At 46.4% G+C, this 245047-nt stretch overlaps 16 protein-coding genes, 1 long non-coding RNA gene and 3 other non-coding genes across 25 annotated transcripts; 11 read left to right on the top strand and 9 right to left on the bottom strand.

The window, feature by feature from the left end:
• Positions 1-23685: 23685 nt before the first annotated feature.
• Positions 23686-24695, top strand: LOC130143887 (C-C motif chemokine 3-like). Its single transcript, XM_056326842.1, has 3 exons — positions 23686-23782; positions 23974-24088; positions 24237-24695. The coding sequence occupies exons 1-3, from the start codon at positions 23713-23715 to the stop codon at positions 24340-24342; spliced, it is 291 nt and encodes a 96-aa protein (XP_056182817.1). The 5' UTR covers positions 23686-23712; the 3' UTR covers positions 24343-24695.
• Positions 24696-25633: 938 nt separating this feature from the next.
• LOC130143940 (C-C motif chemokine 7-like) lies at positions 25634-26851 on the top strand. The gene is made up of 3 exons (XM_056326921.1): positions 25634-25761; positions 26158-26275; positions 26670-26851. Exons 1-3 carry the CDS (start codon positions 25683-25685, stop codon positions 26764-26766), a joined length of 294 nt encoding a protein of 97 aa, XP_056182896.1. The 5' UTR covers positions 25634-25682; the 3' UTR covers positions 26767-26851.
• Positions 26852-28122: 1271 nt separating this feature from the next.
• LOC130153635 (C-C motif chemokine 3-like) lies at positions 28123-29131 on the bottom strand. The gene is made up of 3 exons (XM_056348736.1): positions 28961-29131; positions 28616-28724; positions 28123-28486 (listed from the first exon to the last, which is right to left on the bottom strand). Exons 1-3 carry the CDS (start codon positions 29031-29033, stop codon positions 28393-28395), a joined length of 276 nt encoding a protein of 91 aa, XP_056204711.1. The 5' UTR covers positions 29034-29131; the 3' UTR covers positions 28123-28392.
• Positions 29132-39893: 10762 nt separating this feature from the next.
• On the bottom strand, positions 39894-65103 carry LOC130143714 (merlin-like). 2 transcript variants are annotated; one of them, XM_056326568.1, is made up of 20 exons: positions 64670-65103; positions 63208-63317; positions 61299-61547; positions 59690-59807; positions 57787-57912; positions 57299-57421; positions 53575-53658; positions 52704-52772; positions 52430-52512; positions 51161-51236; positions 50575-50712; positions 48756-48830; positions 47871-47984; positions 47306-47428; positions 46524-46741; positions 45524-45626; positions 44734-44861; positions 43983-44133; positions 43105-43314; positions 39894-42074 (listed from the first exon to the last, which is right to left on the bottom strand). In XM_056326568.1, the coding sequence occupies exons 3-20, from the start codon at positions 61304-61306 to the stop codon at positions 42039-42041; spliced, it is 1983 nt and encodes a 660-aa protein (XP_056182543.1). In that variant the 5' UTR covers positions 61307-61547; positions 63208-63317; positions 64670-65103; the 3' UTR covers positions 39894-42038. The 2 variants fall into 2 exon arrangements, with proteins under 2 accessions (XP_056182543.1, XP_056182544.1); XM_056326569.1 differs by lacking the exon at positions 63208-63317.
• A 1114-nt stretch (positions 65104-66217) lies between these two features.
• MRPS17 (mitochondrial ribosomal protein S17) lies at positions 66218-70221 on the top strand. 3 transcript variants are annotated; one of them, XM_056336841.1, is made up of 3 exons: positions 66218-66266; positions 67645-67791; positions 69093-69815. In XM_056336841.1, the coding sequence occupies exons 2-3, from the start codon at positions 67669-67671 to the stop codon at positions 69381-69383; spliced, it is 414 nt and encodes a 137-aa protein (XP_056192816.1). In that variant the 5' UTR covers positions 66218-66266; positions 67645-67668; the 3' UTR covers positions 69384-69815. The 3 variants fall into 3 exon arrangements, with proteins under 3 accessions (XP_056192816.1, XP_056192811.1, XP_056192826.1); XM_056336836.1 differs by having other exon boundaries at positions 66219-66289; XM_056336851.1 differs by lacking the exon at positions 66218-66266 and adding an exon at positions 69852-70221 and having other exon boundaries at positions 69093-69230.
• Positions 70222-72011: 1790 nt separating this feature from the next.
• Positions 72012-86999, top strand: NIPSNAP2 (nipsnap homolog 2). The gene is made up of 10 exons (XM_056336812.1): positions 72012-72158; positions 76470-76609; positions 76688-76733; positions 79527-79621; positions 81576-81646; positions 82054-82194; positions 82624-82655; positions 83973-84067; positions 84919-85002; positions 85804-86999. The coding sequence occupies exons 1-10, from the start codon at positions 72073-72075 to the stop codon at positions 85866-85868; spliced, it is 855 nt and encodes a 284-aa protein (XP_056192787.1). The 5' UTR covers positions 72012-72072; the 3' UTR covers positions 85869-86999.
• Positions 74166-84912, bottom strand: LOC130148377 (uncharacterized). The gene is made up of 3 exons (XR_008821547.1): positions 84709-84912; positions 77044-77129; positions 74166-75620 (listed from the first exon to the last, which is right to left on the bottom strand). It is a non-coding gene; the product is annotated as an uncharacterized LOC130148377 (long non-coding RNA).
• A 4069-nt stretch (positions 87000-91068) lies between the features above and the next one.
• PSPH (phosphoserine phosphatase) lies at positions 91069-96357 on the bottom strand. Its single transcript, XM_056336824.1, has 5 exons — positions 96039-96357; positions 95232-95366; positions 93472-93617; positions 92547-92695; positions 91069-91255 (listed from the first exon to the last, which is right to left on the bottom strand). The coding sequence occupies exons 1-5, from the start codon at positions 96257-96259 to the stop codon at positions 91145-91147; spliced, it is 762 nt and encodes a 253-aa protein (XP_056192799.1). The 5' UTR covers positions 96260-96357; the 3' UTR covers positions 91069-91144.
• A 9873-nt stretch (positions 96358-106230) lies between these two features.
• LOC130148312 (T-complex protein 1 subunit zeta) lies at positions 106231-113957 on the top strand. Its single transcript, XM_056336761.1, has 14 exons — positions 106231-106421; positions 106678-106741; positions 108302-108436; positions 109042-109215; positions 109373-109476; positions 110177-110287; positions 110810-110969; positions 111224-111306; positions 111718-111814; positions 112219-112366; positions 112687-112820; positions 112932-113034; positions 113350-113422; positions 113597-113957. The coding sequence occupies exons 1-14, from the start codon at positions 106288-106290 to the stop codon at positions 113667-113669; spliced, it is 1593 nt and encodes a 530-aa protein (XP_056192736.1). The 5' UTR covers positions 106231-106287; the 3' UTR covers positions 113670-113957.
• On the top strand, positions 108787-108918 carry LOC130143979 (small nucleolar RNA SNORA22). The gene has a single exon (XR_008819964.1). It is a non-coding gene; the product is annotated as a small nucleolar RNA SNORA22 (small nucleolar RNA).
• Positions 109901-110034, top strand: LOC130143977 (small nucleolar RNA SNORA15). Its single transcript, XR_008819962.1, has one exon. It is a non-coding gene; the product is annotated as a small nucleolar RNA SNORA15 (small nucleolar RNA).
• A 938-nt stretch (positions 113958-114895) lies between the features above and the next one.
• On the top strand, positions 114896-120214 carry SUMF2 (sulfatase modifying factor 2). Of its 2 annotated transcripts, XM_056336787.1 has the most exons (9): positions 114898-115059; positions 115848-116004; positions 116726-116840; positions 117435-117479; positions 117688-117838; positions 118370-118425; positions 118844-118928; positions 119458-119623; positions 119998-120214. In XM_056336787.1, exons 1-9 carry the CDS (start codon positions 114975-114977, stop codon positions 120101-120103), a joined length of 966 nt encoding a protein of 321 aa, XP_056192762.1. In that variant the 5' UTR covers positions 114898-114974; the 3' UTR covers positions 120104-120214. The 2 variants fall into 2 exon arrangements, with proteins under 2 accessions (XP_056192768.1, XP_056192762.1); XM_056336793.1 differs by lacking the exon at positions 116726-116840 and having other exon boundaries at positions 114896-115059; positions 117377-117479.
• Positions 120215-120987: 773 nt separating this feature from the next.
• Positions 120988-128993, bottom strand: PHKG1 (phosphorylase kinase catalytic subunit gamma 1). The gene is made up of 10 exons (XM_056336773.1): positions 128828-128993; positions 126107-126240; positions 125650-125825; positions 125286-125340; positions 124602-124667; positions 124247-124410; positions 123569-123659; positions 122525-122678; positions 122314-122439; positions 120988-121302 (listed from the first exon to the last, which is right to left on the bottom strand). Exons 2-10 carry the CDS (start codon positions 126187-126189, stop codon positions 121051-121053), a joined length of 1167 nt encoding a protein of 388 aa, XP_056192748.1. The 5' UTR covers positions 126190-126240; positions 128828-128993; the 3' UTR covers positions 120988-121050.
• Positions 128994-130898: 1905 nt separating this feature from the next.
• CHCHD2 (coiled-coil-helix-coiled-coil-helix domain containing 2) lies at positions 130899-133467 on the bottom strand. The gene is made up of 4 exons (XM_056336802.1): positions 133287-133467; positions 132533-132779; positions 131755-131914; positions 130899-131221 (listed from the first exon to the last, which is right to left on the bottom strand). Exons 1-4 carry the CDS (start codon positions 133334-133336, stop codon positions 131211-131213), a joined length of 468 nt encoding a protein of 155 aa, XP_056192777.1. The 5' UTR covers positions 133337-133467; the 3' UTR covers positions 130899-131210.
• Positions 133468-137037: 3570 nt separating this feature from the next.
• On the top strand, positions 137038-154115 carry VKORC1L1 (vitamin K epoxide reductase complex subunit 1 like 1). The gene is made up of 3 exons (XM_056333044.1): positions 137038-137264; positions 149140-149249; positions 149952-154115. Exons 1-3 carry the CDS (start codon positions 137071-137073, stop codon positions 150176-150178), a joined length of 531 nt encoding a protein of 176 aa, XP_056189019.1. The 5' UTR covers positions 137038-137070; the 3' UTR covers positions 150179-154115.
• A 2276-nt stretch (positions 154116-156391) lies between these two features.
• GUSB (glucuronidase beta) lies at positions 156392-168205 on the bottom strand. The gene is made up of 12 exons (XM_056333035.1): positions 167968-168205; positions 166111-166299; positions 165479-165660; positions 164823-164965; positions 164121-164308; positions 163080-163232; positions 162218-162396; positions 161658-161804; positions 160405-160489; positions 158657-158833; positions 157888-158023; positions 156392-156618 (listed from the first exon to the last, which is right to left on the bottom strand). Exons 1-12 carry the CDS (start codon positions 168196-168198, stop codon positions 156461-156463), a joined length of 1968 nt encoding a protein of 655 aa, XP_056189010.1. The 5' UTR covers positions 168199-168205; the 3' UTR covers positions 156392-156460.
• Positions 168206-169976: 1771 nt separating this feature from the next.
• LOC130143678 (argininosuccinate lyase-like) lies at positions 169977-179315 on the bottom strand. Its single transcript, XM_056326516.1, has 17 exons — positions 179174-179315; positions 179000-179062; positions 176718-176912; positions 175663-175746; positions 175280-175336; positions 174924-175021; positions 174230-174307; positions 173744-173821; positions 173547-173599; positions 173116-173178; positions 172783-172897; positions 172018-172102; positions 171784-171843; positions 171422-171505; positions 171079-171159; positions 170725-170831; positions 169977-170217 (listed from the first exon to the last, which is right to left on the bottom strand). Exons 2-17 carry the CDS (start codon positions 179009-179011, stop codon positions 170067-170069), a joined length of 1401 nt encoding a protein of 466 aa, XP_056182491.1. The 5' UTR covers positions 179012-179062; positions 179174-179315; the 3' UTR covers positions 169977-170066.
• A 4265-nt stretch (positions 179316-183580) lies between these two features.
• LOC130143740 (argininosuccinate lyase) lies at positions 183581-191967 on the bottom strand. The gene is made up of 16 exons (XM_056326610.1): positions 191906-191967; positions 190388-190582; positions 189333-189416; positions 188950-189006; positions 188595-188692; positions 187901-187978; positions 187415-187492; positions 187218-187270; positions 186787-186849; positions 186454-186568; positions 185689-185773; positions 185455-185514; positions 185093-185176; positions 184810-184890; positions 184329-184435; positions 183581-183821 (listed from the first exon to the last, which is right to left on the bottom strand). The coding sequence occupies exons 1-16, from the start codon at positions 191915-191917 to the stop codon at positions 183671-183673; spliced, it is 1401 nt and encodes a 466-aa protein (XP_056182585.1). The 5' UTR covers positions 191918-191967; the 3' UTR covers positions 183581-183670.
• A 4562-nt stretch (positions 191968-196529) lies between these two features.
• TRNAG-GCC (transfer RNA glycine (anticodon GCC)) lies at positions 196530-196600 on the top strand. The gene has a single exon. It is a non-coding gene; the product is annotated as a tRNA-Gly (tRNA).
• Positions 196601-196637: 37 nt separating this feature from the next.
• On the top strand, positions 196638-230237 carry CRCP (CGRP receptor component). Of its 2 annotated transcripts, none has more exons than XM_056357996.1 (6): positions 196638-196788; positions 200299-200335; positions 203740-203838; positions 207029-207123; positions 220662-220719; positions 229077-230237. In XM_056357996.1, exons 1-6 carry the CDS (start codon positions 196781-196783, stop codon positions 229218-229220), a joined length of 441 nt encoding a protein of 146 aa, XP_056213971.1. In that variant the 5' UTR covers positions 196638-196780; the 3' UTR covers positions 229221-230237. The 2 variants fall into 2 exon arrangements, with proteins under 2 accessions (XP_056213971.1, XP_056213962.1); XM_056357987.1 differs by having other exon boundaries at positions 196647-196859.
• The last annotated feature ends 14810 nt before the right edge of the window (positions 230238-245047 follow it).

Here is a 245047-nt window from a genome sequence, read left to right as displayed (position 1 = left end):
CGTAACAAAAAAACACAACCCGAAAGAAGCGGGTGAATAATTAATCCCAAGCAGATGCAATTAATCAGCGGCAGGAGCGGCTCGGCGGCGGAGTCCCCGCATCCAAAGGCAAAGTTTGGGGGGGAGCGGGACCGGGGAGCGGGGACCCCGGTGAGTCCCTGCAGTCGGGGGGGGCCCGGGGCTCACCCGCTGCCCCCCTGCGGGGGCTGCAAGCAGGGGGACCCGGCCATGAGCATGCAAAGGAGGGGGGTCCCCGCCTCCTCTGCCCCCCTCCCCCGGATTAAAGAGGGGGGATGCACCCCCTCCCGCCCGCAGCTAAAATTAAAGAGGGGGTGCAGGAGCCTTGGGGAAAGAGGCAAGTTTGGGGGCTTCTGCCCCTTGCCCCCCTCCAGGCCCCCCCCCCCCGCCTGCAGCCGGGGCCGGCCGCGCCGTGCCCGCCGCCGGGGGGGCCCCGCCGCTGGCCGCTCCCGTGGCCGCTCGCCCGGCCGGAGCCGCATCGGGCTCCGGTGGGTGCCAGCGAGGGGAGGGCAGCAGGGGGAGGCGCCTTCCTCCTCCCCCTCCCTCTCCCCCTCCCCCTCCCCCTCCCTCTCCCCCCCCCTCCTCCCCCCTCTCCCCCACCTCCTCCCCGGGCGAGGCGGTGGATGCCGAGCGGAGCCCCGCTCCCCGCCGGTGCAGAGCGATGCGATTTGGTACCGGGGGATGCGATGCCGTGCAGCCCCCACCCCCCGCTTCCCGGCACCCCCAGACAGGTTCTCAGCCGACCCCAGCACCCTGGGGTGCGGTGCCGGAGGGGCTGCACGGCCGGCTTTGCCCTCCCCTGCGTGCCATGCACAGCCACCTCTGCAATGCCGGGGGGTACTAAAAAATGGGATTTGAGACCCCCCCTCAGGGCGGGGAGCAAAAAGGTGCGGAGCACACGTCATCACCCCAGGGATGGAGAGGGCCGGCTGGGTTTTGTCGCTTCTCACCACCCGGGGGGGGGGGTGGGGGGGGTTGGGTCCTTTCCCCATCCCTGCTGTGGCCTCAATGTCCCCTGCTTCCCCAGCCCCCCCCCCCCCCCCCTTGTGCCACCCAAGAGGGGCTCAGCCTTGTCACCTCGCTCCCTGTGCATGCAGGCAGGGCCTGGCTGGAGCCCCCACACGTGGCCGCAGGTGGCTGGGGACCCCCTGTGCCTCACAGCCTCACCCTGTCCCTTGTGGGTTGCCTGGTCTGCTCCACACCACGCACCCACGGACCCCCTCCCACAGGGCTCGGAGGTGCTTGCAGCATGGCTGGGGAGAGATTCCCCTTGTCCCAGTTTGCCATTACCAGTATGGAGCACGGGAGAGATGGGTTTTCAGGGAGCATCACTGATTCACACCCTGGGAATGCCATGCTCCCCTCAACCACACAGTGCCCAGTGGGGATGCAAGTGACTGGGGACCAAGTCCCCATTGCAGCCGTTCCCTCCATGGCTCATGCGTGTCACCCCCGCGAGCCTGTACCACCCACCCCAGCCCAAGGGTGGGTTTTCCTGCCGTGAACACCCCGGATGCCTTTGCCCTCCCTGCTCTGCTGCCGTATATTTCCCCACCTCTCCTCACCAGGAAATATTGGCCAGCACGTTCATCCTGGCAGCCTCATTTACAGTGGAAGTGCATAAGACATCTCCATTAATGCCAAAATAATTCACAGCAATTAATGGGATTGACCTTGAGCAGTGACAGAAGCTGAAGACGTCCCCAAGAAGCGGCAGCCTGGCACTGCCGAGGGGGGAGGGCAGACCCCGAGCTGAGCCCTCCTGCACCCCTGGCACCTTTAGGTGCTGCTTGGAGGTCTTCTCAAGTGATGCTGGGGGGTGGCAGAGGGACCGGAGCAAAGAAGAGGGGGGAGATGGGGTCTGCCTCCAAAACCCACCACCCAGAGCCCTGCAGGAAGGGCAGAGCATCATTTCTGGTGACCGAAAAAGGCCTGGCTGCTGCGGCGAGCGGCCCCACGCCACTGCCCAGGCGACTGCTGCTAGTTTTCATAAAAATCCTATGATTTATAAGCCAATCTCCCGATTGCTTTGGGGAGGGGAGGGCTGACTCACGGGCCTGAATCCCCAGGGACGGCGAAGCAGCAGACAGAGCGAAGCAGTGGCCGGGCCATGATTCATCCCTCCCCAGCCCGCCCGGACAGTGATGGGGCAGATCCTCAGTTTCCCCACTCCAAAATGGGCCTCTGGGTCAGGAAATTAGGGATGATGATGGGACCATGCCGCATCCTTCCCCATCGTGGGAGCCTTTTCCTGCTGATGGATGAGGGCTTTTAAAGCAGTGTGTTTGGGTGCCATCCCTCCCGTCTTCCTGCGGCGCCTCTGGCAGGTTCTTGGCACCACCGCTGGGATATTTTTCAACTGTTACAGAAATAAGTATTTTTACCCCAGTTGGATTTTATTTATGGCTCTGGCTTTGGCAGGCAGAGGGGCTGGGGTGGGCAAGAGCAGGCAGCTGTGATCTCTCTTTCCCAAGCAAGGACTGAAGCCAGGGTTGCCCCATGTACTGGGGTGATGCTGGAGATAAATCCTGTTATTTTAGCAGAGGCCAGGGCAGGGAAGGTCCAAATGTGACTCCAGTGCAGGTTCCCATGCATCTTCAAGGGGAACCACCTGAGCACCTCCTTCTTTTTCAGACACATGATGCACTGGATAAACCCAAGGAGTTACCCCAAAATACCTTGAGGGATGTCCAGCCAGGGCGGGGTCTGGCTTCCCACATCACTCCCACGCAGCTTGGGGATACTGGCTGGCACCGGTGACCTCCCACCATGTGTTCTGCCTAGCTCCAGTGTCATTAGCTTCACTCCCAATGGCATTGCATCTGCCCTGATCGCAACAGCCCCTTGAGCCCCTGCACAGGGAAGGGTTTTGGGGTGCAAACCTTGGAGCTACCTAGCTCCCTGTGGATAAATCCTGGCTATGGGAGCAAGAGCATTTGTGCTGGGTCGGGCAGAAAGGGTCCGTAGTGCCGGGACAGCCTGGCCTCTCCCTGGTAATCCCTGGCCTGCATTTCACCTGCCTGTAATCCCAGGGTAGCACTAATCACTGGGATAACGGTGCCCAGGAGTTGCTAATCACCAAATCCAGCCCTAATCCCTGTGGGAGTCTCTGTGGAGGTGTCACGGCAGAGCTGAGTCACTGAGGCAGGCAGGCAGTGGGCACAGGGGCCACTGCAAAGGGCCCCCAGGTGATAGGAAGGGGTCCAGGGGGGACCCCCCTTTCCCTTTGCCTGGGGAAGCTGAGGCACACACAGGGACAACGCCCACCAAGGCACATCGGAGCTTTCTCCAGCTCTGCTGCATGTCTCCAAGGGTAATGCAAGGAGCTTGCTGGGATGATAAGATGGAGGTGCGAAGTTCAGGGACATCTTGTGGGGTGCAACCCCCCCCCTCTGAGTGCATTGGCATGGGGAAACGCAGCACCGAACCCCACATTTTGGGGGGCTTTAAACAAAAAGCCAGGAGCCAGGGCTGGGGTTGTGCACCTGGGGGCACACCCTGGGCTGTTATTTTTCATGCCTTGACCCCAAGGACCCTCAGAGAAGGTCACCTATAATAAATCAGAAAGAATTAAAACAAAAAAGCCCTGGAAACACCCCAGGACGGTGAAGCCCGCAGCCTAAGCCTCCGTTTTTCCTATTATTTTCCAATAAAGATTAATGCAGGCAGGAAAGTTCCTCACCCGCAAGCAGCTTTCTCCAACAGTGGCTGCCTTGTTAGCGGCTGGAGTGCTTGCACCCCGGCCCGACAGCTAATTCTGCGTGGGAGTTGAATGGCTGATCCTGGAATGTGATTAAAAATATATATCAATTCCCTCCCCTTCAAAGCAGTGCCCGAAATACATTTATATCATCCGCCTTTCCTTATATAGTTCTGATAATGACATAAATATAGAAATCCCGTAATTGCCATAAATTAATTTTATATTATTATTTCTAAGGCAAGGGAAGAAAAAAAAAAGCCTTTTATTGTAATTAATTGTCCAGCTGGTTTCCTCACAGGGTTCATGGCTTGTTACGTGGGTCCATGGCTCTGTCCTGCTCTTCCCCCGCCTCTGCCCACTTGGGCACTGTCCCTGTCACCCGTCCCCAGGGCCACCCCATGGGTCTCCTGCCTCTCAGGGTGATGCTGGCAGAGGAAAATGGGTGGGAGAAGCAAGAAATGGGCTGAGGGTTCATCACCGAGATGCTGCGGGTCCTAAGCACACCCCATGGTACTGGCGGCCAGCAAATTGTTTTGACTTTCGGGTGCCCCAAACAGTGTAACGGCACATTAGGTATTGAATGCAATATTTATAATATTAAAATGAATATTTTAATAGCATATAAAAGTAACGGAAGGGTGAATCAAAGCAGTAGTGCCAAGCCCTTTCCTTCTTGTGAGATAAAAATGTTTCATTTCAATTTTACTGTTTGGATTCGTCTTTGCCTCGACTTTTACGTTCTATTAAAATATTAATTTCAGGCTATATCATAGGCCTTTAATATTTTATCTGATATAACAAGTCAACATTATAAAAGTTGTTTGGGCTCAGCACAGGGCAATGGGGGAATCAAATGGCCCCATGAGCCAGAAACCTTGTGGACTCAGCAGTTCAGAGGGGAACATCTCATAGACCAGCGGGGATCTTTTTCCCCTTTCCTTCCAAAAATTTTTACCCCATGGTGAATTTTCTCCATTTTTATTTTTTGCTGTATTTCCAAGGAAAAAAAAAAAAAAAAGAGGCAAACACCAAAACTTGGTCTTCCCTCACAGAGCAGGACCAACGGTGTAAATCCTTGTGGCTGGGTGCCGAGCTGTGCTTCGTGTCCATGTGAGAGCATCCGCTGCACACCGAAACACCCCGTATCAAAACAGAGCATCCCAGCATCCTCACAGAAAATTGATGAACACCACGTTTCTCCAGCACTGGGAATTCAAAGCACCTAATTACAGCAGCTTGTTAGGAGGGGGCGGTTATCTTGGCAGCCAGGGAGGCCAGCAATAGCATTTCTTTTCTTGCTTTGCTGTTTGCTTTTTTTTTTTTTTCTGCCCCAAAAATAATAAAAAAAAAAACGTGGAGATTCGGGGGAGGATTTAGCCACTTGGATGAGTTCAAAAGCAGCTCCTCTGAAACTGGCAGTGGGCTGATGGCAGCAGCACTGAGGCCACAAGCACCTGGTGCTGGGTGCTGTTAGATGCAGAGAGCAGGACAGTGAGGACCAGCCCATCATCTTGTTGTTATTTTGGAGGGGTCGAGGAGATTTGCAGCACCTAAATCAAATACCAAACACCCCTGGGGCCAGTGAGGCATTTGCAGATGCTGGGAAACCAAAGGCAACAGGTTCTGCATTAAGCAAAAGCACGTTTTGCATCCTGACCTTGGGATTTCAGTGACGGCCAGCTCCTGACCTGCCAGTTGCCAAAGCCCCCACGGTGCCTGGGGGTCCAGGAGAGCTGACAGGAAAATTCAGAGCACCAGTGGATTTGATGCCCAGGACACAGACCCTACAGCCCCTATGGATATACATCCCTGAGCCGAGGGTGAGCCTTGCCCTGGCCCTGCTCCCTCCCACAAAGCTCATCAGGGTTTGCAGCTGGGTTCTCCTCTGAGCCCGAAGGGAGGGTTGGGTTCTCCTGGGGGCAAGGAGAGATCTTCATCATCTCCAAACAGTTCTGAAGCTACAGCCATTTACTTCTAGACCTGGAGTGGGCTGGAGGGCAGCGAGGACGCGGGGAGGAGGAGGGTGGGTGTCTGCAAGCCCCTGCCTGCAAAGGGACCCCGCTCTTGGAGGAGTTATTGCCACCCTCCATCCAGGCTTCACCAACACCTATACATACGTAAAAACATAAAAAACCACAGAATCCCTTTTTTTCCAGCCTCGCTCCATGTACTGTGCTGTTTGGGACCTTGCAGGGGTGCAGGCGAGTGCGTGGTGACCATGTCCCCAGGATGGGTCCCCATCTCTCCCAGGGACACCCAACCACCCCGACTCACCTTGCCATCCCCATCTCTGCCCCCTTCCCTGCCTCTCCGGCCAAGACAGAAAGACAGACAGGGAAAAGCACTTAAGATGAGGAGAAAAGCCCATTTGCTCTGGTTTCCCAGTCGTCCCCTCGCTTGGCTCGGCTCAGGCAGTTTGATTTTCCGGAGGCTTTCAGGCCTCCCCAGTCCCTAATCAGATAAGGGGCGGTGGGTGGGGGGGAGGATCCTGGGCTGTGCAGCCCTTAATGGTGCTGCAGGATGAGCTCACTGCCGGGCACAGCGTTCCTGCAGCCCCGGCATGGCCCTGGTGTCTCCTCCATCACACCAAATCCCTCCTGGACAAGCCCCATCCAGTGCATGCTGCATGGGGCAGGGTCCGAGCCGCTTTCTCCCCCCACCTCCATCTCCCCAGCCGGGATGCTCTGGGCTTGAGCCAATCCTGGCCAGTTTGGGGGCAATAGGGGGGCTGGGCTGGAGCCAGGTTGATTTGCAGGGTGAAGGGTAAGGTACAAGAACATCCCAGGTGGTCCCAAATCAGGCAAGATGTGTTCAGTGGTGCATACTGACCTGCAGGTCCTGCTGTCCTCCAAGGGCAGAGGGACCTGCCTGCCGGGGGGTGGGGGGCTGTCCCCCGAGCATGGGCTTGGTAAGAGCCAGACTCACCGCTGGCACGAGGCTGAGAACTGGCAGTGGCCAAGCAGGGTGAGATCCCACCAGTTCTCTGAGGCTGGGGTGCTTACCAGGGGGGCATGAACATGGCCAGTTAGATGAGAGCAAAGGTGGATCTAACTGGATCTGGTCGCTGGGACGGTCAGTGGCTATCTGTCCAGCAGCCATCCCTCTGTGTATATGCTCTCCCTGTCCCTCCACCTATCTATCCATCCCTGCATCCATCCCTCTGTGACCTCTCTCTGTTCACCCATGCCTCTACACCCTCTCCCTGCCCATTCACCCCCATCCCTCCATTCCCCACGTATCCCTCTATCCCTCCAACCCTCATCCCTCCACCCCTTCTTCCCTCCCTCCACCCATCCCACACCCCTTCTCTCTGCCTCCTCCCCCACATGCTCCTCATCTCAGGTCCCCTCTCTCCCCATGGCCACTGTGACCTTTCCGGGTGAGGACCCCCACACTGGCAGCTCCGCATCCCCCGCAGCCGGACCCCTCCGCCACCTGCCCTGGCATGGCATGGCCACAGACAGGGACCGTTGCCAGCCAAGCGGCGAGAAGCCCCGGCAGTGAGCAGGGCTGCCCTTTCCCCTTGGCTGGACCTGTCACAACAACACTCATCGGGGACAGAGATGGCGGCGGGGGGAGGCGCTGGGAGAAGGGCTGAGAGCAGCTGAGCATCCCGCCGCCTGCCTTGTTTTCGGAGGCACCGCAGTGTGTTGGGCTGGGTTTGCTCCTGGGCATGGGGTGGTGGCACTCCAGGGTCCCACCAGCACAAGTATCTCCTACAGGATACCCATCACACCCCACTGCACCCCAGAAAGCAACCAAGCATCTCCAAAATGTCAGACCCCAGCAGCAAGAGGGGGGTTTCTCCCATGCCCCCTCCACGCCTCCTCTCCCAGGACGTGGTTCAACACCAGCACACACCTCCCGGGGGGATCTCCCTCCAGAGATGGCAACTGAGTGCTGGAGCAGCTAATTGCAAGGAAAGAGTCATCAGACACAGCCCTAATTGCCCCCGAGGCTCATGAGCAGCTGTCAGGGCCCCACTGCAGGCAGATGGGGCACCAGCCCACCCTGGCAAGCAGCAAGCTCCCCTGCCCACCACCCTCAGGAGGTGAAACCAGAGCCTGGCTTTTATCCTGGAGCTTGGAGCCCCATCCCCAGTGCCTACCCGGCTGGCATGTCCAGTGGGATAATGACGCAACAGCTGCTAATTCATCTGGGTCAGCCCCAGTGTTGCCTAACGGCCACCCCAGTAATGGCTGGGGTCTGCTGGGGGCACGGGATCCCATCTGGAGCAGGGCCCAGAGAAGCCCTTTCCTTCCTGCCATTAGTAGCTCCCAGCTGGGATTTGGGCTGCTCCCATCCCTCATGGAAGAGAAGAACCCCCTGGAAGACCATTTAGGACTATGAATTTTTCAGGAGCTTCTTAAGCAGGGAACATTTTCCCATCTGGTTTTGTGCAAAGTGCATTAACCCCTTCAGCAGCACCCAAGTGGGGCTGGAGGTGGCAGATCCCAGGTGAGAATGGGCTGCTGTGATTTGGGGGGGGGGGGAATGCAGGGGGAAGGCAAGAAGTAGGAGCAGGGGTTGGGTTCATCTCCTTGCTTTGTTCTCTGAGGCTGACAGCAACCTGCTGCCCGCACCAGAAGGACTGTCGTCGTGGCTAGCATGGGCTTGAGCTGGCAGGGAGTGGACAGCAGCATCCCTGGAAGCAGCAGAAATTGGGTCTCATTCAAAACACACCTAAAACCAGCAGGAAAACCCCTCATTTTGCACCTGGGCATTTGCAGGATGCAAAAACCTGGCAGGAAACCCACACAAAAGGCTTTGCCTGCATCCCCCATCACCTGCACTGAGCCTCTGGGGCCACAGGCAATACTGTATCCGATGGGAAGAAGCCACCAGCCAGGGCTGGGAGGCATCAGGGAAAACAACATTTGAACTACATGTATTGCTGGAGTCTGGAATAATTATAGTGCCAGGGTCAAAAGAGCCTCCTTCAACGTCATTTCTCTGTTCAATATGCAGCAGCTGTTTAAAATAAAATAAAGACCCTAGAAAGTCCAGATGGGGAAGGGGAAGGATGGGGAATGGTCAGGAGAGACAGAGGATTTTCCAGCAGGATAGCTGCTGGGCTGTCTTGGGGGCAGGCAGGGAAAGGATCACAATTTTGTGGTAAACGCCAGTGCTTAAGGCTTCTAGCAACAATTTCTATCAGAGTCCAGCAGTTTTTTGAACAAAACACTCTCGACCTTGATGGTATCTGGCCAAAGATGATTCAGTATTTGGCTACAGGTGGTCACATCTCAATTAAAGCCCCTGACGTCCTTGGTGATGTGCCTGATGCATCCTTTACATCAACCCTGCTAACAGGGGTGGATGTGGGGATGTTTTTTCTGACGTCTTCGGCCCTTTTTGGTCCTTCTTGGGGGGGGGAGAATCTGTCTGATGGATGATCGTGTCCTTTTTCAGCCTCACCTTCCTCTCCCAGAGCCGGGCATGGAGAGCAAGGGTCCCCCGTTCACATGGGGGCTGCCAGCATGAGGGCTGCATTTCCCCAACCTGGGATTATGCTTTGCAAAGTCAAACAGCCCTTGAGGGCTCTGCAAGAGGTGGCCAAAAGGGCTGAGTCCCTGTCACCGACTTGCAGGGTGTCCTTCATCACCTCCCTTCACCTTGCCCCCACTTGCCTCTGCACGCAGGTCAAAATGGTTTTGCATTTCAGGTCATTTCCAGAAGACCACAAAAGGGCAGCAAAGAGGGGGCTGAGCCCTGCCACCATGTCCCGGGGCTGGGGGGTCCCACCACAGCTCTCCACCAGTTCCCCTACCCCCTGGGGCTTTCCCTTCTCCCACCTCCCTGCTTGTTCCCCCCAGCCCTGCTCCCTGCCCTGCCTGAAGGTGAATTTTGGAGGAACAGCACTGGTTTAGGGTTTCTTGAGAGCCAGGACTCCACAAATCACTGGGATTTGTTACAAACCACCCTGATCAACATGTCCCCTCCAAGACACCCCCCCAGGCAACCAGGCTGTTTGATCCCATGGGAAAGCAATTCCCCAGCCTCTTGAAGGGCAGATGCCCAAGTCCCCCTCCATTGTGGGCCACAGGTGGTACGAGGGGCTGAACTCCATTTGCAGGCTTCTCTCTGCCCTTCCCCTGGCATCCTCCAGGGTTTCGGCCCCACTCCCAGCTCTGATTTAATTTTACTACCACAGCATCCTTTTAATGCAGATCTCAGCCCTGAGGAGAGCTGGGCTCATCCTCTGAAGGGTGCCCGTAGGCTGCAGCACAAGGGGACCCCATGCTGGCCCATGGGATGCCGTAGCACTGACGCTGCAGAAATTCCCATCAGGCATTGTCCTAGCACACACAAATCTCTCCCAAAAGAAGCAGGCAGCAAGAAAAATGACTATGCAAGGACTAGGCAAGGGAAGGCAGCGAGTTTCTGCTTGGCTGTGCAGGGAGGGGTCTGCGGTGCACAAACAGCGTCCGTTCCCGTCTCTCCATACCAGTGACATTGAAGAGAGTTGCAAAGTAAATCCATTTTCTTCACCCAGAATGGGCGGGGGGGAAGTAAAGAAGATATTTCCAGCCTTGAAAGATTTATGTTCCCCCTCCAGAAGCTGGCAAGACCAGGCGGGCTCCACGGAGGCGCCCAGTGCTGGCCCCAAGCAGCCCTCCCAGGGCAAGGCGAGGCAGGGATGCTCCCCAGCAGGGGGGTTTCCATGGGAAAAGCCATGTCGGTGGGCGTGTGAACACCTGCCCAACCCTGCCCCATCCATTAGTGATCTTAATTAATTACTCTCCCCTTGCACTACCTGCTCTTAGTCATATGCCTCTGAGACCCCTGCCCAGCAAGGGTTGCAGCTGAGCAGAGGGGCACCCAAACAAGCCCCCCCACCCAGTGCACAGCTGGGATTTGAGTGCTGGGTCCCTGCAGATGTGCTGGTCCTGAGTAAACCCAGAGGAAAATCCTTCCCACCCCCAAAGCGGAGCCCAACGAGGGCAGAAAGGACCCGATAGCCCTGCCAGCCCCCATCCTCCTTACAGACTGTAGCCCCCCAAGACGGGGACCAGCCCAGCCCAAGGTGGGCAAGCACCCCCTAAGGCCCCGTGTCTCTAATAACAATTAAAGGTGGACCCTGATGGATGCTGGCCCTGGGCCCGAGGTTTGCCTCCCTGCCCTGGTGAGCCCTGCTTCCCCCAGGACTGCAGGGCTTGCTGTCTCCCCATCTGCCTCCCCAGAGCTCTCTGGAAAACACGCCGGCGCCGGTGTTATCAGCCCGGCCGCAAGCCAGATCTGCCAGAGTGTTAGTGCCATCCCAGGAGCCCGCCGTCTATTTTTAATCCCACTAAAAAGCAGGCAATTTGTCACTTAAGTCTCCATCCCAGACTCCCACTTACCCAGGCGGGAAGTGAGCGGCAGGTCTGGCAGCATCCCCTGCATGAGCAGCCCCAAAACCTTGCTACAGGGAGGATGCTTTTCCGTTCAGGGTCTGCAGCAGCCCGGTGGTCCCGGTCCATAAGGCTGGGCTGGGAGCCTGGGGCCAGAAATGGACCCTGTCCTAGTCCTTATTCATTCCTTATTCCTTATGCCGTATGCCTTGTGCCTGATGCCTTACACTTTATTTCTTACTTCTTTACTCCTTATTCCCTATTCCTCATTCCTCATTCCTTATTCATTTCCTTATTCCTCCATGATTCCGTCTGACCATAATTTGGGGAGGGGGCAGAAGCAGTAGTTTCCAACCATCCCAAAGCGGATTTCTCCTGTCCCCTTTCTAAAACTGCCAGAAACTTGGGAAAAAATCCCATTTCCCATCACTCCTGCCATCAGCCCATCTCAGAGGGGCAGCGTGGGCCCCCCAAAAGCTGCTGCTTGAACCCTGATGCTCATACCAGGGCTCTGCACTTTATCTGTTGGCAGATAATTTCGTTATTAACAAAATCTCCATATTTAATGGGGGCGGGGGGGTGTTTGCTGGGGGAGTCCCAACTCACATCTCTGAGCCCCACAGCATCACCCAGGTCTCCCCGCCTGCGCCCCACCCCTGTGGGTCCTTTGCATCCCAGTGGGATCCAACAGCTCCAGCACACCAAGACCAAAATCCTGCAGTTTATAAATCAAACACCCCCCCAAACAGCAAACCCAATCTGATCACAGCACAGCCTGCCCAGATGGGCGATGGCAGATAACGGCCCGGTGCCGCAAAAAAGGGAAAGCTCTCCAGGAGGAATATTAAACCTCATGGCAGGGTGGACTAGAGGTTTATCAGCGGCTTTTGATGGTAATAGATTCTTGTAACAACCCAACTTTATTACTGGAAACAATGTGAGGATGCAAAGTGGCTTTAAGGCTTGTTAAAAGCATTTTCTGCCCACTTTAACTCCCTCCTCCCTTCACCAGCACTTCATCTGGGGATGCCAAAGGGTCTGAGTAGGGGATGGGGAGGTGAAGAAATCCTGGCCCAGCCCAGTAAAACCACTGCTTCAGCAGAGTGGGATGCACTGATGAAGGCACATGTCCCCAAGGAGCAGGCGTGCACCCGGGTGGCACAGGGACAGGATAGGTGCGTCCCACCAGGGCAGCCTGCAGACCCTGCCAGCCATGGGGAATACACTCTGACAAATAATTGAATTCCCTTTCCTCTTGACCGAATCTCGGGTTACGTGCTTGACAGGTGATATTTGTACCTCTTTTAGGGAGTAAACTGCAGTGTTAGCGTTAAATCAATGTCTCAGATCAGCCCTCCAGCCATCCCCGAGGGATGCTCCATCCCGAAGCATCCTCAGACTCTCCTCACCCTTGTGGTGGAGGGGGGAAGAGGAGGGTCAAGGGCAGCACTGCAGAGCGGGGCAATAGCCAAAATGCTGGAAAGTGGGGGTGGGGCTAGAAAAAGGGCCAGACAAACCAGGCAAGGGCCAAGCTGGGGCTATGAAAGCAGCGGGCGTGTGGCAGCAGGGTCGCTCCCCCAGCCACACACCTCTCCATGACGGTGCCTGGCTTCTGGCCCTGGGTTTGGGCAGAAACACGAAAGAAACCCCCCCTCTGGGACCGCGAGGTTGGATGCTTTGAACCACCCGCATGGGGTTCTTTTTCTGGTTTTTTGGCCAAAGCTGCTGGAGCTTGACCTTGAACCAGTGTCTCATTTCCCTTTGCCAGCCCAAAACCACCTTTTTTTTAGCAAAATAAAAATAGTAGCCAGATGAGTGCTGTTCTTCTCCAGCACTGGAACCAAAGGCAGCTTTAGTGGCACTCCAAACACCCTGAATCACCTCCACCACCCTGCCACCACCTCAGGCTGACAGCTGAGCTTGAGGGGGGACTTGCTGGTGCCATGTGGGGACACCCACCCCTTGCTGGGGACACCCAGGTGGGAGGGGAGCCTGGGGAGGAAAGCAAACCACCCAGACCCTTCCCATCACCACTGCCCTGCCAAATCCATGCCTTTAATGCTTCAGACACCCTGCTGGGAGCCTAATCATGGTGGGGGTAGCATCAAGGACCCCCTTTGGTGTGTCCCAAGTGGCTCCTTGAGCCACAGGGAGCCATGGTCCAAGTCTGGCTCTGACATAACAGCATCACATAAATAATATTGAATTATTTCCCCGCCATTTCTGGGAATTGCTAGTTCAGGCTCTTAGGCAGCTCGCACTCACAGCTCCTAATCTTATTCACCTGTCATTTACCCTGCAGAGCATGAAGCAGGCAGCCTCTCCAGGCACACAGACATGAGGGTCTCACATTGTTAATAAGAGAGAATAATTATTATTAATCAGGGGTGCTGCAAACTGCGTACCAGGACCCTGCAGATGTGCAGGGTTGGGGTGAAGCAAAGGGGAAAATGGGTCTTTCCACCCCAAAATAGCTCAAGGGAGGAAAAGGAAGGGGAAAAGCAGAAGCCAAACTTTGTTGGGCATGGGGATTAATCTGCTGCCCAGTTTATAAACATCATTCCCCAGATACCCATCTAAGCAACAAATACCTGCCTGGCACCTCGGAGCTGCCGTGTCTCCAGGAGGTAGCACCAGGGGTGAAATGTTCTCACGATCCCCAGGATTCCTGGGCCTGAAAGATAGATCTGGTGACACCAAAAACTTCTTCCAAACTTGATTGAACTTTGCCAAGTTGCTCATCCAAAGTAGATAAGAAGGGAGAAAATCTGAAGGTTGGGTTTTGCATTGGCAGAGAGAGATGCTCTGCCTTGCAATCACTTCTCTTTGAAGTGGCCTTCAGGGATGCTGGAAATATCCTGAAATCCAAGCAACCCCCACCAAAGTGTTTCCTTTCAGCCCCAAAAAAGTTATCATTTAATTAAATCCAAACCAAAATGCTTTGATTAGAGCCCAAAACAGAAGTGTCTTTTTTTTTTTTTTTTTTCCTTTTTAAACCTTCCTATTAACAAAAAATCCCAAAGGCCACGGCGGGGGGAGTTCCCACCAGGTTCTAGGCAGAACAGGGATGAAGCAGCATCAGGGATGGATGTGGTACCCAGCTGGCCATCATCCCCTGCAGGCAGATCAAGGCGAGGTCTGTAAGTGAAATCCTATTTGCCACGTTATACATTTCGCTAAATTTCCATTATTTTTTTGCTGAAAAGTTTCTAAAGAAAGACCCAGGTCTTATCACACCCATCCATCTCCCCCCAAGCAGGGTTGGTGACCCTCTGCGGGCAGAGCCCTGCTCACACTGCCGGCAAACCCGGGCTGCAGCTCCATTGAAAATAGCGCAGAGGGTGCTGACACCAATTTTGCAACTTCTTCTGACCTCAACTCCTGTTTTTTTCCTATTGATATGATTTTTTTCCTGGCTCATTTCAAGCCTGAGATCCCCAGATGCTCCCTGACATCTGCTAAAATCCCTGAAACCGGAGCCCAAAGGAGCTCGGAGGCTTCGAAACCACAAATGATGCTATTTTCAGGTCATGATGGGATCAGGAAGGGTTTTCCCTGCCCTGGGCTCGATGCCTCGAAGCAGTGTGTTTGCAGCAGCCCTGGGGGACCAGCAGCATCCTCCAGGTGAGTTTTCCACTGGCTTTTTTATATGGGGGCAGCACGGCCCCATCACGGGCTGTGGCTCATGGCTGTCAGGAGTCACTCCAAACCATGGTGCATGTACCCAACGAACACGGGCTTGCGTTTGCAGGTGGGAGAAAAGCTCCCAAAAAGAGGTTTGTAGGTGAAACCCAAATTGTCCCAAACAGCCGGGCTGGCCCATCCCAGAGAGGACTGGTGGCCGGGGTGCTCTGTGCCTCGTCAGCCAGAGATGCAGAGGCTGGGAGAAAGAGGAGGCACAGGCACCCAGCACGTCTTGCCATGCCCAGCCCACAGACCTGCCACCTCCTCTGCTTGCCTTCTCATCCTGCTAATTTCAATCACAGAAAACTCCATCTGGGTAAAACAGAAAAACAGCAATTCTTTTTTTTTTTCTTTTTCTTTTTCTTTTTCTTTTTCTTTTTCTTTTTCTTTTTTTTTTTTGTTGCATATTGAGTGTGTAGTGGATGTAAACTATGTTATCTGGATGGCTTGCTGGCTTAGCACAGCCTCCGTTTTACCGTACTAATGACTTTTTACACTCCAGGTAAAATCAGAACAAGACAAGAAGGTTTTAGAAAGCTCATTCTGACAAATTCCTCACTGTAATTACTGGAGCAGAAAGAACTCATCAGCAGTACATGCCGTTGCTCCGGGCGCTAAAAGTCTCGAGTGGTGAATGGCCCAGATATGGAAACTGCAGCCGCCGCATCGCCGCGCGGCACAGGGCTCGGCAGGTCCCCGCGCCGAGGCGGCCAGTGGAGCCCATCACGGCTTCCCCTGCCGACGGGCTCCTCACCAGACAAGGAGCAATTTTATACATGAGTGATCCAGCATAATCCCTGTACTCCTGGGGCCAGGGACCACCGTGGGGTGACAGCACTGCTGCGGGGGGTGCGGGGGTGTCAGGTCCCATGCTGGTTGGGCTTGGCTTTGTTGGTGATTAAAGACACCGGGTTTGGTTTTGGAAGGCTGGTTTTCTTCTCTGGGTACCCCTTGGGCTCTGCTTTGCTGGGGGAGATGGAGGGTGAGGATTCCCTGTGCCCACTCCCAGCCTGGCTGGCTCCCACTGTTCGCCCAGGCTCCAGCTCTGCCCTGGCTGGTGCAGTGGGGAGAAAAGGCATCAAGGGCTTTTGCTTCAAATACATCCAAAAAAAAAAGGGGGGGGAAATTAAGCCCCCTCCCCGGTTGGTGGGAAAGCATCTAGCAAAGCAGTTTGCTGGCTGCACGCTACCAGCAGGTGTGAAATACCCCCCAACCCCATTTTGCAGCCTCCACAGCTTCCCAGCATCCACAGCTCAGGAGATGCCAGAGGACCAGGCTGGCCACAAAACCCTGCTTAGGAGAGTAAAGCCACCAGGATGACCAGGGCTGCAAGAGGACATGGCACCATGGCTCTCCAGCCAGCCGGCATGGGCTGTAGGGACCAGAGCTGGCATGGGGAGGGGGGACGAGGCGATGAGGATCCCTCCCAGCCCCCAGCCCCGAATCCTCACCTCCAAGGCCTGGGCCAGACCAAATGCCCAGACCCAGATCCAGGCACAAGGAAGAGGCTGGGAAGAACTTCTGAGACATTTGGGGGCTGCAAACGTGCCTGTCCCACATTCCCCAGGTCCTGCCTGGATCGCAGCAGACAAGGAAAATCCATCACGCTTGGCTTTTACCGCCCTCTCCAGTCCCCCTCCAGCTAAGGCAGCTCCCAGAGAGGGAAGTAACCTCAAAGCGTGGGAGAGGGGGGCCAAAAGCCCAGGGCTGAGTTGTGATGGGACCCCCCAGCTCTCCCCCGTAGCCCCAGGGATAGTCACGGTCAGCTCTCCCCAGCCTCACCCTCTCCCAGCGCCCACCCCCGTGCCAGGGACCATGGATGAGCCTCCTGCGAGGGGTAGGAGCTGTGTGGTGGGGCTGGGGGCTGCTGAGGTGTGTCCCCCCCCCCCATGGGACAATGGCACACAGAGTGCCCCTCCTGCCTGCCACCCCCCAGCCATTGCAGTCACTTAAAAGGATTAGTCATTAGGGATTAATAGTGGATTAGACACTTGGGCGCATATGGCTTAGACACTGAGGGCGAAGCATTAGCACATAGCTGAGCAGCATTTGGGGGGGGGGGGGGGCTGGGGGGGCAAGCAGGCACCTTTCTGCCCCACTGGCTCCAGCCCAGAGGCTTTCACAGGCACCGGGGCAGGAGGGGGATTTCAAACCTAGAGGAGGGTGAGCATGGACTGAAAGTTGGATGGATCCAGGACAGGGGGAGGTCACCTCCGGTGCCCCCCGCCAGGGCCAGCTGCTGTGCTGAGGCCCCACAGACCACCTCAGGCTGAGCAGCCCCCAGCAGCACTGCGCTGCCCAAAAGCCCCCCCAGCTTGGCTCTGAGTGTCCTCTGGGAAAGCTTGGATGCTGACCCACTCCCTGAGGGAGCCCCCAGCTCCACTTGCTGCCCTTGGCAGCCAATTCACAAGAAGGGGGTGGGGGGGTGGGGGGGTGTGTGCATGGTGCTGGTGGGCAAGATGCTCTTCCTGGAGCATCCTGAATCTCTGAAAGGACCATTTTTCAGCTTCCGTTGGATGGCTGTTTCAGAAACACAGCGCCTGGGTCATGCACAAGTTATCCTTCCCCTTTCCCACCAAGCCCCACAGCGGGGGGCTAGGAAAGAAGATCCTTTCCTTTGTGGGGGGGTCCTTCCCTTTCTTTGGGGTCCCCGTGCCCTGATCTTGGCATGGAGTTTGGCTGCAGGCAGCGCTGTGCCCCCACCACCACTGCAAGCCCCCACGCACCCACAGAGCGGGGCTGGAGCAAATACAGAGGATGGATCCCTTTGCTCTTAATCTCTCTCTATCTGCTAATTAAATATTGATGGTAGTTAAATATTCATAGAACATTTTGGCTCAGAGTTTTTATCTGTCTTCAGGCATACGTGAGGTCTTTGATGTGTTATTTTTCTGGTCACCCAAGGTCCCAGAAGCCTCCAGACTCGCAAACACTCTTTTGAGGTTTTTTTCCTCCCCCCCACCCCCCTTTCCACGTGTGGCTGGTAGAGGCTTTTGATTCTTTCATTCCCAGCTTCTTTTCCCTCTGTATCTTCTTTCTTATATTTTTTTCCCAGCACGGAGCATCTCATCTCCCCCCGAGGGATGCCAGCCCCAGGAAAGCTGCTCCCCATCCCCTGCACACCAAAGAGGAGGGGGAGGATGGCCAGCAGCAGCGATGGGAGTGCTGTGAGATGTGGGGCTGGGGCTGGTCCCCCTCCACCTTCCTCTTCCAGGCTCCTAGATTTCACCCCAGATGATTCCCATGGGGCTGGGGGTGTCTGAGAGCCTCGTGGTGCCTCCAAAGGGGAAGGACCTGAGGCCATGGGGCTGGCTGAGACCTGCTGCTCTCTGTGCATCTCCATGGGACGGGAGAAGCCCCGGTGGGTGCGTGCCACGGGGGAGCCTCCTCCGTGCCCTGGGAGCCCCCCCCAGGCTGGGGACCCCAAGGTGATGGAGGAGCACCATGGCCCGGCCAGGCCATGCGGTGGGATGGCACCAGCGGCCGTTCCTTGAGCAGCACTGACATCTTGTGCCAAACGGAGGGAAAACAGCAGCCAAAGCTTGGAGGGGTGCAGACCCCCCTCCACTGCTGCGCCCCAGGCTGGCACCCCAAACCCTGCCCCCCCTCCCCGGGATGCCCAGCCCAGCAGAGCCAGGGCAGCCCTCCAGCAGCACCAAAGGGCTCCCACGGGCCAGCACCTCACCTGGCTAGTGGTCCAGCCACTGCCATGAGCCCCAAATGAGCCCCGGGGTCCCAAAAATGGCAAGGGCCAGCAGGACCCAGCCCTCACCCCAGCACCGCACAGCCGCTGCTCATCCCATCACCGGTGCCACATCCAGTGCGTCTCAATTTTAATTTTTCCCACAGCAAACTCAGCAGGAAGGGGGGAAGGAATGTCTTTCCCACAGCCGACCCAGGAAATACTTGCAAACGTATTTCACAGAAATTTCAAAAAGTGGCTGGTGCCAAGGGGAAAGGATGGCTGTGCTGGGGCTGCTGCGTGGCCGTGGTGGTCCCCGCTCCCCCAGCCTGAAGTGGTGCTGGGTGGGAAGGATGCGCAAGGTAGACACTCAAGGCAAGTGAATTAATCATCTGCTGGGTGTCTTTTCCTCCCTGGGCAGGTGGTTTCAGAAAATATGTGTGAAAACTGACAGTGACTAACACTGCGAAAGCAGATTGTAGCTGCTGATAGCTGCAGCCTGGGGAAAACCACCGTGTGGACCTGGGGCTGGGTAGCAGGGGGATTCAGGGTGGGGCAGCAGAGCCCCCCACGTCCCAGTGATGCTGATCCCTGTTGCCCATGGCCACCTCCCCTCATGCCACCAACAGTGCCCAGCCTTGGGTCTTGTGCCTGGAGAAAATCCAGAAAGCCCAGAACGTTCCTAGTGTGAAGTTTTTAATTATTTTTGACTCCAGCTCCTGGGTGCAGTGGATTTTATGAGCATCTTGCTCTTTTGGGGGGTTCTTCTCTTTTTTTTTTCACCATTAAATGCTGCTTCTTGCCTTTTGGGTTGCTGGGAAATCATGAGGCATGTGCAACATGCAGAAATTAAGGTGCAGATAAGGAGGCGAGGCAGACAGTGCTTTGGGTTTATTTTCATTATAAGCTCTGGGTTTTCAAAGGCCAGGGTTGGGGAGCCGGGGGAAGAGATCACTCAGCTCGAGCAGCCTAGCACTGATCATAATCAAGCAGAGAAGTCTCATGTGAAATCAGCTTTTCGGCCAGGGCTGGTCCTTGTGCAGAGGCAGCCGGGATGCTGGGGCCAAAGCACGGAAATGAGTCAGGCAGCACATGGGGGGATGCAGCATCAGGGGGAGAGTTCAGCCCAGGACAGCTGAGGGACGATCAAATGCCAGGGGACGAGCCGCCCGAACGCACAACACGGGTACCGCAAAGCCCCTTCCCTCGGGTCACATGCTTAGGGACCGTCATCCCGGGGGAAAGCTTTTCACCGTTGGGATCAGCTCTGCCACGAGTGCCGTGAGGCCCCCACCCACCGCTTTGGGCTGAAAACCTTTCCTTTTGGGGCTGCTTTCCCCATTATGGGGCTGGCAGGACATGGGTGACCCGCATCCCACAGCCTGGCAGCTGGGAAAGGGGGGATGCGCCGGCACAGCTGGAGCTGGGAGCAGAGCACAGACTCCAAAATCAAGACAGGGCTCCAAAACCCCGGAGATCCACAACAAAGCCACATGATGCCATTTGTTTTGCTGGGTTCCCAGTTCCAAAAGCTGGTAATCATCGCTGCCAGCCTTTCCCCATGCCCGGGCTGGGTGGCTGAAGGCAAGACAGACTGGTCCAAGCCTGGCAGCGTGTCTGTAGCTTCCTCCAGCAATACCCGCGGCATGCACACCATTGCATGGTTGATGTGTCTGATATCGGGGCTTAGCCATGACTTTCCCGGTGAAATCTCCCCTGGACAAAGATGGCAGCATCCGTTCCATCTTATTTCTGTACATTTGCATGTTCCAACAGCAGGAGATGGGCCCATCCCCACAGCCTCAGGGCAGCCTCAGAGGCTGCACTACCTGCTCCCACCCCAGTGAGCAGCTTTGGGGGTGAGATGCAGATCACTGCTGGGGTTTCCAGCCTTGGACAAAAAAAACCAAAAAAAACCCAACAACAACAACAAAAACCAACAACCTCCACTGCTTTTTGGGGAAGGTGATGGCATCTGGGCAGGAGCCAGCTGGGCCCTGCAGGGGTGTGGGTGGCGTGGGAGGGATGACTATGAGCCACCTCTTCCTGGGGACAGGCGAGGGTAGACCCATCTCACTATAACCCATCATCGCAAGCAGCTGGGGAAGTCCCGGGTAGCCAGCGCTGGGCAAGGACCTTAAAAAAGGAAACAGCACACGCTGGGTGTGCCTTTAGTGGTTGTCTCACCATCAGCCCTGACAAGGTAATGGAAAAGCTGATCCCACCGACGGAGAGATTTTAAAGGGAGAAGAATAAATCAAACAAATCCTTATAGAAAACAGACCTGACCTGGCAAAGCTGCTTTGATCATGTTCGTGGCTTTGGCTGCCCCAGCTGCAGCAGCCATCCTGTCCCGCAGGCGCTGCACTTAGATCTTCCTCCCCCGGGGTTATTGATCAGCTGAAATGAGAAGCACTGCAGCGTCAATAAAGCATCTGCAAACGTGGCTGGCAAAGCAACCCTTACCCAGGGACAAGTGGCATTGCCAGGGGGGCTGAGCACAGGGCATCCCGGTGTGCCTGGCAGCCGGCTCTGGCAGCACCAGCGATGTGGAGCTCTCAGACAGGGCTGGGGCTGAGCACGGAGTGTGATGGAGCAGACACACTCCCAGCAGCAGCAACAGCTTCCCCAGGAGCTGCTTGTGCTTTGCGATGAAGCTGTGGGGAGCAATGCTCACCTGGGGCAGCCATGAGGTGGCTGTGGGGTGGCCAGGGCTGCTGCAGCCACTGCTGTCCCCCAGGGCCGGTGGGATCGGGGCATCTCCACCCTCACCCGCCCAGTGGTGGGAGATTTGGAGCCCCTGCAAATTCTCTTGAGGGGACCATGAAAGTTCAGCCCCCCATGGGGTCCAAAACGCCTTTGCCAGCCCCAAGATTTGCCACCTTCCCCTGCACTTCTTGGCAGCAGGAGCAGGATCTGTCCTGTACGTTTTGCAGGTGCCAACACTTCCCACTCTCACCGTGGGGCTCAGCCTTTCTCCACCCCCACCCCCCCAGTGCTCCCACCACCCCTGGAAATGCTGCCTCATCTCTTCATCCCTCCATGCGTGGGAGGGATGGAGGGATGAGGCAGCATTTCCTGGGGTCCCCCACCTTTAACCCCCATATTTCCGAGAGGGACTTCCCCAGCCGAGGGATTTCCCCAGCCATGGGATCTCCTAGCGAGGAAAATGATAAATGCCAGTGCCAAGAGAGCTCACACCATGGCCTGGGAGAGGGGACAGGCAGAGATGGAGGCTGGTGGCATATCCCCCTTGCCATGTCCTGCAGCCAAGCCCAGAGCCGGAGCTGTGAGCACTGGCCAGAAACAGGGGAAGAAAGGGAGGAAAAAGGTGTTTTTCAGCCCAGCCCATGAGGCCACCCCAGAGCAGAAATTGGATCTGATCTCACAGCAGTGGGTCTGCCCGTGTCCAGTGCCCTTCTCTGTGTCAAACTGGAGGGGCAGATGAGCTGGAGGGGAGTGAAGACCAGTTTCTCCTAAATTCAAGAGCTGCTGGAGCACTTGGTTTTGCCCCTGGCCCCTGTAAGCCCCCATGGACAGCCTTGGTGCTGGTGCCAGGTCTGTGCAACCCAGGAAAGCCCCATCCTGGCTGGTGTGGGGAGGGGGACATTCCTCCTGAGACACAGGCAAGCCCCTAGGACCTGGGGGTGCTCAGGGGCTGCCAGCTCCAGGGTCCCAACCAGGACTAAAAATCCCCCATGTTCCAAAATCCCTTGCCCACAGGATCTGCTTGTCCTGTGGGGCAGATGCGGGGGCTCAGGACAGAGGGATGCTGCAGGTGCTGGGAACGTCATCCCTGGACTTCCACAGCCTGAAGCATCACGTTGCCTGGAAGTCTTTAAAAAGGGCCTTTCCCAGCCCAACAAATCCTCTTTTGTTTTCCTTGTGCTTCTGTTTCATTTTCTTATTGCAGGGAATATTTTCTACCCTTAGAGGACCACAGTTACCCCAGCTGAGCCAGGAACTCCTCAGTGCATGGGGGGTAACAAGGGGGATAAGAGGGAAAGGATGGATCCAGGAAGGGAAAGGCGAGCCAGGCAGCTGTGCTGGACCAGGACCAGAGCCATCTGCTTTCCCCTGCTCCCCAGGGTCTCCCCAAGGAGAGATTAAACGGGAGTTGGGGTGATGACGGAAAGGTGCTCTGCTCCACCAGCCAGGCATGGAAACACAAACCCCCCTGTCCACAGCCACCAGCCCTGGGGCATCACCCAGACCCACTTGCTGCACCCTGCAAATGGCTTTGGGGAACACATGGGGTGACATGCTTAGTCCCACGGTGGAGGTGGGCCCCATTCCCATCAGGGCAGGTCCCTGCCTGGACCAGCCCTCCCCTGTGGCCTCCCCACCCAGGTCCCCACGGCAGGGCTACACTGCAGCCCAGGTGGCCAAAAGGCTGGCAGGGTGCCACCAGTGTCCCCAGTCCCGCACTGGCGGGACGTGACCGCCTGTACATCCAGGCTGCTGGGGATGCGCATCTGCATCTCCCCGCTGCTTCCCACCACCCACCAGCTGCTGGCAGCTGGGATGTGCCCTGGGATTTGCTGGGGCTGGGGGGAGCGGGGGTTTTGGACAGCTGTGGCCAGGCAAAATCAACTTGGGGAAGGCCCAAAGTGCCCTCTGCCTTTCCCAGCTCAGCATGGCCAGGAACGTGAGCTGCAGTTTCAGCACGGGGGGAGGGAAGCAGTGTCATCTACATGGCCTCTCTCAGCCCTAATGGGCCCCGAACACCCCCAAAAATAACACAGAGCCTCACACGTGCCTGATGCAACCAAACAGAAGCTGTTTTTCTGTGGATTTTTTGAGGACGAGGGGCAGTATTTGGCCATTTGTCCCTTGGGATGGGATGCAAAGCGATAGGATGAAAACTGCAGTGCAGGGGGAGAACATGGACTGTCAGGAGTGTGCACTGGGGACCCTGCAGGGTGCTGAGCCTGGCCCTGGTCCCATCCAAGGGAGGTCCCCAGACCCTCTTACCTGCCCTGGGGCTCCTGCCATGGGGGGACAGGAGTGTGGAGCCAAACTTTGGGAGCAACCTGGCCACCAGCTGGTGGCAGGAATGCAGAAAATATTCCAAGCCCCTTCTCGCTTCCCAGGGCTGTGCTGGGAGGCAATGAGTATTGCTCACCCTCTGTGCTTTGGGACATGGCAGAGGACCAAGTTCTTCCCCTATCTACGCAACCACTGGCCCTGGGGGAAGCCAGCCCCTCCGCTCCCCCCCATAAAAGCAGCCTGGGGGCCCTGACCACAGCAGACGGCAGCTCTGCCCCAGTGCCACCGAGCAGCCCTCCAGCATGGTGAAGGTGGCCAGGGTGGTCTGTGCCCTCCTTCTCGCGGCACTGTGTTGCCAGAGCCTGGCTCAGAGTGAGCACTGCCACCCGCTCTGTCCCCGTGGGCTGGGGCATGGGGACGGCCCCCAGGGCCACCAAGATGGGTTTGCTTCATGCATGGTGTGCAGGGGGTCTCCCCTCATAGAGCCCCCGTGCCCACAGTGGGAGGGCTGAGATGGGAGGTGGGGATCTCCAGGCTAAGCGGAGTTTGCGCTGTCCCCCCAGGAGCCCCGGCTGTGCCAGAGAAATGCTGCTTCAACTTCCAGATGAGAAGGATCAAGAGGGACAACATCGTTGCCTGCTACCCCACCAGCCCCGAGTGCCCACACCAGGCTGTGATGTGAGTACCCTAAACCCAGCCCCTCTAGACCCTGTGCCTTGCTTTGGTGGGTCCAACCCTCATCCTCTGTGCCTCCGAGCCCCTCGGAAACTCAACGCTCGGGTACCCATGCCACTACCCTGATAACCCCATCTCTTCTCTACCCCAGCTTCAGGGTGAGGAACGGGAAGGAGATCTGTGCCCAGGCGAGCAGGCCTTGGGTGAAGAGGTACCAGCAGAGCCTCCAAGTCAGCTCCTTCTCCATCCCCAGTTAGCAGGGCTGCCAGAGGCAGCACAGAGAGTCCCCTCCACAGGAGGCAGGACACGGCAAAGGCAACTCCTTTGCAGAGGTGGCTGCAGGGACACCACCTTTGGATACAGCAGCTCATTGAGGACCTCCTCCCCATCACGCTGTCACCATCACCATCTCCCCAAAGGCAAAGGGCCTTTGCCATCCCTGGCATCCCACCAAGAGGGGATGTGCCAACCCTATGGGGTGCTGGGGTCCCGACCCGCTGCCAGCCCCCGCGCTCCCAGCCCAGCGTGCCGGCAGCTGCCCGTGCCCCTCGCAGGCAGCAGCAGCCTGGCGGGGAGGCTGCGCTCGCCGGCCCAGCGGCAGCAGAGGGGTTAAGGGGGAGCAGCGCCACGGGTTATGTTTTGTATAACGCACTGAACAGAATTAAACATGGTCTCACATGTGCAAATATGCGGCTGTGCAAGTGTCTGGGGAGCGGGCAGATGCTGCTGGCAGCTTTCCTGCCCATGTGTTAAACCACTTCTGTAAGGGCTGGGGTCAGTAAGGGGCTGGGAAGAGCCAAAGCCCCAAGGATGTCTCCATGAAGCAGTCCAGGGGAGTGTGGGGCCAAACCATGTCCATGCGGGATGTGGGGAAGCTACGAATGAGAGAGGCAAGAGGTGGGCACAGCCCACCGGGAGAGGGCTTCCCATCCGCCTCATCAGCCATGCTAATGAGCAAAGACCCCTTGGTGCAAAGTCTAGCAGAGCTTCCCCCGAGGGATGCCTGGTCAGGTCCTACTGTCAGCCCACGCTCCCGGGATGCCACAAGGAGATGTGACAGGCACTGCCACTCTGACAGGCACCGTGATGGGCACAGTCACTGCGATGGGCGGCAGCAATGGGTCTCAGGGTGGACTGGGGTGAGCCTGGCCGCCGCTGAGCCACTCGCTTTGGTGCAAAATTGCAAGAGAGGCATTGCAGCCCAGCTGACAACAGGTGGAGAAAATAAACTCAGCGGGGGCTTCTGCTGGCGCAAGCATCATCCTGTGTGGTTTGCTGGCAGCAACAACCAAACCCAATATAGACTGCTGGCCCCGACACATCACCAGTGGTGCAGAGCTGGTGGGTGCTCACCACACTTTCCAGCAGCCCTCAGGTACCACAGGGGCTGGAGGAGCCAGGAGAAGGAATTTCCATTCACTGGTTGCCCTTTATCAATATCTCTGGGCGGTTCTTTCCCCAGGGAGAGTCCAGTGCTGTCATGGAAAGCTTGGCTGGGGGGTATATCACACCGAGGTGCAGGCATAAGAGGCAGGTAGTTCTCAGTGGCCCTGACTCAGTGAGAGCTGCCCGGTGCTGCAGCTGACCAAACCAGGGGATGGACATGAAGGTCTTCTCCTTGGCTGTGCTCACCCTGCTGCTGGCGACGCTCTGGACTGGGAGCCAGGGCATCTCCTGTAAGTACCAGTGCCGAGCCTCTCCCTACAGCTGCCCACTTGGCGTCCCCAGCTCCCTCCCTGGCAGGGGTTTGGGGAGGGATGTGAGAGCTTCGGCTCCTGTTTCTGCCAGGGGTTTGGGGGGCTGAGGGGCAGCACAAGCTGCCCAAGCACAGGGCTGCCCTGTTCTTGTTAAAATAACCCAAAATAGGCTTGGGGATGGTTCATCACCCCAGCTGGGGAGCTCAGTAATAACTCCCCGCAGACAGGGGAACTGGGGGCTCCTGCCCTGGGGCAAAGCAGCACCACAGGGGATGACGGGGGGAGGGGGGGGGGGTTGTAGCAGAAGGGAGCAGGAGACTCCCCAGGGGAACACCTACCACCAAGGGAGAGCACCAACCCCTCTCACCTCCCCAGTCCGCAGCTCCTATGGCAAGTGCTGCTACAGGGACATGTTCGTCAAAAAGGAAATCCCTGCCGCCTTCATCAAAGACTACAAGAAGACACCTTCCCACTGCCCCCGCAGGGCTATGCGGTGAGTACCCCCAGCCCCAACCCAGCCTTCCTCCCTGGCACCCCTCTTTCCACCCTTGGCACTCACCCACCTTCCCTCCCAGTTGTCCTGCCTTTGGGGATCCCCCAAAACAAGCCACTCCCAACAAGCAGCACGGATAGGGGAGCCCTACTCTGGCTCATCACACGTACCTCTCTCCTCACTGCTTTATCCAAAATAGCTCCAAAGTCCCCCGTTTCAGCTGCCAGCCAGAAAAATGGGGAGGAAGGCAAGGTTTCTGAGATTGCTAAAAATCAGCACCTTCAGGGAATGCCGGAGGCTGGATGCAGCAGGCTTCCCCAGGCTACTGGGGGAACCCCAGGGCATGGCCGTATCCTGCACCCCCCAGCTAACGCAGCCCCTCTCTCTCCCTCAGTGTCGAGGTGGTGGAGCGGAGGAATGTCTGTGTGGACCCAGAAGAGACCTGGTTCCAGAACTTCCTGCAGCAGGAGTCATCAGGCAGTACCTCCTGAAGCTGCCTTCCCCACGAGCTGTGTTTATTCACATCCTGCAATTATCCCTGTATTCACATCTCATTAATTTATGGAGCTGGCTCCATCCTCTTCCCTGCCATCGCCCCCTCCACACTATCGCACGTACTGTACGCGACGGGTTTAATAAAACACCTTGTTCTGACCTGCCGCTGGAGTGAGATGATATAAATCCTGCGGGAGAAAACAGGGGTCCCAGCAGGGCTCAGCATCCCCCTGGGGACCCAGGAATTGTGCGGGAGCTCCTGGGAGGGCAGGGGAACCCAAAGGGCCAAGGCCAATGCCCCCCAGCTCCCCACCAGGATGAAGCAGCCCCTGCCCGGGTGTAGGGTTTAAGGATGCCCTGGGCAGCTGCCTGCCTGGTGGGATGAGGATTGAGGCGGGGATAAAGGCAGGCACAGGTGAGCAGTGGGAGATGGGTTGGGTTGGGGGGGGGGGGGGGGGGCGGTTTGGGGCCTTGGGTTGTTTTTTCCCCAGATGGATCAATAGGTTAAAGAGGGGTGGCTGCAGAAGGAGAGGTGCCAGGAGGTTTAGCACTGGCCTTCAGCCCCTGCCAGGCCCCCAGAGATGGGCACCCATGGGGATGACCCTGCTTGTGCCAGGGGGCTCCAGGTTTCCAGGAATCACCTTGTCCCACGGGGAAAATCTTCCCGCAGCCCCTAGAGCCTGTCCACTCACTGCAGTGGCAACGAAGATGGCAAACAAAGGAAACTGGACCACACCAGACTTGTCACTCGTGTCAATAATTCCCTTAAAGACAAGAAGTTGACACTGCAGATGCTTTCAGGGAGGCTTCCAGGAGCACAGGGGCTTCGCACTCCGGCTGGTCCCCACAGGGGCAGCCAAATGGAATCTGAAAGTTGCAGCCCCGTGGCCGGCGCTTCCCTTTTCTGCGGTTTCCTTGCCTTCTCCAGCTCAGCAAATCTGGGTGATCCAGACATAATTTCCCTGGTATGATGCGCTCATTTTCTTTCCTTGAGACCCTGCGCCCACCCAGCGGCCAGCGACAAAAGGAGGGCATGGCCAGAGGGGCCGAGCATCGTGCAGAGAAGAGCCCCGCAGCCCCCCAGCTCCAGCCCCACTTATTCCCAAATAAGAGCTGGCACTGGCAGCCCCAGGTGAGATGCTGGTGTCACTCCGTGGGGATGTGCTGGGTGGCACTGGAGCTTAACCTGGGCTGGGGGGGGTCAAAGCGCCATGGGAGCTGCCGTGGGGCCGAGGCCACCCCATCCAGAGGAGAGCAGTGAATCCAGGGTGTGGGGAGGGCAAGGGAGCCCCCATGGGTCCCTCCTCCCATGTCATGGCTCCAGCAGAGACTTCAGAGACACCCAAAGGGGCTGATAGCACAAATACTTTATTTCAGCATCAGAACTCCTGATTCTTCATTAACAGACATAAGGATATAGCTGAAATTATACACTTTTTAAAATTATTATATGGATATAATTTAAATTATTTTTGTATTTTCCCTTTTCTTAGCAAAAAATACTTAGTTTAACTTAAATAAGTTAAATAGAATAAATTTTCCTGTTGAAGAAGGGTGCAGTTCACACACTTTTGCGTGCCAGGGGCAGCATCAGGGGCACGGCAGGTGGCAGTCGGGAAGTGTCAGTTCTTCTGCGCCTGGAAGTGACTCAAGTGCGCCTGCACCCAGGGTGCCTGGGGGTCCACACACAGCTCCTTCTTCTTCTTGGTGACCAGGCTGTCAGGAGAAAACCTGTGTTGGGGTGTTTGCCCGGAGCAGCAGGGTGCTGGCATTGGGTCCTGCCAGCAGCAAGCTGGGTGTCTCCAACCACGTCCCGTCCCCCCCTCGGCAGCAGTGGGTACTCACATCACCCCCGGCTGGGTGCAGCTGCTGCTGGTGATGTAGGCAGAGGCGATGAGGCTCCGCGGGACCGGGCGATGCTGGTAGCTGAAGCAGCAGGCGGTGGGGACACCATCTGTGAGGGCAGAGGGACAGACGGACACCATGGTGAGACCCTGGGCTGCAGTACAGGCTCTGGCCCTGCCAGCACTTGGGGCTCCCCAAGGATTTGCCATCTCCCATCTCCCCCCTTGTGTCATATTCCCTGGCGGTGGCACCCCCGGAGACCCCTGGCCCCATGCCTGAGTCCCACGGGGGTCCCCGAGCAATGGCTGGCCCAGCCCCGGGGAGACGCGGCCACGCCGGACTCACCGAGATGCGCCTGGGACGGGGAGCAGGTGGCCACGAGGAGGAGGGCGACCAGGGCGGCTGCGGGGACCTTCATGGTGCTGCGGGGACTGAGGGAGCCACGAGCGGGGCTGGAGCTGGGGGGCTGCGAGGCTCTTCTCTGCACGATGCTCGGCCCCTCTGGCCATGCCCTCCTTTTATCCCTGGCCGCTGGGCAGGGGCAGGGTTTCAAGGAAAGAAAATGAGCGCATCATACCGGGGAAATTATGTCAGGATCGCCCAGATTTGCTGAGCTGGAGAAGGCAAGGAAACCGCAGAAAAGGGAAGCGCCAGCCACGGGGCTGCGACTTTCAGATTCCATTTGGCTGCCCCCGGGGACCAGCCGGAGTGCAAAGCCCCTCGACACCCACCCTGCTGCTGCTGCAAGGACCCCGCTGGCCACGAGCCAGGCTGGGGCACGGAGCCCCATGGCCAGAGCCCCGACAGCAGCCCCAAGCAGGCAGCCGTGGAGCATCGCCCGCCAGCTCCAGGCAGGGATTTGCTTTGCAATGGCCCCAGCAGCATCACCGCGCTGGGGGGCTGCAGGGCTGCTCTGCGGATGGACAGCCCAGCCCGGCTCAGATGCCAGGGCATGGCCACCCCCAGCCACCGCCGCTCTCGCTGGTACAAAACCGCTGCCAGGAGTCAAATCCCAACTGGTCCCTAGTTTTGCCGCAAATACCACTTCTCACCCTGCTCCACACCAGTCGCAGCTGTTAGCTCTGTAACGATGCATTGCACTGACATTCATCTCCACTGATAGCACTGCTTCTTGGTTGGACACATAGGAAAGATCATGTAGGAGCAAGGTTGTGTTGAGTTAGCATCCCTGTGGGTCTCACATCTGTCCCTTTTTGCTGGTAATATGGTCAAAACCACTATTCTCATGCCAGAAAGGTCACAGAGATGTGGAGGAGCAGATGGCCTGTAAGGACGGGACTCTGTCACCCTACTCCAGCGCTGGAGCAGTGGGGCTCAGGCTGCAGCCTAGCCTGTCACCCTCCCCATCCCCCCGATGAACAGGGATTCTACACCTTTCTAAGGAATTTAGTTTTGGCTGCAGTCTGCAGCCTCTTGGCAGTCAAGTTGTTGCAATTACTGCTTGCCCATTTCTTCTCAAGCAGGATAATTTCATCCAATTTAAGCTCTCTCTACTGGCTTAGCCCCAAAAAAGTAAATACACCCATGTCAGGAGACAGGGCACGATGAGTACGAGCTGGAGGGAGGAGAAGGTTCTGTGGGTGCCCACTGAGGTCAGCTCATTGCAGCCTTGCAGATGAAACCTCGAAGAGATCGTACCATGACTGAAAAGGGGAAGCATTTGCAATTCCAGAGGGTAATTCCCAAATGCCCCCACTGGTGCACACCCAGAAAGAAAGAGCTGCCAAACTTACCACTTCCCTCGTTTGTCTTTTTCTTTTTCCAGCCTTGCCCTGACGCTGCCCTGTGATGCTGCAAAAGTTTTGCTGCTCAGCTCCCAGTTACCATGCAACCCACCCCAGCCTCCCGCAGCCTGCCTCCTGACCTTTGCTCGGGCATGACTAATTCCTGCCAGCCTGGTAGAAGGGAAAATTCTTACTCACTGAGACCCTGAGCAATGGCTGTGCCCATCCTCACTGCACGGCAGGGGTGATGCTCCCCGTTCACGCACAGGCATAAACCTCATGGTGGCTTTTGCCCAGGAAACTTCCCCCTGCCAACAGGTCCCTGTCTGAAGGATGCATCTCCCTGAGCCAGCACTCGTTTGGAAGGAGGTGTAGGATTAGGAGAAAAGGTCATGATTGTTTCTTTTAGAAAAGATGGAGGTGAGAACAGGAGTAAATCATCTCACTGGAGACCTCCAGGAAGGGCTAGGCAGCCCTGATCCGGCCTCAGGGCAGTGGTATGAACAGAAACCATCTCGCCAGCTCTCCAGCTGCCTACTTTCAGCTTTTTCTGTTTAAGCTGTTCTGTGCCTGAGGCTACCAATGAATAAATCCTTTGTAATTAACGGTGACCAAGGTCTTTACCTGGGGCATTTGAGAAGGGCTTGGAGGAGAGGTAGTATGCTGTAAATGTTCCTGCTCCTCAAACATCACTGGATACACAAAAGCAGAAGGAAAAGGCTCAACTCCTCAGAGGACTGAAGATCTGCATGACTTTTTCTGTTCATGCCATGTCAGAGTCATTATGAGGTTTCTCTTAACCTCAAAGCATCCTCTGTGTGCAGAGAATCCCGAGCTCAGGGGTCAGCCCGCAGAAGCCTTTGGGGATTTTATGAACCCCTCTGCCTGTAAACCCTCATGTCTCCCATGAAGACCTGCCCCAGACCCTCACCCTCGAACCACCCCCTTCGGGCACCTTGTCTGCCCTCAGCACAGCCAGTTTTGCTTTGTTTAACCAAGAGGAGTGTGAGGGAGGACACCAGCATGCAACAGGCTGTTAGAAGGAAGGCAACCAGCAACTGCTCCCTGGGTCAACTGTAGAAACAAGATGCTGAGCTACCCAAACCCCAGGGTGGGATACTTCTGGGAAGAGTGGCCCCAAGCCAGGGTTGAACTAGGCTTGGGCAGGAAAACTGAGTCACAGGGCTCACAGCCAGGGATGAGCAATGGCAGTGGGCAACGCTGGCTTGGTGGGAGCCCCTTCGCCTGCCCAAGCAGAGAGAAAAGGAGTGGGATAGGCAAGAGAGTAGCAACGGCAACAACAAATACCAAGATGGTGATAAGGAATATCCCCCGCACAGCAAATATTAGGAACTGAGATCAGCGCATTGACCAGTAAAAGTGTGATGAACCGTAGGCATTGGCTTTAGCAGTACCAGAAGAAAGGTTGTCATCCGGTGGGAACCACAGAACATCTCGCAATTGCAAAGATTATTTCTGATGGAAACAGTGAAAATATTTCCTCTTTGCTGCAGAAATGGTTGGCCAAGCTCTCAGTTCTCCATTTAGATGAGAGCCGGATGGGACTTCTTACTGGACAGTGATGAAATACTTCCATTCTAACTGGAATCAAGGCTATTTCAATGAATTGCACAAAACTGCAGCTCAGCAAAAGTAGAAAGTTTGTGTTTAAACATGTTTAAGGAATTAAATACAAGGAACTGATGTAAAGGGAGAGTGAAGAAATTAAATATTGTTTCAGTTCTTCTACCATGGAAGGCCTCCATAAACAGATTACTTTCTAATCCAGCAGGAAACAAGAGAAATTTGGGTCTCAGGGGTGGACACAGACGGACAGGACACAGGATAGGGAGGAAACATAGGAGACCAGTAAATCCATCTTTACAAATACAAATTTGAAAAACAGAAGAAAATAAAAGCTCATTAGTTAAGAAGGGGACCAGGGGACCAAAGATGCCACCTCTTTTTGGCTTGTCTGCATAGACAAAACAAGAGGTTATGGTTAAGTACTCAACACAATCAAAATTTAGTGCACACAGGTGAGAGAAGGGAAAAGAGAACAAATAAGTAAGGAAGAGGTAGATAAGGCAGGTGTAGTCAAACAAAAAGGCCCCAAAGATCCCTCTAACTTCTGCCTGAACCGGGCTGTGGCCATCTCTGAAGCACTGGTGATTAGCAGGACAAACTCACATGGAGTAGAAAAAGCACCAGAAAGCCAGTGATGAGCAAACATGGCACTTGTCTTGCATAATCAGATGGTTTTGGCACTACCTTGCATGTGCTCTTTAGGAAAACAAAGGAATTAAAGTCTAAACCACACATTATCCCCAGGGGCTGCAAGCATGGTTAAAAGACCAGAGGGGCTATCATTAGTGGCCTGAGGGCAGGCAGCTGGCAGGGCAGGGGGGACAAGTCAAGGCATGGCAACACATGAAGAGCTGCACTGAGAGAGCAGCCAGAAGCAGCAGGAACAGCGTGCAGTCAAAGCAGACCCCCAGATTTGCTCAGTACTGGGGTGAGGACCTTGCCTCTTAGGGCTTCACATTTCAAGAAATAAGTGATAGGAGGAGAGCAAGAAAAGAGCAGCAATAAAGTCCTGTGCCCAGACAGGGCAGCCAGCCGATGTCATGGGATTCATTTAGACTAGGAGAAGAGGAAGGATGACCTCAGCCACTGTAACAGGACAATATTGTGTCTGGTCCCCAAGCCTGCAAAAGCTGGGACACAACTGCCTCAGCCTGCAGGTGCCTTTAGGAAAGCCTCCCCAGCTCCGCAGAGTTTACCCTGTGGATAAATCCCTGCTAGCTGACAGAAGCGGGCTGTATTTCTGACACCAAGTCAGGCCAGAGGGGTGGGCTCTGCATCTCTTTGAGGAGAGACTGCCAGACGTGTGGGTCCCTGCACTTCACAGCACTCAAAGGATCACAGCAGCCCTTCTGCCTTCACCACGCACCAGCTTAAGAGAGAAGGAAACCACAGGCAGAAAGTAATGAAAAACTGCCAACACCACGATTCCATGCAAGTGTAGAGAAAACCACATGGCATTATGCAACATCCGTCTGGAAGCGACACTCATCATTGATAAAAATTATGCAAAGGGCTCCCGTGACTAGAGGTTACAAGAAAAACACAGATCAGCCACCAGTCTCACCCTGCAGTGAGCTGTCACTGACCCTTGCATATTGAGAGTAATTCAGCATTCAAAGTGGAATTCCTAAACCAGTCCCCACTGCTAGCTTTTTAAGACAAATTCCTGAATGTCCTTTCCTCCTCAGAGGATCCCGTGCTATGCTATGCACAAAGACCACAGCTCAGGGCAGGGATTTTTCCATAGTCCTGCATCAAAGACAGACCTGTTCTCTCCCCAGCTTGAGTGACTTCTACAGGAGACCAGAAGAGTGGCAAGAGCAAAAATAACCTCTCCGCAGGCAGGACATTGCAGCACGCCTGTGTGCACACATGACAAAAATCCACAAAGGGATTAGTTAGGTCCAACAAAAGCAGGGTAACTTGACTCTGCAGGCACCTGTGTCTGACACCCCTCCAGCCACCCAGCACAGCACCGCCAAACCACAGGGACACCGGGAGCTGGTTACCCCCTCAGTTCCATGTCTGAGCTCAGAGACCACCCCAGGGGATGTATTTCACCCAGTGATGGCTGCAGCCTCAAGTTCTCTCACCTTCTCCCTGACTCCCCATATTGACTCCAAGTCCCCAGCCTCAAGCATCCCTTGGTCCTTAAGGCAAGCAGATAAGCTTCTTTAAACAAAACCAGGGAAAGGAAATGTTATGTGAGGGGAGCAAACATTTACATAAGAAAAAGTACCCTGCTTCACCTAAAAGTAAATACATCTCTCTACAAGTAGGAGGATTCAGAGCACAAAGCACAGCGAAACAGCCAGGTTAGAAGCTCACTTGCCAGCTCAGAAGCTCACTTGCCAGCTCACTGACACCTTCTCACCACACTGTGAGCCCAGATTTGCTCTGCCATAGTCTAGCCCCCTCAACACCTCCCCCAGCTCTCGCATTGTGCTTATCCCCCATCCTGCTGTTTGTCTCCTGTGCCTCATGACTTGCACCTGCAGCCCTGTTCTCACACCTGTGCTTAAGAGAACAGCCCTGGGGCTAATTCGCCAGGGCTGGGTTTGGTTTTGCAGGAGCACACGGGCTCTGGTCTCCCAGGTGTACTGACCTACGGCTCTTCTGTGCAAATTGGCAGAGCCACTGGCTCTTGGCCTCTGCAGAGATCTGTGCCTGCCCGCCGGAGCGCATCGTCGGGACTTTAAAAAGAAGTTGTCTGACTGCAAGAAGTGATTTCAGTTTTGAGCTTGCAGACAGCAACTACCATTGCATTGCCTCCTGCACCCAGACAGCAGATTGCACAAGTCCCATTTCCATGAAAACAAGCTAAAAATAAAAAATTATCTAAACTTACATAGCTGGGGTTATCTCATAGCAATTGCTTGTCTGTCTTCTCCACTTTTTGCCCTTGATGAGACCTTCTGGAAGACAGTTTCACATGTTATATGCCTTGTGTCAAAATATTTCTCTCTGGTGCAGAGTTTCTCTCTATAAATGGGTTTAACCACGTAACTGTCCTTTTCTTCTTCTGCATGAAAGGATAAATAATCAATATTGAATGTTTATTTTTAAGCTCCCTTCATCTATTTGCCCCACTCTTCAGTCTTTCATCTCCAAGTCACTAAATGCTTTCATCACCTGGCTCAAAGTCTTCTGTGTTGGCTCTATCCTTCTCCGAGTCAAAATGATCACAGCTGAACATGGCATTCAGAGATCATCCTGCTGGTTTCCACAACACCAGGGTATTTGGATAATTCATTTCTGTCCCATACTTCACACACACCAATATTCTACTTAATCCTTAGACTTGCAGCACCAAAGATCAACTCCAGAACATAAGGAAATGTTAAGTCTCATTTTCTAAAGAAAATGGTATCTAGGGGACGTGAATGTCATCAAAGAGGAATGGAACAGAGACTTCCAAGTTACACGGGCCAAATACTCAGGACCCAAATATCTTTAAAATCTGGCCATAAACTCAAAAACATTACCACAGCTCTTTCTCTTTCCCAAGTAGCTGTAGTTCATTTGACCTTAGACACAGAAGTTAGCATTTCAAATGACTCCTGAGCGAATGTCATCTGCTAGCATGTTGTTCCATCCACTAACTCTGTGACACCCGTCTTCTCCAGCCCTGATTAGTGGAAATAGTTTTGTATTTTGCAGACATATGCCTCCCACTGAACTCCCCTCTCCAGATCCTTGGGCATCACATAAGATATAACATATTTGCAATATATCATACAGTGTGGGTCCTGACGCACACCAACACTAACATAATAGCTTCCTTTTATAAGTTCACAGATCTTTGCGACAAAGGAAATGCAGTAGATCTCACTTGTCTGGGCTCCAGTAAGACATTTGAAATGGTGCCACACAGTAAATTATTAGCTAAGCTAGAGAAGATGTGACTGGCATATGAAATGTGAAGTGGGTAAGGAGTCACCTGAAAGGGGCACGGTAATTGCTTCAGCTGAAAGATGATGTGTTAGATTGAAGGGGGTTTACCAGTACAGTTCCTTGAGTTTCTGCCTCAAAAATTATTCTGCTTAACATTTACATTAATGATCTTGGCACAAAAAGCAGGAGAATGCAAAGAAAACCTGCTGATGAGGCAAAACGGGATGCTATCATCAATCTAGAAGAGCCCAGGATATCACACAGAAAGATTATAATGACCTTGAGGACTGGAGCAATGGAGAAGGGATTTGATTCAGCAGTGCAGACTGCACGATCATGCTGTTGGGGACAAGGGACAGCAGGAGCAGCCGCTCTGGTTTGGGAGGCTGTAAGACGGAAATGTCTGGGGCAGGGGAAGACCCATGCTACAAATCACAAGACCGTGACAAGACCCTGGTGTTACACATCATGAAGAGTCAAATGCAAAGAGCTTGGGTTGAAGGGTTAGGAAAATGAGGGACTGATCTGTGTGAATGCATCAAAGCCAACACCAGGGATAGAAAAGAGGTGCAGTGGACACTGCTGGTATAAGGACATATAGCTAGAAACCAGCTGGGAATACAAATAGATGGGAAATTAGATTTCCACATAAAAGTAGTACGTTTCTCATGCAGGTTTTTGACCAAAGCAGGGCAGATAAAAAAATCACCACCACTCCAATGGATATCAGTCCTACTGTGCAGCCAGCACGCTTGAGAAGCCAGCCAGATTAGAGGCATGCTCTTCCTTCTGATTTTGAACAAGTTTGGTTTACAGGGGCGGTTTAGAGCCCTATTTTAAAAGATGTCACTAACTACAACTTTGTTTTGGAATCAAATGTTCTACAAGGCTGTACAAATACTATCTGCCCAGGTGGATGGCAGCTGCCTGCTCTCATTCTCAGGACAAATGCTAGACTCCCCTGTTCCCCTCCAGGACTGGAGGGGTGGCAGCGGCTTTGGGGGTTTGATACGTGATTAACTGCTTCACTGTGAAACCCCTCTGGCCTGCTGAGCTCAACCACTCAGTCTGGAATCACTGAATAATAACAGCCTTTCCTACAAAATTCCTCCAGATTATCCTTTCTGGACATAACAGCTCCCCTTTCCTGCCCTGAAGGAGCAGGGCTGAGGCAGCCTCTCACAGTGTAGACACTCCTATCTCCTCAGCTCCTTGCTGCTTCTGTTCTCCAGGAGTGAATTTAGTTTTGCACTTGCAGCCTTTTACTCTTCACACGCCCTGTATTTACCCATCCCATCTCACTGTCCTTGCTGCCACATCCCAGGAACAGTTACCTTCACTGCAGCGCCAAAGCACATCAGATCTCCTTTAGGATCATCAGGGGTTTAGATTTCTCTCTTTTTGGTTTCCTCTGCATACCTGGCTCTGATCACTTTGTACAAGTCCCCTCAGAGTTTCCCCAGCTGCCTCTGCTGAGTTGAAAGAATTTTGTAACACTATTTTAAATATTCAGGCTTTTTCTATTTACTTCCTCTTTCTCTAGAATCTCCCTTCTGAATTTACTGGCACAAGACTATTTCTGGGCTCAGCTTGTATCCCTTTCCTCTTGCTCCTTTCAACAACCGGACACAGGACTGAGTCACACTGTAGGCAGGATTATTTAATGGTCCCTCCAGATCTCTCGCTTCTATCCCCCACCCGTCTGCAAAGCCCAGCACCCACAGCATCCCCCCAGCCACAAAACTGTCCCTGGACAGTATCTTCCACTTTTCAGCTGAAGGGGATTGATTTTTTTCCATCTGTAAATTCCCCAGTGAGAGCACAGAGGTTTATGGCCCAGCAGGTAACAAGCTGTCACATCTTGGCTTTCCTTTTAGGACCAAACCTGGAGTAATGGCAACCATTAGCCCTTTACTATCCTTGTAAGAGACAGCTCCTTCCCGCAGGCTCCCCACCCTAACCCTGCTGGGTGTAATTCAGCATGACAAAGCCTTCTCCTCCCAGGACTCCTGATTTAAAGTGCTCTTTGGTGTGAAAACTACTTTCTACCCCAGTCTAAATGCCTCAGTGCAGTCCCAGGGGTGGGCTTCCCCCTGTGCCTCCAAAAAGCTGACCCTATCCCCAAAAATACCTTGCAGGAAGACAGAGGAACCCAAAGTGCAGAGAACCAGAAATAACACCACACAGCCAAGTCTTGCATCTGGGCCTGTCTTTTGTCCATAGAACTGTGTGAAAACAGTTTGACCTGGGGGTTTTGCCACCAAGGACTGACCACAGCTGTCCCCATACCAGGACTGTGTCTCCACCATACTCCCCATCACCCAGAGCAGCAGGCTGGGAGCACAAGTGACAACAGCAGATGAAAGGTGCTAGCCTAGTGCCCCACACACACTCCTAAAGTTTGGGCACAAGTACCAGGGATGCTCTGGGAAGGCCACAAGAAGTTGGCAGCCACGTCCAGCAACAGAGAGCAAATACCTTGGGTACAAGAGAACAGGCTCAGAATGCGTGAGGCTCCAGAGAAGTGAGGTGACACCACAAAGAGATGCAGGGACGACAGCCTGCTTACCAGGAAGAAGAGGAAGAAGCTTGCTTGTGCATAGCTCTGCACCAGCAGTCTGTGAAGGCAGCATGCAAACTCATCTTGCTGCCGGTGACTGGACTCTTTAACAGCAGCAGCGCAGGGAGAAAAAGGTCAAGAGCAGATGACTCGGGGCTCAGCCACATGCCCTGTGGTGCCCACCTTCCAGGGCCAGGGGCAACCCGGATGCAGGCTAGGTGAGTACGAACCAGCTGGTCTCTAAGAGCCAGGTCCCTGGAGCAACATGCTGTCTCTAAAGGCCTAAACAGCATTTGCTGGCTCCCGCAGCTCAGATCAGGAGCACCCCGCTGAGCAAGAACCAAGCAAGCAGTTTCCCAATCTAAGGTTTTTATGAGGGCAGAGAAAGCCCCTTGGGATTAAAACAAGTGGTTTTTCAGAGAAACATGGAAAACAGGGCTGAGGCGAGTCATCAGCTTCCACACAGAAGATCAGCATTCACTGTGTCACTCCAGGAACAGACTGCTTTGCTCTCTAGGTGATCTATTAGCACTTCCTCACTGCTGCATTATTTTTTTCTTCCATTTTTTGCTGTAGTTTGAGACCAGAACATTGCATCTCCTCCAACAGGAAAACAAAGAATGAATTTGTTCTTTCCTCCTTGCAGTGACCCTTGAGACTGTTCTCAGGCCTCTCCCACCCTCTTTAGACTACCCACCACAATTCCTCCATTCTCTGCAAATTTAACAGGCCTATGCTTGTTTCAAATAGCATTAAGGAATATAACACATAGCACCACCAGACACGCAGGGTCCCACATGCTTCTGGCAGTCATGGATGAAATCCACTCAGGAGGCCTTTTGCACAGTCTGATGACAATGATGTGTCAGAACTATTATAGGATTTTCTTTTTGGTAATATGGGGAGTTAGCTCATACCCATGGGACAAAGTTGTTAATGCAATAATCCCTTCTCAGAGTATAGTGCTTGTATATTTTGAATCCCCATCAAAAATTATGTCAGGTTAAACCGCAGGAAGAGAACGGAAGCAAGTTCAGGCTAGTGTGGGAACATACAAATTGGCAGAGATTTTGCATGGAGCAATGCAGGGTTATCCAAGCCAGGTCTTTCTGAGCCAGTGCAGAGCAGAGCTGTGCAGCATCACAGCATCGCAGCACCATCTGCTGACTACTGCCTGCAGGTCCACAGGTCTTCACCATTATCAGCTGTATGTTGGGCTTCAAGTGTTCAAAAAACGGCAACAGCATCATTAGATAAATACCTCACTCTTTAGGGTGACAAATCTTGCCATTACGGATTAGGACAAGGTATCTATGTTCTCTTCCCTGCTTTGGGGGATACCAGGGCTCACACTTCTCATTCTTCAACTGAAAGACACATCCTCCTCACACATCTGTAGCTGCCTGTTTTAAGAAGTGGTCAATACTGCATGTGACTATGAGCACCAGAAGCACCAACACAGGAATTTTAATTGCTGCAAATATTTATTTAGGCTTTAAGTAAACTGATGCCCAGGTGGCACTTCTCTTCACAGTGCCCTCCCAGCAACAGCATCTGACTCCATCTGTGGTTGTGCAGATATTTCTCCAGCAGATCCCTGCTTCTCTTACCCCAGCTAATCTTTCAAACACCCATACAAGTATGCAGGAAGATAGCGTTGCGCATGAGCAATGCACAGCGAGAATACCTGTGAGCCAGCAGGCTGAGGACAGCTTGTGCAGATAGGCTTCATTTTTAAGCTGGCAGCAGTGTGACCCTGTCCTTTTGTTCACTGTGATACACAGGACCAAGCCCACAGAAATTAACCTGCATTTGGAGCAGTTCTCTTCCTCTATGTCCTAGACCATGATGCAGCTCAGACACAAAAGCAAAAGGAAGCCCCAGCACACGTGACAGAATGAGGGTACAAGCTTAGTTATCTGCAGCAAGATACACACCAAAAAGATGCAACAGGAAAAGAAGAACCAGTGAAATCCCAGCACTCCTCCCCACCCCCAAATCCAAGAATGCCGCATCCAGAATTGTTCTGCACTGTTTTCCTCTAGCACTATTTCCTGTCTCATCACTGTCTAAGTCCTGGTCAGTGCCACCTACCCAACCCCTTGGCACCTTGGCTACATCTGCCTTTTCAGTCTGATACCTCTGACAGCTTCTCCATCTCACACACAAGACTCTTCCCAGACAGATCAGAAACTATCCATGCAATTGCCAACAGCCTGCAAACATCTCATATCAGAGCTGTAAAGAGAATTAATGCACCCCACCCACCCACCTAAGGCAGTAATTTATCTCAAGGCTGAGAAAACAAGACAACCGAACACCACCGCAGATCGCCATTATGTGCATCTTCCTGTGTAAGTGTCATGACTGGTAAAAGTCTGAGAACAGAGCTGGCTACAGATGCTATCCCCCACCGTGCTCTCAGTCTGTCAGAGTTGTGGACAGAGGAGATTTGTGTGTTTGTTCTTAGAACTTGCCTTGTTATTGTTGTAATATTGACCCAACATTCAGTTCAAAGCTGTTACTAGCAAGTAGAAATTGAAGCTTTTTATTGAATGGTGGTTTTTTGAAGCTTGGCTTTTAGAACAACACATTTAACATTAATGTTAATTTTTACATCACATGTCACATGCTCAGCTGTGCTGCTACTGTCGCTACACCTGCATCTTATCTGCTTCCCCAGAAGTACTCAGAACAAAGATTTATGGTGAAACAGACATTTAAACACACACAAAACGCAAGTAGGTTTTACTAATGAGGCAGACATTTTGCTGCATGCACCCCTCCATCAGAAACAAGTCCAGCTTTAGCAGATACCGATAGCATCTTTTGTCTTTGTCTAATTTGTAAGCTGTGTTACACAGAACGGGAAACAAGTTAATGTATGCAAAGTTTGCTGGAACAGCAAAAGCAACAGAAAGTGCTTGGCCCTAGTCAGAAGCTGTAGAGAGAACAGAAGCTTTGCATTCCAAACAAAGGATTCCCCCAGGAATGAGAGGTATTTGAAGATGTCCACTCCTACATCTGGAATTAAAAGCTGACATTTCTCATAGAGAAATGCAGATCAATTAAGTGAACTAAGAAATGTTTGGGGAAGCCAAGGAAAAAAATATTTGGAAGGCAAACACTAAAATGTTGAGCAACTCTATGGGAGTCTTGTCCTACGGATCGGACCAAAAACATGATCAGTCTATTGTGTAGGTAAACACCAAGTTAATGTACAATATTTTTTTTCCCTCATCCCAAACATCTCCTGGAAACTTGCTGCCTAGCATCCTTTCTACAAGAGTACAGTACCATACTGCTAAGTCAGTAGGTAAAAACACCTGGGGGAAGAAGGTTTAGCGAAGTCTGAAGTGTTTCTTCAAAAGTGCATAAGTAGTAAACAACACTCCTCTGGGTTTGTATATTTACCATTGTACCCAAAGACACTAGCCCTTTTATACTGGCAGTTTTAGCTCTCCCAGCTTACATTATCTACTTGGAAGCTGAATGACACCGCTCTAACTACAGTAGCATGTCTCTTGTGCTGATGCCTGTCAGCAGAGCTGTGCAAGTGTCCTCATATAGGTGCATTTTGCAGCAGCCAAAAAGATGGCCACCAGGATTTACCAGTCTGGTAAGGAAACAAGAGGCTTCAAATGTAGATCACATCCGAGTCATGCTGCTGAACCTACAGGTAAATCAAATAGGAAAAATTAGTTCTGCCCTGAACTACTTAAAACCAAGTAGCTTGCTTTGGTCCGGTTCTTCCTTTACCTCCAGCTCTGGAGCCCTTTGCAAGATACCCTGCAATAGCTTTTTCTTTCTTCTTGAAACAAGCATATTTGCCTCATCTCTGCTGTTTGGATTAGTTTAGTTTTAAAAGTTGCTTCTGTTACTTGCATTAGAAAAAGCTGCTTCCTCATCTGTTGCTACATTCAGCTGTGTGCCTTCTAGTTCTAAGCACACAACCCTGAAGATTCAGGGCTTGAATGTTACACGAGAGTCTCTAACCAATCCTAAGCACCCTCAGCTTTGTTCATGTAAAACAGCAGCAAATATATCAAGCTTGCTTTATTCCAAATACCTTGCACAATTAGCATTGCCTAGAGAAAGCCGATTTTCTTCCCACTGTTCAAGACCGCATGCCCTTACAGTTCTTCTCAAATGCATACTAGACTCTCCATGGTAGTGAAATTTAAAAGCAGGTTGGTGGGCGTTTTTTCATAAGACCCAGCTCATTAGCTCTTCAGGACTCTTTGACAGGGAATACATCAGCAGAGCACCAAACTGTAGGAAGTCTAGGCATTTATTGGTATCTTACTCCCTGCCCCTTAAAACCAGAAGACAGGCACAGTATGTTTTAAGCTCTCTGTACCTGGGAGCATATTCTCATTTTCAAAATTGGCTGATAAAAGTAAAATTTAACACAGATCCTCCTGCTGCATACAGGTATCTCAATTTCATTTACCAAGGCTTACAGCTTTGCATTCCAGCTTAGATCATAAGTGAGAAAAAACAGGTGGCCTCAAGTTATAAACTGTCCTGAAGTGTGCCAGCGCAGAGTCCCCAAACTCATGCAACAGCCACGCACTGACTTGTCATCAGAGAGGCTGTGACAGAGCTGGACAAAACAGGTCCTTAAAGCCAACCACTCTTTACCTCTCTGAAACACACAACTTTTAGTCAACATTTGGAAATTTACTTAGAAATCCGATTACCTTTACAATCTGTTTTCTCGTTCCTGTGCCCACACTGTTGGCAACCAAGGAATCTGCTTGAAAAGATGATTTTTCCACTGGCACTGTGTGTTGAATTTTGTTGGTACAAGGCCAACTGCTTGTAGTATTTAATGAGTAAGCAGGGAAAGGTCTTTGAAGATTTATATCCAATGATTCTCCAGTTTCGAAGGCTTTCATCCATGGTGACGTCTTTAAAAGAAAAGAACACACGGAAATTTAATGCCTTCTCTATATCAACACTCATCAAGCCAAAGAGAACGTCAGAAGCATAGTCAGAAAATAAAGGCCATCTTCCCCTAATAATTTTTCCAAGCCCCTCTCCTCTCTGTAAAACTATTGATTCAGAGCCATCTTTGCCACACATGGAACAACCTGGAGAGACAAAGCCAGCCCTATTCTGGCACTGGCTAAGGAAGAGGCTGCCACGTTTATATAAATAACAAGAAACTTACAACAAAAATCTGGGTTTAGTTCCTCACTGCCTTAAAAAAATACACCAAGACAACCACAAAGCACATAAATGAAAATGTTTTGCAAACTATGATGAACCACACTTAAATGTGTTATTAAATTACAGCAATTTAGTTTGCTCTAAGACCTTAAGCCCTTACTATGATTTCATAATCCGTAAAATAAGATGATTATTGTTTGCTTATGGTACGGGTATCCCACCCAGAAAAAACTCGTTAGATTTTGTTTTGACATGAATTTTCCTTGTCTGTGTTCACACTTTTAATATTTTGCTATCAAGGGTACTAAAGCATGTGCCTTGAGCTGAAATACAGCAACTACCTTTGGCACACCCACACTGTTCTCTTTTATGGTCCATGTTGAAAAAAAAAGAGGCAGGTACATACATTTCCTGAGGAGCGATCCAAGGATCCCAGTACTTCATTCCAATGACAGTAAAGCCCAGACTGTTTTTCTTCCAATTTCAAAGCATGAATTTCAGACTTCAGTTCCTTCAGTCGATCTTCAAATTTTCTGCTTTTTTCTAAGTAGTCTAGCCTGTAGTCCACAGATTGGAGATAAAAAGCTTATTGGCATGACACAGCGCAAGAATAGTTATGTATGGAAGGAGGAGAGAGGAAAGTCTTCACTTCATTCTGGTTTTTTGATAGACAAAATTAAGTATGGCACATGTCAGCCTGACTCCCCTGACCCAGTGAGGAGGGGGTTTGCTTCCACCCTTCAGGGTTCACACACGACTTTTTTTTTATCAAGCATTTCCTGCCAGACCAAGAGAGGAAAAACCTCTCGATGTATTAGATCAAAGCAATACTATACTTTAACACTAGAGGGAAACTTCTGTCTGCTAACACACTGTTACTCCAGCAAAGTGTACCCCTGACAATGCCCTCCCAGGACAGAAGGGTTCTGGGACTTGTCATGGTTTGATGCCACCAGAACACTCTTCCTCTAAACAGCTAATCTTACAAAGACATAATCCACACCAGCTCAGTAAAAGGCCTCCAGCCATATGTACAAGTAGGAGGCCATCCTGAGTTATTAACAGGATGAAACTGATTCCCAGAGGTTTTTTTCCTTCCTTTCTGTACTTTCCATGATTAACATTTTCATTTATTTACACCATTAGCATACTGATACCTCTCTCTCTCTATCTCAAAGGACAGTCTCTTGAGGTCAATGTCCTTCAAATCCAGCTTTATGGATCCTTTGTCAAAGTTGACATCTCTGGTGTCAGTTGGGGAGTACTGCGGGTACTTGACCACATGCTGAAGGAGGGAACACAAGCACTGTCAGTAAGATTTGATTTCGGGTTTCTCCCCCCAGCTTCTGCAAAAATGCCATGCTGAGCATTTTATAAGTTACCCATGGATTCTCAGACACACAGACACTCCTGCAGCCCTTCCCTTCTACCTGAGTAGCCCCAGATGAACTGCTGAAGTCCACAACCCACAGATCCAAGGGCAGAGGAGCATCCTGGCTGCAATAATCCTATTTCAGCAAAGAATGGAAACACATCCACAGCAAGACTGGAGCAGGAGAGGGAGCTGGGGCACACAGCCTTAGTACTGCCTTCTTGCTGAAGACAGCTCCTTCTGCTTTGCCTGAAGACACTCATGGGCAATTTACATGCCAGGACAACACAGCACAACCATCACCACAAAGTACTGTCTGAGATGGCAGAGAGAGCATTCATGCCTAATACTGACTAAGTCCCAACATCAGTCCTGTTTTTAACTTTTGTCTTGTCTTTCTCATCCTCACTGCCCTGAACAAATACAACCTCCACCCTATTTAAGCACCAGTTGATCCTATAGGTGTTCACCCCCTAGCTGGATATAGATATGCCACTACTCAACTTGATGTGGGCTATAAAAATGGAATCAAAATCTCTGAAGATTAAGTGGTGGCTAGTAAAGCAGAAACTTACAGGGTAATTAAGCCTCGTTATGTCTAAGAGTTTCTGCTTCGCTTTCCGTTCAGCCTCTCTGGCTTCATGCAGATCTTGTTTCAGATGCTCTGCTTCCTTGGCTCTGTAAGACAAATATCCTGACGTAAATGATTGATTACTTCCACAGTAGAAGCAACACATGGATTTCAGAGCTACACACTTCACTAGCTTCCAGAGAATGACATCCATTACTGTGATTCCTTTACCCAGAGACTTGTGGTAGGATGGTCACGTGGAGAACTAACTGGACACAGCATGACACATGCTTTCAAAGACAATCCTGTACAAACTGGCTGAATTAACATGTTTTTCCTACTCCTGATTTCCTTGGGCTCAGTTACGACCTGCTGATACAGATTCTCCAAGCTGTCAGAAATCCTCCCTGAGGTGGGGAAAGCTGCAACATATCTACTCTTTATTTTGGCAAGCTTTTTGGCAGTATCCTAAAACAATCAGAAGGCCCTTAATAGTAAGGTTAAACATCCCCAGTTAACACTGGTCTGCTCTGCATCTTCAGGCAGCACAGTGTTATGGAACAAGCAAACACTTCTAGAGTAGCTTGTATTCCACACGAGTTTACCTGATTTACACTTCTCAAAGATCTGAAAGGGATACAAGAGATCATCACTTGGCACTAATGAATGAAAACAGCCTCATAACTCACAGGGTATACAGACTGGTAAATTTAGATAGATAGTAGCCAGTGTTCTTTTGATAATGCTAAATAGGAAATGCTTCTGCATTCTGGATCTTTAATACTAAACTTCTCTAAAGCCTTGCATCTAATTATCTGTAAAATCTTTGACCTGCATCACAACCACCGGTACCAGGTGAAACAAGATGCAAGAAGTCTTAGCCATTCTGAAGTGTTGCTTCAGGAACAATCCCTCCTTCCTGGGCTTAGCTTTGAGAAAAGCAGCATTCTTTCGACCCAGGCATCCCAGTAGAGACCACACAACCCCACTGAAGCATATCTAACCTCCGGTCAGACTCCTTCACCAGCTTCACTGCTATCAGCTCTGCCTCTCGCATCTTTTGCTCCATCAGGCGTTTCTCCTCCTTGGTTTTCAGGGCTGTGATCTCCAGCCTCTGTCGCTCTTGCTCAGCTTCTGCAGCATTCTGGGCCAGCAATTTTGCCTCTTCTTCTGCAATCTGAGCTTTCTCAGCCAGCAACTCTGCTGCTTCCTGGGATCGGAGCTAAGAAACAATTTCTGTTAGTTACCCTGCCTAGCATCTACAAAATCACCACTGCACACAGTCAGGAAGAGGACATCTTTTCCCAAAAGATCAAGTGATAACAATATTTTTCCTTAAAATAAAAATTATAGTAAACAACTGTAGGGTCTGGTGCTCCTCCTCTGCTTCAGTATTGCCTGACTTCCTGCCTCTCACATTTACAAAGCAAGACGACACATTTGCTTAAGGCTGGAGAAAGACTAACCAAAAATTGAAGCTGGCCCCTTCAGTTGCCAGTGCACCATGCCCCTTTCTGCCAATTTCAGCTCCAAGGTTGCTTGCTTCCTTTCTTCCCTCTTTGCCTGAAGAAATCACTGTGAACCAAATACAGGGAACAAATGGCTCATGGCAAATTGAGATTATGGCAGATCAGAGTTTTCCCAGGTATTCCAGCATGCCCTCTCCACCAGCCGTCAAAAAATCTCCAGCCTTGTATCTCACAGGAACCATAAGAAAAGAAAAAAATGCTTCCAAACCAAGAAAGCCTGTCAAGCACAAGACTATTCAGACTAATGTGCTACTCACCAGCGCCTCATTGGCCTGCCTGGCTTCATCTTCCAGCTGGAAAAGACGCCTTTCCAGCTCTTCTTTGGCTCGCTCAGCTTCTTCTCGGAGTTGCTTCTCCCTGGCCAGCCTTTGATTCTCCATCTGGAAATAGAATGAGCAATACCATGTTTGTGGGTTTGCAGCAGAATCTCATCTGGGCCTGAGGCAGCACAGCAAATTAATCTAATGAAGAACGGACTGCTCACTAGCTGGTGGACTGATACTCACCAGAGATGCAATGCTGAAGCTGCTTGCACCCTGCAGCACTCAACCCCTCAAACAGGTAATACTGGCTGTTTCAGACTGCTGGAAGAGCACTTGGATCATTCTGTTATGTACCCCAAATCTTTGCAATCACCTGTTCAGTTTCACAAACATCACTTACATCCTCAGATGCTGTACACACACTACAGCTGTTCCCACATTCAATCCTGCTGCACTTGCTCACCTCCCACACACATATTGATGCAATGCATGGACAGCAAGGGCACCAGCTGGAATAATAATCAGTGTTTTTAACAATAGAGAAGCAGAAAGAATTTACCTTTTTTCTAGCTTTTTCTTCCCTGGCTTGTGCTTTCATTTGCTGGATCTCTATTGAGTCCACTTTTCTTCTCCTCATAAATAGGTCATGGTTTCCAATGCACAACTGCAAAATCTGGATAGGAAAAGCAGAGCAAATGCGATCTTGATATACTTGTGCTCCAGCCAGAAGGGCAAAGAGCCCCACACTGACCTCACAGGACAAAAGCTGACAATTCTAACTTCAGCACAAATGCTGGCAGTTGCTTCCCTCCCATGAAAATCAGCACCCAGGGCAGGCTCACGCCCAGGTACATAATAGTTCAGAAAAGTTCATAACAGAATGAGGAGCTGTCCTTCATGGGCCTCCGGTTCCATTTTCCCAAATATGAACAGGCAACAGATCTAGGCCAAGAGTATACAAGACATAGCTGTGGGAATCATCACCTGTGTTGGCCCCTCCACAAACTCACTGAGAAGTGATCCAGCCCCTGTGGTTGTGCTAGGAAGCAATCAGTGATGATACAATTAGCCAGCTGATTAGGTTTCTTCCTTGTTGCTTCTCCCAGAAAAGGAGAGGCAGTAGCTGATTAAGAACCCACAGCTGCCAGATAGGCAGATGCTGCAGTGGCTTTGTACCTCTCCATACACTACATCCTCCCCTTCCAGTAGCTGGATTTCCCTTTGTGATTTGGGCCTTCCTTCACATCTTGCTTTCCAGCCATCATCTCCCCTGCCCAGAGAGGACAAGTGTATGTACCATGACTTCCCAGACAGAACAATCCTCAGGAAAACACATGCTGAAACACAGTGCTCCCTAGCCTCTCCACAGTTTTTACACACAACATTTGTCACTCAGATATCAATACTACCAAGCTGTTTTAAAGAAAGGAAACAGGACTCTTACCAATTTGTTCACTTTGAGCTGAGAGGAAAAGAACTTGAAGACTTCTGCTTTTTTGTCAAGAGGTTTAATAGTTAACTACACAAGCAAAAGAAAAAAAGAAAGGAAACTGTGAGAAGAAAAACAAAGCTGAAACTATTAATACTAATGCAAACTTTAGCCCATCTCCCCTTCTTTTCAGGGAAGCAGTGATTTATGCCACAAACATGGGGAGAGTAATGCAAAAATGTTTTGCTCAAAAGAACCAGAACCAGGGTTGCTGTTACACAAGTTCCTCATCTGCTTCTGTAGCAGGCTATGTTAGAAGATAAAGCCTCCTACAGATCCACCCCGGTGCTGGTTTGGATGGCAGTTTTCATAACACCACCACCTGTGCACCGCATACTATACCAGGAACACTGGAACAAGCGCTGGTTATCAGGAAACAGAATACATTACTAATCCCCAGAAGCAGTCATTCTTAAAGTCAAGGAGATGTCAAACACCTCTCTGAATACCAATCACTGCAGATGTAAACAAAATGTATCAAGGGCCTGAAGGACTTGTTCTTCTGATCATCAGTCCTGTCTTCTCACATTTTCAGCCCTATCTCCCAAACCATTTCCAGACAACATGAAGGGCTTTCATGCTTCCAGGTCAGTACACCCTGTTTCACTTTGTAAGCTGTGCTTGATTCAGCTGCATAACAAAGTATGGCTCCATTCTTTAAGATCCTGTTTTCTGTGACTCATGGGTTAGCAGCACTCTATTCCTATACCTCATTTGCAATGCAATGTATAATTTCAGGCCAAGTCACCAAGATCATAATGTCCTACAGCTTGCTTCACCCTGTAGGTAATAACTGGTTGAATGTGTTGCCTTGTGAGGAGCAGGGATGTGAATGTGTCACCAAATACAGTGGAGCTTTAATATAGAGCTGCCGAATTTCCCAGCAATAGGGAGTTAAAGCAGTTTATTCACAGACCAGAAGGGAAGTTTAGTGTTATGCAAGAACCAAAAACTTTTTGGAGGTGGAACTCCTGTAGGCTGCCCTGCCTGAGTTAATGTCTGCACATCTAACTCCGGACAGCAAATCTCATCCTCAGTGTTTTTTCAATAGGCCCACAGAAAATGGAAAAGGCTGTGCTGTCCTTTGGCTGACAAATTCCAAGCATTCCAGTATCAACGTAGTTTTTCTGGTTTTGTTTTTCTGATTATAGCCTTCCATGCAGCCTCATGATTTGCAATGAGACTGAATTTCAGCCCCTTCCCACTGTACTTTCTACAAGTAAAAGATGGACTCTGAAATCACAGTGAAATTGCAATGGCAGGGTTGTGCTGAAGGCTGAAATCATGTACTGACAAACCAGCAGAAATCAGGCAGAAAAACGTGCATATCTCCCTGCATGTCTCCTCCTGTCACAGTGCTTCAGACCTCATCTACAAGGACAGCTTCTGCATGTGAAAATGACATAAAGTTTTATGGATCATCTAATTCCTGCTGAGTTAACCAAAGAAGCTAGTCATGGTGGCATTCATAATATCTATCTTTTTCAGAGATCAACACACTTGTTTTGCAAAGGACAAGCAGCAGGGAAGGAACCAGAACAGAGGGCTCCACAATGCTGGAGAGCTCACAGCAGCCTCTGTCTCCTAGGGGAACCAAGGTTATGCAGCACATCTGAAAGGCAGGTCTGTTATTTTTAGTTTCGTAACAAAGCTCCCTATGATTTTCCCCTTCTCCCCCAAATTATTTAAACAGAGACAGCTTTCAGCCTGTTCCAAGAATCCCAGCCCACACCCATGTCTGTATAAAAAGAATAATATATCAAAGCCATCATACCTCTTTCTCACTATAGGAAATGTTTCTGATAGCACTCCACTCAAACGACTTATTTGGAGAGAACCTGTTATTAATGCTGTAGATATGAATACCTTTGGCATCAACTCCAAGTAGGAGATCTGTATGGTTTTTATTTTGCTAAAAAACAATAGATATCAGTAAATGCCATTTATGGTGACAAACAACCACAGACAAGAACCATACCTATTCTAATGCACTGATATTTATCTGTATTTTTAGGAAATAGATGTTCCCAGAAAATATTACAAATGTTGTCGCTGCTAGCTAATAAAACCAGTCTTCTAGGTTGACTAGAGCAGCTCAAACTTTTAGTCTATTTCTCCTTCCTATTACATACCCAGAGCTACTCAAGACATTTGTCAGATTGTAAAACATTAATCTTTACCGTTTTATTCACCTACTCATTTAGCAGGCAAGTAAACCAAGTCAGGACAATCAGTACACAGCCCACCATCAGCAGAGAAAAGCAGAAGTCAGGAGTCCCAGTTCCAGACTCCCTGGAGGATTTTAAAAGGGCAGTACCATCATCTACAGCTATTGAAAACTGCTAAAATAAAGCACTTACAGCAATTGGAAAATAATTGACACCATACATTTCCAAGTCTTGGGCAATTTTCAGGTAGTTCATCTCAGCTTCATCCCTAAAGAATAAGGCCATGATTACACTTGGACATTCCTTTCCAACCTTTCTCTCTTAGCTGACTACATTTCCCACTTAGAAAAGAACAGACAATCTGGTCCTTTGTATTTTCTCTAATTTTGCCATCTTCCTCTCAACAGGAAAAAGATAATAAAGCCAGCATCTTTACAGATTAAAGACAGTACAGCTGTACCTATTTTGAATCACGTTTAGTGTAATTTTATTAAAAGTCTTATCCTTGCATTAGTTTTGCCACTCCATCATTATTATGTCTTGGAAATCTACCCTACCATTGTTTTCCATGACATGAAGATATTTCCTTCAGGAAATAGTGTTCGTTGAGAAATGAGTACTGAACAAGTTCTAAACAGTTTCAGGCAGAGGCCAAAGAAGGGTGAGAATCTCTCCACCCACAGTTCTTCTCCCTTCAAGATAATGCCTCAATAAGTCTTGAGGAGAACAGTAAAAATAGTGCAGAGGTACCTACAACAGTCAAAGAGAAACTGAACCGAAAGGCTGTCTCTGGGTGCCAACAGCTCCTGCTTTTTGTTTAATTGAGTTTCCAGGCATGCTGAATGTCCACATGGACTACCATCAAAACTCAGTCCTGGAACTATGATGCTGTGTCTTTACTGTTTTGGTTCCTTGATAAGTATGCTGATACTCTTGAGCCATGATTTTCATAAGGTATAAAATATGTTGGATTCATTCTTTTTATTCTAGGGGGAGACTGGTGTGATATGGCTCCAGAAAGGCAGCGGCTGTGTATGGCAGACACACCAGCAACCCCAGATAGATAACAGCCTTAAAAGAAAAGGCTAAACTCTCTGGGCTAACTGCAAATTCAACACAACTCAGACTTTCTGGAGGAATTTCTCTCTGCTAGTATACATGGACTCTGCTGAGACAGGACTCCTGTTTTAGATACACTAGGTCATGAAGTTCTGCAACAGCCCTCAGCTCCTCTGTTCACTTCAAAGCAAGTCCAGTTTAAAAGCACTTTGAGCCCTACACAAGACTTTTTACCCCACATGAGTGGGTGTTTTTATCCTTGGTTACAGCTTAACCTATTAACATCACAGCATGGAAACCAATTATTTCTTTGCTCGCTCTCTAGAAGCCAAATTTCACTGAAGAGAGCAAATAACCAGTTACTGAAATGTACAGGATTTCCAAAAAATGAAATTTCAATACCTGGCAATACCCCTATGTTCAGCATACCAAGCAGTAATCTTTTCTTCCCACATCTCGGCTGTCAGCTGATACTGCCTGAGGACCTACACAAAAAGGAAGGAGGGTTTTTGTCCTTTGAAGATATAAATATATGTGCTGCCTCTCTCAAGCAATCACAGCTCATTTTGCCAAGTTCAGGGCAAACTGTTTCTAATGCTCTGGTTAATCCCACAGCAATATCCATGTTGCAAAGAGTATACTCAAAGATTTGGTTTTATACAGAATAAAGACTTACCCTTTTGGGTAAAAGTTCATCATGGGCTAGAAAGCCTGGCTCATGAAAGCTTGGATCATAGTCACCATACTGTCCCAAGAAAAGAAAAGAAACTTCAGTTTTTTGGATGCAGAACACTAAAGAACTTGTTTCTGTAGTTTGATGCGATTGCTTGAGACAGATTTTGTTCTGGTTCTCTTGCATACAGAGTAACACATAACAGACAGGCTCCCCTCATCTGAACTGTCCATGGAAGTTACTTCCAGCCTTTGTGCTATGCACATGGCTCCAATACAGCCAACTACGGCAGCCTATAACCATCAGCCCTCAGCAACCCCAGGTATGAAGGAATCTCCCATGACTTCATACCCTCCTCCAAACTACAGGCTACATTCAGGTGTGTAAGCTCCCCTACTCCTATAGCCTACTGCATATAGGCTGGGCTGCTGCAGAGGGCCAGCCCTACTCAGAATTTGTGTTCACCTCCTGCCATTGTATAAGTTTGGCTCTCAGTGGCAAAGTGAACTGTGTTCTGGGAGATATTAAAATACATCATGTCCTTCCATTGTGAGCTCTGGTATCAGCACCTGCTGTATCCAGGGACTTTTTTTTTAAACAACAGGAAATAATTCTAGCTGGAAGAAAGATTACATTAAAATGTTAGGTCCAAAGAAATTCCCTACATTGCAGAAGTATAATATATAAGCATAGAATATAACAACAAAATCCTTGGAATAATATCTAACGCCTATTTTTCTAGCTGCACCTGTACTCCCAGGATGATCTACTTTAATAGCAAATTTTAACACTGCTGTGTTTTGCATGCCACCATGTATATGTGTTGGTTAAAAAGAAAAAAATAAATAAAAAGAGAGCATTTCTATACACAAACCTTGGCCTGAACAGCATAAGAAGCCAGTAAAACTGTTGCTTCTGGAGAACAATAGATTTCCTCATCCAGTATTTGTTTCTTAACCTAAATCAAGAGAAAAGGGGAGTAAGTTAAAGAAGCTTTAAGTCAGGACTTATATCAGGCTCGAAATGAAATTAGGCATGCCTGGACTATAACTTGGCACCAAACCACCTTTATGAGTTAACAGCAACAATAAAATGGCATTCAGAAACACAGGAAGCCTTTACTTAGCATTACATTTAATGAAAAAAAACCAACCACAAACAACTTTTGAAAGGTAAAGTGTCTTAATTTTAAGTTCACAGAAATGCCAATTGGCTACCTCACACATTTATATAAAGGAGTTCTGAAAAAGAATCTGCTACAAAACATTAATTTTATTGTCTGCACTTCACTCCTTTTAACAGCTCTTTATCTTCCTGCTCTTGAAAAGTTAACTTTACATGTAAATCATCAAATTTTAAGTTGGAAGGGACCTCTGGAGGTCACCTGGTCAAAGCAGGTCCAACCAGACCATACAGCTCAGGGCTGTCCAGATGACTGATCTTGCCAAGGACAGAGACATACTGAAAATTGTAATAGCACATTCTAAAGCTTTCCAGAAAGAGAGAATAAAGGAGACCCCACAAAGAGAAGCTAATAGGGCACTTATTCAGCTACAGTGGTCCAAGCACAACAAAAACATAAGGGCTTAAAAATAAAAGCTCAGTATAAATGGTAAAGCATTTTAACATACTTTTTGTTTTAATAATCTATGGTGCTACCAAGATCAGAGGTGTAATAGTTTGTAAGATCTCGCTTGGTTTTAAACTAGTTGTGTAATTTTTACTTGAAAACTTAAGGAGGGAACAGGAAATTAATCTTCACAAATCTTCTTCTCAGGTGTAATGTACTTAGCCTACTAACAAGCACAAGACAAGAAAATTTTGCATTATCCACAGTCTTAAACATTTCCAAAAAGAAAAATTACTGGAGATAGCACTGGGCTATCTTTAGAAATACACTTTGGCACTGTACGTACTATGAACTGAAATGAACCACCATGAAAGTTTTTCTTTTAAATTTAGCCTCTGGTGAGCACAATATATGAACCTGAGTTATAGTACAGGGAAAATTCTTTCTGAGCTGTTAAAATGGAAAGAATGAAAAGACTGAAAAGACTTTTCTTCCAAATTGGAAAGCTCCAGCTTTCATACTCCATGGTGCAAATCATGTGTTTTAGAATTCAGAACAACTTAAGACAGATCCCCCATAAGTTCTGGGGTTTTTTTTCTGATCAGTTCTTACAAGAACATTTTGTTGTGCTACTTTATGAAGGAGTAAATTACCTAATCTATAAAAAGACAAGATTTAGCTTTAGTCATTTGCATTTATTCACACATTTTGCGAAAAGTTGTTATGCCACATTAATTTGTAAAGGTCTGAATAGTCAGTAGAGCTGAAGTCTGTAGGCATCCAGATGTCTGTACATGTTTTCCCTATTAGCATCCAGGTGTGATCTTAAATTCTTATAGTCAGGAAACTTTGCAAGTTCAAATTTGTTTCAGTCTTGTTTTTCTACTTTGGAATGAGAAGAATTTGTTAATTGCATATCTGCTAGTCAAGGCAGGTTCAAGGAGAGAAGTGAAAAAAAAATCAGGATTAAAAGACGAGGAAAAGACTTCTGCCCCTCTCATTCCTTTCCAAAATTAGCTTCAGAAACAAATTGCCAAGCGGTTAAGGGTTCTGGATGAAGTTTAGTTAGTATATTAACCCTCAGAACAGCATTTTCCCATTACTTCATTAATACATACTCCTCAGGGAACAAGGGTATTTACTGTGTTTATTTACAGATGCAGACTGAATTTATGCCATACACCCAGTCTACATGCACAGACACATAGTGCTGAAAGCTACCAGAACACAGCAACACCAGAACGTTGGCTGTAACTTGCAGAGGACTCTACAGCAACTCAGGAGAGAAGCTGGATGTCACACCTACTGGAACAAACAGCTGACCAACAAGTGATCATTCCAAACTCAATGCCTGTATACCTACTGCTGCAGCTTCGGCGCACAGCATGAGTTTTCCTGGTTGATGCATCTTTATTTAGATAACTAAGCACTGCACTCCAAAATTTGGCCCTTTATCTACTTTTCAATGTACCTAAAAGAACCCTAACAATTTCTGGAACAAAAAAAAAGTGGCAAATAAAGCTGTCTCTGCAAAGCTACTACCATCAATACACATGGGTTTTATTACTTTTACTGGTTTCCATCTCATGGAAATTTTAAAATCGGTAAGAATCACCGTGGCATACAGACCAAGCTGTCCATGCAGCTAACATCTCTGCTTTTGAGCACAGTACTTCTGTCCTGCAGCTCCTCAGTAGCTGCCCCTATGGCAGAGCTCAAATGGGCTCTGTTCCCTATAATGAAGATTTGCCAGGGCTGGGATATTTTCTGCTACCCTGAGTAGTAGGCACCCGCTTCAATGTGGTAGGGAAGACAACAAATTGGCTAATTTGACTGCAAGAAGTCAGCTTGTACAAGTCTGGACATTTCAGAAGAAATACCAAGGGAACAGCACTTCTCATCACAGGCTATCAGACAATATGATGATGCCTCCAGACTTTGTCTTTAAAAGGATCACTGTGGTGAACCTCCTGTTTGCTGTGTACACTGCTCCACTCCTTTTCAAACTTGCTAGATGTACAAACCTGTATTTCAGAATGGCTATCAAATTCTATGATCTTTTTCCCTACAATCCAAAAATGAAGATTTAAGAAGGACAGATTAGGGAGTTATTGTTTTCTAGTGACTGTGCCTTCTACAGTCACACACAACAAGATCTCCCAGTAACCACCTGGACTATTTTTAGGAACTCACAAATTTTAGTTTCAGGGATAGGCTGCAGTTACAGGTCTTGTTCCATCTGCAGCTGATCGGAGTGAAAAAGCTTATTGTCCCCAACTGCTTATCACCATTCCTTCCCTCTTCTCCACCTTCACAGCAGCCACCATTAATTGCTTGTGTAGTCACTCCCCCACACAGTGCATACATCTAATAACAGGTGTCTTATTCTGCTCATTTTGAAAGAATTAGGTTAAGGAATGGTTACACAAGAGGATACACCAGCAAGTCTGAGATGAAGATGACAAGGAGCTGTTGGGACTCTCTTCATCCAACTTGGCTGCAGCCAGAGCAGGCCAGATGACAGTTCAAGATAACTTCTTGAAACTGACAAAAATGATGGCTTCACTTTATGCTTCTCAGCACTGACCAGTTGGGGCAAAAGCCTCAGTTCTTCAAGCAGTGCCAGCCTTCCATGGATTTTTAACACATACTGTAGGAGCAAAACAAGTCTGGAATATGTAGACATGGAATTAACACCCAAACTGCCAGGTGTAGAAGTAATTTTACATGAAACTACATGTCTCAGCAATTTGACTCCCATTCCTAGCACAAACAGTAACTGAGAAGCCATCAAGAGAACAAAAATCTGCAGAAGGCAAACAACAGTCAGCTTACCAGTACACAAAACCACAGCAGTCAGGAGAAGTGTTTGTATTTCATAAAAAAAGATGAGATCTTTACAAAGACACCAATACAGCTGAAGCCAGCAGAATCATTCTGAGACTAACAGCGGCCAACAAGATCAAAGACAATACAAGAGGACTGGGGTAAATACAGAAGGAATTAATGGTTAAAAAATGTTCCTGACCTGAAGGAAGAATAAATGCTGAGTAATTTCCTGTAACAGTTCCTCTTCTACCTTCTCTGGGTAGAATTTAGCCAAAAAGTGAAAGCTAATGGGATCTTCTTTGGGGATTTCTTGATCTAAAACCTGTTCACAGATGAAATAAAATCAGCACCAAAAATGGTACGCAACTGTCTCAAAATAATACTCCAGAGAAAAATCAGAAAGCAGCTAAGAACCCACTTAAAGCAGCCTTTCTGTATTTCAGAAGGAAGGGCAATGCTGAGCTTTAATCTAATAGCCATCAGTGCATATAGTTGTGACTGGTATGTGATACTTTAGGTCAAACATGATAGAAGCAATCAGACCAAATAACACAATGAACTTTAGTCTAAAAAATTATAATCTAAAATTATGAGTCATCCCATAACACATTCCTTTAGCTCCTGTGCTTAAAAATAGTAGACCTTTTTACAAGTAGAAAATTGCTACACTTATTTTGTTTCCTATACCTTTTTGTCCATCTTTAACCAGGTGCACATTCCTTTTATTGTGTACTGCAAGCCAAAGAACCAAGTCTCCCTTAAACCAAGTGCTCGGCACACCAGGTCAAACAAGTCCTTTCCCTTCCACTTCATCTAAAAGAAAAAAAAGAAAATTAAGAACAGGTATGTCTTGAATGAATTTGCTACATTTTAGTCAAACTAGGCTACCATTTGCCTTTCTCCTATGAACTCTTATTTCAGCACTAGCTTTGCAATGAAATATGCCTACTGCTGTCTCCAGCAAACATGCAATAGTTACACTGTTTACCTCCTCTTCCTCTCCTCCAGAGAAAGATTCACAGAGCAGCTGCAGTCATTTAACCACAGCATCAAGCACTTCATGAGCACAGGGAATGAGGATTGCACTATTGATTTCCTAAGATACAGCAAGGCTGTATTAATAATTTATAAAAATCTTATTCAATAGTTATATAAATTGGAGAGACTGAGAGAAGGCCAGGGGAAATCAAAGGAGTATCACGGCAGAGTGCAGAAGTGCCAAACAATGAAAATAAATCCATCGTTCACATACCTCAGCTATTTCAGTGGCACCAAGCCAAGCCTTTATGCTACTCTGATTTAAATGAACAGGAGCCTGTCTTTAGAGTAATTTAGTAGCCTGGCTCCATAGAGAGCAACCTTTGATTAAAGGTCCCAAAATTCACACACGTATGATATATCCTTTTTTCATTGAAGAGGCTGTACATCAGTTTCTTTTTTTTGGCTAAATGTTAAAAAGATTTCATCAAATTGCATGGGTCAGCCGCTAAAAACTTAATGGCAAAAAAAACTTTTAGGCAATATTTGGATGGAAATCAGAAAATCATCCCAGCAAAAGAGCAGTGTTTGGGGAGAAGGGAGATCTAGCAAAGGAATACATTAAGCTGGTGTTGTTAACAAGGACTCTGATCTTTAAATCAGATTTTCCAAATCCTTTATTTTGACAAATCAGCCTGCAAGTATTCTAGATCAGTAAATCACAGAAGTGCACTGCTTGTGACTAATCTATTCTGTCTATGAGGCACCTAATAAATTAAATACTAAATGCCCCCCAAAACATCCAAGTCTCATTAGACTCGCCAATCTGATTGGACTTCGGTTTTCTAACTCCTCTTGAAATAACTGTACATCTTTTTTTGCTTTTCCTGGATGAGTAGGAATTAATCAGGCACAGTTCTGTCTTCCCAGCAGTGCAGTCCAATTCATTTAGCAATTGATCACTTGCTGTATTTGCTTTCTTCCATATTTTTTCTGCAGTCATGATTTCCCTATCCAATTTACTAGATAGCAGTAACCAACAGAAGACAAGCAAGTTTTTTCATTTCATCATTTTTCTCTTCTGCCCAGAGATACAAAACAGAGATACAACAGTAAGAGGCAAACTGCAGCTTACAAATGGCAGATTTGAAGAGAATGTCCCAGATCAACTGAGCACTAAAGTATAATTTGAGAAATTATTTTATAAGCAACACCTTAGGACCAGTTCTGACCAGACTTCTTTACCCAGGCTGGCAGCATCTTAAGGAGTTATGCCATTTATGAAAAAAAAAAACGAAACAGTTTTGTGGAGAAGTAGGTATACTTACCGACAAGCCCTGCATCATGTGCTGGAACACTTACAAAGCAAGCAGGCCTACTGCTAATTTAGCTGTGTCAGTCAAATGGATTTAATGAAAACAGCTTCAAACTCTGAACGGTCAAATTTTTTTAACAGAAGAATGCATCTGAGACTAAGTAATACATTGTTTATAAAAATAACAGACCAGTTTTAAGACCATCCATGAATTTATAAACTGAGCTCTTCAAATTTGTGTCTTGCTAATACAAAGATCAGTCTCCATCTTTCTAGCATTCTGCTGAGGACTCTTACCTCACAGCTGAACTCCATTTCAGCATCCACCGTTACAATTTTGACTTTAAAAGTCTTTGGTTGTTTCTTCTTCAGGCCTCGAATGGACATATTTTTTAGTTTATGAGGATAGCCACACCTGAAATCAAACATGTGTTACATTTAGAGCTTGAAATTGAGTAACATTTTCTTGGCTAGATTCCAAAGCAGGATGAGTCCAAACTTGCAAAATAAAGTCACTTTTAAACGTGCATTTTTGTGGCCAAGAGAATAAGGATGTTGATACAAAAAATTTAGTTTGGCCTTTAAATTTAGTTTGTTCCTTAAAACAAATGGCTACAAAACAGCCTTACTATCTTTCCTCGGACCTCAGCAAACACTGGGTTCCTGTAGTACTAGGAAGAACATCATTCAGACCTTACATTGCAAGATCCAGGGGCCTGCCTCTCAGTACAGCTGAGGACATCTAGGGAAGCTCCAATCCAGCCCTTGTGCTCCACACAATCACCCACATCCATGCAATTCAGCAGTCTCTTGCAACAAAACTCTGCAATGGATGAATGTTTACAGTTTCCTAAAAGTAATACCTGGCTTTTGAATAATGCCAACAGAAATATGACATGCCTCGTATCTTTTACATATTCAAGCAAAAGTCTGTTTCTCAAAGGTCTCTGCAGCATGTACCAACACCAAAAGCATCAGTGGAAGCTCTGCTTATAAAACACAGTGGAATGCCACATCACACAGCAAAATCTCAGGATATCAAATCCAACTCAATTCTTTTCTACCAGTTATGGCTCCTTGAGCAACTAACCTATTGAGTTTCTTTACAGCATGAGATCTTAACTCCAAGATGATACAAATGCCAAGAATACATGCAGTGAAATTACACCGAATTTCCCACGTGCTCTTGGGCATTCTAAACTCACAATGATAAAAGTTATTTAGAAAAGAAATTTTCCCAGTGGAGTTCTTGTGAAACATTTAATTTTACAGAAACCTACAGAAAATTCCTTCACAAATCTTCTACTCTAAATACAGCTGACTGCATGCCATCAAGAAAATTGATGAGACATGCTAGTTCACAGCCACAAGGGTTTTGTGAACGCCATTCAAACCGAATGTTGAAAGTTGGGGTTAAATGATAGTGTGAATCTGCACTATGCAGTTCTCTGATGTTTATTTCTGAGCACAGGACATCAGCCTGTAAAGTTATTTTCCTTTTACTTTACAAAATTAACAGCTCAAACTTGTACAACCTAGTTAGTGTCTGTGAACTATATAGGTCAAGAAGAGACCGAGGCATTCTTGGTTTCCTACAGTATAAGACTATTACAGTGTGGCAGACTTCCAATCTCTCCTTAAGGAATTCCAAAATAAAGTTCTAGTCTAAACTGAAAAGTTCCATTTGCCTGTATCTTCCAGGATTTTATAAAATATCTTGTCCCTTTATTTGCTTCTGCTGAGCTCTAAATCGGTTTGCAAATTACTGATTTTTTTCCATCTACTTTGCACATGCCCCTCATCCAGAAATTTCAAGTAGTATTTAGCTACTTGAGGTAAATGTATACGGAAGTTTTTCTTTTCAAATTGTAGGGAAGTTGAGGCAAAGAACAGATGAGTTAGTTACCAAATCATATGGACATCAGTGGCAGAGTTGAAAACAAGTACTTGAGGCAACTCCAAGTGGGGAAGAAAAGCTCAGGAGGAAATTTATCTTTCTGACACCACTGAGATCAGCTGAGTCCTTCTCTCTCTCCAGTTGGCTCTTGTAAAGCTTCTGCTGAAGTCTTGTTCAGTTTGAGGCAACACACTTCAGGAAAGATAACAGGCTAACTGGAAAGAATCCAAAGGAGAGCTCAAAGGGCTAGAAAATAATCTGTGGCAAAATGAAAGTATGGGTTAGTACAGAGAAGGGACAAGTGTGGCGAAACATTATTATGCCTGCTCTTCATAACCACAATGGTCAGAACAAGAAGTAATGAACTTAAATTGCAGACCGGTTACACTCTAAGAAAAAAATCACTAACAATAAGAATATTATGATGCTGGAAAAGCACAGGGTGGAATTTCTGTTTTTCTGAACTTCTATGCAAAACGGTGTACAGTATCTGCTCCTTCCTCAAGGCTAGAGGGAACTACACGCCCTCAAAGCACGCTCCCCAAACTGGCCCTTCTGCTGGTACCTGCCACCAGCCCTAGGAAAGGCCAGTTCACACTACCAACAACAAGTGCAAGCCATAGTAGGCATATCCAGAGCCCAAATCCCATCACCCCCAGGCACCACCTCATCCTCAGGGAAGACTTTAAAGAGGAGTGAAAAACAGATCTTGCCAGAGTGAGCTTCCTTTATAATTCAGGCAACACCTCACTGCACTCCGAGTAGAGCTCAAGTCCTTTCTGCTTAGCATAGAAAAGTGTTCTCAATTAAGGGGAAAGGAATCTCTAAAAACCAAAACCAACCATAGTACTGTGGTGTAATACAACCACAGTAATATTGACAAGGAAAGCATCATGTGAAGGCATCCAAAACAGCAGTAATTATTCCAGTATTTTTTTTATTTCTAATCTGCAAGCTGCAACACAGCTAACAGCAAAATTATATTTTTGTGTTGCATTCCAAAGGTCTTTCCTGTCCAGTTTTCTTCAAAACCAGAGATTTACTGTAAATAATTGTACCATTGGACACAGCTGTTAAAGCATGAAAAGTACAAACTACTATACAATGCTGGAAACAACCCCTTCTATTAGTTCTAGAAGAAACGCCAATGGCTGAAGACAACGGAGAAAAAAGCTTCATAATTCATTTTTAATATGTAATTTGAAACAGCCAATTGAATTAAACAGGAACTTGGAATTAGGGCCAGTTCAGAACATTCTCAAAGAGTTTCATATGGAAAATGCTGAACAGATAAAATTCAACAACTGCAGAAGAATGTACTAATTTTCTCAAAATATGACAAAAATACCAGAGCGCTTAATTTTGACTTTGAAGTTTGTTCTTTTTTCTTGTATAACCTGGTTGAAATGACAATATAGTTTATTCAACATTTCCAATAGCATTTTTTTCCTTTCCAGAATTTTTATTCCACGGAAAAGTACATTCTGACTCAGTGAAGAGACATTTTTGAATATCAAATTTTCCCAAGAAATGTAAACTGCATTTTAATCAATAGCACTGGTAAAGAAATAGAAAAGGTTTTAATACTGAACAGCATAAATGCATGTCAGATACTGACAACATAAGCAAAAGCACTTAACAGTCAAGTTTTTAGAAAAATAACTTTTTCAAATAAGAGAAATCTTGCCGAATAAGACAATCTGGGTTTGCAATCTTTCATTTAAACGCAAAAGCAACCCACTCTCCAGATCCCTGCTAATCACATTTAACTGTGAATCATGTGCAACGTGTTTAAAGATAAGAGTTTCTGTCATGAGGTCCAGTGATTTATTTCAGCAGTTGCCACTGCTGTTGTGGATCTAACCTAAAGACCCAGAAGTAGCAAAATGTGATAGATCAGAGCATGTCATAACCTTACCAACTAACACACTAATGCAAAATAGGGTGGGGTGATGAAAGATTCCTGTCCAGTCAGACTCTCAGAACAGATAGTTCAGAAGTTGCGAATGTCCACAGCTTCACCTGCACCTTCGGAAAATTAACAGAAAGATGATAAAAATTTTGCTTGATGAGGGCAACAGAAATTGTGATGAGGAATATAATCTGCAGGAACTAAACAGTCCTGATTCTGCCTTTCAGTGTGTTCATGTCCATCATGAAAGAACCAACATCCAGCAGCTCTGACTGGATTGCAGTCTTCTCCCTTCTTGACAATGAGAAACTAGTGCCTGAGCAAAACGTGGGGGTGCAAGGGAAACCAGCAACAGCAAGCAATAGCAAGAAGAACTGGCAAGGCGACTCTTGCAAGGACTGATGCTTATCTATATCACAGCACTAGATTGGCCATCATGTTACACTACTGCACAGCACATTTTATCCAAATGGGAGATAACCCATATACCAGCCACTTACGGTATTAACTGAAAATTTCAAAGAGAAAAAATATTAAATCAGCATTTCCCAAAAAAAGCTCAATAAATCAACCAGAATTTAGTACATTAGACAAAGAGAAATATCTCAAGCAACAAGTTTCAACTAACCTTCCCAAGGGTGAGAGTACAATTTACTTTTGGTTTAGCATTTCGAAGGTAAAGGGTAGTTTGCAGGGCTCTCTCCACAGGATAAAGATTTCCCTTCACACAGCACTTGCTTTCAGTGACAACTGTGCATGATCTATTACCATCCAATCACACTTTGGTCAGCTACACTCAAGTGAAAAAGCATCTGTTTTCACACACAAAAAAACAGTAGCACTTTTTAAGGTGAGACTTCCCGAGTCTCAACAGCTGACAGGCTAGGAATTAATAGCAATTGTGACACTGCTCGCTTATACCCCCCCGCCAGAAAAAGTCTGCCCTTAAGGATCAGCACATGCACAGGAGCAGAAACTGTACCATCTACTAGCAAAGTCCTTACAAGAGCTGGAAACATAAAACCCTCAGGAGCACAGTGTAGTTTAAAGAAGCAAGGTTTGGGAAGTACTTTGTGAGCCACCAACAGAAGATGCTTGAAGCATCAACTGCAGATGTACATTAACATAGATACTACTACAATTTGAAAGTCCCCTGTCATTGCTGAAATACATACTGCAACTCTTAATCACAAATTCCCCTGACTCATTATGCTTCTCCTGGTTCCTGAATTTCTATACTTAAGCTCAGAAATTAATGCAAGCAATGTGAATGTTAACAATACAGGAAAGCATTGTGGGCTTTTTACAGTTGTTGACTCACACTTCTGCCTGTGCTCCCTGCCCTGCCCAAGTAACAATTTAAGCAAAGAATTCACTGTTTTAAAATGGGTCAGCAATACAAAGGTTTTTCTTACCTCTCAATGTAAAAAGAAGCTATCTAAAGTCACCAGACGGAATCAAGACTTACCTCACAGATCATTTTCCAAATGAATAAGAAAAAAATAATTCTTTTTAATGCAAAATTCCGTATTTTCCAGCAGACATCAATATCCAGCCCTCACAAGTTCTGCCACTGAAAATAAAATCCAAGAACAACTTTTATACTTGATCCCCTTTCCTTTGTTTCCTATGAACTGCAGCATGTTAGCGCCCTCTGAAAAATCAAAGAATTGCTTTCCCAGGTGATATGTAAGGCTCTTAACTATTTCCTGCCTGTGCCAGCAAGACTCCTCCCAACTTCTCTCCACTTTAATTCAAACAGCAAGGCACTAAAATAAGAGAAGCCCATGAATCTTGACTTGGGTATCTGTATGAGCAGATGGACTTCCAAATAACTCCTTTGATAGCATCTGACCAAACTATCCCAACAGTGTCTCCAGCCATACAAGGAATAGCCTGTTCTCACCATACCCAGCCACCTTAAAAAGGGAAGCTGCACAGTGATGTCCCATTAAGTAAACACAATCCCCTACCTGCCCTCTTCCTGTGGTGAGAGATGATGGGACAATAATGCCTACAGAGAACAAGCCTGAAAAGTGGGCAGCAGCCAAAATACTTGGCAACAAGAAAAAAAATGAACACATATAAATTATAAATAAAAAATAAAAATAATAATAAAAACCCCATCATCAGCCTGAAGTCACCACAAGAACAGAGACCACAAGCTCAATGAGCTGCCAGGAGCACACTACCCCAAGGGCAATGGCATAGTCAAGGCTTTTTGTCATTATTCCATTTGCAAGTTGGGCATTTGGGGTTTTCCACACCCCCCCCAATTGTCCATTTTTTATACAGATTTACAGAAAATTCAATTTCTACCACGATGTGGACAAGCAAGGACAACAGGCCAGCTCTCCCTTTGTGCATGTTACAATTATCCCAGGTCTACATGGAAATGCCTACAAGATTTGCCTCATTTACCTAACTTTGCAGCAGATCAAAGAGTGCACCAATTTGCGTGCAGACCTCCGTGCCATGCAGCCACAGAAGAGCCCACTGCAGTCAGCACCATCCCCTGAAACACGGTGTAAAATGGCACCTCAGCCACCACCCCTGCCACCTCACCTCCTCACAGCACCTGCAGAATGTGGCCTGCTGCGGGCTCTTTCCAGCCTGACAGCACAACACCGCTGCGAAACGTGGCACCCTAGCAGGCCTTTACACCAAAAATCAGGCTGGATCCAGCTGTGCAAGCCCATAGGGACTAGGGGTCTCCCCACAGGCAGGGGCTCCCTGAGGAGATGAGGTCCACACCCACAGCCAGCACCTGACTGCAGGCCCAGGTAGAGCCCCCTGCCGCCTACAGTCTGGGAAAAGCAGAAAAACCTCATCTCCATCAGTTTTAGCCTCCTACTACGCGCTAAGGCAGCCTCACAGGCAACTCACACGAAGCACCCACCACAACCACCCCCCCGCCTGCATCTAAGGAGAGCGCGGCTGCTGCCTGCGCCTTTAAACCTTCCGGGAGGCTCCGCCCTCCCCGCCGCTGGCCCCGCCCCGCTGCCGCGCGGCTCTTCCGGCTGCCGCCCCGCCCCTTCCGCCCCCGTTTCGTTAAGGCCCCTGAGGTGCGGTGGTGGTGTTGCTGACGGTGAGGGGGGCCAGGCGACGGGATGGTGGGGCTTGGGGTCTGCCTGGAGTTGCGGTCTGGGTGGTGGTGGAGGTTCTGAGCTGAGACCCGGTGCTCGCGGGGCAGGGCTTTGCCCCTCAGCTCTCTTGGCGGGCAGGTTGTTGAGGCTGGGCCTGGTGCGGAGGGCTGTGGAGACGTGGAGGGCGGGCGGAAGCCTTCGGATCTGTTCGACCTTACTGGCTTTATCCTTTTAGTCGCTGGGGGAGACGTCCAGCCTAGCTGTCTGGCTCTTATCTTTCTGGTAGCTCCCTTGTGCTTGGTGGGTTTTGCCTATTCTGTACACTCTCGTCTCTCCCTGACGTGGGCCCTGTGTGGATGTTGGTGCTCGGTGTGTTTTACCGGAGGGACTCTTGTACTGACTCCCTTCTCCAGCCTTGTGGCTCACACAGCCGAGTCAAGGGTGGTAAAAGCAACCCCAGACATTGCTGCTTGAAGCATTTCATCCTGTGGATGTGTCTCTGCATCCCTAAACTTCTGTTTCGATGTGTTGCAACATCAAAGCAAGTGTCATTTAGCCTTATGAGATGAAGAAGCCTTAGGAGACTTCAACAGGTGTCAGGTGTGTTTAACAGTACATAGGTGGGTAGGAGAGGAAAAGATTATTAATTTTAATGTTGGTTCAAGTCTTCTAATGTTTAGCTATCTATTTTGCCCATGATTCTTGCAAGAGTGGTGTAAAAAGCTTTCCCTAATTAAAGAAAGCAAATGAGGTGGTGGAGTATAATTACTTACAGGAAAGAGCTAACTCAAAAGTGATCACGCTTACTGTGGGTTACCCAACTGTTTGATATGTCATTCATCCTTTGAGAAGCTTATTACTACTCTTGGGTTTCATCAGCTCAGCTAATAATGAGATACAGAGAAGTAAATTACTTTCTGAACAAAAGTTAGAGGCCCCTCCCTGTTTGGATTAACTCTGGTTATATACAGACCAGATTAACAGGTCTCCAGCAAAAACAGGTGCTGGAGTGAGTTAAATTCATAGTAACTCCCACAGCTAGTTATTTCTGTATTGTATGTGTGACGATAGGTATGATTCAAAGAAACTTTGTGGGATAAGGTCTCACCCTTGCACTATTATGTCCATTTTTACTGCCATCCTGAAGTAACTTTTCCTGGTAATGGGAGCGTGTTAGTTTAAAACAAGGCTGAGGCAGTGCAGTATATGGAATTTTGAACTACTTGTTTCTACCCTGTATTTCCAACAAAATGACCTGATTAAGCTGTTAGTCTGAAATGGAAATCATAATTTTGGTATTGATCAGAAACTGGTTATGTTTTTTGTTAAAATAACATATCTGCTTCCTTGTTGCCAGGCACTGGATGACCATAACTAAACAATGTCTGTACCACGTGGAGCTGTCCATGCAAAATGGATAGTAGGGAAAGTAATAGGAACCAAAATGCAGAAAACTGCTAAAGTGAGAGTGACAAGGCTTGTGCTAGATCCTTACCTACTAAAGGTAAAAGCTGGTTAATGGTTTGTCCTGCATGGTAACTTTTGTACTGTGTGGAGGAATGTTTTATTGATTTGGTTCTTGGAATTTTTGATAGCTCTTTATAATGCAAATTCTTAAGGAACTTGCATAACAATTAGGCTGTGGGGGTGACTGTCAAGAAGATGAAAAGCAGTGTGTTGTGAGGACACTTACTTACAAATTATCTGCTAAATGTGTTTCTTTGAAGTGCTTTGTTAATGCACTTATTTGATCTCAGTTGAGAAGGTAAGTTTTTGTTGTTTCACACTTAGATTTCATTTTTCATATTGATTTGTAATATTTTTGCTTTGGAGACTTGACATATTAGTCACTTCTACAGTGAATTTTGTAGCAGTTTTCCTGTATGCATAATTGTATGTGTTCTTAGTATTTGTGATCTGCTGTACAAGCTCTGTATTTATCACTTCTTGTCAATGTATTTCAACCAGGAAGGTTAAAAGTAGTATTTTTTTCCATTTTTAGATAGGGAAACTGGTATATGTGGGTGAAATGGCTTGCCTTTTGTGACCAGAAGGTTAAGGATAGTGTTAGGATTAGATAATGGGTCTTGTGGATTCCAGTCCAATATCTTATCCGTAAAAGATCCTGTTAATTCTTTCTCAAAAGAAAGATTCTGATTTCTGCAGTTCAATAAGAATAAATACTGGATTTTTATATAAAAGAAAATTGAGCGAGAAAACTCTCAAATGGAAAACTTCAAAGTAGTGATTTCAGGGCTGATGAACTTTAGACATAATAGGATGAATAAGAACTAAAATCAGTTCTTGAAGTGTGGACTGCACAGGAAAGTCATGCAGCTTGGAAGAGCCAAGGCTGCTGTCTTGCTCAAGCAGTGTTGATGAGGAGGAAAGGAAAGGCTAACACAGCAGAACTAGAGAGCAGAGAGGCCAGTGGCAAGTGGTGGTGCTAGGAAGGGGAATCTGTTAAGTGATGAGCTTGTTATTTTTTCCTGTATCCAAGTGTTCGCTATGAACAGCTCTTTGTACTTGGCTCTTTCTTCCCCATCTCCTTTTCTGCAGGCTCAGCTGGCAACAGCATCCTGATGAGGGAGATTGTCAGGGAATGGTCTTGCTGTGCTTTCTTTGGAAAGACAGTAGAGTGCACAGTTGCATTTCTCTTCATGATCCAAACTGAGTATTGTTAAAAAAAATACATTAGAGTTGACTTCTCCTTCATAAAATTTAGTTTGGTTTATATTAACTATACATTTGCCAGTTGCTTAATTTTGAAATCTAATGCCAAGGTTTCTTTTTTTCTTTCTGCAGTTCTTTAACAAACGAAAAACCTATTTTGCCCATGATCCATTGCAGCAGTGTGTTGTTGGAGACATTGTTCTTCTGAAAGCTTTGCCTGAGCGAAGGAGCAAACATGTGAAGCATGAACTGGCTGAAATTGTTTTCAAGGTTGGAAATGTTATAGATCCAATAACAGGAAAGCCCTGTGCAGGAACCAGATTCCTTGAAAATCTGTCAGATTCGGAAAATCTGACAGAGGCAGATACTACCTATCTAAGTGAAAAACTTCAGGAACTTAAAGTTCATTCAACAGACAAATAGTCGGCGAAAATACTTCAACAGAGAGCTTTCCAGCTTGTCCCTGTCAGGAATGTTTGTGGCCCTGCTGTTGTATGTTAAATGTTTCAGTGAAAGCTGTAGTAAAAAAAAAATAGTAAATGTAGTTGCTTATAAGAACAGATGTTACAGATTGATAGGCACCTCAAATCATTAAATGAAAACACAGGAAATGTGAGCTTAGTGTTAACACTTCATTTTGCTGCATGTAGTTTGGCCCCAAGCCTTGACAGTTTGAAAAGCCAGCTGCTCACTTGGAGTGCCTCTTCTGTATTGAGAAACAAGAATAACCGTATAATGCTTAAGTTTGGGAGGGTCATTATATTATTTGATTGTTCTGTATTTCAGACAGTGGTTTGTAGGATTAGTTAAGAAAATGCTATTAAACCTTTTGAAAGGAAGTGCAGAATTTTACAACTAGCTACCTGCATGTGTCCTTATTTCCTCTTCCAGTTGTTCGCACCATACTGCACTGTCGTCTTAACTTCTGAAAACTTTATTAAAAACACAACCACTTGCCTTTATAATGGCACTAAGGTGAGAATAAAAACTCTGGGTAGCTTAGTGTGTGTTGTAGTTTAACCTATCCAAAGCAAGTATTTAGTTCTGGGAGAGATTGGTCTCTTTGAACTGCCAGCAAGAAATAGAAGCTGATGAGAGTACAAAGCAAAAAAAATAAAGGTGGTTAGATTTGGTCTCCTCAGAAAAGCTAATCAAAACAACATATTTTTGGAAGAGTACTGGTACTGGTTTGCTGCATACTTTAATACAAAACTAGAAGGCTGTATCAGTTAATGATTAAAGATCACTTTATCCTGCTGCAGCTCTGGGGATCTTGTGTCCTGTCTTCCAGGGCATAAAGCAAACTAAGAGTGCAGCTGTTATAGCAGCCCTGTGTTGCTGACTTTTCAGTCAGATCTAAAGGGACATCTGCCTCAAAACCCAGTGCTGTGGGGACAGCATTCCATGTCCCTGTATGGAGGGGAGAATGGTATATTGAAGTTATGAGAAACACTTGATGTGCCTACCTGTCATTGGTGTTTAAGATCAGAAGCTAAAAAAGGATGTATCTGGACAGAGTTCCTCTGACCTAAAACATCTTACTTCAAGGAAGTGAGCCATCCTACATTAGTAAGCTATCAGTTGGGTTCTCTGCCATTATAAGTAGTGTAACTTATTTGCCCTTTAACTTCACCTGCACAAAATCCGTTTCAGCTTCCTGTAAACTGCTAACAAAGTCTGACTGAACTCAGCAAATTATTTGGATCAGGAAGAATGAGAAATTTAAACTTTAAACTTCCGTGCTTCAAACAAAAAGTACAGCTCTTTGAATGCTAGTCCTCAAGTACTGTCCTGCACATCGGATCAAGGCACCTTGGTTCAAATGTCTCTGTGTAAATAATGTGAAAGTGGTCTCAGACTTTGAGGAAGTGTCTTAAACTTACGGCTGTGGGTTATTTTTGTTCATGTGTGTGTTGAAGCGGTTAAGGTTTATGTAAATTACTTTGTGGCTGGCCAGTCATTGAAGTGGAAGGAAACCTGGGCTCTGACTCCTGTTCCAGTGAATGTAGAATGTGACACTCCATCCCTAGCAGAGATTGAGAGAAATCACACCGAGGCTAGCACGTGGCCCTGGGCTGTAGGCAATAGACTTAAATTTTACCCAAGCAGGCAGTAAAGAAGCTTGACCAACAGTACTTGAGATATGAGTGTTCTAATAACTAGACATGTAATGTAAGAAGTAGAAAAAGTTTCCTGTTTGGTGAATGAGTTGCATCTGCATCTAATGGGGGGAGTCAATAGTCTTTCCCTGTATTTCCTGTGGTTTGTCTTGAGTAGCTGTGCAAATTTCTTGTTTATCACAATGCTTTTTTTTCAGTTTAAAAGTAGCCTCCGAGAGGGTCGCTGGAGAGCTCAGCATGCTGTCAGATCAAAGTGTGATTAAATATACATAGTCTGAAGTGTAACTTGTTCTGGAAAGAATGATGACAATTGCAGGTTAAACTGGTTTTTAAAGAGGCGCCACAAACATTGTACTTCACTGATGTTAAAGCACGTTGCAGGTGCTAGCCTCTGCTGCCTTCTCACACAGTGCTGATAGAAAAAAAAATCATAAAATGCAATGGAAACTGCAATGATGCAATATGAATTTTATAGAATTTAGAATTCTGTATAGAAATATAGAATGTAGACAGGTAAGGCTTGCTCGTAACTTTTCTGTGTTCATTAGCTAGCTGCTTTCAGAACTGGCCTTTAACTATTAGCCTAATGAGAAATTTATTCATAAATTGAAGTTATTTAAAGATTTGGTGCTAGCACGCACCACCAGTTTGGCAGAATTGGACAGCTCACGAAGAAAACCTCACGGCCAGGTGTGGGCGGGGCGGGGCCTTGCAGGAGAACACACACACCTTCGCAGGTGACTCTCGGTGCTTTCCCAGGCGACCCCCAAACCCGGGGCTGGGTCACCCCCGAAACACAGCAGCCCGAAGTGTGAAGGGGCGCCCCGGCCGGGGGCAGCCGCGCATGCGCCCCGGCGCGGGCCCCGGGGGTGTGGCCTGAGGCCGCCCCCCCTCCCCCCAGGCGGTGCGCCCCTCGCGTCCGGCGGCGGCGCTGCAGCGCTCAGCTTACCCCCCCCCCCTCCCCGGCCCAGGAGGGAGGCGGCCGGAGCAAGATGGCGGCGCGAGTGCTGCTGCGGTGGAGCCTGGCGGGAGCCAGCGCCGTACCGCGTCTCCCGCCCGGCGGCGGCCTGGCCCTCAGGTGAGCCCTGAGGGGGTGAGGCGGGCGGGAGAGGGCCGCCGAGGGAGGCTGGAGACGGAGCCGGCGCCGCCCGCGCTTCCCCTCGTCCCGCCGCCTAGGCTCACCCCCCACCCCACCCCCCCTCCTTTTACTGACTGGAAATGGCGCCCACTCGCCCGGACAGCTGACGGGCCGGGCCCGCGGCCCTCCCGTAGGGCGGGGAGTGCGCCCCTCTCGGGGTGTCCCTCAAGGTCATGGGCCACAAGGCCAGCCCCTTCCCTTCCCTCCTGCAAGGCCGCCCCTGGGTGGGGGCGATGGCCGCGCCGCCCCCCGGCCTGCCCCGCCGGGGCCGGGTGCCCCCCAGCCGCCTGCCCCCCGGGCTCAGGCCGCACGGCCCCCCCACCGCGCGGGGGGGGCACGGCCACCCTGCCCGCCTGTATTGCTGGGGGCGGGGTGTATGGAGGCTCTGCACCCACATATCCCCTCAGGGTCACAGCCTATAGCTGCCCCGCATCCCAGTTCCACCAAGCAACAGGGTGCGTGGCCACCCCTCCTCCCGTGCCCTCTGGTGTCGGGGGGCATGGCTGCTGGGTGCGCAGGGTGCCAGGCTGCGCCCCGGCCCGAGGTCCCTGTGCCCCCACCCCAGGCATCTCCCTGTCATCACCATGCACAGCTACACATGGGCTCCGGCATGTCCGTGCACCCCTTGGCTATCGGGGCACATGTGCTCATGCTTCTTTTAGGAGCTGGGGGGCTTGTGCACATACATACAGCCCCCAGGTGTCAGGGTACAGGCACAGGCACATCCATCAAGTTTAGGGGTGCAGGCATTTGCACGCCCCCGTGTTTGATGTCTGAAGGGTCAGGCACATGCGCAGCTGTTGGGTGGCAAGAGTGTACACACACACACAGACACACACACCCCCACCCACCCACCTCTCAGGGCACAGATGTGCACATGTGTGTCTTGGGTGTAGAAAGCAGACACGCATGCTCCCTGGGTGCTGGAGACACAGACACGTCCGAACTGGGAAAGATACACATGGTTTTTTCCTCCCTTCCTTGGATTCATGGAAAGCTGCTCTCTCAAGCGTCAGAATGGGCAGCTAAGGCATCACTTATGGTGCAAGGATGGTGCAAGACTAAGGCATCGCTGCAAACAACTGTTTAAAGCAGGAATGGGGAGAGTTGTGGAGACTGTTGTCAGATTTTATGTGCATGTTTTAGGTTGTGGTTTTTTTTTTTTTATTTCAAATAAACATAGTTTAGACCACAGATCAAAACCTGTCAATTATAGACAAGTTCTTTTTCTTTCTTTTCCAGGCAGACATGGGTTACTACAAACTCTAAATATTTGACCTGATGTCTCCCACCCAGTTTATATTTTGTGCTAAAGCATAAGCTGAATGGGTTAGAAGTGTTTTCACCATCATTTTTAATCCAATAAAAGCAAGCTATGCAGTGTAATCCTTTTGTGTTCATAGTCCAGTCTTTGTAGCAAGAAAGCTAAGCCTATAGTTTACATTTCTAGGATAAGAACTTGCTAGCAAAGTCAATCAGTGCCTTAAAAGATTGAATGAAAACTCTCTTTAATCAGTATTGTTCCTGGAAAAAAAATTGTGAAAGTGTGATGGTAATTCCATATAGTGTGTCTGTATTCATTCTATGTGCATATTCACATTTTCATTAGTGATATTTGGATTTTGGAATAATTTGGATCTGATACCTGTTATACTTGGAGCATATATTATAATGTTGTGGGGCATAATGTTAAGAAGTTAGTTAAAAGTAGATCTTTTGGATGATGGATTAGTTTTGAAGTAATTTGTGGTTGGTGCTCCTAACTGGCAGTCCAAATACATGAATTTAGTCTCTACGCTTCCAGAGCTAATCTTGGGTACGTATTGCCCACACAAGTGAACCAGTAACCAGCTCAGAGCTCCTAGATTTGTGGGTGTATAGAATGACACCAGTAGTGTATGACTTCTCTGAGGATATGGATTAAAAATAAAGCCCTAGGATCTCAGGTTGGGTGCACTTCAGCGGTTACCATTCTTTATTACAAGTGTATGTTGAGATGGATAGTCATGATTTGTTAGTCCTTGTTCATGAGGAACTTTACAATTGCTGGGTACAAGATTTTACATAAATGTAAAGTATTACTCATTTTACTGTATTGAAAATTAAATATACCTCTAGTTTCGGAGCAGTTTAACAATCAAGTCACAAGACTGTCCTAATGAGCAAAGGAATTTGCTTTTCAGTATTGTCTCCATAACTTCAGCTTACTCTTGCTGCTGATAGAGCTGGTTCACAAAAAAAGCATCATGATCATTTGTCTCTCTCATCTTCAAAATTTGCTGCAAGCAGTAATCCTTTTAGAAGAATGTTCTAAGTATTAGTTTACCAACTCCATTTAATGAAGGGGAAGAAATGGTCATATTTACATATCTGAAAAAATTTACATATTGAAAAAATGAGCGCTGCAAAACTGGGGCTGAGTTCTGTCTTGTAGAGCCAGTGAGCATTAGTGCTTACTTTAAGGGAGCTTTTTGAAACAGCTTGGATTTATTAGGTGAGATTTACCCCCTATCATCTGGGACAGTTTGTGCTTCTGTGGCACCTGATACAGGTGTGACATCACAACTGCAGTCACCTGTGCATCACCTCCTCTGGCTGAGATCAGAGATATGTCTGCTCCAGGCAACTTCGTACCCTCTGTTCTAGCAACAGCCTTATCGTGGAATGCCCTTTTCAGTGCTTGTACTCAGGAACAGCTGCTTAGCTTTCAGCACGGCAACATGGCTGTGTGTTCACCTAGGGCCAAAGAAGGCATCATTTTCAATACTCTGATAAGATATTTACTAATTAGTTCTTAACACTGACGGTCATCTCAGCTGCAGTTGTTCTTCTGGTTGTTATTGTTTCTCTACTATGAAATACTTTTCCTTTCCTCTACCCTGTTTCCACAGGGTGAACCAGTTCGTTATGTTATCGTCAGACATTGGGACTAAAAGATTGATTGTTAAAAAACACTGCTAGTGCGAACTACTTTTGTGTAATACTGGCAGACGTGTTCATGGAAGATATTATTCCCAAAGGAGGTTGAGATTTTCTTTCCCCATTTTTTTTCCTTGAATGCTTGTCACAAACTTTAATATCTGGAAGACAGCTTTATAGCTGAGGATTGATAGCTGTCTGCTGGATCTCTAGTCAGTAATTAAGGGTGAAAAGCTGACTTCTGAGGCAGGAAGAGGTTTAAATTTCCAATGCCCCATTTTTAGTATGTCAGAGAAATATTTTAGTACTTCAGCAGAAACCCCATATCAAAAAGAAGCCAATTGAAGGAAGTGCTTCTTAAGAGAAAGAAGAAAAAACATTTAAGCTTGGGGTCCCCTGTCACACATTCTAGAGAATCAGTTAAATACATCAGCTTTCTTGTCCTTCTGCACAATTTTTGGTGATTGAGAGGTCTTCTGTCAGCTGGAAAAGAGAAGAATGATTCCTTTAACACATCATTTTTAAAAAGCACAGTTATCAATTGTAATGTTTTGTGTGCTCTGGTGTAAAGAGAAGCAGTATTATTTTGGAAGTGCACTTGCAGAAACTGCATGAAGATTAGATAGATGGTAAAATTCTTATCTTTCAAAGAAAGGGAAATGGTGAATGTTGGACAAAAAATGTGGATCTGTACCCCGTGTAGTACAGTTGCCGGAATTTGGACTTGAAATATTTGCAGGCTGTTTGTTTCCTTCCACTCATAATTTTTCCCAAATTAGACTTTTGTTGTATTTTTTCCTCTTGAAAGATGTGCTGTTAAACTTCTCCTGTTTTAGAGTTCTATTTAAGTAACGCAGGAACATATGGCAGTTACTTTCCTATTTACGCTGCACAGATTTTTCCTTATGCACGCTGTCTTTTTGTTCTTTTTCATTAGTTTGTGTACATCAGAACAGACCTAGCCTTGACCTAGCCTCATCAAAGACACTTGATGAAAAAGAAGATAAATAGGCAGCAAAAGCAGCCATACACTCATTCTCTGCCATGTGCACAAAGAATTGAATATTGTAAATATCCAATAAAGGATACTGTATGGTTAACTGTTAAACTCTGTATCTAGTAAAATGATTTGTGAGAGGGTGAATCTCAGTGGGGAAAGAACTCTTATACCTTGCTAGGAGGTGGCTCAGGGGAAAGTTTTAGTAACAGACGTATATGTAACTGTGTGTTATGATACCGTTTGCATTAAACTTGATTGCGCCTATCTTCCCTCCATTGTGGGCATTTTCAAGACACGCTCAGTGACAGTATAATGTACTTGTTAATGTGTAGGGGGCTGGTATCTTCAGCTAGCAGACCTCGTGAAGACAGTTGGTTAAAATCGCTATTTGTTCGCAAAGTCGATCCAAGGAAAGATGCTCACTCCAACCTTCTAGCCAAAAGAGAGACCAGCAGTCTGTATAAACTACAGAGTGAGTGATATTTTTATATTTAACATTACCATTTCTTTATTCTATTCCTGCATTTCTCACGTAATGTTGTTGTTTCAGTTCACAATGTAAAACCAGAATGTCTAGATGCCTACAACAAGCTTTGGTAAGTGTGCCTATTATGTTTTCACATTTTAGACATGTTGATTCGGTCACAAGCTGTTCTGAAAATTGGCAAATAACGTAATTATTTAGAGGGGAGGTGGAAAAAATTCTGGTTTTACTTTCAGGGTATGGTGTTAAATAGAACATACTATTCTTGTAGAGAGATGGCAAAAGATATGTCACTCAGTTCACCCCCTGCCTTCCCTCTTGGAGGTGTCATTCTTCTAAGCTGCTGATTAGGGTGATGCCTGTTGTGAAAACATCAGTGACGTTTGTTGGAACAGCCTCCCCCCTTCCCTTAGTTGTCTTACAATTGCTGGTCTGTGCGGGTAGATCCAGTACGCTAGCATGTCCCGCTCCAGCTGCCATGGAGGAATGTGTTCAGGGTGGTTATTGTCTGCATACAGGAAGGAAAGGGAGAGATCACCAGTAAGTAAAACTACATGCCAATATTAAATTGAAGTATAACTCTGAAGAGATTTTAAAAACCCGGGGTTGACTTCTCTGTATCCTTCTACAAAAGTAATGTTACTGATACCTACTCTTAAAGAGCTATGCAAATCCTTGGAAAGGATCTTTGCAAAGGGAGCACTGTTAGAGGTTTTCCAAAAAGTTACAGCTTTATAAAATGTATGAATTAGTAACTTTCTAAATTTGCTACTTTAAGGATGAAATTGCAGGAATGTTAGTCCTGTTCTGCCTATGTAATCCTCTGGAGCCAGAACAGCTGCCTTTTCAAGAACTGTATGTTTAAATTTGGAAATGTAGTGAGCCTCACATGTTTTAAAATGGCAGTGCTTTCTCACTGACAGTGATCATCTTGTCAGTTAAATAAAACATTCATAGCGTAACGATACCCTACTACAACCAATATTTTAAGTGTGGTATATTGGTGAGAACACCAGCTGGGTTGGCGGGTGGGTATGAAGTTCACAGCTCCCAGTTCATGTCCTCAGCTGTGCTACTGATTGGCTGTACAGCCATGAATGGGTCATCCAGCACCTTTGTGCCTTCAAGTGTTCAGTTTTGAAATGGGGCTAGATAACCCAAAACTGGTTTCCTGGCTATACAAACACAGAAATTCACTAGAATAATGTTCAATCATAAAGAAGCACAATTAGCATTCAACCAGCTTTCTGTTTAAAAGCTTAATATAAACATGTCCAATTATACAAGACAGGGAACCACTTCTCAGTGTTATCTCATGAGCTACCTAAACGTTGAGTGAAAGCAGCGGCTTTTATTTTAAAGGAGAGAGACAATAGCAAAAAAAGAAACTGCTGACAGCAATCAGATGGCATATGTGTGGTTAAATGTATCATTTTCAAACCAAAGCAAACTTAAGTTTTCCAGGGGAGGTGAAAACTTAAGAATGGAGTAATAAAAAAACCTAAGCCTCTCTGAACTTTCTTTCTTCCTCTCCCTAAATGAAAGATGAACAGGTTAATTCCTTATTCTGTATCAGATCAAAGTAAGGATTAGTCATCATATATTAATAAAGAAATAATGTAATGAAGACAATAATGACAGTATTTCATGACTCACTGTGGTTAATGACACCTTCTGAAGAATTAGGAACAGGTATTTTTAAAAAAGAAAAAAGATGGTCTGCATAAGGTATTCTGTGGGCATTTTTTTCTATAATTTGCAGCAAAATCTATTTTAGAGTTGAATAATTTAACATTTCTGTTTAAAGCTGCCTTTCTAGGATGTCATTATGCTTTGGAAAATGGAACTGATGGTGAAACATCCTTGAAAACATCCTTGGAGAGTCATTCTATCATATTATTTACAATAGTGAGAAATCTTGAGGCACAAATTGGTAATAAGATTTGCTCAAGGTTGTCTAGAAAGTCAGTGGCAGAATCAAGAAGAAAACTTACCTAATGACTCTCAGCCCAAGACCAACCAACTTCCTATTATATGATATTGTGCAGAGACTCATTGCCTATGAGCTAAACTGAGTAACAAGGGGTAATTACTCAGGGAAAAATATTAAAAAGTGAAGTTCAACCAGACTGATTGACTTATTCATCAAGTACAGTGCAAGGAAAGCTGTCTTAACCGAGTCAGCAATCGGTAAAACTTCATTTCCTAGTGCTAATGTAGGCCATTTTTCAAAATTTTTTTATAAAGTTTGAAAAAATGTTAGAAATACTGGAAATAGTCAAACAAATTTTTTGTTGGAGGTATTTTTAAGGCAGTTTAGCTGTATGCTCTAATGGGTAAGTTGTATCAAAGTAAGATCATTTTCTGAAATGGTAGAAAGCAGTAAGGCTGCATGCTATGAGGTACAGTCATTGTCTGATCTATCAAAATACTTGGTTTTATTCATTCAGCTCAACAGAATTAATAGCATTGTAACATGTACAGAAGACTGACCTTTCCTATTTTTGTGTATTTTGCCTCCCTTGATAAAAAGCTTTTCCTAAAGCAAATCACCCATGTAGTTAGGTTACGTTTTCTATAAGGGAGACATCCCAATATTTATTTTCCTAATGTGTTGGATAACCTTTTCAGGGATAGACATAATTTATTGCACCTAAAGAATTCTACCATGCTGTGTATTTGTCATACAGTCATAAGAAATGGTAACACATGCCTTAATTTTTCGTAGTAGTGTCGCTATCTTTCCCCTGTATAGCAGATTTTTGTATTTCAGCTTTCTCTTCTGAAAAGTAGAGCTTGTGAATTTTCATACCATAATGATAAACGTGTGGTGATTTGTTATACATATCAACTGTAGCCTCCCTGGAGGAAATGCAACATAGTGTCTGTATTCCTTGTTTTCAAGTCAAGAGGTGCTGCCAAAGATTCATGAAGAAAAACACTACCCATGTGCACTGGTGGGGACTTGGAACACGTGGTACGGAGAGCAAGATCAGGCTGGTAGGAGATAGAAGTACAACAGAATGTAAAACCATACAAGTGAAACGTGTGCTTGGCAGGTTTCTTCTCTTTAAATCATCTCTGTTGACAGTAAACCTTTAGCAATGTACACAGTGAGGGTGTGTGTGCATCAATTATCAGTAGTCATATTAACATTTACAGTGTTTGCTTTTTGTCTTGTGGAGTTCGGCAGTAAAACATTAATTCCTAAAATCTGTCCTATTGTTACTACACCTTCATGTTTTCTAGGTGGTAGATTTAACAGTTTGGGGAAATGCTTGTAAAATGTGGTCCTGTAATATTTTGTGGGCACAGATCCTATTCCTACATATTTGGTGTAAAGGCAAAGGCTTACAAAGACAGAGTTTATTTTGCATTGGCCAGTATAAAAGCTTTACTCAGACTCTCATACTGTAATGAAATGCAAATTATTCACGCCATCTGAAGAAATGTTGCATTGTAAACTCAATAAGCTGGGCCTTTACTGAAGGAAAGAAATATATTTCTGTTCATATTCATATAAGGGTACTGCCTAACTATGCAGATTGAAAATATATTGGAACTAGGAATTACTGAAGAGCTGTACAGAGGTTACTACACAGTCTAGTGCCGAGAGAAAACCTGAAAAATTGCCAGGGCTCTGGGAAATTGAGGGAATGGGAAGCCACAAATACAGTGGTGTACTGATATTTGTCACATAGCTCCATTGTGAGAGCTGTGATAGCTACTATCAGTGTCATTGCTTCATTACTGAAAATTATACTCACATACACATTAATTTTTCCTGCATTCACACCATATTGCAGTATTGACACTGAATAAATGCAAAGCAGTAACAGTAGATAAACCAAACAGTGTCTGAGAAACAATTCTAAAAGTTGAAGAGAAATTGGAGAATGAAGACAATGGAAGTGAGAATACCTTAGCCAAGTCTCATTGCTTGTGAAACATATTAACACAGACTGTATCTGTAATTGCATCTATAGCCTGCCTTGAAAATGCTGTTGCAACAGTTCTAGCAGTGCGATAAAGCAGATTATGGGGGTTTGACTTGTTCAGTACTTGTGCCCGTGCTGAGTTAATGGCTCATCAGTTAGAGGCTGTATCAAATTTGCCCTGGAGAAACGACAGCAGAAGCTGTGGTTGAATCTGCTATCATAGTGAAGTGCCTTAAATTAGTCTCTAGTTCGCTGTCCTGAAAAAGGCACAGGACTGCTTTAGAGGAGAGAAAACAGCTTTTGTGATTCTTTGAAGTGAAATATTGTTGCCTTGCTATATTAAGTGCTTGTAAATAAATCTTGTTATGATTTATTAAAGGGATTTATTATGATTCATTAAAGAGGGAATGCTTTGAAAAAATGCAGTTGTAGATACCTGTTCTGAAATTGTTTTTATGGGGAAAATCCTAACAAATGTAACAATTCTAGCATGTTCCGATATCTTACGCTTTTTTTAATGTAATGTTTACCTCAAAAGTAACATTTGCATCATTTTTCCTGTCTTACAGAAAGTGTGCTGCTCTTTGTGCTTGAGTAATTTACTGAATTAAAAAGTCTACCCCTCTATTGCTCTTAGATGAAATTGGTATAAACCACATTTTTTTAATTAAGTCATCCTCTTAGATTGAATCTCGGTTTTAACTACAGTCATGCAGTCATCACATCTTACTAGCATGGCAACAAAAAGTCCATTCAGGAATTTCCCTGTTAGCTTCAAAGTAGATTGCAAAATTTTCCAAGAGAAGAACCCTTTTTAAAAAGCTGATGATTCCATTATTCTTAAAATGTTCAAATGTGTAGTGCTTTCTTTAATGAAAATCTATTTTTAAACCTGTTACCCGATTTCTATTTTTGTATAATTCTGTAGTGTGAGGAGCATTTTATACTGTGATATTCCATAAGATTTAGCACTGGTCTGTGACATCCCTGAAAAAACTTCCTTTTTTCTGTTTCAGTTCATCTGTGGAGATACGAGGGAGGCTATCCAGCTCTCAATGAGGTCATGAGCAAACTCCGTCAAAATAAGGTAGAATGCATTGGTTTTGTTAGAACTGGTTATTTTACTGAGAAGAGAACAGAGAATAGTGAGAGCAAAAAACTGCACATTTGAATATCTGCTTTTACTTCAATATCTCATTGCTTCCTGTACAAACTTTGAAACCTCTTTGGAAAAGGGTTTATTCTCGTATTCAGAAATACTGAGCTTCAATACCTGAATACTTTTGAAACATTTACACTTGGGACTGTGTAAATATGCCACTTGAATTTTTCAAATATGGCAGGAGAATTTAGATGCCTTTACAGTTAAAAGGATTACAATGTCCCGAAACCCCAAGATAGCATTAAAAAAGAAAGTCTAAGCCACCATATGGTATAATGCTTTTGTTGTTGAAACATAATACAAAGTTTGACAGTGATCACATTGGTTTTTAGGAATTCACAGAGTTTCGCAAAGAAAGGGGTAACATGCTTCTCTCGCGCAAGAACCAACTGTTGTTGGAGTTCAGTTTCTGGAATGAACCTGTTCCCAGAGAGGGGCCTAATATTTATGAATTGAGATCCTATCAACTTAGAGTAAGTTTAAATTTTTCTTTTTGTTTTTTTTTTTTTAGCTCTATGCTGTTGTGAAATGTTCAAAGCATGTATATGCAGTGTAGATGGAAAACAGACCTCATCTTAAAAATCTGGTTCTTATAAACGCTGATGTCTGAATCATTGTTGCTCTCATAGTGTGGGGTCCAAAATGAAGGCAGGCTCCAACAAGATACTAATACCTGCAGGGCTGAAAACCCTGTTTTCATTTGAAGGAAACTTCAGGCAAATGACTGAGAAGTAATACAGTAGGTAAACGGAGTAATTACAGATTATTGTAATATGCTTATCACTTGCAGGAAGTTACTTTGTTAATACATAGTGTTTTCCATACATAAATGTTGTGAAAACTGCCCAAGTAATCTAACTTTCCTTAAACTACAGTTGTAACAGTCTGTTTTATTTTTGTAGCCCGGAACAATGATTGAGTGGGGAAATTACTGGTAAGTGTTGCTTTAGCACTTGCATTCTCTTATTTGAGAGATGTATGTTTAAAAACCATAAAGTAGAGGTGGCAGAACGGTCCCAAAGCATTTCAATCACCAAGTTAATGGCCTGCTTCTGTACTTACGCAACTTTGCTCTTTGTAAAACTATACAAATGTAAAAAAAATTGGAAAATAGTTCTTTGACCCTTAATTTATCCTTTGAGGAAAGAAAGAGGAATTCTGTGTGCAAACAACATTGTGGCCTCTGTGGTTTGGCTTTCCTTCACATAACGCTCTCTGTTTGCTGTCCTGTATCAGAAACCATTTACATTGAGCAGAAAGAACTGCTTAGTGAAGGGTGGCAGTTAACTCCTTGAGACTATGTTGATCTTTCACAACTTCCCCAAGACCAGTAGAAGCTGACTTAGTTTAAATGGGTTAAATCTTGGGTCTTTTAATCTTTAAAAGTCAAGTTGCTTCTTGAAAAGCTATTGGGCAGCACATTTGTATTTTAATACATAGTTTAAAATAATTTGAAACAGTCTTCTTTTTAGTGCATGCTTCTGATTTTGTCTTATTTAAAGCCAGTGTAAGTTTCTTGCAATTTACATTCACTGTCCTTGCAGTTCTAATGGTTGATAGTTCAAAAATTTGGAGTATTTTCAATTATTTTGAGAAAGATGAGGACTCGGATTTTTAGACAGGTCATTGTCATTGATACGATTTATTTAATCACAGTAATTTGAATATAGTAAATCAAATTTAGAATTTTTATAAAATAGGCATATCTATAGTGGTAGCCAGTTTGTTTTGGCAGATTCAGCAGATTTATAGTTAAGAGCAACATTGGTTTTATTTACACAGCAAATGATGGAGTGTTGCATAGGACAGCTGCATAGCAAAGGTCTGTGTGAATAAGAAAGTTGTATTCCACTGCCGCAAAATCTGTGGTTAATGAGTGTGGCAACGACAATCTAGTTGAAACTCAAGGACTTAGTTTTAGAACAACCTGCTATAAAAATGGTGTGCCACTTTGCACTGTTCCAGCAATTATCTTTGTGCTGAATCTTTTGTTGGAGAGTGATTAATGCAGTCTAGTGAAACTGTAGCACTCCAATTTTAACTCATTCTAACAAGATACATAGGTGTATTTTAATTACTTAGTGCTGAAAATCAGTGTATTGCAGATTTTTTTCTTATTTTTAATTGCTGAATTGTACTGCAAATGCAAATGGCGTATCTTTCGGCTTCCTTTCAACTCTGTTTTCCTTTCAATTGTCACTTATTTCCTACCAGATCTGTCATTTTTAATGTCTGCTGTGCTCTTCTGTAGGGCTCGTGCAATTCGTTTCCGACAGGATAATAATGAAGCAGTTGGAGGATTTTTCTCACAAATTGGACAGCTGTATATGGTTCATCACCTTTGGGGTAAATTTATGTTCTCTGCTTTTTTCTCACTAACTCAGCCCCTAACAGACTGCTGATGTTGCCCAGGACACAAGGTTTTTACAAAAGGCAAAGGGAATGTCTTAAAAAGGGTTTGGGGTTTTTTTGTTTCACATCAACAGTGTTGATTTTCTTAATTTTTAGTGTAGGTGACTATTCTTCAAACAAGCAAGCATAAGTGAACATTTCATGTTTTGTTCTGTTTACATCAAAGTTCCTCATAGCCCTTTCTTACTAGGCATTGCTTGTTTGCTTTCAGTAACATAAGCATGCCAAGCCATGTCCTGCCATCTCTTTTCTCCATCCCCATTCATTCTGAAGTCAGATTTTTACAGTTTAGTTTCAAGCTTCACATATACCACACCTACAAAAAGGAAAGTCGAGCATTTGTTTACATTACTGCATCATGGTGGTTTGGATTTCTCTTCGTGTTAGTCTCCACAAATGCTTAGCTGCTTTTCACACATTAGGATTGTTTCTGCTTGAAGAAACTGTCTAATACTTATTTTAGAAAATATGAAGTATTATCTTAATACCTTGACAATTCAGAGTATTAATATTCCAGCATTAGGTATCTGACAGCATTTATGTAGAACTGCACCCATTTCCATTATCTGTCTTACCTGTGAGACATTCTCTGTCTTCCCCAGTTCCTTCTGTTAGCGTTGGTTTGGGAGCTTTTCCTTTTTATGGAGAAGATCTTCTGACTTCTTTCCTTCCCAGTGTTTTCATCCTCCTAATAACACACTAGAATACTTTCAAGGGAGTTATTCATGTGTAGAAGGGAAAGGAGTTAACTTCTAAGCTTTGTGCTTGCTGTTTTCCCTCGCCAGCTTACAAAGATCTGCAAACCAGAGAAGATATAAGGAATGCTGCGTGGCATAAACCTGGCTGGGATGAACTAGTCTATTACACAGGTAACCTATTAACTTGGTTGGAATGCTGGAGGTAGACTTTTGTGCATGCCATCATTTTTGTTCTTCAGTACTTTCAATGTTCAGTATTGTTCCATGATAAAAAGTTTTGCATCTCTGGTGTGCGTGCACCTGTGTGTCAGTTTTTCTACTGTAATGGAAAGAAGGGGCATTTTACTAAGCCATAAGGTGAATTTTGATTGTACAAACTTGGTAAAGTTGCCTAATTTCTAAAAAATTGCTACATTAACAGTACATTTTTGTACAAGCATCTCTCCTGTAGAAGAACAGATTTGTGTAAATGCTTAAGTTTGTGTCCAAAAAATCTAGTGAGCCAATAGTGAGATTTATAATAAATTATTGCCTCTGATATTTCATGAAATATGGGAGCCTTGTTAAATGCATTCCTTTGAAAAGGGAATTTAGACTTTGGAACTAGAAGCCAGGAGATCTTTGAGATCAAAGATAGCTTTCATAACAAAAGTCACAGAAGTATGCTAAGCATGTCAGATTTTGCTTCCATAGGGTACATTTCAAAGGAAGGATACCAGAAAAATGTAAGATAACTTTCATTATGGTGAAACGGAAATACTTGTCTTCAAAGGAGCAGGCAAATTACATTAAAAAATCACTTGTTCTCAACACTGCTATGCCTCAGTTACAGGAATGTTGGCGGTTACTGATGACTTGGCATGCACTAGCTAGGAGAGTAATGTGAAGACAATAATATCTGTTCAAAACGAGTGTGCAGAACTGCTCATGATCTCTGTTAGTGAAATTAAACCCTGTCTCAATTTTTTTCAGTGCCCCTTATTCAGGAAATGGAGTCCAGAATCATGATACCATTGAAGATTTCTCCGCTTCAGTAAAGTCACTGATTTACTTGTGCCTACATAGATAAAGTGACAAGTATTTGTCTTAAATTAATTTATGGTATACACTGTATATCATAGTCTGAAATATAAAAGTACTGTATTGAGCTTATAAAAGAGACCTCTTTTCTTCAGAATCTAATGACCTTTTGCTCTTGGGATTGTACCAGGAAAAAAAGAGAGATAGGACTCTAGTTAAAAGGTTGGTTAATTGAAATGAGTACAAAGACATCTGTGAGTTCCTCTGCGAGACAGCTGCTCAGGTTAAACGTGGCATACAGTATTTAATACCTTCTGCTACACAGGCGATGCCCAGTGTTCAGTAACAGCAGCAGGATGGAGCATTGCAGTTGCGGTGGCCTTCGTGTAGCATCAGGTGTTAAAAACAAACGTGGGAGTTCTGAAATGAGAAGCTGCAAAGCCCTCAGGCAGCTCTGAAATACACCTAGCTGTTCTAGCAGGCCTGAAATCAGTAAGTAGCTCTAAATTTGCAAATAGGCAGTCATTAATTGAGGATAATACTGTTTGTCAGGTGAGAGGTTATGGACAGAGAGTAGGGCATTCTGTTTTGCAAGGACTCTGAAGCCTGTTGTAACTAGTCGCGCATTTGTGTAGATCCCTACACCTGAAATTAAGTTTGTGAAGTGTGACCTATGGTTTTCAAAGAGATACTGACAAGACATCTGAACATTCTGCAGGGGATCAAGTTTGGTTCAAGACATTTGTTTCTACAAATAACTTGGAAGTCTAGGAAAAGGGGTTTAATTTAATAAGCAGTCATGACTTCAGACATATGCTTGGTCAGGTGTTTCACTACTTGTACAGTAGGTACTTAATGAATTGATGTGTGAAACTGGCGCATGTTGAGTCAATAGGATTGGCATAAAGCGGTGTACCATTATGTCCAGTTCTATTTTGGTTTCACTTTTAGACTAGAATGTATCAACACTTTTGGTGTCTGCAATGATGTGAACATCCTGTAAGTGAAATAATATCCTCTCTTTAAAGTGGCTACAAGAATCAGTGTAACATACAGAATGTACAAATCAGTTACTGAATGTCCAGTTTGTACATTTTAACGAGTTTTCAGGAAGAACATATGAGTCAATAAAATCCTTTTAATTTTCACATTTTACTGGCACCTTATATGTATTGCACCACCTGGGGTTTATCTCATCTTCCAGTGTTTATTATGGAAAATTTGAATAATTGCATAGATATTTCAGCTTAGTCAGCCAGTGTCACTTGTCTGTGTCAGGGACAGCATTGCCCAGTATTCTGCTCTCCTTCTCCAAAATGAATTTACAGTATCTCCATTACATCCCATTTTGCTAAGTGGTCAGAAGTGCTGTGGTGATAAATACAAAATATTTTTCCTTTTGATTTTTCTCCACAAATAACGCTTAATTTTTCAGGTCTGATCTCTTCTTTTCTTCTCATGTGAAATATGCTGCACTCTCGCCTTTGATTGCATTTCATCTTGAACAAAGTCAATATTTGATGTGATTCTTGTCTGGTTTTATATTTTCTTCCTGTTGTCAACTGATCACGGGATTTTACTGAGTAAAATACTGCACTATATTAGCTTAAAGTTCTCAGCTTGGCTTACTCAGCGGGCCATGTACGTTGTTTCAGCTGTTCCTTCTTGGAAATCAGTCACAAACAGCACTGTCATCTGGGGCTGTCATTTTTGCAGACCTTTGGGACTACTGTTTAGCTGCAAAAGTTAAAAAAGGATGACAGTATCAGCTTCCAGTCCTTGTTATTCCTCCTAGTATCCTCCCATATTTCTTGTAACTTACCCCTTGTCACCAGCAATCTCTGTCAGAGACAAAAGGCGAAAAACATTTTTGGAGTTAGAGGATTTTGGGGGTTCTTATGCCCGTACCTGCAGCCGGGAGCACTAGGAATTAAATTCAGTCCAGCAGAGCTCTTGTCTAAGGACGACAAAGTTCTGCATGCATAAGAAATCTAAGGAATAACTGGATGTTCTGCGAGGTGACATCATACAGCACAAGTCTCTTCAGTCTTTACACACTACCTAAGATCTGAATTCCCACTAGCGTTGTTGTAATGTATTATGAATGTCTCCTGTCATTCTGAGCTTCAAACTCAGGCTCTGGCTGTCATCAGAGAGAGATTAGTTCCTGTTAGTTACAGAGAACTGTGTGAACTCACCGGACATAGCGCAGCAGGTAAATAAGCAATGACAATCTTTTCTTGCTTCCCTTTGCCTGAGCCCTTCCTGAAGTTAGTTTTCCCCTGTTATGAACACTGTTGGCGATTTTCCCTCTTAATTTCATGGCCAAGTCTGCCTTCATCCTCTGACTAGCAGTACTTCAGCATCTCTTACAGCAGAATTTGTAGAGTTCCAAACTGGTCACTTCCCAGTGGCTGGAAAGTGAACGATGCCTGGAAGGGTCTCTGGTAATTACCAATTCTTGTTCCACTGTAACGAAGACACAATCAAAACTCAAGTTTGGTAGTCCTTTAGCCTTCCTAGAAAAGACTGCAAACTGTTCTTTAAAGAAGTCCCCTCATGCAAATTGAATATAGAAGTTAAAGTGATCCTGCCTCACTGAATAATCGTATTAAAATAAAAGGTTTGATGTGAAGCGGTGTGCCTCCCCACGCTCCTGGTCGGGAGACTGAGCTGAAGGCCAGGTATTACTTTGCCTGACACGTGCTACTCTCCACACTTTGCTCTACTGTGATGTGTGATATGTTCAGGTGAATCAGTAGCTTGGTTGTAACATGGAAATTTCCTTGGTGCTGCTTTGTTCCCTCCTATTTTTTCCCAGTATTTTACAGACGAAAGAGCTTAGCCACTCACTAAGTAAAGTAATCCTTTTGGTACCTCCTGGGCTAGAGGTCAGGCTTGATATTTGCCCACTGGAAGGGGGGTGATATGTGGTGTTTTTTTTTTCAAACCGGTCAGACCTAAAGAGCTCTTGTGAAATCATTGGCACGACGCTGTGTTTCCATAGCGCTCAAACTGGCAGAAGACACTGCTGTGAATGTTAACATCTCCGTGGGACCGAGCCTCCCGTGCGGGCCTCTGGCTGTGGCATTGGGGAATTTACGTATGCTGGAAGTGAGGCATGGCACGGCGTTGGTAGGATCAGGGCCTGTAGCTAGAGATGATTAGCTAGATTGTGGATTTTATATTTTTTTAGTGGCCTTTTAATTCACTAGCAAACTGCAGCAAACACACACAAACAGCAGAATCGCAGAGGAACACAATGAGAGCAGAAGGAGTTTATGCTTGTCCTTCTCGTGCCGTCTTGACTAAACAAAAGCATGATTGTATATGAGCTGCCCTCGGAGCTGGCTGAGATTTTTCTCAGGAAGAACTTGAAAGCGATCATCTTCAATACTCCCAGACGGGTTCTGGTGAGCAGCCTGCCAGCTATTGTCTGTCTCGGCTTCTGTGAAGTTTTTTAAACCCTGTATATGATATTCAGTATAGCTGTTTATATGTCTGCCTTTCTCTAAAAAGCCATCCGAAGTTTGTTTCTGGATTTGTTTTCTTTTAACCCTTCTACTTCCCTCGTATTTAAGTGTTCTGTTGTAACTTCAGGCAACTATTGCCTCAGGTTTTTTGCCAGAAGTGTTAAGACGGTGTCACCGAGTGCTGCCAGTCACCCTCGCTGGGGCTTTGTTAATGCCTCTTGCTCCTATATCCTTTCTGATGGTGTCACAGAATGGGCAGAACCAGTTATTTGTTTTAATTCTTGGTGATGCTTAAACAATTGGACAGGAGCTCTCTCACTGCACCTTGATTTAATGTTACTATATTAAGGAAATCTGGCGCAAGTGATGAAAAACTGTGATGCTCCTGTGTGATTATCAGTGCGAGATTTGGAAGGCAGGCACATCGCTCATTTCTCTTCCTATCTATGAAATACGTGGTGAGGTGAAAGAGAATTAGCACACAGCCTAATCTTCCGTTTCCAGAAAAATACCGGGACTGACTATTCCTAAGTACCCAGAAGATAAGAGCCTGCGTAGATTTTTTTTCCAAGACAAATCATGTCATTTCTCGTGTGGTGGTGTTACGTGGATGGAAGGAAGTGGCAGATGTGACATACATTTTAACGTTAGTAAAGCTTTTCACATTACCAGAGGTGATGCTTGTAAGTCAGGGAAATAACAGTACCGCGATGTGTCAGCAGAGCTGGTTAAAAAGACGCTCGGTTGAGTTGTCGGGAACTTGCTGACAAAAACGCAGCATGTATCAAGTGTCTTCTGTGTAAAGGCCCGCTTGGATCAGACGCTGCAGCCACACTAAACAAATCCTTACGGAACTGGGATTCCTTCGCTGAAGCTCGGAGAAGTACTAGGACAGGTTAGATTTATTTCTAGCACAGTTTGAGGGTGGTTGATCCACACTTGAGGCAGAGAGTAAGTTTCGCAGTATTTTTTTAATTGGTAGACTGGGGTTTTTTAAAGGTTGTAGGTTGATGGGGGTGGATTGTTCAGTAATTGTAACACTTAAGTAAACAGTGTGACTGCTTTACAAAATCACCATTTGGGAATTTAGTTTAAAGTATTTTAATGAAGTATGGGAACCACTGTATGAATCACCTTAAAATAGGCTTCTTGGACACAGATGAATATTGCATGTATCTCAGGTCTGCGTGCATCTCGTGTCTTTCAGACTGCGGGTTGGGTAACAGTGGTGTTGAGTAACAGGTGACATCTGGGGTTCTCCTATAGCCTTATTTTAATGAAATCACTGATACTTCGTAGTATCTCCTACCGATCTGTTCACTGTTTAACCTAGTCCTGAGATTCCTTGGAATGGAAAGTACTTACACTGTTTATCTTTTAGACTACATTATTGATAATTATTATTATTACTGATTAGACAAACTTCTCATTTGTGGCCCCCTTCCTTTGCCACCCAAAATAAATAGAGGTATGCACTTCAATGACTCTGAAATAATAGACGTGCGCTATTGACCAGGGGCCAATCCATTAATGTAGTTTTAACTTACTGCTAATTGTCTACTTTTTGTCTTCACTTGTGAGTGAATAATAACTGACTTCTTCCACCTTGGGAAAGACGCTTAAAAAATCTTACCGTTTTCATTACAAAAAAATTGAGAGGAATGGTGCTATTTGCAACACAAGTTTCAGGCCAGACAGGAAGGCACCCAACACCCAGAATCTATTAAAAAATCCAGAACACAACTTTGCAAACAAATAAATGTTTAATTGCATTGTATAATGGGTATATAGTTGTTAAATATATTACTTTACTGTATAATTTATCGTTCTTCCAGTTCCTTTAGCAGTTCATCAAAGTGAGTAATGTACCATTTAGCTTTCTCCTTTACTTGCTTTCTGATTACATTTCCTCCGAATCCAATGAAGCAGTCCTGCCAAAACAGAATGAATGGGCACATACGTTATTGCAGTCCCATGTAAGGAATGGAGCTTCTCAGCAATTAAGTTTGGATTTAAGACTGGATTTTTAAATTATGGTATTCCTCCCTGGCTCTTCCCCTGTTTTACTTTGCATGTTAAATTTTTCAACTTCATTAACAATTCTTTTTGCACCACTTTGGTTATCAGAGTTTTCAGGAAGTTGTCTCTCAGTGCCTCGTTAACTTCAAGATAGTTCAGATCTGAGATTTCTCTGAAAATCGGAGGTAAATGTGATGCAACATAGGGCCTTACGATTCAAGAACGAGTTAACATCCGAATGGGCATGCAGCATCTCACAATTATCCCTATACTGTTTATCTTAACTCTGTTTACGTCATTTGATAGATACCCAAAAGTAAACATTAACCATATCTTCAATCATTAACCAGGAGCAATCATCATTTCTACATCTTAGAAAACCATCTGCAGTGAAAGTGCAGTGTTTAAAATTTCCACGGCTGCTTTTTTGCCTTTAGGTGGAAAGCATTAAGCAAATGCTAAGCTGCTTGGGTCATGCACATGTTTAACAGTAAAGGACCAGCCATCATAACTCACGTCAGCTGTAGCTGTCAGAGTTTGTTCCTGGGCATTTCCAGGCGCTGGGACATCTGTCCCTCAGATTGGTGACGGAGGTGTATTAGGGTGCTTTTATGTAGAGAAAGGTGCTGAAGGGGAGAAGGAATTAAGATCTCTCCTCTGTGAAATGACCGTTTATAGAAGTTGTCTTTCTCTTCATGTATTATTTCACCCTGTCAGGGCTGGTACCTTCAAAGGTATCATCACTGCACAGTGAGATGGACCCTCCTGCTCGGCCACTATCAGGTGAACGTGCACCAGATCTGTGCCAGACCTTCACACTAAGCACCATTACCCAGTGTTCAGAATCAGGCTCTTGGTCGGGTAAGACCTCTGCACAGAAGCAAGTGCTTACTGTGGTGATGTAAAGGGCAGATGTGATAATATATATCAGCTTGATTTGTGACAGGTTCCTAGACTGTCACAGTCCTGCTAGACCCAGCCAGCACCCTGGCTTAGAGGTTGACACCCTTACGGAGATTGTCTGAACTGAGAGAAATCAACCATGGCATTTCCAGGCTGAAACTACCTGCGCAGATCTCTTTCAGGCTGTGGGAAATGCTAAAGATCTCCCCTGAAGTCCTATAAAGAATTCAAACCGCACTTTTTTTGCCCCCAAAGGATTTGCTCAAAGGGAATTTAGAATTCCAGTTCTTGAATACTTACAGCAGGGGGACAGGCTTCCATGTCTGTAGCTCCATCTCCAATCATAACGACTTTCTTAAAGTGGAACTGTTCCTTCAGGTGAGTAATAACCTTTCCTTTCCCCCCTGATTCAGCTGTTGGTTGTGTTTCATCAAATCCTGCATATTCTCCTAGAACACAGTGGAAGGACAAAGTTAGACACAGAGCATATTTTTCTGTAAATGAAGAAAGATACATGCCTATGGTATTTACTTCAGAAAGCAGCTAATTACATTCAGTCTTGTATGCCTTACAATATCAGCATCCCAAAAACATAATCAGAAGGCAAGTGTGAAAACTAGGATTTTACCCAAGTCTTCAGGGGGGTATTTTCCAAGACCTGAAATGCTAAGACAAAACCAGAAACCCTGTGTGGGTAGTGTTACAAATCCATTCCCAGTCACTCTTTTTACACCAGAATGATGACATTTCAAAAGCAGCATCCAGTATGATGTATAGACAGTGTATGGAACACTGAGTAACCTCACTAACTACAGTTCTGCTTGATTACACTAGCTTAAAGTCCAGAGCAGCTCTGCTGAAGTGCATCGGTCTCCATACATACATCAAAGTCAAAGAAGTTTGCTGCTGAAAGCAGGTAAGCGTAATAAACTCTTTTAACTTGAAGGACAAGAGAAAACACAACTCTGCTGTTGGAAACTGTCATATGTTTTACCTTTGGCACAGCTTGCAATTAAAAAGTAACCACAGCTCTATTTCATATGGCTGGAAAGTGACCTGAACTCATGTTTTTGGTAAAGTCTTGTGATTTTCCTACTTGGAGCTAGCTGGATTGGTAACGAGGTCGTGTAGCCTGGACAGTATCTGTAAGCCCAGTATCTGTGACAGTTTGAACTAAAAAAGTGGCACTGATTAGCAGAGAAAAGAGGCTTAAGGGGAATCTCACCGTTAAAGTAAAACTTCAGCCTATTGGCAAAGACGTTTGCTGTTGGAATGTTCAGCTGCAAGGCCACGTGCTCCACAATGCTCTGAAACCCCCCGGACACCAGGAAGACCTGGACACCTCGTTGGTGAAGCCTGCTTACCAGCTCCCTGAGAAGAAAGAGCATCACTGAGTGTGAGTGCCTGGCAGCACCGAGGGATTCTGCTATAAATATATCTTTCCTAAACAAGGCTGCCCCGTACTTTGTGATATTCCAGTTTAGGTAGGATGTGTGCTGCTTTCCAGCTCCATCCATTTCTGCTGCCCAAAGATTTTCCTTCCTTCCCTGACAAGTTTGTGCATCCACCTTGCTTGAAAAGAGCTGAACAAAACCATCGTGTCTAGAGACAAACAGGTGTTTAGTTGCTCAGAAGCAAGCGCTCCCTAGAAATGTTTTCTTTACACTTTCATACTGTTTGCATTAGTTCCCTCGAACAAGTGAGAGCAGATCCAGTTCATATTTTTTCTGAAGTAGAACAACAGCAAGAAGGTTAATCTATAATGCAGAAAAAAGTAGCAAATGTGAGGGAGAAAAAGCCACTGTGCCAAAATGAAAAGTGGGCTGAAAAGTGTGCAAAGTGCAAACATTTTCTAACTCAGAGTTGGTTCCCTGGACGCTGGACATCAATGCCATATTTAGAAGAGGGCACCAGCGACAGAAAAGGAATCAAAAGTTTTCAGAGCCAGTTAATGTCAATGGGGCTTGAAGGCAGTTAAAAGTTTTACAGGATTTGGCTCTAGAAGCAGGAAGATCAGCATGCAGCAGTGCTGAGCAGCAGAAGTGGTAGCAGTAACAGCAGAAATGCTAAATACTGAAAAGCAAAGTGGAGGCTTAAAGCAGGCTACACAGAAAAGGAGGAAGAAAAGGAAGGAATGAAAAGGAGGAAGAAAAAGGAAGGAATGAAAAGGAAAGTCATGTGATTCTAAACAAGGAAACAATGTTCTCTTTGTAGTTACATCTAGCTATGCCTTCTACAGAAAAAGCTGAGCATGTGCTTCATTTCAAGGAGAAAATACAAACACAGTATCATCTAAAACTACTGTATGTGCTAAAAATATTTTAGACTTGGAGCTATGTCCAGATTTTGAAGTAAAGAAGTTTGTTTCAATTGTTTGAAACAATTTCAGTAGGAAAAAACCCCACCTTTTCAGTTTAAATATTTAGTGCTTATTCCAAACCCAAAGAATAGATACATATATACCTATTTCCCCTTTGTGATTTTTTAATACTTCTTTTAGGGACTTCTGTGCAGAATGAGTAGCTCTGAACAATGGATCCCCTAAGCTAAGTCCAGGGTGTGACTGCACACAGAAGTGTAACAAAGAGGTAACAGAATTGCAAGAAGAGACCAAGCCAGTAGTTCACACCAGGTATTAAATCTTCCCCCAATTCCATCACCCATCAAAAACCAGATGTGATTGAACCAATTAGTCTTCATGCCCCTTTAATCCTCAGGCCAGAAATTGAGCTTGCCAGCCAAAATACCAGCAAATACCTAAGACTGTTTTATTTTTACATGGGTGCTTAGCCATTTGACGTGGTCTCAGGCCGTTATAAGCTCCTGGTATAAGCTTTATACACAAACACCACAGAAATGGAGCAGCAAGGCAATCTAAACCACCTCTGTGGTCTTACAGCCTCACTAATGTCATAGAATTTTGTTGATTTATGTCATATGCTTTTGGAAGACTTTTTTTGTTACATCATTTGAAAATCTTCTTACCTGATTCCTGGTGTTAGCTGAGGTGGGTTGTCAGATATTAATTTCTGCACTTGCTCATAGGAGGGACGTATGAGACCTAGTCGTGCCGTTAAAGCTGCTTTGAATGTCACAGTGCCACCCATAGCTCTGCGGGTCCTAAACGATGATCCAGAGAAAGCAGACTGGTGACGCTTAACAAGTTGAGGCTTCTCCCAAGAACAGTTAAGTTACAGAAGGACAACAACCAACAAGGTAAGAGACGTTCTAGGTTATACTGTATCTATGCACTGAAAGGATTGGTGGCAACCACTAGTAGAAGATTCTCCACAGGCTGGAGCTCTTGTGAGAACCAGTGAGGCAAAGGAAAACTGCTTCATGCCCTCTGTGAGTGCACCGGAGCCACTGGCACCGTATTCCTAAACCGTGGCACAGGTGCCGTTCCCTGAAATCAATAGAACTTCTGCTACAAGCTTCAATGGAAACATCAGCCTCAGAGAAGCGTTAAAAGTTGTCCCTTCTCCTCCGTCTCATAATAAGGTTTGTGCTTAGCCAGGTTTAATGATGAGGGCTGAATTTAAGTCTACTGAAGAAGTTAACATTAGAAAGTTTATGTCAGTATTGTTTTGTTGAGTAGCTCCATAATTCCAGAAAAAGGAAGTTAATTCGTTATGCATTAATTCCACTTACTATTCCTAAAAACCTTTTTAAACTAGCAATCTCCTATGAGAGTTGAATTAATCCTTATTTTAAATTCCTTGTCACAGATTAGCCTTATCCACCCTTATGTTTTACTACTATTCCTACGAAGTAAAGAGCAAATATACATACATCTCTGCAACGGCATCTCCAACTCCACAGAACTTTGCAAGCTCGTCAATGCCTTCTTCCCTGATGACTGTACTGTCCACATCAAAGCATACTGCATCAGCATTGCGGAAGATTTCTTTCATCTCCAAGAGGGACGCCATCCTTTTAGGAACCTTCTTACTGTGAGGGGACAAGATAAAGTCTTTCTCTGAGTGACAGTACTGCACCGTATCTTGAGCCATTGGTGCAACTGATCTGGTTCTTGCGAGTAGGGACGAGCACAGCCTGGTAGCCAGCTTTTATCAAAGAGGGAGCGGCGGTGGTGGTCTGGCTCGGTTGCTGATTTGCTCTCTGCTGTTGCTGCCTACTGATGTTCAATTTACGTTACAGGTGGGCTGTGGAGCTTTGGTCAGTTGCTGATTTGCTCTCTGCAGGCTCGGCCCATTGATGTTCACATGGGGTTCAAGGTTGTAATACTTGGCATTTGCTGAACCATCAGACTGCCAACTGCTGTGTGGGACTTGCAGTCCTCTGTCTCATCTTGCCCTCACCGCTCAAATGGATCTTGATTTCTCATCAGACCCAGTCTAGTGTGTCAAATTAGTTGCTCCAGGAGACAGCCCTTAAGGTATTTGCTTGATCGCCGTAGACATAACGATCTTAAACCTATCAGTGAGTGGCTGTCCCTAAATCATGAAGGTTTAGATCCTTTTCTATGTCCTGATTAATACAAAGTAAATATTTTCATCATCTATGAATGCACAGATTTGGGCATTAGCACTGGGAATTAAGTCTTTTATAAAATCCATTAAAGTCTTGGGCTTTGAGAACTTCACTCAACCCATCACATCATGATACAACTTCTTCCATAACAATGCCTGACAAAAGTTTAATTTCTTCCCTTTTATATCTGTCCACTTAAGTATGTTGAGCACTTCTCCTGCAGATCAGAAGCACGAGGTGTTAATCAAGTATTTACCCTACTCATCTTCTGCTTCACCCTTTCATAAGGGAATTCAGTGTGGACTTTACTATTTGTCAATCTGTACACTTAGACAGACTTTCTATCTATCCCACTTCCCAGATCTTTAGAAAAGTTTTTGTTTGGTTGTCTCTAATCTCTTTAGACATCTCTCCGGACACGTCTTGTGTAATTGATCTGGGTAGCAGATTCTCTCTTTTTCTGGGATAGGGGAAAAAATATCATCAAACAGCATGTTATATACCTTCATTATGTTATATACCTTTATCTTTTGTTTTCCTCTCACTAAGCTCATTTATTTTCCTCCTATATATCGTGGATTTTGATTGTCTTCCACACGCAAGTTCCCCCAAAACATGTATTTTTTTCTCTTTTTGGACAAACTGTGCACCCCCCCAATATATCCAGTGACGATGGAGAAGGTGATGGTTATGTACCTCGCTGTGGAACAGTACCGGAGCTGATCAGCACTGACGTAGCTCACTGCCAGACAGGAGCCATCAGGGACCACATGCAGTAAGCACCCATGCTGTTTCCTGGGGTGCCTGCTGTGTGCCCATAGTTCATGGTCAAAGCAGGAACAGGAACCTTCGGTTTTATTCCCATGACTAGTAACCATATGGTGAATATTGAGATTAAGAAGTTTTTATGAAAAAATGCCATAATCACTGAAAAAAATGCATAGCACACATAGTCATCTTTTTTTCTGCTAATAAATGAGAATACTCCAGTCCTTCATTGAAAGGTAAAAGTTTGTATAAATGAAGCCACCAAACCTAAGTGGTGAAACCTTTTGTGAACAGCTAAGAGCCATATTTGTAAGAGATAATCTCTGTTTAACAAACAGGTAGATATGAAATAGCAAGAAACAGAGCAAGCAAGTCACATGAAAGGCAATTCTAACCCAAGGCAGCCATGAAACAGTACTGTTTGAGTCGGTTGTTCTAGTTATTCTTGAGCTTTTTTGCATGAACACACTACTATAGTAGCCAAAGTGGGTTCATGGCTTTTGCACAAGGTCGAGAAAATGACACAGTAGCTTCCTCAGTGCTCATCTGCGTCACAGGTGTGAGCGAGAATGGGCAAGCAGGTATCCCCCAGCCCATGCTTCCCTCCTATGTGTTTGGTTTGTGTGGGAAGGTAGGACAGAGCCTGGACTCAGCCTCCCCCGTGTGCTGGAAAGCACAGTGAGTGGGTGTGCAGTAAAGAGGAAAAATTCCAGAAAAGGGCTTTTACAAACTCCAGCTCTGGGAAGGGCAGAAACAGGGGCTGAACCATACTTTGACAAGTCTCTGCTCTTGGTGCATCAGAGCTGTTCCATGCACAGACATATTGTAAAATTCTGGACTAGACTTAGAAACACCACCAAAGAATTATTTGCTGCAGTCAGCACGTGGTTTTTATATTTTTCTGTAAAGACTGCACTGTACATGTAAACAATACAGTTGCATGCCATCAGCACAGCACGTAAGAGAAACCTCTCTCTCTTCAGTGGCCACAGACATAAAAACCTCTGAGAGAGACTGGTTCTGAGCTAAGACTTGGCAGTGGGTAGACAGGTGACACGTGAATTCCAAGTTTACTTTGCGTTAGCCTTGACTTGACATTGGCTTCACAACACTATGTTTGTATTTTCAGTGGAAGATTTTGATTTTTCTGAGCAGGAGGGCTTTGACTTTAGGGCAGCCCTTGATAGCCATTGCTAGATGTATTTGTGCAGTGGAATTAAAAAAACCCACATCCACTAACATTTTTTAACTGGCAGAGCATTAATTTTTTCCAGCCTCCTGGAAGATCTAGAAAGCCCACCAAAAATTCAGCCATGGGTTTGGTGCCAATTTAAAAGATTTGCTCTACTGGGCAAACTTGTTGCATCACTGTGGTGTGACATTTGCGTCACATTGTTCCAACACTGATTCCTTATTATGCAAAGCCATCACATTGCCTCATGCTACCCTGAGTCTGCACTGCAACATTACCACATTATGACGCAATGTCACTGTGTGGGGACACCACGCTGTGATGTGACTTCTTGGTGAGAACCTGAAATGTGTTTTTGGATACATGTCTTCAAAATTTTAATCTCTGAGGAAAATGTTATTGGTAGAAATGCACGTTGGGAGCAGGAAGGAAGAGACATTAACTTTTCCTTCTCTCAGGTATCCATATTTCCTATATTCCTTTCCCTTCTGAATGCCTCTAACAGTGATGATACCACCCCTGTGGTGGACTTTGCACTTTGATGGACAAATAAGACAAATTAGAGGAAGAATTATGGATACCAGTTGTGGAGCCATGCTTGGCATTAACCCAGTCCTCTCTTTGTTCCATGCAGTAACTCTTCCAAAAGAGTTTCAAGACATGGTTTATAGTGCCTAAAAATGACAAGCTGGAAGGGAAGAACTGTGTTATGAAATGCAGAAACCATCAGTAGTTCCTGATCTCCCTTGGCCTGTGATCTGCTAAAATCTTTCCACTTTCTGCTATAGCTGGGCACCGAGTCTTGGAAACCAGATCTGGTTTTGGCTAATGTGTCACCACACATGTTGGAGAACTTGTGAAGAATTGTAAAGTAGGAAAACTCATACAGAAGCAAAGAGGAGAACCTATGAAGGAAGCTTCAGCTATTGCAAGGAGTCTTGCTGGTGGGAAAAGTGAATTTCAGGAGTTAAAGTTGGTTCACTTGCAGTAAAATAAGGTTTTTCTGCCCTTGTTGGCAGAGCTCCAAGGGTCAGCATCAGCTCCAGAGGCTGGCAAATGCCATTCCAAATGGTAACGTGCCAATTTTAGTAATTTGTGAAGTGTTTTTTTCCCAGCCCTAAGCGTAAATGAGAACATAAGGCAAGGCTATTACTGACTGAGCAGTGGGCAACAGGAGTGTGGGAAAATAAAAGCAGGAGAGGTTCTGCTCCTTCCCTTGTTTTCAAAGTTTTCGCTGGGCCATCCTAGCATGGCATCCATGAGGAAGCTGCCTGGAATCCACCTCCAGGTAAGCGTGCATAGCAAATCAGGACAGGCACAGCAGCTTGTCCACATGTAGGCGTCACTTGGAAACATGACAAAAAAGTCTGAAGCTGTGTAAAACCTTTCTATGGACAAATCTCTTAACAGCTGTAGTGAGGGAGCAGCAATTTTTTATTCCATAGTGGTATAGGCCTCTACAGTTGGCAGAGATTAATTACCCTGAAATACAGGGCATCTGATTGCTTAAATGTATCAATGTTTTAATGAGATGGTAAGAAAGAAGACATTTCCACAAATAGTGAGTTCTGTCTCCATAGGAAAAACATGAGTAGAAAATCTTTTGACTTTTCTGCCATTGAATTTCAGGTAGGTAATCTATTCCTATAGATAGGTAATCTATTCCTCTCATTTGCATGCTGGAAAAGTCCAAGCAACAAACGTTTCAACATGTCTGATAATAAAATATTGTGGTGGAAAGCTGAAAAGAAGAAAATGGGGAAGAGAAGAAACAATGGGCAAAGACATGACTGGAGAAAATCTAAGAAAAGACTGACAGAGGGAGAGAATTAGGGTGAAACTTGAGATAAAGATGGAGAAAAATGAAATGACAAGTGGAATTCCCATGAGATCTCCTTGCTTCCAAACTATGAAGTACTTCATTAGGACATTTGGGGGGGAAATGGCATTTCCACAAGAAATAGCCCCATTTGTTAACACAGAGGGTAGAGTCACAGAAGCAAGCACAGGAATTATGTAAGACCACATGTCAAAGGAAAACAACTGAAATCTTTTTTGTTTGCTGACCCTTCAAAGAAGGGCACTTGCTGCACTGTGAAAAACTGAAACATCCGCAGTATCTGCTACATATAATGCAAAAGGAACAAGGAGATGGTACTCAGAACTCCAGGTGTTCTGAGGCTGGTATATTTTGATGAGATCTTGACATGATCTCAAAATCCTCATTGTGACTAGACTTCACTTGTTATCGTATTTCAGCTTTCAGAAGTGCTGCCACGCTGCTACTTCACATTATGTTCGCATTCACTGAAGTGAGAAAATTAAGATTAAGTGAATCTTAATGGAATATTACCTAAAATATCTTTTTTAAACAGATTACTTGGGAATATCCTAGTTTGCAAACAGTTTCTGGTGTTTTGATTTTTATTCACTTCTCTGTTTAACAAGGTGAGAGTGACCACTTCACTGAGATACATTCCTGCAGCAGAATAATATTGAACATGCAGTGAGCTTAACAGAAATGCAACAACATCAAGCTATTTCTGTTGCATTGCTGCTTGGAGTAAGGGATTTGGAGAAAATAGTTCTTGAAACTTTTCTCAGGACCGGTTCCCACTACAGGAGAAGATAAGAATGTTCACAGGAACGTTTCCATGGTATTAAACAAACCACTTAATCCTCATTGTTTCTAGTCCTGTGTCTGTAAAATGGGAGTAATATAGTGATACAGCTTTTCTGTGCTGAGGCTTAATTCTCAGTATTACTATGTTTTGAAAGCTTTAGAGGAAAGGGGATACATTTAAGCAGATTAGTTATATTTAAGCAAATTGTGACTGTTTATATCCCTGCAAGTTCAACCCATCCATCTATAATTGTGAGTTTCTGTGGTTTTCAATGTGAGAACAGAAAGATTCAGTCCAACTCACTAAGTTTGCTTCACACTTCCTGGTTTTCTGTTCAGTTTTTAAAGGTAGTAACACAAACCTGTATTCAAATCAAGAGATGAATTGTTTGCATTTATACATGAATATCTGAACAGCAGTGCCTAACAGTGAATTTATTTAAGCGCCTCTTAAAAAGTAGTTGAAAAGGGGTAGCAGGATGGATGTTGACATACACCTCCCAGCTCTCCAATCCCCTCTTGCCTGTCCTGACAAAATGATGATCCCCCCCCCACATGATTGCATCATTCATTCATGCTGCTGTTATAAAACAGGCACCACACTGCTGCTGCATCTTGCAGGGCAGCACACACTCACAGCCCCAGCAGAAGATACTCTGCATTTCCTAGGCTAGAAAAATACAGTGTTATGGATCTGATACGCCAAACGCCAACCCCTTCCAAACTGAGAGAAAAAAACATTCCCGGTGACTTACAGTATTGCACTGGCCGTGGCTGTTGCTGCTGCTGCAAACCTCTTGGCTGCACAAGAAAAGAAGGGATCAGCTGAGACCTTCAGTCACATAAATACAACGGCATGGGCTGATCTGGAAGAAAGCCGCATTTTGGAAATCACTCTTTTATAATCTGCTGAGTAAGCCAGCCTGGATGTTTTTTTTTAAATGGTTGCACACATGTAACCAGAGAAGTCCAGCTGTTCACTGACAGGCGTAGGGAAGAGAGGTGTAACCTTGCTGCGTCGGGGGAGGAGCCGCTGGCCCAGCTTGGGGCGCTCCCAGCTCGAGTAGGCACGGCTTGGCAGGGAGCGGGCCCGCACCAGGCCGGGGGGCTCCTGCTCGCCCGGCAGCCAGCCTGTGCCACGGGCATGGAGCGCAGGACGGGTCCCGGCAAACTTGCCTCACTTCACACAGAGCGCCGGCACAGGAGGGCGAGGGCCAAGAGCCGCCCAGGGGGCTCTGACAAGCAGCAAGCAGGAGTTTCTCCTGGTGAAATCAGAGGCGAGGCAGGGATGCTGTTTTCTTTCACTGTGGATGAGATGAAAAGTTTTTGTGAGTTAAGATTGCAATATTGCATTTTGCCTTAAACTTAGTGCATCGGTGCGTGCGATGTTACACCAAAAATCAAATCAAAATTCATCAAAAGCTCTGAAGGCAAAATTTAAACTTCTGCTTATGATAAGGCTCTGTTTTGTTTCCCCAAATGCAATGTTGTCAAAAGCAACATGAAAATTGCAGAACTTGTCTTGCTCACGTTTTGGCATCCCACAGAAGAGCTTCCCTCAGATATTACTGTGGACACTGGTTAGGAGACTGCCAACCTGAACTGTGAAGCCTGTTGTTTGGTTCAAGGTCAAGAAAGGCTGATTTAGCTGGGTTAGCATCTTTCATTTGCTTGTGATAGGAGTCTTAAACTGCTGCCTGTCTTGAAAGACTGTTCTGCACCACTGGCTGCACCAGTCACATTCCATGCATGATTGGTTTTGCCATTCTGGCAGTATTACCCCTCAAAATCACATGCATTAATTAAAATCAATAGCCTTGTGTGCCTCTCCTCCCGTGCATGCCTTGAAGTTTTTTCAGAAGTTCTCAGTACATGACCATTTGTCAACATGAGCATCTATCAGTAACTTCTTACGTCAGGAAAAGATAGTACCAAGCCCTTTTGCTGCAAAACTGCTGATGTGGTTCACTGTTTGTTGGTTTTATCATGGCAGGGCAGTATGTTTTTAAAACAGATTTAGAAATAATTTCTGTGAATAAGGTTAAATGAAAACAGATCTTGATAAAGATGAAAGACAACTGCTTTTACTGAGAATCTCAGAGTTTTTTTGCCAAGATAAGCAGTGCATGATTTTACTAAGAGAATTGCTGCTGAATATTTCATGAAGGATACTTACTCCCTTTATTTGGCTTAGTTTAATGGATAAATTGGTTTTAATTTAGGTAAATATTTTTATTCTAATCTGGTGTAATTTGTTGTAAATCTACTGATTTCAAAGGACAACTTTGGCCTAGTAAGCATCTGGCCCTGTAGTTTTACTATGCATTAAAAACAAATATGCAGAACAGTTCAGCAACTACAGCTAAGACTGAAAAATGAAGAAAAGCTTGTCCTGATATCTGAAAAATGTGGCAAAATGGGGATTTAATGTGAAAATGCTAATAAGAAATGTTACTGTACCATAAAATAACTATCCTCAGACATGTGTTCCAGCAAAGAAACAAGAGAGGTCTGCCTGGAAGCTTAAAGAGGATGTTCAGGAGTGAAAAGCACAGCTCACATGGATACATGACTATTGATATAAGCACAGCACTAAAGTCTTGTACATGACAACAAAACTTCTCCATTTGTACAAAAAACAAGAGACCACCTACATGAAGGGCTAGAGTATCTTTGAAAATGGCTTTCTGTGTCGTCCTCCCCCTCAACCCCATCCAAAATTCAAACTACATCTTCCCAGAACAACTGCTTTGTTTTCCTACAGTAATAATTCCTCTCACAAACCTGAATCAGCGTCAGCAGCTAGCCCCATGCATCGCAGGTGTTCAGGATGGGTAATTCCTGCCTTTCCACGGGAGTCGCAGAACAGCAACAAGGAAAACATAAAATGCAACGTGCCTGCTGGTATGCTTACGGGTTTGACAAGGCTGCCCTCTACTGTGAACAGCACCGAGAGAGGACCAAGGCAAAAAAATTACAAACCAGAGAAGCAAGAACAGCAAACTATTTTTGTGTGACCTGGGGGCTACAGAATCCAGGAGAGAGCTGGGGATTCAGGTGTTTGAACCGGCCACTGCATCTAGGCACTTCAAATGTTAGCACTGCGGCCTTTCGGGGCTGGGTTGGTGTGGTTTGTTTTGTTAGGGTTTCAGCAGGCCGGTAGCATCCCAACAACAGTGAAGACTAAACATTAACAGAGTTCCAGAGTCAACTATGAAATGCCAACTGTAATTTCCTGCATTCTGCAATGTTTAATGTTTATTTCTAATGATTACAGTACCAGAACAGAAAGCCCAACCACTGTACTAAAGAGGCAGCATTACAGTACTTCGCAAGACATATGCACTGCTCAGTTAAACAAAAGGGCTCCAAACTGGTGTTATGTTCAAACACCAACTCCATCTAAAACATTTCAAAACCATAAGCCCATGTATATTAGCAGCTGACCCCTCCAGACCAAGTCAGACTAACGGACCATGCATGGGAGTCCTCCTGCACAGCATGGCGTTTTGCCCAGAAACCTGAGATCCTCACCCAAAGCAGATTCCCAGCAGGTGCCACTGCCTACAGCCAAAACTGGCAAGGCTGAGTCTGCCCTGACACTTGACACTCAGTGTTTCACCCAAGCTCCTCCAAAAACGCCTGTGCAACAAAATTGTACCCAACAGCAGGCTTAGACTTGCTGCTCAGCACTACTACTACTACTACGGTGGGTTGCCGAAGGCAGGGCTGCATCCAGAGCTCCCTCCTGGAAAAAGTGGGATGGAGTGGGAAAGGTTTACCCTGCGCCATTTTCATGCCTGGTGGATTAGCACTGGCGAATGCTGTCTTTCTTCTTTGTACCAAACGGGCTGCAGGAACACCAAATACCACTTGGCCTGGATCTCCCAGGCACACCTCTGCAGCCACAGGCCGTTATTATTCTGGGGGCAGGCACCCTCCTTTGGAAACTCTTTAAGTAACAAGAGGGTTGTCTCATGCCCAGTATTGCCAGTTGCTCAGATGTAGCAGATGGGTGTTTGGGGGTACAAGCCCAGATGGGGCAATGTGGGAGCCAAACTTGGTGCAGTGTGCCAGCAGTGTGTGTAAGGAACCATGGCAGAAACAATCTTCTCAGGCTTCTCTAAAGGGAAATTCCTCCATTTCAGAGCCCAAAGCCACCAAGATGCAAACGTTTCGTAGCCTCAAGGCCTGGGCCACATAGCCCAAAGACTTCCAGCACCCATCAAGGTTGTCTTTAACTTCCAAGGATAGTTCTGGGTTTCTTCCTCACGGGAACCCTCCGTGTGGCCTCGGGAGAGATTGTCCCAGTGCTCTGGAAGCCTTTTGAAGGGTTCGGGCCCAGGCAGGCCCTGGGCGTGCAGGGCTGCACTGTGGTGGCTGTGCAGGCCCTGCCAGCCCATGGAGCAGCTTCTGCATTAAAACCGACTTCTGCTTAACCTCACCTCTGAATTTTTACCATGAAACCCTATGATTATTAATCCGGTCTGCTTAACTATTAATTCTATCGATCTAATGTTAAATCATCGGGTTTAATTATTTATTCTCACCGTTCTGCGAACCTGCCGGGGGGGGTGTCTGTCACATCGAGTGGGTGGGATTAAGGACCGAGCGACCCTGCCCGTTCAAAGGCCTCGTTCACTCACGTACCGCCCGGCCCCTCCGGCAGCCGCCTCCCCTCAGGCGGGCGCGCTCCCGCTGCCCACCGCCCGCCCCCACAGGCGCCAGCGCCATCCAATCGCTGCGCCCCAACGGTGCCCCCGCCGCGGGGCGGGAGCGGGCCGCCGGAGCGACAGGCGCCGCAGCCAATGGGAAGGCGAGCGGCGCGCCAGCGGGTCAATAGGCGTGCGCGCACCGCCGAGTGTTCTAGAAGGGGCGGGTGGAGAGGGGTAGTAGGCCCCGCCCCCCGGCTCGTCCCGCCCGGCGCGGCGCGGCCTGGCCCAGCGCGGAGCGGTGCGGCGGCAATGGCGGTGAAGGCGCTCAACCCCAAGGCGGAGGTAGCCCGTGCCCAGGCCGCGCTGGCGGTGAACATCAGCGCGGCCCGCGGGCTGCAGGACGTGCTGCGGACCAACCTGGGCCCCAAGGGCACCATGAAGATGTGAGGGAACCCCCCGCGCCTCCCCTTGGGGTCGGGGGGTGGGGCAGGCGTTTCAGTGCGCGGGCGGCCGTTACGGCCTGAGGAGACGCGCGAGGCGGGGGGGGCGCTCCGGGGGGCCGCCATGCGGCTGGGAACAAAGGCGGAGGCCGCCCGGCCGGGTGGGGCTGGCTGGGTGGGGAGGGAGCGGTGCGGGCCTAGGGCCGGCCACACGTGGCGGGGCCCGGGGGCCTGCTCACCCGCCTGGTGTCGCCCGCAGGCTGGTGTCGGGGGCGGGGGACATCAAGCTGACCAAAGATGGCAACGTGCTGCTGCAGGAAATGGTGAGCTGGTTCGTGCCCTGGCGGGGGTGGGCGCCTTGGGGGGCCGCGGGGGGGGGGGGGGGGGGTAGGGGGGCAGGAGCCTGCTGGCATGGCCTTGGAGTGCCTGAGGCTGAGGGACAGCCACGTCCTCTGCTGCCCCCACCGTTGTGTTTCTGGGGTATTTGCCACAGTGCGTTGAGAGCACAATGCCCCTTGAGAGAGGGAGGTAGAGGAGTGCAGCTCGTAGATGGTGACTGAAGTTCGTGTGCTAATTTAGCAAATTACAAGGAAACGTGGGCTGTTGAAACAGTGATATTGGTGCTTCTGTCGCCTTCCGTTTTGCTTACAGAAAGCATACCTCCATATTTGCGTTGTACTGGAGCAGGCCTAAGAGCAGAGTTCCCCATGGGTGCATGGCTTGGGAAGTGTTTAAATCTGAGTGATGCTCACACCGCCTTCCCACCAAGTCTGGGGTTGTATCCCAGTATCCCCACTGTAGGGGTGACCATTACACGAGGGGGGTAGTACCGTCCCAACGCTTGCCACCATGGGGTCTTGTGCTGGGGGTCGGTAGCACGGCTGGGCCCACCGTGGGCCCTGGATCCTGGGGCTGTCTGACTGAAGTGTGTCCCCAGCCCCTGGCTGGACATGGCCTGTTGGCACATGTGGAGTTACTACACTCCACTAGGTGTTGTAATTCAGCATAAGGTATTGAAGTTAATATACACAGTGATCTGGGCAGACAGGAAAAAAAAAATTATTAAATCTGTTCTTTCACACTAGACATAGTACTTCAAAGGAAATAATGATAAAAAGCTGAACGACAGTATAAATGGTTCCATCGGATTTTATCTCCCTCTAGTGCATTTACTAAGGATTGACCTTTTCAAATGCGAATACTGCTCTGTAGGTTCAGAGGCTTCAGCCTGTGTTGAAATACTCTTCAATCAGCTGTTGGAGATGCTAAGTGATGCATGTGTTCTTTATATTAAAAGGCTGACTTCTGTAAGTAAGCCCCGTGTGGTGGTTGTGAAGTTCAGCGAGGCAGGCATGATGCTTATAGCTAAAACACCACGTGTACTGCTTAGCAGAGGAACTGGCAAGGAACAGACTAATTGAATGTTCTTTAGTTTTGTAAGAATGAGTAAAATAAATTGCCAAAGGAATAGTGAACCAGTTAGGGTTCTGATAGCACTGATAATGCAGAGATTCTTAAGTTAGTGCTAAACACATAAGTTTCAGTACCAGCAGCAGTCTTGTTGTGATGCTGCGTCCTTTGCCTAAAGGAGAAAAGAGCTCTGTCAAGTTCATGAGTTGAGGACTAGTTTGGGTGTTAGTGCTTAACTTTCTTCTATACAGATGCATAATTGGAGGGGGGAAATGGTGTTACATGGATTAGTTAATTCAACTTTCTGTGGAAGTGATTGTTGGAGTTAATTGGTGTTATTTGTTGAAAGCTGCTGAATTGACCTGAATCATGAAAACATCACTGGTTCTTAAATACTTTGTTTAGCAGATTTCAGATTGCTTGCTTCCTGTACCAGTACAGTAAGACTTACTGCTCAGCTTATTTTTGTTTAGCAAATACAACACCCCACAGCCTCCTTGATAGCAAAAGTAGCAACAGCACAAGATGACATCACTGGAGATGGTACCACTTCAAATGTCTTGATCATTGGAGAACTCCTAAAGCAGGCAGACCTCTATATTTCTGAGGTATGTGAACAAGTTAAAAGCTTCATCTGAGACCATTCAGCTTGTTTTGTTTAATGCTTAATACTCAAAAGTCAAACATGAAAATGATCATAAATTTTTGCTTAAAATGAATACATCACAAAACTTGTAAAATGGGGAAAAGCTGGAGAAGAGGATTTAAAGACTTGTTCAAAATTAAAACCACTTGTTGTGGATACGGTAGCTATTAGTAGGGTTTTGTCTGATACCTCCTGTTAACTTCTGTCTGTTTTGTGTGAGGCGAAATGCTTCTTTTACTTGCATGTTAACAAGGAGATCCTCCATGGTAGTAGGTATTTTGGATATTGTAAATTGCAGAATAGGCATTCCTGTTGCACAGTGAACACCCAAGTGTGCTTTGTAGTTCCCTTGGTTTCAGTTCTGTGCTAGAATAATCTGTGCTTTTCCTCTGCATTGGAAGGATGTGCATTCCTTTTATATGTATTCAGAAGGACAGTACATTTTCTTGTCTCCGTAGGATGCATATTTCCTATGTTTTGATGTTACACAAAATGTTGAAACCAGAAGTTCTGCTTGTGAAAAAAGTACTGTTTTGTCTAATAATTTCCCTTCTTTCCTTGCATTAGGGTTTGCACCCTAGAATAGTAGCAGAAGGATTTGAGATTGCAAAGGAAAAAGCACTCGAAGTTTTGGAGCAGGTCAAAATAACCAAGGAAATGGACAGGGAGACCCTTATAGATGTTGCCAGAACATCCCTCCGTACTAAAGTTCACGCCGAGCTTGCTGACATCCTAACAGAGGTCAGTGTGTGTGTCTGTTCTGCCTCTGTGTGAAGAGGTCCAGGTTTCAAAGTGCTGCAATTGTTACTTGAGTGAAGGGTAAACAGAAAGATAGGAACTTGCACTTTGGAAGACTAATGGTCAATTGGGGCCTTTTTTTCCCCCTCCTCTATTCTAGGCTGTAGTAGATTCTGTTCTGACAGTCAGAAAACCAGATGAGCCTATTGACCTCCACATGGTAGAGATTATGGAGATGAAGCACAAATCAGAAACTGACACAACGTAAGTAATGAGTATCCTTGAGCTTCAATTTAATGGTTCCTGACGTTTGAGTAGTCCGTGGAGTTTTGTTTTATTTTTAGAACTTGGGTGTCCTAAAGCTACCACTGGAAAATTTGTTAGGGAAGGGGTGAAAGAAAGTCAGAAATACAGTTTTCAGCCATAAATTGTCTAGAAAGCAGAAGTTTCGCAGTCATTGAACTGAATTCTTTGAGAAGAGATTTTTGAGTAGCAGAGCAATGCTGACTTAGACTTTACATAACAATGTTCAATAAATACTGTTTTTCTTAATAATAGTGTCTGTGGTTTGATTATGCTTTAGGCTTGTGTCTCTGTTCCCTACAAGTGAAAAACAGGATGTGATAAATGGAAACTGGATTGTAGTCATGTAGTTGGATATTCCATAGGCTTTATATTTAGCTCTGTGGCATGGATGAATTCTGCGCTAGCTTTCCTCAGTAGCTAATGCAGTCAGACACTATGCCAGAATAAATTCCTTTTTCACACTGGTTGGTGTGCTTTCTATATGAGAATGGGCATGCCCTTGGAAGTGGGATACATAATGGTTTTTTGCTCCCAAGTGCACAGGCAGTTTGTGTTGGATTGGTTGCACTGTTGGTTCTCTGACTAGTCTGGACTTCCATGAAACGCATTATCTTCTGTTTGTGGATGTTGACACACCAAACGTTTTTTGTTCTTTCAGGCTGATCAGGGGGCTGGTTTTGGATCATGGTGCTCGTCATCCAGACATGAAGAAAAGAGTGGAAGATGCTTATGTTCTTACTTGCAATGTATCTCTAGAATATGAGAAAACGTAAGTACACAGCAACAAAGTGAGGAGCAGAGAATGCTCCCATCTTAAAAGACTTTTATTTAAGGTGAGCTTAAATAAGAGCTCCAAGGATTGCACAGTCTTCTAGAGCAAGGCAGGTAGTGTAGAAGGTGGAATAGAAGCGGTGATGCTCCTGTTTTTTTGGAAAATGGAAGCTGGTGGCTGAGAAAATCTTTCTGAGGGGCCGAGGATCGCAGTGGCTTTTGTTTTGTCTTATTGAAGAAAGGCTGGAAGTCCTTTCTTGGACATAGTTTTATATTCTAGAGTGAACACATAACTATACCTAAGAGCTCGCTCAGTTTCCAGTGCATGCCTTGTTTCTTGCAATGGAAAATCTGTGAACTAGGGAGCAGGATCAACTATATGTTGCATGCTGGTTTGGCTGGGGTGGGGGACAACGACTGTTTTGTTTTCTTCAGAATGTTGCTGAAAGGCTTGATGCTTATGCTTAAGTTTATTTCTACAGCAAAGAGGATAACTTTTTGTATTTTGTTTCTCCTTCAGAGAGGTGAGCTCTGGATTCTTCTACAAAAGCGCTGAAGAGAGAGAGAAGCTAGTGAAAGCAGAAAGAAAGTTCATTGAAGACAGAGTGAACAAAATCATAGACTTGAAAAGAAGAGTGTGTAGCGATTCAGATAAAGGATTTATTGTGATCAACCAAAAGGTGAGGTGAAGGGTATAACTAACTAGAAAAATTATTTGAGATGCTGGCTTTCCTGGCAAGCCACCTGGAGTTTGACTCGCTTTGTGCAGTTCTTTAGACAGAAGTAGCTAAACTTATGCATATATTTCAAAATACATCTGCCTACAGTTCTTACTTGAGATCTTCTTTGAGCCCTGAGGAAGAACTTACTAGTACAGAGAGAAGGTGGTCTTAGCTTTTTTTTTTACCCTGATGGTCACTTTATTTGTTTCTAGGGAATTGATCCGTTTTCCTTGGATGCACTTGCGAAAGAAGGAATAGTTGCTTTGCGAAGAGCTAAAAGGAGGAACATGGAAAGGTCAGTTACTGGGGAGAGAAGAGGGTAAGATAACTTGTTCTTCCAAAGTCAAGCCATGAGTCAAGTCTGGCTTGAGTCCACCTTTAAGGACTTGCACTGGAAAGTCCACTTCAATCTCTCCAGCTCTCACTGGTGTAACTTAAGGTAGTTTGTACAAACTGTAGCAATGTCAGTTGAGCACACTGGGTGATGTAGGAATTTGAACTATGTATATGCTTCGCATGCAGTCACCTTAGAGGAGACCTATTCTTGCAAGTTTCATTTTTGTGCAGAGCTCTTTCATGAACAGAAACAAACTGTTCCAAGCCAGCAAGTATGGCCTTCTGCACGCTGAGACACTGTTGTGGTGTTAGTGACTTCAGATGTTACTTAATGCAAAGCAAGTGCTGAGCTGTACATGTTCTCTCTCAGATTAACCCTTGCCTGTGGCGGTACTGCCATGAACTCTGTGGAAGATCTCACTCCTGACTGCCTGGGACATGCAGGCCTTGTCTATGAGTATACACTGGTAAGTACAACTCGGCTTTCGGCTGAAGGCAGGTTAAACATGCCTCGCTTGATGCCAGCTTTTCCTTTGATGTGCCTGTGGGTTTCTTAAGTATTTCAAGAGCTATACTGGAGCGTGAATAAAGGCTGGTGGCATCTCACATCCCATTGTCCCCTTCTGTGTGAACACCTACCTGGATATTGCTCTTGTCATAGTGTATTTGCCCATTATTTCCATATCATGCTTTTTAATATCTGTAAAATTGAGAAAATGGAAAGAAAGTTATGTTGCTTCTCGTAGCTTCTTGAAATGCTGTTAGTGCAGAACTGAATCTGAAACTGGCTGTTCAATTTTTAATTTTTAATTACGTGTATATGTTGACTAAGGAAAGGTATGATGTAAATTCATAACTTTGTTTTTTATAGGGCGAAGAGAAATACACCTTCATTGAGAAATGTGACAACCCCCGCTCTGTTACCCTGTTGATCAGGGGACCAAACAAGCATACGCTCACGCAGATCAAGGATGCAGTAAGAGATGGTCTGCGTGCCGTTAAAAACGCTATTGAGGATGGTAAGTCCCACCTTTGTTTAGTAACATCAAGGATCTTCTGTTGAAACTAGTCTCAAAACGTGTGAATTTTGTATTGGCTCCCTTGGTATCCAATGCAGTCTAGCATTGAGCTAGGTGCATTTCAGTGTGAAGTGCTTTTAGTTACTCTTCCTACACCTTGTATTTTACAAGCAGTTGGCAACTGTGTTGAGCAGTTAGGTGATCAGATACAAGCTGTCTTTCTGAGGATGAGGGAAGAGACCAAACTACACTAAAAATTAACTGTTTAAATTGAAATAGGTGCTTATTGTGAAGTCTCAGTATCGAATTTTCCCTTGCAGGATGCGTGGTTCCAGGAGCAGGTGCACTAGAGGTGGCAGTAGCTAATGCTCTTGTTAAGCATAAACCTAACGTAAAAGGAAGAGCCCAGCTTGGAGTTCAAGCTTTTGCTGATGCGCTGCTCATCATTCCAAAGGTATAATGACCTCCTGAGTAAAGTGGCTTTAAAGCCTGCGGAGGCCCATTGCTTTTCCTGCTGGAGGTCTCTTTTAACTAACAACATGAAATTATGTCTGTTCTGTCAAAGGTTCTTGCTCAGAACTCCGGTTACGATCCCCAGGAAACACTAGTGAAGGTTCAGACGGAACATGCCGAATCAGGGCAGCTCACTGGGGTTGATCTGAACACTGGTAAGAACTTTCTAAATTAATGGCATGGCGCTTTGTAAGAAACTTGTCATGGTTCGGCTCAATGGAGAATAAAGTTGTTGTGCGTGCTGAAAGCTATATGTCGTCTTTTAATAAAGAGCAGTGCAGAATGCCTTGGCAGGTGTCCTGTTGGGCTGTTGTGGCATGCTCTAGTACTTAAATGTTTTAAGTTTTTGTGAAGATAAAGGCCACGGTAGTGGTGTGTTAGATGCAGCAGTAATATCAGATATCGGAGAGTGGAAAGTGTTACTTTTATGTGGACTGGTTATTTAAAGTCTGTTTAACTTTCTTTGGTAGGTGAGCCAATGGTAGCTGCAGCAGCTGGAATCTGGGATAATTACAATGTCAAGAAGCAACTGCTTCATTCATGGTAAATGTTCCGGTATTTTCGCTTTAAAAAGTGGTGGGTGTCTGATCGTTGAAATGGATAGAATATTGTGGAATGGAGGGGTCCCGTGTAGAGGAAGCTGTCTAGAGAGGCAGAAATGAAGCTGAGTCTGAACTATGTCAAAACTGCTGTTCTAACACCACTTAATATTTCTAGCACAGTGATCGCTAGCAACATTCTTCTGGTGGATGAAATCATGCGAGCTGGAATGTCCTCTCTTAAAGGCTGAGGTGGATCAGCTGTTGTCGTTGGTGGTCGGCTCTGGCAGTGCCCTGTGAGATGTCTTCAGGGAATCCACCCCAAGGTGCTTTCCTTAGCTGGAATGGATTCTCCCAGTGATGGAGGTTACTTTGCTGTAACGAGCAGCCCCTTTTTGGTAAATGTGGTCACTCAAAATACTAGCAATTCATTCACATATTTGGCTCTAAAAATCAGTTATTTATTTTTGATTTCACTGGAGCATACAACTGAAGTTGCTTTCCTTTTTACCCAATAAACTGTTATGTTCTGTGCTTTACATGTGTCCGTTACTTAAAACTTTACCTCCCTTGGGCCAAGGTTTTGAAGGTTCTGCAATCCATTTGTAGTGTTGTAGCTGCTTACGAATTAAGCTGGGTGAGTTTACCTACTGCAGAGTGGTTTCAGCTGTTGCATGTTGTCATCCTTGTAACTGGCACATTTTTAATGATGCTGCTGTGGACTTGTAACTTGGGGACAACTCACAATGCAGCCGATCTAGGCAGAGCTGTGGCTGTGGGTCAAGCCCGTGTGGAGTGGTGGTGGGGCTTGTGGCAGGGGAGCTGGTTCCCTCTCGCCCTTTTAACCTGATTTAATGTGATTTGGGTTTCAGCAGGCAAGAGTCTCCTTCCCTGGTCACAGGTGGCTGGCTAAGTGGCTACAAAATAACCTTTTTATTATTTTCTTAAAAGAGAGCCCTTCAGCTGTGAGACCTTGCCTCAGGTCGCTGGGGGCTTGGTTGCCCCTGCAGTGGGCACTTACCCAGCCTTCACCTGTCCTGGTTTAGCTTTGCACCTGCCCTGTTCCCCACGGAGCCACGGCTGACCAACCAGTCTGCGTTGAGTAATTTTACACCAAGGGGGAAAGAGTCGTTTACAGCCCAGGGGGGCTGAGGGGGCCGCTGTGTAAGGGAGGGAGCAAACCTGGGCCCCCGTTAAGGGGAGCAAACTGGGGCTCCTGGGTGTGCCTGCCGGGGTTCTGGGACCCGTTAGAACACTGAGATAAGCGCGAGGCTTAACGCAGTGCCGCCTGCTGCCCGCGCCTCTGGGAGTTTCCGGGAAATGCCCCGCGGGCTGCCTGGGTGCCAAGGGCTTCCCAGGCCCCCGCCTCGGCACGGACTGCGAAAGTCTCTAATTAATTAGCCCTGAACCCCCGCGAGCGGCGCTGCCCCTCCGTGCCCACGCGAGGTGCTCCCAGCAGGAAGCGCTTCCGCCCGTCCGCAGCTGCTTCCGGGTCGGGGCGGCGCCTTCCGGCGGGGAGCGGCCCGTCCGAGGCCGGCGGCGCTGCATGCCCTGGCATGGCGGCCGCGGCGGTGGTGGGGCTGGCGCTGCTGGCCTGCTGCGGACCGCTGCGGGGGGGCCGCGGGGGGGAGGCCCCAGCGGGTGAGGCCTGCGGGGGGGAGGGCCCCGTGGGTGAGGGCCCTGTGGGTGAAGGCCCCGTGGGTGGGCCTACATGGGTGAAGGGCCCGTGGGTGAGGTGGGTGAGGCCCCTGTGGGTGAAGGCCTATGTGGGTGAAGGCCCCGTGGGCGAGGCCTCTGTGCATGGGCCTACATGGGTGAAGGCCCCCGTGGGTGAGGCCTACATGGGTGTAGGGCCCCGTGGATGGGCCTACATGGGTGAAGGGCCCGTGGATGAGGCCCCCGTGGATGGGCCTACATGGGTGAGGGGCCCCGTGGGTGAAGGCCCCGTGGATGTGCCTACGTGGGTGAGGGGCCCTGTGGGTGATGGGCCCCCCTGGGTGAAGGCCCCCCTAGGTGAGGGGCCCCGTGGATGGGCCTACATGGGTGAAGGTCCCCATGGATGGGCCTACATGGGTGAGTAGGCCCTCGTGGGTGAGGCCTACATGGGTGAAGGTCCCCGTGGGTGAGGTCTGCATGGGTGAAGGGCCCGTGGATGGACCTACATGGGTGAAGACCCCTGTGGGTGAGGCCCCCATGGGGCAGCACCCACTAGCCCTCCCACAGGATCCCCATTTCTCCTCCCCGCATGGGGCCCCTCTGGAGCTGCAGCAAACCGTCAGCTGGCAGGGGCTGCCGTGCTGCCTCGCCTGGCTGGAGCCCTGCTTTTCCCAAGGGAGACACTGAAAATGTGACAGGATGTTATAAACCTTGTTATCCAACAAAAACACAGACCCAACAGTGAAAGGCCTCACAGTTTTCTTACCTTTCAGCACCTGGGGAGGATGACAGCATGGTGCGGCTGCCAGGTGGGACCTTTCAGATGGGATCTGGCTCCCCAGAGAAGAGGAATGAAGAGGGGCCCGTCAGGGAGGTGACGGTGAAGCCATTTGCTGTTGACAAATACCCTGTCACCAACAGAGATTTCAGGTAAGCGCGGAGGTTTGGCACTGCTGCCTCGCAGGTGCTCGGGGAGCACCAGAGTGTGGGTGCTGGGTCTTGGGCTGGCTCCCGTGGCCCGAAAGCCAAGGCTTGGGTGCTCCCAGCCCTTTCATTAAAACAAAAAAAAAGCTTGTCAGTAATAAATCATCTCTGTGGGTGCAAGCTGAAGCAATTTACCAGCATAGCTTGCAAATTTTTCCCTTTTTATCTTTTTTTTTTTTTCCTCCTTTTTTTTTTCCTCCTTTCCCCCCTCCCCTTTTTCTCCTTTTCCCCTGTCCTTTTCTCCTTTCCCCCCTGCAGCTTAGGCAATGGGGAAACAAATGGGACAGAAGCAGGGTGAGATTATTTGGTACATGGCATTTTTTTGCGTTTTGGGGATGTGTAACTAACGGCAGCCATAGGCTTTAGTGGCTTTGAAGGGATTTTTGATCTGTGCAATTGTCACATTTCACGGTAGATGAGAGCGCAGGGTGAGTTTACCTGCATAGGTAACGTAAAAACATTAGATCTGTGAACAGATGCAAATCAGACAGTTTTATCTGTTAAACCTACGACTGGAGCTGTGCTGGGAGGAGACGGGACTCTCCCACATGGGGTGTTTTTTTAGGTTTTGTATGTTTTGCCTTGCTCTGAACTTGGTGTGTGTGCAGACTGCTATATTTGGTGGTGTGACTCTTGAAGATGCCTGAGCATGTTATATTTATGCCAGGGAGTTTGTTAGAGAAAAGAAATACAAAACAGAAGCCGAAGCGTTTGGCTGGAGTTTTGTCTTTGAGGATTTCGTGTCTGAAGAGCTGAAAAAAAAAGTCACCCGAAAACTGGAGGTAAATCTAAATCCCACGGGGATGAGTTTCAGTGATGATGATGCAATGGTATTTCTGATCACATCCCTGTTTGACCTCTCTGTTTTAATTAAAGAAAAAAAAGTAGGAGGGGAGACCCTTGCTGGTATTGCTTTCCACTGAGTAACAGCTACCTCTCAGCGCAGAGCCTGGCCATTCTCAGTGAGTTTTCTTTAGTCTTGGGTTGTTTTGCTTTTGAAACTAACAGCAGGGTTGAGCCTGGGTTGATTTATGGTGCTCCTCTGCTTACATCTTCTCCAAACACTGCTAGGCTGGACTCACGAGATGCTCCAGTGAGCAGGGAGAGAGCAAAGTACGTTTCAAAGTACTTTATTAATCAAACCTTAAAATAGAAAAACTAAAGAGCATGGGCTTCTTGATCTGTTTTCACTTTTAAAAGCAGACGCCTCTACTCTGTTGGAAAGCACTATCAAAATGCCCATGATAACCCAGCTGAAACGGCAGTGTTTAACATTTCCAGACTAACAAGCGCTCTTTTTTACCCACGCTTGCTGTAGGATGGTGTTGGAGGGGTGTCACCAGTTTGGCTTTAATCTGGTGTCGTTTCTTTCCCAGTCTGCCCCTTGGTGGCTGCCCATTGAGAAGGCTTTTTGGCGACAGGTGAGTAAAAACCCGATGTGGCGAGTCCTCTCCATGCTGGCAGCATGCACATTAGTGTGTGCTGAGCCTGATCAACCAAAAATGGGGAAAAAAATAGCATCCCTGATCGCTGTACATTCCCTGCCTTGGTCGGTTCTATCCTTTATTCCCTTTTTAATTGAAAAGTTTATAAAATCAATTACAGTCTGTTTGATGCAATTCTTTCCAGCCCGCAGGCCCTGGCTCCACCATAAAGGACAGGCTGGATTACCCCGTGCTGCACGTCAGCTGGAATGACGCACAGGCGTTCTGCGCCTGGAAAGGGAAGAGGCTCCTGGCGGAGGAGGAGTGGGAGTTTGCTGCCAGGGGAGGACTGGAGCGTATGTACCACAAGCTCTGACCTTTTTTCCAAACCAAGGCATTGAGTAACGTTAGTTCTACCAGATCCAAACTTTCATCCAGCGCTGTTTTCAGAGGTTAATCTGGGGGGCTGAACCACTTTTTTGGCCTGGGAGTTGTATTAATAATCATAATTTAGGAAGGAGTGGCTTATCTGTGGTCTTAATGTGTCCTCCTAAGCAAAGCATTTCTGCCAGCTAAAAACATCATTTCTTGGGTTTGGGGCAAGGAGTGACCCACACATTGATGGTGGCATAAAGCAGCTGATGGGATCACTGCAGGACTCCCTGGCCTGACCGATGGTTTGTGAAGGGAAGCTGTTGCCAATTCCCTTCTCTCCTCTCCTCCTTGGCAGTGTCCGTAGGGATTAGACCGACAAGCCTCATTCATAGAACCCTCTCTGTGTCCCGAGCTGAGCAGAAAAGGACAGTCATAAAAGCCTGGTTAAAAATACACAAGTGCAGAGGCTGGAGTGACATGGGGGTAACGAGTGTTTTTTTTCTCCTTGGCAGAAAGGATGTATCCCTGGGGAAACAAGTTTCAGGCAAACCGTACAAATCTGTGGCAGGTAAGATCCTAAAAGTCATCCCATTTACACTGAGCTCTTCTGAGAGCGCTGTTTAACTTGACCACAGAGTGTGCCTGGCTGCCCAAGCAGGCGGCCGTGGTCGTGGGAAGCAACGCAGGGTACCAAAATTCTGCACCCTTAGAGGGAGCAGCCTCAGCCCAGCTTCCCACGGAAACCAGGATTTCAGTGCTTCCAAGAATTCATACGTAACCAAAAATTCACATGTAAATTTGTTTGGAAAGGGAGTTTGGGAAGAACTGTAGATGGTTGATCTCCTCCCTCGGCCAGAAGGGCTGCATAGTTAATTTGCAGTGGAGAGTTATTTCCATTATTTGGGTGTAACACAGTCCTGTGAAGAGCAGGACTTCGTGTCATCGCCATGGTGACCCTTTGCTCGGAGTCATCTTTCTTCTCACAGGGCAATTTCCCAAGGGTTGACACAGCTGAAGACGGTTATCACGGTGTCTCGCCAGTGGCAGCGTTCCCTCCTCAGAACAGCTATGGTACGGAGCAGGCATCCCCACCCTGGTTTGGGAGATGGCATCGCATTCCTAAATTAACACTAATTATAAAATCCTGCAGCTGTGGCAGCGTTTCAGATATGATGTGGGATCACGTCAGCATCTCGATACGATAACTGAGCCCAGCAAAAGCATTGGTGGTTGTTACTGAAGTTGCCTGACGTGCACCTGGTGCGCTTCGATGCACCAAACCACCCCCTGCTCTGAATCAGAAGTCGGTTATCTTGCACTTCAGTGTGATTTACCCGACAGTCCCGAGCATATTGTTTTGAGGGCAGTGGATGCCATGCCCTCACGCAGGTGGGAAACGATGAGGTGTGTTAAAAGGTCCACTTGTAAACTGGGCTCAGTTGGAAATACAGTGAAGAGCTTCTGGTTCCCAGTCTCACCATTAAACCATGCTCTTGCAGCAGTGCTTTGAGCGTTGCGCCCCCTCCCACACACCAAAGTGCTTTTGCAGCCCTTGTAAATGTGCTCTTTCAATCCTGATGCAAACCCATGTGTGTCTCAGGGCTCTACGACCTGCTGGGCAACACCTGGGAGTGGACCGCATCGGAGTACCTGACTCCGGGGCTGTCATCAAGGCAGCGCGCTCAGAACATGCAGGTCCTGAGAGGTGCCTCGTGGATTGACACTGCAGACGGGTCTGCAAATCATAAAGCTTGTGTTACAACCAGGTAGGTCTGGGCAATGCCCAGGCGCTGTTTCGCAGTGTTTTCTTCTGCCTTGGGTTTATTTGGAAGGGGGTTTTAAAATTAAAAGACATTGGTTTGTTCCTACTCTATTTTTCTGAGAAGCAGTTCGGAAAACATACTACAGGTACTGCTAAAAATCTTCCTGCTACAAATACGTTCCAAATTGCTTCTCAAATCGTATATTTTCCACCAAGTATTTAGAATTAAATGCTTTTCTTGAAGGTATTCAAGGGAAGTGGAAGGCATTTCTTGTCTGTTATAGAGGGTTACATTAAAGGATGTCAGCGTTAACTAGGAAGGATCGCTAATTTTGGGTCTTTTTTTTTTTTTTTTTTTTTTCCCCCCTCCCCTGTGAGAATGGGGAACACGCCAGACTCGGCATCCGACAACCTCAGCTTCCGCTGCGCTGTCGACATCCCGCCTGCCACAGCCGAAAAAAGCCGGACCAAACCCGAGCTGTGAGCAGCTCACATGAGAGGACCTGAAGGCATTTTCTCCTGTGGAGATGAACCCCCAGCAGTCACTGTCATTAAAGCCAGACAGTTTTTTAAATTAAAATACTTTCAGCTAAAACTCCTTTCCGTGCTAGGGCATGTGGGCAGGAGCAGCGATTGGGAATGGCAGGCAGGGTGGGGTGTCTTTAATGTCCTTTTGATGCGGTAGATACTACAGCTCTCCTTTTGTGTCCATTTTAAATAAGCAGAGGGGTGAGTGTGGCACCGGGCCAGAGCTGCTCTGACCCCAGCCAAAGCCAGCAAACACCCGCAGCCCCGCCATGAGTGCCAGCATGGGGCTGCCATGAGGGGCAGCTGCCCGGGGGGAAATGATGGGGGCATGTCCCTATAAGGGGGACTTGTACATCGGTCCCCATCTCCTCGGGAAGTCCCAGCTTTGTACCACCTGCTGAGCCTTCCCAGAAGTGAAACAAGGCCCCTTTACCGACCCTTGAGCAGTGGCAAAATGATGTGTGTGCTCTTTTCCAAGTGCATAGGTGACACTAACAGTGACCCGCCTCTCCCAGGTGTTGCAACCAGCACAAAGGCCCTACAAACCAGCTGGGCATGAGCTCTGCCACCAAAACCTGGCTGGAGCAGCAGCCCCAAGCAAAGGGGTGGGTGAGGACTTTGCTCTGGGCACTGCTCATCCCTCCTCCACCAGTGACTGCCCCAAAGGGTCCCGCTCTGGTGCTGGGCTCACCCGGGACAGAGCCTTCCCTGTCGGGAGCTGCAGCTGTTGCGAGGTGGCTTCTGCCAACCACTCCCTTGCAGCGGGGCAAATCACAGCTGTCTGCTGGGTTTGTGTTTGCACCTGACCTAAGGCCAGCGAAAGAAAAGAAAAATCACCAGTAGGTTTTCAAAGATTTTACTCGCCTTAAATCTGAGAAAACTCATCAGCTTACGCAGCAGTGATCAAAACAGCCCTTCCTCTGCTGCCAGGGTCAGCAAAATAGCCTTGCAGGTGTTCTCGAAGAGGGCAGCTCTGTTCTGCGCCTCCCCCTTCTTCACCCAGTGCCGGTAGGTCCTGAAGGCACAGGCGTCAATCAGCTTGCGGACAGGCTTCAGGGCGTACGGGTCTCGCACCACCAGCTCCCTGGTGACAGACTTGGCCAGCCGGTACTGGTAGTAAATCCGGACGGATGCCAGGACGGTCAGGCAGATCACCTGCGGCACGGGGGGAACAGGCTGGAATTCGTGGCCAGTGCTACAGTGGGACCAGATCAGCCCCAACGCACCCCACGCAGCTGCTGTCGGGGTGGAGGAGTCAGGAGGCAGCCCGGCTACTGGCATGGGTATTTAGTCCCGTGTAAGCAGTATGAGCCTTTTCCAAGTGTGCCCTTAACATCAAAACTGCGGGTCAGTCCTAAATGTGTCACCTAATGCCACTTGGGGTCTCTCTGTGCTGCCCTAACAACTGGCTATAGGGAAGGGAAAGGATTCCCCTATCAACTTTTGCATCATCTGATGCACCCATGTGATGTCAACCTCATCGATTTCCCCTTAGAAGTGATCTTTTTCTTTTTTCATAAAATCACAGAAGGGTTTGGGTTGGAAAGGACCTTAAGGACCACCTAGTCACAAACCCCTGCCACAGGCAAGGGACACCTTCCACCAACCCGGGCTGCTCCCAGCCCCATCCAGCCTGGCCCTGAACAATTCCAGGGATGGGGCACCCACATCTGCTCTGAGCAACCTGTGCCAGCGCCTCGCCACCCTTACAGTCAAGAACTTCTTCCTAATATCTAATCTAAATCTGCCCTCTGTCAGCTTAAAGCCATCACCCCTTGTCCTATGCCTGCATGCCCTTGTAAAAAGCCCCTCTCGTTTTCTTGTCGGCCCCTTTAGGTACTGGCAGGCTGCTGTAAGGTCTCCCCCGAGCCTTCTCTTCTCCTGACAGAACCACCTCAAGTCTTTTAATTTTTTTTTAGTGGGGTGGGAGGCAAGTTTTTCCCTTATTTAATTCCCTTCAGTGAAAAAGCCCTTGGGAAGTACCAGAAAGTAAGCACAACGGCACTCGGAGAAGGATCTCTACCCAGGCTGCCGCATCCTGCCGAAGCCCAGGTCCATCAGCCTTGCTAAACACCCAGTTTCTCTCAGCTCCAATGGGAAACCCATCCCACCGCTCGGCTCCCAGGCTCACGGTTGGGGCGCTGAGACACTCCACGCAAACCTCACCTTGAATTTCCGGAAGGGGCTGAAGTGCCGGACCTCCTCCACATCGTACTGCTGGAAGAAGGGGTGGGCCAGCGCCTCGCCAGCTGTGTACCGCTGCCGTGGGTCCACCACCAGAAACCGGGAGATCTGCAGGAGGGTGCCAGCTCAACCTGGGGTATCCCAGGTGTCTGCTAACCCCTTCCCAGCTTTCCCCCCATCCCTAAGCACCTACCAAATCCTTGACGGTGTCCGAGCGGTCATCCCACTCTGGGGAACCGAATTGGTAATCCCCATTCATGATCATCCGTAGCATCAGCATCTGCTTGCGGTGCCAGAAGGGCGGCGAGCCGGCCAGCAGGGTGTACATGATCACCCCGGTGCTCCACCTGCGGGCAGCCCAGCCACACTCTCCAGCCCCAGCTGGCACCCGGCGGGCACCCGGCTGGATCTGCACCCCAGGGGTGGCTGGGTGCCTCCCCTAGACCGCGACATACTGGCCTACACGTGGCTTTGCCTCTCTGGAAAACCAGGAGGAAACTGCCCTACAGGGTGTCTGATGAGGGAGGCTGAGCTCGCTGCTGAGGCTCATTAGCCCTGATGGATAATGAGGAGCAAGGGCTGGGGTTGGTGTTTTTGGGTTGAGCTGATGCAGAGCTGCTCCTGGGGTGCTGCAGGAAGGAGCTGTGAGTTGGAGGTATTTGCCTTTTTTTGTTTTTCTTGGGCTTTTTTAGGGGAAGGTGGGATACGGTGGTGCCAGTGAGGGTGGGTGTTCTGGGACTGTCTCAGCTTCAGACCTGAGCCTGAAGCCACCAGAGATGGTGGCAAAGTCCCTGCAGGGTTCTGACAGGCTTTCCTGAGCTGGCTGCTCTCTCAGGGCTGCCTTGGGTTCATGTCTTACTACTGAGTATATTTAAAAACCTCAGTCTCGGAGCTGATTTTTACAAACAGAAAGTGTTGCTTTCCCCCCCTCCCAGACAGGGCAAAGCAGGGAAACAGGGCTGTCCCTAGGCTGCTTTTCCCCCAGCTCTGTGCCAGAGCCCCCAGGTCACCAGGACAGCCCCTCCCAGCCCCTGAGGTTGTTTTTCAGCAAGAAAATTCCTTCCTGGCACCTTCTCTGGGGGAGCAGTGGCTGGACTTTTCCAACGTGTGTTTGGTCATTTAATTCCTTTCAAACACTCAAGTGGGTCCCCCCATACGCACAGCTCTGTGTGTGCTCAAACTGCGTGTTTTGGGAGCAGCCTGAGGGGCAAGGTGGGAAGGCAGGTGTCACACTCACATGTCGACCTCCTTCCCGTAGCCTTGGTGCTCATCATCCATGGAGCACTGCAGGATCTCGGGGGCCAGGTAGCCAGGCGTGCCGCAGATCTCTGCAAAGACAGGGCAAAGCATCCCCCTGAGCCACCCTAGAGGACTTGCGCCATCCCTGCCCTTCCCCTCAAGCAGTCGCTGAGGGGGGACCTGGATCCCTTTGCAGTGCTGGTGCCTGCAGGGAGTAACTGCAACTTGCGTGCATCTCGCTGGTGACCTTCCTTGGTGAATTATAGTGGCCAAAAAGTGAGCGAAGATAGCGATGCGGATGCTGGTGGGAGGGGATGCCCGTGGCTCTTGGCAGGGTAGGAGTTGGGAAAAACCCTCAGTGTTTGTCAGTGAATGGATGGGGTGACGAGGATCAACCGGAGGGAAAAAAAAGTGGAAAGAATAGGATGGTTTCCCTAATGGGAAGCAACTTCTCTGTGGCAAGGAGCGTGGTGTGGAGGCTGTGCACAGGCAGAGTTGGGCTTGTGTGTGAGCCGGAGGCTACCCCAAGCCGACAGGCACCGATCTGCACCCACAGCAGCCAGACCAGCCCCAAGGAGACAGTGGGGTTGGAGAGTCTGCCGATCGCCGTGCACGCTGCGGCAATGGGGTGACCACAGGCCAGCCCAGCATCACCCTCACCTTGCCATCCTCCTACCTTTGAGCTTCTCGTTCTCATGCAGCTGGCAGGAGAAGCCAAAATCTGTCAGCTTAATGTTCATGTCATCATCCAGGAGGATGTTCTCTGGCTTCAGGTCTCGGTGGACAATGTTGATGGAGTGGAGGTACTCGATCACTTCCAGCAGCGCACGCATGATTTTCCTGGGGATGGGTGACAGCATCACTCCTAGCCCGAATGCCCACTGGCACCACAGTCCCGGAGATGGGGACAGGGACCACGCAGCTCAGGCTGCTATTTTTCCCATGAGTGCCATGCTGGCTGCAAGGACGTCCTTTGAACCCATGCTGCTTTTGCAAGGTGATTTTTTTCAACCATCTGCATCTGGCCTTACCTGGTTTCCTTCTCGCTCAAAGTGACTTTCTCGGTGAGGTAGTCAAAGAGCTCCCCTCTCTTCATCCTGCATGTGGGAGGAAAAACAGAGGCAGGCAGCCACTGAGCTGCAACAGCAAACCAGCCCCAAGCCCCTGGGGAGGACTGCCCAGGGTTGCTGCCTCTTAACAGCCCAGGGCACCCGTTGCTCAAAATAACAAGCCAACTTTTTAATAATAAGGGGTAAAAAATGCCTATGTATTGCTGCAAAATACCAGGTGAGAGGAGGAAAGGCTGTCCCCAGAGAGAGCATGTTTCAGATGGGACAGGGCTCTCCTGATGCCATCCCCCTCTGCTGATACCATCGTGCTGCCCCGGCGTCAGCAGTCGTGGCGTCATGCACACCCTGGTCCTGCCGAGCATATAAATAACCCGCAGGGACGCAGGATGGCTCCCACCAAAGGTTAAAGGGAAACCTGAGCAGTGCTGAGCCGCTGACGGAGGGGAAACGCTGCTGGCAGCAAGGCTGTGACGAGCTGGCTCGCAGCAATCCAGGCTTGTTTCTACCTTAAGCAAGAGCTGGTTGTCCCCCTACTTGGCCCTGTCTGAGCCATAAAAAGCTGGGGTGAGTGGTGGGCGGCCATCTGCAGGGCAGGGAACGGGCTTGGGGAGATGATGCTGGGGTGATGGACAAGCTGGTACTTACAGGTCAAACACCAAGAAGAAGAAGGTGCTGGATTCATAGCTGTCCTTCAGCTGGACTGCAATAAAACATGGGGGCTGTGAGCACAGCATATAGCATGTTCCTGTCTATTCATGGGCCAAAAATTGCTGATCTAATTGCATTAATGAGGAGTTGATCTTCACCAGTGTTTGGTTGGGTGACACCTGGGCACTGCTGGCATGTGCATGGAGGTAGAGCAAATGATGCTCCAAGCAGGTGCCCTGTGCCACATTAGGACCATCGGAGGGCTGATCCTCCAGGGATTTCACCCCAAAACCCCTTCCTGGGGACACCCAGAAGAATAAATGGAGCAGAAAATGCCCTGATGCTCAAGAGCCTGACTTACTGACGTTGGGGTGGCCTGATACTTTCCGGAGAATGTCAATCTCTTTAGTGGTGGCTTCTCGCAGTTCCTGCACCTCCTTGGGGGATATGTTACCTGCCGTGATGTCGATAATCTTCACGGCATACTCTTGCTGGGTGGTTTTGTGAATGCACCGACGGACGACGCTGCTCACCCCCCTGCCAGGGACAACACAGACAAGGTGGGACTCGCCATTTCCCCCCCCCCAGCCCACCTTCACAGCCATGCCATCAGCACCTGGGCTGGCTGGTGTTTTCATGCACCAGTGGGTCTGGCTGTTGGTTTAGGAGAGAAGATTTTGAGCTGATGCAAAGTGTTGCTCCATGCTATTTTTAACCCCATGCTGCTATGGGCCCTGGTCATATCAGTTTCCCAGGGACACTGTTCCTATTGGGTACTGGAGTACGTGAAATCACAGTTTGTTACAAACAAGCTTTACCTGCCCAAAACCTCCTTAGGCTCATATTTTTCATAAAACTCCTTGGATGAGTTCCAGTCTGGTAGGTCGTCTTCCTTGGTCATCTCTGGCTCCTATCTGGCAGCGCCCTGGGCTTGTCTGCTGGCAGAAAGGGGCTGCAAGAAGAAAAAGCGAGTATGGGCGCTCGCTGCACCCGGGGCAGGGACCCTCAGTCCCTTCCAGAGGAGAAAACATTGAGGAGGAGGATCCTGGACCGCACATCAAAGGGGCTATTGTGCTGGTTGGAAAAGCAAAGCTTTGCCCTCAGGACCCTGTGGAGATCCCCTTGAGAACAGCAGACATCCCACTGGATGCCCTGTAGCCTGGCTGTCCCCGGGAGCAGAAGCAAGCTGGCTGGGGCCGAGGCTTTGGGAAGCACCGCAGCGCCTCAAAACCTCGTCCCTTCCTGCAGAGCACCCACATCCAGCACACAGGGCACCATCCTCCAGCTCCTACCGTGTGCTGAGGGCTACGTCACCTTCTCCTGGTTCTTCCCACTTGGGAAAGCAACTGAATTAATTTTTTTGAGACGCCGCTGGGAGGGCTCGGTCAGGGAGAGCGCTGGGGGCGGGGGGGCAGTGGCTGAGCTGCACCCTAAGCTCACGAAGGCACACAGCAGCAAGGCGATGCTGGCACAGCATGCCCAAAGGTAGGAGCACCCTCCAGAACCATCGCCCCACGCCACCACCACCCAACGGCCCCTCCAAAGCACTGAAACCTGCCTTGCCTTTTTTTTTTTTTTTTTCCTCTTCTTCTGCTTTTTTTCCTGATTATTTTTAAGACAACAAAGTTGTCTGGAACAGTCTGGCTGAGGATAGGAGGAAAAAAAGGAAAAGGAGAAGCACTAAGGTGGGAAAACAAGCAGTGCGGGGGGCTTGGCAGGTCAGGGTGCAGGCAGGGAGCTGGGTGCCTGGGGACAGCCGGTGCTGTGGGGTCAGCCAGGGCTGAGCCAGCCTCAGGACAACAGCTGAGCGAGCTTCCTTGGCCACACGGGTACAGCTGCCAGCAGCCTCCAGAACTCCTGAAGGGTGTTTGTCCCATTGCTTTTCTCCTTTTCTTGTGTTTGTTGGTTTGGGTTTTCTTGGCATGTGCTGCCACTGCTGGAAGAGGAGCAGCGTGACGGTATTTTGAAAGGGGGGGTGGTGGGAATAATTAGTACTCCTGAACCCTAATTTTCCCCAGCGTTTCCCTGTGAGCCCTGCAAACGGGACATCCTCAGCTAGTTCCCATGCCCGGCGTTGCTGAAATCTTGATTCTGTAGGTCCAGCTGCTCTGCAAACATACAGAGACCAAGCAGTTACCATGGAAAGCAGCTCTTAAAAGACTGGGCAGCAAAATTGTCGCTTTGGGGTGACAGTTTGTTGCTGGAGAGGGACAGTAGGTGGGCAGGAGAGCCCCGATACTGTGGTTTGCCTTTGCCCTTCTCTCCAAGGTGGCAATTGCTCTGCCAGGCAGGCTGGCATCTCTGTGTGCGTTTAAATCTTATTATCAATGCGCATCTCCCCTGATCTGGTTATGAGCGCTCGTGCTGTATTTCGGGTGCCTGCCTGCCTGCTGCTGGGGGGATGTCTAACAAGGGCTGGAGCATCTCCAAACGGCCATGAGTTTAATTTAATTTAATTTATAAAACTTTAGCTGCTGGAAACTATGCCAAACCAAGGCAGGGCTGAAGTTATAAATGAGAAGCAGGATCAGGTAGTAGGGAAAATAATTCCAAGGTGGGGAAGATTTTTATTTTTTTTTTCTGGGTTTGTTAGGGTTTTTTTTCTTTAAATCAAAGTCCTGGGGGCTGGTGTTGCAGGGAAGGGCTGGAGGCTGCGGAGCATCCCCAGGAGGAGCTGGGGGCCTGTGTGCCCACTTCTGGGAGCAAAGAGCCCAGGAGCTGGCTGAAACCATCCCGGCACTGCGCAAGCAGCCGAGGGCACTGACCGGATTTGTTATCAGAGCTGTATGGGCGCCGTGAGGGGGTGAGGGGGGGAAAGGGGGCGAGGGGGGGAAGGGGGTCGGGGGGAAAAGGGGGCAAGGGGGGGGAAAGGGGGAAAAGGGGGGGTTGGGGGGGGAAGAAGGGTTCGGGGGGAAACGGGGTGGGGGGGAAAGGGGGGGAGAAGGGGGTCCGGGGTGTGGGGGGGGGGGAGAGGGGGTGTCGGGGGGGTGTGTGGGGGGAAGAAGGGTTCAGGGGAAACGGGGGTGGGGGGAAGGGGGGGTCGGAGGGAGCAGGGGGGGCCGGAGGAAACGGGGTGGGGGGGTGAAGAGGGGTCAGGAGAAGGGGGAAAGGGCGTCGGGAGAAAGAGGGGGGAGGAAAGAGGTCGGGTAAAGGCAGTGGGGGGAGGGAAGGGGGTCGGGGGAAGGGGGCCGGGGGCTCTGTCCTGAGGCAGAGCAGCAGCAGCGAGAAGGCCGGGCCCCGCAGCGTGCGGGGGGTCTCCCTCGGTAACTACCCAACAACGCGCAAATGGTCCCCGGGTCCGTCCCGCAGGCTCCAGCCCGCTCGGCGCTCAGGCCAGCACGGGGGGGCCGCCGCCAACACCCCCACCGCCCCCGGCCCCGCGCAGCCCCGGCGAAGCCCCCCCGTCCCCCCGCGGAGCCCCCGGGGCGCTGGGCCGGGGCCGGGGGTGCGAGGTGCCCGGCAGCGCCCACCCCTCGCGCGCCGCCCGCCCCTCAGGCACCGCCCGCCCGGGCCGGGCCCCGCCAGCGCCGGGGCCTCACCTGGCTGCGGGGCGCCGCGTCCTGGGGCCGAGGCCTGGGCGCTGCCAGCTGCCGCCGCGGCTGCCCGGACTAAAATAAAGCGCGACGCGAGCTGGCAGCCGCGGCGGGCGGGCGGCGGGGTCGCTGCGGTGGGGGGGGCCCGCGCCCCCGCCCCGGGCAGGGCCGGCCACGGGAGCCGCCGGCGGCCGCGCTGGGGAGCGGAAGAGCCGCGCGGCCGGGCGGGGGGGGGGCGACACTTCCTCCGCCGCCGTTAACCCTTCCCTGCGCGGGGCGGCCGGCGCGGCGGGGGGGGCTCGTCCCGACCCCCCGTGGCCGGGTCCCTCCTCCCGCTTCGCCCGCCCGGGTGCCGCCGCTGCGAGTGCGTGTCGGCCCGGGGGGCCGCGGCCCCGGCCCGCACCGCGGTTCTGGCTTTCCGCAGCCCAGACTGAGCCTCGCCAGCCAAAGCAAAGCCGCTTGCGCTGTTGCAGATTATCGTAAAGATTTTACCGGCTCTTTCGATATTCTGTGTTCGTGTAACGGTTCGTTATAAGAGCATTTTGATTTTAAGGAGTTAACCTCCGTGTTAGAATTACGTTAGCACTAATTGCTACTTTCTTTTTAACTACGTACTAATTGCTGTGCTGCTTGTTATCCGAAGCTGTTATTTGAAGTCCCTATGCTATAGACCGTAATACCCTTAGTCCTTACTCTCCAGACCATAACCTGAGCACCCAGGTTCTATTGTGTATAGATGAGTTACGGGACAGCTTGGCAAGGCTGCCAACTTGGCAACAAAACTTACTTTTAAGGTGTCCTGAAGTGAACTTCCTTCATTATTAACACTAAAAATCACACCCACAGGTCAAGAAGACCCTTGCCCAGGTGAAGACCATTCCCCTGCGCACGCCTAGTAACAGAAAAGGATGACACAGCAAATACTACAATTATATGCAAATTACTAAGCAATCATTGTAACTGGGAGTGTACAACCTTGTACTTTTTAACAAAAAATTGTAATTTTGTGTATAAATGTATCGGTGCTTGGTTTGTGGAAATGCCACCGAGCACCCAGCGCTGCAATAAAGGAGCACCTGCTTCTTAATACTCCATTGGTGTTAAGAGGTTTGATTCCCGATTTCAGTGACAGTGCCACCAGGAAAGGCGGGTTTGTCCCCGTCCCCCATTCCCTTTCCCCATTTTGAACAGTCATTTGGCTCTTTGCACTTCCAGGAACCGCGGGTCAGAGCTGAAAGCCTTTAGGAACAGAATTCCCAACAGCATGAAAGTAAGTTTAGGAAAACCAGGTCATGCTTTGAAGATATGTTCACGAGGAATTTGTCTTGTGCAAGGTTACTGCAGGGCTGAAGTGCAGGAGCGTTTACTCCCCAGACTCCAGGGAATTCAGTGAGGAACGAGCTGCCTGCTCCCTCTGATGGAAGAGACAAGGGTTTGCATCAATAAATGCTTTATAAATAATTATTTTATTCTTTTTCCTTCGCATAGCGGCAGTTGTCACTTGCTCAAGCCAGGTGGGAGAAGGTCACACCACCCACAGTCAGCTGGATCATTTTCTCATGCTGCAGTCCACTGCTATCACAAGATAAGAGGAAGAAAAAAACCTCCAGCTTCTGCTTGTTACTGGGAACTGCGAGTCTGATGCAAGACTGGATTATCTTGTAAGCGCACAGCTGCTTGATAGTGCACCAGCTTGCTCAGGCAGTGGCCTGCCACCGCAACCCTCTCTGAGCAGAGGGAGGATAATTCTCAGAACCTCCTGAATGTGAATATAGAGCCTGTTTTTAGAAGTACAACAGGAGTCTGCTGGGGAACGGAGACCCACCGCATACAAAACAAGGCAGGTGCAGCCCTCCTCATCACTACGCGTTTTAGTCAGCAGAAGGTGCTTGTGGGGCTCAAATGCCCAAGCAGATGCCTGGCAAGCACAGCAAACTGCTGAGCTGCGAGTGCTACTGAACCACTGCAGCACAAGCCCATCAGACACCACTGCTGGCAGCACAGCTGGCAAGCCAACAGAAGCGTGCCAAAATCAGTTCTCGCCTGCCCCACCTTCAGACTCAAAAGTCCACTAAAGCAAGGTACTAGAGAGAGTTTATTTATAGACCATATCACTTACATTCAACACAACAATCAGCAAATGGGTTAGCCCAAATTAGTTTGTTCCACTTTGCTGTTTTATCTTCCATTTTGTGCTAAATTAATTTGTAGCTGTAAGTTGCATCACATCTGTAGCGGCTATGGCAGAAATCAAGCCATGATGAGGACGATAGTGTGAATATACGAACTAACAAGGTAGCAGACAGCTTTAGACTTTATTACTGAAGCTTCATTTTCATTCATAGGTCAGTTCTCCTAAGATGGTCTTCAGCAACCTTGTTCTGAAGGCTTAGGCTAAACCTGAAAGGCAAGAAGTCATCAGTTAATTGCAGCACATTTTGAATCCCTGAGCAGTAAGTGGTCTTCCTTGCTATAAAGGAGATTTAGGTTAGGGTGTTCCCTCCCCCCCTCGTCTATTTTCTGGGATGTGTTGAACTGCAGACTTCAGCAGTGCACCTGGGCACTGGTGTTCAGCAGTCTCCTTTCTCCCAGGTCAGGATGGTTTGCCTGTCATGCCAAGCAAGTGCTTGCTACAGGCTGATTCCCCAGGCATGCTGCCACCACGGTCCCAAATTGTCAGCTTCAGTCCACACACCAGCCCAAAAGCTCCAGGAATTCATCCTCTCTCCACCCCATCACCTCCAGCTACACATACAGGACTGAAACAGGAAGCCAAACACAACAGCAGCTTGCTTTAACTGGCTGCAGCATACATGCTCTGTATCAATCCCCATTCTTTACCATATGGACTGGAAAAAAACCAGGACATCATTCCCACGATAGTTTTGCTGATTAGCTCATTTAGTAGTTGCATAGAAGCACTGTCTACTTACCATTAGCAAACCTGCACTGCTTCAGTACTTCACTGAAGCCCTCGCAGAGCTTGAGGTCAGTCTGGTTCTGCGCACACTCCAGGAATTGTTTCATTTCATACTGGCAAGGAGCAAACTGCTGCTGCTGCTGCTGGTAGGCAGGCTGAGCTGCCTGGGGCTCCTGAAATGGCAGACACCTCCCTAAGTGCCCTTTCAACACCTCCAGCCTATGAAGCCAAACCACCCCAGTACTGCTTGCTGGGTATTTCTTCCCGGCGTTCTAGTCAAAATATTGTTACTTTTTAAATGGAAAACAAATAATGGGCTGAAGTACAAAGTAAGTTTACAGCAGTGGCATGGCACATTCTGAACAGTTTTGTGAGTTACAAACAGGTGGGTAACTTTGGGTACACTCAGGTAACACTGGATAGCATCTGGGCAAGGTAACGGCATTATCTTAACATCTGAGCAGCACAAAAAGGTCTTGCAATAGGTCTTACCATCATTAGACTTGGAACAGAGGAGCCCTGCCCGAATCAAAGGAATACTACAGTAGAAAATAACACTGATACCCTACCACAAGCACGTATCACTCATGCATCCCTTTGAACTACTTTTAAGATACTCATGGTGATTACGGTAAGTTACCTTGGAGGTATGAGTCTCTAGTTACCTCAGTTTGGCCAGCTGCGACTTGGGTGGCCCTTTATGTCTACAGCAGCTACCTCAGCCTATACATAACTGACCTGCCAAATTAAATGCGCCTCATTAGCTGGTGTCCAGTTATGCTTTCTCTTACCTGGTAAGTAATATCAGGCCTGGCAGCTTCAGAGCTGTTTCCTCCACCAAATCCTCCTGTAAGCGCATGACCTATGGTATGGCCTACAGCAGAGCCTACAGCAACTCCAGCAGCGGTTGTAGCCATCTGTGCCATCAGACCAGGCTGCTTCGGTGCTGGAGCAGCCACAGCAGAAGCCGGTGCTGCTGCTGGGACAGGTGCCCGAGCAGCAGGTGCTGGTGCTGCAGCTCGCATTTGTGGCGCCCGACTGCAAGGACAGAAAGAGAAAGCTCACACCCCCGCTCCGAGCTTGCAGTGGGCACAGGCCGCCTGGATGCGGGGGGTAAGCACTTGCAGTTCCCCCTTGCTGCACCTTGTGCACCGAAGGCAAGAACTTAATGTTCTGGCGAGTGATTTCTGCGCCGCAGGGTCAGGTTTAGAGGCTTATTTTTGGCTGCTGTAAAGGCCAGCCGCACCCACACCCCAAAGGGCTGCGGGGCTTGGCGGAAGGAGAGATATAACGCGAGAGGGGCTGGCGGAACAAGGCCTTAAGGCGCAGGCACGGCGTGGCCAGGCCCTGCCGCCGAGCGAGCGCTGAGATCCACCTCCATCCCCCCAGAGGACCGAACCCCGCTCCGCTAACCGAGCTCGCAGCGCCCCAACCCCCCTCACCGCCACCCCCACCCCGCTGCGTGCCCCGGTCCCGACATGGCGGACGGGCCTCGGCCGCCCGCGGCCTGGGCGGGGAGGCGGGAAGGGGCCCGGCGGCCCTCACCTGGCGGGGGGCGCCACGCGGGACGTGCGGCTCCGGCCGCCCCTCGGCATGGCTGCGGCGAGCTGCGCGGAGGCGAGGGAGCTGCGGGAAGGAGGAAGAGGAGGAGGCAGAGGAGCGGGAAGAAGCACCCGGCCCCAAACACCCGCCGCCGCCTCTGAAGGTCACCCGCCGCGCGCGCTTGCGTCACTGCCGCCACGCCGCGCGGGGGGCGGGGCTGGCGCCGGCCCCGCCCCTTCCCCCGCCGCCTGAGGCACCGCCCCGCCACGGCCGCTCCTCCGGGCAGCAAGGAACGCTTAGCCCGGTGCAACGCGGGCCGGCCCGGTGCCGATAGCGCTCTCCGGGGGAGCCCGGTGCGAGGGGCCGCCAAGGAGCCCCCAGGAGGCCCTCAGCCGGCCCTCAGCCCTCCGCCGAGTGTCACCCGAAGGGCCGCGGGTGGCCACCAGCCGCCCGGAGCGCGGCGGGGGCGCCGCTGCCCCCTCAGCCCCCTGCGCACGGCTGGCCCGAGGCCATAGGGCTTGCGGTTTAGCCTTATAAATTATTCTGAGGAAATGTGGGTTTTAAAATTCGTTAAACACAGCAGCTCTAATGCGGGGTACATCATGACAGTGCCATGATCACCAGTCGCCCCAGCAAGGCTTGGCGCTGTCTCAGATGTCCTTGGGGATCTGCAGGCCTGAATCCCAGTTTGGAACGTGGTTGCATTTATTTAAAAAACAAACAAAAAAGGCTGGGAGGTTTGGAGACAGATGGTGAAAGACAGCTGGAAAAGACTGGTATTGCATAGCCTAGGTAGGGGAACACAACAGAAATGGCAAATAAAAGGCAGGTTGTCTACCGTGTAGTCGTGATACTAGACCCAGACCTGTCAAAATAAAGTGAACAGCACTGCACTTTGTTAAATGGAGGGAGTTCTTTAGGCAAGACCCAAATGATTTTTGGAATCTGCTGTGAGTTCTGGACCTTAGCAGAGCTTTAGAAAAGAATGAATCATTTCATGAGGATCAGGAGAAAGACAGAAGTTCTGTCGTGTACCTTGGACTATAATTAAAACATAGTCCCTAGAGTTTGCTGTCTAAGTCCAGGTATACCAGAGGTAAAACTGGTATACAGTTTGACAAAACCCCAAAGCCAGAGCTGCTGAGGAAGCAGCCAAAATGGAGAGAGGCCAAAACTGAGAGACCCAGGGAGGAGATGCGTGCAGAGACGAGCTCCTGCAGCAACGCCAACAGTCTGACCTTAGGTGGGTGCTTGTGTTCTGAACATGAGATATTGTTTGTATTTATCTCCTAATAATCTTGACGTTAACAGCAACTGCTTTTCTGACTGAAGCTGTGATTTTGGATTACCGTTGCTATATAAATTCACAATGTTAACGCTTCCTTCATCAGACAATGGTTACACACGAGATGTCTTAAACAGCTGCCTCCCTTACAACTGAATAAACCATGAACAAGCAATTTTTTGTTACAATGATGGCTTTATGGTGAAGCGGTAATGTTGGAAGGTGGCAATCACATTTTGTGGAGGAATGTGTGTGTGTGTGTGTACTCTAAGAATAGGAAGTTAGATGCTTGCTTCTAATGGGAAATGAAGTTGTTAGAAATCTCCCTTTCTGTTGAGCCTAGTTTGAGAGTTCATTAACTAATTAGATCTGATCCTGTGTATGTTAGTTATCTGGACTCTTAATTTTTTTTCATGGAAAAAAACAAACAACTTGTGTGCTATGTTAACTCAGTAAGTAGGAATCAGATTTCAGCAGAATAGTTTTACCTCTGGTATACCTGGACTTAGGCAGCAAACTCTAGGGACTATATTTTAATTATAGTCCAAGGTACACGACAGAACTTCTGTCTTTCTCCTGATCCTCATGAAATGATTTGTTCTTTTCTAAAGCTCTGCTAAGGTCCAGAGCTCACAGCAGATTCCAAATCCGTGAAGCATTCTGAGTTCTGCACTCCAGACAGACAGACAGTAATTCACTTCAGATTTGGCACTTTCTCTCCTGCGGCTGGCCCAGGATGCCCACGGTAGCTCGCAGGGTAAGGCAGGACTGTGCAGAGCTGGCCGGGCAGGGCTGAGCTCAGCCCTGCTCCTCCGTCCGCTGCTGCCAGCCTGGGCGATGCTGCCAGGGCCCGACGTCCCGTGGTGTCCGTTCAGTGTGCAAAAAGGGAAAGCTTTGGCTAGACCTCATCTTGAGGGCGAAGCTATAAACCGATGAGATAGGGTGATTGTTTTCCCTGTGGCTTTAGGACGTCGGTTATTTTTTTGATTGCCCCCTTCTATCTTTCTATCTCCACTCCTTTCCCATTGTCCCTCTCCCCTTGTTCCCGCTGGCAGCTGAAGGCATAGCGTAGAAAGCAGGGGATTTTTAATTTAGTTTATACGCTAGCTAGAGTTCAAACAACTCATTTCTTAATGAATGTTTGAAAACTATTCATTAAAAAGTGTTGAGAAAATTTCCCCTTTTTTTGCTGGCAGGGGGATTCTTGTTGCTTGAAGTCATTTTGCACCGCGTCGCTCTGAATTTGTTTTGTTTTGCAGAACAATGAAGGCACGGACGGGAGAACTGGCGGGCTGAATGCTGCCATTGTGTGCTGTCCTCCTGCCTTCCTTGGGAAAACTTGCAGAGTTTCGTTTCGTACTGACTCGCTCTCACATCTGCTAATGCCCAGCGATAAAGTGTGTGGAAGGAAACGGGGAAGGGGATCAAGCAGGTGGTGGCTGTCCTCAAAAGAAAGCAATAATGGTGGTTGTGGTGGGCGTTTGCAGTAAGCAAAGGTGTTTTGTTGTCAGCTGCTAGATAACTTTTGTGTTGGCAAACTAAAACTTAAACTTAAACTACAGCCAGACAGGTATCGATGCTGCTTTTGACAGAAACCAGAGACGTATGGAAGAAAGAAGACCCAGCTCTGATTGCCTTTGGTCGTACCCGTCTGATTCGGACTAGCGCTACAGACTTGCAGGTCTGCCAGCTATATTTAGAGGTGTGATACGAATGTGATCCTAGATCTGCAAAACAGGTGACAAAATTCCGTTGCTCAAGCGCAAAGCGTATTCTTCCAGAGGTGAGGCTGAGCGAGGCTTGAGGGAATCCATCGGCAGCTGCTGCAGAGCCAGACTATGGTGCGCACCATTAAAAACAAACTTTGAATGCACTTTTTGTATCACTTGTCCCAATTACATGTCCCAGAAAGTCTCTGGGTAAACTTTGGGAATGTTAACAGGCCCTCAGCAAGGGACCTCTGCACAGGAGGCACCGGGTGGGCTTCGTGTGCCTGCAGGCTCTGGAGGTTTGGCTCATTTTCTACAAAATCATGGAAAAAAACCTGGAGTGCTCACGGGGGCACCTGCCTGAGGCCAGCGCCGCCTCAGCGACTGCCAAGGGACACATCAGCCCTGAGGGTCACGTCAGCCGTGACTGGTTTCTCAGCGCTCCCTGGAACAGTCCAGATCTGAAGGGGAAAGAGGGGGGGAAAAACCTAATTTTCGTGCTGACATCAGTGAGGGCGGGGGGGGAATGACACACACACAGCCCGGGCCGTGCGCCGTGCGGTGCCGCCCGATGGCCGCCAGGCGGCGCCATGACCGCCCGCCGCGCCACGCCCCCCGCCCCGGCCTGACGTGACGTCGTCGCGGAGCGCCACGTCCGGCGCGGCCGGCGGGGCGGGGAGGGGCGGGGCAGGAGGGGCGCGCCCGCCCAGCGAGCCAATGGGGTGTGGGCGCGCGTGCGCGGCTGGCCGGCGCCGGGCGCGCGTCGCGGGCTGAGGCGGAGGGAGGGGGTAAGATGGCGGCGCCCGTCCTGCTGCGAGTGTCGGTGCCGCGCTGGGAGCGGGTGGCCCGCTCCGCCGTGTGCGCGGCCGGCATCCTGCTGTCCCTCTACGCCTGCCACCTGGAGCGGGAGAAGGGCCGCGACCTCCACTACCAGGCCTTGTGCGACCTCAGCGAGCGGGTCCGCTGCTCCGCCGCCATCACCTCCAGGTGAGGCGGGGATGGGACCCGCTGCCGCCGCCTCAGGCCGCCGCGGGGAGAGGGGGCTGCGGGCGCGGGGAGCGCCGTCTCCGGTACCTCGGGGGCGAAGGCGGGGGGCTGCTGGGGGGCCGGGCCGGCCCTGTGAGGGGGGGTGGGGGCTGCGGGCCGGGGCCGGGCCGGGGCTGGGGGCCGCAGGCGGGGGGAGCTGCGGGGCTCCCGGTTTAGGCAGCCCCTTCCCGGGGGGGTTGGTGTGGGAACGGCTTTTTGCCGGCATCGCTGCGGGGTGGAGGGTGAGGCACCCGCAATTTCTGTGTTGTAATCGGCGCAATTAGCGAGCGGCAGGCGGCTCGGCGTCAAATACCTGGTGGGGTAAAACGCTGCGGGTGTGATTCGTGGTTGAGGCCAACACAAACATGTGCGGCTGGAGGTGATTGGCTTTGGGTTGCTTTAATCGGAGTATCTGAATTGCATTTTTATTGTAATGTCACCTGGCAGCACGGAAGATTGCTTTCGTGACACAGAGGAAGCGCTTGATTCAAAAGACGTTTGTATGCCTCAGCAGCAAAAGCCCAGTCCAAATCCTGATCTATTTTACAGGCTCCCTGTCAGTAATTACTTTAGGGATTGTTTTCTAAAGGCCAGTGGTTCTTATTTCTGTTAGAGTCGATGTATAAATTTTAATTTGCTGCTGGCTTGACTTCTCACGTAACTGAAAGATGATAATGAAAAGATTTAACGTGCTGAATAGTTGCAAGTGCTACCAGTGTAAGACTGGTACAGGAAATACTTCGGGATGTAATTTGGCCAAGAAACTCCTAAATCCATATTCTCAAGTATTTAAACTAAAGAAATAACATGATTTGTCCAGCAATCTCAAAACTGTTATATATCTATGTATATGGGGGGGGGGGGGGGGAAGAGGCATAGCAAGTAAGGAGCTGGGAAGGGGGGATGGGTTTGGTTCTTCCACAGATGCGTGTATTAAATGCTTCCTTTTTTTAAATGAGAATTTTGTTATGATGTTAGTGCCTTCAGCTGAATGAGTACTTGTGGTTTTTTTTCATTTTGCCTCTCTGTGTCCTGCATAAAAGCTGTCACAGTTTGTATAAAGGTACCTGCTGTATTATCCTAAGGAGCCAATGGGCGAGAATGTGCCCATACTCTGTCAAAGAGGGAGGTGGTTAAATTGTTTAGGGTAAAACATACAGGGAACTCTTTATTGTTCAAATCACTTCCATTGTGTCAGAAGTGGGATTGTGGTATGTTACAGAGAGATGTGGGAGGTCTCAAAGGAGCCTCTTGTGATTGAGCGAGGGCTTTAACTCTGCCCTTCTGTCTGTCATCAGGTAATCTTTAGTTTGTGAAGGTGCTTGGTCATGTCTCTACTTGAGAAGTGACCTGAAATGAGAAGTTTCAGTCTAAACAGGAAGAAGGCTTCTATAAGCTTGCCAGATAACTTAAACTTGTAAACTAAAGCTATGCATAGGCTACTGAGATTAAACTATGTATCATCAGTAATCTGAATTTTACCACAGCTATAGAGATAAAAAGAGTATCAGAGATTTAAGCACCTAAGTAAGTGCTCCATAGTAGTCTGTTCTTGCATAGAAGTGGCCCATCATTAGCTTTTTATTGTTATTGCAAATGCTGCTATGGAGACAGGGAATTTGAATTAATAGTTTTAATGCATGTTTACTAAATGCTTTGAAGAGGTAAAGTAATTCCAATTATGTATTTGGGTATTTGTAATTATGGAATAATGCTTGGTAATTATAGTGTTCATTGATTATGCTGCAGCTGAAATGTTGAGTATGCCATAGTAAGACCTGTAAATACTTTACTGTAGGAATTCTGTGTAATATGATACAGTTAGGGATAAAGTCAACTAAAGTCTCCCTAGCACTTGCTAGGAGAATCATGCTTAAAGACTGAAGTATTGCAAATGTCAGGATAGCTTGTGATAATTAGAGCAGGTGGTAAAGAGAGTTTGTGGAAAAGGAGTGTGCAAGTTCTGTTCAGTCAGACCATATTTGGAGAAGAATGTGCTTTCAACGCTGTACAGGACACAGACGAAAAAGGAGTATTGCTTTAAAACTAAGACAAGAGGGCAACCTAAACTTTAAGTAAGAATAACATTGAAAGAAATTAGTCTTATTTTCCATGGTGCTACAGCTCCCCATCCATCGGTCATTCTCCCCCTGCTCCCCGCCGCAGCCCCACAATTGAATATTCCTTGTTACCATGTCACCAGTTTCCCTGAAACTTGATTTCTAAAAGGAACCTTTAACTACAATTTAGATTTCACCAGGATAGTAGAGCTTCAAATGTCTTTTTCCAGTGTTTTCACATGTAATACAGATTTAGCTTTCATAAGTTTCTTTTCTCATTGAACTATTACACTGGCAATCACAACTATTTGATTAGCTGATTAGCAGAGGTAACTCTACAGAGTTAAAAAAGTGACAGACTTATTTGTGGCTTTTTCTGGCTTCCTGAGTGTTCATTTGTTTGTGTGCCATTTTATTTAAGCTAGACTTGCCGATGCAGCTTGGAATCTAAGAGGCTTCACATTTTAGGTGTTTACTGTAACAGTGGACTGAACTTTACGAAGCACATCATGGTGTTGGGATTATTTTTAAGTGTATAGAATGACTGGAATAAACTAGTGTTTACCTCCCTGAGCTGAGTTACTTTGGAACGGAGTTCTGGTCTTTGGGCAAGACTTCCCCCCCCCCCCCCCCCCCCCCCCCCTAAGATTGTTAGTATTTATTGCTATTAAGCCAAATCTGGTATTGGCACAACAGTGAGAAAGAAATGTTGTAAAGATTACCAGCATGCAGAGGGAGGAGCATAGAAAATCTTCTATCAGAGACTGAGTCATCCAGAAGATTATGCTGGAGACATACCTTCCTAGTATCCCTTATTCAAAATAGTAATGGTCAGCATATTTCAAGCTTTTATTGTGGTGAAAAATTGTGATGTAGTTTAAAAAGAAAAACTACTAAGGACTGTATAGTAAGGGAAAGTATTAGGGAAATACCTAACGTTTTCATTTGGCAGTTGATGTAGATGTTTTAAATGAATTGCTGTCTTACATTTGAGAGTAAGTGGCAAGAATGGTTTTATTTGTAATTAAACTAGCTAATAGCAGTTCCTGAAAAATATTTTTGGTTTCAGAAAGGGAATTAAACTTATAGACAAGTTTCAAGTAACATGCGTAGTGGTATGGCTTGAAATAAAATGTGACATTTAAGTAGTAATGCAGAGACCCAGAGATTTTTGCTTTGTTCTTTTGCATGCCCTGGGAGATTTTCGGGTCTTCTGATGTGTTTCTGCTTTCTGTCTTGATTAATTTAAAGTTCCTGCAGAGCAGGCTAGTGAATGGCTCTTTTTGAAGGAAGTTTTGTAGCCTGGCATGTGTTCATGCTGTGATAGCTTTCATACAGACTTAAGATAGCTGTCAGGATTGGCCAAAGGGCACACATCACTGTATCTTTAGCAATAGTTGCAGCTGCGTAAGTGAAGAGGTTTGGAAATAGTCAATATTGATCTAGGTTAACATCTTTAGCTGAGTTACTGAGGAAGTTCTAGAGTCAAAATAGGATTTTAAGAATCTGTGTTCATCTGCGTATAACTTGATAGGTGACATATTTTAGGGATTCCCTGTTCTGAACTTTATGCTAGTGTGCAAGGTCTTGGATTGTCATCTTGAATTTGAGCCACTCTGAAAGGCCAGTTCTAAAAAGCTCTAATATGCATGTCTGCCTTCTGTCTTCTAGTGGATGCACCAAAATAATTATCTGGTAGTTCTTAAAAGTGTATATCTGTAAAATTTTGCATGTGTTGTGGACAGATCTGTACAGGCATGCAGTTGTCTTACTGGATTTACCAAGCATGGCCTGTGACAGCTGTAGCGTTGCTGTATTGTTCTGCTTACCTTCATAAATCATTTTAAGCAGTGGGTTTAGGTGTGTGTAAATGTGATGTTTGAATCGCTTAGTCTTGTGACATAGTACTTCAGTGCTGTGTTGTGTGAGTATAATTATGCTGGTGTAGAGCTTGTTCCTCTGCAGAGTGGGCGTGTGATTGTGCTATAAGATACTGCAGTTAAAACTTTGACCGGTGCTGGTTTTTTGGTGAAGGGCACCTTGCTAGCACTGTTGTTCTGGTGCATCTTTGCAGAGTGCAGGCTGGAACAGAGATCAAGTTGACAAGAACAACCCCATTATCTAAGGCAGTCGGACATGGAAGAAAATTCCTCTGACCTTCTCCCTAACTTGAGGTTTATATTGCAGGTTCTCATTCAGTTCTGTTGTGGGGCAGCTCCTGTAAACTTGATGTCTGTCAAGTTTGCTCAGTTCCAGGTTAAGAACATTATATAGCAGTTATCTTTCATATTAATGGTAAATTCCTGATGTCCCAGCATTATTATTTTTTTTTTTATTGCTGTACCTGCAAGCAAACATTCAGGTATGTTTGAGGTTGACAGCTGCAACTGTTAGTGACTGATGCAAGGTGAGAAATGGTAAAAGTAGCTTTATGTGAGTAGTGGGGAAAAGTCTTGTCTAGTCCCTTCTTGTGAACCAGTACACAGAAATGAGGCCCATGTGCTTCTTTGAAATGTTACTAGTTTTTCAAGTCTTTGCTCTTCTTCTCTAGGCAGTAGTAGCTTTAACCTGAGGCAAGTTAGCTGTTTTTGTTAGGCATCTTCGATTCTGTACAGAAGAATGTAGAATTTTGATTACACTGCTGAAGGGCAGTATGTGGAGCTGATGGTAGTCATCCAACAGGAATTATATTTGTGGTTCTTAGCCTGCCAAAAGAGTTTACACGAAAACGTTGCCTCCTGAGACTCTGCTGTTACCTGTCCTGTAGTTTAAAATTGGTTGTTGTTCATTTCTGAAGATTGCAAACTGTTAGATAGCAGGTGTAACGGCGCTTCAGTTATTCCATAGCAAGGATTTATTGGTTTTGGTGTCCGAGGGAAGGTTTGAAGAGCTCTAGTTTGTTGATTGGGCAAGGGGAAATCCAGTGTAGACAGAATCCATCTAGTAGGTCAAGCACTTTTGCTTCGTCAGGATTTGGAGTGCTGCAGGTTCAAGATGATGGTGAGTTGGCGTAGCTGTAGCCAGGCGAGCATGATACAAGTTTTACAGCTAAGGATACTGAGCCAAAAAAGCACGAACAACTCAAGGCCAAGATAGGTTGTGTTATTCTGCTTTTTCAGTCTGGTTTCTAGGGAAAATTCTGCCTTTGTGTTGTGTATTAATAATTTATTTTTTAACTGTTCATTTTTTAATGGGAAAATTTAACCAAGGATACAAGTTAGTAAAGTTTTTCTTAGAAATGGACTCAGTGCCAAAGGAGAGGGGAGAGAGGCTCAAAGTAATACCTCTGCTGAAGGGGAAAAAAAAATCCTTCTGTGTGAGCTAAGGTTATCTGTCCCATGTGGTCTGCCAGCCCGACCAGGCAGCATGTGGGCAGATAGGACTCAGAACTGATAGATCATGGCTTGATTGGGGAGGCAGGGTGCAGAGGCCGGAGGGTGTGAGCTGGGAGGGACCTGGAGGTTATTCCCAGTGCTGGGGAAGGCAGGCATTCCGGGAACACTTGTAGAAAACCAGCTTGATTACTTCTAAAGCAAGTTGTTCCTAAAAGCAGCAGTAGATGATATTTAAGTGATTTTTTTTTTTTTGCCTCATCTTTTTCACAGATAATTAATAACTTAATACTTCAGGCTGATGTAATACGGAGGGACTAGGGCACATCTTCTATAAAATACAGCAGTACCCTAGCTACGTGGAGTCTTTATTTTTTTTTCCAGCCTTACAGTGTATACACTAGCACATGTATTTTTAGTTTTCATAAATATATTATTACTGGCTTGACTGGAATTTGCAGTAGGGCTGCGAGATATTTTGCCTGATGCAAAGTAAATTTCACAAAGTGCCTATAGCTCGAATTTGGGCTTCATCTACGATAGCTTAATAAAAGAGATTATGTAGGAGTGCAGTGCTGTTGGCTTGTAGCTTGAATAACCAGTATTTCTGTAAAAGCTGATATAAAATAAATAAACACTCTCTGCTTGAGATTTTGCAGATCTAGACACTGAGATTTTTTTGGACTGTTTCTGAGGTGGAGCTGGAGGATGCATATATTTACCAATGGGAAAATTTAATCTTCCTTTCTCATGGTTTCTAATTGAAGGCTTTTACTTGATTTATTAAAACAGTGACAGTGGCCTAAATGACCTTGTAACCATGAACTAGGTTTAACCCAAAATCCTCTAGTGAAGCTATAAAGAAGCTGCAACAAAAGTTCCTTAACATTGCTAAGTATTAACATGCTCCAGATCTTTTTGACCTTTATATGAGCTTTTCAGTGAAGGCGATGTGTGAGCATAGGCCAGGTTTTGTCCCGTCCTGAGACGTTCCATTCTGTACTGTAACTTATCTCAGAAGTCAGATGATATTTAAGGAAATGTGCTTATCACTTGTGAAGTGTAGGCTTTTTTTTTTTTTTAGAAAATGGTATTTATTGTTTTCTCATGGTTACAAAGTGGCAAATGGTGCTTGCTGTTGATAACAAAATAATGCATATGGGATGAAAAGTAACCCTGAAATGAGGGGCTTTAATCTGTACTACTCAGAAAACAAAACTTGAGTTCTTTTCTTGCAGTTCTCTGAAAATAGAAACTCTTACGCTGCTCACCCTTTTCATTGCAGCAAACCTAAAAATTGAGAGAGAAATGTGTTGGAAAACCTGCTGCTGCACAAATGCAGTGTGTTCTCTGATTTTGAATCATTCATGCCATTTAATAATCTGGTCTCCTGAAGGATTTGATAGCATTTTCAACTAGACATTTAGGAGTCCTGAATGTGAACTGGAAAGTGTAGAATCACAGAAGGGTTTGGGTTGGAAGGGACATTAAAGATCACCTAGTCCTAACCCCCTGCCACGGGCAGGGACCCCTTCCACCAGCCCAGGTTGCTCAAAGCCCCGTCCAGCCTGGCCTTGGGCACTGCCAGGGATGGAGCATCTGCAACTTCTCTGGGCAGTCTGTGCCAGTGCTTCACCACCCTCACAGTAAAGAATTTGTTCCTAATACATAATTAAATCTGCTCTCTTTCAGTTTAAAGCCATTTCCCCTTGTCCTGTTGCTAAAGGCCCTTGTAAAAAGCCCCTCTCCAGCTCTCTTGTAGCCCCCCTTTAGGTACTGGAAGGATGTGTGTGCTTAGTTGAAGGCATCTGCTACTTGCTGATGTCAGGGGCGTGCTAAAGCTAGCTGGGCTTGAGCTGATTTGGTATGGTTGTTTTCATGTTAAAATGAACATACAGTAGGTAGTTCTTCTCTTGACATGAGAACTAAGGATTGCCAAGTGAAATTGAGGTGATGCAGTTCTGGCATTCGGCACTGGAGCATGTTGTGGGGGTACGAAGTACATGTTCAGAAAACATCGAGGTACATTGAGGAAGGCTTCAAGGTAGGCTACGGAGCATGGTGGTCCAGGTGAAATCCCAGTTCAGAAGTTTTCTCAAGCTGATTCTTAACTTAATGATGATTGAGGTCAAGGAGACCATCTTGGGGAATGATCTCTTTGTAAAAACCCTTAAAAACATCTCCTGCAGGAACTGTTGGAATTGGGATGCTTGGCTAGAAAAAGGGGTGTAGCATTTCTTACAGAGAGTAGATGAGATAATAATCTGACTCCTTGGCTAAATACATACTTCTTGTTTGTTTGACTTGCTGTGTTTGGCAGGCTTAGAATGCTGTTGCTTTTTGAGCTAGTACTGATAACTCTTACAGCTTTTAACTTGTTAAACATGGAGGTTGTTTACTTGTCCTTTAAAATGACTGAGATACTAGTGTACTGCATGAGGTTGTCTTGGTTGCCTTTCTGCCAGCAGTATTGTCTCTGCTAAATGCGTTCATAATTGTGCAAAAGAGCTAATGATTTAACAGTATAAATTTTATTGGAGGCGTGTCTCTTGTGGATCAAAATGACCTCAGTTCTTGTCTTCCTGTTAAGAAGTGTCAAGTGCATGCAAATACTGGTTTAAACTTCTAAAAATGCAATACTTCTGAGCTTTGTTAAATATCACAAACCAAAAGGGACGCTTTAGAGGGTGGATGATAATTTTCAGTACCTCCTTTTGATAAAAGGGAATGTACGTTGGGCTAAAAGTCACTGTAGTATTCAATTTTAGATGTTAAGGAACTATGTGAACAATTCTAAACACTTTGTCTTGGATTGCTCGATTCACTATTCTGAAAACTTTTTCAAAGAACACGCAAAGTTGTACCTGCAAATGACAAGTAGAGAGGGGAATTTGAGTTACTTGAAACATACAGGAAGATGTCTTAAAGATTTATTTTAAAACTTCCTTGAGGTTAGTTCAGATTGCCTTTTTTTTTTTTTTTTTTTTTGCCTTTTCAATAGGAGTGAAACTCGGGTGTGGCAAAAGTAGGCTTGCACATGTGTTTGTCAGAGTGCTCTGAATCATGCAGGGTGACTCCAGCATGACTCACAACACTTGACTGCTTCGGGGATGGGGAGCCACCAGTCGGTCCTAGGAAAAAAGTTGGTAATGTTGGACTGTGCTTTTATCCTGCTGTGCAAGCAACTTTTTGATTAGTGCAGTTCATTTTACTTAGTGTTCTGTATCCGAAGAGTTGGTTCAAGTTAACAACAGTTCTTGTAAATTATAAGAAAAGCAAGTTCCTGAAGAACTTTCGAGTACTTCATAGTCCTTTTTACTGATGTTTTATTTCTTAAGAGTTTATCCTATTATTAGGACGGCAGTCTTTCTTCTTGCTATTTGTTTGCCGTGTTTTTAAAGTTACTGTAACTCAGGTGTGATTTCCATGGTTTTGGTCTGAGAAGGAAGATTATCATCCTCAAGTCTTTTCCCTTCCTCCAATTTCTTGCAAAAGTACTTGGCTCATTGTGCTTTTTAGTGGGTTTTGGGACCTCCTTGATAGAATTAGGAGATAATTTAGCCTCTTCAGTAGAGAAATTAGATGGAAATAGAAATATACAAAGTCTAAATATTTTGCTTTTCAGTTTGATGCAGAAAACTTCCTCACACTTCAAACCCTATAAGGCTGGAAAAAGTGCTTCCTCTTAAACCGCAGGCTTCTTAGCTGTCCTGGGGTGTGTGGAATAAGGTGTGAGATCGGAGCTGTGTTCATTGGACTGAAATTTAATACTTGACGTCCTTAAAGCTGCTACAAGGCCAACAAGATACTTAATGAACTGTTGCATGTGGAAAAAGCTTTCACCGTGCTCTGACCTTCTTGCAGCTATGAACAGATCGCTTGGGGATACTGACTGCCGGGAAGGGCTTGAACTCATTATCTTTCCATTAACGACATTTTATTCACTTTTAGAATAACTGTAGGGTCAGATTCTGATTCTGTCTGTAGTATAAAGTTTCTGATGTTGTAAGCTTGAGTTCACTGTCAAACTTGATGGGATCACATGAGCATCCAGCTAGGGCAGGGAGCAGGTAGGAATTCAGCATCCTGCAGGTACTTTGGGCTGAGCTGATGTTGACCCACAGTACTGGGCACGCTTTGAGTTGCACTGTTTAGTGCCTTAGTAAGGGAAGCTTGAGCACGTTCAAATAGTTTAAAGTTGCCATATGAAGAACTCTCACTTGGAGACTAGAACAAGAAATTGCACCTGTGGATAGTAGGCTGAAGCATCTGTAAGTGTGGTAATAGAAGGAAATAAAAATGGACTATTAAACATAAAATGGTGATACCTTTAATATATTTGTCTGGCTCTTCAACGCTGCATTGGCTGGACAATGTGAGACTATTGTTCCATGTGCCATGCCCATCTTATCAAAGTAAGGCTAAAAAATAAACAGTTCTAGCTTAAAATCCAGATAACATTCAGTGTGTGGGAGGAAAGTCTCATCATAGCTGAAATTCTTTGGAACGTGGAGTATTTCTTTATAATGGTTGCTTATGTGTTGTTGTAAGGTGTTTAGTCTTTTTTTTTTTTTTTAATCCCTCCCTCTTGGAAGCGTGGCTCCCTTGGCTGTGAAGTGCTGCACTCACATCTCTGCAGCTGCTTTTCCAGATTGTTGGTAGCCATCCTTGATGCTACTTTGCCTGCGAACTGTATGCCAAGTGGGACTGTTTGCCTTCATATATACTGCAGGGAGGATGTCTCACCAGCCTTGTCCCCCACAGTTTGCACAGCCCCATTGCGCTGGGATGGCGGCAGGGAGCAAGGCAGTATAGCACTGCTCCTCCCAGCAATTAACTTGTGTCTTTCTGACCCTTCACAGCTCTGGGGTGCAAGGCGTTGTCCCCATGGTAAAGCTGGTCTTCTCTACTGGCTTGAAACTTTGTATTTGCACCCTCGTTTCACTTCAGTCATATATGAAATGTGAGAGCAAACTAGTTGACAGTATGTTTGTGTGTTTTATTGTTTATGCAGTAAACACGCTTTTTAGGAACTGGTGCCCAATTCTCTGCTCAGTTTCTTGGAGAGAAGAGCGCAAGACTTAGGCGTAATAGTTAATTGCTGACAATTACGAAGCTTGAATTAAAATGATTAATATGTTTTGAAAATACTGCACAAATGGCTGTGAGATTATGAAGTATTTTGGAGATGGTATTAAATTGTACTTACCATGGTACCTTTCTTGTGGGAGAAAACTGCTTGTAATGTGGTGGTAGCCTTTCCCTGGTCTCAAGATGTATGGTGAAGTCTATCAGCAACGTTCCCGAAGTGTACAGAGGGAAAATCTGTCCTGTGTCTTGGTTTAGTAGAACCATTGCCTCTGGTACAACGAGCTATTTGGAAACTGCGCTTCTCTTGGCATAAATGTAGCATGCTAGCATCTTCTGCTGCAACGGTAGTGAGGAATTGCACTTTTTTTTACGTAGATCTGTGACAGTTAACCTGATAATGTGAATGTAGCCTTACATTTATGTAGTACTTGACTTAATGCTTCAAAGACGTGCTAGGAAAATATCCTAACGCTCTCTTGTAAGTGAATTAAGCTGCCTCTTGAAGTAGTGTTAACGTCTCATATTTTCAAATGACACTAATAAATGTGGTCCTCACTTTGCTTTTACAGATAATGGTATGGTCTGCCTTAGGGCATCAAATGAATGGTTTCTAGCACAAACACATCTGCTAATTTAATCTTTTATCCCCCTTATTTTGCAGCAGCAGTTTTGTAAGGCTTGTGCTGCTTTCTAGCATCACTAAAAAGTCGGAAGTTCTTTTGTGGTGAAGGTGCTAGTTCCAAATGTCACGCTGTGCAAGGGCTCGAACAAACGCAGTCTGTGAATCTTGTTATGGTACCATCCCTAGCTTGCCTGTTTGACAGATCTGGGTTCCTCCTAAGGCGTTAGACGGGTCAGGAGCAGGCAGAGTGCAAACATACGTTGTCATTTGCTTGCTCTGATGCCAGTGAGGTAAGTGCTGGCAGAGGGTAACAACTAGTTACTAAGTTGCACCATTTTCCCCCTGCTGTATAGTGAGCATGTGTCCATGCGGTGGAGAGAACTGCTCAAGCTATCATTGGAGGGAGAAGTGTTTATTTGACAAAAGAGCTTTAAACTACAACCACAGGAAGCAGACATGGCACTTGGTGAAGCTGCAGCGGTGTGAACTTGGTACTTTCTGGTGTGTTGAATCACTTGAATCGGTAATGTGTGGGATAAAGTTGTACCTATGCACCCCCTGTTGTAAACTGCTTGGTTTTCCAAGATAACCTTGAACTTCAGATAGGACTGCAGTGGCCGTGTCAGAATATATGTGTGTATCTTTTCCCCCCTCAACAGTGATGAATGGAAAATACTGATGTACAGCAAGAGGTGCCCAAATACAAGTTAATTAGTTTCACTGTTTTACAGATGGGGTCGAGGATTCGGTCTGTTGGGTTCCATCTTTGGGAAGGACAGTGCAATAAATCAGTCAAACAGTGTTTTTGGACTTGTGTTTTATATACTACAAATGCTACTTGGTAAGTATAAATTCAGTTTAGAGCCTAAAGTATGTAAGAAGTCTGTGGTGATGAAAGTGGAGTGCATTATATACTGTGCAATCTGTAAGAGACCAAATGCATGTGATTTTAATATTTTTTTTTTTTAAGAACCAGTCTAGTGATACATCTGTCCAAAGGGCTTAAACCCCCAACTGATAACGAGCAATTGCATTTTCTCCTGCTGTGCTATTAATATAAGCATCAATACAGTTGCTGCATTTGTATTTTCACTTAAATATATTTAGCATTGGATTGTGTGATAGAAAAGATAGGAAATAAAAATGGAATTTATGAGTTTGGCAGGAGTAATAGAGATAGCAGGCAAAAAAGTACATGAAGTTTAATGTATATGTATATCTTTGTAACTATATGGTCTGCCATAAAGCTGTTAATACTGACAGACATAACCTGACCAACCTGTAACTTTCCCATAACTCAGGAATACAGAAGATGGTTAATACTACACACACTCTTATCAAAGGACTGTCGTACAGAACCTAGAAGCTCCCCTTCAAATAGCGATTTGTCAGCCATCTTGAACTCATGGTATTTTAAACAGACTTTTATGTAATACAAACTTGCTGAGTAGCCTTCAGTTTGAATTAGAGTGCTTAGGCTTTTTGCTTTGTGTGCAAGGGGGGAATGAGAGCAGCGGTAGTAACTTTCTCTCTCTTGTTGCAGGTATGACAGCAAGTGCAGTAGCAGCTCTAATCCTCATGACATCCTCCATAGTGTCTGTAGTAGGGTCATTGTACTTGGCATACATTCTGTACTTCGTGCTGAAGGAATTTTGCATTGTCTGCGTCATCACATATTTGCTGAACTTCATTCTCTTTATCATCAACTACAAACGTCTAGTTTATTTGAACGAGGCCTGGAAACGGCAACTTCAACCCAAACAGGAATAACGCCTGTTTGAACTTTTGACTGACAGTCTGAAGACCCAACTTCCATTAAATTTATTTTGCAGTAATTTTTTATTCTCCATATCAGACACTTTCCCCAAGAATCATAACTGAATTTTTAATTATAAATTTGAAGGGGCCCCAGATAATTTTTTTTTTCTGGTGTGTGTGCTAATCTTCAATTTAAATGTGGTTATGAAAGAAAGCTCTAATACAATGAAAGACAAGCTTTAACTTTACTTTGGAGGAGTTTTAGCCACAGCAAAACCTAGACACTCTCCCTCTTCCCCCTCTACTTGTGAAGTGGGTAACACTTGCTATAAAATACCCTGTATATAAATTCAGGTATAACAAGATGTGATCATAACATTAAATATTCTAGACTAGCATTACTATATTTAATGTTGCCATGTTTACAGTATGTGTATTACTTTTTTTTTTTTTTTTTTTTTTTTTAGCTGATGGACTTAGATTTGACTAGGAGTTATACTGTAAATAAAATCAGAAATATTGGTTTCATCCCTGGAGAACTCACTGTACAATCAGTTTTCTTAGCATAGGAGCTGTTAGAGTGTTCAGCTAATAGTCATCTGACGTGATGGAAGAAGTGACCTCTATAGAGAACGCCAAGTTGCTGCACTCACTGTTAGTGCTTTCACAAGAATGATGGTTGGGGTTTGTTCCATTTTTCTTTTTTTTTTTTTCTTTTTTTTTTTTTCCTTTTTTTTCCTTGTCTCCAGTAATGAAAATGGAATTAAAGCCGAAACCTGATGTTCATTAAACCACAACTTCATTGATTTCTGTACAGAATGAAAACAGCTTAATGTGGTTAATAGAAAGCTGCCACTGGGATACTATATGCAGACTGGGGGACTGGTGTATCAAAAAGTGTTCTTTGAAAGACTTAACTTCCATGCAGAGCTGTTTTGTTTTTAAACTGTGGTCAGCCAGCCAGTGTTACTAATGTTTGATGTTGTATGAATGCTGCAGTATAGAATTGCAATTTGCAGTTGAAACCGCCAACTGAGTGGGATAACCAAGCAGTGTGCTGAAGAAGCAGTGACTTAATTGATCTTCATCAGGATCTTTGGTTTGCGCTATATTGGGAAGTGAACTTTAGACCTGACACACGTAAGATCTTTTGGAAGGGCAATCTGTTTAGTGGGATAAGTAAGCAAATGTGCTTCTGAAAATGAAATGTGATACCATGCTATCATAGCTCTTTCTAATAACTAATTGGGAAAAAAAAAACTTAAACTGCAGATTTAAACAAAGGAACAAAATTGTAAATGTTGTTTCTGCACTCAGTATTCTAAGGCTGAATGTTAAAAGTGCCTTCTGTCTTAAAATCTTAAACCAAATACTTTGTGTTGAACTTGGCAGGCAGAAGTGTCCTTGCTTTAAGAATGAACAAAGAAACAAAATTCCCCGCAAACTTGCTGGGGATAGGAGAGTATTAAGAGATCTGTTCTAGTTTTTAGACTGAGAAGTGGTAGCAGTATTGTTTCACTTATCTTAAAACAGTGTGACAGAAGGTTGATGATGTGATTTGGAAAAGTAAAATACTTCTGTTTCAGACTCTGTGACACCAAAATGTATAGGTTCAGCTATTTTCTGTAATTGGTGCTGTGCTGCTTTTTGCCCTTGTCAGCTTCTAAATATGAAGAATTCCAACTGCATACCCATTTATTTAAAGAGTTAAACTAATTTTGGGTTTTTTTTCCTTAAACATGAATGTCAGAGAGACACTTACGTTGTATGGCTATGTGGATTATTATAAACACTAGGTTGCTGAGGATGAACTTGACTGTGAAACATGCAGTGTTTTGTAGAGACAATAGAAATTTTAGATTGACTTCACAAAATAGTATTTAAATTACTACTGAAGTAATTTTCTGGTTTGTATCAAGGATGTAGGTGGAAACGGCTTTTATGTATAGAGTTCTGTGGTATGAGTAACATCTGTTGCATGTAACACTAAATTACTTGTCCCTCTTGTCTAATGGTTTTAGACAACAATTCATTAAATGCGTTTTGTATTGACCAGAGTATAGTTAAAGCTTGTCTTGATGTTTAGTTCTGTCTCTCAAATGCCTTGAACTTTGATATGAGGGGAGTGAATGATGTTAAACTGGTCCCTCAAGGCTTTACTTTGTTCTTTTACAAGCCTTGAGGCAATATCACTGTTTAATGTCTTGTATAGATTTATTTTGATGCATTCCTGTGATCTACACTAAGGCATCTTTTTCATCCAAGGAAGAGATGAAAACGTGCTGCCTGAAATAGTTATAGTCTCAGTGCTAATATCTCAGAACAAGCAGCAACGGAGACAAGTATAATCGATGATTACTTGGTCCAATTTCTGGGTGTAGCGTACACCACAGAAAAGGAAGAAAAGCCCCATCAGCTGAAAGTATAGGTGTTGACTAACTTCACTGTGTCTTGTGCTTGTCTGTGTGGGCATAGTCTGTTAATTCAGTTTGTTTAGTAAAGTTGTTTAGGGCCAGATTTTCAGCAGTCGTGTCTGCAGTCCTTGTTTGTGTGCACATAGGGATCAAATGGATATTGAGTTTGGTCTCTGGAAGAATTTGCAGCTACACTTTGTGCACGAACTTGCAAACCTGATCCTTAATTGTGAACTCTCTTGTCTCGTGTGCTTTTCTTGCAGTTACTTTTTACTGGAAGTGATTTGCTAGAAACGGCCCTAAGTCTTCTATTTTCTCTCTTGTGCTTCAGAAATGCAGTTGGCCTGAATAAAGGGCAAAATAATCTTAGCAGTAGAAATTTGGACTTTTTTGCTTCCAGTTCTTTGACTCTTTCCTTGTTGCTCCCAATGATAGAAGCAGTGTATTTCTTCCAGTGAAATGGCTCAGGTTACAGTTAGTAATGTGATGGAAATCAGGCAAGTGCTTCACGCAGTGGCCCCCCTGCCTGTCCCCAGCCAAAGCACGTGTGGTGGCAAATACGTGGTTGATATTAATTTGACCCTTACAAATCCCAAGGCGCATTCTGAGAAATCTTGAGGATACAGGAATATGGGTAAAAGCTAGTAAATAATATCTGGTCTGGCAGTGGGACAGGGGGGCGTTACACAGATTGTGGTTTCAACACTCAAGAGAACGGAGTGGGGAAAAAATTGTCAGATACAAACAAGTGGTTCTGAATTTGGGCTTTTCCTCCCCTTCCCCTGCTTCCTCAGCTCTCAGAAGTTCGTAGGGAGGGGCAGATTGGAAAGGCAAAAGAACCTTATCCCAAAACCTGCTTAGGAATTAAACATTCCTGAAATCCTCTTACTGTAAGGTACTTGCTACTCTTAAGGCCAACAAAGCATTCGAGTCTTGTTTCGGAAATGAATGTTCTTGGAAGTTTCTTACTGTAAAGTGTTTGCAATGCTAAGGCCAACGAAACATTCCCTACCACCTCTGATACCTAGAGTGACAGCGAATCTCTTGTGAGGAGGTTTCTGCACACTGTGTAAGCGTTTGTCTTCTGCTGTACAGTCTCTCAGTTGTTCACAGGTGGGCGAGGCGCTTTCAGGCAGCACTCGATGCTCCGAAGTTACGTGAAGTCAAAGAGAGATCTAATTGCTTTGGTTCTGCCAGTGTCGTTCAAATATGATCTAGACAAAACCGGTCCAGAAAAGATTAAGTATTCTGTTACCATAAAACTGTATTAAGCATGGCCTAAATATTAGGTGTTTGTTCTGTATAGTATGTTCCATCAACTATTTATTACTAGTGCTTTAAACTCCAAATTAAACATCCATGTAAATGGAGTCATCAGGCAGATGTTCCTTTTATCAGTATAGGTTGAGAGATTCTCTATTGGAGGTTTAGGATACAATTTTGCTAACAGGTAAAACCAGTGTAAATATGTACGAATTCTATTTGTTGCACATAACTTTTTGGTATAAAAAATAAATGTAGAAATTACCTGTGGACGTCTTGCTGCAATCATTCTTATGCTGCATTCGTGCAGTCCAAACGTAAGAGCTTGAATTAACCCAATCAGAGGCCTTTTTGGACTCAGTCTGAGCCTTAGAAACTGTTTTTAAAGTCAGTACTGTAATTCTGTTTCTAGAGATGTACTAAGTTGTGATTATTTTTTTTTCAAGGACATTGTGCGTTAGCAGTAGAACGGTTAAAGCACTCGGGTCCCCAGAGATACCAGTGTATAGAATTTCTGCAGCTTCATCATGTCTTGCTGAACGTTATGTGCACATGGGTGTGTAAAGGTGGAGCAGCATTGATTTGAGGCTTTAACTGTTTACAGTTCTTTAAGAAACATGCAAAAAATCCTGTTAAGTATGTTATTTGTATCACTTCCTGCTTTCCTTGGTTCTATAGGTCTGCTTTAACTCCACTCTGACAAGATCACAAAGTATCTGGAGACTGCTGTATGTTTTCCTGGATTTGGGGAGGAGGGAGGGAGGGGGCTGTTGGGGAAGGGTTGGACAGGCGGCTGGGGCTTACCGTGGCACTGAGCTTTGAGAACAAGCAGGAACTAAGCCTCTGCGATGTCTGCTTGCCACACGTGTGGATATTAAACTTTGCATCTGTTGGACTGAATGAAAGTAATGGCTTTCTCTTCTGCAGCCTCAAGCCCTGTCCGTTACTGTAGGCATCTGAGCCCTGGTTTGTAATGAGTTAACAATGTCAGATCTGTAGCTGTATTTTGATGTGGCAGCCGTTGGCGTGCCATGTCTGTTGAAATGGGAAGAAAATGATTTTTTTTTAAAAAAAATTTACATTTAGAGATTGAGAAGTTGAAATTACTTTCAAACACTTGTAGTGGGCTTAAATATGGTACTGGCTTTTATACCATGGTACGCTTGAGCAAGTGTCTTTTTACTGTGGATAGATTTTTATATTCTGGGTTTTTAGTTACGTAGACCTAACATGGTACACAGAATATTGATAGTATGTTTCTTCTTTTCCCTTAAAGACTCAAGAAAATTGTTTTGAAGTTTGCGGTAAACATGTATGTCCTTATGCTGCATGTGGCAGTGTGGAAGGTGGTGTTGGTTTCTAATGTACCACACCTAAAGGAAGGAGGATTTGGCCACCACACAATGTAAGAGCAAATCTTTACTGCGAGGTGTTTTGGTCACTTTCTTGAGATACTAGCAGAAGAGCCAGTTGTGGGAAAAATAGTCACAGCAACAGTTTCACAGAGTATCTGTGAATTGGAATAATAAAAATACCTTATTGCACCAACTTCCAAAAGTCAGTAGGCAGCCTCTGACGTTGTCATTCTGCTACGAGTGATGCTGCTTTTGGGACAGCCCTGGGATGCTGCAATACGATGTTTGCAGACTTAGTGTTGAGCTCTTCTATGAGTGTTGGCATAATCTATTACAGTCTAAAGCCTGGCCTTTAGAGTCTTCTTAAGACTGGTGTGCAGCCTGAAAGGGATGCTACTCACTACATTACTGTCTAAATTAGTGTGTACACATTAATGTACACATCACCCTATCCCAGAATGCTTCAGGCCAGTATCAAGAGGGTTTAGAACAAACTTCCCCTCTAGAATACTATTCCTGTAGCACACAGCGACAGTTTAATATGAAGGAAGCCCTTCCATGCTGGAAGGTAAAACCGCATGTAAAGCGGCATTCTGGTACTGTGAGTAAAATAAAAACAGTTTTAAACAAAGCTCAGTTGGGGTAGTACCTATCTATCCAACATATTCCACCTTGCTGCTGTAGTATGCATTCCATACTGTAACACTGGAGTATGTTGGGTATCCTTACAGAAGTTGTGGGTCATACACTTCCTGGATGCTGTGAATTCTTAGGATTTCTCAGCCAGCCACATACATTCTGTCCAGCAAGAGAAGCTATATAAATTGTGCTTTTTGGTGTTCCTGTGGACAATTTGCTGTGATCTGAGTAGTGTTAACTGGTAGGGGAGTATAACTGGAAAACCTCGAAGGGATGTGATGTTCGTTTAGAGTAACTTAGATTATTATCAGTTTTCAGCATTGATTTGTATCACGTAACACTTTTAATTTTTTTGCCATAAACGGATACCTCAGTCAGAATCTCTAACTAACTTCAGCTCCTTGAAACTGAATATTCATTTTACTACCTGGAAACAGGAAGCCTACAGCCATGGCTAAGCACAGGAAGCTAGTGTTTCTGATCTGCTTCGTATCATAGTAACCACTTCAGGTGGACTAGAAATTGCATTAGACTTGCAAGACTTGAGTCAGGCATAAATGTTACTTAAACAGAAATTTAATGAACAAGTTCTGCATAGTACCCAGCCACTACACCTTTTGATCTCACTTTAGAAAGAGAGCGTGTGATTTTATTATAGGAGGAAGACAGCTTGATTCATTCGCAATCTTCCAGTATCTTTCTCTAAGAACAAATGCAGCTGATTTGGGCTGTCGTTGGCGGGTAAATATTCCTTTCTTGTTTCCCAAAACACGCGTGGTCCCTGTAGAGAAGTTATAAAATAAAGCAAGTATATATAAAATGCTCTTATACCCCCTGCTGTGAGCTGTTACAGTGTATGTACTAAATCAGGTTAGGTGGAAGAGACCTATGCACTTTCTTCTACACAGTCAGGTACAACAGGGAACTTTGCAGATTTAACTTGCGTCATCTTGGCAAGATTAATTGATGTAACTGAGCAATATAGCTGCAAATCATTGTATTTACAACTGGTAAGTTGATGACAGTTCAGGTGTGCCCATTAACTTGATCAGTATTATATGTACAGAAGATATTCCTTCTGCCATTAGTTCCACCTTGAAATTAGATGGTGAAAATGTTGATTACTATTTGACTGTACTGTCCTTTAGTGGTGTCTGTATCCTTTTTGCCTATTTTAGTTTTCATAGGAAACTAGAAAAGATAATCACAACATGCAGAGAAACTGGAACTGTGTATGTGCATGTGAACTTGTCTACAGTTTTTTTCCATCCTGCCATTTGAAACTGATACTACTTTTCTGACTGCTTCTCTGCAGTGACTCAGCTTTCTAATTCCTATATTGGTGCTCTACAGATTATTCTTAATGGTGTTCCTCTGCCTGAAATTAACACTGACTGTTCACCACCCTAACTCTCTGCAGGTGGCACATGCGTAACTGGTTCCTTACTAGGTCTCCTGAGTTGTAGTTTTTTAATTCCTGTGTGACTGTCTGCACTGTAGATTAAGTAATGCCCCATACTTGGCGAATGCACTTACATTTATTAAGTGGATGGAGTGTCATGATAGACAGTTGTCTACCAGTGTGGCATCTGGTCCTCTATTGCTAAACCTCTACCAAGTTAATAATACATTGTTAAAGTGCTCTGTTACTAAGGGCAGTTGTAGATGAAATATGAAGCAAGTGAGACATCCTTAACAGCTGACTGAAGCTCTGAATTGAGGATGACCAAGAAATAGAAGTAATCTGGGTCTGCTCACAAGCTTCCCTTGCATTCTGCCCTAGCGTGTGGTCTTGTGCTCTGGGTGGTGTCTTTGCAGGTGGGACATCTAGGAGCTCAAGCTGGAGGGAGAGGATGCATTAAGTATGGGCAGGAGCTTCCCTCTTGGCTCTGGTCGTGCTGGACTTTCTCACAGAAACCAGCTGTGCTCTACCTTGCTAAGCAGAGGGCCCTGTTGTTCTACCCTACAGCACGATATCCTTTGTGTATCATAAACCATGTCAAACTCGCAGGGAGGATGGGAAGTTGTTTAGAATATAAATATAGCTTACCTTGATTAGTCATGAAATCAGCAAAATTCCATATGAGCTCCCCAATCACATACTCTTTCCTCTTTTTGTCAAAAACAGAATGGTACTCCCTTAGCATGGCTTTCTGATACTCCTCGCTGAACATAAGAGGTGGATCCTACAGCCAGGAAAAAGAGGTGGCCTTGAATGAAGGTGACAGTTAAGCTCAGCAAAGGCTCCATGTGTTAACTTTCTGTTTGCTGGGGACCTGCTTCCTGAACACGAGCTTTGCGACTGCTTGGTCTTTTCATTGCCACTGCATTAACAATGGCCGTTTAGTGTCAATTAGCAAGTACTGACATTGCAAGGGGAAACACACATGAAATACAAACATAATGCCATGTATACTGGGGGAGAAGTTGGTGGTTTTGCTTGGTGATGGTGCTTTGTCACGTTGGGTACAGGAGTGCTGTGCCCTTCTGTGCAGGATAGCATCATGAAATGAACGTCCAGTCTCCAGTGTCGTTATCTACCAATTCAGCATTTGCTACAAATGCCAAAGTACAGATTTCAGAGTGCTCAGTGCTTTTAGTCAAAGCGAAAAATCTGTTTAGAATCTAACCTTCATTAGTCAGTGGCAAAGCTCGTTGATTTCAGTGGAGCAGGATTCCAGTCCTGGAGTCTTCTGGACACAAGCTAATGCATCTCAAAACTAGTCAGGCTCAGCGGTACCCATCCCTTCTCATGAAACTTTGCTGACCCTGTAAGAAAAGCAGTGCTTTTTTCCATCTAGGGCATCTATAACACTTACGCTGTGAAGTCCAGGAACTGAGTCTGCTCCATATTCGCTCTGGATAATGGGTTTTTGGTAGGTTTTATACCAGTTTTCAAACTGTGTTGTGAGTTGCAGTGGAATAACTTCCAGGTGGCCTGGGTCATGATACCAGGAGAAGTAGCTATTTACGCAAATTACATCCACATAAGGAGCCTACAGAAAAACAGGTTGACAGTGTTTTGTCACAGAGCTCAACCTAGAAAACCTTCATTCACGGAGCTAAATCCTCCTTTTGGGTAATTTCATGGAATCCAATTTTATTACACATAGAATAAAGTCTTTTCCGCCCATCACTCAAACCCTCCCAACATGACCTCTTGCCCAGAAGAAAAGCAGGATAAATTTAATAATCTAATAGCGTATTAATTTGGCCTTTTTCTTACAGACTTAGGAAGTCACAGCAAAGAATTAAGACAAGATCAACCCATTTCATCCTCAAGTTTGTTAGAAGTTTTTGAGTTTCCAAGATGTCTCTGGCTTGCTGGTACATTTAAGTGTACTTTTTGAGTATTGGAATGTGATTATCAAGTTAGTGGTCAAATATTTTGACTAGCAACTAAATTTGTGCATCAATGGTGCAATACTAAGACTAAGCATTCTGCAAGTTATATGCCATTTCTACCACATGGACAGTATGATAAAAGGGCACAAAGCCCGCTAAAGATAAAGTGATGTTGTATGTAACTTGTTCAATGTTCTCTTAACATGTTTTGTAATAAAAGAAAAAAAGTTAATATCGCATCAGTGTATGAGATCTGTTCTTTGGTTTTGTTTTCCTGTGTCTCCTTAAGCTAGTTAGAATACGTTTGTGGGGACGGGATGTCAGAATCAGTGTGCGCGTGCCTGATGCACCAGCACCAGCCAAGAGCAGATCCCTGCTGGACTCCTTCAGAACTGAGCCCACCAGGGTTTTTTTTCCTAGGGTGGGGAGGAACAGACCTTTCTGTTTCAAAGGGCCGTTCCTGCTAATTGTAGGAGAGCTTGAAAGAACTACAACGTGTAACCTGTACTGGGGCCACAGGGTAGTAGTATGTATCTACAAACTTACCTGCTAGAAGTGTTTATTTGTACAGTAGTGACAAGTATAAAGCCATGCTGAAAAATTAAAAATTACATAGGAACTACAAATTTATGTGTTAAAGATCCCTGGTTCATGCTATGGCCAGCTTCAGCACAGACAGCCAAGAAAAGTGCCTTTTGGCTATTTATACAGCTCTAGGACTTAATTGCGAAGCTAGAAGTGCTTTTAGATTATTCAGTGTTAACAGACATCTGCCAAAGACGATCTAGAGCAGTTTAAAGCAGGAATTAAAGCAAAGCTTCCTTCAGACTTCCACAAGGGCTGTTGCCATTTTAAAGAGGTTTAAGCCTTGGTTTAATTGCAGGTGAAAATCCTGAGTGTTGGTAAACACAATCAATCAATGTAATAGCTAAGCATGACAATGTTAACAGAGTCCAGGGGTCTGATCCTGCCTACTTCGTGCAAGACAAAGAACTGATCTCTCTTGCAGATACTTCTTTTTCAGCTGAACTACAACTACAGGATAAGGTGTTTTGTACTAAAACCAAAAAATGCAAGTTTTCTTCTTCCTTTCCCTGTTAAATATATCCAGTAAACTTGGGGAGGTAGAGGGGAAAGGACTGTAAAACAAATGACAAGAAGAGGAAATTTAATGTGTGGATTTTTTTTTTTAGAAAAGGAAAAGGCTAGAAAATAAACTTACACCACGATCAAGAGCGTAATTGGCATCTGTCACAAAGGTTACTGGTCTGGAGGGATCAAGAGCTTTAGTGTGAGCTATCACTGTCCTGTTTGTAAACAGTAAAGCAAGAGTTCAACAGATGGAGAAGCACAGCCCCATTTCCCCAAACTCTGTCTACCCCCAAAAGACAGCTGGAGCTGTTCTTGATTTAGCAGACAGTATTTTTAATAAAATACTGCAGGACACTTGGCGATAATCTGCTATAAGGTGCCTGCAATTCGAGCCAGTTCTGTAGGAGAGTAAGTATCATGGCAAAGAGACTACCCGTCACAAAGCTGGTTGCTATCCCACCTGAAAAAAGACCAGAGTGGAAGTATGGAAGTCTGTTGGTGCCAGCAACTTGGAACTTGGAGAAGGGACAGGGAGTTTGAATACAAAAATGTAGGAAGGGTAATGGGAAGTTTCTGAACAATTCTTGGGATGTGTTCCTGCAAAAGCACAAGGCCCTAGCCCTACGCTACAGCAGGCAGAGCAGTCAAAGGTTGGCTGCTTTTGAGGAAACCTTGACTGAAGGAAACCTTGACAAAGGTGAGGCAGAACGGGAGGATCAAGCTCTGCTGCTACCTCGACATGGCAGGAGGGTGGTAGATCATTCTGAAGAATGAAACTTCATAGTTGCTTCTTAATGCAGCTACAGGGGTGTCTAGGAGCAGTCTCCTACCCCATTACAGAGATGGCTCTTGGCTATCCAGAGCTTGAATCTCTCAAAATAAAATCAAGGGGTCTATAGGGACTCGAAACTGGCTTTGAAGTGGGGTGTCACAATCCCCTGCAGAACAAACAACTAGCACTAACTGAAGAACATTTTCTTCAGAATTAAAGGTCAATTATTGTACAGCTTTGGTATAATTATAAAAAAAAATAGCACTCTTCGCTTGGTAACAGGGAATATCCTGTTTCCATCAGGATAATTTCCATCAAGCTTTTGCCTGACTTTAGGTCAAGAAGAAATACTCAGACCAAATGCACTTCTACTAATTTTGCAGAGCCTTACTGGTTCAAAAACAACAGTTTGAAACTGTTGTGCGGTTCCAAGCATCAGTTCAACACACACAGCGGTTACACTTTTAGTTTGCATCTGTGGGTACTGTTTCAGGGTTCCCCAAAAATGCTTGCCCTCTCTTTACTACTTCTCTGTGCCATCCCAAAAGAAGAAGATACATCATCTCGCCAAGATTCAAGCCTCAGCTCTCTGTACAAGCAAATGCACTTACTTAAAGTAGTAAGCTGCTGGGGGCAGCTCTGATGCCGGCTCGTTGGCTACCGACCACATCACAACTGACGGCCTGTTCTTATCTCTGCGGATCAGCTCCTCCATCACAACAAGATGATGCTGCAAGGACTTGTTCCCAAAGCTCTCCCTTAAAGATGGAAAGAAGCAAGACCTGGTGAGGTGAAGGTATAAAATCCATCCCCCTTTGCCTTTCCCAGTGAAACTCAAGGGAGTTTATACAGTTATACACAGGGGTGTGGAAGTACAGCTGAGCCTTGATACTGAATATGGCTTCTGCCCTATTTCCCCAAAGCCTGCTGCACAGTTCAGGGCCGTGGTTTGGGCTCATTAACGGAGCCAGACCAAATTACGCTGATGTCCATGTGGCAAAGAGCCCCCGGGTTGCCCAACCTCTGCTGGCACACGTGGCGCAATGGGCTGATTTCTAAACAGAGCAAAGTGCTTCCATTATCAGGGCAGCGGGCGCTGTGGGCCGGGAGGGGGGTGCTTTCCAAGCAGCTCAGGGAGGAACAAGGAAATGAGGTGAAGAAGGGGTCTTACGACATTTTAATGCCCACGCCGGGGCACTCGTCAATCACCACGATGCCGTAGGCATCGCACAGGTCCATGATCTCCTCGGCGTAGGGGTAGTGGCTGGTGCGGAAGGAGTTTGCCCCCAGCCAGCGCAGCAGGTTGAAGTCCTTCACAACCAGGGGCCAGTCCAGGCCTTTGCCACGGATCTGAGGGGGGCAGAGAGAAATGGCACCCAGTCACACTGCGGGCCCCTCACGCCTCGGCCGGCACCGCTGCTGCCTGAGCGTGCCAGCCCAGGGCACCCCTTCTGGCTGACAGCAGCACCCCTCCGGGCGGTGCTGTGCCTTTCCGAGGGGCGCTGGCAGGCCAGGAGCCTGGTGCTACGGGGCAGCGGGGGAATGGCGGCGGGGGGGGACGGCGGAGAGCAGCACTGCCGCCTGGGGGCTGCCCGGGCCGCCCGCTCCCGCCCTCTCGCGGGCTGAGGCGGGAAGCGGCGCGCGGCGGGCGCTGAGGCGGGAAGCGGCGCGCGGCGGGCAGGGCGGGAGGCTCTGGCGGGCTGCGGGGGTCAGACCCGCCGGCCGGGGGCTTCGCTCCCAGCCTTTCCCAGGGTGGGGAATGCCAGAGCCGCTCCTTCTGACTGGAAACCATGGCTGGGAGAGCGTTTAGTGTCACCAGCGCACCGCGGGCTCGCCCGTGTGCCCCGAGAGGGATGTTATGGCTGTGGCAGGAGTGGGCATGGCATCCCCTTAATGCTAGTACAACTTCACCCCAGCCCTCCCGCCCAGCAGATGGGTGTGAGGTAAACGGCTCCTTTGAGCAGAGCAGGGAGGCGAGAGTGGGTGAAGCAAGGTGCCACGGGGCACCCACACCACAAGTGCTGCACACTTACGTCTGCATCCTCATGCTTGTTGACACCATGGAAGTAGAAGGGCCTGCCGTTGATGAGGAACTGCGTGCTGGTGACATGGACAGTGCGGATGCCGACGGGGAGCGTGTAAACATCCTCCAGCAAAGCCCCGTTTGCCTGTGCCTGCATTTTCACCTGGATTTCCAAGAGGGACATGCAAGTGACATGCTGGGCTTCACAAGGGCACCCCATCCTCCCCCCCCGGTCTGCAAGGGCTATCTTGACTTCCCATCCATTTTCCCACCCTGCCCTGGCACATGGCCTGCTCCTCACTGCTGCTTCAGCTGCCTCTTGTGGCCCTCAGGGAAGGAGCAGAGTCTGACTAAACAGAAATCCAAGCTGGGGAAGTTGAAGGATGAAGAATGAACCCTGGATGACCCTTCTGGGGCTTGTTCACCCCAAGAGCTTCACCTTCTTTCCTCCTTACTCATCTGGACCATTTCACCCCTGCAGGCAAGGCAGTGGTACACCTCTTCTGCACTGCACCTTGATACCAGGCAATGACTGAAATGTCATCTTCTCACAGGAGGCACGTACCTGAGCCTCTGGAAACTCACAGCAGCTCATGTGCCCTAATTTCTACATCTAAATGTCACTACTCACCCTCAACTCACACAGAGTCTTCCAGGCTCATGCTACTGAAGCTGAACTCTCGTCTTGCAGAGTGACAAGAAAGCTCAATGCATGGCAAAGCACAGTGGCTTGTTCCTCAGCTTTCACAGTATCTCCTCCCCTGTACTGCCTGAAGCAGCCCTTTTGCAAAGGATGGATGGGGCACTAAATGCAAAGGGCAAGCATCTCAGCACACACGTGTGCTCCTCCTTCTCACTGACAGACCTTTCAGTTTAGCACCCAGAAAGCTGGCAAAGTTTGATTTGATTACCACGTAATTAGCAATGCCACTCTGGTCACGTGAGTAGGATCCATGGGAGAAGATGAGTATGGAAGATGGGACATATGGCAGTTCCTTAACGGTATTAGATAGAGGGAATGCACACAGGAAGGAAGAACTGTCCCTGTTACCTCTAAGAAGTAGCGGTATCCAGGATTCTCATGCATCAGGTAAGGCCACCAGAGATTTGGGTTCAGGACTTTTAGCTCTCCAGCTGGCCCATCGCCTGTAGCAACCACTTTCCCCTCTTGGTCATGTAAATTCAGGGACAAGGAATAGAGGGTGCTGCCAACAACTGACACCTGATATTGCACCATTGCTGGTTGAAAGGCAACAAAAAAACAATCAGATACTGCCATGAAAGGAAAACTACATGCACCAAATGTTGAAGGGTTTTCACATACAGCAGCATTAAAAAATGAGGGAGATATAGAGTGGCATAAATTGAATGTAAGAAGCCTTACATTCTCTCTGTCTCTAAGTCCACAAGTTTCCAGCAAGATTTGTAGATCACGCAACTCTGTTACTTAGAGATAATCCTGCTATAAGTGGCAGGAAAACTGCTGCTACTGAGAAATTCTACCTCAAGAAACACCTGATCATCCTTTCACTTGTCTCTTGCAAGTCTCTTGCAAGTAATTATTTTCTTCTTACTGCTTGTGAACTCTTTAGCATATTCGCGCAGCTGCTGAGCTATGCAATAGACCAGCTCAGGTTCAAAAGAAAGCCACTATGAAACAAATTCAATCAGATTTTTGCAGGAAATTTTCTCAGCTGCCCTTGTCATCTCCATTTGGAGCCTGAGGTAGCTGCTGTAGTTGTTCTGGACCTACCAACACTCTCTGATGAAGTAGTTGTCACAGTAATATCATCTATGTAGACGGAAGGGGTGGTATAAAGCACAACCGGGCGATGGATTCCAGCATAGTTAAAGAAATCAAACCTGATGTTCTGTACAAAATAGTTCTTGGGATACCTGAGTGAGCAAGACAGAAGAAATGGCTGCATTATGTTTCATTACACGAGAACTGAAGGCAGCATATGGATGTTAGCAGTTAAAAATAGTCATATAATAATAGATGGTAGCTGGTAAAATAGACTATACAACAGAACGAATCTATCTTTCGGTAGTGCTACTACTGCTACACTGAATGGGACTACCAGTCAGCAAACATCTAATGCACTGGATGGGTTTGATCCTTCAGGATAGCTGGTACTTGCAGTCACCAGCTAAATTCAAACTTATCAAATCTGCCATTGATTCAACATGGAAAATCACTTAATCTCAGTTCCCTGCATATAAAACAGATGCAGGTTCCTCCTAACACCAAAGCTTAAACTCCTCCCTGCTTGACTGATGAATTTCAGCATAAATACAATCCCACGCTTTTGTCAGTTGCTTGGAGGTTCTTATGAACCAGCAGTTGAATAAATTCCCATTCCCTCATCCCTGGGATAAGCTCAGCAGTACAGTGCTTTAGCAACTCACCTTGTTTTGTCATTCATGTACTGAATTGACCCTGGAGGCAGAGTATGGGGTGTCAGCGTGTTGTTGAGTGCGACAGTGATGCGGCAGGGGACCCCTGGGCTGCCCTGGATGATGCTACTTATATCTGCTTCAAAAGGAAGGTGGCCGCCTTCATGCTCCACAACTTGCACCCCGTTGACCCACTGCAAAAGAAGACACCCGTGAGCCCAAGAAGCAGGGTTATTGCCATTTTGTGGCAAGCATAGCAGGGAGAAGGGAAGGAGCCCAGCAAAAGGCAGCTGAGATTCCCAGTAACACTGAACCTTGTTCTAGGCTCTTACTCCTCAAGGGATCAATCTAGCAGCCCTTCCTTTGCTGGGAGCTAGGTCTGGGTCACATACAAGCAAGCATCACTGAAAGATACGGTTTTGGGCAGATCCTGTAGCAAGCAAATGTGTTAGTTACTAGTCCTGATATCGGAGGATCAGACAAGAGAGACCTGGGAAATACGGCCAAGTTCTGGGCTGAAGGAAAACGGACAATAGCAAACTGATATAAAATCTAGGCAGGGATTATTTGCTGAACAAGCCATGAGACAGATTTCAGTGCAGCATGATTTTGGAAACGCAGGGACAATTTCCTGTGCAACGTACCACAATGGAGTAGTAATGGGCACTACCAAATCGGAGCACCACTCTAGTGTTGAGGTCATCCTGAAGCCAGCGGAGAGGAAGCAGGACCTCTTTCTCATACCAAACCCAGCCGACGTAGTTCTCCAGGCTGGGGTCTTGAGTGATATCGTTGAAACTGGCAGGCACCGGCATGTCAATCACAGGGCCAGTCTGGCAGGAATAGCACAGAAAAGGAGGGAACAGGTAATATAGAAACAAGAAATTTTACTGTCTTGGCTATCCAGCCTATCCTGCTGGAGGTGTCCCCTTCCACTGACAGCCTTACAATCCCTTTGCCAAGTGGAAATACTTGGGAAAAACCTGTTTAGAAGCTGGTGTGGTCTGTCACAGGCCCTATATGAGTCCTAATTAGTACTGGGCCCAGAAACCTGCCTGTTCCTATAAGAAGAAGCTGCTCTTACCTTTTCCCCTCCCAATGTATAACGAAATGCTTTCATTAATGGCTCTGGTACTGCAAAATCAGAGAAGTGAGAGTAAAAAAATGAATGTCCAGGTCATTGTTTCAGCCTGGGACTTCCCACAAAGTGTAGTTTTCCCTGCACAGCTGTAGCTGTTGGGTGAGCCATGCTGGTGGTGCGGTGTCAGCTCACTGGCGCAGGGTGCTGCTTGTCAGGCTAAGGGCTGGAGTAGAAGGGTGGCAAGAGGCACAGATACTTTGGGCCAGATGCCCCAGGGAAGGTCTGTGGAGACTCTGTGGGATGAGTCCAGCCTTTCTCACTCCCTGGAAGCAACATAGATTCTTTAGGATTACAGCAGAGTCAATTCACTTGCTTATTTTTAATATATGGGTTATATGCAGGCAATGTTACACCTTTAACACTGAAGTAAGCGGATGCTATTGCAAAACAGAGCTGTTCATTTTTAGCACCTGCTGCGCTCATGATGTTGCATAAACGAGTGCTGCAGCAGCTTCCCCTTTCCTAAGGAAGCCTTTCCACGGAGAGCGGAACAAGGAAGGTCTGGTCACCCAGGGGTGGGTATCATGTGTGCGGCTGACTCAGCACTGAACTGTACCAGCACTGCAGAGAAACTCAGTGCTCTAATCAGGCATCAGAAAATCCTAGCAGGAAAATCTTTGGATGGTGAAGTGGATTTTTTAGTATCTGATACAGGAAAACCTTGGACTGGATGGCCATAATGTGTGTCTCCTTTAGGGAGAGTCTCTGGGGTCTAAAGCAGGTTGAGCATGCAGGTCTAAGCCTCCCCTTAGGGAGCATAGTTCAGGATTCCTCTCCTCTGGCTGTCTCTTTCAACAAAACTTCTAGCAGCATAGTGTCTTTCAGCTCTTCTCTCCTTCCACAGTTTGGAAACAAATTGGCCAAAGCGCTAAAATAGAAATTATGCAGGACACGTACATTTTATGCATAGAAGACATAACTTCTGTTTTGAGGTAATGGTGTTAATTTCATAACGGATTTCAGTCACACGAGTTTATCTGCGCTCAGCTACTCTGGAACAAATAATTCAAGCCTGCCCTCTCCCGGCACGTTCCTATTTATTCCGTGCCGCCGAGGATAGGTGCGCGTTGTGCAAGGCCAGCCCCGCTTTTGCAGCACAGGGATTTCTACGGCATCTCAAGGTGGCTCAAATGCTTCCGGGCTCCCGAGCAGAAGCGGGATAACGGGAGGCAGCCGCTCCTTAAAAAGCCCCCGCAGAGAAACCCCTGCACGGCGACGAGCCCCCGCTCCGCAAGCCGGCTGGGCAAAGGCGTTCCCGGGAGAGGAGGGACGCCCGGTCCAGGGGGGCCCTTCCCGGGAGAAGAGCCCCCCACCGCCCAGCCCCGGGGCAGGGGCAGCCCCCGCCCGCGCCCCGCCGTACCTGCCGGAGCGGCTGCCGGTACCAGCGCTGCATGAAGCCAGCGTCCCTGCTCGCCGAGAAGTCGGCGCGGAAGCTCCAGAGGCCGCCGAGCTCCTTCCGCTCGCGGGAGGGGGTCTCCCGGGGGTACAGCATGCCGCCCGCCGCGACCGGGGCCGGGGCCGCCGCCAGCAGCAGCAGCAGCCGCCAGCCCGCCGCCCCGCCGCCTGACGCCCGCGCCGCCATCTTGGTCATGGGCAGTGCCCGGCCGCGGGGCGGTACGGGGGGGCGGGTAACGGGGGGGCGGGTAACGGGGGGCGGGCCCGCCCCGGAGCGGCCGCGGCACGGCCCGGGCGGGGCCCGATGCTGCCACAAGGGGCGGCTGGTGGCGCCAGGCAAAGCCATCGGTAGCCTGGCGTACACACGCTGGTAGGCGTTGGGCTGTGTCCAGGATCGCTGGGTTTCCAGAGGCGGTGTGCGTGTGCTTTTTGTTTGTTTATTTATTTACTTGCTTTCTTACCTTTATTTATTTTCAGAGTCACTTGTGGAAGCGGAAGGGCAAGAAGTTATTGGAAGTGGCAAAGATCAGCACTGATAACCAGGTGGCATCTTGGGGACAGGCAGGAGGGTGATCTCTGCATTAGAAAATCACCTCTGCGCTCGTCTGTGAAGCGTGGTAACATTTCCTACTCAGAGTATGTCCTTCAGAACTTCGTTAGGAATAAAGCAGGACAGAGAAAAGCATCACAAGGGCAAGGGAGGAAAGAGATGCTATCCCATTGATTTTAATATTATAGTACATTTATTAGTAGCCTATGTTTGTTTTGTGGATGAGAACAGTGCCTCCATGCACAGTAAGCAGCAGTCATGCTGATTCAATTATGCAACAGCTGAGTTTATTGCAGATCAATGAAAGGCACGGTGACACATTGGAGTATTGGAAAGGTGGTTAATAAAATGGGGAGTACCAGTGATGATGAACTATTTATTTAAGCAAGAGATTGAGATGTGATCTCAATCTGCTAAAGCCACCTTCTTTTTACAATCATCTGGGCCCTGTGTTACTCCGCAATGACCCCCAAGATGCTGAACGGTGGCAGCTGGGAACAAGCCAAAGTCTAGTCAGCTGAGCTGTAGGAAGGTACTGATTAGGAATGAGAAAACAGGGAGAAAGCTTATGTGAGGAAAGAAAAGAACTAAGAACTGGGGAGGAGGAGATAATCCCTTGGTGTTAGCTGTTTCTCTCGCCTCTCCACCTGAATTGAATGTACATAACTGATTTCTCTGCCACAGCTAAGTTAGCTGGAAGATGAGACAAATGTACTAAACCAAAGAAACATGTCAGTAAGCAGCAGGGGACGCAGGAGCTTCCTGGCACTTCATTCCTCCGTTAAGACTTTTCCTGGTCTTTGTTCTGATTTTACTTCTGTAAGGACAGAAGGGAAGATGGCAAGTTATTTTTGTAAGAGGCAACAGCAATGCAGTACTAGGGATGTGTTTTTTTAAAGCACTCTGCACCACCTAGCTTGGAGGCAAATTGGCGCCTATGTCATGCAGAGGAAGGAGCTGGAGCAGAGGTCATGCAACCCTGTGCTTCAGTGTAAACCAGAGCCAAAGGTTTTGTGATGGGCTGGGAGGATGTGTGGGTTGACCTGCTGGCCAAGACCTGCTTAAGGCTATGCAAATTCCAATGTCAGGTAAGGAGAAGGCTTTTTTCGTTTGCCAAAAGGCAGGCAGGGAAACATAATCCTAGGAGGAGGGCAGTGAGAGCTGGAGATGTGGCATGCATGGCAGATGTTGTTCTAAGTGTCTCACTTTGTAGATACAGACAAGCCTCTCTAAACATGTGCTGACATTCCTGCTGCTCTCTACCTCCCAGCTCCCAAGAGCTTGGACACCCCATAATGCAGCTCCACTGCCAGGGGGGGCGGAGCCCCCATCCTTTCACACCAGTGAACATTTTCCCAAGCCTCATCAGGGCTGAGGAAGCCCAGCATAATGTTGTCCCTAAGAAGAAAGACGCAAGACAGGAGTTTCAGTGAACTACATACACCCCAGTGTTTATTAACTCCAGATTAGTGTGATAGGCACAATGCTGCATCCATGGGATCTCTCCCCACACTCTAAGCTTGTTCCTTCAGCCTCTTCAGCAGCTCCCTCAGCTGCTCGATCTGGGCAGTCACGCTGCTCTTGGCGGTACCACCCATGGCCGTGTACTGCTCCACACTGTTGACTACGTTGAAGACCTGGGCAACGTCGCTGCCAAACAGGGGGCTGGGGAGGCAAAGAGAAGAGGTGTCAGTGGGGAGCTTCGGGTGCTGCCGCCTAGCTTTACATGCTCACTGCCTGCAGAGAGGGTGCATGAGTGGGGATGGAGCCTTTTTCCAAGGGGAAAGGCATCCTGCAACCCTACCTCTGCACTTCTAGTGCCTGCCAGGAGCTGTCTGCAACACAGCACAGAGTCATCTCCAAGGGGAGCCTGAGGAAGTTTGGAGCCAAACTTCTGGAGGGCTGGTGCCTCCAGGTCAGGGCATGAGTTCCTTCCAGTCGCTCCCAATAGCTGCTGCCCATGCCCCGCTGGGGCTGAGTGGTAGTGATGTTCAATCCCCCTTCAGTGCTTGCAGGCCCAGCAGTAGCAGCACTGTCATTCAGGCCAGGAGGATTCTGGGGTGCTGTCTGGCCCGGGCATTTTGGGGAAGGGCACCACAAGGAGGCCTGTGCAAAGGGAGGCTGATACCTGCCTGTTGAGGGAAGTCATGGCAAAATAACAGTGATACGAACCTGATGCTCTTCAGGTCATCCAGGCTGAGATTGTTGATGGTCATGCCTTTAGACTCGGCGAGGTGGACGGCCTTCCCAGAGGCAATGTGGGCTTGTCTGAATGGCATCTGCAGTGAGAAGCAGAGGCCGCAGTCAGTGACCAGGCAACTGGGGTGTTTTTCAAAGGAAAAAATGGATGTGCTCTCTTTTTTGGTTGGCTTGTTTTCACTTAGGGTAATGCCATGTGAATCCAGGTTTGTTGACCCAGACTGATCATCACCTGGGGACAGAACAGAAGGCCTCATCTCAGGCCCTCGCTGAGCAGTATTCCGTATCCAAGGAAATCACAGCTCCCAGTCTCCCACTGATACTTACTCCTTTACGAACCAAGTAGAGCGCCAGGTCAGTAGCCAGCATGTCAGGGCTCAATGCCTTCTCCATGTTCTCCTTGTTGATCTGCAGAAAGGAAAGTCAAAGGGGGACATTATCATCAGCTCCACCTTGGGGACATGTTAAATGATCACAGAGAGGGGACTTATCTTGAAGGGACCTGGCTCTAAAAGGTCTGACCCTCTGAACCCCTAAGCAGCTGAAATGGGGCCATAATGAGCAGTATGGGTGAGGCCTCACCTTAGGACCAGTCCAGAGCTCTTTTACCCGTGCCACTCACAGAATGTGTGCCCCAACCCTATTCAATAGTGGGAGGCTGGAGCTTTACCTGCAGGGTAGAAATCACTCCCGTGGCAACCTGGAGCACAGCATTCAGGGTGTCCACAACATCAAAGACAGCCTCCTTGTCCTCCTACATTAGCACAGGGATGGAAACTGCTGTGAGTCAACCTGATGCAGCCCAAAAGCCCAACAGCCCAAGCAGCCCAGCCAGCAGAGCAGGCTGGTCATCCCAGGGGGCTCCTGCTGTGCCTGGGGTGTCAACTGCAGCGTGCTGCCCCTCAGCCCCTTTCTCAGCATCCTGCACACAAGCAGGGTCTGTGCAGGGAAACGTAGTGGCAAGACTGCTCAAGAGCAGAACAGAGCTGTGTCTGCTGCGAGACATGATGTGAAAACTGACATCTGTTTTACCTGCAGATCCTTGTTGTAGGTGCTTGGAAGTCCTTTGAGGACCATGAGAATGGCAGCCAACTGCAGAGAGAAACGGGAGAGGCACTTCGTTACAGGAGAAGAAGAACATTGCCCCCGTGGAGGTGAAGAGCCGAGACTGGGCACGTTTCTTTACACAGAGGCATGAAGAAGGAACAGTCTTCAGCCATGGTATGAGCAGTTTCCCCATCCCGCTTCTTTCTTTAGCGGGCTCACCCGTCCAAACACTCGTCCAGCTTTGCTGCGGATCAGTTCCAGGCTATCAGGATTCTTCTTCTGAGGCATCAGGCTGCTGCCAGTGCTGAAAGAAAGGTGTGTGGAGTGTAACGGTGAGCAGGACCCCAGTCCCTACAGACACAGGTCATGCAACATGCTGGCCCAGCCCTCCAAAAGCCAAGCGCAGGTCCCCCTTTCCTGGACACGGCTGCAGAGCGTAGGAAAGCAGTGAACTGGGTGTGCTGAGTTTCTCAGGTCTCCCTTAGCAAAGCCTTTGGCTTTGCAGTCTTGTCTGGAGGTACCACGCAGTCCCAGCTCTCAAAGAGGAAGCAAAAATGCGGCTTCCCCCCAGGCAGCTCCATAGACGGTGTCAGCAGGCCAGCTTAAGTGTTGCTGTGACCTCAGAGAGGGAGGGCTGTGGCTGTGCCACCCTGAGAGATGAGTTGTCTGTTGGCATTGCAAGCCTGGCTAGTCAAGGAAGGGCTTTGGCAGGCATTCCCAGCCGAGGAGGAAGTTCCCTCTGCCAGCAGCTGCTGGGGAGGAGCGTCTGCTGAATGCAGACTTGACTGAGTTACCAGAATCAGAAATAAGTGATCATTACTGAGGGAGTGTTCACCCTACAGCTGCCTTTCTGCCAACCTTTTAATGCTGTGCCAGCCTTCTGCAGCTGGGAGACCCCAGCCACAGTCTCATTCTCCTAGGACTGGGATAGCTGAGGAGGAGAGGCTGAGGGAAGGGCTGTCTGCCCAGAGAGAAGAGATTTACCTATAAGCATCAGAGAGGGTCAGAAAGCCAAACTCGCTGGTACTGTAGATGATGAGATCTTCAGCCATCTTGCTAAGGTGGATCATCAGCAGGGTGGCAACAGAGAGGAATTCCACTGCAGAGAAGGCAGGAAACGAGAAGGTGAAAAATTTTCTTGTTTGCTTGACAACACAGAGATCTCTGACTGAAGTTTAAACACGAGCAGATTTTCTGTATAATTACTTCCTAGTGAGGGATTTCAGTCCCCTTGTTAATGGAGGTTAACTGGGAAGGTCTCAGACTCAAGCCTGCTTCTGAAATACCAGTGGGACAAAATGACTGAGTTGTGCTTACCCACAAAGTCTCTCTCGCTAACAGCGTCCATGCTGTTCAGGCTGATGGAAGCAAAGTCCAGCTCTGTAAGGAAGGTGATGGACACAGGAGGTCAGGCTTGGAGTGTCTGGAGCTTGAATGCATCAGGCTGCCCCAGAATGCAGGTGACTGTGAGCCCTTGAGTAGTCCAAGGAATACAGATGTACTTGAGGGCTACACTGCCTGGGGTCTTTGTTATTAGCCCAGGCAGCCAGTGAGCAGCTGACGTGGCTTTTCCTGCTCAGACATCATAGGCATTGCCCTGTCTCATTGCAGCAAAAAGCCTGATGAAAGAAAGGCTTTTGCTCCAGACAGTGTGTTCCGATGCCATTGGGAGCCATGTATCAATGCTTCCCTCCCTCCCAGATATTAGAAGTAGCCCTATGCCACTCAGTACATAGGGAGACATTTACCACTACGCAGAAGTTCTCTATCAATTTCCAGTGGGTTGCCAGCCAGTGCACCGCTGCCAGGGAAAAAAGAAACTGAAGTCAATCAATATAATCTGCATATCCCAACCAAAACTGAGTTCTACGAAGCCAGGAGGGCCACTCTGAAGATTTTGCAGAGCAAAGAAAGGCCCAGTAATTACAAAACCAGTGGACTTTACCTTCCCAAAGGCAAGACATTGATCCTCTTCTTCATCTCTCCCAGGCGCTCAGAATCACGGGTCAGAGCAACAGCATGGCTAGGAAAGGACATGACAGATGAAGCACACGAAGTCAGAAAATGTCACTTTCCTTCCCCAGAAGTGTGCTGCCATGCCTAGAGCCTGGGATCGCCTCTTGAACAGAAGAGGCTCGAAATGGAGCCTAGGCACTAAGGCCCTTTGAAGTGGAACAGCTGGTATCCATACAAGATTCTCCACCCATTAGCTAAGGTATAACTGTGGCCAAAGGTTGGAACATACAGGGCGTCAGCCTCCGCTGCCCACCCAGTGCTTGGGAGTGCCTGTTCCAGTTGGCAGGGTCACCTCTGGTTTGCCACCACCCCCGGCTGCCCCTCAGAAGATGATGCTCCCTCTTGTAGGCTCCAGCTGAGCAGGGCCCTGAGGGTGGAGAAGGCTTCCTCCAGCCAAGAGTGAAAGGTTGGTTACCTGAGCAAGAACTGGCTCCATCTGATGGGCTGAGCTTTCTGCAGGTGGGTGTAGCCAGGCAAGATAACATCAATTTCTCTGCATGTGAAAGGAGAGAAGGAGGTGAGCAGCAGCTGCCAAGACAGAGGGCAATGGCAGGAACACTCCCGGGTTTCCTGGCAAGGTCGCAAGGAGAATATCTTTGGCCTGTGGTGTTTGGAAGTTGCTCTTGCTCTTCCTCTCCCTTTCACCTTTCCACCTAAGCACACTGGGTTTAGGCCTCGCGATCTTCCAGTGTGGGTGTCTGCCCTAGGCCTCCCTGGAAAATTGCCTGGTACAGTAATCCCTCTGTGGCAGGCAAGGATTCCCCGCTCCACCACCATTGGGGAGCGTGGTTTGGGAGGAGGAGAGCTACAGGGAGTTAGCAGAGCTTTCCTCAGACAGAGCAACTTGAAACACGCTCAAGTTCCCCACTCCTTCAGATGGATTTGGTGTTGGGCAGACCTCCAACCTCAGCTCCTTTGCCAGAATGGACTGGGGGAAGAGGCAGGTCTCTGATGTGGACTGTGGAGGAGCCCCGTGCTACCACACACTGCCTGCCTGTACCTTCCTCCACAGGAGACTGCTGCTGCCCTGATTGCTGCTAGTGAAAGAGCAAGGCCAGAAGTCTCCTGCCCCAGCAAGGCCAAGGCCGTGGATTTGCAAAAGGACTTACATGGCAGCGCGTTCCACCAGGGTCTTAATGAGTTGCAGGAGGTGAGTGGAGATGACAGAGAGGGAATTCTTCATGAAGAGCTTCAAGTCAGTCACAACCTGTATGTGGTTGGCCACAGTTAGACAAAGCAGAGTGTGACATGCATAGCGACTGGCCACTTTTACTGCAAGGTAAACCCCTTCTTGTGCTGTGTGATGGGAAGGTGCATCTTCCTCTCCTCATTTGGTCGCTGTGATGTGGTACTGTCACTAAACCTTGCTCCCCAGGAAGAGAGCCAAAGCCCATTCTGATCTGAGGTCTCCTGAAGTGAGAGGGGGAGGAGTACAAAGGAGACAAAAGAACGATTGTGTACCCACCTGATCATTCCTGCTTCTTCCAGTGTGCAGCTTTCCAGCTATGTCTCCGATCAGCTCCTGAGGACAAGAGGAGGATTTCTATCGGTGTCTATATTCTAAGCAGGAGACTCCACACAAGCAGACCTGCTCCCTGCCTGGAAGGGACTCAGCTGCAGGATGCTGTGAGTAGCCATGGGATCTCTTCTGGGGAAGGGCAAGTTTGGGTTCTGTGCTTGTACAGTGCCTCTTCCACTCAAGGGGTCTTGGAGACACTTGATTGTGCACCTGGGGTTTTGGTGCCACAAGGTCCAGAGGCATTTCACAGTGGGGCAGAGGCACATGCACTCAATGTCAGGCAAATCTAGCTGCAGAGGAACGGGAAGAAGAGGTTAGAGGGCCCAAACCTTTAGTCTGCGTTCGTTGGCAGTGTGGATATCCTCATCGGTTTGGGTCACCACAAAGACTCCTTTCGACCATTCCTCAGAGATCTACAAAGATCAGCAGAAACACCGGTCAGCCACTACAGTTACCCTGCTGGGGGCGGGGGTGGAGCTGTAAATGTCCCCAGCAAATACAACTTCTGCCATCCCAATGGAAGTTAAAATGTTAAGTCTCACACAAGCTCTGGCATTCCTGTTCTTTCAGGCCAAGGCTGGCTGCTTGGCTCTGTCCTGATAATCTATACTGCACTTGATGGGATTCATCTCTCTGCCCATGGTGATCCTGCAATGTTATGGCTATAGGAGGATTTAAGCATTGCAACCAAAAAGTGAGCTGACATGTCAGTGATTGCTTTAGCATTGTCCATCAAGGTTTTCCTATACAAGCATTGTATGGAGTCACCATTGTCCATGGTGGGTGAGCAAGAACAACGGATATTTTTAAAAAGTGCTTAGCTGCTGACTTCTCTTCACCCCTATACAATGCTGTGCATTGCTTCCTACTAACTCGGGCAGCCAGACTCTAAAGGACCCCAAGTGCCAGCAGAAAAAGAATATTTCTAATTCATGCTGAAACGATTCCTGGTGCATGTTCAGTCTGAAGAGGATGGATGGGCAGGTCACCCTGAGCACGCTGACCGAGGCACCAGCACTGCCATAACAAGCATTGACAATGTGCTCATCAGGGCTCCAGGCTCTCACTGGGGCTTGTCAGCTGGTTCACATCCTGCTCTTGGGCTTTGGTACCTTTAGCCGGATGCGATTTGCGTATCAATCCCCTGCCCAGAATGTTTCCAACAGTACCAAGTGCAATACACGTGGGCCTGTCATGCCTATGATCTAGGACAGCATTCCCTTCCAGGAAAGCACCTGGGCACATGCCTAGCTCTAAGGAGTGGGATGTGGGGACATTGAAAGCTGGTTTTTAGCACAGCCGCTGAGGGAGGCTACTACAGATGCTGTCAGATAAGGAGCCATTCATTCCAGCACACGTGACAGTTTGTGAAGGAAATAAATACCTTTTCCAGGCCACTCAGGATCTTCTCCAGCTCAGTTTTAGATAGGATCCCAGCCTTCTCCAAGGCTTTGGCATAAGCCATGCTCCCCTGGATATCAACTTCAGACAGTCTCTGATCATAGCTAATGGAAGCATTGAGCATCTCCATGACTGGATCTGTGCTTCCACTGAATCTTCCTCCCCAAAGTTTATCCCCCTGAGAGAGAGAAGAAGCAAAATTAAAAAGTCCTACTAACCTCAGTTAAGGTCCTATGCATTATGTGATGTCCAACGATCTGTCTTATCCAATTTAGAGGACATGCTCAGCCATGTCCTTTCATTGTTGCAGCACCAACCAGAAAAGCCCTGGACTTCAGGACCTTTGGCAAGTAGTTGCAGAGGTGGATAACACATCACTGTCACTAGCATTTAGCCCTTGAGCGGTGAGGTCTGTCTCAGGAATCCTCCAAGATATTTTTCCTCTGCAGGGATTCCTTGAAATTAATATATCAGGGCATATCATGCAAGACCAGCATGCTGAGGCAGTTGTAGGTCAACAACCCTTTTATAGCCTTTTAAAGTGGAGGGAAAAGCAAAGCAGTCAGTAAGGAATATAGTGAAGGCTAGTATCCTCCAAGTCCTTTTTGTGCTGTTGAGCTAACAAAGAGATTTTTCTTTGATTGACAAAGAGCTGTGGGCCAGCATAAGCTACATCCTCTACAACACTCCTGTAAGTATGAAGTGTTAGAAGTTACCATCTGAAGCATCTCTGGAGTCCATGATGTGCTTGCAAACTTTGGCATAAAATACTAGTGTAAAACTGGTTAGGGTGCAGACTGCAGGAAGTGAGGTGTGGGTAACTTCCAGCATCAGGAATGTTCAGGAAAAATAAATCAACAAAAAGGTTTAAAAGAGAAACAAAAGTTGTTTTTCCACCCAAACGAAGTTTCGTGTAGTAACCTCACACACTTGTATGTGTCATCTACCTGCTTCTCTGGGTGACCAGAGACAGGTACTCAGTTCCAGCTATGCATCACAGCAGGGGGGTTCTGAGCTTTTCTCACCAGTGATGCAGCAACTGAACGGAGTCACTAGTAAGGGCCTCATATCTCACTCGATCACAAGCTTTTTGCTTGCCCAGGTAGGACACTCCCCTAAGTCGTAACTCTGGCAAGCTTGCACAGAGATGGATAGGAATTTTGCTTGTGTAGAGACCTTACAGCTTATCCCAGATTTCAAAACAACTCTCCAGTGCTAGTAGGCACAAAAAAGAAACAGGAGGACATTTAAAGGAAGGGCCTAAATACAATTGCCATTTTAGAGCCGATTAGTAATAATTATCTACTTGATTTTATAAACACTCATGTCAAGCCGCTTCTCATGCTGTACGCTATAGCTACCATGGACAGCAAGAAGCTGGCAGGACAGTTGCAAACTAATCTGTGCCAGGGCTTTATCAGTCAAACAAAGCACTGTTGAGTAACTTCAGGAACTCTTTCCCTAGTGACTGTCTCCACGTCTGTGCCGATCCCTGCTGAAACAATGTGCCTGAGAGGACAGCAGGAGAGAGCCTACAGAGCTAAGGCTGTAGGCATGTGGTTTTTGATATCTTTAAGGCAGCTTTGTCAGAAAGCTGAGGGAAGAGAGGTGGGAATCAGAATTGAAAAAGAAAAGTGTTAGAGGTCCTCTGTGTGCATCTGGTGCCCACAGGAGCATGGCATACGGATTAATGGTCAGTACCAGAGCCTAAGCGCTTGAACAGGGAACAAGGTATATCCTAGGCATCTAGTTATAACTTCAGCATTATGGGTTTCCATCCAAGTAAGTAGGTCAGCAGAAACATTGCAACACATACATTTGCAATCAAGAAATCAAAACTGAAAGATTAACGCTAGCTAGCTCCAGGAGACTGGTTAGAGAAGTAGCTAGTACAGTCTGACAGCCGATGGACGCTGGTCTGTAACCCAGAGCAGAGGAGACCAGGGCTGCAGTAGCTATTTGGAAGGGAAAAAAAGTGACTTGCTACAATGATGAGTCCAGCCTCGCCTACTGGGCACAGAAACTGAAAATGCAGCTTTTGTTACAGAGAAGCGTTTACACAAGCTGCTGTGAAGTACCTCCTGCCCAAACACAAGTCATCAGAAATGAACTGCATCGGTTACGAGGCTTTCCCAGGCAGAGGGAAGGACCTGAAGGCAACGCCAGGCTGCTCGGCCCAGGACTTGGACTTCAAGTGAGCTGAGCTCGCATCTGCCGGAGCACCCCCCGAGCGGCCCCCTCCGGAGAAGCAAAGTTCACCCTCACCTCGGCTGCCATTTCGGACGACGTTTTGCTCGTTTGGGCAGCGATCCCGGCAACTGGTGCAACCTGCGGAACAGCGAGGTGAGGTGAGGCTCTGCCCCGGTGCCGGAGGGGGTCCCCGATGCCGGAGGGGGTCCCCGATGCCGGAGGGGGTCCCCGCCGCCCGGCCCCGCTCACCTGCTCCGCAGCGCAGCCCCGGCTGGTCGCTCGCTGCTCCCCGGCCCCGCCGCCCCGCTTTTACACGCCCCGGCGCGGGGCTGGCGGCTCGTCCCGCCCCGGCGGGGCGGGGTGTCCCCGGGGCCGGCCCCGATCCGGTCCCCACTCCCCTCGTAGCACACAGCAGCACGGGGGTGTTCCTGCTTTGCCTGAGGCAGTGTGCTACTACGGCGTGGTTTTTCCCCTGTGCGCTGCCGGAGGCCTTTGAGGGAGTGCAGGAAGTGCATCCCAGTGTTCTTGTCCCCTCTTGGGTTTTGCTGCCCTTTAACCAGCCCTGTTGTCACAGAACCGTAGGATAATTCAGGTAGGAAGGGACCTAGTCCAGCTGTCTTTCCTATCTTCTCTGTCCTACTCTTCATCCCCTTTTTGAGTTACAGATGACGTCTAGGGCATAGTGGGGCTGCATGATGAGTGCCTGCTGCTTTCAGTAGCAGAGAGGACATAGGCAGAGGAGCATCAGGCTATGTCTGGCTACCCAGCCTGAATGAGCAAGTGCTTTTTGCAGCTGGATTTCCAGTGTGCTGCCTTCTGTCCAGAACAAGGCTCAATCTCTGTATCTGGATTCATTGTTGACTATTAACTCACTGCTTCTCAAACATTTCCACTCGTGGTGATTTTTTCTGGGGTGATGACCCTGTTCCCTTACAGACTTCCAGGCTTGCAGATGCACAGAGCATCATGCTGTCTACACTGAGAAAACCTCTTTGAACCATTTTGTTACCAGGTTCCTTCCTCTTCTGAAGCCCCTCATTTTTAATCCTTCTCTTGTCGTGTTCATCTTTTATGAATGTCTTTGTCCTTATTCTGAACTTTGACAGGAGGTTGCTGAGGATCTGGAAAAATAGTAAGCACTAGATTTACACCCAGAATGAATCCTATACAGGGAGAGGCTTTACTGTGTTGTGTTTGTGACATGGGCTCAAGACTGGCCATGTGGAACATGCATAACCCATTCAAAGACTGTTCTCCCTTTAGAGACCAGTTGTGACCCACAGGACTAGAAAATGGAAGATGGGATCTCTGTGGCACTTTCAGAGTTGCCCTGTATCTACTTTGCTATCTGTGTTTTCATGCCATTAACCCCATGCATGTGTGATAATGACCGCTTTGATTTCTAAATATGACCCGTATTTAAACAGTTACGTGGTTCAATATACCAGTGAACACTCCAGTTTACATTCCATTAGTTCCAGGCATCTTTGTAGTTTTTTCCACTTACTTTTATGTGCATTTCTCTGTAACGTGAGGAATAGAAATGGTTGAAGAATAACAATGAAGTTGATTTGAGTTGCCCCTGGCAAAGAGGAGTCCAATCTAGATGAATATGTTTGGATATTGCTGTCTCAAATTCATCTGTTGTGCCTGCAGGGGACGTTGCAGTCATGCAGTGCATCTGTTCTCACAGCTCTCTTGTGATGCCAGAGAAATGTTATTAGCTCAGCACCTTCAGTAGAGAACTGGGGGACAAAAAGACCAGGCACAGCAATTTGTTTAGGAGGCAAAATATTCAGCAGGACTCTTCCAGAGCATAAAAGCAGGTTAGAGATCTTTTCCTTGGGGGGACCCAGAGAAGAGTTCACTGCTTTTTGTAACATTTCAAGAGCTCTTCTGCAGGTCTGTCAGATCAGTTCCATAGCCATCTGCTGGGAGTTTCAGTAGTTCATGATCAGCCTACATGAATTCCTGGCTCAGGTGCCTTCGTGTGGTCTGTAGTGGAGCAGGGATGTAAGATTAAGTCCAGAGTAGTGTCCAAGCCACTGATCCTTCTGCCTATACAGATCTTCCTGTGGTAAGGGACAGGACTTTAAAAACTGAAATCACAATGAGTCATAGTAGGATGATGGTGAAAGTCTGGAGATACTGTGGACCACACACTCCTGTAATGTCTGTGGAGCTTTGCAGACCTCCAAAGGCCCCTTGCAATCTAAATTATTTCACAGTTCTAAGAAGAGGGTGAATGGGTGGGAAGTACCAGTGATTATGAACTACTTGTTTAAATAGGAGACTGAGATGTGATAATCTGCTAAGATTTCCTTTTTTTCTTTTTAGTTTGGCAGGGCCCTGTGTCACTTAGCACTGGCCACGAGAAACAATGCCAGACATTTGCTGCTGGGAGTAAGAGAAAAATCTCTTCCGCTGAGGCCTCTGAAGGTACTGAGCAGGAGCTAGAAGACACAAATGGGGAAAAAGAGGGGAGTGGCACAGATCAAGAAAGCTTATGGGAGGAAAAACAACTGTGAGGTGGAGATGGGGAGATATCCCTTCTTCTGACTCTGTAGGTATTAGGTATTGGTGTCACCTCTCCCTTTCTTGTTCCTTTGCTCCATCAGCTAAGGATGCATAAGTAATTTCCTGGCCACAGCTAACCTATCTGGAGAGTGAGACACAAGCACCAAAACAGAAATACAGCGGGAAGTCACAGAGCAAACACGAAGGAGCCTTCTGGAGTGGTGGTTGAAATGGGTTGAAATGTACATACCAGGAGAATAGATCAGGTTTAGGGCCAGAATAAGGGGAGACTAAGGGTTGGAGGAAGTGTTGAAGAAAGGGAAGTTTTCTGTAGCTGGTTCTTCTCCCAATGTTTAAAGCACAAATGCTACAAAAGTAGGATGAAAGCACTTTGTGTCTCCTGGGGGTGCTTTGTTAATGGCAGGGGATTTAACTTGTGGCACTTTGTATTGTGTGTTGCAGCCCTTAACCTAAACATGGTGAGGTAATGATTGCATTACTGCCATTTCCTATGTGTGTTACAGAGTTTTGCAGTACTGAATCAATAACTTGTTGCTGCATCATCATGGAGGGCAGGGTGCTGAGCAAAACACCAGCTTTAACATGCTGTGACAGAAAATAAATTGTCCATGACAAAACTAGTGCTACTGTGCTGTGGGTGTCAGGTTCAAACTGGCTTAGTGTTTAATGAAAATCGCCCCACTTTCCCAGTAGACAACTGTTCTTTCTCTACCTTTTGAATCAAGTAGCAGGCATATTCCTTCCAGAAATCACTCCAGAACAATAGTGTGGAATAATGTTCCAAGTGTTTGTTTAGTGAAATGTTTTCCCCCTGTGAAAGACACAAGATGCTGCATTCTCATTTCCCAAGTAAGGCTTTTCCTGGTCTTCATTCTGCTTATATTTTTGTAAGGACAGAAGGAAGACAGTAGATTTATAAGAGGCAGCCAGCCATGCCAGTCGCTTTCCAAGCATTCTGCCCCAGCTAGCTTGGCCTGGGTCACAGAAAGGAAAACCCTTGGGCATGCAACCCCTGTGATTTGGAGGAGGCCAAAGCCAAAGGTGGTTTTATGATGGGCTGGAATGACCTGTGGGCTGACCTGCTGACCACGTCCTGCCTAAGACTATGCAAGTTTCAGTGCCAGGTGGTGAGGAGACTTCTTTTGGCCACTTAATCCCCCCTGCCAGAAGGCAAGCAGGCAAGCATACTCCTGTGAGGAGGGCAGCAATAGCTGGAGATGTGGCATGTGTTGCAAATGTACCAGGAGCACTTTGTGCACACCCACAAGCCTCCCTCAGCACATTGTGTAGCTTGCTCTGGCACTGCTGGATCCAGCCTTGTGCTGCATAGACTCATAGAAGGCTTCATGTTGGAAAAGACCCTTAAGATTATCAAGTACAACCATAAGGCTAACACTGCCAAGCTGAACACTAAAACATGTCCCTAAGCACCACATCTACACATCTTTTAAATAGCTCCTGGGAGGGCAATTCAACCACTTCCCTGGGCAACCTGTTCCAATGCTTGACAACCCTTTTGGTGAAGACATTTTTCCTAATATCCAACTTGCAACTTGGTGCAACTTGAGGCCATTTCCTCGTCCTATCACTTGTTATCTGGGAGAAGAGACTGACACCCACCTTGGTACAACCTTCTTTCAGGTAGCTGTAAAGAGTGAGAAGGTCTTCTCTGAGACTCCTTTTCTCCAGGCTAAAAATCCCCCAGTTCCCTCAGATGCTCTTATAAAGACCTGTGCTCCAGACCCTTCCCCAGTTTGGTTGCACTTCTTTGAATGCACTCCAGCACCTCAATGTCTTTCTTGGAGTGGGGGGCCCAAAACCAAACACAGTATTCAAGGTGCGGCCTCACCAATGTCACGTACCAAGAGGTGATCAATTCCCCAGTCCACCAGCTTCCCCTCTAAAAGACAAATTTTCTGGTCTCCTGTTGTAGACAGACACTCCTTCTGCTCTCTACCTCCCAGCTCCCAAGAGCTTGGACACCCCATAATGCAGCTCCACTGCCAGGGGGGGCGGAGCCCCCATCCTTTCACACCAGTGAACATTTTCCCAAGCCTCATCAGGGCTGAGGAAGCCCAGCACAATGTTGTCCCTAAGAAGAAAGACGCAAGACAGGAGTTTCAGTGAACTACATACACCCCAGTGTTTATTAACTCCAGATTAGTGTGATAGGCACAATGCTGCATCCATGGGATCTCTCCCCACACTCTAAGCTTGTTCCTTCAGCCTCTTCAGCAGCTCCCTCAGCTGCTCGATCTGGGCAGTCACGCTGCTCTTGGCGGTACCACCCATGGCCGTGTACTGCTCCACACTGTTGACTACGTTGAAGACCTGGGCAACGTCGCTGCCAAACAGGGGGCTGGGGAGGCAAAGAGAAGAGGTGTCAGTGGGGAGCTTCGGGTGCTGCCGCCTAGCTTTACATGCTCGCTGCCTGCAGAGAGGGTGCATGAGTGGGGATGGAGCCTTTTTCCAAGGGGAAAGGCATCCTGCAACCCTACCTCTGCACTTCTAGTGCCTGCCAGGAGCTGTCTGCAACACAGCACAGAGTCATCTCCAAGGGGAGCCTGAGGAAGTTTGGAGCCAAACTTCTGGAGGGCTGGTGCCTCCAGGTCAGGGCATGAGTTCCTTCCAGTCGCTCCCAATAGCTGCTGCCCATGCCCCGCTGGGGCTGAGTGGTAGTGATGTTCAATCCCCCTTCAGTGCTTGCAGGCCCAGCAGTAGCAGCACTGTCATTCAGGCCAGGAGGATTCTGGGGTGCTGTCTGGCCCGGGCATTTTGGGGAAGGGCACCACAAGGAGGCCTGTGCAAAGGGAGGCTGATACCTGCCTGTTGAGGGAAGTCATGGCAAAATAACAGTGATACGAACCTGATGCTCTTCAGGTCATCCAGGCTGAGATTGTTGATGGTCATGCCTTTAGACTCGGCGAGGTGGACGGCCTTCCCAGAGGCAACGTGGGCTTGTCTGAATGGCATCTGCAGTGAGAAGCAGAGGCCGCAGTCAGTGACCAGGCAACTGGGGTGTTTTTCAAAGGAAAAAATGGATGTGCTCTCTTTTTTGGTTGGCTTGTTTTCACTTAGGACAATACAGTCTGAATCCGGGTTTTCTGGGATGTGAAGAGGGGAGACTTTAGGAGGTAAAACTCCACCTGTAAATTACTATCAAGTCCACCCGGCAGCAGTTCCACTACTTGGGATACATGTAAAGAATGGGTTTCCAGCTTTCGGGTTTGTTGACCCGGACTGATCATCACCTGGGGACAGAACAGAAGGCCTCATCTCAGGCCCTCGCTGAGCAGTATTCTGTATCCAAGGAAATACACAGCTCCCAGTCTCCCACTGATACTTACTCCTTTATGTACCAAGTAGAGTGCCAGATCTGATGACAGGATCTCAGGGCTCAATGCCTTCTCCATGTTCTCCTTGTTGATCTGCAGAAAGGAGGATCAAAGGGGGACATTATCATCAGTTCCACCTTGGGGACACATTAGCTGACATTGGGAACCATAATAAGCAGTGTGAGTGAGGCAGTGAGGAGCCCCCACCTTAGGACCAGTCCAGAGCTCTTTTACCCATGCCACTCACAGAATGTGTGCCCCAACCCTATTCAATAGTGGGAGGCTGGAGCTTTACCTGCAGGGTAGAAATCACTCCCGTGGCAACCTGGAGCACAGCATTCAGGGTGTCCACAACATCAAAGACAGCCTCCTTGTCCTCCTACATTAGCACAGGGATGGAAACTGCTGTGAGTCAACCTGATGCAGCCCAAAAGCCCAACAGCCCAAGCAGCCCAGCCAGCAGAGCAGGCTGGTCATCCCAGGGGGCTCCTGCTGTGCCTGGGGTGTCAACTGCAGCGTGCTGCCCCTCAGCCCCTTTCTCAGCATCCTGCACACAAGCAGGGTCTGTGCAGGGAAACGTAGTGGCAAGACTGCTCAAGAGCAGAACAGAGCTGTGTCTGCTGCGAGACATGATGTGAAAACTGACATCTGTTTTACCTGCAGATCCTTGTTGTAGGTGCTTGGAAGTCCTTTGAGGACCATGAGAATGGCAGCCAACTGCAGAGAGAAACGGGAGAGGCACTTCGTTACAGGAGAAGAAGAACATTGCCCCCGTGGAGGTGAAGAGCCGAGACTGGGCACGTTTCTTTACACAGAGGCATGAAGAAGGAACAGTCTTCAGCCATGGTATGAGCAGTTTCCCCATCCCGCTTCTTTCTTTAGCGGGCTCACCCGTCCAAACACTCGTCCAGCTTTGCTGCGGATCAGTTCCAGGCTATCAGGATTCTTCTTCTGAGGCATCAGGCTGCTGCCAGTGCTGAAAGAAAGGTGTGTGGAGTGTAACGGTGAGCAGGACCCCAGTCCCTACAGACACAGGTCATGCAACATGCTGGCCCAGCCCTCCAAAAGCCAAGCGCAGGTCCCCCTTTCCTGGACACGGCTGCAGAGCGTAGGAAAGCAGTGAACTGGGTGTGCTGAGTTTCTCAGGTCTCCCTTAGCAAAGCCTTTGGCTTTGCAGTCTTGTCTGGAGGTACCACGCAGTCCCAGCTCTCAAAGAGGAAGCAAAAATGCGGCTTCCCCCCAGGCAGCTCCATAGACGGTGTCAGCAGGCCAGCTTAAGTGTTGCTGTGACCTCAGAGAGGGAGGGCTGTGGCTGTGCCACCCTGAGAGATGAGTTGTCTGTTGGCATTGCAAGCCTGGCTAGTCAAGGAAGGGCTTTGGCAGGCATTCCCAGCCGAGGAGGAAGTTCCCTCTGCCAGCAGCTGCTGGGGAGGAGCGTCTGCTGAATGCAGACTTGACTGAGTTACCAGAATCAGAAATAAGTGATCATTACTGAGGGAGTGTTCACCCTACAGCTGCCTTTCTGCCAACCTTTTAATGCTGTGCCAGCCTTCTGCAGCTGGGAGACCCCAGCCACAGTCTCATTCTCCTAGGACTGGGATAGCTGAGGAGGAGAGGCTGAGGGAAGGGCTGTCTGCCCAGAGAGAAGAGATTTACCTATAAGCATCAGAGAGGGTCAGAAAGCCAAACTCGCTGGTACTGTAGATGATGAGATCTTCAGCCATCTTGCTAAGGTGGATCATCAGCAGGGTGGCAACAGAGAGGAATTCCACTGCAGAGAAGGCAGGAAACGAGAAGGTGAAAAATTTTCTTGTTTGCTTGACAACACAGAGATCTCTGACTGAAGTTTAAACACGAGCAGATTTTCTGTATAATTACTTCCTAGTGAGGGATTTCAGTCCCCTTGTTAATGGAGGTTAACTGGGAAGGTCTCAGACTCAAGCCTGCTTCTGAAATACCAGTGGGACAAAATGACTGAGTTGTGCTTACCCACAAAGTCTCTCTCGCTAACAGCGTCCATGCTGTTCAGGCTGATGGAAGCAAAGTCCAGCTCTGTAAGGAAGGTGATGGACACAGGAGGTCAGGCTTGGAGTGTCTGGAGCTTGAATGCATCAGGCTGCCCCAGAATGCAGGTGACTGTGAGCCCTTGAGTAGTCCAAGGAATACAGATGTACTTGAGGGCTACACTGCCTGGGGTCTTTGTTATTAGCCCAGGCAGCCAGTGAGCAGCTGACGTGGCTTTTCCTGCTCAGACATCATAGGCATTGCCCTGTCTCATTGCAGCAAAAAGCCTGATGAAAGAAAGGCTTTTGCTCCAGACAGTGTGTTCCGATGCCATTGGGAGCCATGTATCAATGCTTCCCTCCCTCCCAGATATTAGAAGTAGCCCTATGCCACTCAGTACATAGGGAGACATTTACCACTACGCAGAAGTTCTCTATCAATTTCCAGTGGGTTGCCAGCCAGTGCACCGCTGCCAGGGAAAAAAGAAACTGAAGTCAATCAATATAATCTGCATATCCCAACCAAAACTGAGTTCTACGAAGCCAGGAGGGCCACTCTGAAGATTTTGCAGAGCAAAGAAAGGCCCAGTAATTACAAAACCAGTGGACTTTACCTTCCCAAAGGCAAGACATTGATCCTCTTCTTCATCTCTCCCAGGCGCTCAGAATCACGGGTCAGAGCAACAGCATGGCTAGGAAAGGACATGACAGATGAAGCACACGAAGTCAGAAAATGTCACTTTCCTTCCCCAGAAGTGTGCTGCCATGCCTAGAGCCTGGGATCGCCTCTTGAACAGAAGAGGCTCGAAATGGAGCCTAGGCACTAAGGCCCTTTGAAGTGGAACAGCTGGTATCCATACAAGATTCTCCACCCATTAGCTAAGGTATAACTGTGGCCAAAGGTTGGAACATACAGGGCGTCAGCCTCCGCTGCCCACCCAGTGCTTGGGAGTGCCTGTTCCAGTTGGCAGGGTCACCTCTGGTTTGCCACCACCCCCGGCTGCCCCTCAGAAGATGATGCTCCCTCTTGTAGGCTCCAGCTGAGCAGGGCCCTGAGGGTGGAGAAGGCTTCCTCCAGCCAAGAGTGAAAGGTTGGTTACCTGAGCAAGAACTGGCTCCATCTGATGGGCTGAGCTTTCTGCAGGTGGGTGTAGCCAGGCAAGATAACATCAATTTCTCTGCATGTGAAAGGAGAGAAGGAGGTGAGCAGCAGCTGCCAAGACAGAGGGCAATGGCAGGAACACTCCCGGGTTTCCTGGCAAGGTCGCAAGGAGAATATCTTTGGCCTGTGGTGTTTGGAAGTTGCTCTTGCTCTTCCTCTCCCTTTCACCTTTCCACCTAAGCACACTGGGTTTAGGCCTCGCGATCTTCCAGTGTGGGTGTCTGCCCTAGGCCTCCCTGGAAAATTGCCTGGTACAGTAATCCCTCTGTGGCAGGCAAGGATTCCCCGCTCCACCACCATTGGGGAGCGTGGTTTGGGAGGAGGAGAGCTACAGGGAGTTAGCAGAGCTTTCCTCAGACAGAGCAACTTGAAACACGCTCAAGTTCCCCACTCCTTCAGATGGATTTGGTGTTGGGCAGACCTCCAACCTCAGCTCCTTTGCCAGAATGGACTGGGGGAAGAGGCAGGTCTCTGATGTGGACTGTGGAGGAGCCCCGTGCTACCACACACCGCCTGCCTGTACCTTCCTCCACAGGAGACTGCTGCTGCCCTGATTGCTGCTAGTGAAAGAGCAAGGCCAGAAGTCTCCTGCCCCAGCAAGGCCAAGGCCGTGGATTTGCAAAAGGACTTACATGGCAGCGCGTTCCACCAGGGTCTTAATGAGTTGCAGGAGGTGAGTGGAGATGACAGAGAGGGAATTCTTCATGAAGAGCTTCAAGTCAGTCACAACCTGTATGTGGTTGGCCACAGTTAGACAAAGCAGAGTGTGACATGCATAGCGACTGGCCACTTTTACTGCAAGGTAAACCCCTTCTTGTGCTGTGTGATGGGAAGGTGCATCTTCCTCTCCTCATTTGGTCGCTGTGATGTGGTACTGTCACTAAACCTTGCTCTCCAGGAAGAGAGCCAAAGCCCATTCTGATCTGAGGTCTCCTGAAGTGAGAGGGGAGGAGTACAAAGGAGACAAAAGAACGATTGTGTACCCACCTGATCATTCCTGCTTCTTCCAGTGTGCAGCTTTCCAGCTATGTCTCCGATCAGCTCCTGAGGACAAGAGGAGGATTTCTATCGGTGTCTATATTCTAAGCAGGAGACTCCACACAAGCAGACCTGCTCCCTGCCTGGAAGGGACTCAGCTGCAGGATGCTGTGAGTAGCCATGGGATCTCTTCTGGGGAAGGGCAAGTTTGGGTTCTGTGCTTGTACAGTGCCTCTTCCACTCAAGGGGTCTTGGAGACACTTGATTGTGCACCTGGGGTTTTGGTGCCACAAGGTCCAGAGGCATTTCACAGTGGGGCAGAGGCACATGCACTCAATGTCAGGCAAATCTAGCTGCAGAGGAACGGGAAGAAGAGGTTAGAGGGCCCAAACCTTTAGTCTGCGTTCGTTGGCAGTGTGGATATCCTCATCGGTTTGGGTCACCACAAAGACTCCTTTCGACCATTCCTCAGAGATCTACAAAGATCAGCAGAAACACCGGTCAGCCACTACAGTTACCCTGCTGGGGGCGGGGGTGGAGCTGTAAATGTCCCCAGCAAATACAACTTCTGCCATCCCAATGGAAGTTAAAATGTTAAGTCTCACACAAGCTCTGGCATTCCTGTTCTTTCAGGCCAAGGCTGGCTGCTTGGCTCTGTCCTGATAATCTATACTGCACTTGATGGGATTCATCTCTCTGCCCATGGTGATCCTGCAATGTTATGGCTATAGGAGGATTTAAGCATTGCAACCAAAAAGTGAGCTGACATGTCAGTGATTGCTTTAGCATTGTCCATCAAGGTTTTCCTATACAAGCATTGTATGGAGTCACCATTGTCCATGGTGGGTGAGCAAGAACAACGGATATTTTTAAAAAGTGCTTAGCTGCTGACTTCTCTTCACCCCTATACAATGCTGTGCATTGCTTCCTACTAACTCGGGCAGCCAGACTCTAAAGGACCCCAAGTGCCAGCAGAAAAAGAATATTTCTAATTCATGCTGAAACGATTCCTGGTGCATGTTCAGTCTGAAGAGGATGGATGGGCAGGTCACCCTGAGCACGCTGACCGAGGCACCAGCACTGCCATAACAAGCATTGACAATGTGCTCATCAGGGCTCCAGGCTCTCACTGGGGCTTGTCAGCTGGTTCACATCCTGCTCTTGGGCTTTGGTACCTTTAGCCGGATGCGATTTGCGTATCAATCCCCTGCCCAGAATGTTTCCAACAGTACCAAGTGCAATACACGTGGGCCTGTCATGCCTATGATCTAGGACAGCATTCCCTTCCAGGAAAGCACCTGGGCACATGCCTAGCTCTAAGGAGTGGGATGTGGGGACATTGAAAGCTGGTTTTTAGCACAGCCGCTGAGGGAGGCTACTACAGATGCTGTCAGATAAGGAGCCATTCATTCCAGCACACGTGACAGTTTGTGAAGGAAATAAATACCTTTTCCAGGCCACTCAGGATCTTCTCCAGCTCAGTTTTAGATAGGATCCCAGCCTTCTCCAAGGCTTTGGCATAAGCCATGCTCCCCTGGATATCAACTTCAGACAGTCTCTGATCATAGCTAATGGAAGCGCTGAGCATCTCCATGACTGGATCTGTGCTTCCGACAAACCTTCCTCCCAGCATTTTATCCCCCTATAAGTAATGAAGAGTCACGTTTGAAAGGCTTACCGATATATCCCCTAAAAACCAGATAATGTCCTTCCCACTCCTTGTCCATGTAAAACTGCAGACGTACTCAGGAATGTTTTTTTCAGTGTGTACCGTTGACCGGAAAAGCCCTGGACTTCAGAACCTTTGGCAGGTAGTTTTAGGGGTGGATATCACATCACTGTCACTAGCATTTAGCCCTTGAGCGGTGAGGTCTGTCTCAGGAATCCTCCAAGATATTTTACCTTTGAGGGCTCTGCAGGGATTGTGTCCTGTCTGTGGAAATGATTATCAGGGCAAGAAAGACCAGCATGGATCTCTCTTTTGAGGCAGCTGCTGATCACTGGCTCTTTGATAAGTCTCCTGATAGGGGAGAAAAGTAAGGGAATCAGGGTTGTAGTGAAAGCTAGTATCTACTTTTACTTGAAATAATAATTTTTAAAACCCTCATCTTTTAGGGAGACTATAAGAACATATTCAGCTGACAAAGAGCTGTGGGCCAGCGCTAGCCACATCCTCTACAATGCTCCTGTAAGTACGAAGTGTTAGAAGTTACAGTTTGAAGCATCTCTGGAGTCGATGACGTGCTTGCAAGCTTTGGCATAAAATTAGCATAAAACTGGTTAAGGTACAACTGCAGGAAGGGAGGTCTGGGTACCTTTCCGTATTACAAATGTTCGTGTAAAATGGAAGGGAAGAAAAAAACCCCACGGCCCCAAAGACCCCCCAGAAGGGCTGGGAGGCAGCGCCGCCGGGCCACCCGCTTGGCTACCATGGACAGCGGCCGGCCCGGCCGGGCGCGCCCGGGAACCCCAGCACCCCCCGGCCCCGGCCATGGGAACCGGCGTGCTGGGGAGAGCCTGCCCGGCTCGGGGTGCAGGCATGGGGTGCTGGGCGTCGAGCTTGGAAGGAGGTTGGTCAGTAGGAGCTTCGGGGAGAGAAATCATGGTGAAAAAGCCAAGCTTTGCAGCTCCTCGCTGGGAAACTGGTCCCCTGGGGTGGATGGCAGAGGTGCTGGGGTGTGAGCGGCCGGTGCGGGGGGGCGGGGCTTGGATGGGGAGCGGGATCTAAGTGTATCTTCACTGCTGTGGCTTTTCGGCAGAATCAGACAGAGGTGGGTCGTCGGAACTATTGCAGCAAATACCTTTGCTGTCCCCTTCTCCACTTACAACCCAGGAAAACAAATCAAGTAGAGAAGCACCCGAATGAGTGTGGCAGGTTGCAGCGCTGGGGTTATCACGCTGTTGAGCTCGCGTTTACCAGAACACCCCGAGACCACCCCACCGGAGAAGCAAAGTTCACCCTCACCTCGGCTGCCATTTCGGACGACGTTTTGCTTGTTTGGGCAGCGATCCCGGCAACTGGTGCAACCTGCGGAACAGCGAGGTGAGGTGAGGTGAGGCTCTGCCCCGTGCCGGAGGGGGTCCCCGGTGCCGGAGGGGGTCCCCGCCGCCCGGCCGGCCCCGCTCACCTGCTCCGCAGCGCAGCCCCGGCTGGTCGCTCGCTGCTCCCCGGCCCCGCCGCCCCGCTTTTACACGCCCCGGCGCGGGGCTGGCGGCTCGTCCCGCCCCGGCGGGGCGGGGTGTCCCCGGGGCCGGCCCCGATCCGGTCCCCCCCTTCAGCCCCCTTCGCCCTTCCCACCCCTCTCCGGCCCCTGCTCGCCCAGCGCACGATTAGCGAGTCAGGGAGAGAAGTTTCTTTGGCGGCAGGGTCGCTGCAAGGAGGAGGGTCGGGAGAGATGCTCTAATCTTGCTTGTAAGTGAAGTTATTGGTGTAGCTGTAGGCAGTGTTCCTGCAGTGCCGGAGGGTCTTGTGTGTGGACAGGTCAGCTCCGTTTCTGGGAATATCCCTGTACTGAAGGAGCCGCATCACTCTGTCATACCCCTCTAATGAGCAGTTGTTGATACGAAGGTAATTGATATGATGGCTGGATCATTATTGCCCCATCCCCATTGCCACCCCAACAAACACAAGAACAAAAAGAGATGAGAATTAGTTTCTCTTTCCCGTTTCTGTGTGGATGAGACTTTTCATCCCACTTGTAAGGACACTGTGGCTCCAGCTTCGGGACTTCCCGGCTGTCACCCATTGCATGGAGTTACTCTTGCCAAGAGGCTCCTGTGAGCCTCAGACTGTGGCTGTGGGGTGTGAGGTTGTGCACTGCAGCCTTGGCAAATAGCCGATATCTTAGACTCATCAAACCCTAAATATCATGGAAGTAAAGAACCTATTTAAATTACAAGAGAGCTTTGGGAGCAGCAACCTGGAAAACCAAGGCTCAGCACCAATTTCTCATTAACTCCTCAGACACAGCACTTTTCTGCAGCCACTCCACGGAAAGCTGAATGCGAGAACACTTGCCTTACCAAGTGTACTAATACAGTATAATATTTTTCCATCTGCATGGTCCAAACCTTTCACAGAGCTCAGGAAACATTACAACCTTCTTGTCCACATTTTAGTGGGTTATTTTCTTCCCTTTAACTGACCCTCTTGTTCTTTTCTACTGTTCTTTCAGTTCTGCAACTTATATACTTTTCCTTTCTTGCACCAGGACATTCACACTAGAAATCAGTGCTTGATCATTTTGTGATTATGATCCTTCCTACTGTGAAATCCCTGATTTTTACTGCTTTTCTTGTCTTGTTCATCCTTTAGGAGTGTCTTTATCCTTACTTTGGGCTTTGAGAGGAGATTGCTGATGTGTTAGGAAAATAGTAAGCACTGAATTTATGACTGGAGTGAATCTATGTCTATAAGATCTTATTAATTTATGTCTGATATTACATGCGGCAAGGACATGTGCTTTCATGTGGGATCTGTCAGCAGTAACACTGTGTGTTTAGCAAACTTCATAAGGATTAGTTTTCTTTTAGTGCACAAACCCTGTCCCAGTTTATATCTAGGAGACAATTAATTCTCCCTTTTCCCATTTTCATATGAAACAGGCAACAACTATCCTTTCTATATAATAAGCTAGTGTAGAATATAGAGTGATATTTTTATAATAAACATGGAAGTGAAACTGTAAATCCAAGCAGAAGTCATTAATGTGAAAATGAACATTGAAGAAATAGGATCTCTTGAAGATGCTTGGATGTGGAAAGCTGAACTTTTTTGAGGGGAAAACAGTGAAACAGCATTGCAAAACAGGTTTTCTAATGCACACAAATATATTCTTATTACTATCTTCTCTACTTGTTCTGTTTTACATGGCTCTCCTTCTCCTATCATCTTCTTTCAGTATTTTATTTGTTTAGTGAAATACAAAGATTAACCCCCAAAATCCCCATCCCACAGTTAAATACCAAGGAATGTCTGAGAGAGAGGTCTTCCATTTATTTTCCCTTCTGGCGCGGGGAATGGCACATCGTTCATACATTAATATTCCCGGTCACACCCTTTTCTAAGCTGACATGCAATGAAATAGTACTAGAAAGTAAATTGCCCATTTTGAAGGATGGAGAAGGTTAATTAAATATATTTTGATGTCCTCAGAGATTTGAACTTTATTTTTTGCTTGCTCTTATCATCAGTCACATCCTTACTATTTATTTTAGAGTGTATTTTTTTTTGAAAGAGTGCAACACTTGGGCAGTGCAGCTCTGAGGGAGTGCTTTAGTGTTTTCTAGAAATACACTTTTCATAATAGGGCTTATTTTCATAACTGAGTCCGGTGAAGAAAAATGGTAGCATAAACTGCTACAGTGCACCTTTTTTGAAAACACTGCTTTTTAACTGTGATTTTGGTTTAGAAAAAGAAAAAAGTTCTGTGGGCTGAAAGTGCTAGTCAAATGCACTGTCAGCTAGACTGATGTGAAGCAGTGCTGACATTTTTTGTTAAAAAAACTCCCAACTTTGTTTAATGAATTTTGAATGTAAAAGAAAAAAAGACACCATACGGTGATCAGCGAAATGCTGAATACAGTAAACATCTTTCATGACAAAGAATACAAATACCCTGCAGATCTGCTTTCAATAGCAATTATTAGGCCCCCTGCTTTCAATAGTTAATACCGAGGCCCCTCTCTCACCAAGCCTTAGTGGTAACAATCACAAGCCAATGCTTAAAATGTTGACATGCTAAGCACATTTAGAAAAACCTATGTCTGCATTCCCTATGGATGGTGTAGCATAACTGTCTAACACCTAAAGTGCAGCAATTAAAAACTGTTAGTGAAGGGAGCCAATCACCTCATCTCCTGAAAAGTTGTATGTAAGGGTAATGAGTTCTCTCTTAGATATTCTTCTCTCTTGCGTGATGTCAGTGGACCTGTAGCTGGTCCATATATGTATTTACACCCTCACAGGCTATATGTCTCCATTGGAAAATACTTAGGAAGAACATTAGAAGAAAAATTGCAAGCTGTTGAGAGAGGCATTATACTTGTTCATCCCAGCTGCTGGTATCAGGCATCATCATCATGGGTTGTAAAAGATGTATCAGCAAAGGTCTGGAATGAAATTTTTGAGAAATAGTGAAAATAAAGATCATAAAGTGCTGTTGGGGGGAGATATAAAGAGGAGATGCGAAGGAGTAATAAAATTAATATGCTGAAGCTTCTGAACCCATATCTAAAGAGAGTGATGAGAGGCAGGCAAGGATTAGTAGATTTCTGGAACAAAACTCTGAAATGTGACAGTGTGGAAATACCGTATTTTCAAATGGGAGCTGACATCCTTTCCCTTCTTTTTTTCCCTTTAACCTTGCTGGGAGCTGGTGTACAGGCAGTTTCATGTGCAGGGTTTGAAACATGGCAGAGAAGTTACAGAGCATTTACTGTGCTGGTTTTGGCCAACTTACAAGGTCAGTTAATCCTGGCATGAAAAAGGAGAGCATCCATTGCATCCTATCCACTGAGTCAGACCAAAGGCTTTCAGTCTGCAGTTTGAAGACCTTTCTCCTGGCTCTTTTTCTGTAGGACTCATGACAAATGATTCTGGAGTATAGATGAATTTGTATCTGTCCTACAATCTGTATGTGATGGGTTCCACATGTCCACTGAAACTTTTCTAGGGGTTTTCAACTGAAAAGGTGTGGAAAAGCTTTGCAGTTGGCTTCTAAACTTCGCCTAACACTTAGGTATCTGATGACGATGGTTCCTGGAGAGCTGGGAGTTCTTTCTTGCCCACTGTCCTGGCATGAAGACTGATCCTGAAGTGCTGCAGTTTGCTCACGTTATTCAGAGTTGACTTAGGATTTGCAATACTTCAAGGAGAAGCAAAGTCCCAAAAGTGGGAGTGGACGTTCCTCTGGCTTGAGCCTGGAAAGGAAAGCAGCTGGTGGATTTTGTGCTAGTATTGCAGGATGGAGGTTGTGAGCTCAAGTCTGACCTGTTTGGTTCCCTTGATTGATCTTAGAACAGCCCTGCTGCAAATGAGCAAGTCTATGTGTATGGGACTCCTTAGGGAGTGAGTGGTGGTGGTTTTGCATATAAACTTTTGCCTGAAAGTTAATGGCCAAATCAAGTAATTAATGTTTCCTGGGCTCTCGGTTTCTGAGCCAAATTTCCTTGCTGTAGCTGATAGGATTTTCAGCTATTTGCACTCAATGAAGCATCTTCAGATTTCATCAGAATGAAAAGGGCTCTCGCAAAACTTAACAGCACATAGATTCATAGGAAAGAATCACAGCGATGGTAGGAAAAGATATATGATGGTGATGAACTTGGTAAGATGATGTACAGGTGCTTTAAAAGGCAATAGAATTATAAAACTAGTTCAGCCTTACAGTATTCTGTTTGCAGATGACTACAGCTTTGATTTTCGAGGACCTCTACGATACTATTTTCCCCTTGTCATACTTAACAGTGGCTAATTGTCAGAATCGGAGCAGGGTTGCAGAACACACGGTACCCCACGGAAACTTTCTCGTACTTTTCTGCCCACAGTGGTTACAACTCAGGGGGCGGGGGAGATGGTGTCAGGTCCAGCATTGGTGGTTCAGTGGTAGAATTCTCGCCTGCCACGCGGGAGGCCCGGGTTCGATTCCCGGCCAATGCAACTGTTTTGTTTTTTTTTTTAATCACTACGCTGCGTTTCTCCTTCCTTTTCCGCTTCCGTCCCGGCCCCCGAAACCTCCTTCAGCTCAGCCCGGCTTCCCCCGCGCTCCCCTCGCCGTGGCCGGGCGGGCCGTTGGTGGCGGCCGGTGAGGGGGAGCCCCCCAGCGAGGCGGCGGACAAGATGGAGGTGTAAGGAGCGGCGGCAGCGGGGGCTCCAGGGCCGGGGGGGGCTGGGGCACATCGATGTGCGCCTGCCCGTGGTGTGTGTGCGGCTGCATGTGTATGGCCCGGCCTGCGGGGGGGTATATCTATATGGCCCTGCCTGCCGTATGTTGCTGGAGGGGTAGATATATGGCCCTGCTGCCGTGTGTGCCTGGGGGGCGTTATAAATATATGGGCCTGCCTGACATATGTGCTTGGGGAGGTATATCTATATGGGCCTGCCTGCCGTGTGTGCCTGGGGGGGAGGTATATCTGTGTGTGGGGTGTATTGGGCCTTTAACACCCTTACAACCAGCAATGTGTTCAGGCATTCTGATGAGAAACTGGGGGCTTTGTTTGTTTGCTTTAAAAATCCTGCTGAAGCATCTGTTTGTTTGGGCAAAACAACCTTTTTGGCTCTGCCTCCCCATCTCCCCTGCCCTCCTGTCTCCTCCTGCTCCCTCCTCTGACCTGCCCTGGGAGAGGGGACATGAATCCTCCACTGCAGCTCCTGGAGAGAGCTATTCCTGTGAGCATCAGGTAGACAACTTGGAGTTGTAGGAGCTGAATATGTTGGAGAAGGAGAAAACCTAACAGGTGTGCGCCAGCAATTGCAAACACAAGAGGTGACTCAAAATTTTGGCTAGCCGATAACTGGGGGCAGTTACAGCAGCCAGCCTCCAGCCTGCTGTCCTGGGCAGCAAGGGTTTTTGCCTTCCTATGCTGACAGCACTGTACGTGTTTCTGTCTTGTTAGCGTCACTTGGGCACAAAACAATAGGATTTGACCTATTTTCAAGCTTAGAAACTCATGAGTTCTGTGGAGCTCGCTACATTGTGTAGTTATAGATGTGTACGTGGAACTGGTTTCTAATGAATGGGGTCATGGAGGATGCAAGTCCCTTGGGATGTATGTTGGCATCCACCATAAGTCAGCAGAGCTACTGCAGTTCATATTATGCATGGATTCTTTATTATCATTAAATTTTCCATACTATTACAATTAAATCTTCCATTCCTAAAAATCAAAAGTAGATAACAAGAAACATTCATTGAAATACCGGTTTGTATTACATTAGCTTTAACTTGAGTAGCAGCCTGCAGGGAGAAGACCTGTTCTTGCTGTTGTACACTGAAAAATGCTGTGAAACATGCACAGGTTGAAACTTGCTGTTGCATGTGAGGAAGGATGGGACTTGCCCTGCTGAGAAAGATGCTTTTTATACCATTACTAGCAAGGCTGTAATGCACCATTAATAGTAAGGCTGTGACATTGCTTACACATCCACTTGTTTTTTCTTTCTTCCTTGAGTAGCCAAACTTATTTTACTGGTGCTACCTCTTTTAGTACCAATAGGAAGGTGCATCAGAGGTAGGACACCTGGGGCTGAAGTCCTGAGCTGTGGGTGAGTGTCCCTTGCATTGGAATGGAACAACTTAGTCCATTTTGCACTTGAATTACTGTTGGAATTTGATCTTCCTCATTTTTTGCCTCCTGCCTGATGGCCTTCATAGAGGGAAGCTCTGCCAGCTAGGAAAACCTCTCTTAAGTTCTTACCATGTTACTAGAGAAAAACACCCTCCAGAAAACATTGTGGTTTAAATATGCAATGTATTTTAAGAAGTAGATTTAAAAACATGAAGTGCATGAAGTGTTAGTGATATTTTTAGAGGTCTAATGCCATATACTAAGATATTTTTTGATGTATGCAGAAAACCCTTCTCAATATTCTGGTTTGGACTAAAATTGGGGCAAATATTACCTATTTAAAGACTTTTAAAAGTGTTTATACATTTGGTGTTAACATGACATTTTTTTCCTTTCTGCTTAAGACTTAATCTCATAAAAATGAAGCATACTGTTCAGTTGAATATTTAAAAGTAGACTTTAGAATTCATTATTTATAACTTACTGTTTTCTGAATGCAAAGTTGATAGTTGTTTTATGAGACTTAGGACTGAAGAAAATTGTACTTCTACTTAATTAGTTCTGCAGAAGTTTTTGAAACTGGCCTTGTTTATCAGTTTATGATTCTGCTATTTCACCACAAGAAGAATTGTTGAAGATTTGAGGCTGACTCACTCATGCTCCATGGTTCAGAAAAATAATTCTTTTTTCTTTTAACAGCAAAGTGGTTTTGAATTAAAAAGGAAGCAATTGTCTTAAATTATTTAACTTCAGATAGATTTCACAGACTCATTTGCACAGTAATGTATATACTCTATATGACCCTTTCACTTCTTTAACTGAGTAATTCCATATATAATTTTTCTATGGCATAATTATTCCTAACAAAGAGTGTCTTTGATCCATAGGGATTTCTGTAGCGATAGGCTGAATGCAAACATTCTGAAGAATTGCATTTACCTAACAACAAAAGCTATATGGTTTGTAAAACATGAATGAAAACTAATGCGTGCGTGAGCTCACTTGCTGAAGTTTCACTCGAGTCAGCGAAATGGAAGTTGAAGTTCATCTCAGCGTATTTTAGAAGGTCCTTTTCATTTAAAAACAATGATAGAACCTGTGGAAGTTTGTGGATGCATTTAACTTGTTTGAAAGTGATGAACGTGACAGTTCTATTCAAACAGTTGATGGTGCTTAACAATACATTGTACCTTTTTTTCTTTTTTTTTTCATAAGCTGCTGTGCAGACCTGAGAAAGGCCTTTTTTTCCTTTTGTATGGAAACTTTCTGTTGTTGTGGCTACTGACTGCTCAGCAGAATGTGTTGTTCAGGGAATATAGGATGTTCTGCGTCAGGTTTTCTCACTTCTTTTAATTTACAAATATAAAATTACAATATCCAGAAGTAATAGAGGCACGATTAGTCTAAATATGTACTTGACTCAGTGCATTCAGCCTTCCAGCAATAGATAAGAATTCTTGCATAATTGGGCCAGAGTTAGTGGGGAATTGTTTGGCTGGTGGAAAATGGGAAGCTCTCAGCCTTGCCCTGCTAATAAAGGAGTAGGCACATAAAGATTCAAAGAATAAATAAAGAAGAAATGTAATAACGTTGTTGGTTTTTTTAAACTCTGTACAGTATGTGTAAATATAGTGCCATACCTATATGCACACATATGTACATGGTACTAAATTAGTCACTGTATTTTCTCTTTCCATGCTCTTGAGCTCTTGACTAATAAATAAATAGTGTGTATAATCTGATTTATTTTTCCTGTCAGTCTTTGTTCAAATAGAACTAGAGACCTTGTTTTTTTTTTTCAAGGAAGTAGCAAGGCTATTTGGTTTTAGTGCAAAATAAACTGTATTATATTTATGTAATAATTCTACTAACAATATGGAAAAATATTTTTCAGCGGTGGCAATAGCTTGGTAATTGTACAGTCACCAAAACCAGATTTCTTGGGTGTTTTGGGCTTTTTTAACTTTATGAAAATAATGTCTGTTCTTTTAGAGTCTGTGCAACTCAGCAGAGGAAAACTTTAAACAGTTTCATTTGAACACAAATAATTGTGGTTTTTTTTCCTTGCAGGAAAGATGCAAATGCTGCATTGCTAAGTAACTTTGAGGTAAGTTTATCTGCATCTTAGTTTTAAACCAGCAATTTAAAGCTGTGATCAGTCACTTGTATACTCCTTTGGAAGCTGAAAATTGCCAGTGGCAATCAGCAAGACCTGTAAGATATCCCCCCTGCCCCCCGCATTTCATTTGTTTTTAAGAAAAAAAGCTTTTTGCAAAAGATCTGGAAATGTTTTTGCTGGTGTTGGGTCCTGTATTGTTATTTGCTTGGTCTCAGATCTATAAAATCAGATATAAATACGTTTTTCAAATAGATGAGGAGCAGATCTTTAGAATGTTGGTAACTTCAGCCTTGTGGTATTTACACTGTGCTGTGCGGTTAGTTTGCCGACTCTTCTTGTGTATGGTGGCTTCTCATTTAGAATTTGATTTTACACATCCTTAAACACTTATGTATTTGGGTAGGTGCACTGGATTCACTGGTGCTTTGACATATTGTGCATCTGATCCCAGATCGGGAACGTTGACACCTGTGTAACTGAGCAGCAATGTCAAAGTGCTCTTTTTTTAAAATTTATTTTATTTTATCTTATGACAAGCCAATATATCATACCACCAGGTGGGTATGATATATTGATATGTATACTGATTGTATATATACAGATCTATATACTGATGCATATATACAGATATATATATACTGATTGCTGTGGTCTATTTAATATTGCAAATAAGAACTCTTGCAGAAAGTGTCAAAAGTTTTTCACGGGTGGCTGCTGTTAGAATCAGTGTTTCATATTTAACTTGAACCTTGTGATGTGCAGTACCATCCAAGAACCTGTAACTCACTAATGCATAGTTATATTAAAGCCAGTGCTACTGGAAATGCAGTCTTACACCCCTGAATGCTTGACAGTATTTTTTTCAAGATCTTGTGGTGTTTCCAAAGCAGGTTAGATTACAGTAAGGGTGAGGCACTTTGCTGATCTGAGGTGTGTTACTCAGGATAAACACTCCTAGAAGCCAGTGATGAACCTTAGTCTGGAGTCAGGAGGAAGCTACGGTGCCCTGTCATAACAAACAATGAATACATATAATAAATAAAATATCTTATTTTCTAGTAGATAAGTTCTGAATCATTTTCCTCTCTCCTGAGTACAGGTGTTTTTTGTTTAGTGAGGTAGAAAGAAATGTAGTGTTCTTGTTGGTTTAACTGCAGCCAGGTAATGGAAACATTTCAGTGCTGTGTTCATGAGTGTAATTTTTGAACTGTTTTAATAACCGAAGTGCTTTGTTTATATTATTGTACTGCTGAAGCTTGAAAGTTGCACAGCTGTTTTCATTCTATTCTGAAATAAATCTTGAAATGTTTTATCTTGAGCTGCATCTCTCTGCACACAGCAGAGCAACCAGCTGGTGACTGTTAGAAGGGCTTTAATGAGATACTTGGAAAGAACTGTTGTTGCTTAAGAAACAGATTATATATTATGTCAGCTAAACTAGTATTGAGTGTCTGTTTGTTAAAAACGTGTACTGTTGCAGTAAAGAAAATAGCAAGTGTTTCAGAGGTTATTTATTGCAAAATCATCTCTGCCTCCATCTTCATTTGCTGGGATATTGTTGGAATGTAGGTGTTCCTGCCTGCTGAGTTTCAAGTCATGTCAGCCATGGAACGTAAAATCTCTTAAGTGTCCTAAAGGTATAGTCCAGAATAAGGAGAAATGCAGCATCCATTCTTTGTGCTCTTCAGTCAGAACTTCAGCTTAGTTTTTGTTGGTGAATATACTATTGTGTTGAAACAGAGCAAAAGGAAGTAGAAAATGAAGTTACTGATTAGCGTGATTATTTCTCATTTCCGTTTCACAGCACAGTTGTCGTGCACGCAGCTTTTCCATCCTGTGCAGGAAGGGATTTGCCCCGTCTGCAGCTATAGGCTTTTGGGGCACGGCTTTTCACTGCTCTTCAAAGTACTTATTCCCATGAGACTGCCAGTACCTTTGTTTGCCCCTCTTTTCTGTTGCTATTTGACTGGCGTAGCTAACGTTCTTTTTATCAAGGTAATGTTTTGTACAGAAAGTGGTGTTTGAAAGGAGTATTCAGGACTGACGTGTTGTATGTTCCATGCCTACATTTCTTCTGTGAATTTGAGGTTGTCATGTTGTGTTTTGTTGTCACCAGCTACATTTTCTTCAAATATTTATTAGGTAAAAGTTTATAGCTTGAGTTTTGGCTTTCAGGTCAGGGTTGACAGGTGTTCCTTTTTCATAAGGATGCAGTACGCAGTAATTGCAGGACTTGTAGCTCGTTATGTTCTTATTTCTCACTGGCTAGAAATGTTTGTATTCTTATTCCTATGGACTTGTCGGTTCATAATGCCATTGGATCTGGATCTTGAGTGAAGCTAGTTAAAAAAAATTGGGGATAAATAGTAAGAAGTGGTCTGGTTTTTGCTGTGGGTATTGGCTTTGGATATACTGTAAAGCCTGAAGCAAAACATCTGAAGAAACTTCAACCTAAAATGATTTAATATGGGAATAAAAGAGTAATTGTGATGTTGTCTCAACATTCTGCTGCATATCTAGCTATGATGAATGAGGATGTTGCAGTGTTGCAAGAGATTTGACAAAGCACAGTTGCAAAAATCAAGACATCTTCCTTGCCTTCAGACTTACCCTCTGGATCTTGCTCCTACGTTAACGTTCACTGCATCATAAATGTGAAGACAACTTTATTACATTCTTTTCAGGAATTTCTGCTTGTGTTACATTGTTGTGATGAAATAGGGAGCTAATTTAATCTTTGTGGCTTAACCTACGGTTACACCATGCTGGTCACTGTAACATTTACTATTATGAGCAACTCCACTGGAATTTACAATGGGATCACTAATCTCAGGAGCATCTATAGGTCAAGCCTGTATTTAGTTGGTTCCTGGCAGTGTGGCAGTTGTAGAGTTTACTTTTTTTTTTGTAGATGATGTAAAATTGCATCTCCGTGAGACAGGACTTATATCCATGTTAATATTATAGGTACATCTGTTGTAACAAATCCAGTGGGACCATAAACTGCTGTGACATTTTGCTTCAAGCATCACTGATACTTAAATGGGAGCTCTGTGCCAGTGCAGCAGGGTATGACCCAACTGTGCTCAGGATATGAGGTAAACAAGTAGGATAGATTCATCCTGTCAACTTCTCCTTTGGGGCTCCTGAATAACATTTAACAAGTACCAAAGATCTGTTGTACATGGTCACAATTTTTTTTAAAAAAAATTTACATACCTATTCATCATTCTGGTGCCAAAACATTTTTCATTTCAATTGCTGGTGCATTCGTCAAAGAAGCCACACTTTTTTGTTGTTTGATTGATGGGATTTTGCGTTGTTCATTTATGTCTTCCTCCTGTCATATGTTAAGGTAAAATAAATGATCTAAAACAATTTTTTTTCCTCAGGTGTTCCAGTTACTTACTGATCTTAAGCAGCAGCGCAAAGAGAGTGGAAAAAACAAGCAGAGCTCTGGTCAGCAGAATCTGAACACAATCATGTATGAAGTGAGTAGCGCTGCGAAATTAGCACAGTCTGGGGTAGTTCATGCCCTTAGGTCTGGATATTAATCATGTTATATCAAATTTCCCTTATTAAAACCCACAGTAAAATAACCTTATTTGCCACTTTTCTGTGGTCAGCCTGTTCAGGTTGTTGTAATGGCACTGTCAGGGCAGAGGCCTGCACCTGCTCTTGTTAAAATCTATCCCCAAAAGAATATCACCCCTACCCCCCTGTTAAGTGTTTAGTTTGGGGGGGAGGTTTATTCCAAATATTCTATCCTTTTAATACTCAGGGCAGAACTTGTTATCATCTGATGAATTGGTGATACCGTGTAATTCATGATTTCAAAGCTGAGACACACATCACATATGCTGGTGTTTTATTAATGGAATTAAACTAATAACTTCCAACTAAAATAGATATTTTTTTTTGTCAAAAGAATAACAAAATCACACGTACATACAGCAACATCAGTTGGATGCCACATTGGTAATAAATGTTTAATCTATAGCTAGGAAGAACTTTTAAAATCATATAATACAAACATTAACATTTGAAATACCTCAAATTAGCAACTTCATAACAGACTTGCAGTATGACCTATTGTGTCTGTGTCAAGAGACTTGCATGAGTAGCACCACAGTTGGCAGCAGGTTGAAAGCAGTTTGCCTTGCTTGCACGAGTAATCCCATTGAGCAGTGAAACTGCTCATGTGAATAAGATTTGGCCTAGGCTTTGTTTTTGTTTTAGTTCTGGCTTTGTTTGAAAAGGTATAGAGTAGTAATTCCTAAGCCTCATATTCAACAAAATAGGGGCTTACAAAAAAATCTAATTTAAATCTTCATGGAGACTAATGGTCTCTTCCTGTACCTCTCTGAAACAGATGAGAAAGATCCTGTAAATACATTTTGTCAGAATGCACCTTAAATCTTTAATTGCCTTGTTACATTACTGCACATTAAATACCTATAGAATGCTCATTTTTGTGCATGGGGTGAAGCTGGTGTAAACTCTAGGTATATTTTCTTTATATTTGACTGAAAGAAAACCAGAATTTGGCCTTATGGGATTGTCTTTGCATAGATCTTCATGAGTGCAGGCTTGTGTCCATTGTTACTGAAATAACTAGACAAACCTTGCTAAACTGGAGCTATTTGTTACTGTATATCTGGTATTTTAATTGATTTGAAATTGCCAAAAAAGACTAATCTAGAAAACAAATTACTTCTATTAAATAATTTTGTTATATGACAATATGATGATTTTGTTCCAGTCGCTGTTGGTGGATAACAACTTCATTTTATCTGAAAAGGTCAGAAAGGGCTTACAGAAAGGAGGGTTTTCTAACACCTTACTGTGCTTTTAAATACATTTCTCAGTAGTCCAATGAAGCTGGTCCTTAAGAATACCAGTGTTTCATATTTCGTGGACTCTCTATCTGTTAAGTAGGATGAATTACCCTGTATTGTTGAAGTCTGTTTTCCTTTAGTAGCATTTTAAAATGATAACAGATTTTAATGGAAATACACTGGAAATAACATTTGCATGTTTTTGTGTTTGTCATACTGATCTTGTAGCTCGTTTTTCCCTAGTATCTGTTATTTTCTGCTCTGTGAATACTGATTCAGCTTTTTTTGGCTTCTGACTTTTCAAATATAAATATTCAGTTTAAAGGTTTTCTGAGAAAGAAACTAGAATAGTAACATAGAATTTTATGGTTTTGTATTATTATTGACACTCTGTGCATGTGGTATCCTACCATGTGTATCTCTGTATTTGCAATCCAGTTAGTGCGTCATCAGTCAGTTGAATTGATACTTTTAAGCTTTATGTCTAATTAATGCGGTATCAACAGATGAAGATTTTCTTCCTTAATTCAAAACAAGCATTGGCAATACTCTTAAATCCTTCAGTTGCTGATGCACACAATGCAAGGATTTCCTTGACTTTTCCATGATGCCCATTATTTCCAACTCTTCATTTTGGGGTCTAATCCAAGCAACGTTCGGGAAGATTCTAAGCTAGTTCCAGTGAAAAGACAGCTGTGAACTGGAATTTGTGTGGTTTTTTTATCAACAGGTTTTTTATTTTACTCAGGTCAAATTACATTATGTATTTTCTGTCTGCTAGGTATCATGTTGTTTTAAATAAAAGCAAGCAGATGTAACATCTGCAAAAGTTAGCTGAGGTTGGTAGACGTTAGATGTGAAAAATGAAGGGAAAAAAATTGTCTCAAGTCAGAGAAACATTTCTAGTACTAGAGTATTTTGCAGATTTTTATGACAACCCACCTAACCTGCTTCTATGAGCATTGCCAAATAAGCATATAGAGGATGAAAGCAACCATGGATTGGGAGCTTAATGAGTTATTTATGGGTTGGCAGTGAGAGTATCCTGGCACTGAGCACATGAAAACTTGGCAGAAGGTAACATGGTTTTAAGGGTGAGGAGTATTCAACTTTTCTGAAGGGTTACTGTTTTTAAAAAAACAAAATAACTACCAATAAAAAATAACCACCACCGAAAAAAACCCCAAATGCCGTATTTTAGTACCTCTTTAAACTAGCTTTGAATCTGTAAATGTTTGTTTTAGAAGGAAATCTGAGTGATACTATTCAGCTGTAAGTATGTCTTAGCATCACCTGGGATTATTTCAAACCAGGAAAGCAAATGTCTTTCACAGACAGCAGGTGGTTTTTAGTAGAGCGTGCTAAAACCCACTCCTTTCCTGTGCTCTTCAACTGGTGATGTTGAGCTTTGAACAGATCAGATAAATGGCCATCCGAGGCCACAGAGGGAATAGTCAAAGCTGTAATTCTCACCTGGGTGTGTAATGAGCTGGCTGGGTCATGTCTTTATGGAATGAACTCACTGGGGCTTTCTGGATAAGTACTAACGTAATTTCTATTACATAAAGTTGTAGTTACATATTGCTTGGTTTTTAGTTCCTCAGCAAGTATCAGTATAGTCTTACTGAAGATGGAAAAATGTAAGTGATTTGCATCACCTATGACAGCACTTCCCACTGTTAAAAAAAACCAAACCCACACTAAAAAGCCAAACCTGAATTGCCTTTTCCAGTTCTTCTCAGTGATACTGAGGAGACTTTTCAAAATCAGCTTGTTTCATACACAGCTGGTAAAGCAGATAGTCACTGTGAAATAATGTATAATTTCTTTCTATCCATTGCAGACGCTGAAGTACATTTCAAAAACACCCTGTAGATACCAGAGTCCTGAGACTGTGAGAGATTTCCTCGTGGCAATGAAAGGCCATAAGCTAACCAAGTAAGTAGAGATACGCCTTTGAATGATAAACTCATGGCAATGTTGAAAAACAGATCCCCTTGTACACAGTCTGATAATCTGTCTGGTTTTGATTAATGTATATTAAGTATTTTATGTCATTATTTAATTACTCATCCAAACATCTTTTCCTTCACTCGTTAACGCCTACATGGATGACTATTTCCTTGAGTGGGCCTGTATTTACTAATATCTCGAACAGACTCTTGTCAGTATGTTGGTTTTTAGCGTGACTGCACACAGTCCAAGCACAAAGTAGAGTTCATAAAAAGTTTTCTGAGGCAGGAGTTGTAGGTTGTAAATGGGTTTTGAACACAGTAAGACAATGGGGGGGAAAAAACCGCCAAAAAAACCCTGAACACAACCCCAGTTTATTATCAGTCTTATTTTTGTGAACTTCCTTAAGCAAAAATGCATTAATTCCTAAGAGGCGAAAAAGATTACTCTATTGCAGGGAGGTAATAAGTAAGTAAAATCTTAATATAGACGTTTGGGGGAGAATTTTATTCTGAAGTGAAGTTTTATGTGAATCCGTGAATGCCAGCTGCTCAGGGGTGATCACCTCTCAGGGTTATGCTTTCTCATTGGTGTTTAGCAAGCTAAGATGTTCATCTTCTCTTTCTGTACTGTTTGTCCACTGATATTTACATCTAGTAGAATTTCTGAGATGTACATTTCAGTTACCTAAATATTGTGTCAGTGAATACCCCATACCACCCCCCTGTGCAGTTTCTAGGCAAGCTGAACATACAGTTCATTCTTCTTCTTTGAAGTCCTGCATAGAAAATAAAAGATTTCCTTCATGGTTACAAGAAGACTCAAAAGGCATTTTTCTCTTTGGCAGTGGTGTGAGTGCCTGGTCACAGTGCTTGAAACACATAATCCTCTCAAACCTCTCTCAAGTGTGAGTGAAGCCGGTTGTCAGTAGTCAGACCCAAAAGAAACAGAATCACTTGGTTACTTGATTGGATAGCTCTAATCAGACACCTGATTTTTTTAAAGCAGAAAGAACGAAGATTTAGTTGCTTCTAAATGACTCGTTCTTCACCACGAAGGAGTAGTTTATGTGCTGTAGAGATACTGACTGCATTTTTCTTCCCTGCTGGAAGGACTCCCAAGGAGTTCATGCTCTGGGAAGGAGCCTTTTACTAATAATTGGGTTGTGCCACAAAAAGAAATGCAAAGTGAGAGCATCTGGAGAGTCCAGTGCCACAAGGCAAGTTTTTTACTCTATCCAAATTCTAGTAGTTGAGTAGAAAGCAGATTGTCAGCTATTTTGTTGACTTCCAGTGTCCCCTCTACAAAGAATTATGCTCACATCCAGTGTTATCAGCAGCTCTGATCAGTGTTGCTGTCATTACAGACACAGGGGTGCTAGTGCTTGGAAGCTTTGTCATGGGTATTGCAACTTTGCTTGTAGTGCTTTCTTTTGTAGACCTAAAGTTACCAGGTCAGTATGTCACTGTTTAGTCCTCCCATAGCTCGTTTTATATAGCAGGACACTAATTTATGTAGTGGGCAAGATACCTTAATTATTTTCTGACATGGAGGTGTTAAAGCATGAAGAGAATACTCTTGTTTACTTGTAAAGAGCTGATAGTATGGAAATTGAAGCGAGCGTCTTAAAAAATGGTTTGCTGCCAATTTTAAGAAGCGAGCATCTTTCATTTCTGTTATTGTGAAACAGTTATCCTGTTTGAAGTGAAAAAAGCTTGTTCAGTCTGTACAGGGCAGCAGGTTAGGAAAGCACCAGAAGAGTACTGTATCACAGCAAAAAGCCAGCAGAGTTAAAGAGGCAGAATAGGATTTTTCAGAAGTAACTGAATAAGTTAGGTGTAAGAGTCCCATTAAAAGTCAAAGAGGTTTTTTTTTTTGTTTTAAAGCCCATTTCTAAACGCCTTTCTGTTAGAATTTAAGCTGGACCTCAGGGTTAACTCTTAGAAAAAGGCAGGGGAGCTCTGTTACCACATTAGATACCCTGACCGCGTATGCTCCCCCTTATGTGGGGTCTCCAAGACTGAAGTACTAAACAATTTTTGGTCATAACGCAGAAGATTCTAGCTACAAAATCTGTCTCCCATAGTACCTAGCTGTTTTGTAGAAGATCTACCCAAATATTTGCCTTCCCATGCCTGCTTGTTCTGTGAGCTTGACTCTAGCACTGCTGCAAAGGTTGAAATAGTTACAAGCTTTAAATGAGCTTTTTGACTTTTATTTTTTCCGGATGCTAGGAAGGTGCCTTTGGTTTTAGGCATCATCCTCTCTATCCCTTTTCTCTGAACCTGTCTGTAAGATAAGCAAGAGAATGATTCCCAAGTCCTTTCCTTCTGCATGATGGCAAAAGGACAAGAGTGAAGAGCCAGCCACTGGTTTAGGTTACAAGTATACCACATTTATGGCTTATCAGAACTCAGATTGGACTGTGATACCATAGCTTCCTGAGCGTCCTGTACAACTTCTACTTTGTTAATATCTTTGTCATCTGGTAAAGAACTTGCCAGCTCTGCATTTCCACGTACTTTACAAAATAAGAAACGGCATTGTTTTGTGTGATCCTGGCACTTTTTCTTTCCTCTGATCTTTTCCATTCAGACACTTGAAGCTCAAAGTATCAGAGCCCATCTGGCAGCCTCTTCACACCAAACACAGAAAGCATATGGTGTGCAGTTCCTGTATAATGCACTTGATGTTAAACTGCTTAAAATAGTAATGCCTCTAAGGAAATTTTGAACTACCCTTTGGTTCATAACCAAGATCGTTTCAACACTGCTCTGTTGTTAAATAAATTAAAAACTAAAGGCTTTAATAATTTCCATTCAGTGGGATGGAGGTGGTATTTGTATAAAAGACTTCACTAGAGATTTCGTTCCAGTTATCTGGTAGAGAGCTTTCTTCCCCTTTGAGAGGAAAGAACCTGCAATGTTTGCTCTCCAGGACCTATTTACGTGATCCTGTGTAACGACCTTTCCGCCCATGAAGAGTAATGAACTCCAGAGTCTGTCTTTGCTGCTTGCTTTCTGGGTAAGGCATTCAGAGATGGGCCGTTTCCCTTAATCTCTTAGCTGGTCATATGCTGTCTCTGCTGGCAACAAATTTAAGATAGATCTCTGTTGGTGTCTATCCTCAGTGAGTGTGTAGCAGCATTTTCTGTCTTCCTGTTACAAAAGGAATAGAGAATCTGGTTAAAAGGCATAACTGGTCAGAAAAATCTGGAGGACTGCTTCCTCCGCTAGTTAAATTCCTTGTTAGGACTGCCTCTAATCAAGGAGAAAACAATCAAGCGGTGCTGTTAACTAGGCTCAGCAACTTCTTTTCTCATACAGCTTCAGGGCTTTGAATACAGGGAGGATTTGCAGCTCTGTGTGGAGGTGGGGAGTGTGATGAGCTGACTTTCCTGCTCGGCATGTTATTGCAGCGCTCAAGCACAAGGTTGTGCTAGTGTATGTGAGAACGTCAGGGTAGTGACGAACACGAGCCACCAGCCAGAGAAGCACCAGGAACCGAGGCACATGCTTTTGAAGAACAGAGCTTTTAATCAAGTGAATTCTCGTTTTTCCTGCCCTCCTTCCACAAACCCGCAATACTAGCCATGCAGAATGCATTGCTCACATCAGGCTGCATGTGATGTCCTGAAAGGTTCTGGCTCCAGTTAGAGAGCTGATAACATGGTGCTGGCAAGTGGTGCAGTTCCTGTAAAATCACTTCAAGTCTTGTCTTTTCTGTTATTGCTAATATTTGCCGCTCAAAATACCAGGTTAACAGACCAGCATATTTTTTCTGCTGATAGCCATCCATTTTGTGATGGAGGGTTTTTTCAGTGTTGCTGGCAGGAAAAAAATTATTTTTCCTAAAAGACAAATTTTAAAAATAAGTACTGACACGTACAAACAAACCTTTCAGAGTCATTTCATATAGCTGCTTTGCTAAATGGAGCAAATTCAAAGACATCTAAACATGTATTTTACTGATATAGTTAGTAAAGTATGGTAAACTTTAACAGGTTTTTTCCTTGTTATCAGTTATTTTGGTAAAATTGAAATTGTAGAACTGAGATTTTATTTTTGTTCTAAATTAAAAGCGCTGAACTGACATCATAGTGAATTTTATTATTACCTTGTTGAGGCCTCAAGCTTTGGCTAACACTGCAGTACAGTAAGCCATGTTGTACTTGGAAATACAGTATGCCACTAGCAGCTAATTTTCCAGTTTTAGTTGCTGGAATGGCATCATATTTTGTAAGGTATAGTAAATGGGTTTGCATGAAAAGAACGTCTATTAAGCTTGCACTCTGTAATTACAGTTAAATGAAAACTGTCTCTCCTTCTGCTTCTTCCTGTTACTGATAACCTGTCTTAGATCTAATCAAATTTGCAATCACTGCATATTGTAATAATTTTTAAAATTGGACATAAGCATTACCCTTTTTGTCGTTAAATCCACACATTCAAGGAAGTTGAACATTGAGTGTGTACTTTTAGAAAGTATTTTCCCTCATTACTGCCAAAAACTACAACAAATATAAACCTTCACAATATTGAAGGCTGAATGATATGCTTTGTAATTTTTGTCTCCTCCAGAGTTTTCAAAATTTCAACACCAAAGTCAGAATGATGCTAGCTTAACAATAGCATCATTTATAGTCTTTAAAAAGACTATTGTGTTTCCCTCTGAATTTATTGGAAATTAACTCTTTAATCTGCAGCAATGGTGCTCAGTTTTTTTGCATTCAGATACCAGTCCTTGGATTTCATCCTGGACAAACGTGCTGGCATTGAAGTACAGTGGTAACCCCTGCAGAAAATACAGCCCGGTATGTTTGCGCAGACCGTGTGCTGGCTGCTCCTGTGATTTCACAGCCCACAGCTCAGCGCTGCTCATCCCCAAGCCAGATCCTCTGAGCTTGATTTAGACATTTCACATGAGTTGCTGTGGTTGACTTGAGACCATAGGATCTGACTCAAGTATTTTCAGCTAGGAATAAAATACAAGGTTATGTATACTGCTGTTACTTTTTTGGTTTTCCTAGCGACTGAAAACCCTACATTCCTGAGCATAAATTTGCCTCTGCAGTCTCACAGATGTTTTAGGGGTTTTTTTTAGCTCTGTGTGCTTTGTCTTGGCACTGACACTGTTCTCTTCTTGCCCATGCTTATAGATCTCTTACTAGAAAAACAAAACAAAACATGCATGCATATATATTTACAGTCTAGGAGTTTAGTTAATACTGAAAATGACAGGTAAAAGAAACTTTATAAGACTTTAAGATAGAGTTTTTAGAAAATAAAATTAAATTAAAAAAAAGAAAAATTAAAAAGAAAAATATCTTTCTTACAGCGCTGGGTGCATGGGGGATCACTTCACCTATCATGCACACCTAGTTCTACTCACAATACATATTTATACAATAACATTGGTTAGTTCTGCCCAAAGTCTACACCTACTAACTAATTATTGGTTAGTTGCTTTCTCACCTCAGTGTAAAGGTACTGGTTCATTTTAAATTCACTACGCATTTTCCCCTAGCGGGGGATCCGTCCTGTTGGGGGGGGGCATTTCAGTAGGAGGTCATGAATCTCCCACTACCACAATTATTTTACCCCCGTGACCTCGACTCTTATCGGCTGACATGTCCTGCCAAGTGTCCATCTGTTATTTTTCTTCCTTTATCTTCCATGTGCTGTTTGTTCTTGCTTCTCCTAGCAGACAACCTTGACAAATCATCATTATCTTTCTTATTTTATCCTTTTCGTCCTTTAACAAGGTTATAAATCTACTAAGTAACTACTGACTTCAGCAAATCATCAGTAAACTATATAACAAGGCCTAAGTCTTAGCACCTAGATCGCTTGTAACATCATTAGCTTTAACCCTTGAGGCATCATAGTAACTAAAAAATGGGCATTACCAAGACACATAGTAGGTGGTTTTGGTTAAAATATAAATGCTGCAAGTATTTGGCTCACTACTCATGGAATATGACACGTTTTGTCTTAATTTACACAACAGTATGTAGCTTTTTATTATTTTTTAGATTCTGTGGATGTATTATGCACTGTAGCAGTGTGCTGTCTGTTCTGTCTACCCAGATATGCAGCGTGATCTTGAACACAAGACAGTGCTGTGCTTTTTTTTTTTTTTTTTTTTTTTTTTGTCTTCCAGGAGAACATTTATTTTGATTGTGAAGGATTATACTATTGTAATCCTACATCCTCACCTCCTAACAATATACACTCTCTGCACAAACGCAGACCTCAGACCCATTTTCGTCTCCCATAACTGTAGACATTTTTGTCTCCCACAGCCTGAGCTTTTATCTGTCCCAAGGCCCACTCCACATCTTTGCCCTCAGCTGGAAATGCTGATTTTGGCTCTAGCTGAGTCTTAGCTACTGCTGGATGTGGCCTAGAAGCAGAGAGGCACTGCTCAGCCTCACAGCAGGAACTGCCATGTCGGGATTTCTTACTAGGCAGGTCCTCTAAGAGTCTGCGTAACGGATGATTAACTCTAATTAGTGGAATCTTGCTTGTATGTGAGAAAATAGCTTTCAGCCATCACTCATCACTCATGTATTCTTCTCTTGAATGAGCAGTTTTCGTGTTCCAAGCAGTGTTACTAAAATCCAGGCAGTCCAGAGAAAATACAAATACTTTTTTGGGGGCAATTAAGCTGGAAATATTCTTCACTTTCAGTTTAGAGAGTGGGACAGTTATCCTTTTTATTTAATGAGCATGAGTATAAACATGCATACTGTAGAAAGTGTAAAGATGGGTTCATCTGAGCCAGAAAAAGTTCATTTTATTTTTTAGATGTAATGGAGCATGAACTAAATCCAGGCTTATCATGCCTGTGCCCACGCAAAATACTGCTGTCAGCGCTGATACTGATGCACGTTCAGGCTTGCAGCGTTTCCATTCCTTAAAGCTTATTTCTGATGGAATTGTTGGTATTCAGGTTCTGATTTGTGTATGTGCTAGCAAGAAATCCCAGGTACACGGAGACTGATGGTAACAGTCAGGTTTTGGTATCGGCGTTAGAAGAAGTCGGTGCGGTGGGTACTGAGCTCCAGCTGGCACTGCTTGCAGTGCTACTGCTAGTGTTGAGGGCTGAGCAATCCCGTTTTCTGTTGCAATGTTGAACTTCAGAGGCATTTTGTGATTGTTTGCTTCAAGGGGATGCCAAGAGTAGTAACCTTCTGGTTGCTCCGTTTGTTACGAGTGGGAAGGTCAGAAATTGCGTGGAGATCTGAGACCAAAGCATCAAAAGGGTCCCCTGAGCTGATCTGGGCTCACGTGCTTGGAGCGCGTGTCTATATTCTGTACCCACAGCAGGAAGAGCTGCTAATGTGGACCTCCCACGTAAGCAGAGGTAGCTGTTCATGTCTTGCACATTTACATGTTTGGTATTTCTTAAATAACCTTAGCAGCTGGGTATTTATTAAACAGAAGAGAAAAGATAAAATGTTACTGCAGGAGGAGCACATCTACCCATACTAGTACCCAGTGTACCCACGCTAGTATCAACATGTTTGTCTAGATGTCTTCAATTACAGTCTATTTATCTCTTTGCCATCTTGCAATGTTTTGCCAAATGAAAATAACTTACATCTTGGTTATCAGAATGATGTTTAGGTTGATCAGCAAATAACTGGCTAGGTACCAATTTTCAGTTACTGAATAGTTGGTCATTTCTCTGGCTCTTTGGGTTAAATTGCTATGTAAATAAAACAAATACGTTGCTTAAATCATAATTATATAATGTTAACTCATCTAAAGTTTCTTATTTTTTAGTGTTAGTTAGTGTTCCTAATTTCTAAAACCCTGTAACACTACACAAGCACCTTCAGATGAAATGGAGCTTTTGTTTTTTTGCACCCTGCTGGTAATTCCCTTTCGATAGTCATTTTTCCAGTAGGGAGTCTTGCAGATCAGTAACAGGCATGATTTTTTTCAGATAACACATTGTAATGACTTACTTGCAAATTATCTCTCATTCTTCTGTACACATTTTAAAAACTGCAAATACTCTGAATGGTATCACCTTTGCTGAAATTACGCTTTTGAAATCCATTTCTCCTAACTAAAACTTCTGTCTATTCTCTCCTGAGTTATGGTGATATTAATGACTTACAAGCAAGAAGTCTTTGAGAGGTGATCCTTTCTATCGTGTCATGTATTACTTGTCTGCAGGAAACATGAACAGTTTCATTAATTGATTTAGTCATGATGTATAATTGGTTTTAATTTATTTCTGTTGTTACCTGCTCTGCTGGTAATCTTTGTGATAAAGATGGTGGAGCTCTACGTGTTTTAAAATAGCTCTAGACAATAGGATTTGCATTCTTTAGCACAGGCATGATGATGGCTTTGGCTGTTTGATCCTGTTTATTTGGCTCTAAAGTTGTTGGCAACAAATTTCAAAGGTATTACTTTGGAAAGCAAGAATAGGAGAAAATTTGTCTTACGTGTTCTTTTGTAAAAGTCAAGTAATATGTTTTGTCTGGAGATATGATGGAGCTGTAGGATTGGATTGGGATATGTCTTGCTCCAAAAGTGAAGGAGGACTTGTTTGAAAAGGCTCTGATCTCAGAAGTGGCAGGTGAGAGTGCAGTGAGAAGCTTGTATAAAGAATAAATTGATGAAACAGTGAACGTAACAGTCGATCTTTGTAAGCAGGGCTTTGGGAGGAGGGGGAAGTGTTTTACAAGTAGATATTCTCGTAGCTCTCCTGTGAGAGCTGAAAATGTTGTCTCCATTTTAGATGTCTGGAAACTGAGGCACAGACACGTGCTTGGCCAGGGACCATAAAGCAAGGAACACTGAAAGCCAGGAGCAGAGCGCCAGCTGCTGTGCCTCTGTGAAGTGCTCCAGGCACTGCACCAGGCGGTTTTCTAGCTCTTGAGGAAAAAGCACTATATCTCAGACATTCGTTCAGATGAATCGGCCAGATTTTTGTACACTGAAGATGTTATTAATATTCTTTACCCAGCTCTGTTAGGACTTCTGATTTTATGGCAGTGATGTCTTTTACAATTTTACAAAGGTGGCTTTTTTTCTCCCATTGATTCCTTAAGTGACCTGCTCTCAATTTTAGTTCTGGTCTGAAGGATTTCAGTACTTGTCTCCCATCAATATTAAGGTTCTATTTCTGTGCTTTCATTATTTATGATAGTAGTAAATGGCAGCAGTTATAAATACCTTATATTGCTGACAATAAAGCAGCCAACAGTGATGCTTGCAGTTCAGTGTTAAATTCAGCCATGCTCTTGTTGTAAATAGCAAGCTGCCAAATAGATAGAAGTGATTAGCATGGGAAAACAAAGGAGGTGTATTCACTGCTTCCCACCACTGGAAACATATTTGGCTTTCATCCCTGATTCTCCAAAACCAAAGCAATCTAATAAATCTGGCTAACCAAGCTAATTCTGATTCCTTTGTGTCGTCTGTAAAATCACATTATTCAGAATTTAAGACCAAACCCTGTGCTGCCAAGGGGTTGTTAATAGGAGAGGGAGGAATAATGTAAACAGTTATTTGCAGGAGGGAAGAGAGAACATAGTCGCTACAGTGGGCATTGCCTTTAAATACTGATTTTTACCAGAATTGGCACAAAGGACCTTCTCCCCAGCATCCTCCTGTATTTTTGCAGCCTGGATGACCTTTCAGTTCATGAATGCAAGGACGGGTCCTTTCCAGGGTGCTACAAAATCCCCAAGAGGAAGGAGGAGATCTGGAGAGGGGCTACGACCACACAGTCCTTCTCAGCATTAATTTGTGGAGTCTTCAAAGAGTATAGGATCATCTGGTGCCATGTGCTGTCTTAAGGGCCTTTCATCTCCTCCCATGCCACATCTCTTCCCTACTCTTATACCTCCAAACCCCAGTGCCTTTAAAGCACTCACCGCTTAATTGTTCCCCCTCAACCTTGCCATTTTTGAAATTAGGGATACTGATCCTTACTGCTTTGTACAAGACACGTAAATAAGCATTGGGCAAACTCAAAGAACTAATTTGATAATTGGTGATTCTTAGTAAAATCTTTGAAACTGCTGTTAAAGTATTTACTTTCAGAATCTGTTCAGGTGCGTTTTCTTTAATGACTTAGGTTGATGGTCTTGCTTGGAAGGGCAAATGCTGATGTGCAGGTAGAAACGTATTCTTGTTCTTAACTGTGAAATCTGAAAATGCTGTGAATCTGCCACATTTGTTGGCATTTATCCAGGTGCCAAATGTCACTTCATTGCAAGCTTTTTCTGAAGACTGATAAAAATACTTCAATGTGGTTCTGTAGAAATAGGAAAGAAGATTAAAAGGATAGGGGTGGTACCCAAAGTGTTCGAGCTCATTGTTAAACAGACATTTTGAACAGTTCTGTGGCTGATTAAAATGAAAGGGTTTTTTTCTCCTTTATAAAGTTCTAATTCCTTATCCTTTCTCCAATTTTGAAATTTAGTGAGCGAAAAAATAGGTACATTTGTAAAGTAAATGTAAATTCAAGATGTGGAATTGTGTATGCTTTTTAGTGGTAAGTCAATATTCAGGAGGATTTCTTGGAGCTTTCTGTTGTGAATTTTTAGTATTTCATAAATGTTGCATTTTAAAATGGCAAGCTTTTGTTTTGAAGCTGAAAGTAATGGTTAAAATTATTTTCCAGCATTCTATGAAAATAATGGCAGAATGGCTCTAGGACTAGGTGGAACAATTGAAAACTTTGCTTTTTCATAGGATTTTGGTTGTGTTACCAGCAGGTTGGATCTAAAACCAACAGTCAGCATGTCATCTCACCAGAGCTGTTTCCTGTTCTTATGGGCTGTGAATACACGTCACAAAACCCTCTGGTGTAATAAAGCCTGACGTGTGGTATCAGTAGAGCAGTTGTCTTCGCTGAGCCATGGTATCCCATAGCCCTGTCCCCATCACCATGTCAATTGCCATCCTGGAGATTTTAGCTAAAGAGGGTCTGTTAGATCATCCAGTCTGTGCTAACACAGGGTTTTTCCTTCAGGAGACATCAGCCAGGAAAATTTTAGGCTAGTGCTGCTCGTTCCGTGTGTTCAGTGGATAACTGAAAGGCTTTATTTTTATTCTTTGGGTGTTAGCTGCATGCCTTCTTAAGGATTAAATTCAGTCTCTTGACACCTACATGTGCATGCACGTACACACCAGAGCGATGCATGGCTTGTCAAAGGCTTCTCCTGAGGAGCGTGAGCACCTTGGTCTTTGAACGCGTACCAGGGCACGTAGACGGATGATAAAGTACTGAAGTGCCTGACAACGTTACAAGCTGTTAGCTGGTCTTGGATTTCAAGGGCAGCCGGTGTCAGAGGCCGTTTGAGATGAGCCAGTATATCTGAAGCATTTCCAGATGCGTAGACGTTGACCTGTCAGTTGTAAATGCCTGCACAGGAGAGATCTGTGCTCCCTGGAGAGCTGTAAGGCTTCCTTCCTAAACCACCCACAGGTCCAGTAAACCAGAGGAAAACTCTTCTGAATCCGTTTAAATATGCATTCAGGTTGCCCTTTAAATAATAATAAATTCCAAGCTTTAGTTCTACAAAATTGTAGTTCGTTACAGTATCACAGGCTGGAAGATCATGCATGTTAATTCTCACTTTAATGCATGAATGTGCACAATAAAGAGATGCTGCATAAACATAGATGGCTGCTCGGAGAGGATTCCTTCCCCCCCCCAAAAAAGAAAAGAAATGCATGTTCAAGTTCCTTTACTCATTGTATCTATTCTTACTCTACTCTAATTGTACTTTTTATTATAAAAGTGCATTTGCTACTGTTTCGTACACCCTTTTAAACATCTGTTGTATTATGATGCTTTTCTATTCTGAAACACAAAGATCAGCTCAGATGATGAGCTACTATTAGCTGCTATTGTGTAGTCAATGTTAGTGTTTTGAGCTTCTGAAATTAATGAAATATGCATTACTGGCATATGACAGATGTTTTTTGCTTTGTTTTTATAATTATTTGCATTTAAATACAGTGTAAAATTAATAATTTTTGCCTGCAGAGCTATTGTCTAAATGTTGTGGTTTGAATTTAATGAACGTACTTGTTTGATCACCTCTTACATTTCAAAAACTGCTCTTTTTTTCCCCATGATTTTTTTTTCCCCTTATACCCATTTTTTTTTCCATTTAATGATCAAAGTGTTTAAATGGACATTTGTCAGATTTCTTCATGAGAAAGTAAGCTCTTGGGTTAAAATTAATCCAGAAAAACAGTGAGGCTGGGTGAGGTTGTGATGGTTCTGAATGTATCAGGAATTTTGCCACTGGCTTCAGTGATGCTAAACTGTCTCTCTGAATATTCAGGTGTTTTAAGTACCAAAGACAGACAAGTTCTAGTGACTTCTCCCCCTTGTAGACAGAGGAAAATGGAATTTAAACTATTTAAAATACAGATGTAACATGGCTCGTATCTAAAATCACAACAAAATAAGTTAATATTGATTGAATCGGTGTTGTGCTAAAGGCACAGGGCTGCACATCTGAATGCATAGAATCACTTTTTGTCTGGACACTTTCTGCGTGGACAGGTAATCAGAAGTGTTTGAATTATTGTAAATTAGTAAATTACTACTTGTCTCTCAAACCACAGTAAGTGACCATAGTTTTACAACTCAGGCACTGATTGAGAGGAGGGAGGGGGGCTTTGGCATTTTTGTTATCTTAGTGCTTGTGGTCATGTCAATGTTTTTGGGACTGTGCAGTGAATCAAGTGAATTAAAAAAAAAAAAAACAACCAAAAAGGCAACAATTACAATAAAAACCCCAGCCAACAGAGAAAAGAGGTTGGTTATCTTCACAGTCCAGCTCAGTCCCCCACCTGGTTTGCTGCTTGGTGCCTAACAGTTGTAGAAACACAATGGAGAGGTAGATTTGCATGGGAACAGAGATAATAATGTATTTTTGCCCAAAGATCCATGCATAAACTATGGCCTCAGCCCAGCTGTAATAATGTATGAAAAAAAACATTTACTTCAGCTGTGTGGGTTGCAGAGAGTACATGTGAGAAGTGGTTTCAAGCTGATTTATTTTTTTTTAACTGTGCATTTGCAATGGGCTAAAAGAATACCCGAGTTACTGCCATTTGGCTGATGGACTGTAACTTCTTAGGTATGATAATTGTTCTGGTGGTTGTGTGTTCATAGCAAGAGAGCCTGTGATCTTTGAGTTGTTTAGCATTTCTGTATGATGTTTAACAAAGCAACAGTGCATGTTAATTTATGCTTGTACAGTAATGATCTAAGGGTCTTTACTTGGTCTTGCCACCTTAGACTAGATGTGGCAACAGCAGTATGTCTAAAACACACAAGACAGTCCTGTATTTAAAAATACCCAAATTATCATGGTGATTAAACCGCACTGCAAACCCAGTCAGAATTATTCTCAGCAGTGGTGTTTCGTCCCTAAGTTACCAGGAATGTATTTGCATCTTACCCATCATTTGAGGGGACCCTCAAATTATACAATAATGCAAATTGTTTTACTCTTTGCTTTTAAACAGGGCAGAAAAGCTCCAGTTGCTTAACCACCGACCTGTGACAGCAGTTGAAATACAGCTGGTGAGTAACAATGCTCCTGACTGTCCAAAGCTTAAATGAAAGCAGCTTTAACCTTGAAGATCAATTGAATAATGACTTTCTCATGGTCAGTGGCTGAATGTATCCCTTTATGCACATCTTTACATTCATGGTTTCAAATCCACTTTGCTTCCTCTCTGAGACCTCCGTAGAGACGTGACCATCCTTCTCTTGGACAGACTCTCCACCTCTGTTTGGTTCAGTGTCACATATTGAAAATATCTGATGCAGTCATTAAAGGTTAGTTACAGTATTGCAACTAAGAATATATTTAACCAGAACCTTTTTGCTGGTGCTCTGTAATAGAGTACTTCACTTTCTGACAGCTGTGATGACATGACTTATGTTACAGTGAAACCAGAAGTGCTAAAAAGGAATGAGTAATGACTGATAAGGAATTCTGATCAGTGGTGCGGAATGAGAAATGGATATAAACAGACTTCCTGATGGAAAGTAGCCATTGTCAATCTGTTAAGCATAATTCTGATGTAAAGAGGGATGTAAAGAGGGATTGTCACTAAATAGAAATAGATGGTTATATTCTCAGAAGGATCTCCTTAGGCATACAAAATCCTGTGGTAATAAAGAGGTTATTGTAATAAGGATATTATTTTAATAAAGATCTCTTACATTAAGAACATCTGTTTACAATCTTATCCTGAAACCAAACTGTGTAGCAACAGGATCAAATTTTGCTGCAGAAAGGGAAGGATTAAAGAGGTACCAGTAGGGCTATTTTTCTTTCATAGCCCAGGAGTAGGCATTATCATGCTGAAGGCATCTCATAAAAGAATGCTTCTAGCTGAGAAATTAATACTGTGTTTTGTGATTGAAGAGATTGGTGGGGGTCATCAACCCAACCAAGAGCATTAAGGCCTCATGAGTTTTGCTTAGGAAGTTAGTCATCCGTGGTGATGTAGAGCCTGTCTCATGCCTTTGTTAGCTTCACATGGTTAGGCATAGATTCGTTATATTCCCGTATGGGCCAAATATGGTATTTTCCCCCTTTTCTTCTTTAAATACAATAATCTTTTGCTGCTTTCAGGTGACTGCATGGTTTTGTCTGTCCTTTCCCTCCTCCCCTCATTATCCTACCTAGTTCCTCATTATCTTACCTATCCATAAACTATTGAAAATAGTTTTGCTTCTGTGTCGTGTTTGAAGTCCAGGAGGCAAGTATAAGAAATCAAGCCTTTATTAGAAGTCAGGTTTCTGTAGAATGGCTTACTTCAGGTACTGCAAGGTTTGTACTGCCAAAGTTCGATAGAACTCACTGCTAAAACTTAGAGAGTACAGATACGAGGTTTGAGTTCAGTGTCAGTCTGATATGTAACTCTTCTCGAATGACAACTTGTGAAAATTGTAGTATTCATCCATTTGGGGAACAGTCCAAATTTGTGCCATCATGGGCAGTATTGAGGATGCAGTTACTTCTGTTCCATTGCAATACCTCTGTCGTTCCCAGGCCAAATTTCTCCAAAACTACTATTACAGTAATATAATTTGACTGGATTGTTAACAGTGTATTAAATTAAGCCTCTCCAAAATTGCGGTACATTTACTCTTTCATCAAGGCACATCAAAGTCTTTTGACCTCAGTAACTGCTGGTAAACTGCTGTCCATTTTTGTTAGTGAAATGCAGAGGCTGGGAGCCATGGCAGGGAAATTATTTTGCAGTTCAATCGCTGCCTTCAATAATTTTGGAGTTTGGTGATGACAGAGGAAGGAGATGGTAGCAGTGCAGCGTCTTTGAACCCCCAAAACCTCTGTCTTTTGTGAGCATCTTTGAGTATAAAATAATGCAGAGCAGTGGAGGCTACCAGCGTTTTCTTCTTTGATGTCGGCAAGGAGATTACTGAGCACAGATTGCATGCAGGCAGGTCAGTTCCCTGCAGCTGATGGATGAGAGACAGCCTACAGAGAAGTGAACGCTAGGTCTGAAATTGCCTTGATTCTCTTTTCATTGAACTTGCCCCTGCCACTTAAAAGCTTTGAGTCACTCCTGGGATTGAATCAGAAGGAAGTGAGGATGAAAACTTCTGGCCACTTCATGTAATGTAGCCAAAAAATCAAAAAGCTTTAAAACAAAATGCAAGCAATATCTGCGTCTCTCACTTGCTCAAATAGTTTCCATGTCTCAAACTTTTACTTGGTGCTGCCTGTCCATGGAATGGAATCAAGTTTACCTGCAAGACTTTTAATAGCTGATGTAAGAGGTTAATTACATTTACTACTGCTTGTTGCTTTTTTGCCTTTCCAGCCTTTTGGTTTTTTACTTTTCCTCTATAAAATTCCCTGTCTTTAGTTGTATGCAAGCAATAAATCAGTTTTGATGAAATGATAGTAAAGCTAAAAAGCAAATTTACGTTGTGATCTTTTGATCTTAAGTTCTTTTGTAAGTCTTTATGCATAAATTGCTGTAATTGTTCATATTTGTCTTTTCTGGACAGTGTGCCAGGATTTATTTTCAAACAACAATAGCAACAAAAGGAGCATGAAATTGTAATTCATATCCCACAGGGGAAAACACTGTACACATTGCTGCTGTCTTGACCTCCTGTTTTAATCTTTAACATATGTTGTTCCTGGCTCAGTGGTTCACAAAGGAGGAAAAAAAAGACAGCGATATTGATCTAACCGTGACGGTGGTGCAGCTTTACTTAACGCTGAACAGTGATGGGTTTGAAGATTAAGCGTCATCTTTTCTAATGAACAAATTGCTCTACATTCTTCTCTCTGAATAGAAAAGTAGATTTTAATTCTGTGCTTTTTAAAACCAGATTTCCATCTCGGAGAGCTTTGTGCCTCGTGATCTGTGCTCTGCATAACTGGTCTGGCAGATAGTCTCTCATTATGGAATAGAAGATAATAACTTAAAGTATTCCTTTGGAAAAGATGTTAGAGAATTTAAACATTTTATTTTCTCAGCAATATATTTTGCATAGTTGGTTGGTTATCTCTGAGGGACATTAATCCAATGATTCAGTCTTTCACTTTATTTCTTTTTTATGTGCTTTTTTCCTACTAGGATGTTGGTGCTGAACGATTTCAAATTACTGCTCAAAGGAGGAGATAGCAGTCATTGTCTCATATGTACCTCCTATACTGGAGTTAAATTATGTGGTTGCTAGCTTTGGAAGTGATCAGAACCCGTATTTCCTTTTTCACTGTAGTTTACTGATTATTTTTTAATAGCATTCTTAGCTGATGATTAAAATAAACAATAGCTTTTAACCCACACGTTATTTTGTTCTGTGACACTGAGGTTTGTTACCCATCAAATACTGCTTATCCTTGAGACAGTTTCTCAGTTCTTTCAGAACTTTTTAGGGTTCTTCAGGGTGGCTTTATTGATTCTTCAACATTTGCAGTGTATTGTGCCTGAGGAGGCTACACGAAATAATCATTAGGACTGAAAGCTTAAAAGAAGCACAGTGAGGATTAATGAAGTCTCTTATACTTTGCTTTTCCTTGGGTAAGCAGAAAAGATGTTATGGTTATAGTTAGGGAAAGCATGTTCCCAAAAGGTTTGTCCTTGTTTCACAGAGTAAAAAAAAAAAATCTTGAAAAGTATGAATGTGTTTATTTATGTCTGTGTTCATATTTTGTGCATACATGTCTCCATGGCACTATGAACATACAGATTTGTACGTTTGTTTTATGACTAAACACTTTAATCCTTGAAATCATCTTGATAGGCTAGCTGTTATTTTCTGATTTACCTTCTTGATAAACAAAATCTTTTAACAGCTTCTGAAAATTACTTTCTGCCATGAGAATTTATCAGCAGGTTTTAATGTGACTTAATGTAATTCTGTTATTATGTTCCAATTCAGTAATTACGTTTTTTTTGTTCCTTTGAGAGATGCATACACAGCGCTCAATTTAAAAAAGCTACTGTTAAAATGTGCAGCTGGGAAAGGCTGCATGGTAGTAAAATATTCCACATACACATTGGTTTAATAAGCACAGCTCTGGTTCCCAGTAGCGGTTACGTTTCCGAGCAAGGCATCTGCCAGTGTTTAATTCTGCAGTTGGCGAGTGATGCGTCTTCACTGTCTTGTAGCAAGATTCAGTGGTGGATGCTGGGTGCATGTTTCATTTTGCTCTGTTGGAAAGCCCACACATTGCTGTATCTAGAGAGACAGAACAGAGCTGGCATCCTTTTCTTGATGTATTCTTCATTTAGTAAATGCCTAATTTTAAGCTTCAAGTCCAATTAAGTTGGTTGGACCTGTTGAGTGCTTGAAATTAAGTCAAGACATAAGCTGTGTCTTAACAGTTACAAGGTGCTTAAGCAGGTGAAAATTTTTTTATTAGACTTCTAAGTAAAGGTAGCATTGCTCTCAAAGGTGAGCAGTACTGTGGCTTCAGCTGCCTCCTGAATATTTTGTATATATTCCACAGTTCTGAAGATCTGGCTGTGTTTATCAATATGTTTATCAAAACATTTATCAATAAAGTAAGAAGCAGCTTTAGGTACTCAGGCTTGAAAAGTATATAGTAGCTGCAGGGGGAACATGCCGCCTCTTTTTTCTTTTTCTTCTTTTTTTTTTTTAGCTGTAAGAATTTTCTGCTAATTAAGTTATCAAATGAAGTTTTCCTTCTTTCCTTGATTTCTTCTTTGGTCATCTTGTAAATTATATTGTTTAGAGCGTTAGTTGAGGAGGGAAACTAAATGTGAAAATGGCTATATTGCTCACTGTATGAATATATTGCAGTGAGAGTTTAATAACTGTTACTAGTTGGTGTGAAATAGAAGGTATTACTGAGGCCTGACTTGACTGAGTTGATCTTGACCATGTAGTTGCATTTCACAGGGAATACATACTGTGCACATGTATGAATGACATGGATATGCTGTAATGTTTGCTACAAAACCACCGTAGTTGTCTTGGGATAGTATAGACCTGAGTGCTGAAAAGCAGAAACAGGTTGGGAAATACAGCATAGCTGCCATGGCTTACTGCCGCCTTCTCGTGTTCAAGAAAATCCTTGCTCTCAGCCCTGAGAAGGAGAAATGCTTGTTTAGCTGCACGTGGGGGTGCTTTTTATCTATAAATTGTTTTACTGTAACATTGTCCAATTCTGTTACTTGCACAAATCCACAAATACTGGAAATACACAGTTCGGCAGAGCTTTCATTGATGACACCCTATGCTTTGCACATGGCATCATCTGTGAGGAGAATCTATTTCCATTTGGTGCAAGTGGCATTGCCAACATAAACATCTTATGTCATATGCTTATTAAAAACATTTGCAGTTTTGTTTTCTTAGTATAAACTTGACATTCCTGACTGCTTACGGTTTGAGTCTGTTGCTTGAGCAGTTCCAGCCAGTTGCAGGGTAGAGGTTAGCAAGGCATTTTGAGAGATATCTTTTCATATATCAGTAAAATTCTTGTGGGAAAAGTAGGTACTTGAGTACAGTTATTTCTTTCTGCCTTTTAGGCTTTTTCTTACACATAATTTCCCTTCTGAGCATCGTAACGTTATTTCCTAGTACTATCAGTAGCAGAGGTATCTTATAGTTGTAAATCAGAAGACCGAACATTTGTTGAATCTAGAATAAAGTCTCAGTGACTTGGTTTCCCTTGATATTTTTCCTTTAGGACAGTTTCATTTGTCTCTTTGAGTCAACACGCTCTCTGTGCGTAATTTCTGAATTTTTCCTTTGACATGCTGCTTCCTAATGGCTTATGTTTCCTTAAGTCCCTGCTCAGGCTGTTTCCATGAAGAGCGGGAAAAAAATTGATTTTTACAGCTTATGCTTTTGATCCTTTGAACTCTTCAATAATATCACAGCAAAATTGTGCTGAAACGTCAACTTGAATAATAAGCTGTCCATCCTGCCAAATGTAGATTGTTGTTGTTGTTTTATGGGTGGTTCCTAGTGTGAGAGCTGGCAGTGAGGACGCGTGGCTCAGAGGCACTGAGAGGTGAGCTTGATGAATTTTTCTGCAGTAGTTTAAGGAATTAACAGTTCCCTCTGGCAGGGACTAAGTCTGTGAACAGAAGGGAATTTGGAGCTACATTACCCACTCCTCAGTGCACTTAGCTGGCATCTTTTTTAAAGATGTTTTTCTCAACAGCATAATGAGACGTCAGTTAGAGCCCCAAAGCATCTGAAACATGAGAGACTCTTTTCTTTCACCAACTTTCTGGTAAAGTGTTATTTCTTAAACTGCCAAAACAATCCCCAGAGCTCCTCTGTCAGTGTCCCGTGTTGTATCTGCAGTTTGTCACTCTTGCAGGCTTCCGTGTTCCGCCGGTACAGGTGACATCGAGGTTGTTGTTCACATTGGACAGTGCCTCGTTTGGCACTGCAGAGCACGAAGAAGCAGTGATCGCCGCTGCATGCCTTTGTGCAGAAGCTGAGAAGAATTGATGCTGATCTAGAAATCACTATTACCTGTTTAGGTTCTGATCAAATCCTCGTGTTTAACTCTGGCTACCTGGAGCAAGCTTCTAAAGGATAAAGTGTTTGAAGAAGGAAGGGAAAGGAGATGTATAAGGAGGGATAAAATTTAAATGGGGAAGAGGGGTGGACTTTGTGTGACCCAATAAATCAAATCTAAACTAGGCAAGGTGCCATTTTTCTGAAGATTGGAAAGCGTGGGATGTAATGAATGCAGGAGACATTGGCCACTAAGAGATACATCATTCTGCCTTAAGCAGTACTGCCTGTCCAAAGGATGCAGGCTTTTTCTTTGTATGGGTCCTGCTGCTATGGGGCTGTCACCTTTAAAATTAAATACAACAGTAATTAATAACACTAGAATCCAGTTCCAAAACCAGGCTGATAATGCTCTACAAACCTTAGTAGCATAGGTCTTCTGAAAGTAATGGCTTTGTCAGCAGTATTGGCCACAAAGAGTGCATGTATGCGCTGTAACATACTTGATTGTTTAATGTTGATGCTCCAAGGTATGCTAGGCAAGCTGCTGAGATGATCACCTCCGAAACGCAGCCTAGCAGGCAATTTTCTGATACCACTGCAGTAGCTACAGCCGTTGCTTACATGGAAGGGTAGCGTTAGGAGGATTTTTGGTACATTTTAACACATCGTGTATAGTGAAGCAGCTGGCGGTAATGAGAGCCAGGGCTGTTTTTCAAGCCAGAGTCCTACAGTAGTTGTTGAACTAACGGTACTTGGAAAGCCACTCCACAGAGAATTTCATCCTTTGATTGAGACAGACCCTAGAAACAGTCATATTGCAAATGGATATTCACTGTCTGCCTTTTGCTACACAAGTGGATTCTAGTGTTCTTGCTTTCCTTTTGTCAAGGATCTGCGGAGAATGGCTGATGAAAGATGATCAGATTGTGCAAAGAGGGCTCATAGGACATTGGGGAGAAAAAAAAGTTAATTGAATATACCACTCTGCCTTTTAGAAGGCGAGATGCATCTGAATAGCTGTCAGTTTGTAGCTAGGACTGATTAAACCTGCATTGACTTGGAACCATAATTAATATAAATCACCGCTCTTCAAAGGACAGTTTGAAGGACTTTGTATTAAAAAAAAAAATAATCTCAAACCCCGCGATCCTAATTGGTTTCATTTGCGTTTGAAGAGTTATTTTGGCTTGCCTTTCTAGTCCTCTGACAAGCTTTTCCTTTTAACAGCTGCCTATAAATTAGGGCAGTTGTTTTTTACTGGTAGCAGTGATACAAGGGTTCCCACAGCTCCACAGGGAGAGTAGGTCCCTAATTAATCTTAGGGAATTTTATTGTTGATTCGTGACAGCATGTTTTGTGTTGCTCAGAGCTTTTATATGCCTTTATATTCAGGAATCTTACCAATCTAAGCAACTTCCAATAAAGCATAGCTGCTGTAGGATTGGGTGGTTTCTTTTATGGCCTGATTACTTATAGTCTAGGTGCTGGCTGAGATGCTGAGGTTCAGGTAACCACTCTTGGGTTATCTCATTTCAGTTCTAACGTGAAAGCACAGGACCTTAGGAAAATAGGTCTGGATGGTAGGTCTGCACATGAAATGGTAGATGAAATGAAAAGCCTGGCTGGAGATGCTGATGTGTACGCTGAGAGAGGCTTTAGGAAAAAACAGGGAGAAAAGCCTGTTCTGACTGTGGCGTTTTCGTTGTAAAGAAAGCGGGGTCTCATTGTGGAATGCCAATTGTAGCAGTTAACAATGGAGCTCTTCTTTCTTTTTTTAAATATTGCAAGAGTTCCACTTTGTAAAATATTTTTGTAATGAGCTCAGACTATGTCTTGCATCCATTGAGAACAGTATTTCCCAATTAGTTGAGTCCTTCTGTCTGGAGCTGAGGAAGGAAGTGATTAATGATTACGGTAGATTGTTTTTTGACCTGCAGATGGTAGAAGAAAGCGAGGAAAGGCTAACAGAAGAGCAGATTGAGTCACTTCTCCAGACAGTCACCAGTATTCTTCCAGGGGATCCAGAGGAACAACAGAGAGACTCGGCAATGGCAACTGAAGACAAAGGCGACCAAGCATAGGAGGCATCTGGACCAAAGCTGGTGACTATTTCAGCAGAAGAGAATCAGCTCTTTTTTTTTTTTTCCTGGTTTTTACTTGATACCGGTTTAATCTTGTATTGGACATCATTGTGAAATATGTTACAATTGTTATTACTGAGAGGTGATGAGGCAACCAATTGTTTACAAGAAAGCGTGGAAAAGGATGCAATTGTTTTGGCATTTTGTCATGAACAGGGATGGCAGTAACTGAGTTGGTAGTGTAGCAGTCTGAGAAATTACGGGGCACAGAATCTGAAGCTTTTTTATTTTTTCCATTAGCCATGTAACAGCTGTACATTTGAATAGGCTTATATACAGCTGGCAATGTTTTAATTATCACAGCAGTACTATAATTATAATTGCTTTCATATGCTTTTGAATTGCCCAACTGGTTTTCAGAATACGGTCTGCAATACAAAGCCAACTTTTGGAGCATTTTGTGAAAAGGGCTGTTTTCAGTGATCGAAACAGAGAGTAATGTCCCCAAAGTACTTGGTTCCTGGCCAGGTCGGTGGTTGGCATCATGGAAGGGAGAGGACCTGTCGGCAGGGTCACCGTTCTCGAGGTTGCCTGGCGGTCCATACTCGATAAAAGAGAGATCCAGATAATCAGCATCAACATCTTGCCACTGAAATCAGTGAGTTGGGCCAGTTTACAGCACTTGAGGCTCTGGACTCGGATTTTAAGGCTCTTGGTAATATAAACAGAAGAGCATTTAGGCGTGAGGTGTATATTTTTCCTTTGAACGTCTGTTCCAATATTTACATGTAGACGAGTCACAGTCATGTGAACATGCTGTCGACCGTGGAATAAATGAATGAGTCAGCACCGAAGTGAAGTCCTGATCTGGTTTAGAAGAATGAGAATCAGTCCTGGTTGAAGCAGAAGTTTCTGTGTACTGAGCTTTTGCCTGATTAAAGATTTCAGGATCAAGTGTTTGATGTTGAAAGCATTGATGATTATAATAAATCATTTATCTGTGTGTGTTTATGTATATATACACACATGAAGTCATGAGTTACACATGGCACTGGTTTTATACTATGCTTGCAGACCATTCTTTCATAAATATTATAATGTACTGGAAACAGAAATAAAGTTTGCAGTACATCCTGGGAATTTTGTGACTCACAGACAAGATGCAAGACCTTGAACCAGAATACTGACTTCTTCCCCCCACACACTTCTGTCATGGTTTTATTTTGTGTTTTTATGCAAAGAATTTACGCTTTCTAAGCTTTAGTTGTGCCATATATGAAAGGGAGTGATAACTTCCAGTGTCTGGGGGATTTATGATATGCATTTTCATGGGATTTTAAGCCTCTTTGATGTTTGAAGAGGAAAGGAAATTAATGGAAAATTTATTTGTTGCCTCTCAAAGATAATCTATCTTAAATGCATTCCAAGGCTGGAGACTAAAGGTACGTTTTGACTGGGTAAGCGCGGTATTAGAAGGGGGAAGTCCTTGATATATTTTTCTCTCTAAATGTGCAACAAAACAAAAGAGATAAGTAGATCCTATCATGGAGTGACATGCAATTAATTTTGAAATTAGCGTTTTTACTCTTGGCAGTCACTGGTATTGTTTGACATGCTGTGGCCTTGGGCTGCAAGCATTTACATTTTTATCTGTCTTTTTCTAAAATTAAGTTACTGAAGCATGTTCTAAATTTACGAAAAGCAGATGGAACCAGATCGCAAATACCTTCAGCCAGCAAGAATATTTTAACAGATCTCTGAAGTGGGGTGTTCCATCTTGGGAGCTGCCGATTTGTTATTGCACTGGATTTTTGCCAGCATCCATGTTGTCTTCTGTTTTGTAAGTATTGTAGAAGATTCAAGAACTCGTTCACTTGCTATTATATTTAACCATTTTATAAAAATTGGTTCCGGGTGGATACATATATTAAACTTGTACAAATGCATGGGTAGCTTGTTTAGTCTCAGTTAAGATAGCTAAACTATAATTGCCCCCAAAATGCAGTTCTAAGTAACATTTGAAGGGATCTGGGATTTTGACGTCTGCATTACGTCAAGAAATCATTTTTAAATCTGCTGCCTGAGTAAATCTCTGATGGTGTAAGTACAGGTGAGGAATTCCTCTGGCTCCGAGAGCAGGTTTCGCGTTCTGTTGTTTACTCTTGGGTGTGTTCTTCGGAAACCTGACTCAGGAATGGTTTATGGAAAGCAAATATCACCTTGCTTATGTGATACCATTTTTTCCAGTGTCCTTTATATTGCATAAACGATCTGCCTGTCTCCCAAGGCTGCTTTCTGTTATCTTAACTGGGCGGTTACCTAACCCAGTTAATGTGCTCTGCTGGTTCTTTTGAAGGAGAGAAGATGGCATGAGGAGAGCTGTCCTCTGATGTGTCGGGGGCACCAGAAAGCGTACGTGCGTATTGGACACTTCAAACTTGGTTTTGCCTGAAGGTTTGGAGAAGAAAAGGCCGGAGTATTTGGCATTTCCTGAATATTTAAGAAGTGCATATTGTTTTTACCTCTCTCATTTCTTAAGTGTTTCTCACTTACATTCTGCATTGCTCTTGGGGTCTTGGCAGAGTGACAGCTCTGCTTAGGGCGGCTCTTGTGCTCTTGGCGCTGCTCCAGGAGAAAGGGGGAGCAAGCTGCCAGAACTCCTCTGCTCTTCTGATACTTTGAAATACCCGGGGTTTCTCTTTTCATAAATTCAAGCCCAGGAAAGCCAATCTTTTCTGGGATTGTTTGGCAGTCCTTGCTGGAGAAGTTTTATTAGAAGAAGCTTTGTTTTATGGAGGAGAAGGAGCTGCTGCTCCTACCTGGCTGTGCTCTGGTGCTGGGAAAGGGAAAGAGATAACTGGAAAGAGAGACGGCCACAGGGAATTTTGTAGAAGATGCAGGAAATCCCTACCGATGAGCTGAGCAGCATTGGTGGTGGTCGTGCCATGGCAGGATGGTAGGACATTGAAACGGTATTCAAGCTGAATGCTTTCGGTGTGCTGAAGGGGTTAAAGAACATTTACAGAGTGTCTTGAAGTTTAGAAATGTGCACACAAATGTTTTTTAAAAGGTTCTGTCATAACCAGTTCTGTAGATAACTACTTACTAAAATCTCTACCCGTCGTGGACAAGCTGTTGCTTTTGGAGTCAAACCAAACCGGGCTGATTGACACCGGCTGAGAATTGTGCCCTAAAATAATTAACTGGTCGCATCACGACAGGGCGTCAGGGGTGGGTGCCTGCAGCTGCTGTGGGCCTAGCAGACCCCTGCCGCGTGAGGGATGATCAAACTGGACGTATTTTTGAAACTGTCATACCTTAGAAGAAAAAGTGGAGAAATGCAACAAGAATGCGGTGAGGTGTGGCAGACGGCAGTCAGCCCCTGTCCTGGAGCAAATTCCTGCTGGTCCCAGACCTGGCTGGGAGCCGCTCAGGGAGCGGGATGCGGTGCTGGCTGCCTAGTTCATACTTTGCTCTCCATCCCGTTGGAAATACCGGTTCTCCCAACTGAGAGTTAAAAGGGGATGGAGCTGGGTGACCCTGCCTGAGCTGGGGGACTTGGACCAGGTAATCTCCAGAGCTCCTGGCCAGCCTCAGTGTTCCTGTCAGGCTGCTTTCCCTTCCTCCCCCTATGGACTCGGGATGTTTTCGTTTGCTTTCGTTTAATGAGAGGCAAAGGCCACTCTCATTAAGAGCTGAGGTGCAGCAGGCTGGGGGGGCTTCTTCCTTGTCCCCCTCCCAGCGTGGCCCCTGTGCAGGCAGGTGCTGGGGGCTCGGGCGCGCTGCAAATACTTTTCTTTCTGGGATGTTGGCAGAGAAGGGGACAGTCTTGCAAGGGTGGCAGCAGGATTTTGTGTAGCGCCTGCGGTTTTGGCGATTGCTTGAGCTGGAGCTGGGGGGTTACGACGTTGCCCTGCCTTAGCAGCGTGTCCAGCACATTGCAGCTGTGACAGCGAGTTCAGTCTGTTCCAAAAGAGGCTCCTCTGGTATGAAGGATGCGGCCAGGATGCTGCTGGGATAGGATGGTGTTACAGTGTGATTCTAATGACAGTTTTCTCTTGAGTTTTGCTTACTGTTACTCCATGAGCTACATTAATCTGTCGTTCCTCTCCACTGCCTTAAATTTGGCCCAAAATATAGAACGATTCACTCTAGCCGTGCTCAGCCCCTCTGAGTCAAACCACGGGTGAATTAACCCAGCCCAGGCCGGGGCTCTGCTGGGTGCTGCTTTTGAAACATACACATTTTTCTGTATTGCGTTTTCCATGACTAAACTTTTTATTGCTTCTACCTCCCTGGGTTGGCAGCATTTTGCCCCAGCAATGTGCAAGCAGCATGTTACGTATCTCAGAAAATCCTTTGCTTCCCAGGCTTGGAATCTGCCTTCCTGTGTTTGGACACAGGCTTTGAAAGCATCGATCTCAACTGCGAGGTGCTGTTGGACTGACTTCTGAAACACTTTGGCAGTGGGAAGGGGAGCCAAGGGAGCCTGTGTGCAGCTCGGTCTGACCAGGATGGGGTTGTTCCCACTTTTCTCTCTTTGTTTTCCATCTGCTACCCATAACCAGCCGGTTCCTGGTACCAGCTCCCGGCGTGAAGGGGGTGCCAGGCTGTTTCAGAAGATGTACTGCAGAAGACGACCTTCCGTGCCTGAAAGCTGTGTTTGGGTTTTTTTTTTTTGTTTGGGGGTTGGTTGTTTTTCTGTGCAATTGTACCAGTTGGTCTAAATTACAGCATCTCACCCCATGAGCTTTGCCTTGCTGATAAGAACATCCGTGGTTGTGAAATGTTCCTGGTCATTGAGAAGGACTCATGGAATTCTCTCAGTTAACTCCTCTCCAGCGCAGGCAGGCGATGCTCCCAAGTTAACCACCCGGCAGGCAGCAGCAGCTGCCTCTTCGTGCTCTGACCCACAAAACCAAAGCCTTACATTTAAATCTGACAAATGTTGTCCTTGTAGGGTGACACAGTGACAAGGCAGGCACTAGTGCCACCTCCTGTTCCCGAAGGTTAGTTCTTTGGCCTTAGAGATTTATTTTCTGTAGATGTGGAGCACAGAGGTGGCAGATGCGGTGCTGTTGGTCCCGGCAGCGGGAATGGCCCATGGGTGCCTGCGTGGAGCTGTGCTGGGCAGCGAGGTGCAGGAGGGGACGGGGCTGCATGGCAGGGTCCGTGTTTGCCACCCCGAGGGCTCTCTGTTGCTTCCCCAACAGCACCAGCCAGCGCAAGGGGTTGCACGGTGCCTTTGGAGCTGGGCTCGCTCAGCAAATGCCAGCTCTGCCACTGGGGCGTGCCTCAGGGAAGTTGTTTATCTTCTCTCTCTGTTTTGGTTTCTTCTTTGAAATGTTTTTTTTTCCCCCCTAAGCCCCCATGGTGAGTGACCTGCTGGGCACGGGCAGGGCTGTCGCTGCCAGGGAGGCTGAGCCAGGAGCACTGCTTGTTTAACATTTCTGTGCATCCCGACAGATCCAGGAGGCTTTTGGACAGAGCAGTAGGAGCTGGTGAGCAGGCTGCAGCCCTCAGCCTGCCCCGTCTTTTGAGGCCAGCGTGTGGGTGCCCACGGCTGCTGTGACCGTGGTCCCCTCCCGTAGACATGCAGGTGCCCAGCTGGGGTTGTCCCCTTCCCGTGGCGATCCGGGTGTGACCGTGTACTTGCATATCTGCGGTGAACACGCGGAGGTTGCTCATTCAAGGGAGTCGAGTTAGGAATTGTGTAGGGTGAGGAGTTGCCAGACATCGCAGCCTGGGAATGACCCCACCACGAAGGCATGTCCTGCATGCGCTGCGCATCATTCCCATCGCTCGTGTGGAGGTAACGGGGGCTGAGCTGTGTGATGAAATAACTGGCTAATGAAAACATCTGTGCTCTTGGACTGGGCTCGGGATCAAGTCTGAGGATGGGGCTGAGCCATGAAGCCAAAGGAAAGCGTTCCCTTGCGTGTGGGCTGCCGAGCACCGGCGTGCTGGCCTTGCGGAGCTGGTGGCCATGTCCCCTTCAGCGGGGGGGAAGTCACGCTTCCCGGAAAAGCAGTTCCTTTAATTCATTTAACGGCAATCAGAGGGTCACATTTATGCAGGAAACCTAAATTACACAGGTTCCTCTTGTGTTTAAAAGGCAACTGTGGGAGCAGATCCTGAGCTGGCAGACAAGGATGTTGCTCTCCCAACCTCGGTGGCGTGACAGCAACGTGTAGGAGCATCCTGTGACTTAAGGAAGACGTGGAGAGGGCAGCGCTTGGTGTTACCCCAGCAAGAGAGTTTGCCAAGGGTGACTTGGGGACACCAAAACCAGCCTTTCTGCCCCAGCAAGCTGCTGGTGTCGGTAGGGAAGACCCCGTTCCTGTCCTGAAATGATTGCCATGGTAGAGCTGATGTTGGGGAGCTGGGCAGGGACACGGGAAGAGCGGGGCAGGGAGCGGGCAACTGGGAAGCCACCAAGAGATGAATGAGCAAGCGGTGAGTGCCAAGGAGAGCGTTGTACCTCTTCCTTGCATGTGAAAGCGATGCCTTCAACGGGCAACGAGATCCTGCCCTAAAGACACTGGTTTGTCACCACCAGCTTGATAACCCAACGCTCCTGCTGCCGCACTGTGAGATCAGGGATCGGGATTCCTGTTCCCAGGGGAGATCCTGTAAAATGGGAGGGGGTTTGGGTCAAGGCAGGCAGGGAACTGGTTGTCCTTGGGATGTTAAAGCTCTTTAAAATATTTCAACAGCAGCTTGGATGCGTCCAACACCTTCCCACCCCCAGACGAGCCCAGGGAATTCTCTAACAAAGCCCAAAGTACCCTTTAAAACCGTGAGTGATATTTTATAATCTTCCTGGAGAGAGGAAGGTCACGTTAGCCCTCTTTTACTGAAAGGCAGCAATGGAGGCACGGTTTGGGATCTGGCCAACATCCTGGAGGGAGTCGATGGCGGCGTTGTTTAGGTTGGAGCTGCTGAAGACGTTGACAGAGAAAATATTTTCTGTTCCCACAAAAAGAAATCCTGCTGCAAAGTTTTTTATTGAGCAAAAAGAAATGCTTGTGCTGAGAAGATCAGAGCTGCAGCCAAAGCACAACTGAAATGCAGCAAGCACTTAGGAGACATCTGTTAAGCCCCAAAAACTTGCTTGCCACGAGCATGAGTCTCCCTGCACACGTTGCTTAAATTAATTTCCCTCTGCATTAAGGATCTTTATTTTATTAACTTCAGTGTTTATAGAAACAACCATCAAAGGTAGCTTGAGATGCCGTTAAAACTTTAAAGATAATTAAAATAAAGCCAGCCTGAGAACCAGCCAAATGGGGTGAGAGAACTGAAAAGAGATGTGAAAAGCCAAAAAATCATTGGGAAGAACTCGATGCAAATAGCGAAGCTGGGAAGGGAGCTGCAGGGTGGGCTCGGGGATGCTGCACAGTCCCACCGCAGCTGGGTGCCCGGTGGGACCTGGTTGGTACAGAGCATCCTCTGACCAGCATCTCTGCCACATCCAGCCTGGGGAGGCAGGTGGGTGATGTGTGACAGGGGTGGCTGCTGGCGAGGCAGTGCCCGGGTGTGGGAGGGTGGCACTGGTGCCATCAGTCACGCTGGGTGAGCTCCGGCGCCAAGCACAGGGGTTCACTGCACCACTGCGGTTTAAAGCCCTTGTTTGTGCATCCCACGCCTTGTCCTCCTTCTAATGGGCAGCTTCACCGCCTGACCCTCTGCATGCAATTAGTGCTTGGTCCTGCTGCTGCCCTGCTGAGCTGCAAGGGGAAAGCTGGCACGAATCACCCGGCCCTGTTCTTCTATGGGGCCAGGCAGAAACTTCATTGTTCGTTAAAACAAAACAAAACAAAAAAACCAACCCTGCACCAAACCCAGCTGTTTTCTTGAAAAGCCATCCACCTCTCGCTCCAAAAAGCTGTGGCTGGGCTGTCCCGTCACTTCCCAGCTGGCCGCGGCTGCAGGATGGTGATGTCTTGACGTGAGCTGGGGCTGTGGAGTGGGACTTCAACCTGGGGTGTCAGCACAGGGGCGATGGGGATGAGCTGAGTCCATTGGTCGCAGCTGGAAACGAGTAACCGGGCGTCTTTGCCGCTGCTGCCGCGTGTCAGGGAGCTGGTACATTCGTGTTTCTGCAGCTGGGCCATTCCTCCCGCAGGGTTTGCTTTGTGCACCGGCTGGCTTTTTCCTCTTAAAAGACATACACATCAGCTGCTGCTCCTGGAGCTCGGGGCATTATTGCAGTTCCTCTGGAGCATTTGCTGCACTGTGCTCTCCTGGTGGAGGAGGATTTCTCACCGGGCTCAGTCCTGGCTTCACCGTCTGACCCCTGCAGTGCTTGTGTGAAATGAAGGGTAAAGGTTTGCTTTGCCCAGAGATTTGCTGGCCCAGAGGTTCCCGTGCTGGGGTCGGGGTGCCGATGGGGTCAGGCATCCCCTGAGTGGGCAATGCCTCAGTTACCCCATCCGGCACCCCGGCAGTCAGCTCTGCTCTGGCTCTGCCCATCCACAGCCCCTGTGCCACCCACGGGCCCCCCCCGAGGTAAGCCATCCCCTTCACCCCATGCGCTCGCTCCTCTGCACCAGCATCAGGGCGGCAGAGCCAGCCTGGCTCCCTGGTCTCACCCCACACCGGTTCCTAGGGCTCCTCCGTCCCGGGATGTTGGTTTTGGGGGAGCAAATCCCTTTTGTTATGGACCAGATGCTGTCGAGAAAAAGGCATCCCAAAACAGAAAGTCTGAGCTGCCGAAATTATCCAGCTCAGCAGCGAGCACGTGGAGGGGTGCTCTCCCAGCTCTTCCCACATTTTATAGATACATATATTTTTATATATGGTGAATGTTAATCCCTGGAGACGTGCTAAAGGCTTTAAAAATGTGCTCTGTTGGACCAGAGATACTTATTTTTGCCAGGTGTAGAAGGACCTTCAAGCTTTTTGCTCCCTGTGCTGCCTCTCAAGGAGGGAGGGTATCAGCCGAGGGAAACTGGGTTCTTCTGTGGGCAGCTGTGGTTCAAGCCTCTGCTCTTGTACTGGGCTGAGGGGGCTCATTCCCTGATTTTAATTGCACAGAAAGCAGGGTGGGGGGTGGGGAATCATGCAGGATGAGCACCTTGATGCCTCTGCAAGTGGCATCCTGGTCCCCATCCTGATGTCCTGGCCACCTGGTGTCTTTTGTCCCATGGGAAAAGTGGTTGGTGCCACTGCAATGGGGCTTGCCTTCCTGGGGGCTTGGTGGAGCCCTGTTCCCCCAGCCCGGCTCTGGCCAGCCCCTTCCCAGCCTCACCAGCTGCAGCATTAAATTTCAATCCACTGTGTGTCATTTCAAGACACAGTTGGGTTTGATACTCTTCAAATCCATCTGCAGAGGTGTGTGTGTTGGTGGGTTTTTTTCCCTTTTGTATCATTCACTGCTTTCCTTAGCAAGCGCTGTGGCGAGGCTTCCTCAGGGCGCAGCAGCCGGAGGGTGGCCGGGACAGGGGGGAAAGGAAGCACCAAAACCTCCCACCCTCAACCCAGTGGGATCCAGCCGCTTCCTCCCCGCAGGTTCCCTGCTCCATCGCCCAGCAAAGCCCAGAACACCCCGTGCTGCTGCTCCCGGCTGCCTGCGCTGCAGCATCCCTGAGTGGGCCGGGAGGTGGGAACAGACTGCTCCGGGCCAACTTCAACATTTTCCCTGTTCCTGTGAGACGTCCTGTCCCCAGGCGTGGGCTCAGTGGAAAGTTGCCTCTTTCCCAGCCCTGTGGGGCTGCTCCGAGTGGGACAGGACCCCCTGCCCACGTGTCACCGCCTCCATGTGAGACCCCAGCTGTTGAAGCAACCAGAGAAGGCGGCTTGGATGCTGTGGGTGTTGCACTGGCAATGGCCCTGAAATGCTCCTCGTGCTCTAGAAGCCCCCCCAGAAGGGTATCCGGGTGTAACTCCCCCCGCGGGGTGCTGGGGCTGTCCCATCCATGCTGGCTGCCTGCAGCGGGATCGTGGCTGCCCCAGCTTGGAAGCCACCAGGTTTTGTGGGATGAGGTGGGATGACCAGCACACCAGTGCCCAGCGTTGTCCTGGGGGTTGTGCCTTGCCCTGCCTGGGCTCCCGCGCAGGGTCCATGTGCTTCAACTGGCCGAGGCTTTGCGCTGCAGACGTTGGTGCCGCAGCAGGAGTGGCTCGGGCAGGGGTCTGTCACCCCAGGTTGAGCAGTTGTGGCTTGTTTGGGTATTTCCTGCGTGGACAGATACGGAAGCAGCTCAGAGGGTGGCTCCAGTCCCCAGCTGGAGCTGCTGGAGTGGCCATGGGCAGGAATGCCCTGGGCAAGGACTGCAGTGGCGTCAGCCCCGTGTGGGGCAGGTTCTGCGCCAGCCCTGCCTGCGGTCCTGAGCAACTTCACCGCCCGCAGCATCCCACTGGGTTTCATCGGAGCAAGGGAGAGCGAGGTCCCACCACAGGCTCCGGCTCATCTCTAGTGCCCAACACACTGGGAAAGCCTGCGAGTCACCCCAAAACTGAGGAGTGACCCTACAAACACAGCTTCTCCATGATTTAACCTCCAAATGTTGCTGCTCCCTCTGTGGGCTCTGGGTTTTGAGGTTTCCTCAGCCTTTTTCCCAGCTTTTCTGCAGCTAGCTCCATGAGCAAGCCTTGGCTCCAGTGCCAGCGGAGCTGGTCGGGTCAGGCCGGGATTCAAGGCTCCCAGGAAAACCATAAATATTGCGAGGCTGGGGATGCAGCAGGGAGCTGGCAGGAGGGGAGGGAAAGACGGAGGGAGGCGGTGGATTCTGCATTTTTTGCTGGGGCCTCAGCCGAGCCCAATAGTTAATCATTAAAATATGCTTATATGTAACTAATCTCCGCAGGACAATGAACTGAGAAATTATTTAAGGCAATTTAAATGGGTCAGTGTAGTCGCTATAATGAGTGCGCTTTGGGCCAGTGGGAGCTCCTATAAAAGCGGGTGGGGAAGAAATAGCAGCGGGTGGGAAGAGATCACCGAAGACCCAACGTGTGTCCTGAGCTGCCTCCTGACGTGCGGAGATCCTCCTGCTCTGCCCGAAACCAGGCTCCTGCTCCGGGCCGAGCCCTTCTTCGGCTACGGGTGATCCCTTGGGCGGTCTGGCTGGGGTGGGAAGGACGGGGTCTGCCCGGAGCCGGCACTCGCTGCCACCCCGTGCTGCTGATGGGGACCAGAATCGCCTCTTTCGGTCTAAAAAGGTGCAAGTCAGTGGCTGTGTGAGTTGGGGGTGGCACCGCTCGGGCTGGGGGGCAGCGGGGTGCTCTTCCACGAGGCGGGTCAGACCCAGGGCAGCGGCTGTGTTTGGTGAAACCCCATTTGGGCTTGCGGGTTTGGAGACGCTATGGTGTCGGCAGTGCTACCGCGGTGTTATCCCACAGGGACACGTGGCACCGAGCGGGTGCCGCTGCTGGGGCTTTGCAGCAGCTCTGCAAGGGGAATGGAGCGGGGGACGGGAATGGAAATGCATTTTAGCGGACTTTGATCAGCCTGTGAGAGGGGTGATACAAGCCTGGCTACGGTTAGGGTTGTATCTGCTTGTATGTCAGATACGAGCTGACCCTGACAGCTGTCTCAAGTCCTGTCCTGCAAGCTCGGCGCTTGGCTCCCAGCCTTCTCACCAGCACGTTTCGGCTTTATCCCCGGTTTTATTTGCAGCCCCACGGGACTGATGCACCAGCACCGTGGGGGCGTGCAGCTGAGACCCTGCAGCGTAGCACTGACCATGGCTGGGGTGAGAATATACCTGCTGGAGGGAGAAGTGACACCGAGCTTTCTGCCGGCCTTGTCACCTGCCTTAAAATACCCCAAAGAGGTGTTAAGTGCAGTTATTTGTAGCTCCATGTACAGACGTTGACTCCTGTGGCGATGCACACTGCTGCCCTTGCTGCCAGCCCTTAAACAAGCAGCAAATCCCAACATCTCTAGCCACCAGTTTCATCCTGCTACTTGCTTTTTCTCGGGTCTTTTAGTTTAATAGTATTTAATCCGTCTTTTTTTTTTTTTTTACTTTTCTGTCTTTTGTCCAATTTTAGGTCATATACAGTTGATTTATACAATATTCCACATTACACGAAATCAGCTTTCATCTCCCTTTTCCCTGCTTGCAAATAAGCAAACGGGTGCGAGGACTTTCGGAGGTAATCGTCACTGCGCTGGCCAGCTGCTCTCCGATCCAGAAAATAAAGAGCACGGCCTGTTTCCTGTTAGATGTTGCTGGTCGCATTGATTTACATTGTTTGTCTCATGTTTTATGGCTTCCAAGCTGATGTTGCGTTAAGCTGGCTGGAGTTTAGGCAAGAAATCAAATGCAGGCACTGGCAGGCTGCCGCAGGCGCGTTCGTGAGGGCTGATCGCATAGTCACATTTTCTTAGTCACCGGAGGAGAAATAGCAGCGCTGCCTTGCCTGTGTCCTGGTGGGTTTGCATCCCTGCTGCGCTGGTAAAAGGCGCTTTTGGGAAGTTTGGAAATTTTTGGCAATTCAACCCGGGGGGCAATGCAGGTGGCGGAGGGGGCGCTGGAGCCGGCGTTTGGTGGCTGTGGGCCATCTCCCGTCTTTATCTTGACCCTTGAGCTTTTCTTTTCTTTTCTTTTCTTTTCTTTTCTTTTCTTTTCTTTTCTTTTCTTTTCTTTTCTTTTCTTTTCTTTTCTTTTCTTTTCTTTTCTTTTCTTTTCTTTTCTTTTCTTTTCTTTTCTTTTCTTTTCTTTTCTTTTCTTTTCTTTTCTTTTCTTTTTTTTCATCTTATATCATTCCCTGTCCTGTTGAGGAGGGGAATGAGAATGCAGCAGGGTGGGTGCCCGGTAGCCCACCCCAGCCAGCCCACCGAATCCACGGACTGGGGCAGAAATTCATGTATATATTTATATATGTGTGTGTGTGCCCAGAACCATAGGATATCTGAAGCGGGAAGAGATCCAGAGGGATTGCTGAGTCCATCTCCCTGCTCCTTGCAGGACTACCTAAAACCAAACTGTATGCCTCAGAGCATCATCCAGACACTCCTTGAACTCTGCCAGGCTCGGTGCCAGCACCGCTTCCCTGGGGAGCCTGTCCCAGCGTATCCATGTGCATGATACGTATATATATAATATATATATACATATATTTAAGTGTTTTAGGCAAAGCAGAATGAATTTCTCCTGTCCTTGCCCCCAGGGCTTGGGGTGCAGATGAACTGTGCTGTGTGCTGCTGCGAGGGGGCAGTGGGGGGATGCGGGGTGGAGGATGCGGGGGGCAGCAGAGGGGATGCGGGGGGCAGTGGAGGGGATGCAAGAGGCAGCAGCGGGGTGCGAGGGGCAGTGGGGGGGGATGCGAGGGGCACGCTGTGGGTCCGGACCCCGAGGGTTTGCTGCCCTCACCCTCGCTGCCTCTCAGCAAGTCTCTGCGCTGAGCTGCGGCTGTGTTGGTAAAAACCACCCAGCCCAAAGCCCAGAGCTTTCCATCCGCCTGGGGTTAGTCGGCGGCTGTCTGCAGAGCGAGGCAGGGATTCCTGCCCGGAGGAACCCGACGGATTTGGAATCCAAAGCCCTGATCTAAGGGCAAAAGCCTCTTGCCAGCCACACGAGTGAAGAGTTTCTTATTTCATTTTACAAGCGTCAGCAGCGCTTAGGCTAGGGAGCGCTGCCTTTTCTGCGCTGTTTCTGGCAGGGAAAGCCTGTTTTTTTGTTTTGTTTTTTTCCTTAGGAAAATGAGAAATAGAATACTCCTATAGAATTGAATGCGAGAGAATGTGCCGAAGCTAATCTTAGGGAATACACCTACAGGAGAGAGCGGATCCCTACGGCAATAGGTCGAACGGCATTTAGCGTTGGCTGTGGATCGGCTGTTCACGTGCGTGTGTTTGGGAAAAGCGGAGCAGTCGTGCCGGGGGTGTTGGGGGCAGGAGAGTCCTGGGTTTGCTGTTCCTCTTCCCTCTCTCCATCAGGCTCTGGCACATGGATGGCTGCTCTCTTTTATCGATGTAAAAGTGCCATTGTAGGAAGGTGGGCTCATGATTTGCCTCTGCCAGTGCAATTTTGGTTTTCTTAAGGGAAAAAACAAGATTGCATCTTTTTGTGCCCCAGGTTTTTCATATCAAGGGGCAGAGCTTCGGTAGAGTCTCTTCGGTGCATTTTGTCTTTCTCTGTACTGCTTTTTAAATTTAACATCTGTTTTCTAGTTGAGGGGGATATTACCTGGCAGTTAGAGCTGGGGACAGGGGGAAAGGAGGTCTGGATTTTGCGTCTACAATGAATTTATAGTTTGGTCTGGGCCATTTTTGGTGGGTGCAGATTTCAGCTGTCTTCGTTCCCTCCGGCTCCCTGCTTGGCTCCCACTGCTCCCATCACCTCTCCGGTGATAGTGCCACCTCTGTTTCCAGTGAGGGCTGTTCCCCTCCCTGTAGCAAACCCAGCTGCATCTCGGCGAGCTCGGAGAGAGCGTTGGGTGCTGTGCTCCCATCCGAAAAAAAGAAAAAAAAAAAGATTGATGGAACCCAAAGCAGAGGAGGCTCTGCCGAAGGCACTGCGCCTCCCTCCCCTGTTCACCGTCCTCCCAGACTTTGGCCAGGGGGCTCAGGCTTCACCCGTTCCACAACATGCCTCACTCAAGACCTGCAGGTACAGCTTTGGAAATAAAAAATGGGTCTAAATCGGGGGTTTTCCCACGACAGCCTGGGCTGAGCTGCTCAGCCACTGCAAACAGGGAGAACCACTGCCAGGGCAGGGCGCTGGATCCACGGAATGGGCCTGTCCCCAAAAGCAATGGGATTTTATTAAATTTTTTTTTTTTTAGCATGTTGCATTACCATCCTCATCTCCCCCCAGAAAAGGTGCTGAACCACAGTTGCCGAAGCGGGACTTGCTGGTGGCGAGCCTGCAAGCAGCAGGGCTGCACGGCCGCCCCGTGGAGGGAGAATTAAGGATTAAATCGATTTCTTTTAGATGACAAATCAAGCTCAGCCATAAAGGAGGTAGGGGGTGATGAAAACACTGGAAGTCTGGAACAAGAAACACAAGGAACCACATCAGGGCTGGGATTTCAATTCTGTCTTGTCTCATCTTTAATAGTGTGAATTTTAACACCGCTTGTAAGAAACTCAAAGGAAATGGCTTCACCGCGTGTGACTTCATTAGCAGCATTTGTGGGGCTCCTGCACAGCTTCAGGTTAATTTACAAACTGTTTACACTCCTATAGCTCCTTGCCAGCTGGCCAGCTAACGAAGGGATGAGCGATGCACCCGCCGAGCGTTCGCCCTGCGCCTGGCGGAGATGCTGCCGTGTTTAGGCAACGGGACGGTTTTGTTTTCCGAGCTGCTGTGGTTGTAGGAGCCAAGTCCTGCAGGACCAGCCAGGCTGGCATCCCGCTCTGGAGAAACCCGGTGCCTGTAGCCAACAGCACGAGCAGGGTGTGCGGCCGAGGCCATGTCACTGCTGTCTCACTGCCACCGTCACAGCCAGAGATCTGAAAGCTTTGATCCGGTGCAAGCAGAGCTCGGTGTCTTTGGCACTAGGGTTTTTTGGGTGGTTTTGTTTGGGTTTGGTTCTTTTTTTATTTTTTTCCTTTTGGAAGCTGAGGTTTGTGAGCTGCTCTTTCACCTCCTTGTGCTGTTTTCCAGACACAGATGAGATAATTTCTTGTATTGTTGACATCACATATAAGCTAACGGCTATTGAACTCATTAAGTGGCCACCACACATGCTACTGCTTTACAAACTCAGGGCTTAATCCTGCAAACCGCTGGGCATCGTCATTTAAACTTCATGGGACAAGTCCCACAAGAAATAGCTTATCCCTCTTCTGTCCATGGTTGGCACGCTGCCGCCAGTGCTTTCCCGGGCAGACGCCGGTGGATGTGACAAACGAACGTGCTGCAGCCGGG

The sequence above is a fragment of the Falco biarmicus genome, chromosome 1 (assembly GCF_023638135.1).
Source record: "Falco biarmicus isolate bFalBia1 chromosome 1, bFalBia1.pri, whole genome shotgun sequence".
Taxonomy (NCBI): Eukaryota; Metazoa; Chordata; class Aves; order Falconiformes; family Falconidae; genus Falco; species Falco biarmicus.
Note: the sequence above shows the minus strand (reverse complement) of the source record. Positions and strands in the feature narration are given on the sequence as shown.

Coding starts and splice junctions, on each gene's coding strand:
- LOC130143887 (XM_056326842.1), top strand. CDS start 23,713: ATGGTGAAGGTGGCCAGGGTGGTCTGTGCCCTCCTTCTCGCGGCACTG. Junction 23,783..23,973: donor TTGCCAGAGCCTGGCTCAGA/GTGAGCACTGCC, acceptor CTGTCCCCCCAG/GAGCCCCGGCTGTGCCAGAG. Junction 24,089..24,236: donor TGCCCACACCAGGCTGTGAT/GTGAGTACCCTA, acceptor TCTCTACCCCAG/CTTCAGGGTGAGGAACGGGA.
- LOC130143940 (XM_056326921.1), top strand. CDS start 25,683: ATGGACATGAAGGTCTTCTCCTTGGCTGTGCTCACCCTGCTGCTGGCG. Junction 25,762..26,157: donor TGGGAGCCAGGGCATCTCCT/GTAAGTACCAGT, acceptor TCACCTCCCCAG/TCCGCAGCTCCTATGGCAAG. Junction 26,276..26,669: donor TGCCCCCGCAGGGCTATGCG/GTGAGTACCCCC, acceptor TCTCTCCCTCAG/TGTCGAGGTGGTGGAGCGGA.
- LOC130153635 (XM_056348736.1), bottom strand. CDS start 29,033: ATGAAGGTCCCCGCAGCCGCCCTGGTCGCCCTCCTCCTCGTGGCCACC. Junction 28,725..28,960: donor CCCGTCCCAGGCGCATCTCG/GTGAGTCCGGCG, acceptor CTGCCCTCACAG/ATGGTGTCCCCACCGCCTGC. Junction 28,487..28,615: donor TGCACCCAGCCGGGGGTGAT/GTGAGTACCCAC, acceptor TTCTCCTGACAG/CCTGGTCACCAAGAAGAAGA.
- LOC130143714 (XM_056326568.1), bottom strand. Junction 57,913..59,689: donor AAATGGAGTTCAGCTGTGAG/GTAAGAGTCCTC, acceptor TTTTTCTTTTAG/ATGAAGTGGAAGGGAAAGGA. Junction 57,422..57,786: donor GGTTAAAGATGGACAAAAAG/GTATAGGAAACA, acceptor ATCTGTGAACAG/GTTTTAGATCAAGAAATCCC.
- MRPS17 (XM_056336841.1), top strand. CDS start 67,669: ATGTCTGTACCACGTGGAGCTGTCCATGCAAAATGGATAGTAGGGAAA. Junction 67,792..69,092: donor TAGATCCTTACCTACTAAAG/GTAAAAGCTGGT, acceptor TTCTTTCTGCAG/TTCTTTAACAAACGAAAAAC.
- NIPSNAP2 (XM_056336812.1), top strand. CDS start 72,073: ATGGCGGCGCGAGTGCTGCTGCGGTGGAGCCTGGCGGGAGCCAGCGCC. Junction 76,734..79,526: donor GATGCCTACAACAAGCTTTG/GTAAGTGTGCCT, acceptor CTTGTTTTCAAG/TCAAGAGGTGCTGCCAAAGA. Junction 85,003..85,803: donor TGAACTAGTCTATTACACAG/GTAACCTATTAA, acceptor AATTTTTTTCAG/TGCCCCTTATTCAGGAAATG.
- PSPH (XM_056336824.1), bottom strand. CDS start 96,259: ATGGCTCAAGATACGGTGCAGTACTGTCACTCAGAGAAAGACTTTATC. Junction 92,696..93,471: donor GCTGAAGTTTTACTTTAACG/GTGAGATTCCCC, acceptor ACTGTGTTCTAG/GAGAATATGCAGGATTTGAT. Junction 91,256..92,546: donor TGGAAGCCTGTCCCCCTGCT/GTAAGTATTCAA, acceptor CTGTTTTGGCAG/GACTGCTTCATTGGATTCGG.
- LOC130148312 (XM_056336761.1), top strand. CDS start 106,288: ATGGCGGTGAAGGCGCTCAACCCCAAGGCGGAGGTAGCCCGTGCCCAG. Junction 109,216..109,372: donor TTGCTGACATCCTAACAGAG/GTCAGTGTGTGT, acceptor CCTCTATTCTAG/GCTGTAGTAGATTCTGTTCT. Junction 110,288..110,809: donor TCTCTAGAATATGAGAAAAC/GTAAGTACACAG, acceptor TTTCTCCTTCAG/AGAGGTGAGCTCTGGATTCT.
- SUMF2 (XM_056336787.1), top strand. CDS start 114,975: ATGGCGGCCGCGGCGGTGGTGGGGCTGGCGCTGCTGGCCTGCTGCGGA. Junction 117,480..117,687: donor AGAAGGCTTTTTGGCGACAG/GTGAGTAAAAAC, acceptor AATTCTTTCCAG/CCCGCAGGCCCTGGCTCCAC. Junction 117,839..118,369: donor TGCCAGGGGAGGACTGGAGC/GTATGTACCACA, acceptor TCTCCTTGGCAG/AAAGGATGTATCCCTGGGGA.
- PHKG1 (XM_056336773.1), bottom strand. CDS start 126,189: ATGACCAAGGAAGACGACCTACCAGACTGGAACTCATCCAAGGAGTTT. Junction 125,826..126,106: donor CCTAAGGAGGTTTTGGGCAG/GTAAAGCTTGTT, acceptor TGTCCCTGGCAG/GGGGGTGAGCAGCGTCGTCC. Junction 121,303..122,313: donor GCCCCTTCCGGAAATTCAAG/GTGAGGTTTGCG, acceptor CCCGTGCCGCAG/GTGATCTGCCTGACCGTCCT.
- CHCHD2 (XM_056336802.1), bottom strand. CDS start 133,336: ATGCCGAGGGGCGGCCGGAGCCGCACGTCCCGCGTGGCGCCCCCCGCC. Junction 132,780..133,286: donor CGCGTGGCGCCCCCCGCCAG/GTGAGGGCCGCC, acceptor CTGTCCTTGCAG/TCGGGCGCCACAAATGCGAG. Junction 131,915..132,532: donor GGCCTGATATTACTTACCAG/GTAAGAGAAAGC, acceptor CTGCCATTTCAG/GAGCCCCAGGCAGCTCAGCC.
- VKORC1L1 (XM_056333044.1), top strand. CDS start 137,071: ATGGCGGCGCCCGTCCTGCTGCGAGTGTCGGTGCCGCGCTGGGAGCGG. Junction 137,265..149,139: donor TCCGCCGCCATCACCTCCAG/GTGAGGCGGGGA, acceptor ACTGTTTTACAG/ATGGGGTCGAGGATTCGGTC. Junction 149,250..149,951: donor TATACTACAAATGCTACTTG/GTAAGTATAAAT, acceptor CTCTTGTTGCAG/GTATGACAGCAAGTGCAGTA.
- GUSB (XM_056333035.1), bottom strand. CDS start 168,198: ATGACCAAGATGGCGGCGCGGGCGTCAGGCGGCGGGGCGGCGGGCTGG. Junction 163,233..164,120: donor GATACCGCTACTTCTTAGAG/GTAACAGGGACA, acceptor TTGGAAATCCAG/GTGAAAATGCAGGCACAGGC. Junction 158,834..160,404: donor ATTACGCTCTTGATCGTGGT/GTAAGTTTATTT, acceptor GTTTTTCTGTAG/GCTCCTTATGTGGATGTAAT.
- LOC130143678 (XM_056326516.1), bottom strand. Junction 172,898..173,115: donor TAGCGAGAGAGACTTTGTGG/GTAAGCACAACT, acceptor CCTTCTCTGCAG/TGGAATTCCTCTCTGTTGCC. Junction 171,506..171,783: donor CCTACAACAAGGATCTGCAG/GTAAAACAGATG, acceptor GTGCTAATGTAG/GAGGACAAGGAGGCTGTCTT.
- LOC130143740 (XM_056326610.1), bottom strand. Junction 189,417..190,387: donor TCCTGAGTGGCCTGGAAAAG/GTATTTATTTCC, acceptor TGATCTTTGTAG/ATCTCTGAGGAATGGTCGAA. Junction 189,007..189,332: donor CCAACGAACGCAGACTAAAG/GTTTGGGCCCTC, acceptor TCTTGTCCTCAG/GAGCTGATCGGAGACATAGC.
- CRCP (XM_056357987.1), top strand. Junction 200,336..203,739: donor CATTGCTAAGTAACTTTGAG/GTAAGTTTATCT, acceptor TTTTTTCCTCAG/GTGTTCCAGTTACTTACTGA. Junction 220,720..229,076: donor CAGCAGTTGAAATACAGCTG/GTGAGTAACAAT, acceptor TTTGACCTGCAG/ATGGTAGAAGAAAGCGAGGA.